The sequence below is a fragment of the Suillus fuscotomentosus genome (genome assembly GCF_016647785.1).
Source record: "Suillus fuscotomentosus strain FC203 chromosome Unknown F5891scaffold_31, whole genome shotgun sequence".
In the NCBI taxonomy this organism is placed as follows: Eukaryota; Fungi; Basidiomycota; class Agaricomycetes; order Boletales; family Suillaceae; genus Suillus; species Suillus fuscotomentosus.
In genome coordinates this window covers 330022-588103 of record NW_024539543.1, presented here as the reverse complement: position 1 = coordinate 588103, position 258082 = coordinate 330022, and the positions used below count along the sequence as shown (strand labels likewise).

General features: G+C 47.1%; 69 protein-coding genes across 69 annotated transcripts; 35 read left to right on the top strand and 34 right to left on the bottom strand.

Moving 5' to 3' along the window:
- Positions 1-826: 826 nt before the first annotated feature.
- F5891DRAFT_1128900 (uncharacterized protein) lies at positions 827-3280 on the top strand (the record flags this gene model as incomplete). Its single annotated transcript, XM_041364331.1, has 4 exons — positions 827-1427; positions 1479-1920; positions 2624-2660; positions 3152-3280. 4 exons carry the CDS (start codon positions 827-829, stop codon positions 3278-3280), a joined length of 1209 nt encoding a protein of 402 aa, XP_041225325.1.
- Positions 3281-4160: 880 nt separating this feature from the next.
- On the bottom strand, positions 4161-4790 carry F5891DRAFT_980974 (uncharacterized protein; the record flags this gene model as incomplete). The annotated part of the gene is made up of 4 exons (XM_041377064.1): positions 4161-4423; positions 4484-4500; positions 4554-4732; positions 4782-4790. The coding sequence occupies 4 exons, from the start codon at positions 4788-4790 to the stop codon at positions 4161-4163; spliced, it is 468 nt and encodes a 155-aa protein (XP_041225324.1).
- A 3077-nt stretch (positions 4791-7867) lies between these two features.
- F5891DRAFT_953413 (uncharacterized protein) lies at positions 7868-9812 on the top strand (the record flags this gene model as incomplete). The annotated part of the gene is made up of 3 exons (XM_041375181.1): positions 7868-8096; positions 8381-8490; positions 8535-9812. 3 exons carry the CDS (start codon positions 7868-7870, stop codon positions 9810-9812), a joined length of 1617 nt encoding a protein of 538 aa, XP_041225323.1.
- On the top strand, positions 9813-10224 carry F5891DRAFT_953352 (uncharacterized protein; the record flags this gene model as incomplete). The annotated part of the gene is made up of 2 exons (XM_041375176.1): positions 9813-10024; positions 10077-10224. Coding segments are annotated over 2 exons (360 nt in total), but the record flags the coding sequence as incomplete, so codon positions are not given.
- Positions 10225-12597: 2373 nt separating this feature from the next.
- On the bottom strand, positions 12598-14578 carry F5891DRAFT_980971 (uncharacterized protein; the record flags this gene model as incomplete). Its single annotated transcript, XM_041377063.1, has 6 exons — positions 12598-13016; positions 13065-13347; positions 13399-13466; positions 13621-13877; positions 13935-14119; positions 14204-14578. 6 exons carry the CDS (start codon positions 14576-14578, stop codon positions 12598-12600), a joined length of 1587 nt encoding a protein of 528 aa, XP_041225321.1.
- A 2859-nt stretch (positions 14579-17437) lies between these two features.
- F5891DRAFT_1189554 (uncharacterized protein) lies at positions 17438-19215 on the bottom strand (the record flags this gene model as incomplete). Its single annotated transcript, XM_041367186.1, has 4 exons — positions 17438-18084; positions 18131-18954; positions 19013-19112; positions 19167-19215. 4 exons carry the CDS (start codon positions 19213-19215, stop codon positions 17438-17440), a joined length of 1620 nt encoding a protein of 539 aa, XP_041225320.1.
- A 5954-nt stretch (positions 19216-25169) lies between these two features.
- F5891DRAFT_1189553 (uncharacterized protein) lies at positions 25170-29992 on the top strand (the record flags this gene model as incomplete). The annotated part of the gene is made up of 19 exons (XM_041367185.1): positions 25170-25281; positions 25337-25363; positions 26127-26552; positions 26603-26793; positions 26844-27025; positions 27085-27239; positions 27291-27482; positions 27540-27659; positions 27715-27744; positions 27809-27901; positions 27966-28136; positions 28186-28448; positions 28500-28998; positions 29049-29215; positions 29268-29315; positions 29366-29496; positions 29530-29726; positions 29777-29814; positions 29870-29992. 19 exons carry the CDS (start codon positions 25170-25172, stop codon positions 29990-29992), a joined length of 3165 nt encoding a protein of 1054 aa, XP_041225319.1.
- A 2970-nt stretch (positions 29993-32962) lies between these two features.
- F5891DRAFT_1189551 (uncharacterized protein) lies at positions 32963-33557 on the bottom strand (the record flags this gene model as incomplete). The annotated part of the gene is made up of 2 exons (XM_041367184.1): positions 32963-33008; positions 33064-33557. The coding sequence occupies 2 exons, from the start codon at positions 33555-33557 to the stop codon at positions 32963-32965; spliced, it is 540 nt and encodes a 179-aa protein (XP_041225318.1).
- A 719-nt stretch (positions 33558-34276) lies between these two features.
- F5891DRAFT_934560 (uncharacterized protein) lies at positions 34277-34615 on the top strand (the record flags this gene model as incomplete). The annotated part of the gene is made up of 1 exon (XM_041374021.1): positions 34277-34615. A coding segment is annotated over one exon (339 nt), but the record flags the coding sequence as incomplete, so codon positions are not given.
- Positions 34616-36224: 1609 nt separating this feature from the next.
- F5891DRAFT_1038307 (calcium-dependent phosphotriesterase) lies at positions 36225-37895 on the bottom strand. The gene is made up of 8 exons (XM_041361887.1): positions 37861-37895; positions 37794-37828; positions 37626-37744; positions 37219-37566; positions 36912-37147; positions 36709-36861; positions 36598-36657; positions 36225-36543 (listed from the first exon to the last, which is right to left on the bottom strand). The coding sequence occupies exons 3-8, from the start codon at positions 37707-37709 to the stop codon at positions 36249-36251; spliced, it is 1176 nt and encodes a 391-aa protein (XP_041225316.1). The 5' UTR covers positions 37710-37744; positions 37794-37828; positions 37861-37895; the 3' UTR covers positions 36225-36248.
- A 331-nt stretch (positions 37896-38226) lies between these two features.
- Positions 38227-45586, top strand: F5891DRAFT_1038298 (uncharacterized protein). The gene is made up of 10 exons (XM_041361886.1): positions 38227-38527; positions 38586-38711; positions 38761-39465; positions 39513-39829; positions 39982-40162; positions 40218-40403; positions 40452-42935; positions 42985-44097; positions 44132-45379; positions 45434-45586. Exons 1-10 carry the CDS (start codon positions 38231-38233, stop codon positions 45464-45466), a joined length of 6690 nt encoding a protein of 2229 aa, XP_041225315.1. The 5' UTR covers positions 38227-38230; the 3' UTR covers positions 45467-45586.
- A 2963-nt stretch (positions 45587-48549) lies between these two features.
- On the top strand, positions 48550-48765 carry F5891DRAFT_915170 (uncharacterized protein; the record flags this gene model as incomplete). Its single annotated transcript, XM_041373693.1, has 1 exon — positions 48550-48765. A coding segment is annotated over one exon (216 nt), but the record flags the coding sequence as incomplete, so codon positions are not given.
- A 1434-nt stretch (positions 48766-50199) lies between these two features.
- On the bottom strand, positions 50200-51275 carry F5891DRAFT_394799 (uncharacterized protein). Its single transcript, XM_041371683.1, has 2 exons — positions 50349-51275; positions 50200-50297 (listed from the first exon to the last, which is right to left on the bottom strand). The coding sequence occupies exon 1, from the start codon at positions 51143-51145 to the stop codon at positions 50441-50443; it is 705 nt and encodes a 234-aa protein (XP_041225313.1). The 5' UTR covers positions 51146-51275; the 3' UTR covers positions 50200-50297; positions 50349-50440.
- Positions 51276-51659: 384 nt separating this feature from the next.
- Positions 51660-53245, bottom strand: F5891DRAFT_1189544 (uncharacterized protein; the record flags this gene model as incomplete). The annotated part of the gene is made up of 15 exons (XM_041367183.1): positions 51660-51804; positions 51853-51878; positions 51939-51979; positions 52030-52140; positions 52195-52275; positions 52326-52398; positions 52450-52526; positions 52591-52623; positions 52676-52703; positions 52753-52784; positions 52834-52930; positions 52977-53009; positions 53065-53084; positions 53136-53145; positions 53210-53245. 15 exons carry the CDS (start codon positions 53243-53245, stop codon positions 51660-51662), a joined length of 843 nt encoding a protein of 280 aa, XP_041225312.1.
- Positions 53246-54746: 1501 nt separating this feature from the next.
- On the bottom strand, positions 54747-56361 carry F5891DRAFT_1189543 (uncharacterized protein; the record flags this gene model as incomplete). Its single annotated transcript, XM_041367182.1, has 14 exons — positions 54747-54924; positions 54973-54998; positions 55058-55098; positions 55149-55259; positions 55311-55394; positions 55445-55511; positions 55565-55641; positions 55706-55738; positions 55794-55821; positions 55870-55901; positions 55951-56047; positions 56094-56126; positions 56180-56260; positions 56326-56361. The coding sequence occupies 14 exons, from the start codon at positions 56359-56361 to the stop codon at positions 54747-54749; spliced, it is 924 nt and encodes a 307-aa protein (XP_041225311.1).
- An 836-nt stretch (positions 56362-57197) lies between these two features.
- On the top strand, positions 57198-59507 carry F5891DRAFT_1038263 (ATP2, beta subunit of the F1 sector of mitochondrial F1F0 ATP synthase). Its single transcript, XM_041361885.1, has 6 exons — positions 57198-57485; positions 57585-58148; positions 58205-58523; positions 58574-58907; positions 58956-59123; positions 59175-59507. Exons 1-6 carry the CDS (start codon positions 57314-57316, stop codon positions 59238-59240), a joined length of 1623 nt encoding a protein of 540 aa, XP_041225310.1. The 5' UTR covers positions 57198-57313; the 3' UTR covers positions 59241-59507.
- Positions 59508-59576: 69 nt separating this feature from the next.
- Positions 59577-62436, top strand: F5891DRAFT_1110324 (microtubule associated protein-domain-containing protein). Its single transcript, XM_041363707.1, has 5 exons — positions 59577-60003; positions 60054-60266; positions 60319-61093; positions 61150-61397; positions 61453-62436. Exons 1-5 carry the CDS (start codon positions 59584-59586, stop codon positions 62212-62214), a joined length of 2418 nt encoding a protein of 805 aa, XP_041225309.1. The 5' UTR covers positions 59577-59583; the 3' UTR covers positions 62215-62436.
- Positions 62437-63088: 652 nt separating this feature from the next.
- F5891DRAFT_916203 (uncharacterized protein) lies at positions 63089-64242 on the top strand (the record flags this gene model as incomplete). The annotated part of the gene is made up of 3 exons (XM_041373709.1): positions 63089-63164; positions 63228-63634; positions 63691-64242. Coding segments are annotated over 3 exons (1035 nt in total), but the record flags the coding sequence as incomplete, so codon positions are not given.
- A 601-nt stretch (positions 64243-64843) lies between these two features.
- F5891DRAFT_930087 (uncharacterized protein) lies at positions 64844-65059 on the top strand (the record flags this gene model as incomplete). Its single annotated transcript, XM_041373937.1, has 1 exon — positions 64844-65059. A coding segment is annotated over one exon (216 nt), but the record flags the coding sequence as incomplete, so codon positions are not given.
- Positions 65060-66761: 1702 nt separating this feature from the next.
- F5891DRAFT_394331 (uncharacterized protein) lies at positions 66762-68829 on the bottom strand. Its single transcript, XM_041371681.1, has 16 exons — positions 68680-68829; positions 68317-68625; positions 68246-68255; positions 68177-68196; positions 68097-68129; positions 67953-68049; positions 67875-67903; positions 67793-67820; positions 67710-67742; positions 67583-67659; positions 67470-67533; positions 67340-67420; positions 67176-67289; positions 67088-67128; positions 67010-67035; positions 66762-66957 (listed from the first exon to the last, which is right to left on the bottom strand). Exons 2-16 carry the CDS (start codon positions 68353-68355, stop codon positions 66774-66776), a joined length of 876 nt encoding a protein of 291 aa, XP_041225306.1. The 5' UTR covers positions 68356-68625; positions 68680-68829; the 3' UTR covers positions 66762-66773.
- Positions 68830-69751: 922 nt separating this feature from the next.
- F5891DRAFT_1232803 (uncharacterized protein) lies at positions 69752-70857 on the bottom strand (the record flags this gene model as incomplete). The annotated part of the gene is made up of 10 exons (XM_041369595.1): positions 70613-70857; positions 70548-70557; positions 70479-70498; positions 70399-70431; positions 70255-70351; positions 70177-70205; positions 70095-70122; positions 70015-70047; positions 69888-69964; positions 69752-69838 (listed from the first exon to the last, which is right to left on the bottom strand). Exons 1-10 carry the CDS (start codon positions 70649-70651, stop codon positions 69752-69754), a joined length of 453 nt encoding a protein of 150 aa, XP_041225305.1. The 5' UTR covers positions 70652-70857.
- Positions 70858-71680: 823 nt separating this feature from the next.
- Positions 71681-74945, top strand: F5891DRAFT_1189537 (uncharacterized protein; the record flags this gene model as incomplete). The annotated part of the gene is made up of 6 exons (XM_041367181.1): positions 71681-71770; positions 71821-71985; positions 72040-72182; positions 72232-72370; positions 72422-72567; positions 72617-74945. 6 exons carry the CDS (start codon positions 71681-71683, stop codon positions 74943-74945), a joined length of 3012 nt encoding a protein of 1003 aa, XP_041225304.1.
- Positions 74946-75981: 1036 nt separating this feature from the next.
- Positions 75982-77916, bottom strand: F5891DRAFT_394305 (uncharacterized protein). The gene is made up of 15 exons (XM_041371679.1): positions 77542-77916; positions 77478-77487; positions 77409-77428; positions 77328-77360; positions 77184-77280; positions 77105-77133; positions 77023-77050; positions 76943-76975; positions 76816-76892; positions 76706-76766; positions 76613-76658; positions 76417-76499; positions 76329-76369; positions 76231-76276; positions 75982-76183 (listed from the first exon to the last, which is right to left on the bottom strand). The coding sequence occupies exons 1-15, from the start codon at positions 77578-77580 to the stop codon at positions 76029-76031; spliced, it is 798 nt and encodes a 265-aa protein (XP_041225303.1). The 5' UTR covers positions 77581-77916; the 3' UTR covers positions 75982-76028.
- A 1183-nt stretch (positions 77917-79099) lies between these two features.
- On the top strand, positions 79100-82839 carry F5891DRAFT_394263 (uncharacterized protein). Its single transcript, XM_041371678.1, has 6 exons — positions 79100-79420; positions 79471-79644; positions 79701-79843; positions 79893-80031; positions 80083-80168; positions 80218-82839. Exons 1-6 carry the CDS (start codon positions 79331-79333, stop codon positions 82544-82546), a joined length of 2961 nt encoding a protein of 986 aa, XP_041225302.1. The 5' UTR covers positions 79100-79330; the 3' UTR covers positions 82547-82839.
- A 1332-nt stretch (positions 82840-84171) lies between these two features.
- F5891DRAFT_394238 (uncharacterized protein) lies at positions 84172-87161 on the top strand. The gene is made up of 4 exons (XM_041371677.1): positions 84172-84173; positions 84223-84361; positions 84413-84495; positions 84544-87161. The coding sequence occupies exons 3-4, from the start codon at positions 84419-84421 to the stop codon at positions 86873-86875; spliced, it is 2409 nt and encodes an 802-aa protein (XP_041225301.1). The 5' UTR covers positions 84172-84173; positions 84223-84361; positions 84413-84418; the 3' UTR covers positions 86876-87161.
- A 1712-nt stretch (positions 87162-88873) lies between these two features.
- On the bottom strand, positions 88874-90306 carry F5891DRAFT_953484 (uncharacterized protein; the record flags this gene model as incomplete). Its single annotated transcript, XM_041375190.1, has 8 exons — positions 88874-88997; positions 89053-89198; positions 89252-89380; positions 89437-89569; positions 89626-89819; positions 89867-89975; positions 90030-90173; positions 90227-90306. 8 exons carry the CDS (start codon positions 90304-90306, stop codon positions 88874-88876), a joined length of 1059 nt encoding a protein of 352 aa, XP_041225300.1.
- A 141-nt stretch (positions 90307-90447) lies between these two features.
- On the top strand, positions 90448-91417 carry F5891DRAFT_980951 (uncharacterized protein; the record flags this gene model as incomplete). Its single annotated transcript, XM_041377062.1, has 3 exons — positions 90448-90533; positions 90788-91149; positions 91326-91417. The coding sequence occupies 3 exons, from the start codon at positions 90448-90450 to the stop codon at positions 91415-91417; spliced, it is 540 nt and encodes a 179-aa protein (XP_041225299.1).
- Positions 91418-92342: 925 nt separating this feature from the next.
- F5891DRAFT_980950 (uncharacterized protein) lies at positions 92343-97606 on the bottom strand (the record flags this gene model as incomplete). Its single annotated transcript, XM_041377061.1, has 22 exons — positions 92343-92470; positions 92520-92784; positions 92833-92894; positions 93128-93389; positions 93446-93465; positions 93715-93729; positions 93787-93818; positions 94028-94087; positions 94269-94373; positions 94602-94662; positions 94783-95003; positions 95071-95240; positions 95324-95494; positions 95549-95613; positions 95647-95698; positions 95744-95802; positions 95934-96451; positions 96529-96626; positions 96663-96782; positions 96832-96912; positions 97024-97123; positions 97446-97606. The coding sequence occupies 22 exons, from the start codon at positions 97604-97606 to the stop codon at positions 92343-92345; spliced, it is 2826 nt and encodes a 941-aa protein (XP_041225298.1).
- Positions 97607-102098: 4492 nt separating this feature from the next.
- Positions 102099-102633, top strand: F5891DRAFT_980949 (uncharacterized protein; the record flags this gene model as incomplete). Its single annotated transcript, XM_041377060.1, has 3 exons — positions 102099-102389; positions 102508-102531; positions 102553-102633. 3 exons carry the CDS (start codon positions 102099-102101, stop codon positions 102631-102633), a joined length of 396 nt encoding a protein of 131 aa, XP_041225297.1.
- A 2169-nt stretch (positions 102634-104802) lies between these two features.
- F5891DRAFT_953396 (uncharacterized protein) lies at positions 104803-105021 on the top strand (the record flags this gene model as incomplete). Its single annotated transcript, XM_041375180.1, has 1 exon — positions 104803-105021. A coding segment is annotated over one exon (219 nt), but the record flags the coding sequence as incomplete, so codon positions are not given.
- A 678-nt stretch (positions 105022-105699) lies between these two features.
- Positions 105700-106135, bottom strand: F5891DRAFT_1232795 (uncharacterized protein). The gene is made up of 2 exons (XM_041369594.1): positions 105960-106135; positions 105700-105920 (listed from the first exon to the last, which is right to left on the bottom strand). The coding sequence occupies exons 1-2, from the start codon at positions 106076-106078 to the stop codon at positions 105752-105754; spliced, it is 288 nt and encodes a 95-aa protein (XP_041225295.1). The 5' UTR covers positions 106079-106135; the 3' UTR covers positions 105700-105751.
- Positions 106136-108360: 2225 nt separating this feature from the next.
- On the top strand, positions 108361-108799 carry F5891DRAFT_1189528 (uncharacterized protein; the record flags this gene model as incomplete). Its single annotated transcript, XM_041367180.1, has 2 exons — positions 108361-108412; positions 108576-108799. The coding sequence occupies 2 exons, from the start codon at positions 108361-108363 to the stop codon at positions 108797-108799; spliced, it is 276 nt and encodes a 91-aa protein (XP_041225294.1).
- A 1388-nt stretch (positions 108800-110187) lies between these two features.
- On the top strand, positions 110188-110978 carry F5891DRAFT_1232789 (uncharacterized protein; the record flags this gene model as incomplete). The annotated part of the gene is made up of 2 exons (XM_041369593.1): positions 110188-110277; positions 110334-110978. Coding segments are annotated over 2 exons (735 nt in total), but the record flags the coding sequence as incomplete, so codon positions are not given.
- Positions 110979-112144: 1166 nt separating this feature from the next.
- F5891DRAFT_394190 (uncharacterized protein) lies at positions 112145-114111 on the top strand. Its single transcript, XM_041371676.1, has 14 exons — positions 112145-112441; positions 112492-112524; positions 112584-112680; positions 112737-112765; positions 112818-112848; positions 112912-112944; positions 112998-113074; positions 113129-113183; positions 113246-113338; positions 113396-113506; positions 113562-113602; positions 113660-113685; positions 113752-113955; positions 114012-114111. Exons 1-13 carry the CDS (start codon positions 112427-112429, stop codon positions 113888-113890), a joined length of 780 nt encoding a protein of 259 aa, XP_041225292.1. The 5' UTR covers positions 112145-112426; the 3' UTR covers positions 113891-113955; positions 114012-114111.
- A 7656-nt stretch (positions 114112-121767) lies between these two features.
- On the top strand, positions 121768-123390 carry F5891DRAFT_980945 (uncharacterized protein; the record flags this gene model as incomplete). Its single annotated transcript, XM_041377059.1, has 13 exons — positions 121768-121802; positions 121861-121870; positions 121912-121938; positions 121989-122021; positions 122081-122177; positions 122233-122259; positions 122320-122350; positions 122400-122458; positions 122485-122561; positions 122733-122831; positions 122924-122999; positions 123063-123103; positions 123259-123390. 13 exons carry the CDS (start codon positions 121768-121770, stop codon positions 123388-123390), a joined length of 744 nt encoding a protein of 247 aa, XP_041225291.1.
- Positions 123391-125664: 2274 nt separating this feature from the next.
- Positions 125665-127708, bottom strand: F5891DRAFT_1128891 (uncharacterized protein; the record flags this gene model as incomplete). Its single annotated transcript, XM_041364330.1, has 6 exons — positions 125665-125962; positions 126009-126112; positions 126173-126422; positions 126474-126542; positions 126681-127364; positions 127551-127708. 6 exons carry the CDS (start codon positions 127706-127708, stop codon positions 125665-125667), a joined length of 1563 nt encoding a protein of 520 aa, XP_041225290.1.
- Positions 127709-129280: 1572 nt separating this feature from the next.
- Positions 129281-129970, top strand: F5891DRAFT_953466 (uncharacterized protein; the record flags this gene model as incomplete). The annotated part of the gene is made up of 1 exon (XM_041375187.1): positions 129281-129970. A coding segment is annotated over one exon (690 nt), but the record flags the coding sequence as incomplete, so codon positions are not given.
- Positions 129971-144912: 14942 nt separating this feature from the next.
- F5891DRAFT_1038139 (uncharacterized protein) lies at positions 144913-145451 on the bottom strand. Its single transcript, XM_041361884.1, has one exon. It carries the CDS (start codon positions 145408-145410, stop codon positions 145195-145197), a length of 216 nt encoding a protein of 71 aa, XP_041225288.1. The 5' UTR covers positions 145411-145451; the 3' UTR covers positions 144913-145194.
- Positions 145452-147340: 1889 nt separating this feature from the next.
- Positions 147341-149132, top strand: F5891DRAFT_1278761 (uncharacterized protein). The gene is made up of 15 exons (XM_041370335.1): positions 147341-147469; positions 147526-147535; positions 147585-147604; positions 147657-147689; positions 147749-147845; positions 147903-147931; positions 147990-148020; positions 148084-148116; positions 148169-148245; positions 148300-148354; positions 148411-148509; positions 148563-148673; positions 148737-148777; positions 148834-148859; positions 148926-149132. Exons 1-15 carry the CDS (start codon positions 147416-147418, stop codon positions 149065-149067), a joined length of 858 nt encoding a protein of 285 aa, XP_041225287.1. The 5' UTR covers positions 147341-147415; the 3' UTR covers positions 149068-149132.
- A 1430-nt stretch (positions 149133-150562) lies between these two features.
- On the bottom strand, positions 150563-151015 carry F5891DRAFT_1189517 (uncharacterized protein; the record flags this gene model as incomplete). Its single annotated transcript, XM_041367179.1, has 3 exons — positions 150563-150573; positions 150630-150891; positions 150944-151015. The coding sequence occupies 3 exons, from the start codon at positions 151013-151015 to the stop codon at positions 150563-150565; spliced, it is 345 nt and encodes a 114-aa protein (XP_041225286.1).
- A 1794-nt stretch (positions 151016-152809) lies between these two features.
- On the top strand, positions 152810-153762 carry F5891DRAFT_1038105 (uncharacterized protein; the record flags this gene model as incomplete). Its single annotated transcript, XM_041361883.1, is given in 9 exon segments — positions 152810-152836; positions 152895-152925; positions 152989-153021; positions 153074-153150; positions 153205-153259; positions 153316-153578; positions 153640-153681; positions 153696-153698; positions 153734-153762. Coding segments are annotated over 6 exon segments (384 nt in total), but the record flags the coding sequence as incomplete, so codon positions are not given.
- Positions 153651-153967, top strand: F5891DRAFT_1189516 (uncharacterized protein; the record flags this gene model as incomplete). The annotated part of the gene is made up of 3 exons (XM_041367178.1): positions 153651-153680; positions 153737-153762; positions 153829-153967. The coding sequence occupies 3 exons, from the start codon at positions 153651-153653 to the stop codon at positions 153965-153967; spliced, it is 195 nt and encodes a 64-aa protein (XP_041225284.1).
- A 2070-nt stretch (positions 153968-156037) lies between these two features.
- On the bottom strand, positions 156038-157444 carry F5891DRAFT_927347 (uncharacterized protein; the record flags this gene model as incomplete). Its single annotated transcript, XM_041373897.1, has 5 exons — positions 156038-156477; positions 156526-156600; positions 156654-156843; positions 156894-157093; positions 157150-157444. Coding segments are annotated over 5 exons (1200 nt in total), but the record flags the coding sequence as incomplete, so codon positions are not given.
- Positions 157445-158491: 1047 nt separating this feature from the next.
- On the bottom strand, positions 158492-158962 carry F5891DRAFT_934359 (uncharacterized protein; the record flags this gene model as incomplete). The annotated part of the gene is made up of 2 exons (XM_041374017.1): positions 158492-158647; positions 158702-158962. Coding segments are annotated over 2 exons (417 nt in total), but the record flags the coding sequence as incomplete, so codon positions are not given.
- An 8533-nt stretch (positions 158963-167495) lies between these two features.
- On the bottom strand, positions 167496-170117 carry F5891DRAFT_1128890 (uncharacterized protein; the record flags this gene model as incomplete). The annotated part of the gene is made up of 9 exons (XM_041364329.1): positions 167496-167617; positions 167666-168214; positions 168278-168540; positions 168659-168878; positions 168929-169302; positions 169353-169561; positions 169609-169676; positions 169746-169950; positions 170001-170117. The coding sequence occupies 9 exons, from the start codon at positions 170115-170117 to the stop codon at positions 167496-167498; spliced, it is 2127 nt and encodes a 708-aa protein (XP_041225281.1).
- Positions 170118-170138: 21 nt separating this feature from the next.
- On the bottom strand, positions 170139-170655 carry F5891DRAFT_934801 (uncharacterized protein; the record flags this gene model as incomplete). Its single annotated transcript, XM_041374029.1, has 3 exons — positions 170139-170206; positions 170256-170461; positions 170513-170655. Coding segments are annotated over 3 exons (417 nt in total), but the record flags the coding sequence as incomplete, so codon positions are not given.
- A 1323-nt stretch (positions 170656-171978) lies between these two features.
- Positions 171979-174005, top strand: F5891DRAFT_393690 (uncharacterized protein). The gene is made up of 16 exons (XM_041371674.1): positions 171979-172173; positions 172222-172312; positions 172369-172378; positions 172428-172447; positions 172496-172528; positions 172588-172684; positions 172743-172771; positions 172830-172860; positions 172925-172957; positions 173010-173086; positions 173141-173195; positions 173260-173358; positions 173412-173522; positions 173586-173626; positions 173683-173708; positions 173775-174005. Exons 2-16 carry the CDS (start codon positions 172259-172261, stop codon positions 173905-173907), a joined length of 849 nt encoding a protein of 282 aa, XP_041225279.1. The 5' UTR covers positions 171979-172173; positions 172222-172258; the 3' UTR covers positions 173908-174005.
- Positions 174006-177207: 3202 nt separating this feature from the next.
- Positions 177208-177797, bottom strand: F5891DRAFT_1038084 (uncharacterized protein; the record flags this gene model as incomplete). The annotated part of the gene is made up of 4 exons (XM_041361882.1): positions 177208-177244; positions 177308-177518; positions 177569-177727; positions 177787-177797. 3 exons carry the CDS (start codon positions 177795-177797, stop codon positions 177428-177430), a joined length of 261 nt encoding a protein of 86 aa, XP_041225278.1. The 3' UTR covers positions 177208-177244; positions 177308-177427.
- Positions 177798-178787: 990 nt separating this feature from the next.
- On the bottom strand, positions 178788-179404 carry F5891DRAFT_953330 (NADP-dependent oxidoreductase domain-containing protein; the record flags this gene model as incomplete). The annotated part of the gene is made up of 4 exons (XM_041375172.1): positions 178788-178994; positions 179049-179120; positions 179178-179255; positions 179321-179404. Coding segments are annotated over 4 exons (441 nt in total), but the record flags the coding sequence as incomplete, so codon positions are not given.
- Positions 179405-183993: 4589 nt separating this feature from the next.
- Positions 183994-184750, bottom strand: F5891DRAFT_1146739 (uncharacterized protein; the record flags this gene model as incomplete). The annotated part of the gene is made up of 3 exons (XM_041365033.1): positions 184689-184750; positions 184521-184641; positions 183994-184425 (listed from the first exon to the last, which is right to left on the bottom strand). Exons 2-3 carry the CDS (start codon positions 184530-184532, stop codon positions 183994-183996), a joined length of 444 nt encoding a protein of 147 aa, XP_041225276.1. The 5' UTR covers positions 184533-184641; positions 184689-184750.
- Positions 184751-186247: 1497 nt separating this feature from the next.
- F5891DRAFT_393619 (uncharacterized protein) lies at positions 186248-188200 on the top strand. Its single transcript, XM_041371673.1, has 16 exons — positions 186248-186304; positions 186364-186386; positions 186443-186452; positions 186502-186521; positions 186574-186606; positions 186663-186759; positions 186818-186846; positions 186905-186935; positions 186999-187031; positions 187084-187160; positions 187215-187269; positions 187321-187419; positions 187473-187583; positions 187647-187687; positions 187744-187769; positions 187836-188200. The coding sequence occupies exons 6-16, from the start codon at positions 186696-186698 to the stop codon at positions 187963-187965; spliced, it is 696 nt and encodes a 231-aa protein (XP_041225275.1). The 5' UTR covers positions 186248-186304; positions 186364-186386; positions 186443-186452; positions 186502-186521; positions 186574-186606; positions 186663-186695; the 3' UTR covers positions 187966-188200.
- A 5945-nt stretch (positions 188201-194145) lies between these two features.
- Positions 194146-194862, top strand: F5891DRAFT_1110307 (uncharacterized protein). The gene is made up of 2 exons (XM_041363706.1): positions 194146-194444; positions 194501-194862. Exons 1-2 carry the CDS (start codon positions 194196-194198, stop codon positions 194663-194665), a joined length of 414 nt encoding a protein of 137 aa, XP_041225274.1. The 5' UTR covers positions 194146-194195; the 3' UTR covers positions 194666-194862.
- A 3063-nt stretch (positions 194863-197925) lies between these two features.
- Positions 197926-199087, top strand: F5891DRAFT_1189505 (uncharacterized protein; the record flags this gene model as incomplete). Its single annotated transcript, XM_041367176.1, has 10 exons — positions 197926-197979; positions 198037-198046; positions 198093-198112; positions 198169-198201; positions 198261-198357; positions 198413-198444; positions 198496-198526; positions 198590-198622; positions 198673-199022; positions 199079-199087. The coding sequence occupies 10 exons, from the start codon at positions 197926-197928 to the stop codon at positions 199085-199087; spliced, it is 669 nt and encodes a 222-aa protein (XP_041225273.1).
- A 10820-nt stretch (positions 199088-209907) lies between these two features.
- F5891DRAFT_1232766 (uncharacterized protein) lies at positions 209908-211138 on the top strand (the record flags this gene model as incomplete). The annotated part of the gene is made up of 7 exons (XM_041369592.1): positions 209908-210012; positions 210067-210121; positions 210186-210284; positions 210342-210452; positions 210516-210556; positions 210615-210640; positions 210707-211138. 7 exons carry the CDS (start codon positions 209908-209910, stop codon positions 210843-210845), a joined length of 576 nt encoding a protein of 191 aa, XP_041225272.1. The 3' UTR covers positions 210846-211138.
- A 168-nt stretch (positions 211139-211306) lies between these two features.
- F5891DRAFT_1278755 (isoprenoid synthase domain-containing protein) lies at positions 211307-212535 on the bottom strand. The gene is made up of 5 exons (XM_041370334.1): positions 212485-212535; positions 211950-212429; positions 211746-211897; positions 211399-211694; positions 211307-211339 (listed from the first exon to the last, which is right to left on the bottom strand). The coding sequence occupies exons 1-4, from the start codon at positions 212524-212526 to the stop codon at positions 211421-211423; spliced, it is 948 nt and encodes a 315-aa protein (XP_041225271.1). The 5' UTR covers positions 212527-212535; the 3' UTR covers positions 211307-211339; positions 211399-211420.
- A 125-nt stretch (positions 212536-212660) lies between these two features.
- F5891DRAFT_1278754 (uncharacterized protein) lies at positions 212661-213368 on the top strand (the record flags this gene model as incomplete). Its single annotated transcript, XM_041370333.1, has 3 exons — positions 212661-212853; positions 213032-213230; positions 213285-213368. The coding sequence occupies exons 1-3, from the start codon at positions 212819-212821 to the stop codon at positions 213366-213368; spliced, it is 318 nt and encodes a 105-aa protein (XP_041225270.1). The 5' UTR covers positions 212661-212818.
- A 437-nt stretch (positions 213369-213805) lies between these two features.
- Positions 213806-216306, top strand: F5891DRAFT_980929 (uncharacterized protein; the record flags this gene model as incomplete). The annotated part of the gene is made up of 12 exons (XM_041377058.1): positions 213806-213889; positions 213938-213942; positions 214336-214407; positions 214583-214712; positions 214794-214847; positions 215117-215185; positions 215220-215257; positions 215313-215322; positions 215352-215429; positions 215566-215720; positions 215772-215936; positions 216147-216306. 12 exons carry the CDS (start codon positions 213806-213808, stop codon positions 216304-216306), a joined length of 1020 nt encoding a protein of 339 aa, XP_041225269.1.
- A 498-nt stretch (positions 216307-216804) lies between these two features.
- F5891DRAFT_1037967 (NADP-dependent oxidoreductase domain-containing protein) lies at positions 216805-218727 on the bottom strand. The gene is made up of 12 exons (XM_041361880.1): positions 218406-218727; positions 218307-218350; positions 218209-218259; positions 218088-218159; positions 217941-218041; positions 217767-217892; positions 217702-217716; positions 217560-217653; positions 217415-217501; positions 217291-217362; positions 217180-217234; positions 216805-217131 (listed from the first exon to the last, which is right to left on the bottom strand). The coding sequence occupies exons 1-12, from the start codon at positions 218683-218685 to the stop codon at positions 217007-217009; spliced, it is 1122 nt and encodes a 373-aa protein (XP_041225268.1). The 5' UTR covers positions 218686-218727; the 3' UTR covers positions 216805-217006.
- A 616-nt stretch (positions 218728-219343) lies between these two features.
- Positions 219344-221442, top strand: F5891DRAFT_980927 (thiamine pyrophosphate enzyme, N-terminal TPP binding domain-containing protein; the record flags this gene model as incomplete). Its single annotated transcript, XM_041377057.1, has 6 exons — positions 219344-219595; positions 219652-219781; positions 219835-219937; positions 219991-220133; positions 220186-221090; positions 221149-221442. 6 exons carry the CDS (start codon positions 219344-219346, stop codon positions 221440-221442), a joined length of 1827 nt encoding a protein of 608 aa, XP_041225267.1.
- A 439-nt stretch (positions 221443-221881) lies between these two features.
- F5891DRAFT_393306 (uncharacterized protein) lies at positions 221882-225298 on the bottom strand. Its single transcript, XM_041371672.1, has 12 exons — positions 225094-225298; positions 224580-224979; positions 224327-224523; positions 223717-224278; positions 223630-223664; positions 223475-223574; positions 223226-223416; positions 223036-223166; positions 222843-222982; positions 222701-222789; positions 222338-222648; positions 221882-222280 (listed from the first exon to the last, which is right to left on the bottom strand). The coding sequence occupies exons 2-12, from the start codon at positions 224863-224865 to the stop codon at positions 222034-222036; spliced, it is 2289 nt and encodes a 762-aa protein (XP_041225266.1). The 5' UTR covers positions 224866-224979; positions 225094-225298; the 3' UTR covers positions 221882-222033.
- Positions 225299-229292: 3994 nt separating this feature from the next.
- On the bottom strand, positions 229293-231425 carry F5891DRAFT_953457 (laccase; the record flags this gene model as incomplete). Its single annotated transcript, XM_041375186.1, has 12 exons — positions 229293-229366; positions 229419-229480; positions 229540-229563; positions 229626-229774; positions 229828-229848; positions 229901-230609; positions 230662-230689; positions 230739-230823; positions 230874-231023; positions 231079-231147; positions 231199-231250; positions 231301-231425. 12 exons carry the CDS (start codon positions 231423-231425, stop codon positions 229293-229295), a joined length of 1548 nt encoding a protein of 515 aa, XP_041225265.1.
- Positions 231426-234319: 2894 nt separating this feature from the next.
- On the top strand, positions 234320-235399 carry F5891DRAFT_953334 (chromatin associated protein KTI12; the record flags this gene model as incomplete). Its single annotated transcript, XM_041375173.1, has 4 exons — positions 234320-234473; positions 234523-234683; positions 234741-234820; positions 234871-235399. The coding sequence occupies 4 exons, from the start codon at positions 234320-234322 to the stop codon at positions 235397-235399; spliced, it is 924 nt and encodes a 307-aa protein (XP_041225264.1).
- A 270-nt stretch (positions 235400-235669) lies between these two features.
- Positions 235670-236525, bottom strand: F5891DRAFT_1173560 (uncharacterized protein; the record flags this gene model as incomplete). The annotated part of the gene is made up of 5 exons (XM_041365632.1): positions 236394-236525; positions 236241-236342; positions 236188-236203; positions 236103-236131; positions 235670-236028 (listed from the first exon to the last, which is right to left on the bottom strand). The coding sequence occupies exons 1-5, from the start codon at positions 236506-236508 to the stop codon at positions 235670-235672; spliced, it is 621 nt and encodes a 206-aa protein (XP_041225263.1). The 5' UTR covers positions 236509-236525.
- A 1063-nt stretch (positions 236526-237588) lies between these two features.
- Positions 237589-239629, top strand: F5891DRAFT_1278748 (uncharacterized protein; the record flags this gene model as incomplete). Its single annotated transcript, XM_041370332.1, has 13 exons — positions 237589-237947; positions 238039-238064; positions 238123-238132; positions 238179-238281; positions 238345-238441; positions 238495-238523; positions 238582-238708; positions 238760-238945; positions 239009-239107; positions 239165-239275; positions 239329-239369; positions 239427-239452; positions 239517-239629. Coding segments are annotated over 13 exons (1326 nt in total), but the record flags the coding sequence as incomplete, so codon positions are not given.
- Positions 239630-240109: 480 nt separating this feature from the next.
- F5891DRAFT_393047 (uncharacterized protein) lies at positions 240110-241630 on the bottom strand. Its single transcript, XM_041371671.1, has 12 exons — positions 241563-241630; positions 241478-241506; positions 241387-241417; positions 241291-241336; positions 241163-241239; positions 241054-241108; positions 240889-240987; positions 240722-240832; positions 240618-240658; positions 240535-240560; positions 240361-240468; positions 240110-240302 (listed from the first exon to the last, which is right to left on the bottom strand). The coding sequence occupies exons 2-12, from the start codon at positions 241489-241491 to the stop codon at positions 240218-240220; spliced, it is 693 nt and encodes a 230-aa protein (XP_041225261.1). The 5' UTR covers positions 241492-241506; positions 241563-241630; the 3' UTR covers positions 240110-240217.
- Positions 241631-244811: 3181 nt separating this feature from the next.
- Positions 244812-245784, bottom strand: F5891DRAFT_392944 (uncharacterized protein). The gene is made up of 4 exons (XM_041371670.1): positions 245538-245784; positions 245289-245438; positions 245113-245238; positions 244812-244951 (listed from the first exon to the last, which is right to left on the bottom strand). Exons 1-3 carry the CDS (start codon positions 245703-245705, stop codon positions 245116-245118), a joined length of 441 nt encoding a protein of 146 aa, XP_041225260.1. The 5' UTR covers positions 245706-245784; the 3' UTR covers positions 244812-244951; positions 245113-245115.
- An 874-nt stretch (positions 245785-246658) lies between these two features.
- Positions 246659-249404, bottom strand: F5891DRAFT_1189490 (uncharacterized protein; the record flags this gene model as incomplete). The annotated part of the gene is made up of 18 exons (XM_041367175.1): positions 246659-246800; positions 246857-246882; positions 246940-246980; positions 247044-247154; positions 247211-247415; positions 247483-247559; positions 247611-247643; positions 247708-247738; positions 247795-247823; positions 247884-247980; positions 248038-248070; positions 248121-248140; positions 248187-248196; positions 248254-248307; positions 248734-248854; positions 248921-248946; positions 249004-249218; positions 249272-249404. The coding sequence occupies 18 exons, from the start codon at positions 249402-249404 to the stop codon at positions 246659-246661; spliced, it is 1404 nt and encodes a 467-aa protein (XP_041225259.1).
- Positions 249405-252899: 3495 nt separating this feature from the next.
- F5891DRAFT_392687 (uncharacterized protein) lies at positions 252900-254211 on the bottom strand. The gene is made up of 10 exons (XM_041371669.1): positions 253995-254211; positions 253909-253931; positions 253842-253851; positions 253776-253795; positions 253693-253725; positions 253533-253629; positions 253449-253477; positions 253362-253392; positions 253265-253297; positions 252900-253213 (listed from the first exon to the last, which is right to left on the bottom strand). The coding sequence occupies exons 1-10, from the start codon at positions 254020-254022 to the stop codon at positions 252954-252956; spliced, it is 564 nt and encodes a 187-aa protein (XP_041225258.1). The 5' UTR covers positions 254023-254211; the 3' UTR covers positions 252900-252953.
- A 2975-nt stretch (positions 254212-257186) lies between these two features.
- On the bottom strand, positions 257187-257775 carry F5891DRAFT_953447 (uncharacterized protein; the record flags this gene model as incomplete). The annotated part of the gene is made up of 2 exons (XM_041375184.1): positions 257187-257309; positions 257359-257775. 2 exons carry the CDS (start codon positions 257773-257775, stop codon positions 257187-257189), a joined length of 540 nt encoding a protein of 179 aa, XP_041225257.1.
- Between the last annotated feature and the right edge of the window lie 307 nt (positions 257776-258082).

Genomic DNA, 258082 nt, shown 5'->3' with positions numbered 1-258082 from the left:
GGCACCAAGGTTCGCTGATTGGGCCTTGTCCACGAAAACTGAACAATCTGGCTCGTTGGTAGTGATTAGCAGGTTGTCAAGTCCGTCTGCTTGACTTCATATCGAGTCTCCTGGGATCTGCAAGACGATATGGAGAACGAAGGGAGTTATTGGACGCCACCTTCTTCTCCGTCGAATGATTCACCTAGCCATTCTCTTGTGGTGGATGATCCAGAATCGCGAGCATTATGGTTACTTGTGTTACTTGTTTGTCTTGAGCAGCCTTTTGGCGCATTTTTACTAGTGCCGCAGCGCGGCGGAGAATACAAAAGGGTCGCGCCAGATCGTGTTATCATTGCGCAAGTCAAAGATGTGACTTCTGTTCGGGACTTGATGGATGTCAGGACGAGAATACTGTAAATGTGTTGGATGAGAGGTCTGGGGTCGAACTCGCTAGTGGTCGTATCGTCATCCGTCCTGACAGCGTTTCAAGCTTGTAGGTCAAAGGTTCACTATGATCGTATCGTCATTCGTCCTGACATCAGCGTTTCAAGCTTGTAGTCAAAGGTTCTTTATGTTTAAATACATAGATGCATGAATGAGCTGTACAAACAAGTGGCACGCTAAAGGTTCTTTATGTTTAAATAGATAGTGAATGAGCTGTATCTCTTTCGAGTTAGCCGGCTTTGTCGACTTCCGATGTCGTTAGCATAGACCTTTGATGTCTTTGTTCAAACTCACAGGTCACTAAATATCATCCGTGCAATCAATGCCATCAATACATGCTATATATTAATACTAGTTACCCGGTCAGTCGAGTCTTTTTTTCTCAACTTCTGGAACCTCCATGTCCGAATCACTCGCCGGTCATCAACCTCAGTTTGCGGATGAATGCGTGATAGTCGAAGTGTTCTGTCGTGCTCCAGTTTACGACAACATCTTCTCTTACATCTCACCTCGCGAGCTTGTGCGCCTTGGGCACAGCTGTCATGCTGCATATGCTGCATCCAAAGACTACTCTAGGCGCGCTTTCAACATTAACCGACATCTTTCTGGCTTCATCAGCCAACCGCTCCTCTTTCGTAGTTTACAGGCACGTACTGGTACACTTATTGCAGGCTCAAATGCACTGCAGTTTCTGGATAGGACAGTCTATGATGAAGCTGACATGGACATGTATGTCCATCCAGGACATGCAAGAGAGGTTATGGACTATATTGTGGAAAAGGAAGGCTACGAGTTCAAACCGCATTCCAGGCAACCCCAAGATTACCGGAAGATTGTTTCTGATAAATGGGACAACACTCGAATACGCCAGGACTATCAAATCAAAGGAGTCAAATCAGTATTATCACTTGAGAAACATGGCTCAGATGGTGGCCACCAGAAGATTCAGGTGATAGAATGCACTATGAGCCCATTTGACACCATCATCAATTTTCATTCCAGTGAGTCCATGGCCAGTCTTCATTAGATTACTGTTTTCTGAGTGTCTGCAGCATGTGTCATGAACTTCATAGCATTTGATGCAGCTTATTCCTTGTATCCAATAGCTACCTTTGAAGACCGGAGCACTCTTCAGGTTTGGCGGGCAAGGCCACTACATGATGTTAGTGTTGCAATAAAGTATGGTCAACGGGGCTTCCAATGGCTTTCTGCCCTACCTCTTGGGGACACATCCTTGTCAGCCTCCTTCTATCCTCATGTGACCCGTACTGTTGGTGATCGATATACCTGGAAGATGTCATTGGACATTCAAGGAATTGATTTGCGACCTCAGATGAGCTCCTCTTCAACCCTTTTTCAATTTGACCCAGTCATATGTAACAGCTGGTCACTATTGGAACGTGACGAAGAGATGGCCACTGTCTATGAGCCAATCCAATCAGCAATTTTTCGATATAACTACACAACTACCAATGCCCTGCTGCACCTGGATTTGTATCAATTTATGCTGGAACAGTGTCTCTTGCGTCGCATGTCACTGCAAGACACTAATATAGCAGAGACAGCAAAGCAGACATGGTACGTTGACACTTTGAACTATTGTGACTTAATTCACTTAATTGATTCATGGAGGTTTGATGCTGAGTTGGCTCGCTTCTGGCTCGCTTACTATAAGCATGACTAGAAGTATGGTGATATGTACATTGTATTCCCAGAATTAGGACACTATTGTTGTATTATTGTTGTGTGTGATGGAGAAATATTTGCTACATGTCACTCCAGGCAGCTACAGTGCTTGTGTGATATTAACCTGTTAACAGTCTACTACAAACTACTTATGCTTATAACAGACACACCAAACATCTCACTGTCAATGAACTCATTAAAATAAAAATCACTCGCCACCTCATATTCTTCGGTATTAGGTGACATGGTCATACAATTTCATTGACATGGATGACAGTAGCATTGCGGTGGAGTTGGTGTGTCGAGCAAGAGACTTGTTGCAATCAAAAGGAAGGTGCTCTAATGTGCCACCATTTTGAAGCATTGCTGACTCATTAAACCGTGTGATAATTGACTTAATGGAGTTTTCGCAATATTGTTGTAGTGCATTGGTATATATTTCTATTATTGTAGGAATATACAAGTAGTCTTGTAGCCTAGTTGTAAAATGAGGCACTTATAATCACCCAAGGTGTTGGGTTCAATTCCTACCAATTGTACATTATAATGTGTGTGTGATATATGAAATATAATCATGTGATGTGAGCACTGTTGATATTTTTTTTGCCTCATAACTATGAGGTCCTACTAGTGTTAGTTATTGCAGCCTGTAGCTACCAGTGACTCTCATAGCGCTATATATTGAGCAATGTGGCTATATAGCTACATGTAGAAGGGACTTGACACATGGGACTACAGTGACTATATAGCCACCTGTAGTCAAATGTTATTTCCTGATGTCGTACTGAGGATGTTGAGCAGCCGCTCGCCTCCTGCATTATGAAACACTGTGTGAGCTCCTCAGGTGACAAACTTGTAAGCTCTGTCCACAGGACCTCAAAATGTCACAAAATGGCATTAACACTTTGACCTTCAGTTGTGCCTCTGACCACTTACATTCAATGTGCTGGGCAGCATCATGCAGGACAGAAACAGTCAAACAGTTCAGATTTCTTTTAGAGGACACAGGTGATGATAATGTTGTCCATCAAATATTCAGATACCGTACCTCACAGTCTCCCATGTTCACTGGTACACCAGCAAAGTGGATGAGACAAGAAAATACAAGCAAACTTGCGCAGTGCAGATGAGACACCCATATCGGAACATCTCATTTGTTATAGATTAGTGACATCATTTTAAATCCTTCTCCTGACCACACTTAAAATACTAATAAGCTTTAACTGATGTTACAACACAAAATTCTCTCCTGAAAGCATTCTAAATCCCAACAAACTTTTGATTCACTGTAAGATTAATATATCTAACTGTAACAAAGTTAATGCATTGCATTGTTTTTGATATAAAATAATAACGGCATAAGAAGTCTGCTTGAATCTTGAACAAAGGTAAACAAAAGTGAGAGACAAAATGTTGATCTAAGCTTGATTACTACATTGAATATTATCTGATGCATTATAAAAAATTCATCCAAGATATCTAGGTAACAAAAACATTAAAAAAAGGGTGATAAAAACATCAACTTTTATGGTCGAACAAATGTTGACAAAAGTTATTCAAAAGTTTATTCACTATCACACCACAAAGTCAAAGTTTTGTCTAGGTTTGTACCAGAGAAAAATTATTCAAATGGTTAAACTACGTGTTGAGACAATATTGTGGATGAACAGTGACTTAAGATTTAACTAAGATCAACCTTTTGCATCACGAAAAAGTAGATAGAAAGTTCAAATTTTGACCAGCATTTTGCAGGCAACAGAATCATGAAATTTATTTAAACCTTTTTTAGGATTTTTTCAAGATTTTTCATGCTGGAAAAGTCTTTCATGCTTCCAGTGTATTCTTGAGCTCTTGCAGCTTGGAGGCAAAGCTCATGGAAGTTGGAGGGTCTTGACTGTCATTGACAGCTTCATCACGACGAGCACGGGTGGCAGATGCTACCTGATGAGTTGGCTTCTAATAGTGAGTTAGTTGTTGGGCAATACTCAAACACTAGAATATTCTCTTACCAGGTCATGTATTTCAAGAACTACTCACCGACTTCAAGCTCATTTGATGAGGTCACAGCCCTGCTCAAATGCCTCCCAAAGCTGTTGTTCATTGGAGAGCTGATGAGGGGCATCTTGGACTTGATTGTTGTGAAACTTGTAGCCAAGTTCAGCACCTGCTGGGTCCAGGTCCATTTTGGCACAAATATGTGAAAAAAAGTCTTCAAACAGAATATCAACAGGAAGGCGGATCTGGACATGGCTGATACGTCCACCTACAACTCCAGTATTTAATGGTATGGAGATATCAATGTTGGCAACAGCTATCCACACATGATATTAGATATTGTCTAGTTGTGTCACAATACAGTGGATGTACTTACAAATCACTGTATTTGTGCTGTGGTGACATGGCTGTTGAGTTGACAGCGCAGTGGCTGGATCTGGACAGACCACACCATCAGGATTATGTAGTGTCCCTTGAAGTAAATACTGAGGAGGCATGCTGACAGAACCTTGGAATTGAGTCTGCAAAGGCTGACTTGGAGGTCCATGGATGAAAGGATGAGTTGGAAGCATGTTGAACCAGTAGCCAGCATGAGGATAATGATGTTCAAGGATTTCATGTTGGTCTGCATTAATAAGGCAAGAAGGACTCTGGCTTGGAGAACTGGGACTCACGTTAGACATGTTAGGGTTGAACGATGTGACTCACCCCTTCCAAAATGCTAACAGGATTATATACTATAGTGCAGTAGTGCACAGATGAATCATCATTGTTGTATGGTCCAAAACACCATTGTTTTTGACAAAGACAAAGAGTGCAGTGTAGAGACTCATGCCTCTCATGGTGTGATATGGCGCTTTACACTAGGAGTACATAGCACAAACTTGCAGCATCACTCTGTGTGCTATTCGCAGGTATTCCACTATGAGGTGCAGCTTTCCCGCGCAATGCGCGCCATGCGCGCACTCTTCCCATGCTTCACGATGTATACGCGCGCGCTGTCATGCATGGTATGTGATTCATACCATGTCAGATATATATAGAGAGTGATAAGGAAGATATGAGAGACTGTCTAGCCCTTTGTCACTAAGTTACCTCTCTATTTTTCCTTTATTTCATTGTCTTGTTTTTTATTTCTCACTTTACAGGCTTATTTTACCTTGTATTTGTATCAAGCATGTGACCTTCTGTTTATTTCTCATTGTTTATTTTTATTTGGCTTCTTTCAGCCACCAAGTTTTGTATCTCTATTTATTTCTGACTGTTTATTTTTATTTGGCTTCTTTCAGCCACCAGCTTTTATTTGTCATCACATCATGTGACTGGGAAATATTCTGGTTTGTAACATTATTTAAGCTGACTCAACATGTTTAGTCATGATTGGCCATGCTTTGTAACAACATTTAACATGACTCAACATGTTTAGTCATGGTTTGTCATGGTTTGTAATTTCTTTGTAAGATTACACTGTATTTGTAATGTACTTAGTAATAAGCTGATTCATCACCTGGTTTGTAAGCCACATTCTTACCAATCCATCTGATTAATCATGCTTAGTAAGGGGGTTCCCAAAAGGTATAAAAGGACCCCATTTTCACCCATGAAATACAATCCTCCCACTTGACTCTTATCTCAAACTGTGTGAGACCACTAAGACTTAAAGTGCAGGCCAATATAAGTGCCTTGAGGTAATCTAAGATATCATTATCTATTCTAAAGTTATATACTACCTTACAGGGGTCGACTATATAACTTTCATTATCGTTATTCTACTCTAGGTTATATACTACCTTACAGGGGTTGACTATATAACCATTGAACAGCTCTCATTCTAAGCTTTACGTGTATTCATAAGACTCTCCCTTTCAACGGAAAGTGAGACACATCTAAGGACGACAAAGTTGAAACAGACTTTCATAGGTTGAAACATGACCTACTAGGCTGAAACAAACCTAACGAATTTATCCAGAACACAGAACATTCCACAACAACTTCGTATAAGACTACACAAGAAGAGGACAACAAACTAAATCCTCCCAAGAACTCACCATGTTACCTCCCATGAAGTAGAAAAGTCGGAGACCGTGGACTTAAGGACTGGCAAGAAGTCTTCACCGTGTATAATTGTGTTGTCATTATACACAATTTTGATATAAGACCCTTAAGTAACAAGACAGCGCACGTTCCCGCGCTTGAGCGCCCTATAGTGCCAGCCATCCAGAAGCATCCATCCACTGTCCACCAAGCCCTCTAGTGCGTATATTTCTATTTCTCTCATTTGCATATTGTTCCATCTTTATTTTTATCATGGATTCTCACTCATATATATCTTTACATACCTACTCGGTAGTGCTTTGGCTCCGCATTACAGCGCTTAGGCGCGCTATATAAGCGCCAGCAGTACATAGTACTACACACTTTCCAACCAACTTTTTCACCACTGAACTTCACTTTGGCACTAACTCATAAGTAACTACCCACTTACTACTTAGTAGAACATAGTTGAAATCTAATTGTCTATACTTCACATCTCTTCTCTTGTCTTACATCATATCCTCACTTAAGCTTACTCTTTCTCATTTCCGCACGCGCGCGCACACTTTCCTGCGCTTCGCGCTAATACGCGCGCATGTTCCTGCGCCTTGCTTCAGCGCGTACCTCTAGATCTTCGCTGCACTCGCTTCCCCTTTAGGGTCAAACGCACTTGTCTTGTCAAGTAACGCAGACTAGGCAAAGTGCGACCTTACAACTTTTTAGATACAGTCAGGAGCATCATTTGTTCCTCACAGTATTGTTGTTTCTACAGCGGTCTCACTAAAATGCCAGGGTTGTAGAAACTAAGTGGAGCTTCATTTGATGATGAGCCGACTCACTAACCTTTGACAACATTGTATTGCCTTGCACGGTGAGGACTTTACTGCTTGATGATGAAGGTTACAGTTGGTGATAGCCATCACCATGTGAAGCTGGTTGCACGATGCAGATCAGTAACACAGTGCGCGTGTGGTGCCACTACCCCACAAGTCCAAGTCAGGTTAGATACTTACAAAAGCAGCTAGTATGGAGTGCCTCTGTTTGGTGTCACTCCAACAACAAACAAAAGTGGCTGAATGAATTTTCGAAATTCTGGTCTATCAATATGAAAACAGCTGTAATATCATCGCAAGCTTGAAGTTGTGGCTGTAGTGATGGCCAGGTCTGGTCCTGAACCTGAACTGTTTTGAACCTGACCGAAGTCCGGTCCAAAGTTCAGGAAATAGGGAGAACTGAACTGTCAGTCCAGTCCATGGTTTGAGGACTTGCAGAATTCTCGAACCTGGTTTGAATAGGTTCGAACCAATTGTCAAGTAATACAGTGCTTTGCATTAAAAAGCTCACTCCCAGACTCCAAACCATCAGCAGTGTGTAGAGTCTTGTGTTAGTACATTCTGAATACAATACATTTTTTAAACCCCGCACCTTAATTCAAACACCACAACTTTTGGACTCTACACACCTAGCTGACTGGGACAACTTGTTGTGGCATCAAGTTTGCCACTGTTTGCATTCCTTCCGAATGATGGATCAAGCTGTCAGGTACACCAGGAAGCTTATTAGTACAATGGCAGGTGTGACAAGGTAATATTTATATTATATAATTATATTTCTAAATAACCAGTAGAGCACGATGAATGCACAAGAATGGGAGTAGAATCATGCAAAACATGAGGTAAGGAGTACAAAATGAATACAGTACCACTCCACTGTCCACCACCCAAGAATGAGCCTCGAACTTCGACTGACAAATGTCCTGCGGTGCCTGCAGCAAAACAACCTGTCGGCAGCGGGATTCATCAGTGCAATATTGGACAGCAGACATACAACTCATGCTGCCAGCCAAGACTCGCTGACAATGAACACAGCTCACATTTGTGTGCAGTTATACAATAATGAGGACTCACATACATCGGTTTTTTCCTGGACAGCAGGAACACTACGCAGAGAGCTATGTAAGGAGGTTGCTGAGCTATCACTCAAGCACCATGGCCTCCACTTCAAGGCCACCTCCGCAACTGTGGAGCAGCTGGAAACGACTTTTATGAGTCAGCTTGCCATAACAATGCAAGGAGTTGCTCCAAATATTTGGAACCTTGTCTCAGCTTTACTCGACAGCAGAGAATACCGCCATCGAAAATGCTGCACCCTGCTGGCCACATTCCAGCACATGAAGATACACCTTCACAGAATGAGATGGACTTGGGCAAATTGGGTGGAGATGAGCCATATTTTGAAGACAATAATGATGGGGGTGAAGAGGATGATGGGGTGTTTGACAAACGACCAAGGAAATGGCAGTGTCATGCAGGTGAAAGGAATGTAGCACTACAACACATCATAAGCGAAGTTTCGATCTCCGGTACCTAAGTGCGGCCACTAACTGTAACCAGAAAACAGTAGTGATAATCAGCATATGCCTGCAAAACACGAACGAAAGATGCAACTGCTTACAGGGCTGGATGGGCTTTTTCATGAAGTCAACAGGTATCCCTGAGAAGGTCATTGAGGTCATGGCACACACAGGGCTGTCTGTCAGCCTGTCCACCATATATAACATGGTGACATCTATTTCGAAGGAGATCAGCCATGACATCAAAAGGGAAGTCTACACACTCCATGCAGCATTTGCATACAACAATTTTGATATTGCCTTCAATGTTGCCCAGCCAACACTCAAAAACCACTCCTCCTTTGTCAGTGCAACATCTGCCACTGTGATTCCACTGTATAGTGTTGATGAAAGTAACGAGGAGGCATTGTGGAGCTCGGCAAAGTTGTGGGCCTCTGATTCAAAGAATCCATCACCGTCATTATTCCCGCTGATGAATGAAAGCAGAAGCTTTTTAATGCTTCACAAAAAGAACACCTACAATCTGCAAACAAATCCAACACAGCTGAGTGGACGAGAGGAGGCTTTTGCATGGCATATTTGCGCCATCCTTGTCCAACACAATCAAAACTTCAAGCACTTTGCAGACAAACTTGACAAGCCTGAAACCATCCAGAGGATACCTATACACAAGACCAATCAGATACACTGCTGCTCAATGAATATCAAGCAGTCTACCACAGATGGAAACATTGAAGTCTTGGACAACTTGTTTCACCAGGGAGGTATTGGGGACAAAAGCAAGGTCAACTTTGATGCAGAACATGATGTTGACATGACAGAACATGTAATTCTGGTTCATGGAGACCTATTAACAAAGGAGTGGGTCGACAGTGTGTGGAACAGCCGAAAAATTGAGCACACACCGAAAAATCATCTCCAGTACATTGTGTTCCTCCTGGGACTCTTTCACTACAAGATGGCATGTGTGGATGCATTGTGGCGCACGTACATTCATCCAAAGGAAGGGTGCAAGGATGAGAATAGCCTCTATCAACACATTGGGATCCTTCAACCTGATGAAACAGGAAAAATGGTCAGTAAACCTGGATTTCGACGTGTCCACGATGTTGTTCACCATGACATCTGGGCATCAATACTCGACTGCCAGCATCTTGAAGCAGAGAGCCAAAATACTGAATGGTCAACGTTAGAAAGATTCGCCACATCAAAGCCAGTTTGGGAAGATATAATCAATATGTCCTGTGTCATCATGAAAAAGTTCATTGCGATGACCCAAGATCTGGATGCAGCGCAGGAAAAGCCACTGCTACAATGAGACAAGTGTTTCGAGAACCAAACACTGCATAATTGTGACGAACTCTTGTACATTGACCTTTGTCAAGCCATGAACACTGGAGATATCGGTCATGTCGAAGCATCATTTCTCCCTTGGATTCATATGTTCAAAGCTACCGGAAAGCATAAATATGCATCACAGATGTTAAGGTTCCTGATGAACCTTCAACTCAATTATCCAGTGGCTTTGAGGTGAGGAATTCTGTCTTGCTGAAAATAGATGTTATCAATATATTTGACACAGTAATATAGTGTGGATGAACTTACTATATAACCCAACCGGCAAGCCATTTGCTTTTTGTGCAGTTGACTGGGTTGTTGAGCACAACAATTTGTATACAAAGGTTAGTGAACGTAATGGTCAATGTCAAGAAACTAAAAGTAATGATTGACAGGTCATATTTCATGGTGGTGGTCCAAATGGCATACTGGATCACATCATCAAAGAATCACCTCTCATTGAAGTATACTAAAACTGCCACGTAACAATGAAAAACACATTCTTCAGCACTGCACAATCCGACATGCTGCACCTGACATGACGAAGACAATTCAGAAATTGGCAGCATGAATCAAACAAAAGAACCCACATACCAAGAAGGAAGGCCAAAGTGTACTACATTCAATCCCAGATCAAATTGCTATGGGTATGGCACTAATACAAGAGCAAAAGGTAGTCAGCGAAGAAGATGCAGGGACGTTTGAACTAGATGCAGATGATTTTATTGACTGACCTTACAGTACTAGGTCCTGCTGCTGGCTCATTCTCTGCGTTCGTGTTCTTTGTGCGAGATGATTTTGGTTTCAGGATGTACTTCAGACAGAGTCTATTTGAAGCTATTGGTGTGTCAATTAAGGTTGGCAAGTAGTGTCAAGAGCACATACCTATGTGAAGATTACTCCCACATGCTCTGCATTTCCACGCTGCTCGCTGCTTAGCACTGCTACCAGCTGCAGGGTGAGGCTGGTTTATCATTATTGAGGATCCAAGGACTGCCAATGGCACAGGAATTGGTGGATGCACTAACAGCGGTGGTGGTGGTGGAGGAGGAGGAGGAGGAGGAGGAGGAGGAGGAGGAGGAAAGAATGACTTGATAAGCTCGATGATGTGTGGGCCATAGTCTAGGAAATAGCACTAGCCAGTTTGCTCTAGCAATGATGCGTGGGAGGTTAGCTTTGCATAGTGAGCAAGGTCAATAATGCGGTTGAGAGTTTTGTTTGACATAATAAGCTGCGGGCCAAATAAAATGTCGCCATTGAGATCTTCTTTAACCATCTTAAAATCTCTCCATTGAAGTAGCGCAGCTCGTAGATCACTAAAGGTACAACAATTCAGATGGTGAGTCTGAACAATGTTGGGTCTTGCAGAACCTAGCTGCTATTTGATCCTAAAAGGTTTCTGGACAAGGCTCAAGGCTCAGAGAAAAGAAAATATGATAGAAACTTGCTGAGCTCTCAGACTCATACTGGTAACTGGTGACACTTTGGTCACCCCATTTCAGATACCTCTTAGGTTGATTGTGGCCTCTAGAGGTTTATACCTAAAAGGTATATTTCTGCTGGTCTCTCCAGTGTTCTCTGGTTTTTCCCTATTATTTTTGTGGACCAAAAGAGTACATACTATATGTAAATCAAATACCATTGGGAACATGTTATGGAAAGTACCATAAAGTTGCTTGGACCATATATCTAATGGATTTTCCCTATCATGTAAGAGTGTCTGGGGTCCATACTTTGAAGTAATTTTCTGTCTATCCTGACACCCACTTTAGTCAAAAGATGATTTTGTTGGTTGAAATTGTCTAGGCACCTGTACACTGGACCGTGGGAAATAATTATGCCAGCTCACAGTGTTTTCTCTCATCTTGTACATCTAATGGGAAGGAGGATCCTGACTCTAATAATGATAGTGAATATGTACAACATGAGAATATAAGGACATGCTCATAATATCACTGAAGGAAAAAGAAAAAGTACACACATTCTTAGTCATGTGATAGCATCATTTGTATATAGTTGTGGAGTTGTGGTTGGGGCATAAAGAATATACAGTCCTTATAGATATTTTATTATATTAATTGGTTGTTGCTAGCATGTTATTAGTAGAGTTTGTCCTTATCTAATCTAACCTATTTCAAGACCACAAATACATGATAGAATGAATAGGAAGGGCTGTGAGAGTTTGTGGGATGGACCATATATACTGATAAGGAGGACCACAGAAGTTTGTGGGCCAGACCAAATATACTGATAGGGAAGACCACATATAGATAATAGATTGAATAGGGAGGACTGTAGGAGTTTCTAGGCCGGACCATATATACTGATAGGGAAGACCATATATAGATGATAGATTGAATAGGGAGAACCGCAGGAGTTTCTGAGCTGGACCATATATACCGATAGAGAAGACCATATATAGATATTAGATGGAATAGAGAGGACCACAGGAGTTTGTGGGGTGGACCATATATACCGATAGGGAAGACCACATATAGATAATAAATTGAATAGGGAGGACCACAGGAGTTTGTGGGCCAGACCACATATAGATAATATATTGAATAGGGAGGATCACAAAAGTTAATGAAATCAGTGTTGCCATTGGTTCTTTACAATACTCCATACATTCATACATTTATATTAAACATGATTTAGAACAGATGTAAATAAGAGAATGAAAATAGTTGCAAGAGAACAACAGATTCAGTAGTATTAAATGCTGCAGGCATCAAGAATATATTATTGAAAAGATAAGACAATATCTACATGCGGCGCCGCTTGTGTAACAACATAATAGGGGAAGAAGGCATGAAATCATTGTCAATGTCATTGAAATTGTCCATGAACTCCATATCCTGACCATACCTACACTCATCTGCTAATGCGATCTCTTCAATAGCATCTATTAGTTTCTCATCTTCAATCTCACCGTACTCCAGCTCACTCTTGCAATCACCCTCTCCATCTCCTTCCATACTCTGATTGTTGTTGTTGTTGTCATGAAATGATGATTGCACTTGATTATAAGCAGCTTGATGTAAAGCTTTGTCAGAGGGTCCCCAACTCGCACTCAATGGCCATGTGCACAGATTAGACTGAACTTTTTTCTTCCAAACAACACAAATGTCAACAAGGTCATCTGCATGAGACTTAAGGTGGAAAGACATCACTGCATCGGCCACTACGAAGTCGTTAAATATTATTCATAACATATTACATGCCGACGCACCTGCTTCATCTAAGGCAGCTTGTATACTGTCCCACTCCGCCAACATCCATTCTTGAATTACAGCCCTCTCCCCCATCAGTCGAGCTTCCTCCTCATTGCACTGATTGACTTCCAGTTGCAGCCGGATACCATTCCTAACCATGTCATCCAATAGCCATGCTGGGGGGTTCAAAGTGTCGTCATCAAGCCCAATGTCTTGCCAGATGTCGTCATTGACGTCAAGCTGGAAGATGCCATCATGCTGGATGATATGAGGGGGAACAGCAGAAGGAGGTGCTCGCCGCTGTCATATAAGAGATTGTAGTTGAGAACACAGACCATTGTATGTAGAAACTAATTTGAGGATGCCAGGCTCTTGGTGTTTGATCAAGTGCTGGGTATTTGCATGAAGCTTATGTTCAGCTGTAAAATTGTGAGATATGTGTCAGTGCGGTCAAAATATCAACACACTATTGACTGTTGCTCTGTAAGACCTCTCAAGTCTCTCCAATTCAAACTTTCATTGACAAAGGTGATTGTGAATGCAAGTTTGTATTGTGCGAGCATTCAAGCGAACTGTAAGATATGTGTCCTTCTTCATCCTCTCCAGGTTGATCCTTGTCGTCCATTCCAAGTGCAGCTTGTTGACGGCGGAGAGTGTCAGCAGTTTTCCTATGCTGGGATCGAGCATCTACAAGCTGCAGATTGACTTCCCCAATGTTAGGGACGTGGTCACCATGGAGCTGCATCTCAAGTTCATGTATGGAGGTTTCCTGAACTTCTAGTGTTTTCTCCAGCGCTAGGATGGTAGTGATTACCTCCGCTGCCTTGTTTCTAGATTGTCCTACATGACATTTAGTTTAACAATAGGCATACTTAGTTATCATATACATACATGGTGTGGGTCGTGTCTGGTGATCAACCTGGGCCTTCCATTCTAGACAGAGCATATCCTCATCCAACTGCAAGTTGTGTAAAAGGTCCAGTGCATCATTTTTCTTTGTTTGACAGTGGATCCAATGCTGATGGAGCCAGTGTCCAAATCCTTGCAATGATTTTGAGTCTAAGTGATGAATCTGTGTATTGAGGACAAAAAGTCGTTGATTAGACTTCACCAGGAGAGTGAGATTCATAAAATGACTGGAATAGAGTACACGTACCCCTGAAACACACAAGGAAGGGATGAGAGGCTTGAGGAAACTCCATAATCCTTCACATCCTTCACCATCAGACAAGCCAAATCCTTCTTGCTTCCTGGGGTGGTAGATGACTTGACATGGCCACTGGTGACCATAAGCATGGAATACAGCAACAGCAAATGTGATGTGAGATAGGATAGAGTCATCCATGAATTTCCACTTGCGACAGCTCCATTCAAGCTGGCATGCGATGTCGTATAAAAGCCTGATGGTCATCCAAGCAGGGATGTGTTTGAACAACCGGTCCAAGAGAGCAAGTGCGTAATGTTGCTTTTCTCCCATGGACGTCAGGTTCACCATCCATAGGACATGGTCATGTCTACAAATCAGTGCCATGAGGCCAGTATCGGTAAAGAAACGAGTACTTGCCTTCTCCCACTTTTATCTGCAGCAATGAAGGAGTCACCACATCCATTCAGAACTGATACTGGTATGCGCATGCCATCCTCATAGCCATCTTTATCTGGCTCCGACCTCAAGGTCCTTGCTTGACATCTTTCTCTGTGACACCTTTCAACAAAATCTTCCATTGCTTTCACATCGCCCATTGGTAGAAAGAAGGATGGTGTTGGGTTGGGAGGATCACTACCAGTAGCCCCACTGAGGATTTGCAGAACATTTTTGTGTAAAGCATGTGTCAATACAAACAATAGTATCTGGCCTAAAAGTGATTAGCTGATGTAGTAGAATCATAGAAAATAAATAACGCACATAGGAAAAAAATCTCTCGGTCTGTTTTGCCAATTGTCCCCTCCAAAACAAAGTGGGCATCACAAGCAGAGATAATCACTAGGTTGGTCCATCTGAGCACTATCTTTCTGAGCACCAACAATGAGTTTAGAGATGTGGTCCTGAGCCAATACAGTCAAGACCCAGTACCAGTGAAATGCATTGCTGAAGCAATGGCACAAGTTGTTCTGAAGGAAGGTTAAGCATGGATATGTAACTACGAGAAGGGACATACTGACTTTCAACATCAATTTGTATTTCATCCCATCAAAAAAGGTCTCCAGTACATCACACCAAGCTGTTTGGTTGGGATATTGACAAAGAAAGAGAAGGCGAACAAACTCAAGAACTCATAAGTCTACTGCCAGGGTGGGTGCCACAGGTGCACATGGAAAAAGGCCACCACAAAGAAGCTGAAGTGGGGCGGGCGAACAAGGGCAGGTGATGATGGTGATTTCCTCGAAAGCTGTAACATACATCTAATCAATGTTGGAAGAGAAAAAGATGACAGCATACCATCAAAAAATATGCATGTAACTTTGACACTACAAGTTCTGCAGCCAGTTCTGCACTCCCCATCATTCCGATGTCATATCTCTGGTACGTTCACATGGCGTAGCAATAAAGTCTCCTGGATGTACGATAGATAGGGCACTATCATGTGCAGAATGAGATTGTCAGACCATCTGCACCACTGATTGGCTCTTTTCTGTGAGCTGGTGAGATGATGGGGACAAGGGTCGTTAGACAAATGTAAGGTGTCGCTGAAGGGAAAGACAGCTCCATCATCCCTGTGTTCTGGTTCCATTCCACATATGGATAATGAATGAGGTAGCTAGTGTTGTGCTAGACGTTGTTGTCCTGGAATAACCAAGATGGGAGGTGGGCCAGGAAGGTAGAGGCTGAGCTTTGTAGTCTCACGAGGATGTTTCCACATATCGACCATCCCTGGTTTGCAAATGCTGGTAGTAGGTTGATGCATCGATGGAGATGATGAATCATAGGTAGTTGCTTTATGACATCGAAGTTTCGGACAGTGGACTGCCATTGTGTAATACCTTAAGACTCGAAGTCAGCAAGGTAGGAAACAGTGACATGAAGTCAACTGGAGCAACTCAGCCCATGGACGCGCAGTCTGGGGGAGTTCAATTGTGGTGATCGGTGGTGGTGAACATTATGGAACGAAGTAGGATCACTAGGGAAAAATCAAAACAGTTACATTGGGCTGAAAATTCACGTAGCTTAGGCATTTGAATCAGTTCAGTTCATCCAAGACTATATCAAATACGGTGTAGGGATTCATTTCTGACTGGGCTTGTAGAGACTGTTTTTACCTTACCTTTTGTTGGCACTTTTGTAGCTGACAGAAGCAAGCAATCTTTTCACCAGTTACCAGTATGAGTCTGAGGGCTGACCAAGTTTCTATGATATTTCCTCTCCTCTGAGCCTTGAGCCTGGTCCAGAAACCCTTTAGGGTCGAATAGCAGCTAGGTTCTGCAAGACCCAACACATTGTTCAGACTCACCCTCTGAATTGTTGTACCTTCAACGGATCATTCAATAGTGTTCAACAATCAGGCCAACTTGTAGATCTCGAAAGCAGATTGAGTCTGATCTAAGTCTGGATATACTGCAGTAAAGTTTTTGGAGCTGGACTGCAAATGTGTTACTTTCGGATCCCCATATGCTTTGCCATTGAATGACACTGAGGAAGCAGAGCAGACATCCATTGTTCCAGAAGAAAGGGTGAGCCTATGTCATAGAATGGGTATATGAAGAAGTCAAAGATGCATGAGCATACCATTCCTTCACTGTGTCACCATCGCTACTTCTATGGCTCAATGTCCGAATTATGTGCACAGCAATACATATATTAATCTCATGAAGCCAGATCTCATAGAACTAAAGAGAAGAAAATAGATCGTGACGCTGGAGTAACATTAAAGTCAGCTGATGGTAACCATACAAAGCTGAATAATGGAGGGTCCTACACAAGAACAAGAAATAGACTGGAGGCTATGACACTCACCATGTCATGCGAATTCAACTAGCAAGAACACAGCAGTATCAATTTGATTCTAATGTAATGGGACTGGAAAGCAGATAATATGCAAGGACAACAGTAGTAAAATTGTGAAATTATGATTGCATGTGAAGTGAGTGGGGGATGATGGGAGGCCTGCAGAAATGATCAAAAAATATCTGGACATAAAATGTCATTGCCACACACCTGACTTCCCAGCACTTTGTATCTGTGAAGTTATCGAAAGTCAGTGATGTCATAAGAAGAGGCGGCACACCATCCCAATTGCAAAGCAGTCATCGAAAATTCTTGAGGTAAGGAAGACAGCCCATGAGAGTGTTGTCCCACAACCCATAATGTTCTGATGGAAATGGCTCTGACTACGTCACTAGACCAGCTTCACCTGGGAAGATGTCATGGAGAAGTTGCTCATGACCAATAGGATCATTTTTCCATTCTCCCTGTGCCAAGTAACTGATCAAGATCCCTCAACTCATATCGAAAGCCAAGTTCAAATAGCTCCCATGTGACCTTCTGGGCCAGAAGTGTGGGAGGATTAGCGAGGGTGGTGACTGGGATTTGTTCACCCCAATATTCAACAACTCCTTCTGGGGAAAATATATCGCCCTGAGTTTCTAATAAATTGTCACCAAACAAGTCCCACATTACTTGCTTCCGCTTCTCGGTAGCCATAAGACCTTTTCTGTCAGGATCTTTCTCCTTAAGAGATTGCGGCTGGGCGGAAGGCACACTACCAAGAAAGTCGCGCCAGAGTTGAGGAGTGGGATAAGTGCATGGAGAATCATGATCAACTTGGCCTATCCACGGCGCACAAGATGCAAGCCAATTGGCAAGATACACCTGCAGACATTCAGGTAGTTTGGGGCCGATAAGAAGAGCAGGCTTGGGGAATCTATACCCCCGATAAATAATGTAGGGTGTGTGAATGCGAGACTGTTCCCTAGTGACAATTTTCATGGCACCCTCCCAATGCAGGTTTGGTGGTGGAAGATAAGGCATGTCAGGGTCTTTCCACTTATCCCTGGATTCGCCTGGCTGGATAGGACATGCAGGGCGAGCTTCAACCGAGTCTGAAATTGTGAGCATTCAGCATACACAAAAAGAAAAGGTACTTACATGGCTGGTGCTTTTGCTTACCCTTCTGTTGAGAAGGCACCTTGCCAAGAGTAGATGATTTAGGACCATGATTCGAGCTGGATAATGGTTGAGGGGTGGCTACCTCAGGGTCCAGGTATGTTGTGCCTGCATATAGGCAGCGAATGTGCACATGACGATCACAACCATTGGGACCATGGTATATAACTTCGAATGGGGGAACTTTCCTGCCCTCTGCATACATGGAAATGATGATGTGATCCGGACGTGTAAGTAAAACAGGCTCAATGACCTTCATGTTTTGTGGAATGTATGAACTTGCATGAACATACCAAACAGGGACACCAGTGCAGAACAACTTCTCGCAGATGTTGCTACTCTGAATGAAACCACCCATCCATTCACCGTGAACATCATGACGAAGGCCCAAAGTAGTGAGAGGATGAGCTATGAGCATCCAGTCAATATAAGAGTATATGTCGAGAAAGAGGTGCTGAGCGTTGGTAATGAAAATGAGAAGATCATGAAAAGTGAGGGGGTGTGACTTCAAGCGTGCAACGGCATAGTCGGAGGGACAAGAGACGGCTGTATATAGTGTGGCCTCTGTCCGGCTGGGCCTTTCTGTAATTACAGAGTCATTGTTCCGCCAGTTTGAAGAGAGATTATAATCTGTCGACCTTATCCGAAGCCAGTATGCCCACAGGAAATGAATTCCCAGGGATGGGCTTGAGGTCATCCTGGGCAGGGGTAAACCAAGCTCAATGTAGTGGGTGAGGGAATGGAAATGCCTCCTTTCGAGGAATGCAAACAGCATGGCAAAAAGCATCGTCGTAGGCCTGAGGCCACTGAAAGCAGTTGATGACACTGAAGTGACCGTCTGCATGGGCTTGTAAGACTTCTGACTCAAAATGGTGAAGTTCTGGGACAAAATGCATGTTGGGTGTCGTGATGATCAAGTTACCCTGCACAGCAACAGCGTGAGCGTCGAAAGCTTGTAACCAACCTATCATAAAATTTAGTATCAGCACATGCAAGGCATAGATGGAGACATACATACTGTCTGCAAGGGTGCAATTTGCTTTGAACAATGTCAAAGTGTTGGGCATGATGTGGATCAGAAATCATAAGTGAGTAACAAAAGCAAAAGGTTGGACATACCTTGTGTCGGATTGCAAAGTATAATTGTGGGAGTTCAAGCTGCTGATCATGAAGAGAGCAATGAAACCACGATAGCAATGTGGGAGGAAATCAGTGAAAGTGAAAGAAAGACAAGTATGTACATTCACCAGTGAGACGCTGTCTTCTTAGATAGATGATCTATAGATAAACACCTATAAAACCAAATATCTCCATGGTCAGTGATTCAGACAAATACCAATGACTGATAACGTGGTCGTTCATGGGTGGCTTGTCTTTGCTCCTAAGGTACAGTCAGCAATGTATAGCTCTGCACAACAGTCAGCAGTCAACAATCAACAGTCAACAGTCAATCCAACAGTATGGATATGAAGCACAATGATAACAGAAACAGAACCCGATTGGTCAGCAATTCAACAACAACAACAACAACAACAACAACAACAACAACAACAACAACAACAACAACAACAACAACAACAACAACAACAACAACAACAGCAAAAATATCAAGAGACACAGTCACTCTAACAGTATAGAGATGATACAATACAAACAGACACTCCTCCTAACACTTCACACAGCAACAATGATTTGTACACAAACTTAGTGCAGCAAGTTGTGTGGAGTTACAATGATAATCCCCCTCAAGAACAAAACAGGTGAGACTACTGTTAGACCTAGTCAGAGCTACCGTAGCACTCTTAGCCTAATATTGAACCTGCTGCCAAGGAACTCACAATGAGTATTCAAACAGACTCAGGAACGGGCGGCCTTGGACTTCAATACCAAGTCCCCTTTTCAATAGCTAAAGCCTAACTCGCAAATGACTACTTTGGCCCAGTATAACACGCAGATGTCTGAGGTCAGTGATTCACTGCCAACACCTGAAGTCTCCCCACAAGACTATCCTAAGTCTTCAGTGGACAAAAGAGACAACACCAAACTTCTAGCAAGAATGAGACTGAAACTTTGATACTTGAGAGAAAGTTGATAGGAAGGAACAACAACACAATCAGACTGCTACAACAGAAACACCAACACAGTCACGTTCACAGAGACTGTTAGCAACAACGATCACGACACACAGAGACAGCGATCAAAAGAGATGGTCAGCACACACAGTCACCAACACACCACACTCAAACTTGAGAGACAGAGAGAGTGAAACAGAGAAACAGAGATGTTAGTTTCACAGTCACGAATCTCAGACATGTTTCCAGAGAGATAGAGAGAAAAAAAATCTCAGAAACAATCTCAGAGAGACACAGACACAGACACAGACACAGACACAGAGAGATAGACAGAAAACAAAAAGAAACAGAGACAAAGAATACAAAAACACAAAAACACAAAAAAAAGAAAACTAGTCTTGCTAGTCGTCAGACACAGTGAGCTCAAGGTATGTGCTAGATGTTCAACACAGTGAGCTCGGATATGTTGCGCTGGTTGTTGAGCACAGTGAGCTCCAACCTTGAACTGCACTTGCTGAATGCTGATTCACACTTCACTCACAATTTTATTCTGAGAGGGTAAAAGTGGCACTTTTTTTTGGGCATTTTTATTGGGCAAGAAACAGCTCCTTATATAGACAAATTGGTGGCTATACTACTAGTTTCTCATACTTAAAGTTGTAACTTTACTGTGATAGTACCAAGTCACACGATATTTTTGAGTCAAAAAGTAAATATTCATAACTCTCGTTGGTATAATGATGAGTCAGCAAGAGCTGTGTATAGCCCATGGGTCAGGTGTCCCTTGATGACTCAGCTAGACAAAGAGTGAGAAAGTGATTACATATTGTGTACATATGTTTATGCAATCTGTGGCTGATGAATTGATTTGTAGCATAATGACATAAGATGTGTTGTAGAAACAACAATACTGAGAGGAACAAATGATGCTCCTGACTGTATCTGTAAATAGTTGTAAGGTCGCGCGTTGCCTAGTCTGCGTTACTTGAGGAGACAAGTGCGTTCGACCCTAAAGGGGAAGCAAGTGGAGCAAAGATCTAGAGGTACGCGCTGAAGCGAAGCGCAGGTGCGTGCAAGGCACGAAGGCGGTGCGCGCGTGTATGCGGAAATGAGAGACTAAGCTTAAGTGATGATATAAAGCAAGATAAGAGATGTGAGATGCAATGTGCTAATGAATAGATTTCTACTGCGACTTTCTAGGTATTAAGTATATAAGTAAAGTTGGGTGAAAAGGTAAGTTAGTAATAGTATGTACTGCTGGTGCTTATATAGGGCGCCTAAGCACTGTCATGCAGAGCCGAAGCGCTACCGAGTAGGTATGTAAAGATATATATGAGTGAGAATCCATGATAAAAATAAAGGTGGAATGATATGCTAATAAGAGAAATGGAAATATACGCACTAGAGGGCTTGGTGGACAGTGGATGGATGCTTCTGGATGGCTGGCACTATGGGGCGCTCAAGTGCGGGAACACGCGCGCATATACATCGTGAAGTGTGGGAAGAGTGCGCGCATGGCATGCGTTGCGCGGGAAAGCTGCGCCTCATATAGGAATAGCTGTGGATAGCACACAGAGTGGTGCTGCAAGTTTGTGCTATGTACTCCCTAGTGGAAACTGCCATATCATGCCATGAGAGGCATGAGTCTCTACAGTGTATTTAAGGATTTGTAAGCTTTCCCACAGGGTAACCTTATGCAAACATATTTTTCATAGTCACCTGATATGTGTGAGAATCTTTCTGAGTCATCCTCATGGCTGACTAAGCAAAACTCATCACAAAATTAAATGTACAAAAATATTCAGTCCACTTGCGTATAATCTCGTAAAATGAAAAAAAGCAAAAAAAAATATTCCCTTAGCCTCAGTCTGACTTCGGGTCACAGAAAAAAATGATTTCATAGGGCATAGGGCTCATAGGAGAGTATTAGTCATCCATGCACCGAACCAGTTTGGTGCAGGTCAACGCTCGATGTGAAGCTCAAGGAACAGCAATGCACCAGATAGGTATCAAATGTAATGCACTCCCGGGGAAGATCTTCAACCCTATTGGTGCAACAACAGGTGAGCAGCCAGGGCGATCCTCCAGACACATAGTCTAGGAGTGATTGACTAGTGACGTGAAGTCAACTAATCAGAATGTGAATGGCACGAAGCCAGTTCAGATAGAGATAGACTGGGAGTTGAGGGATCCTGGGGGAGGACAAAAGGAGAGATGGGCCAATAGGAGAGACGGGACAACAGAGAGATGGGGATGAGTGAAGAGAGAGGATTTGTCGCAGTAGTGAACAAGAACTGAAGAGCAATGTCACCGAGTGGGAAAATCCCAAATCAAGTTCTGACTGAATGTGAGCAGCGAGCTCAATTGTGGGAAAGTCCCAAATCATGCCCATTACTCAATCTCCCTCATCTATCACCTCAGTCATCCTCCATCATTATTCCACCACCCCTTATCCATTAATCCCACCGCCCTGAACAATGTTCCATCGCCCTGGATGTCCCAGCCCCATATTCTTTTGAATTGGCTTTGTGCCATTCACATCCTGATCAATTGACTTCGTGTCATTGATCAATCACTCCTAGACTGCATGTCTGGAGGATCACCCTGGTTGCTCACCCATTGCTGCACCAGTAGGGTTTAAATCTTCCTCAGGGGTGCCCCATAGTCAATCTCTATCTGGTGTGTTGTGCTTTGATTTTTACATTGAGACTCTTAGCTAAGTGCATGCATATTTCTTTCTATCTACTTCTACTGATTTTCCTTCATGTCTTTTGTGGGGGTCTCATCCATCTCATGTCTCACTTTTCTGGTGCATCAAGCTCCTTTCCTCTGACCTTCACTTTTTAGTTTCATCGTTCAGCGTAGATTTCTATCATGGACTTGATCCCTTTGATCTGTGAAGATAAACTTGTATTGTAGCTCCACCATGAGCTTCCAAGTCATACCGCCACCTCCACTTCCACTGTAAATGTACAAGCATCACACCCTCTCCTGGGAGAAGACTATTCCCCATCCTCGCTGGTGGTAAGGACAACCGCCTATTTAATTGTTTCATTCACAAATGCTCTACCAGGTCAAAGCTACCATGAGTGACAACCACTTGGGTGGTGAGGAATTCAACCATCATCTTCTCTTCAGGAACTTTTAACTTGAAGTGTCATTGTATGCTAAAGGTCGGTGTAGAGACTTGTGTGTCTCATGGTCTGATATGACAAGTTTTCACTAAGGAGTACATAGCACGAACTTGTAGTGTCACTCCGTGCGCTACCCGCAGCTATCCCTATATGAGGCGCAGCTTTCCTGTGCAACGCACGCCATGCACGCACCATTCGCGCGCTTCGCGATCTATATGCGCGTGCGCACATTCCCGCGCTTGAGCTCCCTATAGTGCCAGCCATCCAGAAGCATCCATCCACTGTCCACCAAGCTCCCTAGTGCATATATTTCCATTTCCTTTATTAGCATATTGTTCCATCTTTATTTTTATCATGGATTCTCACTCATATATATCTTTACATACCTACTCGGTAGCGCTTCGGATCCGCATTACAGCGCTTAGGTGCGCTATATAAGCGCCAGCAGTAGATAGTACAGGGGACTTTCCATTTTTACAATGGACTTTCCAACCAACTTTTTACCACTGAACTTCACCTTACTTTACTTTCCACCCACTATCTACCTAGAAGAACATAGTAGAAATCCAAATTGTCTATACTTCACATCTCTCTTCTCTTGTCTTACATCATATCCTCACTTAAGCTTACTCTTTCTCATTTCCACACGTGCGCTTTCCCATGCTTCGCGCTAATACATGCACGTGTTCCCGCGCCTCGCGCACACCTGCACTTTCTCGCGCCTCGCTTCAGCACGTACCTCTAGATCTTTGCTGCACTTGCTTCCCCTTAAGGGTCAAACGCGCTTGCCACCTCAAGCATAGCAGACTAGGCAATGCGCGACCTACAACATTTTTTAGATACAGTCAGGAGCATTCATTTGTTCCTCTCAGTATTGTTGTTTCTACATCGGTCTACTGCACATTCTAGAGTAGGCTCTAGTACTCAAAGCTATTCACATAGATCTTCCACCCTATTATCCGTATTATTCACCTACCATTTCATCCACAAATGCTCTACCAAGTCAAAGCTACCATGAGTGACAACCACTTGGGTGGCGAGGACTTCAACCATTGTCTTCTCTTCAGGAACTTTCAACTTGAGGCGTCACTGTATGCCAAAGGTCAGTCTACTGCACATTCTAGAGTAGGCTCTAGTACTCAAAGTTATCCATAGATCTTCTGCCCTATTATCCGCATTATTTTGGTTCAATCCCATCACTGTAACGCATCTCCTGAGCGATCCGCCAATATTGTTCAGCTAGCAGGCAAGTTCTATTGGAACTTCATTTCATTATTACATTATTCATCTCTATTATTTCTAAAAATGGGTGTATCATATAGCAACCAGTGTCTAGCCCTTTAATGAATGCTCATATTCTGTGTTTAAGCACCAAGCCGAAAAGAATGATATCTTATGATTTGTCAAACTAACCATCTTTAGGGTCTAGTTGATGTATATAATGCCATGTGATTAATAGTCACCCTCCCAATTTCAAGTTTATATTTACTCTTACAATCTGAATTCTTCCACATTCATTGTATCCTCACCTGACTTTGTGTTTCTTTCGACATTTTTTTCCTCATATCTTTGTGATTACAAGGAACAGTTTCAAATATGCCCTCTATTACCTGCTCTGGGCATCAGACAAAAGCACCACTTCCAGCTGACTATGATCAAAACCAATCCCGTTCCTGCTGTGGTCTAAAGTTGGCCCATCAGACCCAAGTCAATGTAAGCCTATAGTTATCATTTTATCATCCACTAACTCAATATCAGTCATGTTGTCCTTGGCCTAAGCCTCGTCCCCTTCCAAGGTCGGAACATTCCAATCCTATGACATCATCTGCTGAGGAAGACATGTTCTTCTCCAATTTTGCCAGGCATTTGTTGGTCAGGAAGAAGTCCGATGACATATGTGAGGATCCCAAGGCCCAGTTAACTGAAGGTAATTTCACTGATGCATACTGAGTTCTACCATCTGACCACTGATGATTCCGTAGATGGCACAGATGACGATAGACCATTAGGTAGGTTTTCTCTTACATGTTTAATTTTTATCAACTCTCGTCCCTCAGCTAGTCCCAGGGAAGATAGTGCTCGCAATGATAGTGACTCAAATACAGGTATTGTTTTACCCATTTGCAGGATAGTCTTAAACATTGACGGTATTATAGTAACATCCAATGGTGATTGTAGTGGCCCTGCAGTGACGAATGAAAGGGAGGAGGCTGCCGGTAAATTTTGTTATATATGTTATGAACACTCAGCCAATGTAGCCTATTGCAGTTCTGTCCCACAGTGGTCCTGCAGTGACAAACGAAAGAGAAAAGACTGCAGGTGATTTTTTTCATACATCTCATAGTACACGCCCAACATATTTTATCACAGTTCAGTCCGATGGTGATCACAGCAGTACTGTGGCAACGAACAACTGTGTGAATCATGCAGGTAAGTTTCACAATATGTATGTTTTGTAGTAAAACGACCAACATGTTGTATTGCAGTTCTGTCCTCAAATGAATGCAATGATGATGCAACAGCGAATGAAAGGGAGGGGAATGCATGCAAGCTTTTCTATTCATCTCGTAGTACATCAACTAATATGATTTATTAAAGTTCCATCTGACGGTGAATGTGACAGTGCGATAGCAACAAATGAAAGGGAGAAAACTGCAGGTAAGCTTCATTATACATTTTGTAGTATACCGCTGTCATGTTTTTTTAGCTGTGTCCATGACCCTTCGCCCACGTAGATCCAGTGTTCACAAGTTATACTTTTTTGGCGATGAGAGGAATCTGCAGAGAGCTCTGGCTCTGACAGCGACTGGGCTAAATCGGAAGAGCAGCGAAAGAAGGCAGAGCATAGTGCAGATCCTATGCACACACCCAGGCTGTCTGCAGAGGACAAGCAGAAGGGAAAAGCAGTAGCAGATGTCCATGTCGATGATTTAGAGGGCTCCAATGAAGAAAACAGGCCTGAAGACGGGGATGAGGACACATATAAAGCAGGCAGACTATCTAAAGAAGCCATTTCGGCAGTGCATGATTTTGGCAAGAGGGTCAAGGCAGAAGCAACCAAAATTGGCAAACAGTTTGGGAAACATTGGCAGGTAATTCTGACAGAAGCAGGACTAGCGAGGAAGGCAACACGCAAGGAGTTCATCTGGAATCAGCATCAAGCCTGGTTTAAAACTGTACTGCACCCATCTAAAGCAGGTATGTTATTGCATTCGAGATTATTCCAATATTTATTTATGACCTTTTAGTGAGCTTGCAGGCATGGAAAGCTAAGCAAGCTGAGCATTATTATGCCCATTTGCACAAGGACCCTAAGAACGCAGCTCTGTGGAAGCAAATTCGGGAGCATTTTGATCATGCAGTTGCCACTCCTGACAATCTATCCTCATGTGAGTCATGCAGCCTTATGATGGAAGTTTGTGAAATGTTTGCAAAATCGGTGAGTGCTCTTTGGTGACTAACATTCATTAATAACCCGACCTTTGGAAGGCTTTGTATTGGCACTGCACGCACAGAATTCATGTCGCTGGTATCGTTATCTATCCAGGGGATGAGGAATCTGGCCACCAGGCCTCAGGCTTTTTTGCGGGGCCTGGTATAGTAAAGGCCCTCATTGACGCTCAAAAAGTAGATGCCAAGCATGTGATAGATGAAATCACGATGATCCTTAAGTGTGTTTTATCTTCAGTCAGAGGGTACGTCATGCTAACATGCTTGGGATGTATTACAGGTACAAGGACTTGGAGGCTGCACAAGCAGAAGGCAAGAGTATTAGTTTTCTCCTACCCCCTGCCGCAGTTCCCAATGGTTCGCTTCTATGCAATGGTAAATCAGACAGGGATAGAAATCGTATGGTGGCACCTGTCATTATCAGTGAAGCATTTGGTTTGTGTCTTGCCTGTTCCTGCTGTCGGTGTGCTCACATTTTTTCAGTAGCTGATGTTGGTCAAGCATTGAAAACCTCAAATAGTAGATGGATGACAATGCTTGATGTCTTATACTTGACAAGGCTGTGTATCTATGACTGGCCCACAGGAGTTCCGCCTCCTGGCCCTGATTTTGATCTCAAATCACTATCTGCAAGTCAGTTGCACGCTTTGGTCGGTCCATATCTGAGGAAACATCTTGGTGATATGTATGAGGCTGAGTTGGGCTGAGACAAAGATGAGGATGATAGCAATGTAGAGAAAGCCAGGATGATTAAGTGGAAAGGCAAGTCCAAGAAGTCTAACGAGAATAGAAGAACCAAGGGTGCATTTGTGGAGGAGCCTGATGTTGTCTTAACCATTAGGGAATGGAGTCCTCGTGCGTTTTCCAGTATTCCAAACCACACAAACTAAAACATATCTTTACACTACAGTTCAGATGCAAGACCTTACTTCATACTTGGGTGAGGTGTACTTGATCCCCCTTGTCATTGATACAGATGGTGTCATCTTACGTTGCCTTAAAAGATTCAGAGAAATTTGTCAAGGACCTCCCTCCCCATGTTACTTGCAAGCAACTCGCCACAACAATTCATGAAGAGTATCCGAACCCGGATGCAAGTGCAGAGCACTCGAACCCAGAGGCTTTGCATTCTAACTCAGGAAACTCGCATTCTAACTGAAGAGCTTTGTACTCGCACCAGCAGGTTTCATGTTCACATGGAGCTACGGCTCCACGCTCCAACCCAGTGGCTCCATGCCCTAACCTTGCAGCTCTGTGCCCACACCATGGGGCTCCACGCTCAAAACAAGGAGCTTCACTGTAAAGATACAACAATGCTTGATACTATACAAAGTAAGTGTCAGCAATATAAAAATGCTGTAGTCTAAGAAGCCTCGAGCAGCAGAACCTGTCGAGACATCTGGCATGCCACTTGTGTCACTCCGTCTGGATGAAAAAAGCACTGATGAACCTGGTAGATGTTCTGGCCATGCCAATGCAGGAACAGGAGGTAGGAATGCTCAATTGGAGAAGATCAGCACATTGTTAGAAGCTCTGTCTTGGGTACACCGACCTAAGGGCTCTACATCCCTTGATTCTACTGTTCCTGTCAACCCTCGGGCTCCAGAACCACCTTGTGGCAAGGGCCGAGGCCGTCATCCAAAGGTCTGATGCATAGTTGTATTTTGTCTATTTATGTTGACCGTTCACATCTAGGTTGCACCCCCGCCATATACTTCATCGGCTACTACAAATGTTCCTAACACCTCATGCGCAGACGTCGGTACCGTGGAACCCTTACAGCCTCTTAATCTCTTGTTCCATCAAGCTGGAGGGAGATTTGTGTTCACTACACATGCCACTGCTGTCCCTCCTGATCCAGGTCTAAACACTGTTGGGAGGAAAGTCGTTGGGAAGCAATCTCGTAAAATTGTAACTGGCCCTAGTGTAGCTAATTCAGTCGCACCCCCAACTGGCTTCCTGGACCAGAACATATGTGATGTCCATGCGCAAGGAATTGTTGATTCTGACGATGAAGACGACAACAATGACAACAATGACGATGATGACAACAATGAAGAACAGGAGGAAGAGGAGGAGGAGGAGATGAGTCACTGGCAGTTTGGCTGGGGGGAGGTTGGTGGACATCACACTGAACATCCAGGTAATGTGTTTGCAACTCTCCTGCGTGTTCAGAGGCAAACTACCAGGATTAGTCGCCTTCTGCCCTTGTCTTTTGAACATTCTTACTAATACCAATCACAGGATTTTCTGGGCAAGAGCTTCCTTTGCAACCTCAAGTCACTTGTCCTCTTACACCAGACTTTGAGTTTCAATATTCCCGCGATGAAGATGACGCGGTTGCACAGACCAGTGTCTCACATGCAGTTAATCCTTCCATGTCATCCATCCAGTGGTCCAACAGTTCACAGGTATGATGGGTTGACTTGCCAGTATTGTGCTGACAGTTACTTGCTTTTCAAGATTCCTCTGGATACCTTGCACATGCAGCCACAGCCGCAGGAAGTTCAGGTGAGGTGATGGAACTCATCCTTTGTGAGGCTCACTCTTTTTCTTTATAGATCATGATGTTGCAGCCCGACGATGTATTAAAATGCCATCACAAGAAGAATGGCCGGCCACGCCTTCCTGATCCTGAAACCCTCAAGTTGTTGCATCAAGTCAAGTCCAACGAGGACCAACCAACCCAGCGGTCTAAAACTAAATGATTGAGGAAACTTGACAGGCCAAAGCCCACTCAACTAGCATGGTATGGTCCACAATGGAAATGTTTTCTTGAGGATGCTAAAGGAGAATGTTGTGTGCAACATGCCCTGGAGAATCCCTTCCCAGCTTTAGTTGCTGATTTACCATTGTCTGTAAGCGAGGTTCTTGTTTCAGTCTTAGTTACATGGGACCAGGATGGTAAACAATTTGAAGCCGGTAAGCATTTGTTCCCTCTTAAAACCAATTCATTTCATGTTGCAATTCAGAGATTTGGCCGCAACAGAAATCTAACATGGCTCGTCTGGTAGGTGTAAAACTCACATTCCTGCTGCTCTCATTGTTTCAGATCTATACTACAGTTGTATGATGATCTTGCAACCTGGCGATCCGACTTGAAGAAATCTGCTATGAGCCTTGCGCCCCAATCATACTCGCTCATTCCCCCACCTTCGGTCCCCATTCCAGAACGTGCAGAGTGGTAGAACGCACTGCTGCAGACTTACTGGAAGGGTCACTCTTCCTACACTTTGGATTAGATGAATATGTAAGTGATCTTGCGCTTATAGTGTCTATTCTCAGAGAATCTTTCTAGGGTAAAACAAGGAATTTTGCTCATCCCGCACTTCGTGACGCTGTCATCATCTTCTTTTATATGGGACCTTACCAAATTGCATGCAGGCAACCAGACATATTCCACAACCAATTGCCCGTGTCATGTCTGGCTTTGGTCAGTGCAGTAGTATTTTTGCCCCTACTCAACATTATAATATATTGATTCAAGTTTTCTCTCTATAGTACAACTGCGTTCTCAATGGTCTCACAAAGAACGGCCATGGCAAATATTACCCAAAGTTTACTGCAAGGGAATAAGGCCCTATCTACTCCAAAATGGTCCAAATGCTCAAGGCCATCCTTCAGGATCTGTACCATGGCCCTAGGTTATTGGCGCAACTGCAAGAGTGGGCTGAAGCTGGATGGCGAGAATGTTGCTTTTGTGTGTCTTATTTGATACTAATTTTATCCATACAGGACCGCAAGTTTGAGGGTCGACAGAGCTGCAGGGACTCGACATGACCACCTGCAGATCATTCTTGACTGATGCTTCATATTCACGTTGAAGGTACAACAATTCAGATGGTGAGTCTGAACAATGTGTTGGGTCTTGCAGAACCTAGCTGCTATTCGACCCTAAAGGGTTTCTGGACTAGGCTTAAGGCTCAGAGGAGAGGAAATATCATAGAAAACTGCTGAGCACTCAGACTCATACTGGTAACTGGTGAAAAGATTGCTTCATTATGTAAGCTACAAAAGTGCCAACATAAGGTAAGGTAAAAACAGTCTCTACAAGCCCAGCCAGAAATGAATCCCTACAACATGTCCGAGTATTTCTGTTTCCTACATTTGTTTACTGTATTCTGTTATCTTGCTTATCATTCTATTATCAATATGATCTATTTAGTGACGTTCCAGCCCAGCTTGAGCTCAAAGCCCTGGCTTAGGCTTGCCATATTTCAAGCCTAGGCCATGAGCCCAAGCCAGCCCAAAGCCATGGCTTGAGCCATACTAGGCCACGGCTTGGTGGTATGCAAAGTTGTAGATTCATAGTATAGTAGCACAAGAAGATACATGAAGTAACGCTACTCAGAAACCTCGTCATCATCTGAAATCAAAGCATCCCAAGCATCCTCCTCGTCTACAGCAACATCTCTGATCCTCTCCTCACTGTCAGCTTCCAATTCAGAGTCGTCAAATTCCTCCGACTCCAAGAGAGAGGATGGTCCAGGCTCGCAAAAGAGAAGGTCGTGTCGTATCGCACATTTGAGACATTGGAGAGCTTCAACAATGTCTCCTTTAAGCCGGTTCCATCGTTTACTGATGGTTATGCCACCTTGGGAAAATGCACGCTCGCTTGAGACTGATGATTACATGATGGATAGGTAATCTCGTGCAAGCGAGGCCCATACTGGATATCTTGGTGCATTCATCTTGAGCAAAATTGACATTAGTGCGAATTTTCCAAGTAGTGCAAGCCATAGAACGTACCCCCCACCAATGAATGGCAGATACACCTGCTGGTAGAGCTGCCTCAACAGTCTCCTCAGTCGCCACAAGCCATTCAATGGCAGCTTGTCTGAACAACTTGTCAGAATATGGTATGACTCGTTCGGCCTTAAGTTCAGTGAGATGAGCATTGATCCTCTGCTGCGCAGCGTTCTCCTTGCAAGCCTTCACGTTGTAGAGACTCATGCCTCTCATGGCATGATATGGCAGTTCCCACCAAGGAGTACATAGCATGAACTTGTAGTGTCACTCCGTGCGCTACCCGCAGCTATCCCTATATGAGGTGCAACTTTCCTGCACAACGCGCGCCATGCGCGCACCATTCCCGCGCTTCGCGATGTATATGCGCGTGCGTGTTCCCACGCTTGAGCGCCCTATAGCGCCAGCCATCCAGAAGCATCCATCCACTGTCCACCAAACCCTCTAGTGCATATATTTCCATTTCTTTTATTAGCATATCATTCCACCTCTATTTTTATAATGGACCCTTACTTATATATATCTTTACATACCTACTTGGTAGCGCTTCGGCTCCACATGACCGCGCTTAGGCATGCTATATAAGTGCCAGCAGTACATACTATTACTTACTTTTTTCAACTAACTTTCCATTTTTTACAACTTACCTTACCTTACTTTACTTTCCACCCACTATCTGCCTAGAAGAACATAGTAGAAATCCATTTTGTCTATACTTCACATCTCTTTTCTCTTATCTTGCATCATATTATCACTTAAGTCTAACCTCTATTGTTTCCGCACGCACGTGCGTTCCTGCGCCTTTGTGCCTTGCGTGCACCTGCGCTTTCTCGCGCTTTGCTTCAGCGCATACCTCTAGATCTTCGCTGCACTCGCTTCCCCTTTAGGGTCGAACGCACTTGTCTCCTCAGGTAACGCAGACTAGGCGACGCGCGACCTTACAACATTTTTAGATACAGTTAGCAGCTTCATTTGTTCCTCTCTGTATTGTTGTTTCTACAACGTCGCCAGGTAACATTGATTCAAATGAATGTTGGTTTGCCCATTTGCAATACTTGCTGGAAAAATGGGCCTCAGCATGGCGATGAAGGGTGGTGATTTCATTGACGAGGACACATTTTTTCCTACAAACGAGTGAGTGAGTAGTATGAGAGTACAAAGGTAGACTTATGGGCAAACACTGCACTTTCAGTGTTTCTTCACTTTGCCATTGGCCCCGGTTTGCTCAAATGTCGCTCCAAAGAATGCATTGATATTGGCAGTTTTGCCTTCCCAAGACAATGTAAGGATTCATTTCTGGCTGGGCTTGTAGAGACTGTTTTTACCTTACCTTATGTTGGCACTTTTGTAGCTTACATAAGCAAGCAATCTTTTCACCAGTATCAGTATGAGTCTGAGTGCTCAGCAGTTTTCTATGATATTTCCTCTCCTCTGAGCCTTAAGCCTAGTCCAGAAACCCTTTAGGGTCGAATAGCAGCTAGGTCTTGCAAGACCCAACATTGTTCAGACTCACCATCTGAATTGTTGTACCTTCAACGATCCTGGGTCTGCAATAGAGACATCAATGTCGATGAGAACCCCTTCTCCATCAACCAACTCGGGGAACTTCTCTGGGGCCTTCTGTTTCTTTCTACAAGGCTTAGGGTTGGTACGAGCATTCTCACAGACCGAGTCATGGTCTTCATCAACAGATTCATCTTCAATGTCGACGAAGGCATCATCAGGATGCAAGTGTTTGTTGGACGAGGGAATAGGTGAGGGTGGGGGAGGCACATTGGATGAGGGAATAGCTGTGGGTGGGGGAGGCATGGGCTTGGGTTGGGCAGAAACCTCCAAAGCACGCTTGGCTGCCTCCACGGCACGGAATTCATTGATGGCTTTGGTTTGGGATGGAAGGGCGGCCTTCTCCGAGTGTTGGAGGAGAGCAGCAGTGGGTTTGATCCTGCGTATGGGATGAGAATGCACGATAGGTTCATCTTCACTATCTGTGTGGACTGTGCTGGTCATTGCAGGCTGCTAGGTAGATACAACACATATACATATACCACATATAAAAAATCAAATGTGATTCAAAACAGATTAAGTTTGCGAAGGCAGCGAAGTTGAAGCGCCAGGCAAGACTGTAGAGGCGCATGGATTGCTGAATGTTTGCTTTTCAAGACCAGGGTAAATATCAGTGAGCTTTAATAACATGACAACAGCAACTCACTGTGATCTCATTCTGACATACCTCATGGTATGATCGACTGAGAAGCTGATACCAATCGCCAGATGGCAACATAAACAGAAACAGAAACTCACATACCAAAATAGATAGTGCACTGCTAAGCCATGGCTTGGGCCGGCGGCTTAGGCTTCGCAAAATTGAAGCCTAGGCCAAAGCCCTGGTCAGCCCATGTCCTAGGCCTGGGCTGGGCCTGGCTCAATCAGGCCTGGCTTGGCCTGGCCCGGGGCTTGAAGCCAAGCCGGAACATCACTAGATCTATTATGCTACTACATATCTGGCTGAGTTTTGTGTACAAGTAGGTCTGTAAGCCTCTATGCAGAGTGACACCTAAATTTAAGCACATATTCTGTGCACGAGACAGTCACTGGAGTGCCTGTGAGATTCTGTTCAGTGTGGCACAGAATGGGTGCATCTGTGAGTTACTGTCACAAAGGGACCAAGCTGTCACCCTTGGGTGCTGTCCAGTTCTGTACAGTTCTGTACAGCGCATATTAGTTTACTGATGAGTGGTGCCGTTTCGAAGGTCGAATCATCCTGCCCTTATGCCCACACATTCTGGTACCCAAATGCTGACATTGGCTCGAACAACAGGCCCTGTCGCAATGTCCCTCTCAAATGCAAGTTGTGTCACCCGTCTTTGGCGCCCGTCACCGGCAAGAAAAGTTGCACTGTTGCTCCCTTCATTGATGCTGTTTGGCGTTACAACATGATCCAGCATCTTGAAGAACTCCATCCTCAGTATGCGCACCCAGAGAAGCTCATTGGACATCCTCTCCCTGTGCAGATCCTCACCTCCTTCACACTGACTGCTCTCGAACAGGAAGACGCGAATATTCCGATGGCGCAATGGCTTATGCCTCTTTTTGAGGGTGAGAAGGAAAATGTTCAAGTTGGGTCTAGTTCTCGCAAGCAGAAGACTAATAGCGCTGGCATCGCAAATGCAAAGAAAGCTTGTACTTCTGTCTAGTTTTTTTTTGTTCCTTCGCATGCTTTCACAATTGCAAGCTCACTCTCACTTGCTATGATTTTGCATTCTTACACTCGCTACTTGATGTTTTCATTGCTTCCAATTGCATAGTACTACTTAGGAATCAATACATGCATGTTTCTACCTTCTTATATTGCATATGACGCGTCAACGACACGTGAATATCAAGACACGTCTCTCCTGCATTAGTGAAAATTTTCACTGCAACAGAATTACTCAATTTGGCATTGTGACATCACATGGAGTCACTGTAACGGTGGTGGTGGTGATTGCCGAACTAAAAGTGTTAGTGTCTGGAACTAACCAATCACATGCCTCTTTGTCTGGTGTACCTGACGGCTTGATCCATTGTTCAAAAGGAAGTTGGCTAGGTGTGTAAGAGTCCAAAGTTGCGGTGTTTGAAATAATTTTTGTATGTACATATTTGGCACTAAGTACTGAGATGAAGACTCGCTACACCACCAGCAGCCGCTTTAGGCTGTAGCGATATAGTGAGAAAACTATTTACAACACCCGGCAACCAGGCAGATACAAGGTTGAATATAGACATGGTACATAAATAAATAAATAATGCTGTAAAGCTAATAGATCAGATATTTACCAAAGGTTTTTTCCCGACCTGCGCAACAGATTGATTACAGCTCAAATTTGGTCCAATTCAGGGCTAGTGCATAGGTCTAAGCATCAGATCTATGGTATACCTATAAAAAAGCTCGCATGAACATCCTAGCTAGAATTTCATTAATGGAGTCAAGGTAGCTTGCTAGTATTCACTATGTGTATCCTACACAAAATACACCAAGTTCTATTTCCCTGAGCATACTGAAGGCAAATGGCATCATATAGAACTTAAATTTCTGAAAAACTGCTTTGTGTATGGTAGATGTTACACTGATCAAGATGCTTGCGCTGCGAGACTTAGCGAAATTTGTGAAGAGATGACCTAGAGGTGATGATATACTATTAGCAACATCAGATATACAAGAACTGATAGCTTAACGGTATAGCTTCATTGTGAACTTAGAATGCTCCAAGCGGAATGCTTGAGTTTGAACCTTCCCTGTTTCATTTTAAAATTTTGTTTACTTTTTCAGAACGCTGCTATATATGATATATCTTGTATAGGCTGCTTCCCAGCTCTCGAATAGCTCTAAACCAAATCTCTCACACAGATAGTGAGAAAAATATATTATAAATATATCTCAGGGCTCATTGACACATTGTCCATTTTTGGGCTCTACAATAGGTTTTCGGCAACTGACAGTGTACACACCGCTGATTGGTTTGGAGTCTGGCTCACTCCTTGATTTGGACGCAACACGTTTACATATATTTGTACCCACCAAAAACCTCTGAATATTCTCAAAATATGTGCTTGCCATGTGACCTGTCACACTCTAGTATGTCTCCACACCTCACAGAACAGCTACGTAGTATCACAGTATGCATCAAATTCGTGACAAGCATGGCAGTACACAGAAAGCTACCACGTGGCTAGAGTCATTCCACGAGCTTGGATGTTTGTCACATACATCGCCGTCTCCTCCAAAATAACGAGACCAGACTTCGTGAACATCAGCTCGGCTGTGGTGCTGTTTAGATAGAACTTCCCAATGAGCATGCCTTCCCCATTCCAGACATTAATACCATCGCCGCAGCCGGCATAAACGTTGCCCTTGGTATCAAGTTGAATGCCATCGGGTGCACCAGAGTCGCTGTAGGCGAACACTCTACGATTCATGAACGACTGCGTCGTTGGGTCGACGTCGAACTGATAGCTTTAGAATTCGCTTGAGTATCTGATTACCATCGTTGTAGGTGCGAAAACTAACATTGTGGCTGGAAAGGTCTGATTTGTCCCGAGGAAGCCTCCAAAAATACCCGTGTCGGTGCTGATGCATTATTCTAATCCACAAACACGAGAGAGAAAAAACCAAACTTACACAAATGCAGTTTTGCCATTTGGCGCGAACGCAATACCATTCGGGTGCACAAACTGGTCAGCGACAACTCTGACCTGCCCAGTCGATGGATCGAAGCGGTATACTTGTGATGGTAACATTGGTTCAGGACGGAAACCGTTTAGCCACCCATAGCTGGAGAAGTCATTAACATTGGAGATATAATGATCTCATCGATTGCTCACGCAGGATCGGTGAAGAACATGATGTCCGTGCCAGGGAGAATTTTGATATCATTGAGCGAATTGAACTGTCTGCCTAAGAAGTTGTCCAGAATAACAGTGGTATTGTAGGGAGGGCTAGGATTGACGCGAACAACAGAAGGCGGAAGCAAAGCGCGGCCTGAGGTAACGAACAGAAGGTCTCCCTTGTATGGGCCTGTTCCCCCGTTGACCATTTGGACGTTGTCGGAGAGGTTGAGCTGAGAGTCGGGATGGCTAAGCATCAATGATCAAGCGGGAGTGACCCACTGTTTGAAGCCTGGATATTGACATTTCCAGGCGTAGAAGTCAGCGCCATGTCGACTTCTGTCATGTTGATCATGCTAACAACGCTGTTGTTATACCAGCCACTGTACCCAAGTGCGCCACCGCCATTGCTTGCAAAGAAGACCAAGTTGAGATCTGGAACGTAGATGGGCGCTTCATGGGCAAAAGCAAAGCCAGGATTCGAAGCAATTTCGCGAATGGTGGCAGATGGTCCGGTAACATCGAGGAATGAAGGGTCAAAGACCTGAATGAATGGGGGTGCACTGTTGGTGGGGTTAAAACCAATAAGGGACGAGTTGCGCCATTTTGTGTAGTTTGCTCCCACAACATTGTATTGTAAAGGGTCGATGTACTGGGAGGGCAGACGTTTAGATGCATTTTAGCACTACACAATTGCCATTGTCGACGCACGACTGCTCCAGGCGGCGACGCTCTTATGGACGACGCGGCAGCAAGGGCGATAGCCAGAATCGCACCAACTGCTGATTTCGTCATTGTTGATGAACTATTTCCTGGCAAGTCTAGATTTCTATGACGGTCAGACATCTCGCTTTGAACATAATCTTGATAGTAAAAGGATATCAATGGGCTGGCCGGTCAAAGTCAGATGATGAGTAAGTACAAAGTTATATTGATAAACCGACCATTAAATAATTGATGATCTTTTTGATTCTAGCCGCATTGTGCCAGCATAACATTACGTACCCCATGACACCGCACAAGATCAAGTGAAGGGTTGTTCGTTGTTTGGCGTCTTCTTGGAACAACTCTTTGCTCGTGTAATCATAGGAGATAATATAGGCAACATTGTACCGATGTTGTTTATGATATATGCGACAAGCTATGGAGAAAAGTTCTTCAGTGAATCATTGCATCATTGTTCAAGAAGACTTGGGATTCGGAAGAACCAAGTCATGCTGTGACCTTGTCGCGTCATGTGATAAATGTCACATACGCGTTGTCACAAGTATCCGTCTTCGCCATTGATAATTTGATATTGTTTATCCACAAACTCGATGGCACGCGGAGGTCGAGGTACTTTTGGGCTCACATCCAGTGGTAGAGGTCGCGGGTACAGAGGCGGTACTCGCGGAAACACACACTTTCGTGGTCGTGGACGAGGTCGTGGACGTGGTCGCGGCGGATCGAATGCAGCAGGTGATGGTCCAGCCCCGCAACGGGAAGATGATGGCACGCAACTAGAAGAACGCTTTGAACGGGTTAGAGAGAGCGATGAGATTGACGAGAAGCTGGGATTCATGAGAGTGCAAGAAGGTGCCAGGAAGGAGGGCTGGTTGATTAACATGCATCCCGTGAGTGTCGCGTTTGGTGTCTAAGAACCCAAGTCATTCATCTGTGAACATCCTTTAGACTCTAATAAAGGATGCGGACTACCCGGGTGGAAAGGCGGCAGTCGATTTTTACTTCATTCAAGATGACGGAGGAATGTTCAAGTGCACAATGCAGTACGAGCCTTACTTCTACATCGCATGCAAGGTGAGTCTCTACAGCTTCCGGTGTCTATGATATCAACTATATTCTGCAGACTGGGTCAGAGTCTTCTGTTGAAGAGTGGTTACACAAGCGGTTTGAAGGCTTGATTGTACGGATCGTGCGGGAGAAGAAAGAGGACTTGAAGTTGCCCAACCACCTCATGGGCCATCGTCGTCTGTACATGCAGCTGTGCTTTCGAAATGTGAGCGACCTTCTGGCCGTGCGACGGGACATAGCCCCTCTCGCACTTGCGAACGGCGCAAAGCGAGACGCGATCGACGCGTATGCCGAAGTTGTAGCGGCAGCGAGCACGAGTGTAGAGCTTGAAGGGGAGTGGGCGGAGATCAACAGAAGCAATACAACAAATTACAGGGACCGAGATGCACCGTCATGCATTGTGGATATCCGCGAGTTTGACGTGCCTTACTACTTGCGAGTAGCCATTGACAACGAGATGCGAGTGGGATTATGGTATGGAATCACGTTTACAGCTGGACAACCTGCGTTTGTGCAGTTGACAGAGAAGGTGAAACGCGCGGATCCCGTGGTGATGGCCTTCGATATCGAGACCACGAAAGCGCCGCTGAAGTTCCCAGATGCGGCGGTGGACCAGGTGATGATGATCTCATACATGGTGGATGGTCAGGGGTTCTTAGTAACGAACCGGGAGATCGTAAGCGAGGATATTGATGACTTTGAGTATACGCCGAAGGAGGGGTACGAGGGTCCGTTCATAATCTTCAATGAGAAGGACGAGGTGATCCTGTCGTCTCTGTGTTTACCTCGGACTCACATTTCTCGCAGGCAGCTACTATAATGCGTTTTTTTAACCACATCAGGGATGTGAAACCTACGGTGATGGCAACGTTCAACGGCGACTTCTTCGATTTTCCGTTCCTTTTTGAACGCTCAAAGGCAAACGGGTTGGACATGTTCTTGCTGACGGGGTTCGCTAAGGATAACGAGGATGAGTTCAAGTCCCGCGGATGCGTGCACATGGATTGCTTCAGGTGGGTAAAGCGGGACTCCTATTTACCACAGGGAAGCCAGGGCTTGAAAGCAGTCACAACAGCCAAGCTTGGGTACAATCCAATTGAACTCGATCCGGAGTTGATGACACCGTGAGTCTATTTTTCTCTCTCTTTATGATGTTATGTTTGAGCTGTGTACGTGCTATATCGCTTCTGAATAGTTTTCTCGATTTGGCACTACTTTTCTGTTGTTTCACTTTCATCGCATTTCAATCCTGACATTGTTGACGTATTCCTTGTAGCTATGCGATGGAGCAACCACAGGTCCTTGCGCAGTACTCGGTCTCCGATGCGGTAGCGACATACTACTTGTACATGAAATACGTGCACCCCTTCATTTTCTCACTATGCAACATCATTCCGCTCTGTCCGGACGAGGTCTTGCGAAAAGGAAGTGGCACGCTTTGCGAGACGCTCCTAATGGTATGTCCGAGGCCTTCGTGGCTTTCAATTATAGCTGACTTCACACATGAACTAGGTTGAGGCATACCGTGGGCATATCATCATGCCAAACCGCCACGAGGATGCGCATCTGAACATGTTCGAAGGCCACTTACTTGCATCAGAGACGTATGTCGGAGGTCACGTGGAGGCACTCGAAGCCGGCGTATTCCGCAGCGATATCCTTACAGACTTCAAGATCGTGCCCGCAGCTGTACAACAAGTAAGCTTCCTGTCACAGTGCGATCCACCTCAGACTTACGTTTAACAGCTCATCGACGACCTTGATGCCGCACTCACCTTCTGCATCACCGAGGAGTCCAAATCCTCTTTGGAAGATGTGACCAACTATGATGAGGTTAAGTCGCAGATACAGTCGGCGCTCGAAGTATTACGCGATACCCCAAAGCGCACGGACAAGCCGTTAATTTACCACTTGGATGTTGCAGCGATGTACCCAAACATCATGCTTTCAAACCGTTTGCAGCCAGATTCGGTGGTCGATGAGTCTGTATGCGCGGTGTGCGACTTCAACCGTCCCGGAAAGTCATGCGATCGACGGCTCGAGTGGGCATGGAGGGGAGAGTTCTTTCCTGCGAGGAGGGACGAGTATAACATGATTAGGCACGCACTAAATCAGGAGACCTTTCCCCCGAAGAGGCCTGGGGGCCCTCAGAGGCGATTCCCAGACTTGACAGACGCGGAGCAGACTGCATTGTTGCATAAACGCCTGGGTGACTACTCTCGGAAGGTGTACAAGAAGATCAAGGATACGAGGGTGGAGACAAGAGAATCGATCGTATGTCAGCGGGAGAACCCCTTCTATGTCGACACAGTGCGACGTTTCCGTGACCGTCGGTATGAGTACAAGGGGCTGCACAAAACATGGAAGAAGAATTTGGACGCCGTGATCAGCGAGGGACGCTCAATCGCAGAGGTCGATGAGGCAAAGAAGATGATTGTGCTCTACGACTCCCTGCAGCTTGCACACAAATGTATCCTTAACTCGTTCTACGGATACGTGATGCGCAAGGGTGCGCGGTGGCACTCCATGGAGATGGCAGGAATCACCTGTCTTACAGGCGCAACGATCATCCAGATGGCGCGCGCGCTCGTCGAGCAGATCGGTCGCCCGCTGGAGCTCGATACAGATGGAATTTGGTGCATGCTTCCTGGTGTCTTCCCGGAAAACTTCAAATTCAAACTGAAGAACGGGAAAGCCATCGGGTTCTCCTACCCGTGTACGATGCTCAACCACCTTGTGTACGCCCGCTTTACCAACCACCAGTACCATGACCTGGACGCCTCAACCGGGGAGTACATCGTGCACAGCGAGAACTCCATTTTCTTCGAACTAGATGGGCCGTATAAAGCTATGATTCTCCCATCGTCGAAGGAGGAGGACAAATTGTTAAAGAAGCGGTATGCAGTCTTTAATGACGATGGGTCGCTTGCGGAGCTGAAGGGGTTCGAGGTGAAGCGCCGGGGAGAGCTTCAGTTGATCAAAATCTTCCAGTCACAGATCTTCGAGAAATTTCTTCTGGGAACGACGACGGAGGAATGCTATGGCGCGGTTGCGCAGGTTGCGAATCAGTGGCTCGATATCCTCTATAGCAAGGCTGACACACTGACCGATGAGGAGCTCGTTGAACTCATTGCCGAGAACCGTAGCATGTCCAAGACGTTGGCAGAGTACGGAGGACAGAAATCGACCTCTATCAGCACCGCTAAGCGACTTGCCGAGTTCCTTGGTGACCAGATGGTCAAAGACAAAGGTCTCGCCTGTAAGTTTATCATTTCCGCGAAGCCCAGCGGAGCGCCAGTTACGGAGCGGGCGGTTCCTGTTGCTATATTCTCAGCAGAGGAGAGTGTCAAGCGCACTTACCTGCGAAAATGGCTCAAAGACAACAGCCTCTGCACCTTCGACCTCAGATCTATCCTCGACTGGGAGTACTACGTGGAGCGCTTGGGTTCAGTTATCCAGAAGCTTATCACCATCCCTGCCGCGATGCAGAAAGTCTCAAACCCTGTTCCTCGTATCCGTCACCCTGACTGGCTGCATCGTCGCGTTGCAGGTGCTGTAGACAAGTTCAAGCAGAACAAAGTTACCGACTTTTTCACGCGTGCTACTGCGGACTCGCAGTCCCAGGCTCTAATAATTGACACAGAACTGGACATGGAGGATTTTGGACAAGATAAGACCTTGGAACGCCCGCGCATTGCCATTGTAAATCGGAAATCCCGTAAACGGACGCCTGAGCCCGACGAAGAAATATCAGACGACGAAGCTCCACTTCCTGACCCTACGATCAGCTATTCCGCATGGATCAGGGCCATGAGACCACGATGGAAGAAACAGCGGAATGCTCGCTGGGGAAACACTGGTGACACTATCATGCCCTCCATATTCAAAGGTGCCCGGGTTCGCACAACACAGCGATGGGACATTGTGCAAATCCGTCCCAGCAAGATTCCCGGGCGATTCACCCTATGGGTATCCGTCGATGATCAACTGGTGTCTGTACCTCTGCGCATTCCTCGCGAATTTTTCTTGCACCTGAAGACACCACCTCGCGACACCTTATTTCAACCAGAGTACTATGCCTTCGAGAAGGTTGTCCGCCACCTTCCTCGTGATATTCTCTGTTCCAATCTCTATCGGATTTCTGTGAAGGAGGACGTTTATCAGGAAATTCAAGAGCATTTCATAGACCTTATGAATGATCCGAATGTCGATGGTGTCTTTGAGCGGCAGGTACATCTCATCCGCACTTTGAGCGGATAGTATGCTTACATCTGTTTAGGTTCCACTAGAGATGCGTGCCCTCCTCAAACTAGGCAAGACATGTACTGTGGACGAACCCGGCATGACTCTGAACCGTGCTCAAAGCAGCGGCGTCGATTTGTCTCAACTCGACAGAGCCAGCATCTCCCTTACTCGCAGAGTATACCTGGATGGCGGTCGCTCAGCGAAGTATATCTTCCTGTATCATGCATGTTCTAGTACATCGCATGTCCATGTGTTTGCGATGTTCATGCCTAACGGTGCTGTGAAACTTCACCTTGTTGATCCCGCTCCCCGCCGACAACAAATCCCCCGTCTTCAAGAGTTATACAAAGACCTTTCGGCGAAGCGACAATCCAAGTATGGAAACTGTTCGCTCGACTATCCCGCCTCATGCGATTTCAATACCACATACCACAACAAGGATACGACAGCTCTCAAATCCATCTCCAGAGAACTCGGACTCCTGGAAAATATGTCCTACACTGTCGTAATTTCATCCATCAAGGATCAAATTTACTTTGACACCTGGGTTCCAAAACTTTCAAAATTCCCTGTTCTTTCAATGTCGAAAGCGAAAGCAGTCCATACCCTCAACGTCTTCCCCTGGCAGCCGGACGTTGCCCAAAAGATGGTTCAGCGGTACCTATCACTAGGAATCTGGCTGGATCGCTCAATCGCTCTAGCGGATTATTATGATGTCCCTATAGGTCACATCGACGGCGATCAGCCACTGTTATTGTCGGACATCAGCTTCGCCCGGCGACTGATTCAGCAGGACATTGTCCTTTGGTGGTCACCGTCGGAGCGTCCAGATCTTGGTGGAATCGAGGATGATAATAGACCAGCGGAAGACATACAGCACACAGAGTTTACATCACCTGGATGCTACTCCAACGTGTGTCTAGAAGTTACTGTTCGCAATTTAGCAGTGAACTCCATTCTCCACTCTGTCGCTGTCAATGAGCTTGAAGGGAGTGGCGGAGCAACGGCATTCGATTCCGTGTCCCGGACACTGAATGAGTTCTCCGGAGGCGAGGCTCAGCGCGACCTTACCCTTGGAGAATCAAACATCTCGAGTCTCACCTTTGGTATTCTCAAGTCGATGGTCAAGACATGGTTGCTTGACAAAGTCCAGGGAAATTTCGAAAGCCCGGCCACGCTAGCAATTGACCACTTTCTGGCGCTGGATCAGCACAAGCGCTTCCCATCTTCATGACCCAAATATTTATCGCTTCGTTCATGGGCTCATGAGGAAAACGTTCATCCAAATGTTGGCTGAATTCAAGCGACTCGGATCTCACGTCATCCATGCGGACTTCGGCCGGATTTTGCTAGCAACCTCAAAGCCTCCAGGCACCGCTCACGCATATGCCACCTACATAACCACAGCAGTGACATCACACGAACTCTTCGAACACATGTACCTCAAAACAGAGCGGTTTTACGATTTCCTTCTCTTCATGGACTCTGCAAATATGGGAGGAATTGTATGTGAAGACCCGCTGGCTGTTGACCCCCCAGAAGAGCTCACCATCGAGACTCGGTGGAATATCCAGACTTTCCTACCACCCGCAATTCAAGACGATTTCGGTGCCGTCATCCAGTTCTTCATCGTCGAGCTTTTCAAGATTCGGCAGAAGCATAATGAAGGTTCGAGAGCACCCTTCCGCGTGCTTCAGAATCTGGCTCCGGAGCCCACCCAACCTGACCCGAGCAAAGTTAACGAGGTTGATGCGACACGGGAGTTTATCGCCAGGAAACTCACACGCAAGTTGCTTCGGTTGGTTGGCACCATCCAAGCAAAGCAAAGAGATGCTTCCGTGGACGAAGAACTGACCACTCAGTTCCAGTTCCCTGTCCTGCCTGGTTCGCATCTGAACATGACAAATGCGCTTCTCGAATTTGTCAAATTTACCTGTACCGTGCTTGGCCTCGCCTCTGATTATCAGGTTGAGATTGGTTTGCTCAAGCGTAACCTCCTCGACCTTGCTGGTGTGCGCGAGTTTGCCAATGAAGCCCTTTTTCGCAACCCATGCGAGCCGCTCAAATTGCCTAATGTCCCTTGCCGGCATTGCGATACACTTCGTGACTTTGACTTCTGCCGCGATCCAGAACTTATGCCATACGGTCTTGATGGTGCTAGGCCACGCTGGATCTGCGGAGGTTGCGGAGGAGAGTACGACCGCATTGCGATTGAGATGGAGTTGGTTAGACTAGTTGGATCGCTCGAAAGAGCGTTCACGCAACAAGACATGCGCTGCGGCAAGTGCAAGCAAGTTCGCTCGGACAACGTGTCGCGATATTGTCATTGCTCTGGATCATACCAGCTAGTCCTCAGCAAACCTGAATTCAAGAGAAGGTTACGCACAATTGTGAATGTGGCAATTGTTCACAATCTCTCCAGACTTAGGGTGAGTCTCTTGCGCTATCATGTTCAGAAATGATCTTGATTTGTGCTGTCTCAGGAATGTGCTCGAAGGACGCTTGAAAGTTGGTGATCTGCATGTATTCACTAGTTGCTTCTTGTAGCTTTAGTCGGAATGTGTAATACTATGTGCTATCGTGTGATTGTCGTTGTATCTGGGTCCTGCAACGGGCGTGTGATGAATGTGTAGCAGGGGCAAACACTCTCAACCATGGCAGACTTAGGCTGGCCGCTTTCACGCATATTGAATAAGATATAGGAAGCTAGCAGCCCGTGTATAATGAGTTGCGGTTTGAAAGAAGCGGCCAGTCAACAGAAGGGAGGGATAAAAGATATTACTGACCCCGGACCTGAAAGGAAATGTGAGATTTTGCTGAAGAGTATGATATTACATTACACGCCTTACTTATATATGTGGCAAGCCACTCGCGGCGCCAATGTCTGAGCGAACTCGCTAAGTTTTGCAAAATGTAAAGCTTCTAAATAAGGAAAGTCCTCAAAGCCTTTGCACAACAGACCAAAGCAACGCTTACCCTCGTCTTCTGAACTCTGCCCTCATGCCACAGCGGCGAATTTTAATATGAATGCAACCCACGCATGATGCATGCACCTCTGAAAAGCTATCGTAAGCGTGTATCGTTGATATGGCTATCTCAAATCGATATGTCATGTATTACGATTTTCCTCACAGTATGACTGATGACGCGGACGGACCATCTAGCACAGAAAATGCTTCCCTCGTCTTGCATCATAATAAGGCTATTACTGGCCGCGCCTCTCTGTCCCATCACCAGTCAGCTCGTAGAATCTCCATGTAAGCGCTAGGTCGAAACCATCTCAAAAGCATTGCAGTATGATGCTTTGGATGGTTCCATTATATCACCCCTTCAAATTACCGTACCAAAGTAAGGACTACGCTGGTTCGTGACGCAGTGGACACACAAGGTAAGCGTCTTTGCATGTTTACAATAAAAATGCGACTGACCTTACGCATCAAAACTTTCAGATCTTTGTGATTCTACCGTGACGCACCTTCGTGCCTGCCGTTTCTCTACTGCGCAACTACCTCCCACTTATGCTCAAGCTCGCTTGTCACTGTCTTAAGCAGATACCGCTGTCAAAGTTTGTGGTTGTGGTCAAGTGTGCCGCGACAATGCTCCGAGTCCGCGAGAATCCCATAATCAGAACCTTATCGGAATTGTACTTCTCCACATGTGATGTCACCCTCTAGTGGAGAAGGACCGGCACTCACTTTATCGTCACATTCTAAGTTTATCAAGGGTCAGTCATGTTTGTGTTCTTGTGGACTGATGCACGCGTGGCGCTACAAAGCGGTGAATTCCACAGGTGCATATCCTATAGGAAAGCGTCCACAGACGCTTACCTTTTCCCGATGTGTTGTCGGGGGATAATGTCAGACCGATGGCTTCAATGCACGACCACAGTCGTCCTTTGTCTATCGTTTGCCCGCCCATCGAGAGATATAAAACCCGGTATCGTTCTCTGCTCCATTTCTCTCATCTTCGTCTTTACTTTCCAATTGTGTCTCGTCATCTTAGCCACTTCGCTTGTTCAATTCATCAATACGTCTATGTAAGTCTACTCGCATGTCAGGCGGATATCTTTATATGCTAACACTACCTTACGCATCCAGTTCCCCGTGTTACAGTCTTTATACGCCATTCGATAGGTTGGTGTTCGATCTTGAGTTCGAGGACGCGCCTAATCACATCATTTTTAGCGAGTCCATGCCTATGTCAGGTGACTACGTGCCGCTCCCCGGCGATACTGATTTCGTTCCGTTGTCCGAAGAAGACATGGCTAAGTTGTTTGCAGCTCACCAAAGCGGTGAGACGTCCCCCGAAGTGCGCGCCCAGCTGGATGCGTATGTGATTTTACCTAAATCATCTATTCAAACTCACGGTCGTACAGATTGTTTGAAGAGAGCGACGAATTAATGCGTAGTATAATTAACGAAGACATGCTGGCAGGCCCAGCCTGATGCTCACGTTGACAAGTAAGCCTATCTAATTAGCCTATTTGGGCCAAGCAACTCACGTTCAACGACAGGACAAACTATGATGAATTGCCAGCGACGCAACAAGGGTACGTGCACTCGCAACTGAGCCCTCGTCATTGCTCATCTGTTTCTCCAGGACTTGGGCCGATTCACAAAATGTTCAAAATCCTCAGATGTTCAAGTCGTTTCCGACATTGGAGAATTTCACCGCCCCGGTGGCTGGTCTCCCCCAGTTGCCCCACATCGATCAGGGGCTCTACTACCCTCCGCAGCCCTCTGCTGTCCCTCAAGCGCCCCAGCAAGACCATCCTTGGCCCCAGCATGAATACAACCCTGGATACTTCACGAACGAGCTTCCTGGCATATATACTCAGCCCTCTGTCGCACCGCAAGACCCCGTATGGTCTCAGCATGGATATAATCTTGGATATGATGCCAATGGACCCCCTGGTGCGTATTATTTGCAGCCCTCTGCGATCGTTCCAGCACCGCCGCACCACCACGCTTGGTCCCAGAATGAATACAATCCTGGATATCATGCCAATGGACCCCCAAGTGCGTACTATTTGCAGCCCTCCGCGATCGTTCCAGCACCGCTGCAAGGCCACGCATTTGCCCAGCATGGATATCATCTCGCCCCCTCTCACCCTTACCAGCAACTTCCCACCATTGCAGGTCCGTCCAACGCGCATTACCCTTCTGCGCCACTCCCCCAAGGTCAATATGCTCCCTTGCAGACGGAATCTAGTGGGGGCTCAAGCGTGGAGCCAACTTCCTTTGTTCTCGACTGGACGGCATCTACCAGGCCTCGTAAGCGTAAAACCCGCCAGACCTCTAATCTTGAAGATGGTTTGAGTTCGTCCGTTCCACCAACAACGCGCAAGCGCAGACGCCCGAACGTCGCCGACGACTGCAGACCAGGCAAATATGGTCCATACACGCTAGCGGATGCCAGTCCCACGATCATGACCATGCCTGTTCACGACCCAAAGCCCGTTGACATCAGTAGCCGCAGGACCCATGATCCCAACGGAAATCCCCTCCGAACGAGGAGATTTGGGGCGATGGAACTGGACGATACCTACCCCGATGCGTCTGGAAACGTCCATGACCACCACTGGCCACAGTTGACCTGCGTACGCTCGTGCGATTGGACCGACCAGCCGTGCGGTCTGTTCATAGAGGTGGACAAGATCCGTATTGAAGACCACCTGTGGTTTTGGCATGGGGTTGAAGCGAAGAAACCCACTCCCTGCAAATTCGAAGGTTGCCCGGACACAGGGCCGATGATGTATTTGAGCCGTCACATCGAAGGGGTCCACTTCGCTACATCCTACCGATGCCCCTATTGCAAGAAGCTGTCGTCGAGGACCGATTCTTTGGCTCGGCATCAGAAGGGGTGCAAACAATTGCTTGCTAACAGGGCCCACGCTGAGCATTGGAAGTACGAATTCTGTCTCCAAGCGATGATCAAGTCGGTTTCTGGATATATCGTTCCTGCCAAGAACGCGACGTAGGATAGCGTCTGAATATGTACGTCCACCTTACCCCGCATCTGTCACTGCTGCTAACGTTACTCCTTATTTCCGTTCTCTAGTGTTGACTGCAATTTTTGAGACAACTCCTCTCTACGAAGGATGACACTCATTCCATTCTATTACCGACATTCCTTTAGAATATTCTCTCTACTGCTTGGCAACGACACTCATTTCATTCTATTACCAACATTCCTTCTGAAATTTGTTCTCTCCACGGTTAACCACACTCGCTTCATTCTATCACCGACATTCCCTTTGAATATTCGCTCTTTTCGTCCACATCTCCCATATGGTTATTGGGTTATTCTTATTGCACGCTGGACGTGGTTATCGTATCTTACCACGGCGCTCGGTCTATCTTACATATAGTTGTTGGATTTTATGGGATGGAGGTTGGGGGTAGCTATATCGTACAGTTTAATGGAACTTAGCTTTGTATCGTAATTGTTATGAATGAAATATATGGATGGTGGAGCTCAGGTGGAGCACGCATATGTGGTAGACATGAATCGATTCTGCGGGATCAAACGTTCCGTCCTTGCATATGTTAAATGATGCTACCTGAAACGAAAGTATTCCAGGACCCTAGAATAATAGCGTCCTTTGAGAAGGTAACACTAAACATAAAATCATCTTGGTTCGATTTTGGAAATGTCAACTTCATAATGCATGCTGAAGAAAGTAGAATAAAAACAACTTAGGAAGCTTGAATGGATGTAATTGTGGGGGTTGGGGATCCTCGCCGAACATGCAAAACTACCCTTCAACGATCGCTAATGTGTATTGACGAATGCGAGACTATGGCCTGCGATGCATGTCAGCAATAGGATGAATTCCGTCAATGATCGCAGAATCAGACTGGTAGCTCTCATGTCGCAGGTTGAATAAGATACGGGAGGCTAGCATTCTGTAGATCACGAGTTGCGGTCTGAGAGAAGTCAGTAGAAGAACCTGTGAGATCAAAGAATGTACTGAAGCATCCAGGATGCCAGCATATGTGGCATACAGGTCGAACATTTTAGCAAGTCTTGTAGACCAAAATGTCTGAAACCTCACAGGAACAACCAGGACGACAGGTGTATTCCAGATACCGTAGCACGTAAGTAGAAACGGTTAGATGAAATCTGGTGTATTGGTATGAAAGTAGTGGTAATAGTACGATAGATTGTCGCAAATTGCTGCGCTGTGACCTGGGGAGTCAAATTTTGCATTTCAAAATGTGGGAACCTTATACATACATATAAAAATCACCCCAAACTACTTCGTAATTGGGCATTTTCCACTAGCAAGCGGTCAATTTCTGCCTCGCGCTGAGCCAGATCATGAGCGAAACCATCCATCCAGGTCTGTAAGGATCACAATGTTAACATCAAATCTCTAGTCCATATAAGGCTGACCTGTTGTGTTCTGGCATGTTCTGCTTGCCTCTTCAGCTCTGGTTCATTTTCGAGGCGCCTCCACTCGTTGGCGTACTCCTCGCACACGACCTTCACACTGTCTGCCTTATCCACCTTAAAATCATAGCAGGGAGAGCGGATCCCTTGCAGGTTGACTCGAGATAGCCAGGGAAGAGCTGTTTTATGGCCTCCCAGATAGTACTGGCGAACCAGTAGCATTGAAATTGATACAGGTGGTAGTTGGGTGCATGGGTGCTTATAACAGATAAAAGAACCGATATCTGAGTTGCCGAGGGGCGTGCGGATGTTGCAGAGAATGTGAGGGTGCAAAGACGTTTGTATTGGCCGTATCTTGATTTTAGGTACTTGTGAGGGCTAGTACCTGTGTCTGGGCTAGTGGAAACGGAATCAAGGGCGGGAGTTTGTAAAGCTGAAGGGGAAGCGATGCCTGACGAACTTTGTGTAGTAGGTGTGGAGGAGCCACTGTCATTCGAGTATGACTTTGGAGTACGGTCTACGACCACATGGGCGGTCGCAGACACTGAGGCGTCCCAATGACGAAAATACAGTACAATAAATTCATGCTGTTCTCTTTTGGAAGCTTTGCGAAACATGACTTGTTCAAGGACACACTGCGAGGGAAAATTACTATGCAAGAGCACACTTCTCCATGCCGCAACGTCAAGTCGAATCTCGCCCAATGTAAATAACCCCGGGACATCAGTGGGAAATTTCATGGAACGAGAGAAAATCGCAGTAAGGAGTCTATGAAAACTGGAATCGTACTTTGAGAGCATCGCAAGTTGAAAAGGGTTGAGCAGGGTTTGAACATGTGCACGAGGCTCAGAAGACAGTGATTTTGCAGAACGTGTTAAGAGAAGATTAATTAGTGCTGGGGCCGAATTATTCACAGGCAATTGTGCTAAGATGCACGCTCATGCGATTGGACCGACTCCCAGCCGTTCACGTGATTGATAGTGAACGCTTGAGCGACTCGGAGGCTCGGAGCACATGAGGAGGCTCTAGTGTTGCCGCCGACTTAGTGGAGATCAGGTGCAGCATGTACATGAGGTAGACGGAATTACTTCCATGGGATAAAACGCCCCGTCCTTACACACGTTAAATGACATCACCTGAAGCAAAGGTTGAACACTAAACACAAAACCGTCTTAGCACAATTTTGAAAATATTAACTTCACGCATGTACGCTGAAGAAATTAGAGCGTGGATGGATGTAATTGTGGGGGCTAGGGATCCTCGCCGAACATGCAATTCCACGATCCCTGGGTTTGTATTCACACGAATGCAACACTATGGCCTCCAGCCTCCAGGGGTGCAACACATATCAACCATAGGAAATATTCCGTCAATGATCGCAGAATCAGACTGACGGTTCTCATGTCGCAGATTGAATAAGATACGGGAGGCTAGCACTCCATGGATCACGAGTTGTGGTCTGAGAGATGTCAGCAGAAAAACCTGAGAGATAAAGGAATGCACTGACGCATCCAGGATGTCGGTGTACGTGCCCTACATATTGAGCACTTTTGTAAGTCCTATGGGCTCAAATGCCTACTAGTAAAACCTCACAGGAGCAACCAGGGTGATAAGAATATTTGCGAAGGATGCCACTGAAGGACACTTGTTAGACCTGCATGAGTGCATAAACAAGAAGACGTACTTATGATGCAGGTCATGTATATCATCCCATCGCGATAAAGGATGGTGGCGAGGCGACCTCGAGCATCTTTGTAGAAGTTGAATCTCTTGTATATCGTAAGGATCATGAGCACTGTGACACCTCAGGTAAACAGCCCCGGTATTTAGTAGTATCAACTCGAGTTACCTAGCTCATAAATGATCAAAAAACCATATTGTATGGCGTCACCCTTTCCATTTTCAAACACGCAGCCTGTCTGGTCGACCGCTATGATAAGTCAGCAAAAGTGTTCACTCAATGTCATAAAACGCAGATACGTGGAGTCTGAGGACCAGCGATATGGAGGATGCCTGCGACTCTTGTCACTCCAACAGCCCCTACAATGGAAAACTGTCCAAATACAAATATGAGTGACCGGTGGATCATCAAGTTGGCACTCACCGCAGCAAGAACGAGAAGCCACACCAACATTTTCTTGTTCTGATGCCAAAAGGCCCATGTGCGAAAAATAAGCAGGCCTTCAGAGTAGATGATAAGCATACTAGTACTAGTTCCAAACGACAAAAGCGCCAGCAGACCGACCTTCTGCAGCGATGATGCTTATCAGATGTGAACCTTGATGAGTGTTCAATGTCCATGCTAGAGTGTCTGTCCCAGCGCTGCTTACCATATGAAACATTGTCGAAAGTCGCACACTGAAGAAACAGTCAGTGAGAGTCTAATTCAAATCACAAGTTCACAAACACTTGTGTACTTAGACCGGTCAGTCACCGCAGCTTAAATCTCATCAAGTCATGATACATGATGCAAGGACTCGCGACTTACCATACGTGGTCATAGCAGTACCCATCAAGGTAGCATAACGAGTGAGAGTAAACAAAACTCTAACGATGCCCCACTTCTTTCCCCAGATCAACTGGACCTGCAGACCAACTTAGCGTGCATCGGGCTCAAATGGGGTCACAAACCTCTTGTGGAAGCGTCAAGCAGTAGTCGAAGACCTGGTTCAAAGATGTGGAAAATTACTACAGGGATGACCACAGTGAGGATACTCACCACTGCTGCCATTGCTGCAACTATCTCTATCGTCAGACGGGCAGTGTGAGTACTAATAGCGAAGTGCGTACCTGTGAAATACTATCGATGTGCAAAGGCATTGAAACCTAAGTGCTTGTACTATGGACTGGAAATGAGGATTCACCTGCGCAGTCTGATAACCTACAGTCGTAGCTGACATGGAGAAGACGATGAAAAGTGTTCTTAATATACTAAGTTTCACCTGTATGCTATTTAATAAAATCTGTCACAGCCCCGAATCCAGCACCGCACATACGATTTCCTTTGGAGTTTGGTCATGAGTTGGACAGGCGGCATCACAAACTCTTCCAAGGATCTCCAATACGTAACGTGCATTTCAATGGCTGTCGAATGCTTGGGCGCATCAGACAACTGGTGAGAAGAAGATAGTGTAATATACCGTAAGATATAGGAAAGGATTTCGTTACACTGGAATATATGACCATGTAAATGCATCGCAATCGGCATAATCACCGGCAAGAACTCACCAGTCTACTGATGCTCATGCAGCGCTCTTGACTTCCACACATATCCCTCTGCCCATCAGCGATTGTATAATGCATCACTATTGAGAGCGCACGACAGAAGACATTTGCACTCCGAAATTCAGGCAAAGGAAAGACTGTAAACTAAAGTTAGGCATCTTTTTCTGAAAACCGGGCAATTCCATGTATTATGAGTACTGCCACTGGTACACATGAATAAAGTTCCGAATGGGATGGATACTTACAAAGTATCACGGTAACATTCTGGAGTGGTATACAAGAATATAGATGACCAGATTATCGGGGACTTGCTGTGGGTTCGATCATGTTTGAATGATTGTTGCCTCGTGCACCATCAGATGCATCAAGAATAGCTGTGATGAAACAAATGTTTGGCATGAGATGGTACAGGGATGTACATGTATGTAAATCATAATCAGCATCGTTGCGAACCAAATACGTACAATCATGATGAACCAGATAGATGGTTTCGTCAAAACAGATGATCGATCTCCCAACAGCGGAAGTTAACGTTGAACGTTAAATTTACGTTTGGGTCGGGTAAGTATTGCAGCCGTGACACTGGGCTGTTCACGCGATTGTTATATACGGATAGTGAACGCTTGAGTGATTCGGAGCACATGAGGCTCTAGTGTTACCGCCGACTCACTCGAGCTCAGGTGCAGCATCCACATGAGGTAGATGGAAATATAACACGCTCCGTCCTTACACATGTCAAATAACATCAATGAAACTCCGTCATGGCATGTATCGGCAGGTGACATTTCTGCGTGACTTCGGCACTTTCGACTATCTCACTCAATTCTGCTTTAATCGTGGTCGTTCAACCTCGTAATGAGTTGTATTAGAGAGAGAATGATACAGATGTTAAGAATTTTGTGTTTAAGTAGCTAGAAATACGAGTTTTGTGAAAGTGCCGACTTCTGTGGGTGCCGATTGCAGTGGATGGGATAGTAACATCGCCTGAAGCGAAGGTGTTCCAGGACCCAAAATAAGTAATGGTGTTTTTTTGGGAACTTGAAGGTAACACCAATCACAAAATCATTTTATGTAGTACAATTTTGAAAATATTAACTTCACGCATGTACGCTGAAGAAATTAGAATATAGATGGATGTAATTGTGGGTGCTGGAGATCCTCGCCGAACATGCAAAACTACACTTCCACCATCCCTGGGTTTGTATTCACGAATGCAACACTATGGGCTCCAGGGATGCGCGTGTCAACGATAGGAGAAATTCCGTTAATGATCGCAGAATCAGACTGATGGCTCTCATGTCGCAGATTGAATAAGATACGGGAGGCTAGCACTCCGTGGATCACGAGTTGCGGTCTGAGAGAAGTCAGTAGAAGAACCTGTGAGATCAAGGAATGTACTGACGCGTCCAGGATATCAGTATATGTCTCCTACATGTCGAGCATTTTAGTAAATCCTATGGACCCAATGCCTACTGGTAAAACCTTACAGGAACAAACAGGGCGATAAGAACATTTGCGAAGGATGCCACTGAAGGACTCTTGTTAGACCTGCATGGGTGCATAAACAAGAAGACGTACTTATGATGCAGGTCATGTATATCATCCCATCGCGATAAAGGATGGTGGCGAGGCGACCCCGCGTACCTTTGTAAAAGCTGAATCTCTTGTATATCGTAAGGATCATGAGCACTGTGACACAGGTTAACAGCCCTGGTATTTAATAGTATCAAGTTGAGTCACCTAGCTCATGAATGATCAAAAAACCATATTGTATGGCGCCACCTTTTCCACCGTTTTCAAACACGCAACTTGTGCTGTTGACCCCTACAATAGCTTAGCAAAGATGTTCACTCGGTATTATAAAGCGCAGGTACCTGGAGGGTTAGTCACGGTGACACTGGAGACGACGTTTGACACCCCGACTGCCGCTGCAATGCAAAACTGTCCAAATGCAAATTTGGGTTTGATCAGTGGATCATCAAGCCAGCACTCACTGCAGCAAAAACGAGAAGCCACACCCGCAATTTTTTGCTCTGATGCCAAAAGGCGAGTGTACGAAAAATAAGCAGGCCTGCAGAGTAGATGATAAGCATACTAGTACTAGTTCAAAAGGACGAAAGCGCCAGCAGGCCGACCTTCTGCAGTGATGATGCTTATCAGATGTGAACCTTAATGAGTGTTCAATGTCCATGCTAGACTTGAGTCTGTCCCAGCGCTGCTTACCATATGAGACAGAGTCGAAAGTTGCGCACTGAAGGACAATCAGCGAGAGTTTAATTCGAATCACGAGTTCACGAACGCTTGTGTAGTTAAGCCGGTCAGTCACCGCAGCTTAAATCTCATCAAGTCGTGATACATCATGCAAGAACTCGCGACTTACAATACGTGGTCATAGCAGTACCCATCAAGGTAGCATAACGAGTGAGAGTAAACAAAACTCTAACGATGTTCCATTTCTTTCCCCAGATCAACTGGACCTGCGAGCCAACTTAGCGTGCATAGGACTCAAACGGGGTCACAAACCTCTTGTGGAAGCGTCAAACAATAGTCAAAGACCTAGGTTCAAAGATGTGCAGAGAGTTATGGATGACCGCAGTTCAGACACTCACCACTGCTGCCATTGCTGCAACTATCTCTATCGTCAGACGGGCAATGGGAGTGCTAGTAGCGAAGCGCGTACCTGTGAAATACTATTGATGTGCAAAGACATTGAAACATGAGCATTTGTACTATGGGCCAGAAAATGAGGACTCACCTGCGCGGTCTGAAAACCTACAGTCGTAGCTGACATGGTGAAGATGATGAAAGTATTCTTGATGTGCTAAGTTTCACCTGCATATCATTTAATACGGTCTGTCACAGCCCCGAATCTAGCACCGCGCACGGGTATTTCCTTTGAAATTGAAATCTGGCCATAGGAGTTGTCATAGGACTTGAACAGGCGTCACCGTCATGGAGAAATCCGAAAAGCCCCGGGCAATTTCCATCGGTTGCTATCTTTAGATAATCAGGTACACGTTGTAGTGCTTTCTTGCTGTGACAGTAAATTGTTCCAAGGCTACCACACAGCCGAAGACACTAGTGCTGTGGACTTCGAGATTCAGGGGAAGAAAAGACTGTGCAGACTAAACTTACCTTTTGATTTTCGTGTATCATATAATGATGGATACATGTACAGCTACTGCCGCAGCAAGTCGAAATTCTGAATGATTACAAAATATCGTGGCAAGTGAAGTGGTACTCTCTATATGTTCAGTCAGGTTCGAACGGTTGGTGCCTCACAATTGGTGCACCATAGGAAACAGGATGACTGTAGCATCGCGCAACAAATGGTCGGCATGAAGATGGAGTACATGACGGGGATGCACAAGTATATAGATCACAATCGGCCACGGCAAGCTCGTGCAATCATGATCAACCAGGTAGGCGCCAAAAAGACATGCCCAATAGCCGCCCTCAGATTCCCTTGAAGATGCCCGGCCGCAACTTGAAGCTCGCCTTGTATGTGCAAACACGTAGATGTTATCGACCCAGAACCGTACGATCGTGAGCTCGGTAAATAGTACTCGACGAGTCGACTTGAAGTCTAAGACTCTAAGTACTATGAGTAACGTTTGCTGGTGCGGATGGCGGAGCTTTGAACGGAAGTTGAATTTTGCACGTTTAGGAATAAGTGTGTCGGGTAACGATTCCTTGCAACCTTACATCCGTCGTCGTCGTCGTCGTCGTCGCTCACCAGAAGAATGCTTACTGCTCGCGGCGTTACCCGCCTCTCACGGAGAGCAGCCAACACTGCAAGAAACACAAGCCGGTTCATCAACACCGCTGCTTATTCTTTGTCGCGTGTTGCCGTTCCTTCCTCCTCCCAAAAACGAAACGCAGCCGTTCGTCCTTCGCGTGCATCAGCGCAACACGGTTAGTTCTAAGTCTGGGATTGTCATCTCTGACACTTACTGAGTTTTTTTGGCCTTTTCGCGTCATTCCATTTGAACCGGGTGAACTCGGGTTATATAGCACGGACATATGCAACGGAAGCGAAGGGAGCTTCTGGGACTGTGAAAACTGTCATTGGTGCCGTCGTCGACGTTCAGTTCGAGACCGATGCTCTTCCACCCATTCTCAACGCGCTGGAGGTTTTGGACTTCCACGGTGGCCGTCTTGTCCTTGAGGTCGCATCACATCTTGGTGAAAACTCTGTCCGTACCATTGCTATGGACGGTACCGAGGGTCTCGTCCGTGGACAAAGGGTAGTTGACACCGGTGCTCCTATTCAAATTCCTGTCGGTGCCGCAACTCTCGGCCGCATCATGAACGTCATCGGTGAACCAATTGACGAGCGTGGTCCTATAAAAGGTGTCAAACTCTCGCCAATTCACGCCGACCCTCCTCCATTCGTTGATCAGTCGACCACTGCTGAGGTTTTGGAGACCGGTATTAAGGTCGTCGACCTTCTTGCTCCTTACGCCCGTGGTGGTAAAATTGGTCTTTTCGGTGGTGCTGGTGTCGGTAAGACTGTGTTGATTCAGGAGCTTATCAACAATGTTGCCAAAGCCCATGGTGGTTTCTCCATTTTCTGCGGTTGGTTAAACTTGATTTTTTTGGTCACATCAGGCCTTATTTCCTTTATTCAACAGGTGTCGGCGAACGTACTCGTGAGGGTAACGATTTGTACCACGAAATGATTGAAACTGGTGTTATCAACCTCGAGGGTGACTCGAAGGTTGCTCTCGTCTTTGGCCAAATGAACGAGCCTCCTGGTGCACGTGCTCGTGTGGCGCTTACTGGCCTCACTATCGCCGAGTACTTCCGTGATGAGGAAGGCCAGGATGTGCTGCTCTTCATCGACAACATCTTCCGTTTCACTCAGGCAGGTTCCGAGGTGTCTGCTCTCCTTGGTCGTATCCCCTCCGCCGTCGGTTACCAACCTACACTCTCAACTGATATGGGTGGCATGTATGTGCACTACTGTGTTCGCTCTAGTATTCATTTGACGTGCGATGTAGGCAAGAGCGCATTACAACCACTAAGAAGGGTTCAATCACTTCTGTGCAAGCAGTCTACGTGCCCGCTGATGATTTGACTGATCCTGCTCCTGCCACCACTTTCGCTCACTTGGACGCTACCACTGTACTGTCGCGTGGTATTGCCGAGCTCGGTATCTACCCCGCTGTGGACCCCCTTGACTCTAAGTCACGTATGCTTGACCCCCGTATCGTTGGTCAAGAGCACTACGATGTTGCCACCGCCGTTCAGAAGATTCTTCAGGACTACAAGTCTCTGCAGGATATCATTGCTATTCTGGGTATGGATGAGTTATCAGAAGAAGACAAGTTGACGGTCAGTGATACAAAGACAGAAGCAATGCTGAATGCTGACAAAGACTAGGTCGAGCGTGCTCGTAAGATCCAGCGTTTCATGTCGCAACCATTCCAAGTTGCACAGGTTTTCACGGGTTACGAAGGCAAGCTCGTGCCTTTGAAGGACACCATCCGCTCTTTCAAGGAGATCCTTGCTGGTACACACGATAACTTGCCTGAGTCTGCATTTTACATGGTACGGATAGGTGTATAAATTTGATTTGGTATTTGTTGACGTATTGAACAGGCCGGCACGATCGAGGATGTCAAGTCCAAGGCTGAGCAGCTCGCCAAGGAGATAAGTGGAAACTAGATAAGACATATCGTACCCGCTCTACTTACTCGTCCATTACTGCTATCCACGTCGAATAGAGCTGGTTCATGGATTAAAAATATCGTTGTATCCATATTGTGCCTCTGGCAAGATGTGTGCAGTGCTGTCCTTTGTTTCGATAGTTTAGGGTCCGTACTGAGTTTGTGGATGCAAATGTGCTAGGGTCGGACAGCATACTCAGCTCGGTGGTGAATGAGCACCACGTAGGACTTTTGTCATGAAGGCTCACGCATTTCGTTGGATTCATAACCATATGCCTGTGGCCCGTCGCGGTTGTGTGGACGCGTGAAGTCACTGACACGTGACCTGGACATGGTTCGAAATGGTCGCCAACGCGAATGTTGTGGATGCCACATCTCTCATCGCGCCAAACATGTCCTCATCATCGTCTCTAACGTTAAGCACGCTATTATCAACACTACACACACACCTAAATGCCCAAACCCAACTTTTACCGACACTCCACGTTCAACTTGGCCTACCACAAACCGCCCTGGAAGATGAACTACAGACATTACAGCATACCCTGACCAAGGCCGTCGAGTCTCAGATAGAGGTGCGGAGGAAACAAGTAGATGATTGGATAGGAAAATGTGAAGGAGTGGAGTCTGGTTGTGCTCGGTATTCGAGAGCGTTGGGCACCCATGCTAAAGTTGCTGGATCGCTCAGTGATCTGAAAGCCGAGAAAGTCTTGCCAAGGAGATATGAAAGCGCCACTGTGTACCAGGAGAAACTAAGACAGGTCAGTCGGATCTTTTGGGCGCGTGATCTACTGAGATGATAGTCTCTTAGATCTATCACACGAAACTCGAGCAGCTCACAACGTTGACCAATCGCCTGAACGCCCTCGCACGGACGCTGGGCTCCCATTTCTTTCAACAAGATATCTTAACTCCCGCGGTTGCTGCTACTGAGGAACTAGACAACCCTACAGCACTACGAGATGTTATGCCTGAACGTTTTTCCAAACTTGAAAAGGAGCTTGTACGAGGAAAGGGTGAAGTGGTCAGTCAGTCTTTCCTTGTTTATCTATATATCACTGATCACAGGTTTGCAGTTGAGGCGACTAACTCAACTGGGTGAAGTCTTCACCCAGATCGACTGGCTTTACTCAGAATTAGGTATCGACCCTCCACCACCCACTGTCACGACACCGGTTGCCACCTCATCTTCAACACTTGCCGTACCAAGATATTCTCTGCCACGATCTTCATCCGCAGGTAGTACGCGTCTCAACTCCAGTGCAGATCCATTTGCGTCCTCAACTGCCGGACCTTCGACGCCTACTCCTTCATCGATCGGGACATCTGATAACCACATGCTTTGCTCATCATCCTCTCCCCCACAGCCTTCTATAGCCCTCCCAGAAGTTTCCGAGTTCCCCAACGAAAATGAATACCTCAGGTCACTTGGACGCTTTATCGAGCTACTCGACTCATCACCACAAGACTCGCCACCTGGAACAATCTTAAACTCGTGTGGTATCGAACCGACGCAGGGGATCTTGGCTTGGGGTGATAGACTGCATGCCGAACTGAATGAACTCAAGAGGCGCCGCGAAGTACACATCCAAGCCATGTATGATCAGCTGGAGGCGCTTTGGCGACGCATGGGTGTGGGTGAGGAGGGTATGGATGGTTTTGTCGAGGCGAATCGCGGGACGACGCCTTCTGTGGTCCAAGCGTATGAAGAAGAACTGGAGCGCATGATTGACTTGAAGCGCGAGAGAATGGGCGAGTTTATCGCTAATGCTCGCACAGAAATCGAGAGCCTGTGGGAGGAGCTCATGGTAGGAGAAGATGAGCGGAATGATTTTGCTGCATTCGCCGATGGTGAGTTTGTTTCTGTCACCCCCTTCGTGGAGTTTAACTGAGGGGATATGTCGTAGATGAACATACAGAAGATTTACTGAGCCAGCATGAGCATGAGATCGCCCGCCTGAAAGCGGAAGTGCGGCTCAAGATGCCACTGCTGACGTCGATCAAGAAGTACATGGATATTTGTGAGGAAGAGAAGGAGCTAGAGCGTGTAGCTAGCGATCAGACGCGCCTTCTAGGAAGGGGTGGGGGACGAGATCCTGGCAGACTGCTCCGGGAAGAGAAGATGCGAAAGAGGGTTGGGAAAGAGAAGCCCAAGGTTTGTTAATTCCTATTCATGCTCTCTACCTTCCGTCTAATTGTTTTCCGAACAGCTTGAACAACAACTACTGTCATCGCTGCCTACATGGGAACAAACGCATGGACGAGCTTTCCTCGTGCATGGTGAAAGCATGCTCCAATTGTTGATGGAGAATGCATCGGCGAACGAACAGGAGAATCGCAAAAGAACGCCTACTTCTCAATATTCTGCGCAGGCACTCAATAGGGGGGCTTCGCAAAGCCTGAAGCCCGCCGCAGCCGCCAGCAACGGGGCAAATGTCGCTTCCAAAGGAGGATATGTCCCTGGTAAATCCAACGCATCTCATCACGGCGTGGTAACACCCGCCGTTCGGCCAGGATCATCGACGTCTTCGAATACCCACGGAACTAATAAACGACAGAAACTCATCGATGGCACGCATCGTACCGTAGCACGTCCAGGATCGCCCACAAGGGGCCGGACACCCAGCGGCAATTCAGCTCTCCCCCGACCAACCACGCAAAACGCGCCGCATATGCCTTCCCATTCAAAGAACTCGCAGGGGTACGCTGCACTTGGATGGGGCCGCAATCCTTCGACGATGCCACGATCAACATCACATACGAGCGTAACACATCTCAACTCAAGCGTGAGCTCGCACTATCCTGCGAGCACACGATCGTACAACTCTGCCTCGATGGCGTCCAGTCATTCTAGGGAGTCAGCAGCTAAAAAGACGACGGGTCGTATTCGCAAGGAGAGCTTCAAACCACGGCCGAGTATCGACGGCGGTAATGGAGGTGCTGTAGGATGGAAGAGCGGGTTTCGGGGATGAGCGTTGCAGAGGAAGACGGATGCTGAGTACGACCTCGTGCATTCCTTTTTGTCTTTTTTTTATTTTCTTTCAATGACCACTTTCGTTTATCGTTCAATGCAAGCGCGGTTAGCTTGACGGTCTAAATTTACGTTATTTGTGAAGTTATAAACTATGTATACCTTGTTGTACTCTACCTTCCTCGACGGAGCCTTTGTTGGGAAATTTCGCTTCGTTCCCGTTATGAATCGTGCATGATGGACTGGCAAATTCTCGGGCAAGCGGTGAATAGAATGTGTGCGTGATACTTATCGGTTTACTCAATTTTATGTAAACTTTCAGGTACCCAATGCCCATGAGCTCCGCCGGGATGGCGCTTGGTCACTCAGCGCCAATAGGGTTACTAAAGGTTGGATTCTCTTCAAGGCATCGACGACGTCGCATCGTAACACTCACAATAGGTCTACGTGTATTTTTGACGTTCCATGGGTTAGACCAGTCATACGTGAATAGGTTCAAACTTTCTCCAGCGGCGGCTAGGGAATATCAGATTCGCAATCACGCCAAGCAAGCTTGTTTCATACTAGTACACTGATCACAAGCCCAAGATCGATCATGTGCGGCGTACAGTGGGCGCAAACAGTGATCGTCGCACCCCTCTATTGGGTGCTCTTTTGAGTCTTATCTATCAAGCGCTCTCTTGCTTTTTCACCTCTCATCACTCCTGCAATCCACAATGTCTACCTTGCGAAATGCGCCAACTGGTACACGTCAGGCATACCCTTTTCGCCCTCCCAGAGCAACAGAGTCCTCACAACCTGACAACTCCTTCATCCTCAAAGACCTTGGGGACAAGGTAGCCAAGTTTAAACGGAGCACGGGTACTCTTAGTCCTGTGGAAGTTACAAACGTCAAGCCCATCGCTTCATACTCGTGGATCGAGGCTGCAACCCCAACAATTGCTGTCCCTGGTAAGCATATAGTCAATGTTTGAGTAAGATCAAGTTGATCAGTGACCTGCTGGTGTCGCATAGGGTCTCCCAGAGTCTGGTTCACAGGCCCCCAGCGCGTCCCGGCTGACTCTGGAACACGCTTTGTGGATCAAAATGCATTTTACATGCGAAAAATGTCCCCCCTCATTCCCCTATTCGCAGCCATCGATGACATGAATCCCAGTTTCAACTTCAAGCAGTTCGATTTCGTCACAGACCGCAATAACCTTCGCAAGCTTCTCCGTTGGGCTAGTGGCTCATCAGATGAGAAAGACTTTCGTATCGATATCGATGTAGCGGGCACGACGTGCTTGTTCACACGCCTTGAGGCACAGAACACGGACACCGTACAAGGCTTTATGGGGTATAGTCATGAGTACGAGAAAGCGGCCACGAGAGTCACTCGCGGCTGCGAGAGAGCTACTGGTCATCACCGGATGATTTCCATCGTAAGACACTTGCATTTTCGGTGGTGTCACTTATCGCAACATATCATATTTGACAGGACATTGGTGAACTGAAGGTTCTCCTTCGTTTCACGATCGAGGCATGCACCTCTTCCACCAATGACACAAACGACGAGGACGACCTCTTAGCAGCCTTCTCAGGCCTGGGTATTGGCGGAGCGTCCGTCTCCAGCAGCCGGGACACTAAGAAGCCTCAAGTCACGGTGCCAACCGTTCGTGGCGTTACGATCAGACAAACGACTCCACGCAAAGTTGTCCCACAATCCTCTCTCATCGAGCTCAAAACACGCGCTGCCCGCCGAGAGATCGACTGGGCAGAGGTATATCCACAGTCCTATCTTTCTCAGACAGCATTCCTGTATATCGCGAAGCACGAACGCGGCAGCTTCAACACCCTGGAAAAAGTAGAGCTTGGCTCGGAGAGCATGCAGATTCATGCCCGCCATGCTCAACAGGGTGTCGCGAAGTTGAAACTCGTGCTTCAGGATATTTTGGATGCTGTGAAAAAGGAAGATGTGGGGGTAGGCTTGAGTTTGGTGGCAAAGGATGGCAAGTTGGCACTGTACAAGCGCCATGAGGGGACTGGAAAAGGTCCGGGAAAAGATATCACAGACAGATTCAATTGATGTGGGATTACTATCCTGGTAAGTATCAAGTGGTACCAAAGCGACCCTTCGACAACTCGCGGTGTAGGATATGGCTGAAGTGATACTTTGGTATTGTGATCGAATTTGAAAGACGTACTTTTTTTTTGCTGCACACAGCCTGATTGATGCAATGTCAGGGATTCAATATTCAATATTCAGTACCAGTGGCTTGTCCATGTAAGCATTCAGTGCAAGACCTCAAGCAAGATTCCTGAGTTGAATGTTGATCGCTGGAAACTCACGTAGCCGACGCTGAGGAACACTGAGAGTCATGGCAAGTTCGAACCGGGTGGGACTTCTGAAGATGATCCACTCGCCCTTATTGCTATTTATCTGTACTACTAGGACTGATAATCTTTCCGCTGGTTCTTGCATGCAGTTCGCTGACTCACGCGAGAAAGAGTTAATCGTGATGGCTGATGCATATGTTTGAGCGTTGCCTACAAGGTGAGTCTCATTTATCATCTGCGCTCCAACTTGTTTATCCTCCGAGCAGCGCATGATTGGCCATATTTATTCGTATCTACTACTTTAGCCGTACTCAAAAACACTTTTGGAATCCCACACGGACATTGCCTTCGACTTTTTCGAGACATGGTCCCTTCACAACATATTCGCCATTCCTGCCGATCTTTCTGTCGTCGTCCCTCACCAAGAGAACCTCGATCTCGATTGCCCTCCAGAACGTGAAACAGAACTCATGACAGAGATAAACGAGTTGCGAAGAAAACTAGGTGCTGTACGAGCAACGGGGCTGCTATCTGCTCTGATAGCACCGCAGTTACCAAAAATGCACGACGCGATATCGTTGACACAATCCCGACGATCTTGGACTTATGTGACGCCTGTCATCATTTGCATAACACCATCAAGAATGTTACGCAATTACCAGAGTTTGAACAGGTGTGTAGGATGACAAAAATGGAGGAGCAAAAACTCAGTTCTTACTCCTCCATTTTTATCATCCTACACAACAAGATGCAGAGGCGATATTGACCAACACCAATGCCACCAACAACAACAACCGTAACGATGGCTCATCTTCATCAAGACCCATGCATTCATCACGCATCCCCCGCGCGATTCCATTTTCACCACCTTCAACAGCGTTACCAACATCCCGGCATATCTATACCACACATATGGCAAATTCAACCACTTCACTGAGCTTCATTTCACATCCACCCGCCCTTCAGCACGCCAACTATCCGTGCTTTTATCCATCCTAAACCGGCACTCACCAGAATACAACCTATACCAGTACCAGTGCCGCTAGTACATCCACACTGTCTGGGATGCCCTCAAAAGGCTCTCCCCTGACTGCTTCGAGACCAAAGAGAGCGCAGTGCGCTCAAGTTACCTTGGTTTCCCGATAGATAAAGCAGACAGTGTGGACGAGATATGCAAATAGTATAATGATGAGTGGGCACTTATTGTGAATGCGGCAGAAAAGATGAGGATGGCAAAGGAGAAAGAAGCGTAGCAGGTGAGTTTCCAGTAAGGAGGGAAGAGGAAGTAGTAAGGAGGGAGGAGCGGGTGAGGTTCTTTCCAGTATTCGTTGCGCTATTTACTCATCTATTCTTGCAGGTTGGGGCTGAGTTGCAAGCAGAAATAGATCGAATGCGAGCTCAGTATGAGCGCCATGCAGTGTAATACCGGTTTAGCCATTGTTCTCCTTTCCTCCTCAACGTCCTCATTATGATTAGACTCAGTTGCAGCATACGTACAACATATCAGAATTGGCCTTCTTGTCTCAGAATCTGTTCGATCAACAGGGCTGTCCTCATCGATAACACGAAAAAGTCTTCCGCTTTCAATGTTAGGGTGCATTGCAGTCACAACGTATGACTTGGAGGCCTGAACAAACTGTGATCAGTCAGCCAAATGGTCATGGCAAGGGGTCCCCTTGCCATGATCAATTTTCCCACTGAGAAACGACAGACGAATGGCACAGAACCGCGTTCTTGTTTCGGACGAGGACACGACGGATACCGGCTAACTTGAACTCTGGCGCATCTCATGATTGATAGTCTATATTTGTTCTACAGCAAGGAGATGTCCGCCCTCAGATCTCATCTTCTAGGCTATTCACAGCCATGGGCGATGCTACATAGCTTCGCAACAATTCGACTTCATCGCAGATCGCAATAGTCCTCACAAGCTTGTCCGCTACTCGTCGAATGAGAAACACTTCTGCAATACGTGTTCACTCCGAGTCATACAAGAGACATACATATGTACAACCGAGTTCAATACGGGGGACGGGCTTTATGTATAGGATGTCAAACCCTACTAAATAACAGTAAATCAGGATTGATTTTTTTCTAGAAAGACTTCCTCATCAATGTGTTTGTTAGCACAGAGAGCATATACCTGGGTAGCAGAGTAGCTCATCACTAAAATACAAAAGACGCGAAAAATATAAGCTCAAATAACAAGCGCTACCTGCATGACTCACAGAACGATCAGCAAGACTAAGCTTCATCTGGCTCGACAGCTGTCACACTGCCTCCAGGCCGCGCTTCGAACTCATGTGAACGGGATAGTAATTCCACTGAATTCGTCGATTGGTCATTGAGAAAGTGCGGTTTCTCCCTGCTCATTTGAAGATTGAATAATATCCGAGAAGCAAAAACACTGTGCGCAACAATCTGAGGTCTAAAATGAGGAATGTGAGCTTGCGACAACATATATCCTTGACCTGACTGACGTGTTTAGAATCTCGGTGTCCGAGAGCTAGGGGGTCACCTCAGTTCTTCGAGGTCAACGAAACAAAGAAAGAACTCACAGGCAACACAACGGTAACGATCATATTGACTGTAGATATCACTACAAAGTTGTCAGCATGAAATCAACAATAATAATGGCGGTAGTACTCGTGATGCAGATCATGTAGAGCAGTCCATCACGATAGATACTCTTCACCAGCGCACTACTATGAGACCCCAGATAGTGTGAATATCTCAAAAATACAGTGATGGACATGAGAACTAGAAGTGAATTATCAAGTGGGGAATTTTAAATCAAATAGTCGTCTCACCTATCTCGAAGAACATCAAGAGTCCATAAGGGAGGGCACTACTAATTCTAAGAGACCCCACAAAAGCGCAAGGCGGGGTGACTGAGAGGATATGAATACAAAGACTAAAGAGTGAACCTTAAGACCTCACCTGGGCCCGGGATATCCAAATTGATGGGGGCAGCACTTAGAACCACAGACCCCAGCAAGATGACCTGCGCATGCGGGTCAGTGGTGCACAGTGAAATAGATGTATCGTTGTACCAAACCAAAGGAGAGAAGAAAGATAAGATAAGCCTTTTTATTGCCAGAGAAGGCGTAGACCCTGAAAATCAATAAACCTATTGCGCGAGTGTAAATGCATGCTGTAACATAGTATGCGAAATCCAACCTTCTGCGGCAATGATCCCCAAGAAATGTATGCCTGCGAAATGATGTTGCCAAAATATATCATGAGCTAGTATGTGGACCAACCATTTACAGCGTCGTTAAAAGGTATGCACTATATGTTGTTGTGAGTTGCAATTGGCACTGCACAGATCAATGATGTACTCACATCTTGCGTGCCCCATGTCTTGATAGCGGCTGGTTAGGAATCAGCTTTTGTATAGTAGCGCACACAGGTATATCTTACAGTATGAGGTCATAAGCGCACCAGCAAAAGGTGCATATCGTGAAATCATGAAGGCGGTCCGAACTATTCCCCACTTCCGCCCCCAGGTCCATTGGACCTACAAGAAATATTAGCACCAAGGTACGAGTGGTTGATTTGTCTGACTTCAGAGTGTAAGGTGACGAAGTAGTCATAAATCTGGACATACATCAGAGCTGTGATAAGACTGAAGCGACCCGACTTACCAGGATTGCTGATGCAGCGACTTTGAAGAGTTGTGAATACCGATAAGATTGATGCCAGCCCGACCTTACCGTTAGTATACTTGAATAGTAATAGTTGGAGAGATTAGAGAAAGACTGGGCAAAAAGTATGATTGGATTACCTTGGCCAACTGCAAACCGAAGGTGTCCGGGACTGACATTTTCAAGTGGGATAGTGGATGAATGGAAGTCTACAGCAAGCAGTTGTCAATAAATACTGCAGCCTTGTATACTTGCAGATCACGGCTGTGACCATCAACGTATCGAGGACTGTGAGTGTGCAGTGACCTAGAGCGCCCGGCATTCAGATCTCGGATTGGTGGCTTGATGATCACGATGTCATGATGCATGGATTAAAATAGTCGCACTGTGTGATCGGAGCACACGGGTTCGACTTGACATGTGACATGATAAGCCTCCCAGTCGTTTTACTTAGCAAAATTTTAAAACTCAAATTTAGCACCCGTAGCACTAGGTATACGTACCACCATCTGAGTGTGGCGACGCACAAAAAGCAGGTTTTGGAGCCTTGGATTTGGTATAGTTCAAGTCGTGCTCACGTACGGGGCGGGACTGCACCTAGATCGTACTTTTTGTCGATGGAGGCGCCGTAGAGCCGAGCCTGGGCTATGTTATCGCAACAACATCTGGAGTCCCAGGGTAGGCTTTACATATAGGGATGTTGACATGGGTCTCAAACCTAAATAACAACAAATCAAAAAAGACTTCCTCATGTTTGTTAGCACAGAGAACACATACACCTAAGTAGTAGAGTAGCTCGCTACTAAAATACGAAAGACGCGGAAAATACAAGCTGAAATGGGTGAGGATAGTCAGGAAGCTCAAATAACAAGCGCCATCTGTATGACTCGCAGAACTATCAGTAGGTCTGAGCTTAATCTGGCTGGCTAGCTGTCTCGCTGTCTCCAGGTCGCACTTTGAATGTATGTGGCTGGGATAGTAATTCTATTGAAGTCGATCGGTCGGTGAGCAAGAGCGGTCGCTCCGCGCTCACTTGAAGGTTGAACAGTATTCGAGAAGCAAGAACACTGTGCGCAACAATCTGAGGTCTAGAATGAGGAATGTGAGCTTTCGACAACATATATCTATCTATATAGTTGAGCGGACTAACGTGTTTAGCATTTCGCTGTAAGAGAGCTAGGAAGTCTACTCAGTTCTTGAGGTCAACAAAAACAAAGAAAGAACTTACAGGCAACACAGCGATAATCATCACATTGACCATAGATATCACTACAGAGATGTCAGCGCGAAATTAATAGTAACAATGGTGTTAATACTCATGATGCAGAACATGTAGAGTAGTCCATCACGATAGATACTCCTCACCAGCGCGCTATGAGAACCCAGATAGTGTCGATATCTCAGAAATACAGTGGTGGACATGAGAACTAGAAGTGAATTATCAAATAGGGAATTTTGAATAGAATAGTCGCCTCACCTATCTCGAAAAACATCAAGACTCCATAAGTGAGGGCACTGCTACGAGCCCCTTCAAACACACAAGGGGGGCCGACTGAAAGGAGATGAATACTAAGACTAAGAAGTAAGCTTTGAGACCTTGCCTCCTGGGATGTTAAAATTGATGGGGGCAGCACTTAGAATCGCACACGTCACCAAGATGGCCTGCGCATACAGGTCAGCGGTGCACAGTGGAATGGAGATATTGTTGTACCAAACCAAATGAGAGAAGAATGATAAGATAAGTCTTCTTATTGCCAGAGAAGGCGTAGACCCTGAAAATCAATAGACCTGTTGTGCGAGTATAAATGCGTGCTTTGACGTGAAATGCGAAAACCAACCTTCCGAGGCAATTATGCCCAAGAAGTGTATGCCTGCGAAATGTCATCGCCAAGTCATGTCATGAGCTATGCGAACCGACCATTTACGGCATCGTTAAAGGGTGCGCACTATATGTTGATGTGAGTTGCAAATGGCGCTGCATAATTCAAAGGTGTACTCACATCTTGCATACCCCATGTCTTGATAGCGGCTGGTCAGGAATCAGCTTTTGTATAGTAGCGCGCACCGGCGTATCTTACAGTACGAGGTCATAAGCGCACCAGCAAAAGGTGCATATCGTGAAATCGTGAATGCAGTCCGGATGATTCCCCACTTCCGTCCCCAGGTCCATTGAACCTACAAGAAATATCAGCACCAAGGCACGAGTGGCTGATTATTCTGACTTCGGAATGTAAGGTGACAAAGTAGTCATAAATCTGGTCATATATCAGAGCAATAATGAGACTGACGAGACGCAACTTACTAGGATTGCTGATGCAGCGACTTCGGAGAATCGTGAATAATGATAAGATTGTTACCAGCCCAACCTTACCGTTAGTGTACTTGAATAGTTGGAGAGATTAGAGAAAGGTTGCTCAAAAAGTACGATTGGATTACCTTGGCTAACTGTAAACCGAAAGTGTCTGGGGCTGACATTCTCGAGCGTCACAATGGGTAAATGGAGGTCTGCAGCAAGCAGTTGCCAATAAGTACTGTAGCGAGTCGCACTGCAACACGGAGTTGCCTAGAGCGCGAGGGTGTTTTTGATGATCATGATACTATGATACCATGGATATTGAATTGAGGTGGGCGCACTGCGCATGATCGGATTCTTAAGTATTTTAAGCCTGCGTACCTTGTGCACACCAGTCGTTTTGTTGAGAGTGGATGCTATTAATAAAATACTGTGGCTCGATTATGTAAGTAGAATCGGGTCGCCCGGAGGACCAATCAATTGCAGGACTGTATGTGAGCATCAGAATCATCGAGGGACTGCCTTTTGGCATGGTAACTTTTCTTTGGCCGCAGAGTGCATCACAGAAACAAGGTCTTTGTGCGCTGAGATGGCAATGCCTCTCCAACATTTGTACGGTTGCTCGCTATTTATGTAATACTTTACCAGACAATTCTGATTCAAAGGATGGTGATTATTCCTGGAGGGTCTGTCGCCATTTGCAAACGATGATACGTAGATCATGCACGTCAGCCTGCGGTTGTACTTTACGAGCAGTGCATCATATCCATGGCAAGATGGAAGAAACATACAGCTATCAGCTCTCCCGAACGATGAAGTGGGGATGACGGCCTGTTAGTCGAGGATGCGAATGGATTTAGCTTCGAGAAGAACAGAAGATGCTAAGCTTAAGGTGGTGCATTGTGTTCTTTTGTACACGTAGAATTATATAAAATCTCTTCGGATGATCGGAGTATGATCGATCATCGACTCGCCGGAAGCAAAGAATGTGTTCTAGTTTCAAAATAGGACGCGACGCCGCAGTACCACGGTCATGAAATTTCGAAAACTTGGTGCGAGCGTGGCCACTAATCAACTAATAGAGAGCTACTCCTTAGGCTTGAAGCAGAGGATGGTATCAGGCGCCGGGATGTTATACATTTATGCTGTGCTGTTTCTCACCGTCGACACAAGCAAGCAGAGACGCTCACTCAATAATCGACTGAAACCCAATGGAATACGGTCCAGGATCTACCACACAACTTCAGCCTGAGGTGATGCCATCCAAAAGCCCAAAGTCAAAAAAATCCAATGAATCGAAGGTCTGGAGGAACATCTTTGGGCGTCACTGTTTGATCTAACATCATGATAGAACAACCCACATACTAAACAAGCCTCTTCTGAGTCCCAGGCCGAAAATATGAGCCAACTGCTGGATGTCACTATAGCAGGCATCAGTGCCGTACAAACCGTCGTACCTAGTGACCTGGCGAAAGGTGTACTCGGAACAGTCGCCAGTATTCTGATGACTGTGCAGGTGCGTCGGCGTCACTCTCGAAAATGAGTTTAAAAGATCCTTACGTCCGTGCAGTCGGCGATCAAGAACAAGTCCGATTTCCGGGCGATAGTCAAGAAATGTGAAGCCATCGGGGAAATCCTCAAGAGAGCAACCATGGACACTACCGACGATAATCTTCCAGGATACTTGGCGCATGCTTTATCGGAGCTTAACTCGTAGGCAAACCAAATTTCACTGTCGCTAGAGACTGACAACACTAAGCAGGTTAGTTGACGATATCAATAATAAGGTAGTCTCAAGGAAGAAGCAAGGATGGTTCAAGAGTATCTTATCTGTCACGATTGATCGCGACCAGATTGCTAGTTGGGAAAAGGACATAGACAGTGCCCTCAAACTCTTCGATGTACGTCTCTGTGACTCGACCTGAACTTCTGCTGCTGAATGACATCTCAAGACTGAAGCGCTCGTTGGCATTGCCATGAGGGTGGAAGAGCTCCCTGGCATTACCACGAGGGTGGAAGAGCTCACTGGCATTACCATGAGGGTAGAAGAGGTCGTTTCGCGAATCGACGGCAATCTAACCAGTGTCAACGTTCTAAAGTGAGTTGTCATGTTCTGCGGGTTGTGGGTGTCCTCTAAATGCAGTCAGGCATCAGCCAATCGAGCCTCCATCACGACCTTCCATGTTTTATGGCCGCGATGATCTCGTGGCGGAGCTGACGACCCTCGTTGCTAACGGTGAACACATTGCATTGATCGGTCCCGGAGGCATGGGAAAGAGTTCTCTTGCCAAAGCCATCCTTCACGAGCCGCTTATCATCGAAAAATTTGCTGACCGGCGCTTCTTTGTGGCTTATGATGATCTAGATCCTTCGACCATCACATTCGAAACTTTTATGACTCATTTCGCGGGAGCCCTTGGCATAGAGATCACCGGCGCTGATCCTTTGCGCCCAATATCTACCTTTCTTCATTCCGCTAGCGCCCTTGTCGTCCTCGATAATGCCGAGACCTTCGAAGAGGCCAGTGCGTTGTCAGCGCTCGAAAAAATACCACCGGCAATCGCGAAGATCGCAGACATCCGTGGCGTCATCCTGATACTCACGTCACGCAGTCGAAGGAATGCAACAGATGTATTATGGAGAACGATGGACATTCCGCCATTGGACTTGAGTTCTGCAGAAAGAGTGTTCTTTCAAACTTATCCTCGTGCCCGTTGCGGCGATGCCGAGGAAGAAATAAAGAACCTGCTCAGGGAATTGGATTTTCACCCCCTCTCCATCAATTTACTCGCACACACTGCGCGGCAAAATGACTGGTCTCCAGCCATGCTACTAAAGAGATGGAACAATCGGCACACTGCCGTGCTCAACCCCGGCAAGGGAAAGCTGCAAAGCTTGTCAGACGCCATGCAGCTGTCACTCGACTCACCATCCATCCAAGCTCTTGGCGAGGATGGTCGTCGTACTTTAGCCATAATCGCCTTCTTGCCCCAGGGTCTCAACGACAACCTAGCTGGCGATTTGTTGCCATCGCTCCAAGAAGTCGACACTATATGCGATGTTCTACGCACGCAATCTCTTGTTTATCGTCAAGACGACTTCATCAAGGTACTCGCGCCCATTCGACATTATGTGCAAGATTCGTTGCCACCACCTGATTCCACACGTTTGCAAGAGATACGCACCTTCTACTATCGCACCGTCCAGCAGTGTTCAAAAGAACAAGACGGTCATGCTAATATCATTATCTCGGATCACTTCAACATCGAGCGTGTCGTTGCTTTCGACCTCGCCCATATCCCTGAAGAGACTTATCACGCTTGCTCCAAATTTTTGGACTGCCTGACGTGGCATCTTCCTCGCCCAACTACCCTTACCCCCGCTATTTTCAATGCCGTCGAGAACTCCTCCACGTATGAGCTCAAAGCATACTGCTTGTATAACCTTGCCTGGCTCTACGACACTCTCTCCCAGCTCACAGACGCAATGAAGATTTTCGAAGCTGCTGGGGCACTCTATCTCGCCACCGGCAACCACGAAATGGTGGCCGAATGTGTTATCAATTGTGCAGACAGATACAAATGTCAAGGCCGCTTCATTCAATCCCAACAGCTTTTAGAGGGCTTTCAACGCTCCGAGTCGTGGGAGTATCTCAGTGAACCAACGAAAGACAAAGTTTGGTATTTCTTGGACACGGCTCGGATGTGCACATTCACAGCATCTGTGGACGAATTATTTGTGAAGTCCTCGGACTCGGAAGATCACCACGTTGGCTTGTCGTCCAAGATTCGGCACTGGCAGGCCAAACTTTACTACGGGGGAGACATTGTCCAGGTGCATGAGCGCTTAGAAAACTTTCTCCTACAATGCACATGTACACAAGTCTGCCTCGCCCACCGCCGCGCACTTATGGGGCTTGCAGAGGTGGCATTTTGCGAAGGCAGGCTATCCGACGCCATGGATATCCTACAGAAAATCGTACAGATGTTCGAGGGAGAACGTTCAGACGATGTCTTGTGGTATACTGCGTTGAAGGCCGTTGTTGCAAGCACGCAGGGGGATCATGCCCTTGCAAGGGAGTTCATCTACAAAGTCCCAGAATCCCTCCAATTCTTTGAGCTGCGTAGTGCATTCGTATTTCTCCACAGATCTTATTGCTCTGCATTCATCGAGCTCACTGCGGGCGCATACGACAAGGCCGAGTCCCATTTCATCGCCACCATTGAAGGTTGTGATATCCAAGGACATCTTCATTTGAAGGCGTACAGCAAACGAGGACTGGGGGAGATTGCCTTTGTGTGTGGCGACTTCGCGTTAGCTGCACGATGCTTCACAGAAACACGGTCTTTGTGCACTGAGATGGGAGTACCTGAGCAACATTTGTACAGTTGTGATCCGTTCGGTGTTCTGCCAGACAGATTTATTGCATGGACAGTATTTTTAGAGGGTCAGTCTCCATTTGCGAACATTATGTAGATCATATACATGTACATGTAATAGCAGCCTGCCATTGTGTCTCGGACGATCGTACGAGTAGCTTCATCATGATATATCTATGAAAAAACAGTGATGAGACGGACGCGGGAGATGAGTGAAGCGGAATGCATGGAACTTCAAGTGCGTACTGAGATTGCTATGACACGGGAAGGCTGGTATACAGATTTGTTACATAGAGAACGTGTTTGTTCTTATCACCACATATCTCACTTCCACTTTTATATGGTAGTGCACGAGCTGGATCTGCGACATTTCCTTAGATCGAAGTATTGAAATGACAAAAACTCACGATAGGTAATTGCTAGTCTCCGATAGGCTAGACCAGTAGAGAAAAATAGTCGAAAGGCGATAACTACGCACAAGTCATTCATCTCATATTCTGCGACTGTGAGCTCATTCTCGCACGCGTCATGTAGGTGCTATCCCATGAATCACATTGGCTCATCTGCACCTTTAAATCGACGATGACCCTCCAGCCTAAACCGGTCGAGTGGGCACGCAGTTTTCATGAATTACCCAGATTCATATTTGCGGTGTTGGTTCACCAATGGGAATATTTGGGAGAGGTTCAGGACATTGGCCTCGCGTCGAACCTAGGAGTCCGGTCGATCGGCGTAGCATTCGAGTGGGATGGAATAATTCACGTTCGTCGGAACTCGGGACCTCTGCAACTCTGGCAGCGATATGAGGTGCACTGGCGGGAAAATAGGTAAAGCATATTACATGGCTATCAGATTGCCCATGAGAAAAATAAACTCACTGGTTGCTGGTACGAGAGTTGAGAATATGAATGAATTCTCAAAGTTCAAGTTGAGATGGTGCTACCCGGCGGCATGGATGAAGATCGTAGCAAGGAATATGTTGAATTTTCTGTCACCTGCTCTGTGAGGCAACTGTGTAAAACTGACTTCCTCATGTTTGTTAGCACATACACTAAGTAGTAGAGTAGCTCGCCACTAAAATACGAAAGACACGGAAAAAACAAGCTCAAATAACAAGCGCTGTCTGTATAACTCGCAGAACTATCAACAGGTCTAAGCTTCATCTGTCTGGCTAGCTGTCTCACTGGCTCCAGGTCGCGCTTTGAATGTATGTATACGAGATAGTGATAGTGATTCCATTGAGATCGCCGATCGGTCGTCGAGCCAGAGCGGTCGCTCCGCGCTCACTTGAAGATTGAACAGTATTCGAGAAGCAAGAACACTGTGCGCAACAATCTGAGGTCTACAATGAGGAATGTGAGCTTTCGACGACACATATCTACCTATAATTGAGCGGACTAACGCGTTTAGCGTCTCGCTGTAAGAGAGCTAGGAAGTCTACTCAGTTCTTTGAGGTCAACAAAACAAAGAAAGAACTCACAGGCAACACAGCGATAATCATCACATTAAACATAGATATCGCTACAGAGATGTTAGCACGAAATTAGTAGTAACAATGGTGTTCATACTCATGATGCAGAACATGTATAGTAGTCCATCACGATAGATACTCCTCACCAGTGCACTATGAGAACCCAGATAGTGTCGATATCTTAAAAATACAGTTGTGGACATGAGAACTGGGAGTGAATTAGAATTATCAAGTGGGGAATTTTGGATAGAATAGTCGCCTCACCTATCTCGAAAAACATCAAGAGTCCATACCCGAGGGTACTGCTACGAGCCCCCTCCAACACACAAGGGGGGCCGACTGAAAGGAGATGAATACTCAGACTAAGAAGCGAGCTTCGACCTTGCCTCCTGGGATGTTCAAATTGATGGGGGCAGCACTTAGAATCGCACACGTCACCAAGATGGCCTGTGCATACAGGTCAGTGGAGCACAGTGGAATGGAGATATTGTTGTACCAAACCAAAGGAGAGAAGAATAGTAAGATAAGCCTTTTTATTGCCAGAGAAGGCGTAGACCCTGAAAATCAATAGACCTGTTGTGCGACTATAAATGCGTACTTCAACGTGAAATGCGAAAACCAACCTTCCGAGGCAAGGATGCCCAAGAAGTGTATGCCTGCAAAATGTCATCGCGACGTCATGTCATGGGTTATGTGGACCAACCGTTTACAGCATCGTTGAAAGGTGCACACTATATGTTGATGTGAGTTGTGATCGGCACTGCACAGATCAAAGGTGTGCTCACATCTTGCGTGCCCCATGTCTTGATAGCGGCTGGTCAGGAATTCAGCTTTTGCATATTAGCGCGCACCGGCGTGACTTACAGTACGAGGTCATAAGCGCACCAGCAAAAGGTGCATATCGTGAAATCGTGAAGGTGGTCCGAATGAGTCCCCACTTCCGTCCCCGAGTCCATCGGACCTACGACAAATATCAGCACCAAGGTACGAGTGGCTGATTATTCTGACTTCGGAATGTAAGGTGACAAAGTAGTCATAAATCTGGTCACACAGAGTCAGCTATAATAAAATTGAAGAGACATAACTTACTAGGATTGCTGATGCAGCGACTTCGGAGAATCGTGAATAACGATAAGATTGTTACCAGCCCGACCTTACCGTTAGTGTACTTGAATAGATGGAGGGATTAGAGAAAGGTTGTTCAAAAGCACGGCTGGATTACCTTGGCTAACTGTAAACCGAAAGTGTCTGGGGCTGACATTCTCGAGGGTAAACGGAGGTCTGCACTGTGCAGCAAGCAGTTGCCAATAAGTACTGTAGCGTGCTGCACTGCAACACGGCAGCTGTGATTGTCAACAGCAAGTATCAAGGGTATTTGTGATGATCATGATACTATATACGATGCCATGGGTATTGAATTGAGGTAGGTGCACTGCGCATGATCGGATTCTTAAGTATTTTAAGCCTGCGCACCGGTCGTTTTGTTCATCAATACTAAATCAAATGCTGCGCTATATAGTATTAGTATTCGTGGCTCGATTATATAAGTAGAACCTCAAATCTCATGATTCGGGTCGCGGGCCAGGGAGGATGTCACTGTCGACCCAATCAATTGAAGGAGTACTAGTGGAGTGTATGTGAGCATTGAAATCCTCGGAGGATTGCCTTTTGGCATGGTAACCTTTCTTTGGCCGCAGAGCGCATCAGGGAAAAAAGGTCTTTGTGCGCTGAGATGGGCAGTGCTTCTCTAGTAACATTTGTACGGTTGCTCGCCATTTAATACTTTACCAGACAAATCTGATTCAAAGCATGGTGATTATTCCTGGAAGGTCTGTCGCCATTTGCAAATGATAATACGTAGATGATATATGTCAGCCTGCGGTGATATTTCATGAGCAGTGTATCGTATCCATGGCAAGGCAGTGAGACAAACATCAGATATACGCACAGCTTTGGAGATCTCGTGTTAGTCCTGTCAATTTCTGCGCGAGCACTAGCTTATCACACGTTCCAAGTCCTCTTCATGCCCTTGAATCACTGCAGCCAAGTTTCCCGCAATTCGCCAAGTTGGCTATTGGCTCGCCCACCCAGAGGTTACTGACTCCAATCCTCGAGTTGATCGGATGCGTACTTCGCACCGCCTTATGTTCTCGTTCAGTTCCTCGTGGATTGTACCGCTTAGGTTCAAATCTCCAGCGTTGGTTCGCCACAGCAAGGATTTAGGGCAAGGCTTGTGGCGAGGAGTCGTATGAATAGGTATATTGCCTGAGAGACGTATACCTGTTCGTTGGGGATTTAGTATGTCTGGGAGAGAGGAAGATGGAAGAAACATACGGCTATCAGCTCTCCCGAATAATGGAGTAAGGTTGATGGTCTTCTAGTCGAGGATGCAAATGGATTTGGCTTTGAGTCGGAAAGAACAGCAGAAGATTATAGAAGGGATGTGTTGGAATGGCATGTGCTGAAGACGAGGTCTAATGATAACAGCTGACGATGTGACATTGAATGAGAAGAGTCGATACGTGGTTCTAATCAGAGGGCTAGCTAAGCTGTTCGACTGTGAGTCCGCATTTAGTGTCATATATCTTGAGAAGGTCAGACTGCTCACTGCGGCAGGCTCCTCTTTGAGCTTTATTCAACAACAACTTGAAGCGTGCACTGCTAAGGTGGTGCATTGTCTTCTTTTGTACACGTAGAATTACATAAAATCTCTTCGGATGATCGGAGTATATTGATCGATCGATCATCGACTCGCCGGAAGCAATGAATGTGTCCTAGTATCAACGTTCAACATTGGACGCGACGCCGCAGTACCACGGTCATGAAATTTCGAAAACTTGGTGCGAGCGTGGTCACCAATCAACTAACAGAGAGTTACTGGTTAGGCTCTGGCGACAAGCAGAGAATGGTACTAGTATCAGGCGCCGGGATGTTATACATTTATAGTGTGCTGTTTCTCACCTTCGACACAAGCCTGCAGAGACGCTCACTCAATAATCGACTGAACCCCAATGGAATACAGTCCAGGATCTACCACACGACTTCAGCCTGAGGTGATGCCATCCAAAAGCCCAAAGTCAAGAAAATCCAATGAATCGAAGGTAAGAAGGAACATCTTTGGCCGTCACTGTTTGATCTAACATCATGATAGAACAACCCACATACTAAACAACCCTCTTCTGAAATTAAGGAGTCACAGGCCGAAAATATGAGCCAACTGCTGAATGTCACTATAGCAGGCATCAACGCCGTACAAACCGTCGTACCTAGTGACCTGGCGAAAGGTATACTCGGAACAGTCGCCAATATCCTGATGGTTGTGCAGGTGCGTCAGTGTCACTCTCTTGAAAATGAGGTTAACACATCCTGACGTCCGTATAGTCGGTGATCAAGAACAAATCCGATTTCCGGGCGATAGTCAATAAATGTAAGACCATCGGGGAAATTCTCGAGAGGGTGACCAAAGACACTACCAACGACAATCTGCCAAGATATTTGGTCCATGCTTTATCGACACTTAATTCGTAAGCAAACCCAATTCTACTGTTGTCAGAAACTAACCACGCTAAGCAGATCAGTTAACGATATCAATAATAAGGTGGTCTCAAGGAAGGAGCAAGGATTGTTGAAGAGGTTCTTCTCTGCCACGATTGATCGCGACCAGATTGCTAGTTGGGAAAAGGACATAGGCAGTGCCCTCGAACTCTTCAATGTACGTCTCTGTGACTCGACCTGAACTTCTACTGCTGAATGACATTTCAAGACTGAAGCGATCGCTGGCATTGCCATGAAGGTGGAAAGGCTTACTTTGGGACTCGACGGCAATAACACTAGTGCCAATATTCTAAAGTAAGTTGTTATTTTCTGCGGGTTGTGAATATCCTCTAAACGCAGTCAGGTATCACTCAATCGAGCCTCCATCACGACCTTCCATGTTTTATGGCCGCGATGATCTCGTGGCAGAGTTGACGGCCCTCATTGTCAACGGTGAACACATTGCATTGATCGGTCCGGGAGGCATGGGAAAGAGTTCTCTTGCCACAGCCATCCTTCACGAGCAGCTTATCATCGACAAATTTGCTGATCGGCGCTTCTTTATGGCTTATGATGATCTAGATCCTTCGACCATCACATTCGAAACTTTCATGACTCATTTCGCGGGAGCCCTTGGCATAGAGATCACCGGCGCTGATCCTTTGCGCCCAATATCTACCTTTCTTCATTCCGCTAGCGCCCTTGTCGTCCTCGATAATGCCGAGACCTTCGAAGAGGCCAGTGCGTTGTCAGCGCTCGAAAAAATACCACCAGCCATTGCCAACATTGCAAATATCCCTGGCGTTGTTCTGATCCTCACGTCACGCAGTCGAAGGAATGCACCGAACGTGCGATGGATAATGAAAGATATGCCGCCATTGGACTTGAGTTCTGCAGAAAGACTGTTCTTTCAAACTTATCCTCGCGCCCGTTGCAGCGAGTCCGAGGAAGAAATAAATGACCTGCTGAGGGAATTGGATTTTCACCCCCTTTCCATTAATTTACTCGCACACACTGCGCAGCAAAATGACTGGTCTCCAGCCGTACTGCTGAAGAGATGGAACGATCGGCACAGTGCCGTGCTCAACCCCGGCAAGGGAAAGCTGCAAAGCTTGTCAGACACCATGCAGCTGTCACTCGACTCACCATCCATCCAAGCTCTTGGCGAGGATGGTCGTCGTACTTTAGCCATAATCGCCTTCTTGCCCCAGGGTCTCAACGACAACCTAGCTGGCGATTTGTTGCCATCGCTCCAAGAAGTCGACACTATATGCGATGTTCTACGCATGCAATCTCTTGTTTATCGTCAAGACAACTTCATCAAGGTGCTCGCGCCCATTCGACATTATGTGCAAGATTCGTTGCCACCACCTGATTCCACACGTTTGCGAGAGATACGCACCTTCTACTATCGCACCGTCCAGCAGTGTTCGGAAGAACAAGACGGTCATGCTAATATCATTATCTCGGATCACTTCAACATCGAGCGTGTCGTTGCTTTCGACCTCGCCCATATCCCTGAAGAGACTTATCGCGCTTGCCCAAAATTTTTGAATTGCTTGAAGTGGCATCTTCCTCGCCCAACTACCCTTACCCCCGCTATTTTCAATATCATCGAGAACTCCTCCACGTATAAGCTCAAAGCATCCTGCTTGTATAGGCTTGGCTGGCTCTACGACACTCTCTCCCAGCACACAGAGGCAATGAAGATTTTCGAAGCTGCTGGGGCACTCTATCTCGCCACCGGCAACCACGAAATGGTGGCCCAATGCGTTACCACTTGTGCAGACAGATACAGATGTCAAGGCCGCTTCATTCAATCCCAACAGCTTTTAGAGGGCTTTCAACGCTCCGAGTCGTGGGAGTATCTCAGTGAACCAACGAAAAGCCGAGTTTGGTATTTCTTGGATAGGGCTCGGATGTACACATTCACAGCATCTGCGGACGAATTATTTGTGAAGTCCTCGGACTCGGAAGATCACCGCATTGGCTTGTCGTCCAAGATTTCGCACTGGCGGGCCAAACGCTACTACAGGCAAGACATTGTCCAGGTGAACGAGCGCTTAAAAGACCTTCTCCTACAATGCACATGTACTCGAGTCTACTTCGCCCGCCGCGACGCACTTAAGGGGCTTGCAGAGGTGGCATTTTGCGAAGGCAGGCTATCCGAAGTCATGGATACCCTACAGAAAATCGTACAGATGTTCAAGGGAGAACATTCACACAATACCTTGTGGTATATCGTGTTGAAGGCCGTTGTTGCAGGCAAGCAGGGGGATCATGCCCTTGCGAGGGAGCTCATCTACAAAGCTCCAGAATCCCTCCAATCCTTTGAGCTGCGCAGTGCATCCGTATTTCTCCACAGATCTTATTGCTCGGCATGCATCGAGCTCACTGCGGGCGCATACGACAAGGCCGAGTCCCATTTCATAGCTGCCATTGAAGGTTGTGATATCCAAGAACATCTTATTTACAAGGCGTATAGCAAACGGGGACTAGGGGAGATTGCCTTTGTGCGTAGTGACTTCGCGTTGGCTGCACGATACTTCACAGAAACACGGTCTTTGTGCACTGAGATGGGAGTGCCTGAGCGACATTTGTACAGTTGCGATGTGTTCGTTGTTCTGCCAGACAGATTTATTGCATGGACACTATTTATAGAGGGTCAGTCGCCATTTACGAACATTATGTAGATCATATACATGTACATGTAACAACAGCCTGTCATTGTATCTGGGACGATTGTACGAGTGGCTTCATCATGATATATCTATGACAAAACAGTGATGAGACGAACGCGGGAGATGAGTGAAGCGGAACGCATGGAACTTTAAGCTTCAAGTGTTACTGGGATTGCTATGACACGGGAAGGCTGTGATACAGATGTGTTATAGAGAACGCGTCTGTTCTTATCATCACATATCTCACTTCCACTTTCATATGGTAGTGCGCGAGCTGGATCTGCGACATCTCCTCAGATCGAAGGTTTATGAAAAAAGATGACAAAAACTCACGATAGGTAATTGCTATTCTCCCATGAGCTAGACCAATAGAGAAAAATAGTCGAAAGGCGATAACTACGCACAATTCATTCGTCCCATCTTCTCCGAGTGTGAGCTCATTCTCACGCGCGTCATGTAGGTGCTATCCCATGAATCGCATTGGCTCGTCTGCACCTTTAAATTGACGATGATCCTCCAGCTTAAACTGGTTGAATAGGTGTACGGTTTTCATAGCGTGTATTACCCAGGTTCATATCTGCAGTGTTGGTTCACCACTGCAAATATTTAGAAAAGGTTCAGGACACTGGCCTCGCGTCGAACCTAGGAGTCCGGTCGATCGGTGTGGTGTTCGAGTGGGATGGAATAACACATTCGTCGGAACTCGTGACCTCAGCTGCGACTCCGGCAGCGATATGGAGGTGGCGGGAAAATAGGCACAGCACATATGGCTATCATATTGCCCATGAGAACAATGAGCTCAGTAAATGGTACGAGATTTGAGAATATGAATGGATTCTCAAAGTTCAAGTTGAGCTCGAGGTGGTGCTACCCGGCCGGCGTCGATGAAGAATCAAGATGTGGTAGCGAAAAATATGCTGCTGTCACAACTCGATGTGACATGCGCGTCTAGTAGTATCACATGATGTGACACAATTCTTTTATTTTGGCCCTAAGCTTGACTCTCGTCTCGAACAACTCTCGAAAGGTTGAGATCTAGACCCCATGATAGACGCTGGTGCGTTATCATGCATGCTGTGCAGTTTCTCACCCTCCAGTGACTTGAAGCAGGTGGAGGCATTTCACTCCATGACTGAGATCTGAGACTCGGAATCCACCACACGCGTCCACTGGCAGGTGATGAAGCCGAAAACAAGAAGTTCTAAAAAGGCAAAGGCAAGAAGACACAAAGTTAGTGTCAGCGCCGTATGTTTGATCTGACATAGAACGGCCCAAACGTTAAGGAGCTCTCCTCTGAAACCAAGGAGTCGCTGCAGGACGATGATGCGATACAACTGTTGGATGTCGCTATAACGGCAATCAATATCACAAAAGACCTCGTACCCATCGATCTGGCGAAAGGTATCCTTGGAACGGTCGCAAATATCCTGATCATCGCGCAGGTGCGTTGACGTAGCCTTTGAAAATGTTCGTGAAGGATCCTGAGGTCTATGCAGTCAGTGATCAAGAATCAGTCCGATTTTCAGGCGATCGTCGACAAGTGCGAGACTATCAGGGAAATCCTTGAAAGAGCGACCAAGTATGCCACTGACGACGATCTGCGAGGATACTTAGGCCATGCCTTATCCCAGTTGAACAAGTGAGCCGAACCAAATTCACCTCTGCTACAAATTAATGGTGCCATGCAGATCAGTGAATCGTATCAATAGTGAAGTAGCCTCAAAAAAGGAGCAAGGATTTTGGCAGAGGCTCCTGTCTGTCACGAGTGATCGCGACCGCATTGCCGGATGGGAAAAGGACTTGGATCGTGTCATCCCACTATTCAGTGTATGTTTTTGGAACTCCTTTAGAGCTACGGTTACTGGATAATGTTTTAAGGCTGAGATGCTCGTTGGTCTCGCGATTGGAATGAACGCGCGGACCGTAGGACTCAAGGACAATGTTCATGGGAATGTCGAAAGGTAAGTTAACATCTCAGCGAACGTTGTGTATCCTCTAAAGGCGATCAGGTATCATCCACCAGTGCCCCCGTCACGCCCCTCTATGTTTTATGGACGTGAGGATCTCGTAGCGGAGATGACAAACCTTGTCGTCAACGATGAACATATCGCGTTAATCGGTTTTGGAGGCATGGGGAAGAGTTCCCTTGCCAAAGCTATCATTAACGAACCACCTGCCATGGAGAAATTTGCTGATAGGCGCTTTTTCGTGACCTATGATGGTCTTGATCCTTCGACCATCACCTTTGAGACTTTCACAACTCGTTTTGCGGGAGCCCTGGGCATAGAGCTTGCTGGTGCTGATCCTATGCGGCAAATATCTGCCCTTCTTCGTTCTGCCAGCGCCCTCGTTGTCCTTGATAACGCTGAGACCTTTGAAGAGGCCAGTGGATCATCGGCGCTCGGAGAGATACCACCAGCCATTGCTGACATTGCAAACATCCCTGGCGTTATCCTGATCCTCACGTCACGCAGTCGAAGGAATGCACCGAACGTGCGATGGATAACGAAAGATATTCCGCCACTGGACTTAAGCGCTGCTCAAGCAGTGTTCTTTCAAATCTATCAACACGCCAGTTGTAGCGAGGCTGGGGAAGACATACGGGACCTACTCAAGGAATTGGAATTCCACCCCCTTTCCATCAATTTGCTCGCGAACGCTGCGCAGCAAAATAGCTGGTCTCCAGCCACACTGCTGAAGAGGTGGAACAATCGGCACAGCAAGGTGCTGGACCCTGGCAAGGGGAAGCTCCAAAGCTTGTCGGACACTATGCAGCTGTCACTCAGCTCGCCATCGATACAGGACCTCGGCGATGATGCTCGTCGTCTTCTGACCATAATCGCTTTCTTGCCACAGGGCCTTAATGATACCCTGGCTAGCGATTTGTTACCGTCGCTCCCGCAAGTCGACATTATATGCGATGTCCTTTGCAGACAATCTCTTGTTTATCGTCAGGATAGCTTCATCAAGTTGCTCGCCCCCATTCGACATTATGTGCGCGATTCGTTGCAAGCACCTGACTCCGCTTGTTTGGGAGAGATACGTAACTTCTACTATCGCACCGTCGACTGCTGTTTGGAAGAACACGATCACTATGCTGATATAATTACCTCGGATCACCTGAACATTGAGCACGTAGTTGCTTTCGACCTTGCCTACGTCCCAGATGTCATCGAAGAGACCTATGACATCTGCTGGCAGTTTTTGTGGTGCTTGCAGAGGCATCTACCTCGCCCAACCATCCTTACTCCAATTGTTTTCAAAATAACAGAGAACTCCTCCACGCGGGGGCCAAAAGCATGCTGCCTGCAGTATCTCGGTGCGCTCTACACCACTCTTACCCAGCTCACCGAAGGGATGAAGGCTTTCAAAACTGCTAAAGCACTCTATCTTACCGTCGACGACCATGAAAACGCAGCACACTGCGTCGTCCAATGTGCAGATATCTACAGGTGTCAAGGCCGATTCATTCAGTCCCAACAGGTTCTGGAGGCGTTCCAACACGCCGACTCGTGGACATTTCTCAGCGAAGCATCAAAAGCTTACGTCTTGTATTTCTCGGATAAGGCCAGAATGTATACATTAACAGCATTCGTGGACGAATTATTTGTGAAGTCCGGAGAAGATCGCGACTGGGGCTTGCCATCCAATATTTGGTACTGGCGGGCCAATTTTTACCACGGGGGAGACTTTGTACAGGCAAACACGCACTTAGAAGACCTTCTCCCGCAATGCCCAAGTACTGGGGATCTTTTTGCTCGCAGGGACGTACTTGAGGGGCTTGCACAAATTGCATTTTGCGAAGGCAGGTTATCCGACGCAATGGATATTTTGCACCAACTTGTAGAGATGTTCGAGGGTCAATATTCGGACGGTGTCCTTTGGTACACCGTCCAGAAGGCTATTGTTGCGAGCAAGCAGGAGAATCATGACTTTGCGAGGGAGCTCATCCACAAATCCTCAGAGCCCTTCCAATTCTTTGCCCTGCGCAATGCACGTGCATTTCTCCACCGATCTTATGGCTCCGCACTCATCGAGCTCGCCGCAGGGGAGTACGACAAGGCTGCGTCTCAATTCACCGCCACGATTGAAGGTTGCAACATGCAAGGCAACCTGCATGCGAAAGCATTCAACATCCGTGGGCTGGGTGAGGTTGCCTTTGTGCAAGGTGACTTCGTTTTAGCAGCACAGCGCTTCGCAGAAACACGGTCTTTGTGCGTTGAGATGGGAGTGCCTCCCTACCATTTGTACAGTTGCTTGCCATTCCATGCTTTGTCGAGCAGATTCGAAGGGTGGGGGTTGTTTTTGGAAGGTCGTTCGTCATTTACAAATGTTATGTAGGTCATCATATGTGATGATTATGTGGTATACTGTATCCCCACATATTCAGATTGTGACACGAATCATAGGTACCAAGTCTCTTAACAAAAGAGATCTTGGTCAAACAAGTCCGAGGCTGAGGTTACGGCGAGTTGAACTCGCTTCACGACAAGGCTTTTGACTAGACTCAAAGTGTTTCGTCAATATCCTCGGTCTCCAATGCTTTCATCTGTCGATGTTGTAGTGATTCACTACAACTATCTGTAGGATCAAGGATGGCGTAGGTAGCATCGTGTTCGAAACGATCGAACAACTTGAGATTGACGTTTGCATTGGCCTGCCTCAGAAAGCAAGAGTAATTTGTTCGTAGATTTCGTGAATAACCGATAGCCATTAGAACACGACTCGGAGCGATATCATGATGGAATGGACGACCTCAGCACCAAATTTACGCGTGTGATTTGTAGAGACTTCAGTCTCTTGCGACGTCAGGCCGGGAGTTCATTGTTCTGTGGCAAATCAATTGAGCATGTATTGGACGTGGAGCATCAACGAGGAGGCACGTTAGGTGGGTTGCTATGACCTGAGATGATCCGAATCCAGCGTGATCCATTGCTTGTCTAGTAGTTTCTGTTCTCCTCATCTCCGAGTCGGCCACAGGCCTCTGCAAAACTAAAGAAAGATTGTGTCGACGCCCGCCTTTATCCTGCAGTGGTAAAGCTCCTGGATGCATTCATCCTAAGTCTTGCCCAGATGCGCAACTTCACTGTCGGATGGGAGCCAACTTGAAAGTACCAAGGGATACCGTGACAACGCGGTGTGACATGCGCTTCGACTGGTATCACATGACGTGACGACAGTCTCAAGTTGACCAAACTCAGTTTCTCATCTACCACCATCAGGTAACCGACTCGACTACGATAATTTCTTAGCAAGCTTTAACTGATCTAAAATTTGCACAATATTCATCATAATTGTACCCCATATGAGAAAGCTTTATATACCCGGACTTACTTGAATGGAACCCACCAAATCCACAGTCGTGACAGTCTAGTCACAATGGCCTGTCAGCTTGCCACCAAGATTGTACATATTGCAACACCTACCTGCCGTGACAATGAAAGGTTCAGTTGTTACGAGCGACCACTGTCACCTAGTTGATGACCAGCAGCAATACATCACATTTATGCCCTGCCCTGATCATGCCATGCAATCTTTGATTGTTTTTATTTCCTGTGAAATCTCTGAACAGATGTCAGTGACGGTTAAAATTTTATATGGCCGGACTATATTGGACCAACACTGCCTACAACCCAAGAGTGTCGAGTTTCTACAATGAATCACTAAGCCATGTCAGTCCGGTTGCCTTATGCAAGGGAGCTTGCCATTGCACTGTCGACAAGAATTTACTTGGTGCTCACGTTAGGTATGACATTGTGATGCTGGCCTGCGTTGCTCATATCTGCGAAGTACATAATTCAGGCTACAAGCGGCGGTGCGCTATCGAACCAGCCAATGTTGATAGCATATGATAGCCTGTACACAAATTCAGTTGTTTTTTTCGTGCTCTGCATTCTCTGTCTAGCTGCTGGAAGCTTCCAAGGCCAGACTGTTTTGGATGGGGGCTGCCTTCAGTCCCAAGGTGCGGAGGTATGACAATGCGGTGCCCTCCGTCAGCGATTACTTAGTTATGGCCATCATATGTAAAATGAACGAACCAAGACAAAATTTGCAAACACTCCCTGAACGACAGAATCTTCGAAAGCTTGGCTGCATCATGTCAAGGGTGCCATGGCGCTGGTACTGGCAATTCAGTCCCTTCTATCACCATGCAGGCAAACTATAGTGATCCCATGCAATCTTAGCTTGTTATTTCCATCCAGCCAAGTGCAAGCATAATGTTTGACCGCTGCAAAACACGACATTATTATAAACAGCTACTATTTCATAGCGTGTTAGAACAGGTTGTCATGAGGTCGCATGTATATTGATTATGAACAGACGATACTATAATTAAAACTACGAATGAATGTTATCCAAAACTGCAGCTCGTTTGAGGGCAATGCGCCTTTGTCGGATCTTGGATAAGGCGCTGTTGGCGCTGATAGGTCTTCTGGCGGCAGAGGAAGCAGGAAAAATTTGACTATGGAACATATCAGCCTTCATGACATGATGAAAGTGAAAGGTGACAAACATACCGATTCCACCAGGTCAGCAGCTCGTCAACTTCCTGGGATTCCTCAGGGTCTTCTAAGAGGTCTAGAAGGCTATGGTAAAACGTCTCGGAGTCTGTGGTTGTGTCGGTCCGCGAGAACACTGAGGATGAGCTGAGAGCGAATCGCACCTTCAGCGGTATGTTAAAGTGGTTCCGCTGCAGAAGCATGATGCTCGACGAACCTGAGTGGCAATATAGGCTATGGAGGCTATGGTGACAGAGTTCATTCCGTGGAGGCGAGCATTCCCGGATCGCGTGGCCTTCGGCTCCTTGTCAACCGAACTCGGAGACGTGAAGACATGCTTATAGGCCTGGTGCAATACCATGTAGTAAATAGATTATGTGAAAAAAACGGACGCGCACTCACACATGTCAGCAAGCGGCTCCTAAGAAGACTGGACCATGGATCTTCAGGATCATAGATGTGGTGGGCGTACAAAAAGATGGGCCACTGATCCCCACAAACAAGCATCTCACCACTTCGGAGGTTCTCTTTGGTCCTATAAGTACGAAAAGAATTTCAGGGCTGCACAAATGATGGAAGATCGCAACATACTGGGGGTCATTCCAATCCAACCCAGCGGGACAAAGCAGTGATCCCGTAAGTTCGTGATTAAAACCACGGTCAATCTTGGAATTTCTGTGTAAAGGGGGCTGTATCGCTTCTCCTTTCGGGGAAATCCAGTCGAGGATCGCAGATTTCAATGTCTTTGTATCGTCGCCTCTAGCGCCTGCGGCTCCCTTGCCGACCTGTAAATTATAAGAACTCTCTCTCGCTGCACTGAAAAAAAGTGTACCAGCTCTCCTACGTGAAGGATCTCTTCCTCAGATCCACCTTTCAAGCGCTCCAGAAGGCCGGGGTAGGAATCCAAGAGCTGCTCAAAGACACGATGTTCTCGTTGCTCTCTGCCAAGCACGTCAGTCATAAGGCGAATATCAAATGCACAAATACTCATTCACTCAGCAGGAAAGTCCTCTAATGGGGTATCCTCCATTTGCTCAAGTCTCAAGATACCGTTGGTGAGTAGGGAAGGGTAGTTGCATAACGCAAATACCGTTCGACCAAAGTGGCGTCCGTGGAAGACAAGTGGATCAGATGAGGAGCTGAGGGATGGAATGAGGCTATGTAGCTTGTGGTCAACATGGGGACTACTTACACCTTTTTTCGAGGAGCCATTGATAAGGCCGACGAGCTGCGTTTGCTCGGGATGCTGGAGGTGGCGTCCTGGATGGTCATGAAAGGAAGGAAGTGTATCCCAGGTTTCGCAAATAGACCGGAAGTAGCTTTTATCTCTAGGGCTTGCTATATGTAATACCCAGGGAAGCTGGCGGCCAGCGGTGGCTGAAATGAATGACGGCAAAGAATGGCCATAGGATAATGACGGCAGAAGCTGGCCACGGTAAATGGCAGCCAAACGGTGGCCAGGCGATCTCGGCCCAACTGTCGGCTGTGTACCACAATGTGTCAACCTTGAGCTAGGATAGAGAGTTTGTAAGTTGATGATTAGAAGAAAACGGGGCATGCCATCATGAAGTATATAGCTCCCTCTGCATTTGCTCGTTGCAGCTCGCCACCGGTAGAATACGCTCACCTAAGCTCGATATGCCACAATCCGGGCGTCAAACCTTAAAACTGCGAGGACGCAGTATCGACTTGAACCTACGGCAAGCCAGATAACATCCACCTTGTGTCGAAACATCCTGACAGCTTTACTTAGAATCGAGTTAGTGCATAGTGCTACTGAAAGCGGCGAAGAACTCGCCATAAACACGACCAGCCGTTCCCGAAGCTCGTCATGGAGTAGTGAGGCGAGTGTTGATGCCACGTCGTGGAACGGCGGGGCTCCTCAGCCTGCGAACGAGCACGAGAAAGACGAGGTAGACTCCATGGCCAAGCTGAAAGAGCGACTGCAGCTGGCGGAGAAGATCAACTCAAGGCTGGAACAGCTGTATCAAAAGTATAGACTTCGTTGGTTGGAGGAAAGCTATCGGGCAAGGGTATTGGAGGAATACGCACCGGAAGGAGTCAGCACTTACCCTCCACATCAGATCTCATGGAATGCTCCCTCTCCTGCTCAAAGTACGTCAAAAACACGTTTCCGTGAAGCAAACTGACCATACCGTTCAGGCGAATACTGTGACAATGCCGAGGTTCAGGACCAAGAGTAAATGCAGAGGGTGATCGTGCTATTGTTCAACGCGGTGAACTACGATCTGTAGCATCTCCCTAATTCATTAGTCAATGTCTCGAATCAGGTGATACAAACGTACCTCATCATAGAGGTGGAACCCGCAAGATAGGCGAAGCCCGCGAGCACGAATTTTGCATCAGTATGGGCGATTGGTAACATCTATGAATATCGCCGAATCAGTGACGCCCAAACAGAATGTTGAAGTCTCACGTATGATGCGAGGTAAGGAGTCTCAACTTGAATAGGCTGAGCTTGATCATATCTTGTACTCGATCTGCTCTCCAGCCCCACGATGGAGGCTAACATGCTGGAGTAAAATCAACGATCCTGTTCAGGCACTTGCACTGAAATACTGGATGAGTTTCTCTCCGTTCAATTCCCAGATCATTCGCAGCACCCCGTGAGCAGCAGGATGTTGAGGACTATGCAGCCCGAGTCACGAAGGTATGCACGCGTCGCGATGTATGAATAAAAACTCCGACCGAATTGATCTGAGCGGCTGACCTCGGCTGACACGCCCCCAGACTGTCCATCACGATTAGGTAGACTTTCTGGTCAATTCAGTCAAGCCAACGTCCAGAAGAATTGCTCACCGGTAGAACACCGCAACTTCACGTCAATTCTGGTCCCAGTCTCTTTCAAAATCTCTGCCCTGACCATGCCGTGGCAGTCTTCTAGTATGAGCTCATAGTACAGATTGTTGGGGAAGGGGAGGGGGAGATAGTGGTGAACAAGACGAAGGTAGTATGTGAAGGCACTTTATCAATATCTGAGTTACTCGAAGATAGTTAAATTAGCTTCAAGTTGAGATTCCTGCTAATAGAAGCGAAAGTTGACTCAGCCCATTGCATATTGAGTTTTGTTACTAACGGCCTCCAAACGGCCTCCACTGTTACACTGTTTACACACTACTGTTTCATATGGTTGATACAACGCAGAATACAAGGCGAAAATAATTCATGAAGGCCAGGGCGCCGGTGGGAGGGCCAAAAAAACAATTCCATGCGAAAAAAAAAGATAACGTTATAATCCCAGTCCAGAGTCCAGACTACTCAGTTGACATCATCGAATGTCGAAGTCTTCACAATTTCCAGTCTTCGTAGTCTTCATAGCCCTCTGAACCATCGTCAACTTCCTCGTCCTCGTCGTAACAGTGCGCTGCCTTGCATAGAGGTCTTCGAATGGTTGTGTCGAGGGGTGTTTTTGAACCTGCTAGGGCATCAATTAATGGAAGGGAATATGATCGGCTTGTACCTACTGCTGCCACAGAGATCGAACCCATGGGCATTTTCAATGGCCACGTTATAGAGTTCAATTTCAGCTTCGGCGCGGCGCGTCTTGGACTGCAGGATTAGTAAATCCAGCCCAAGGTTGCGCAGATAGGTGTTATTGTGCCTGGTAGCAAGGGACATCGTCATCAGTTCTGCCTGCATGTTCAGTTCTTCTTGGAATGCATTGTAAAAGGCCTCTTGGACATCGGTGGTGACCCATGTGCTCGAGAGGGGTAATGAGGGGCTAATGCACTGTAGAGATGCGGTGAGAATAGCTAAGCAGGTTGTCGCGTTACTGACGTTCAAACTGATGGGTGCTCGCCTTTCTTCCTGCGAGGCGAACCAAATTTCAGATTCTGCAACTGAAATGAGGTGGGTATCAGTCCCTCGTCAACCAAGCCTCCCACATTCCTCGTGTTGTTATCGAGCAGGCCAAAGGTGCACAGGGTAAAGGTGCACAGTGTGTTGGTACAACCGTTTGCCATGAGTTTGGTGGGGAAGGCCTGATGACATGCCTAGGTCGAATGCCAAGACGCGCTACGCATAGCAGGAGGGTTTAGACCGTACATTCGCATGCAATTTGAAAGAAGCTCACACATCCGATGTTGCTCCAATAGTTCGATAGCCTGACTGTATAAAGACACCTCCATCTGACACCGCTTCTTCCTCTCATCCATGAGCATTCGCTCTACGGTTGCATGCCTTTCTTCGTCCCCACTGGTACAGGTGCTCTGATGTCTTCGCAGAATTTCCTCCTGCGTCGCCTCTATACTGCGCTCCCCGACTAATTCCCAAAGATCGCCAGGATAGACGCGATCTTTCAGCAAGAATGACAGGACGTATAGTTCTGTCCGGAGCTGTATGTTATCTTTTTTTTAAAAAAAACACAAGGGCATGAAACTACCCAACCGACCTTCTGGCTTGCTATGAATCCTATGTAGGTATCTAAAAATTTATTGCCTAGTGCGTTTGAGAGCTCGAAAATGCTCGCGCGAGCACTTGAGTAATCGAATACCTCCGGTGAAAGGCAGGTTGACATGATGAGTGTACAGTGCGAAGCACGCAAGGCGTGGTGATACTATTTATTCATAAACGGGGATTGAACGCCTGAGAATTGCGGAGACGCGGATGCTTTACTGGTTAGAAGCTCTGGCCATCAAAAACTCTGGCCATCAAACTCACTGGCCATCAAACGCACTGGCCGTATCAACAAGAGTCAAATAGTGTCGTCATTATTTCATTATTCAGACTCACAAGTGACGCTGAGTGCACCAGATGCGCAGGACCTACATAGAAGATTGTATAGTCACATGTGCTGCGAATCAATACACGATCATATATACACCTAGAGACGTATCCTGAGACAAAGATGGAAGACCTAAGTTCACTGTAAGCATGTAAAAGGTCATACTAAAAGTGCAAGGGAATCGGTGGGCTAAGGAGACCAAGCCCGACCTGCCAAATGATAGACTCGTGGGCAAGATGAGTGACATACTTGCTGAAACAGGAGAGTGGGGAAGGGTCGTTGTAAATCGAGGGACTTCTTAGACGAGATCTAGAACCGACCTAAGAAGCTGAGTTATTAGTACATGCATTACGACTATGGCCAACTTTAATACAAAGAATGCATCTCGAACACACGAATGTGTATCGATTCAGTGTACGCAAAAGACGAATGGTGACCTTATCCAAAAATGCGGTAAAGGGTCAAATGCAGGCTGCCAAGCAAAACTCACTTGTTTGCATCACTAACGCGGGGTTCGGTTGAAATGTGGGTCTGTGGAGCGGAGTATCTTTGGGTTACATACAGCCGCTGAGGGGGTGCTGCTTCGAGGTTCTCACTTGCGCCCAATGTGAAGTATAGATCAGACAGATTTCAAAGCTATCTTGAAGGCTCGGAGAGCCAATGAGCAAACCTGGATGGAGAATGGGAACGTGCTTGATAAGGGCGGCAGGTAGCAGGCACAAAAGAGCCATCGGGGGATGAAAAAGTTATGAGGAACGTTGAGAAGAACTGTCTGTGCAGTGTGCACGCTGCACAACTATAGCTGACGTAACAAAACTCTGACCAAATTGAGCCGAGCGGCTGACACTGCACTACCGGAATCTGTGACAGACTTGTTCCCCAGACTGTGTTTATAATACAAATGTTCTGTTACATGTTACATGTCATAGCTGGCTGGTTGGTAGTAGTACAGTGTACAGTAAAAAATTGGTACAAGAACAGAAGGAACACTACAGCCTAAGCACCTGTGAAGTATGATTCGGGTACATCCCATACTGATCTGAGAGACTTTTCGTAGGTAAAACCACCATTATTCGGAACTTCGCCGAACACGTTCATGCTAGCATCATTAGTATTTGACTGAGTGTCGATATCGACAACGTCCAACATTCTCCTCCTTCTTGACCTGTTCGAGACGAATCCTGGGCGTTGCGACTTGGGCTCGATGGGCAGGACGTTACGCTCCCTGAATGTAGATTGTAATGAACACATGATGCCTAAACGGCAATGCAGCGTACAAAAAGAATACTCACATTAGGAAGGGAAGGGCCATTACCGCGCCTCTGAAGTCGGGATACAGGTGGGGCTGTGCATACATCTCGTCCAAGGCCGACATAATGATGACGTGCATTATGTCTGGTGTATGATAGTCGATGTTGCTCGGGTTTATTTCCTTCAAGACCATAGTCATGGTGCTGTAGATCTGAATTATCGACGCGGCATTTATCATTTCGATAAGCAAGGACAGAGGGAAGGGGAGCTTACGAAGGTTAAGAGGTTGCACACCGGCTGTTGTGCCAAGCACTTGAACTTTGAAAGTATCTCTTCTGGAAAGAGATCCGCTACCCTCCCATTGCGGCCTTCATCTCCCAACCCACTGATCGGACGGAGTAGGGACGCCCACAGGAGCTCTCTGAAAAGTTGCTCCACTATAAGTTCTGAAATGGCCCGTTGCACCTGAAGAACGAAAGGTAAGGTTAAATTGAGCCAGTGCAGTCTCCGGCCTCATACTTGATAGCGCTTGTCAGAGTTCAAAAGCGAAACGAAGTAGTTGATTCTTTCTTCCATATTGTGCACTTGGCAAAAATTGGTGTACACTGACATCGCACCTTTGATCACCTTCCTTAGCTCTGCCTTCACATTATCAAGGGTCTTAGCCAACTGCTTTTATTAGTTAGGAAGCGAACAAAGATAAGAGAGGCATACATTCACGCGGAATGCTTTCCAACCTACAGAGACGGTCTGTCCATCCTCGATGACAATCACTGGCCAAAATGTTAGCGACTCGTTGTGCCTAGGATGCAAGGCGCCCACCTTGCTGTGTGAGCATTTCCTCGTAGCTGGTGTTTATCATATCAAGCGCGATAAGGAAGCTGTTGGTGATCAAACGCCTTACGTCCTGCCGGAGAGACACTGAGTGAGTCTCTATCCTGCCCTATCCACAAAGCTCCCATGAAGAGCCACCTTGTCAGCAGCACGATACGTGGCCAAAGGGATTGCTTCATTTCACGGTTAAGGGTCGATCTTTGTGACTGGTTTAAGTTAGTCCACTCGCTAGCGTTCTTGTCTCTCCATTGCAGATCGGGATGAAAGTTGTTGAGGACTGGCTGCTCGTAAGATGCTTCTATCAGTTCATTTGACACTGGCCATGTTGACTCGCTGACGCTGCTGATAGATGTGGTAGTAGATAACCCCCAGTGTTGGTAGCCAAAATCCAAGTCCGCGTTGGACATGGGCTGGAGGTCAATGGTAGAGAATGCATCGGAGGACAGGGGTGTATCTAAGGGGTATGTCTCGACAATATTTGAGGAGGAGGCCTGGGCCTCGGACGTAGATTGTGCTGTTGGGGTGGCAGTGGGATATGCAGGGGGCGGATAACCGTACGGAAATGGTGCAGGGTGGAATTGAACTGATCTTGCCCGTAAGTTTTCGAGCTATCGATGTAACACTATAAATGCCATATAAGAGTGTTAAGAACGAACGACACTTACCGACCACGTTGGCAGTGGAACACCTTGGGAATTAGGTCTACAATAAGTGGAGCTGATCGCACTGATATAAGCACCACCGGCTGGCTAGGTTCTCTCTTCTAAAGGTGAACTGTCTAGCATAACAAAGCTCTCACCGTCATGTGGAATAAAGCATGAAGAACAAGCTGAGTGGTATCCGCCTCCTCGAGAATCAGCCACCCAATCTGGTAAAGTTGATGAAGCCAAGGTTGACCCTGCTTTAAAGCGGTGTCACACTGGAACGAATACGATGAGATGGGATCATTGGTTTTGAGGAAGACTCACATAGATTGGACTGATCTGGTAGTGATCAGCTAGATATCCGATGAGGTCGTATGATCCCTTAGTCAACATGACAAATGCGTGCTGAAATTAGCAAGTTAAAAAGAAACAACGGTCGATGGGCGTTGGCGAACCTCTTCATGCTAGAGGGAGGGCCATCAGCGGATGGTCTGTAGTACAGAGTCTAGCACTTACGTTCAATTGCACAAGTTGCTGAAGAACTTCTGGTCTTTGTGGAACGTATAGCCACACTGGGATCATTGATGAAACTGTATCCGGTTGGGGGAAGTGGCGGCTGATGAGGGACTATAAGTATGGCCAACGAAGTTAGTAACTATCTGCGAATTGACAACGCTGATCATCGATTAGCGAAGGCTACAATCAATTATTTTTTAGCCATTGATGGCCAGGTGATGGCCAGGAAAAACTATAGCTAGCGAGGGATCGGCCAGCATTTAGCATGCAAGCTGCGCCCTACCATATCGGTAAGAGCGACGGTCAGGTAAGAATGGCACCGAGCCGAAAATCAGCCAGTAAGTATATATTCTTCGATCAGAATAGGAGTCATCGCTGTAATGGAACATTAATTTTCGTAATCGAAGACATGCTCAACGAACATCTCATCAAGTGCGTCGATGAGTGACTCCCCGCTTGTGTTCTTTCCCAGCTCAAAGAAATCCGGCTCCTCGACACCAAAATGATCGCCCTCGTCCTCGTCATCACCAGGATGGCTGACGTCCATAGGGCTTTCCTCACCTTCTAAATGTCCATCTTCCATTGCGGCGGCTATCTGGGGGTGTGGTGCTGGCCTATGACCCTCATTTAAGGACCCTGGCCTATGCGAGTATACGTGGCCTACACCAAGACCAAAATGGAATCGCATGAGCATGTCCCGATCAACGAAACTATTAAATCGTAAGTTCCGCAGAGAATTCAATGAAAATCGCTTGCCTGTTGACGTAGTATTCCTTCCAATCGTGTTTGTCTCCCCCAAGAGGGGAAATCCCAACATCTGGGTTACACCGGCCTCGAGAGAAAGCCGGGATAATGTGACATGCCCTTAGAACATCTCCTGGGTTCACAAATCCAAAGGCGTTAGGGTTCTCCAAAGGTAGGAAGCGAACACGACCTAATGCATGCGTTTCCCATGCGTGGCTTTGGACCGATTCGTACCACCGAACGAACAGAAATTCCACCCGGCGAGCTTCGTACACGTTCTCCGCGCAAACGACATTCACATGATGGACGCCCAGGACTTTCGCGTATCGGTAGTTGCCATCATCGCCATCGCCATGCTGGAGTAGCATAACATTGCAATGAGGCGTCCTCGGGTTAATAACATCTTGAGCCCGTCGGACGTCGTACGTAGTATAATTTAATCGTACGAGGCTGTGATGATAAATTCGTCCACGCTTGAAAAGAATCGACAAACGTTCATGGTCAGAATGAGGGGGTGTCTCCAAGGAAGGTTCAGAGATCCTAATGCGATCCAGAATATGATCTTTCAAACACGGTAGGAAGTCCTAAGCAACAAGTCAGAATGGCGACCGAGTTACAAGAAATATAGATACCTTCATAGCCGGATCTCCTGCATGACTACGGAGGTAATGGCCAAACTCTTCAAAAATTTTCTCACTTTTCCCAATATGATGGTGCAACTGGGGGTCGCTCGCAGTTTCGTCTGACTTCACATCAGGGGTCCGTTTTCGCTGCCGTTGCTTGATACGGCGTAAGCGTGTTTGACGGCGCTCAATCTGAGCTAGCTGGTGAACGAAGTCCCTGCGATCGGTTCGGCGGTATCTGCATTTCGGCGTACGGTGTTCTAATTCTCCCTAATAGCATTTTAGTTGGAAAGCGGAAGGGTAGCACGTTGAGGACTTGCTGGTTCTGTGCTGTAAGAATCTGTGGTACCAAACCGACGGATGGAGGTTACATAATCCCCCAACGCATGAAATTTGTAGGTATGGAAGTTGAACGACTTCTTCTTCCTCGGTTGCCTTAGTTGAGGCACACCCTGCGGTTGCTCCAGGTTCGCCTTCTGTTTCCCTTTAGCATCGGCACCTGACCTAGGCCTTCGAGCTGCAGCTCCCTGCCCAATGCTATCCAACATGTATTTCTCCGCCCGTTTGGCGGTTTCTTTTGCCTGCCGACGTGATCGTGATTCAACTTCACGATCGAGCTCCTGGGTGTGATACGCATTGCACACCTTCGTCTTAAATTGACGAAATTGTTCACCGAGGTCGGTCGTTTGCTGGTCGAGAACCTGTAGGGTGAGGTCAGAATGCATACGTAATTTAGCAAGTCCATGCCAGTGGGCCATGATGAAAAGGAGATCGAGAAGGATTTTGTTGTGAGCGTCGGGGAGGAGGCCTTCAAAGACCGGGATAGAGCACTTGTACAAAATTAGTTCACAAATACCTATCGAGAATCATCCCAAAGACAAACCTGTAGAAGATCTTCGAAGTTCCGTGCAGCCATGTTGGACATTTCGGAGGTGTTGGAAGAGAACCGTCTAATAGTTGCTGACCCAAATGGGGGGACTTGCCTGTACCTGTCAGAGATAGGAATGAGACACTGGGCTTTCGTCGGACACAAATTTGACACCTCTTATCAAGTTCGTGGATGAGGTTCTTGTCCAATGCGCAAAGAATTCTTAGCAGATGGAGCAGGAGCATGCGCCATACCCCAAGCTCAAATTCGTGCAGAAGATCGACCACAAGCGCAGCAAACACATTGAATCCAAATGAACTAAGGCTGTCTGACAGCGCATTCTAGTCAATGATAAGCAAAGGCGACCAACAAGACCTATGATCATGCTCACTGAGTTCGGTACCCACGATTCAGGCTTGAGAAGCGACTCGATTGCCGTACTGTCAACGCCATAATTCCTCTCATAGATGAGACTACGTGCTGCAGCAACAGGCTGACTCCTTGAGGCATAGGACCGTGCCAGTGTTGAACGTTGTTGCCGATCGCGACTCATCCCCAGATGTTGGAGCCGAACGGTTGGTATCAGACACCGTGGGCAAGGACAACCTCCCAGCTGCCGAATAGTTGCAACAAGAACCCTGACTTTGTGAGCTCGGATTCCTTATGAATAAGTTTCACTCACTTCTCAGGATAGTCCGCCGAGTATGTGAATATTCGCGGGTAGAACCTGCGTTTGATCCCATCACAGCACAGGAGCACGATCCCATGCTCATACGCCGCTAAAAACTCATCGTCAAGCAGGACCCTCCATTGAGCTTGAAATAGTTCGCGTTGGCAATGGGTCGTGCATTCCCGACCAACTCCCTTGCCTTCAGTATAGGTGCCTGTAAAGTCTTTGAACGAGTCCGGAAGCTGCCAAGATGTGAGCTTCAACATTAAGGAGGGAATCAATTCAGAAGAGGCATCATACCTTTTGAAAATAGGCCACATGGTTACTCAAGTTGCAGGTCGGTTTACAACGGCGGTATTTGGACTCATTTCCAAAGTACATGTATACCGGCCAGAGCTTCGCATTACCGAATGTTGTCAGGTGCGTGGCGTCTGACCAAAACATGAGTGCAACAACCACTCGTGGTAAGTCACATCCTGCCTCTCCAGGGGACTCTTGAAGTTCTCGGTGCGCATCCATAAAGGCCGGCGAGGTGTACAGTTCACCTTGAATGTCGACTTCATGAGGAAGGTGAGGAGCGTTCCATCGCAGTTGGTAAGGTTCATAATGGAACAATTCGTCATCCTGAGCATTTGACAGCTTTTCCCTGATGATGGAGGTGAGAGAGCGATGGTACAAGTTTGCTGCGACGTAAGGTCGAGCGCCTGGCTGAGCTGTCGTTCGAGAAAAGGGTACTTCAATGGTTACTGGCGTTTTCTGCCAACCCGCTTCCTCATCCTCCCATTCGTCCCCCTCATCATCCTGAACGCTCGCACCTAACTTCGAGTTGATTCCGTCCCATGGCGTACTCCGGACGTCGTCAGGACGAAAATCTGGATCTCCGACGATGCCAATGAGCTCCTTGAAGCTTTGATGAGACTTTTGGGCACCACCATGCCAGTACCAATGGCCGAGCTCGAAAGAGGATTTGTTGGGGTAAGGGTGAAATGAAACGTCGTGATACTCGACGCGAGCATCTGGCTCTGCTGAAGTAGCAGCTTGGACAGAGCTGATATCTTGGAGTGTTACGGCTTCTTCTGGGTCGTGGGATGGGGGTGTGGGCGAGAAGAATTGGCGTACCAGTCCGAAGACGTTCCTAGCCGTACGGAATGGGGGTAGTCGCAAAGAAGTATGAGCGCTGGTAGATGCGTCTGTATGATTTACCGGTGGGTTAAGTCCGGGTGCTGGATTGGTATGGCCAGGCATAATGCTTGGGGGAGGCTGAGGAAGTACATCCTCGTACTGCCTATAGCGTAGCGGCATTGGGACGTCAACTCGTCGGCTCCTCCGCTGCGCCAGTGGCAAGTCCTGGTCTCCATCTATTTCTATAGGCACAGAGCCAAGACCGGTATCGAATGCTGAGGACAATGCATTTTCTTGCGGTAAGGAACCTGCATGCGGAACAGTCGTTTTGTGAGGGCATTCTTGACAGAGTCGGACACACGTAAGAAGGATCTGCACCGGATCTCCCATTAATTGAGTTAGCAGACGGATGCACACTTGAAGACGCTATGTTGAGGCCTGCATGCGGCCTACCATGGCTACGGTCCACTCGTGGCCGTTTTATAGAACCCAAAAGGTCCTTCGCCTTGGATAAGGCGGAGAACAATCGCTTCTTGCCCTTCAGTGCACGATCGTTGATGCCTAGTGTAGGCGCTCTCTTGTTGAAACTCACGCATACAGGTGCATCTGAAGGGGGTTGGAGTCGACGACGTATCTGCCCAATCCGGGGCCATAGGGAGGAAGGACTGACGAGGTAAGAATATGGTAGAGCCTAATGCTAAAAGGATCGGACGAACTTACAATTGGGCGTATGAATTGGGCAGCATTAACGTAATAAACTTGGGCGCTAGCACTGGCCACCACAGTTACTAAACTGCCGTCACAGCGCCAGGCTCCAGGCCAATAACTCTGGCAGGTCACTGGCCGGTGCACTTGGCGATGGTAATATAGGCCGTCATACTGCTATAGGTCCCAGCCTTATAAAAGCAGCGTAGAAGACGTGTCCTTGCTGCACCAAACCACTCGATGGAAGCCCCGTCTTCGCCTTCCTCTATCATCACTGCCCCACCTGAAAATCATGAAACTGCTCGGAGGTTAGGTAGACTGATTGCGGAGGCTAAGACCTGCCATGTCGCCCTCCTACACTATGATAGGACCTCGCAATCCATGGTTGATTGGTTTTGGTGAGACACCACCAGATCCTACGCGAATGTTGACGTATAACGCCACTCCACAAAAACACAGGCCTGCCAACAGTGACGGGAAGAAAATTCCGCCATCCAACCTAGAGGACCACTGTGATGCATACAATTTTAGGTACCCGTGCTGCCTGTGTGCCGATGGTGGTGGAAGAGGGGCGTATGTAGAGTCTGCCGTGTACTCTTGGTGGAATAAGGATACCAAGAAGGCTGATTGGACTGTAAGATGCGCATCTGATATATGCGGATACCAATGTCAGTGTCTTTTGTGCTCAAGAGAATCTCAGACTCAACGTCACACAGTGAAAATAGACAAGTTCTTCATGCAACCAACTTTAGCCACCTGCCAGTATCCTCGAAGAAGTACGTACTTGAAATCTGTAGCACCAAAGTTTCACTGACTGGATGAAAAAGAGCGGGAAATACTACCTGTTGAACTCCAGTGGACCCACAAAGAGCAAATAGAATTGCTTAACAGACTCAACTCCTCCGTTTGCAATGGGATTACAGTGAGGGAATTTCGTATTCTGTTTAGATGCTGCAAAAAATGCATGCGAGTTGGGGTAAAGCCGGCGATGAAACACCATATCTGTGAGGATGGTATGAAAAGGCGAAATTGAGTCAGAGGTTACGACTCAGTACTAGTACGGCCTGCATAATATTGACATACAATTTTAGTTGTTCGCGTTTGACTTGTCATGACTGCAGCTTCGTCGTCTTCTGCTCTGTCATTGTCTTCTCCTAGTTCGACCTTCTCAAAAAGGAAGTTTTCGGAAGACTGTCAGAAGAGAAATTTCAAATGAGTCAACAAACCTTGATAACAATCTGCTCCCATCATCATGCCAATTATGTTCTTGACCATCCTCAGCAGGGCTGTACAAGTCTTTGCACCCATACTATGGTGCTTATTCAAGTTCAATGTTCTAAAAGCTGCCGGGCAAGATATTAGCCTTCGACATAAAACAACATAGTGGGTTTTCGGTAGTCTTTAAAGCTCATCCAAGATGACTGATCACCACATTAGCTTGTCTTCTGAACAATTCTTTAACATGCCACCATATTCTTTGAAATCAGCACGTCTAATGTTCTCTTTTACTTCCAAAAGCTACTAGGTCGATCCCAACGACTCTAACCCTTCTATCTTGCAGCTTCGCCTACCAGCAAATACGACATGGCGGGTGGCATCTGTTCTAAAAGCTCTACCCAAAGTGTTGAAGGCAATGTGCTTGACTGGATTACCACAAAGTGGTAGAATCTTGTCCCTCCTCTTGCTCGCAACATGAAAATTTACCGCGGTTTTATGTCACTTTGTGCTACTGGTCTAGCACTCAGTGCGTGGTATCTTACTCGTGCATTTACTTGGCGTACAAGAATTGACCAATTACGCAAATTAGTATATGTAAGTTCGTTCTGTCTATCATATGTACACGTGGTTAAACTATTACAAGCGCACAATCTTCGAGTTTGGTGAACGTAACAGGGCCGCACCCATGCGCATCATTTTCTTCCGAGGTGGCCTTTCCGAAGGAGAATACGCGCTCATGGGACAAGAGGAGATTGACGACATCACAGGTCAGTCAGTTCAGTGACGGCCATTCCTTATTTTCACCATGTCTACTAGGGGCGATCAATGATATCTGGCGGGAAAAAGGCGTGAAGGGCGCAAAACCTGAACTAACATTCATCGTCGTAGGTAAATGGTAAGTTTGCGATCATACATATAAGCATTGATACAGTTAACTGATCAAATAAGAATACCTAAAAATCCAGAAATAGAGCACGCGACCAGAGCGTCTCTCCAATATCCCCAGGATGCTGCGCAACCCATTATCAAACTCCCCAAAAAAGCTCAGGGTGTCATCTGAGCACCTGTCACCAATGTTGATGCCGTCTCCTCTTAGACGACGACCATCGTTTCCAGCAGATGCCCAACATAAAGCAGATGGACTGGCTCAGGAGCAGGATCACGATGACAGCGATATCTTCTTACAATCTCCATTCAAATCACCCCATCTAGTGCACCGTCTATACCCCATCTCACATCCTAAACCAATCAAGTTAGATGACGATCAAGCGACACTTCTTCTGTCTTCCTCATCCGCTGTATCTTCCCTTTCTTTCATCACGCGTCCACCCAGCCACTACTCACGCCAGTCAAGGATTCCCATCGTGCTGTACTAGCTGCCAAGCACTCAATTCGCAGCCTGCACATCGTGTGGGCGTAGGTACCAAGCGCAAATCCCCGCAATCTGGCGGTGGCGACTTCTCTACGCCTTTGCGTCCCATCTCATCAGCCACGTGCACCCCTCTTAATATCTCGGCTTCAAAACCCAACCCTTCATCTGGTATCGCCTTCCACCGTCTTCCACCTCTGCCAGCACCTCGCTTCACCCCCCAACCAAAGAGTAAAGCTGACACCGATACATTTCTCAAGAAACAGGCAGAAACAATGAAGCGGCTGCGCATTCGAGATCTTGATGACTCAGATGAGGACTGGGGCATCATAGATCGGGATTCCGATGGAGAACCTGTACAAAGGCTACCTGCGCTTTGGAAATGCAAATCCCGGTCTATTAGCCAGAAAAAAATCTCCTGATCAACGCTGGGCTAGTGCCACAGAAAGGTAGCTTAAAGGATGAGGTCACTGAAGCTATCTCACCAGGAGGGCATATCATTAAGCGTCGGGCACGTTCGAGGCCCGTTTCCATTGAACTTCTCGAGAGTGTGAACCACTCACCGTCACCCAAGGTTAGAAGCTACATCGATATCGGTATTTATATATATTCCATTGTGCTGACAAAACTTCACTCTAGGCTTAATGTTCCAATACGAAGCCACCCACTGTGCCGATAACATTTCCTTCTGTATCTCGCAATCGCAATCGGCCCACTTCCTTTGTTGGTTCGCCCTTTCCTGTACCACGAAGACGACTCACAGGCTCCAGCGGTCCTAATCCTTTCCTTTCTCACACACCCTCCCGTCTCAATTTGCATTCTCAGCCCCGCCCCCACCCTTTCGCCTGAATGGCATCCAATAGTTCGGCTACTCACTTCTTCGGACCCTCAATCTCTCAATCCGTGCAGTGCCCACGCAAGCAAATTAATTCTTCCGTCGATGCTACTCTGGATCTGTGCATGCAGTCCTGTCTCAGTCCGTCGAATCGACATAGCTATGCTGGCCCAGACTCGGCTGGTGTCTCCATTACCCCAATGTCATGGACACTGCGGTCGGGTTTGGACACACCTCGCCAAACTCTTCGCCTCTGAATGACGGTCTAGGCACGGTCTTCTTGACAAGTGACTGAGGTGTCATGCTCCCCGGGCCTGTGCTGGCGAGGCGATGACAGGTTTTCTGATGGTCACACCATGATCAGTATGTGCCAAACAAATGAAATAGTATTTGATTTCATTGATGGACTGATGCACGTGTAGCAAAAACATCTCGAGGACGGCATGAAAAACAAGGCGACAAGATCACGAACCGTTCTTGATGTTGTACGATCTTTTGCGGAGTCTAAGTGTTTCGCTCGTTTTATCTTGGAAAACTACGCATTCCCTGGTGGACTCATGATCGGGACTGACTCTCACACACCGAATGCAGGAGGTTTGGGTATGGTTGCCTGTGGTGTTGGGGGTGCCGATGCTGTTGACGTCATGGCGGATATTCCTTGGGAATTGAAGTGCCCTAATGTCATCGGTGTGAACCTTACTGGCAAGATTGGAGGCTGGACTACGCCCAAGGGTGCGCGTGTCCTCGAATTGATTCTCTTGCATAGTTAACCGTTCGCAGACGTCATCCTGAAGGTCGCTGGCATTATCACTGTCAAGGGTGGAACTGGTGCCATCGTTGAATACCACGGTCCTGGTGTCGAATCATTGTCATGCACGGGTATGGCCACTATCTGTAACATGGGTGCTGAAATCGGCGCAACTACCTCACTCTTCCCCTTCAACCGTCGTATGGTCGACTATCTCAATGCTACCAAGCGTTCCGAGATTGCTCAATACGCACAGCGCTTTTCACACAACCTTAAGGCTGATGAGGGCTGCGAGTACGACCAGAACATCGAAATTGTTTGTGATGTTGTTAATGTCCTCGTCATCCGGACTGATATTTTGTGCCCAGAACCTCTCAGAACTCGAGCCTCACTTCAACGGTCCCTTCACTCCTGATCTTGCTACCCCTCTCTCAAAGGAAGTTGTTCACTGACTCGGAAGTTCATGTGGTCACACAGAGCTGACCCGCGGCATTTAAAGAGAACGTCAGAGCACTCTTGTCTCTCATCCTTCCACTACCACCATGGCCAGTGGTTATGAACTCCTGAAGGGCGGAGATGACAACGAAGTCAAGTCACCCAAGCCGTATCGCACCATACGTCGTGTTGCGATCGGTCTCGTAACATGTTTGGCGTTGGTAACGCTTTCTTTTCTGCATGTTCATCCTCTATCAGGGGATCTGGGAGTGCAAGATCAATATGACGGAAACTCCGTGAGGACTTGTGCTTCACCCACGCCCCCTACTGCCCGTCCCCCAGCCCCAATCAATCCATGGGCCTCTCTCACCATTGAACAGACCGTTCAGATCCAGAAGTGGTTGGAGGAGCCTGGTCGGGCTCTTAACCTGACGCACGGGGCTGTATCAAAGCCTTCAGACAATCACATATTCATGATAGAAGCGTACTACCCGCCTAAAGCCAGCGTCCTAAGTTACTTCTCGTCGCTATCCTCATCAGACATCCCGGAAAAGTATGCACGGGTCACAATTCACCACGGTTCTGCACCGGAACCTGTCGTAAAGGATTATCTTGTTGGACCGCTTCCTATTGGACCATCTACTCACATGGAGCATCTGACGGAGGTATATCATCTCGACGCTATTCCGCACAATGCACGTGGCTTTGATACCCGTGACTGGACTTCCCCAGAAATTTTTGAGAAGATGGCGGCCCCTTTAATGGAAGCATACAAGGTCATTTGTGCCATCTTATTTCTGTACATGCTACTTACAGGGAGGTTGGTTTTCAGGAACTTCTGGGTGGAACGCCCCAGGATACCCTTACGACGGCTGGAAGTGGGCCATTCAGCTCTGACGGTTCATTCAGACGTCTGTGGCTTAGTTGGCGACGCAACACGCCCGGCTTCTTCTTACACCCACTCAACTTATATCAGTATGTTGATCTCAGCGGTACCGATTCCTCTCAATGGCATCAGTTAAAGGTATGTTCTCAAATATAACCTCACCGAGACTTCATGTGCTCAAATTGGTCTTAGATTGTGTATACTTTTGCAGAGGAGGTCAAGAAGAACAACTGGCCCCAAGAACTTAAGGTCACTCTCATTGGTTCCTGCACTAACTCTTCATATGAGGACATGTCACGCTCTGCTTCCATTGCCCACGAAGCTACCGAGCATGGCCTCAGTGTCAAGAGCAAGTTCGCGATCACTCCTGGTTCTGAGCAAGTCCGTGCTACCATTGAACGTGACGGTCAAATTGGTGCTTTCGAAGAGGTCGGCGGTCTCATCCTGGCTAACGCATGCGGTCCTTGCATTGGTCAATGGGACAGGAAAGATGTTAAGAAGGGCGAGGTTAACTCAAGTGCGTTTTTCGTCTCATTATATTACATTTTGTAACTAATGGTTTTTAGTTATCACCTCCTACAACCGTAACTTCACTGGCCGTAACGATGCTAACCCTGCCACCCACGCTTTCATCGCCTCCCCGGATATTGTAACTGCCATGGCCTTCGCTGGTGACCTCACCTTCAACCCGGTTTCGGACACCCTCATTGGTTCTGATGGCAAGCCTTTCAAGTTCTCGGACCCTACTGGTAATGAGCTTCCTCCTCGCGGCTACGACCCCGGCCAAAACACCTTCTAGCCCCCTTCTGGAGACCGTGCTAGCGTTTTGGTTGTAGTTGACCCTAAGAGTGACCGTCTTCAACTCCTCCATCCATTCATGGCTTGGAATGGCGAAACACATGTTCTACGACCAATGGCTACTATGATCCCCTGGATTGATTTATCTTTCCTCACACAAAAATATCCCCTTCGACCAATCAAAGCAGGAACGGTCATCGTCTCCCGATCTCAAATTTTTGCTGATCTACGTACCGGATGGTGGTATAACTAGTATGAATACCATTGTCTTACGTCCACCAAGTTCGCCTCTCACCCACACCTATTCTCTACCAATATGGCCATAGTCTCAGATGATCCCACTTGGTGGTCGACCATCAATGCATATAGTTTGTGCAGCTATTTTATAGGTTCGTGGAGGGTAGTCGGATGTTAAAGTTAACTCAATCTAACCTTGGCTGTGGTTTCGTAGTCGCCGTCTTTGTTGCAGTTGTATGATTGGTGTGAGCATGATAACATTAAGAACTGCTGACGTCTTACAATTATTTTCAGCACTCGTTAGCATCACAGAGGGAACCCCTTCTCCACGATCACAGAAAGGCAAGGAAGGATTGCTACCCTCCAAGTATAAGCCACGCGACTCTGGCATCGTCCTCAGCGACGACGAGTCGATTCCCGCACGAAATTCGGTGTTAAGTTCGAGCTCTATTCACTCTGATGATGATAACGGCGATGATCTGGACCGAGTCCTGCTGCTAATTTCTGCCAATCCCTAACACACTTCTAACCTCGTTTAATTCCCGCCACTCGCTTTCCAGCCATTTGACCATGTCGTTCAGCTCTTGCTCTCTCTGCAGCGCCATCAAGGTCAGCCAACATCTCTCTCGTTCCGTTGCACTGATTTGTTGTCGTTGCACAGGATGGTGGCTTTGGCCTATATAGGACTGAGCGGCCGCTGTTGCGGCCTTCCAAATTGCCTGCATCATGTTCATTAGCTGCCACAGTTGAGTACGATATACAATAACTACATACAATTGCCGATTCCGTGACAATCAATGGTCCTGGGACATCATAAGAGTGAGGCAGTACTAACTAGTAACGGTAAAGTTTTAAATTAGGTGCAGAATATCAGTCAGTTCTACTCACCGCCTGACTGTTAGATTGATCATCTTGTCCCTGAGCATTTAGCTGATGTTGACTATTGAACTCGTTTGGATCCATGGAATCAGTATTGTAGTAGATGTGATCTTGATTATCGGTTAGAGTTCGGTGTAGTTCAAAATTCGGCTGAGTTCTAACTCTTGCCTTTTTGGGAAACTATGATATCGTTTGGACGCAATTATAATATCTGACAATTTCTTGTATATCAATAGCAAAATTGCAATGTTCTGATCATGATTGTTATGCATTGTAAAACTTCATTTTTTTTCCGTCATTGTGACAAGCATTTGTAGCTTTCTATTTATCAAGGACCATTCTTGCGAAACGTGATGTATTCTCCTCACAATTGCGGTTGTCCTATAATCTACTGTCTTTCGACCCAATCTGCTCATGCTCATGTATTATGTTGTCTAGTTTTGTTTTTACATATAATCCCGTGTATTTTTGCTCTGATCTTGCCGAATGAATCTAGGTAAAACATCGTCTCCCCAATTTCGTGATGTACTACAGTGCCGCGTCAACCATAGCACATACCGCGTCAGTTGCCGCGTCACATGCGCGTCAGTGCCGCGTCAAACAAGTTGTGCCGCGTCAGTTGCCGCGTCAAACCTCCTCCATGCCGCGTCAGTGCCGCGTCACAGGCACGTCACGCCGCGTCAAACCTTGTCACTGCCGCGTCAAACCTCGTCACCCGCGCGTCACGCCGCGTCACTGCCGCGTCAAACTTCATTCATGCCGCGTCAGACCTCACCACCTCCACATGCCGCGTCAAACCTCACCACCTCAACTGTCACACTGTCCGTATAACTTAGGTATATTTTACTTTACATCTGTCATAATAATTGATATTCTAGCAGTGTTCCTTTTCATCCTGACAGAATTAGACGTCGTACACTGTAATTGTCCATAGGCAGTAATAAATTTATTTTACTAAGCATTCTTTCGTTGTCTCCTCTGGGCTCGAGAAACAACCCTTATTATCGCGCTTTTGTGAATCGTATCATCAAGTTTGGGATCACCTCCTGGTGATGTTGAGCAAGGAGATCTCGTGGATGAACTTTGGCAGGACCAAGCTAAGAGGCGTGAGATTCGCGTGAGTGACAGTGACTGGTTATACTCGCAGTCCTCTTGACACGAAGTATTGTGTAGCTCGGAGAATGGATCCACTCTTGGGATACCCCTCGCGAAGAAGACTTGATTCAAAACTTTATGTCAGCGGAAGTATCAAAAGAACTGGACGACATTCTACTACCACATATTGCTTCGCTTCAGAAGCTCCTTGACAGTCCAGACTTGAACCAATATGGTGCGGAGGCATACCCCGTGATAGACTACATCTTGCGATCGAAGAAGAAGCCAGATGGTGTGGGTGCATACAGCATACCGTTTTGTGGTGACATCTCATCTCACGAGTATGCCAAAATTGCACGTTGGTTCTCGGAGAATGTTCCTGGTGCTTCCGGTCAAGTCGAAAAATGGCTTGGTGGCATGCCTTTGGTGCATGCTTTCACTCTCGTGGTTGCTCATCGAAAGGCCAGTGATTTTGAAAAACGCGTCGAAGCTCGAAACGAAGAATGGAACGATAGCATGCTGTTGAAGATGGCTTGGGCTGATCTCATGATAAGCTATCCTACCAATAGCTTCGTGGCTGATGTCGACCTCGAGTGTCTGACCGCACTAGAAGCAAGGATGTTCGAGGATTCCGAAGAAGCAGGACCTGTAGGCAACCAGCAGTGGGGTTTGGATGGTGGCCAACATCACAGGCGATGGAATGTGTATCTCGGAATTCCTGATGAATGGGTTTCTGCAAGAGATTATAGCGAGAGTGAACTTGAAGTGAGGAAGACATTACCTGCTCCGTTCGATAGATATCTAACTTATGTGATTGACAGCGCGGCCCCTTATTCAGTGATAACTCTGATGCTACATCTTTGGAGTCTGCAGACGAGCTATCCGAAGCTGTAGTTCCTTCTCTGCCGGCCGAAGAATGTCCGCCCGTTAAACGTCGATGTGCTCCACAGGCTCGAAGGGTCCAGAGAGGGAGGAAAAGAAAATAGTCATTGGCTTATGTATACCTAGTTGTACATGGCTCTGAGGCAACTAAAATAACAAAAGAATGGTCGCGAACTCATCCAACTTGATCTGGAAGTTGAATGTAGAATATAGGAATGGCGCGTCAGTGGCCGCGTCAAGGATCGTTAGTGCCGCGTCAAGGCTCGTCAGTGCCGCGTCAGTGCCGCGTCACATGCGCGTCACGCCGCGTCACGGCCGCGTCACGACCGCGGCAGGCGCGGCAGGACCGCGTCAAAATAGCTACGCCCGTCACGTGTGGGACACTTATCGCGACTCTGACTGTTTCTGTGAATACACCGATGCATTACTAAGTTGACCGATACTGTTCAAAGTGTGCATTCCCGTTGCAATCGCTCTGGATCAAGGTAAAGACACTTCTGTTGCCATGCGATGTATTCGTTCATCCAAAGAGGTTGAGCTTCTACGGCAGTAACAACAACGGGACCCCGAAAAAACAACGACGACTGCGGTACTAGTCACGGTACTAGTATTACTACTAGTACTTGAGGTAGTTGTACGTCCGCCCAAGGTCTTCACGTTTCAACTGACGATCATGTATCAAGCTTTGAGCTCAAGGAGCTTCATAATTCGGTGGCCACTGGCCAGTACAATGAGCGCACGCGGCGAGTTTCCGAATCAATTTTTGTGTTTCAGTTATCAAACCTATGTAAGTTATATATAGTTATTAGGTGCGTTCTGCGTCTGTTACGTAGTTTGACCAAAGACTGAACAAACAATGTATGTGCCTCGGAATAGAGCACGACTATTGAAACTACTGTCTTAGGGGAGGTACAACTGTACCAAGTTGCTCCCTGGCCGGCGGCCGGTACATCTTGCGAATGAGTCATGATAGTGAAACACTACAACAAGCTAGGTTCAAACTCGAATAATATGATCCCTAGTGTTTTCACTGCCATATTGATGGGCTCACAGCTCGTTCATAAAAGTTAAGAAGGCGCATGATGCGTGTGTGTGAAATCCATTTTCTGACCTCTAGATGGAGTATTTGACTGACGATATCGCAACAGCGAGGAGTCTGCAGGTCACTACGGTGTGTCTCCCTGTCGATATGGGGGCGAATCATAATTAACAAGTCGTGTACCATCAGTACATATACAGTGCGTACTGTCTGAACCTCATATTCTTTGTCCTAACACAGTTCAGCGTCGATGGCTACATTCTGGGTAGGCCTATTCTGATCTATTCACATCCGCTGTCAAACTCGCTTATACAGACCTATGATTATGCATGTTCACTTCATGAAGAGGTAACACACTTGTTCCATTTCACACCTCAGTTTTGATACCCACAATATGCTGTGCAAAGTGGGCATTTTTGCTTCGATCACACTGGACCAAGATGAAAGGCCTGTATATTGCCACACGATACCTCCCCTTTATCATGCTCGCCACGGATCTATATAGTATGTTGCGCTCCAGCACACATCGCCACGATAATGAATTAACACTTGGTTTTTAGGGAGTTTTACCCTGAATGAGAACACAAGTGTATGTGATGCGGCGAGAGTCAACGGAAAAAACAACTCACTGACTTTGCCAGGAATGTTTAGTGTCGGTTCATATTAGCTCAGGTATGTGCACAGTGCATTCATGTATGAACGTCCTTGCCGAAGCCTACTACTTTCCCCTCACAGGTCTTTGCACAGTATTATCCATTTTCTCCGGATGTATCTCTCGTTTCCCCATATTATATGCGTGGTTACTGAGTCGATTCATCCAGGTTTTTTCATCCTCAGAACATATGTGCTCTGGAACAAAAATAGAATCTTGTTCGCAGCCATGCTGTCCACTTTTTTCGTGAGTTCTTAATCCACTCATCACACCCAAGCTAGTGATAGATGCGTCAGCCAGACTTTTCTCGGAGCATCCTTCGGCATCGTCTTCGCCACTGCCGTCCCCGCAGCATGTACGCACTCATCTTCCCTTTGGCGTTCCACAACTACTGGAACATTCTGTTCATTCTCACAGATCCGACTAGCGCGATCCCGGGCATCACAGGGTGCTATGAGACCAGTTTCTGGTACTTTATGCCATTTCTTCTCTTTTCCGTGTTCCAATTGGGTGGGTAACCAGGAGCATATATATGTACAAACACGTGCTGACAGATATTCTCTCCAGGACTGATGATACTTACGCTCATACGCGCCATACAGAGCTGGCAGAGATCCCCAAGCCCTCTGTACGTTGTCCTGGTGAAGCATAACATATTCTATTATGCATGCGGTCTTCGTAAGTTAACACTCGTACGCACCGCACTCATCCACGATCATTCTCTTTCCTGAAGTGTTTTCGGTAACGAATATCTTCATGTCGCTGCTCCTCCAGGTGCGTGAATCTATTGGGTGCCTTTTTTGACCGAGCCGTTGATGTTCCGCGCCCCAGGCCTCTTACCGCACCATGTTGTATGAGTATGCATCTCCACATCCTGCTGCGTATTCCTACTAACAATACCCGAAACGTACACCCATGTATAGTTTCGAGTTCACGATCCTTGCAATCCTCACCACGCGCATGCACCTCCATCTCTGGCGGATAAACCAACATGCACACGGCTCTGGCGCCTCCGTAGGTATCCCAATGTCCGACATGTCAACTGTAATTTCCATCGCATGATGTTTTATGTTGTGGTTTATTCGGTGTTGTTTGTGGAGCGAGGGTTGGACCATACAAGATGACTGGTGGGGGGTTCGGTAGAGTTCATTACGTGCCTAACTTATAGATGAATCTATCGCAGGGTGGAGCATTTGAATGGCCTTGGTCTGTTTAACACATGTAGTTTCCACTGCAAGCGGTGGCGCACTCAGGATCCAGAACTCGAGTGTGCTGTCGTCACACGATCTATCTGTTCATCTAAGGGATAGGCTCAGGGCCTTCAAGGTAGTCCTAACGGGTTGTAGAAATTGGGACATCGAAAAAACGACGACCGAGTAAGTACTAGTACTCGAGGGCAGTTGATATCTCAAATTAGAGCTCTGAAAGTTCCTTTAGGTCCCTCCGAGGTCTTCGCATTTCAAGTGACTATAATGTATCAAACTTTGAGCTTCAGAAGCTTCATAAATCAGGGGCCAGTACAACGAGTGCGCGCGGCGAGTTTCCGAATCAATCTTTGTGCTTCACTTGATCAAACCTGTGTAAGTTATATATAATTATTAGGTGCGTTCCGCGTCTATAATGTAGTTTAACTAAAGACCGAACAATGTATGTGCCTCGGACTAGAGTATGACTCATCGAAACTACATACTACTTCAGGCATCGGAGGTGCAACTGTATCTTCTATCAATTCGCTCCCCAGCCGGTGTATCGAGTGAAATCATGATGGTGATACGACCACAGCAAGCTAAGTTGGAACTCAAATGATATGATCACAAGCATTTACCCTGCCACCTTGATGGGTTCACAGCTCATTTTTTTTTTTTTTTTTTTTAAATTCCAATTTTTGTCCTGTATCAGAGTGTACTCTATGAAGGACAATACATTCTAGTCTAACGGACCCCCTGTGTCCGTACGCAACTCCTAACTCATGAATGCCCTGGTGTGAAGCGTACTCCCACCAGTCCGCCGTTCCCGCCGGCCGTTTTAGACATGCAGTTAGTAATAAGGTGAGATGACTTTGGCTCTAACAATATGATTATTGGTATGGTGTATGCTAACGCGTACTCGGTCTGCCGTGGCAGACTGGTACCGGAGTCAGAACGGTGTGCGGGAAGAGTTTGGATGTTTGGTGGTTCCTGCGCTGCGGCGCTGGTTCTTGCCGTCTTGTGACCGTTGGATCTGTTGATTCCTGGTTGTCGAGTGGGATAGGATGTCAGTTCTTGCGTTTTTTACTGATGGGAATTTCACCGAATGTATCCTTGAGGCGTTTTGTTGAGTTCACGTATCTTACAAGGTGCGGGATAGCTTCTTCTTTCGATAACAGATACGGGAGGGAGGAGGCTTTGCGTCCTACTGCAGCGGATAGTGCGTGGCGCTCACGACGATAGTGAGGGCAGTCTATTATGTAGTGGTGGATGGTTTCTTCGCTTTGGGGGCAGTGAGGGCAGAATGGCGTTTCAGACTTGGATATGCGGTGTAAGTGTTTGTTGAGTGGGACGTGTTGGGTGCGTAGGTTGGTGAGGAGGCTTGTTAGTTTCTTTGGGAATGTAGCGGCTAGCTTGATGAATGACTTGTGGAGTAGTTTGGGGTCGATGCTGTTGATCCGGAGGTAGCGTGGTGATTTCCTCCAAAGTTGTATCCATCTTCAGTGTGAGCTGTCGCGTTGGGATTGAATTAAGGCTGATATGCTGAGGGGGAGCGATCCATGGCGTAGGAAGTGGGGGAGCTTTGGGCGTGGGCTGTTGTTGATGGCTCCTTCTGCCGCTTTTTTCGCCTGTTTGTCTGCTTCTTCGTTGCCATGCATTCCCTCATGTCCCGGAACCCAACGTACTGTTACATCGAAGTTGTTATGTTCTTTCGCCACTCGGCTCATGTGCTTTCTGAAAAGATCTGCTAAGTAGGAACCTGGACGGGGGTTGAAATTATCACCGCTTTGTATGGCTGCTTGGTTATCGATCAGGATAGAGAGAGGAAAGATGGGGTCTCTTTCGGTGGCTACTAATCTTGCTGCTAGGATAAGGCCTAGTTCTTCGGCTTCGTATACTGTGTGTTCTTTGTCAGTACCTAAGTGAAATCGTAACGTACGTGGTCTGTTTCCCACTCTAAATAGCACTGCTGCTCCAATGTTGCTGTCGTGTCCCGATCCATCGCAGTAGACTTGAATGTTATCGTTCAAGTGTTCGCATTCCTTGATAGCTTCTTCTTTGTTGGCAGCAATGTGGAACTTGACCGGATGGCGTGAGTGTGGTGGGCGTCTAGCTGGATTGAGAGTCTCAATTTTGTCTGGTCTGATTCTAAAACATCGTGTGAGTCTATGCAGTGATGAGCGGTGTGATGATACAAAATGCTTAGCTGCTCGTCTGATGACGTGGTAGAGCGGGTGGGATGGAGGGTGTGATGCAATTCGGATAGCGGCTCTGTGACACTGGTTCTGGAGGGAGAGTGTGATCGGTAGAATGTTTGCGTGGGTCTCTAAAATGTCAGCGGCTGTACTGCGCATTGTGTTACGACGGTAAGTCGCGTGCGAACTGGGATGATCTAACAGCGACGATCACGACAGTGATACCACGTGCTGAGAGTCCAAGGTCGGCTCCCACAGAAGAGCAGGAGTTGCGTATGTTTGCGGAGGCGAACGATGATAGCGGTTTACAGGCAGAAGGGGTCTCAAGTCCTTCTGAAGGTACGGATCTGATGTCAAGCAGGTAGCTTTAGCAAGACAAAGGTTTCGAGGTAAAACCCAGTAGGATTAAAGTAAGGAACATCTACTTTAATCCTCGACCTTATATAAGGCTACTCTATCGTATCTAAGCTCAGCTTGAAGCTGGGTTCTAATCTGCTTATCTATTGAGTCAGAGATACCATGCATGAGGCAGGCTTCTATCAGTACATGAGGCAACACGAGGCTTGCCTTCTATCTTGATAACATAAATAGGTCTTCTAGACCTATGTCATCATATCATGTAAGCGATCCAGATCGCTTACCTAATCCGGCATCTTCCGGACTTCTCTTCTATTCATCATCTATCATCAAGGCCTAAAGGCCCGGTTATCGTGTCGTTGCCGTGCAGGGTGGCAGAGGGCTGGTCGAGTAGCTGGGGGCTCTCGTAGTGACTGTAACACATTGCGCCTGTCATTGCTAGGGTGGCTAGACGTTGGACCGATGTGAGTTTTTTCGCTGTTCCTATGGATCCCCGCTGCGGCTGGTTGGATCCTTCTCTAAAGGCTGGGCTAAACCATAGATCGGCCGCGTATAACATTTTCGGTACTGCCACTGCTTGGTATAGTTGGCGGGCGAGTCGAATCGGGAGTCCCTTGGTGGCTAAAGATAGGCGTCTGAGTTGCATGACGTAAGCCGTCCCCTTGGCTGTGGCTTTGTCAATTTGTGCTTTCCACCGGAGTTCCTGGTTGAGGATAACTCCCAGGAACTTGTGCATTGGGGCGGGTTGTATGTTGACTCCTTGGGTGATTAGGGGGGGGCGTTCCTTGTTCCTGTTCATTGAGAAATCAATTAGCGCGAATTTAGTGGTCTCGAATCGTGAATTGTGGGATCTGGACCACTCGAAGCCTCCATTAGGCCGCTCTAGCATATCCTTGAGAATGTCGTGGGTTTCCGTAAAGTTCTTTCCGATGGCGATGAATGCGGTATCGTCTACAAATGCTAGGGTTAGTTCCTTCAGTGCCGCACGGCCTTGGCGTTTCTTCGCTATATCAACAAGGTCAGAGTTATATATTATGTACAGAATCATAGAAAGTGGGTCTCCTTGACCTATCCCATTGGTGACGTCAAACCACGTTGAGGTGTATCCGTCGAATCGGAGCTGAGTTTTCCATGCTGTTAGCAGACGTTCTGTGAATTCAACTAGGGCGCTTGGTATGTGTCTCATACGCATATTGTGAAGTAAGCGTTTGGTGACGGCGTTAGGGAACGCGCCTTCAATATCTAGGAATAGTACCGACACGACTTTATGCGCTCGTCATGCGTTTTTGATCGTCGTGTCCAATAGGTGAAGGGAGTCGGTTGTTGACCGTCCGGGTCTTCCTCTGAAATGGGTATTGGGGAGGAGGTTGTGTCGCTCTAGGGTGTGGGTTAGCTGGTCGGCCACGATGGCTGTTAAGAGTTTTCCTGTGGTGTTCAGTAGCGCGATAGGACGGAAGGCTTTGGGGGTGGTGTAATCCGGTTTCCCAGGTTTGCGGAGGATGACCGTGGTGAATTGTCGCCATGGGTCGAAGTATGTACGGTATGTGAAGACAGCATTAAAAAGGTGTAGGAGGTATGGTACGAGGCTAGTGCTGCATTTCTTGAAGACTATATTACAGATTTCATCCGGTCCGGGAGCCTTGTACCTGCTTAGCTTGGCGATTGCGCGTAGGATCTGGGATTTGGTGATGGGCGTGTGGATGGTGATTGGTTCTGGGTATCTCTGGTCCTGCAGGTTGTCGTCGGGGGCAGGAGGGCATGGGAATAGTGATTCCACTAGCATGGCACTCTTCTCGTCATTCGTGGTGGCCGTGTTGATGGAGCCATCTGGGTTCTTGGTCGAGAGAGTGGGGATTCGGGTTTTCCCGCCATCGTTAGGAGTTCCTGTAATGTATTTGTTAGCTGTCCATAGATCATTACCTTCGATGTCTTCAAGCCATTCTATCCAATGTTGTTTCTTCGTGGTGGTGATCTCCTCAGCGTATTCGTTCCTAGCCTTCTTGAGTTCTTCGTGGCATTGGTGGGTTGAGAGTCCTCGCATTCTATATGCCTCTCGGGTGAGGCGTCGAAGTTGCTTGCGCTTGATGGTAAGGCTCTTGGTCCACCAGCGTTTCGAATGTGGGCAGGGTTTGGTGCGAGGTACCAGTTCTTCCATAGTGGTCGTTATGGCTTTGGTGACGTGTTTCGCTAGGTTCTGGAACTCTTCGTTAGATGCTAAGGGTTGAGGTGGAATTGGCGATAAAAGAGTGCTTAGCCGTTTGTTAAACTTTTCCCAATCGGTTTCCCTCCAGTTGCGGCGTGGAGCTTCCTTCGTTTTCATTGAGTTAAGTTTGAGCGTAAGGTGAACGGGTACATGATCAGTTCTTGGCCCACGGAGATCGGGAGCAGTGATGCATGTTGAAACCGATTCTAGGACATTTTCGGTTCCGAAAACGTTATCGGGTCTTGTCCAATTTCCGGTCCTTGTTGCTTGAAGGGTGGGGATACCTAGTGGCAATAGTTGAATCATTCCGTAGTCAGCAATTAGGTCAATTAGTGGTTGGGCGGCTCGGTAGTCGAATAAATGACGGTTTCTCAATTCTTCCCAGAGTGGGTGGTGTCTGTTAAAGTCCCCCATCCACAGCATTATGTCGTCTGGACTGGGTCGGAGCATCTGAATATGTTGACGTAGGTGCTGGTCGATTAGTCATAGGGTGTCGTGGTGGGTTCCGTCATTGTATATATTGAATATCGTACACTTGCCGTATGTGCCGTTGAGTTGAAGCAGGACCACGTCGGAGGATGGGAAGGAGAGTTGTTGCCACGTGTTGGTGTCTAGAGTGGCTTTGATTAGTGTTACTGCTCGCGTTCGCTGTTGAGGGTTAGTATAATGGTTAGTAGGATATATTACGTGCCAACGATGGTTGGCACGCGTGTTACGAAGGAAGTTAATGTGAGGTTCTTGGAGGATGAGGATATCCCAGTCTAAGATGTCGGAACTGTTGAGCAGGGATTCTTGCGCTACGAGGGAAGTGTTAAGATTTTGTTGCCATATTTTGAGCTCGGCGGTGTTGTCATTTCGGGTGTTAGACATTAGAGATGTTCGGGGTGTGATGCTCGCCAGTCGTTGAGCTTTCTATTCCCCAGCCTGATGCAGGTGGTTCATTGTAAAGCGGATGTGAAAGTGGGAAGGTAAGTGGTGGGGATGTTGGGCGTGTGTTGAAGTCGATGGTGGTTTGTTTAAGTTTGGTTTTTTGGGACGGGCGTAGCTGTGGTGAGCGTGGTAGGTCAGGCGATTGGGATGAGTGGTTTCGAGGGAGTGTGGGTGTAGGCGAGGGTGTTCTGGATGGGGGTTTCGGAGGTTCGATGGTCTGGGTCCATTCTTGTCCCGTCGGGAAGAAGGGCATTCTATTTTCTGGAAATTTTGCGTCCATTAGTTCACATTGTCGTTTGAATTCCGGACATGCCCTGCTCCAGCTAGTGTGGTTGTTGGATTTACAGCTGACACAGTGTTCCGTTTGGTATGCATTGCATTCTGCTGTGCGGTGTGCGTTGCCACAAGTCCCGCAGATGTCGGTGTTGTTCCTGCAATTGCATGCTATATGCCCGAAGCGTTGGCACTTGACGCATTGCATTGGTTCCTTCTTGTCTTTTTGAACCGTAATGCGTTGGCTTTGAATGCATAGTCCTTCCTTTAGAATGGTGTTAGCTGTTTCCACTTCCATTACCTGGAGGAGAGCAAAGGCTCTTTGCTGTTCCTTGGAGCGTCTTTGTGGTGGTTTAATCCACCTGATTGAGTGTAGTGAGTGGGCAGGGAGGGCGTTTTCTTCTTCGCATTGGTGTAGGAACTCTTCGTGATCTATTTTGAGGGAAACTGGTAAGTATTGGAGTACTATACTGAACGTTCGTTCCCGCAGGGATGCTGCTGGCCCTAGGTGTTCTTCGAATGAGTGCCGACCGGCTGGGCTCCTGAGCCAGGTGGCTAGTTCTTCTGTGTCGAGTTCAATTATGATTGCTCCGCTGTGTAGGGTTTGTACTGATTTTACACCTCCTTCCGGTGTTTCATCGTTGCTGGCTTTGGTGAGTGCTTGTTTGATTATTTTGACGATATCTGCGTGTTGGTTAGTATCTGGGAATATGTTATTACCTGTCTTCGGGGTTATGAGGATTTGTCTTGCTCTGGTCGCTGCTCTAGCCATGGCCTGGTCTACGGATGGGGGTAAGTTAGCTGCGGTTACAGAGCTGTAGGTCGGTTTGGTCGGTCCTGGCGTCTGCGTATGGTTGGCGTTCAATTGTTTCGAGGCGTGTAGTTGAGTGGAGAGGTGTGTAACATGTTTTTGGGTGGTTTCTAGCGCTGGTTGGAGGGTTTTTAGGGTGTCCTTGCATTCATTTACTGAGTCGTGTAGAATGTTGGTGGCTTCCTCGATCCTTTCTGCTGCAGTTTGGCTGTCTCCTTCTTTCTCATCTCTTTCGCGTTGCATGTTCTTGCGGAGCATCTTGGTGTCATGTATTGTGGTTTTGAGAGTCTCTGTCAACGATTGGATTTGCGCTATTTGTGGGGAGATAGTCGTCGTGATTTGTTCAGTTAGGCTGGTAGAGATGGTGTTCGTGAAATGTTTGGCCGCTGCCTCTGCAATTTCGCATGCGGTGTGGCGTTTCAGGATGAATGCGACGGCTCTGATTGCTGTGGTTACTGGGAGGGGTATTCCGCTGGACATTTGTGTGATATGGAATAATACTGAGGAGAGGTGGGTCAGCGTGAGGGGTTGGTCTCGAATACTTAGCAGTTTCTCTTGGAGGTAGCACTCTGCACCTCTAGTATCCATTACTTTGTTCGGTATTGCTTCTATCTCCTCCGAGGTGGTTCTTCTTGGGTTGCGCCTTGTATTATGGCCGTCAGTTGTTAAGCTAGAGTTAGTTTCTGGGGGATCTGGTTCGTTGTTTAAGTTTTTTCCTGGAGGCATTTTCTATGTTTTGAGTATCTATGTTTTGTTTTTTGGGTGTTTTATTGGGTTTTTATATGATATAGAATGAGAGAGAGTTGCCGCTAGGCAGCGCTGGCTTTGTTGAGCACGATGTCCTCGAGGGGTGTTCGGGGTCTTGCTCGGGGTGCCACTTAGTTTGTGACTAAGAGGCGATCCACAGCTCATTTATAAGAGCTGAGAAGGCGTATGATGTGTGTGTGAAACACATTTCCTTTAGATGGAGTATTCGACTAACTATGTCACAGCAGCGAGGAGCTTGCAGTTCACTACGGTGTGTCTCCTTTGTCGATATGAGGACAAATCATAATTGACAAGTCATGTATCATCAGTACATATATAGTGCGTACTGTCTGAACCTCATATTTTCGTCCTATTAATAGAGCTCAGCGTTGATGGCTACATTCTGGGTGAGCTTATTCTAATCTATTCACGTCCGCTGTAAAACTCGCTTATCTAGACCTATGATTATGCATGTTCACTTCATGAAGAGGTAACATACGTGTTTCATGACACACCTCGGTTTTGATACTCACAATATGCTGTGCAAAGTGGACATTTTTGCTTCGATCGCACTGGACCAAGGTGAAAGGCCTGTATATTGTCACACGATACCTCCCCTTTATCATGCTCGCCATGAATCTATGTGGTGTGTTCTGCTCCAGCATACATCTCCCCGATGATGAATTAACACTTGTTCTTAGTGAGCTTTACCCCGAATGAGAACCCAGGTGTATGTGATGCGGCGGAGAGTTAATGAGAACGAATGACTTACTCCATAACTTTGCCAGAAATCCGGGGCGTTGGATCGTACAAGTTCAGGTACGTGGTATATCCATCTATGCACATCCCTGCTGAGGATACCCCACAGGGTTCAGCATGCTATTAGCCGTTTGCTCCGATTGTATCTCTCCTACCTCCTTGAGATATGTATGTTCCTGATCCGATTCATCCAGGTTTTTTCATCCTCAGAACATATGCGCTCTGGAACAAAAATAGAATTTTGCTCATAGCCGTGCTATCTACCTTTTTCGTGAGTTCCCAATCCACTCACTACCCAAGCTAGTGGTAGATGCATCAGCCAGACTTTTCTCGGAGCATCCCTCAGCATTGCCGTCGACGCTACGGTCTCCGTAACATGTACGCACTCTCACCTACTCTCTGGTGTTCCACGACCAATGAAACATTCTATTTACTTTCACAGATGCGACTAGCCCGATCCCGGGAATTATGGGGTGCTACTGGAGTTCGACCAGTTATTGGCTCTTCCTACCTTTTCTTTTCTTTTGCATTTTCGAACTGGGTGGGTAACTGGGAGCATACATACGTACAAAGATGTGCTGATATGTGTTCTCCCCAGAACTCATGATACTCACGCTCATACGCGCCATACAGAACTGGCGGACAAACCCAAGCCATCTGTACGTTGTCCTGGTGAACCATAACATATCCTATTATGCATGCGGTTTTTGTGAGTTAGCACTCGTACGCGCTGTTTTTCCGTACTCATTCATGATCATTCTCTTTCCTGAAGTGTTCTCGGTAACGAACGTCTTCACATCACTGCTCCTCAAGGTGCGCGAATCTATTGAATGTCTTTTATGATCGAGCCGTTGATGTTCCGCACCACAGTATTGCTACCACACCATGTTTTACAAGTATGAAATTCCAATCCTGCTGTGTACTCCTACTAATAATACCCGAAACGCACACCCATGTGCAGTTTCCAGTTCATCATCCTTGCTATCCTCGCCACGCGCATGCACCTTCATCTCTGGCAGACGGACCGACATCCACACGGCTCTAGCACCCTCGCGAGTATTCCAATGTCCGAGATGCTATCTGTAAATTCTACGGTGTGATGTCTTATCCTGTGGCGTATTGGGTATCGGTCGTGGAGCAACACTTTGTCCGTACAAGATGATCTGCGGGGTGGGCTTGGTAGAGTTAGTTACGTTCTTAACTTATAGGATGAGCCTGTCGAGGGGTGGGAGGAACATTTAGATGCATTCGTCTATTTAAAAAAACAATTCGGGCTTACTACTCCCGGCTTTCTGTCGCGCTGGCGCAAGCCGGGGAACCAACTCTTAAGCACAAGTTTGAAGGGCACGGAAGGAGAACTCGAATTTCGTCTTTTTGTACGACAACATCCACATTATGAGCAGTTCGTTGAGCGACATGATGTGCAAGGGGGGTGGAAACAATGGACTTGTTGTGTGGGAACTATCGGAAGGCAATGGCCATCAGTGAACCGATGAAGAAAGTAGAAAGCCATATATCACAATATATAGTACACAATCGCACACATCAGCATAATTCTGCCATCGGTCATTACATTATCATGTTTGACCTTGTAGAGGAAAGAAGCGTTTTTCATTTTCTTATATCTGCTTCCGATGTCAAAGCTACTCAGGAAAAACCTCCTTCTCAAATTGGATGAAATGCGATCCAACTTGCACAAATCTGCAAGAATTTGACGATTTGGCAATCTGTCCAATTATTTTAATCCCTTTCAAATTTTCGTAAATAGGATCTCAATTCACGACAATACTAGCACATTATTTTCAGGCAGCTTTTCCAATTCAATTAAATGATATCAAGCAAATTCCATTAAATTTTAAATCTGACATAAACAGCGAACATCTATCTATCTATTATAGATGAGGGCGAGTGAGAGATATGTTGTTGTGTCGTCGTTGTATTGTTGTTGTTGTGTCATTGTTGTATCCATCGTCATCATCGTTGTGTCGTTGTCGTTGTGTCGTTGTGTCATCGTCATCGTCGTCTCGCATCATGTCGTCGCGTCGTCGTCGTGTCATCGTCACTCGTCGCATCGCGTCGTCATCGTCGTCGTCGCATCGCATTGTCGTCGCATCGTGTCGTTGTCGTCGCATTGCGTCGCGTCGTCGTCGTCATATCGTCATTGTCGTCGCATCGTGTCGCGTCGTCGTCGTCATATCGTCATTGTCGTCGTCGTATTGTCGTCGTCGTCATTGTCATTGTCGTCGTCGTGTCGTCGTCGTCGTGTCGTCGTCATTGTCGTCGTCGTCGTCATATCATTGTCGTCGTGTTGATGTTGTTGGGTTGTTGCTGTCGGGTCATCGTCGTTGTCATCGCACCATCATCGTCGGCCAAAGTGGCAAGTGAGAGTAGCGATGAGTGAGAGCGAGTGAGAGCGGGAAGAAAAGTTCAAGTTGAACTTTTGTGAGCGCACCGTCACATGAACAAACATATACAAATGTTGGACTTAGGATATTTCCAGCGCTGTAGCACAATTGATCCCGCTGATGCCTTGTAGAGCGCCGCTGTACTTTCACATTTGCAATAAGCAGCAATCAGAAACATGTAAAGCATTGTTTTGAAAATACTTAATGTAGTCTTATTGAAAGTGGAGGCCGCTGGAAGCGGTACAGCCAGTTTCAAAAGTTGTCCGCTAAAGGTATCTTCTCACGAGAAGGGCTTGAATAGCATTGTAATGGGATAAATAAATAGGGCCAAACGACAATGCACGAAATAATTGGGATAAGTCTACTACCACCCCTCATTATCTGAAAAGGAGGAATGTCATAGCTTTGTGACTAAATCTAATGGTATTTTATATTTGTCAACAAATGCCCGAGGCTCTTTCCATCAAAAGGCCTTAAATAACATTGTAATTAAAAAACAAGATCAGGTAAGATGTCGAAGCTCAAAACAATTGGCTCAGGTATACTACCACTACTCATTGGCTGCAAAGGCGGAATGTCCCAGGATTGTTATAAATCATTCATGTTAAGCTGGATTTACAAGCATACATGAGTATATATGTGCAACTCAAATTGCTCGCAATATATAAGCTAATATTTGGCGGCAGCAGAATTACATCGTGCTATACTTCCCACGGCTACAATATCGAGGACTCATCAATTCACTGATGGCCCCCATGGTGGTTGCATATATACACGGCAGCAAAATTGCGTGTGGAAGAGATGGCGACGGAAGCGTTCAGCGGCGGAACAGCAACAGAGAGATGAAGAAAGGGGTTTCGACGGGTCATAGCAGGTCTGTGCAGCAGCTCTTGCGATCTCCGAGCGGGTGATTATAATATAACTAAGGAATAACCGGAAGTATAGTGCGGTATATTATCATCGGAGGCCTCATATAGGTACAAGATCGGTTAATAAACTGATATAAAAAATGAATCCTAAAGAGGTAGACCCAGCCAAAGCCAACGCTCCGAACCAAGCAGCTTTGGTTTGACCCAAGTCTACACCATTGAACAAGACAACGTCATATGCATCTTGGGCCCCTCTCCCCAACACGCTTGAGTTGCAGTAGCAATTATCATAGGTACTTGTAAACTCCAGCATCCCTGCCACAATTATCCAGATTGCATTGATGATTGCCAACAATTTCCCTCCCCATCTCAAAAGGTTTGATAGTACCTTCGCGAGACTGAGAGTGGTGGATGAGAAAGAACCATTGGGTCTGTCTGAGTTACGAGGATGCGTAGTGCGACAAGGTGCTCGACATAACGAGCATCGCCCATACTATCGTTGCAAGTGTGCCATAAATGAGGTAACCGAGAGATCTACAACCAAAGCCCTGTCGTGTGCCGCTAATCAACAACCAGATAATTATGACCGCATATAAGATGATACTTACCATAGTCGGAGTAAAATATACAACTAATACCGCAGATACAGTTGTTGCCCATTGCAAAGCTAGGGGCAGCAATGAGGCCACGAACATGCGAAAGAACATCCCTGTAGCCCAGGGGCTTCGTACCGCGTATCGCGGAAGTTTGCAGTAAGCATCGACTTCTGATGCATTGCCTCTCCTGTTGCCGGGTTCAATAAAGTTCCTCCTATTCGCGTTTGTCCATGTAGCACCAATCATGACCGGCCTGCGTATTCTGGCGTTGTTGGAGGCTATTCAAAAAGCATTGAGGACGTCTTCCGCTGACCGAGACCATGAAATGGCCCTGGCATAGTTATAGACGGGCGGAGTCAACATTTCGTCAGGAGACGAAGGACTTTCCGTATTGGTATCAATGGATACTGCTCATCTTTCTGAAAGATCTGATGCCTTTACAACAACTCCATGATTGGTGGTTACAAATGCCATTGCATCCGCGTTTTCTATGGCCTTTCTAACTCGTGCATAATCGCACTTCGGGGACAGTTGCAGCCAACCTATAACAATTGGGATAAGCCACAACCACACTGATCCCGTCGCTTGACCGCTGTTGGAATGGATCTCGGAGGGAATGTCAGATAGCGAGCTGGTGACCGTCAGTAGGTAGGTGATGACAACCCACGCAATGGATGTCACAGATGCGATGGACCAGGTATGAGTGTAGTTGAGAAAATCGGCAATGGTCGGCCACCAATCATCATTCTGTGGCAAAATAACGAGAGAGCTCAGCAGCGAGTCTTCATTTGTTATTCTCAACGGACTTTGTTGAAGGCTTATAAGGATACGGACAGCGTCTTTAGTGTTAGGGAAGAATAGATTCTCGAACTGACGACTGATCCAGTTGGCGTTGAGAATAATGAGAATCATCGAGTAACCAGCGAGAACCAGTGATCCGACTGTGAGGATGGCAGACATAAGATTATCAACTCTATGTCTTGCACCGAAAGGCAGCTGAGAAATGAGTGCAAGGTAAGGTAATAACCAGGTGCCGAACTGTTGCGACATGTTTGCCCAGATGGGACTCTGTGTTCCAGAGCTGCACTGCGAGAGACACGTATGATACGTGAATCCAACTGCGTTCATAATGTCCGACGATAGGACATTTCCGCCATTGCCATTCACCAATCCAGATGGATCGAGCCTCCCGTTCGCATGATTTCTGAAATTGATAAAGCAATCGGTAATATTGAAGTTGCTGGCATATGCCCCTTTGAGAAATGGGAGCAGCAGTAAGAAAAATCGAATTCCTGAGAAAATGGTGAGCATAAATCATTATGAGCCATCGAACTCACTATTTGTATCACGCATGAGCAAAGTCGACTTTGATCAATGGGGTGAAGTGCACTTAAGAAGGAACTTCCTATGTGAATTTATCAGTGCGTCTTTGATAGCCGCTCGAAACTTGGAAGTGCTGAAAAGATTGTGCTCTTGGGTATTTCCTCGCCAAGAAACGGTTCTAGACCGCCATATAGAATTCTTATCTTGGCTATCCATGCCATACATGTTGTTAGTTCATGAGAACTCCCACTTGAGAGCTGCGGGAAGCTGTAGCAGGTAATAAGCTGTAATACAAGACAGACATAATTGCTGTGCTGATGAGCAGGCATTACTTTTAGAACCCGCTTGCACAAAACGGGCGCGGGAGGGAGCACCTGCTCAATACACAATCGTTGTGCAAGCAGAAGTGCATGCGGGGGGTTGTGCATCCTGGAGGTTCAACAATTTATGCCTGCAAATGATCGGTAAAAAGTGTGTATAGACCTTGTGAGAGGACTCCTCAATGACTTACCTAGTAGCGCTAGAGCGTTCCAAGCCTTTCAGTGAGTTGTGATGGCCCATAGGCGGACCAATGAAAGGAAAGCACGCGTTATCAGGGGCCGAGTCTGGTGAGATAGTTGATAATACTGACACATTGAGTAGTTACACATTCTAAAAAGAATTCAGACTGTGTCACGTTGATGTGGGTGGTGCAGCAGTGTTATGCAGTAATGATGGAAGAAGCACACGGCAATGGGCTTCGTTACGGCGCCTTTGACGCGGCTGATGAATCGAATATCTAGATCAATCATAAATGTGATAGACAATACCTGGGCTATCTCATAGTTGCTCATCAAAAGATGTTAATGACCTTAACGACCTGAGCCATACTGTGATGAACGAACTCCTGTTCACGCTGATGAGGGGTCCGATCGGACACAGCCAGTGCAAGGTAGGACTCGAAGTCTTTACTGGTACGACCAAGAAGTGCCGGTAAATGCCAAGCCAATCCACGAAGGAGGTCCCGAGGATCAATGGTACTTTGTACGCTTAGCCTATTTGAAGACATAATTAGAATTGGACGCAGTTAAGTCGTATCTAGGTGGCTGTGAGGATTATGAACCATTTGTCATCTTGACTTGAAACCTCACCCGAACTCCATTCACAGTCTTCATATCCTTACCCCCGTCTTTCAGACCTCTCACTCATTCCTTGATCCTCATCATGTACACCGTGTCACCACCATGCCTGATAGCTCAAAAAGCCGGTATATCAGACTTGAAGGCGAGTCCCTCCGTATCACCTTCGCATCTGTTTCATGATCCTCGCACTTTATGTACAGTCGTCGATGGAATGAATCTTCAAGTCCCTCCCGACCGCGTTCCCGCTGGCATTTAAATATCTATCAATTTCGACTCCCGGAGACGCTGGAAATCAGCCATCAGTGTCTCATCATCTGACATACCTTAGCTGATATACGTGATCTTCGGGTGTTCTCGCGTTTCCTACTCCCACTTCGTACGAAGACCTGCAAGCGGCAGCACGTCAGGGTCCGGTCATCACCCTCATTGCCAGTAAGTACCCATCATTGTCCCAACGTCAAGAGAGCCCCATCATGTTCCTTTGCCATCCATTGTTCTCACAGATCTGAATATTCCCCAAGTATCGCTTCACCAGGGCAATACAACGCGCATCTTGGATGAACCCAGCGGAGCCGACGGCGGATTCAATGGTACTCTTGCGGATAACGTAGGACGAGATTATGCCCCCATCGTCAACGTACTCGAGCACGTCCTTGAACTCAAGCGCCACTCTTGAATCTGGCTATGTTCAACTGTAGCTTTCACGTTCATTCCTCTCCGTGCAGCTCACCCCTTTCAAACAAAGGCAGATCGTTCTGGCAAGGAGCCATGCCTTCAGGATCTCTACATCTACTCTTGCACGCCGACACTTTCAGCTCTGATCAGATCTAGACACTTGATAAAAAAGCACATGCCTCCATCCTTCATGGCGATCGGACAAGGTCAACCAGGCGCAGGGAAAAGCAAGGTGTTCTTGGCTGTTGACAGCGAGCCCAAGCTTGTCCATAAGCTCGTCCCTACGACGGCCAGCCGCACCACTATTTCTGGTGATGCAGCCACACGCGTAGGCGCACTCGAAGCTTTGCAGCAGAAAACTTGTCATGGTAAGCAGGACCACGTGCAACCTTACAATTCGCATCTTGTTATGAGAGACGAACATATGAAGCTGCTCGATATCATGGGGGAGAAAATCTTGTCGACGTGTCATACCGCCGTCGGCGACGAGAAGACGCCCAACGAAGCGACTCACCTTGCACATGGCCTCCAGTTTTCAGGGTTCAAGACTGTTGTTGGCACTCTGTGGGAAGTCGACGATACTATCGCAAAACACATTGTCAAAGCTTTCTACACGAATATGTTCAAATATTGTAGTCGTTTGGTAAATTCACAATTTATTAATTTGCAATTCTCTTCCATCCTGTTGTAAAAATGACCCTGATATATCATTGCGCTCCAGCTATCTCGTTCTTGCATACTCTATTGTGTTTTTGCCGACTACCAAAGTTTTGTGTACTTGACTCGTTTACAGCGTCGTCTTTTGTTCGGGTACTGGCTGGGCCTTGTCAAGCTGACTTACGCCTTCCTATCATATCCATCAAGTTTCAAGCATATTGTATGTTAATATGTACGATGATGGGTCGTCGGCCAAATTTCACCTCCCTGTACAACAACTCGAGAAACATTTTCCTACACAATACTACTAGTTGGTACATGTACAAGTTCCAGGAAAACAATCGAATTCATGCTAGTATCGGCATCGGAGTCTGCCACGAGTTTAGTGTGGTATTTCTGAATGCTAAGGATGAGGCGTGGTCCCAGCACAAACAACTGCATGCTCGAGAAAATGTCAAAAGCACCATTGAGTATCAAACCTGCCATATAATTCATATTCTACAGAAATGATGAGCAGTGTTTGCAAACACATGGCAATGATAGGTTGACGCACCAAGAGCCCTAGTGAGAGATAAGCAAGCTGGAGGCAAGAGACACAAACGATGCTAGCATGTGCGCAACTTGAGCAGAAAAAGATGGACATATTCACATTACATGCTCACCTTGCAAAATAAAGCATGTGAGATTTTATCAGTACTCTGAAACAGTCTCTGATGGTCGATCGTGTGGATGGGCCAAGTCGACGCAGGTCACGGAAGTGTTTTAGAGCAATCCGGACTGAAAGATACAGTGTGAGAACCTCCCAAACGGTGCTGAGCATCCAAATCATCCAGATCAGAAGCTGGGCATCCCCCTGATATTTATTATAGCACATGTACGTGCCAGACAGTATCATTTCCTCTAATGTTTGTCCAATGAGTTGTGTTCTTCAATTGAACAAGTAAAGCTTACCCGTTACGGTACTTTTAAGTATTATTGCTGTGATTATTGCGCAGGCAATGTTAACAGCCATGAAGATAGCAAAAAGGATGATAAAAATAATTCTGGATCGTTGATACATGGCATGCAATCGAGCAATCATGATGACTTGTATCATGTTTCAGTCGAGTCAACTCAAATATTGCAGCTCGATAACTCACCACCCAACATGGCAGGTACAATTACATTCATCACATTCAGTGCATAGCTCACAATGATGCCTAAAACACCCAATTAGTGATCATCCCCGTACTAATTTTAAACACTCCGACTCACACCTATTGAATCATTATGTCGAGTCATGTTCAATGTTAGAATCTCACTCACCCCTACATATGAGTGTATCCGTCGGATAGGAATGAGATGGTTGCAGAATACTACTTACTGCATCTGTCAGCGAGACCGATGGCATAATTGCTGTGTGCCGCCAGTCAGAAGGATCGAACACAGCGTATATGACACATACGCAGAACATAGACATTAATTGTCAGAGATGAGCTATTAGCACGATGCCAATATCTTGGCCTCGATACATACAAAGAATATAGTATTCCAATATAGCGTATCTAGAAAATTTCGGAGTCAACACAACTGCCAACCATACTATAGCATATCACGAGGTACGAACAATCACATACAGCATGGACATGAGAGACCAACGTTGCCTCTGTCGCGAATTCATTATATTCTCCTGCCATGGAACTGTATCACTCACCCAGATCAGTTCAATCTATAACATCATTCTTAGCGAGTTGGCTGCGCCGGAGATAACACTGACCTACCTCTTGTCTGAGTGTCAGCACTGAAAATATGATAAGAATATATCAGCGGTTTCAAACACTGTCCTGCTCACCCCAATCGTATACCACTACAACGCCGGCAGCAACTGCGAAACCGCAAGTTGATGTCAAATTGAGAGACATTGCTAACAGATACGATGAACCCGTACAACAGGAATAAACCAAATTCGAATTGATCGTCGGCCACAAACTAGGATCATTCAAGACTACAGTCATATTCGAGGGATGGGTGTGAGCGAGTTGGGAATGTTGGTGGTGCGGTATGGCGATAGCGTTTATGATAGATATACCACCATTCAGGGCTTCCATCGCAAAAATCTGCATGATGAATTTGATCCCGTTTCAAGACGATCAGGTGAAGTATTGCAGTGCGAAATCAAGCAAACAGGAAGCCCTTGATAATCAATCTTGAAACACATTTGAAATTGCAAACCAGTATAGCAAACGAAGTGGTGGGAGTTGGGTATGAAGCCGAATTGTGACTTCGAGTTCCTGAAGGTGCCATATGCATTAAACTGATTGATGAAATAAATAAAACAGCTGGTATGCACCTGTATGAAACTCGTTGACTACTAAATTGTAGGCAGCGCAAACTTCAAAGACTCCTTGTCTTTGAGCCATGCTACAATGGCAATATGTTAATTTGCTCTAACGGTGCTAAGCCCGGGTGTGCGCTGGTGTGCGGGGGCTATCATGATTCATGATGGATGGTTCAGATTTCGGGTCGGAACCGATCAAGACTCCGAGTTGGAACGGAGCTATATATAGTTATTACATACTAGGTGTGTTGAATTCTGTGTTTCTTATGTAGTTCAATGACCACAATGCATATGTGCCAGAGCATAACTTATTATTACTGCCTCAGGTGCAACTGTTTATTTTGTCAAGTCGCTCCCCAACTTGGTACATCCAGTGAATAATGATGGTCATGATGAAACACTCACCACAACCACGGTCCGCACTGCAAGCTAAGTTAAAACTGGAACTAATTCGAATGATCTGATGATTCCTACTAGTAATATTTACACTGCCACCTTTAAGAATGGGGCTCATTCGGCTCATTCACACTAAAAGCTAAGAAGATGCATGATGTGTGTGTGAAACACATTTTTTTGACCTCTAGATGGAGTATTCGACTGCCGATATCGCAGCAGCGAGGAGCTTGCAGTTAACTAAGGTGTGTCTCCTTGTCGATATGAGGGCGAATCACAATTGACAAGTCATTTCCATCAGTACATACACAGTGCGTACTGTCTAAACCTCTTACTATTTGGTTCTAATACAATTCAATGTCGATGGTTACATTCTGGGTAGGGTTATTCTGCTCTACTCTACTCACGTCCGCTATAAAACTCACTTATCCAGATCTATGACTACGCATGTCTACTTCACGAAGAGGTAAGACACTTCTTCCATGATACACCTCAGTTTTGATACCCACAATGTGCTGTGCAAAGTGGACATTTTTGCTTCGATCGCACTGGAACAAGATGAAAGGCCTGTATATCGTTACACGATACCTCCCCTTTATCATTCTCGCTACGGATATATATAGTGCGTTCCGCTCCAGCACACATCGCCCCAATGATGAATTAAACTTGTTTTTCAGGGGGATTTACTCCGAATGAAAACGCAGATGTATGTATAAGGCTGATGCTGAGTCCGAAGAGGGAATTGCGAAGCTCGCTGTGATAGGACTGTCTTAGGATCTGACGCGGACTCATGGTGGGGAAAGCAACCAATGTTCAAAGTAAGCGTACAAGGCCGTTTTTTTAAGTACACGAGAGTAAGGGTCCTTGTTTACGAAAGTGAAGTTTTCAGGGAGACAGAGAGTGGTGGCGTTGAGCCTGACAGGGTAAAAGTAACGGAAATGAGTGAATGTATGTTAGTTTTGAATAAAAGATAGTAATAGGCAGCTCGCCATGCACAGGAATGACGAGAAGCATTTGGTGTTTGACTGTTTTTGGGGCGAAGGAATGAAACTAAGCTGAAATGACGAGAGATGGTTTGGTGATAAGTCCAGGGTATAGTTATGAATAAGGGTGAAAGACCGAGCTCGTCGTTGAGCATAACGAGAGGGTGAAGGTAAGGAAAGAGAATGTGTCCGCGTGACTCGGACGCGAAGCGTGATGCTTGTTCGCGTCAATGAGTCACGCGGATGTCGGACATAAGTCCTGAATTTTATTATGAAGTGTTAGTCGGGGTGCAGAGGATATGGAATCCTTACATCCCCTCCTTACTTCGAATATCGACCGTCCCCGGTCGATCTTCCAACCATAAAAACTAAAATATGCGTAATAAGATAGAATGGTTCGAGGAAATGAGAGAAGAAACTGAAAATAGAAAGAACGCATCTAAGACTGCTCGTCATTGAGTCCGGCGAGGGCTTGAGGGTCGATAAATTGAGTGACTTCGACAGAGGTGGGAGAGCGCGGGTGGTAGGGGATAATGCGAAAGGCTGCGAACTTCAATTTAGAGATTGTGCCGTCAACTTCTGCGAGGCGGTAAGATCCTCCTTGAGAGCGGGAGATAACAACCATGGGGCCGAAGTAACGAGGTTTGCATTTTGCGTTGGATGCAGGTTCAATCTGCTTGTTCAGAACTAAGACGAGAGAGCCGGGGGCGAAGTTATAGTCATGGATGGTGTTGGCAAAGCGCTTCTCGAAGTCCTGAATAGAGGAAAAATGACTCTTAAGTACCCTGGTGTGAATTTCCGTCAAGTCGTCGTCGCGTTTGGCTAGCTGACGAGCTCGAATGGCTAATAACTCTGCAGAAGAGAGTTGGGATGCGATGTCGGGGAGGAGGAAAGTTGCTTCGGTGATATCAAAGGGTAAGAGGGGTTCAATGCCGTGTGCCATAAAAAAGGGAGTGTGACCTGTTGATTTGCGAGTGGTGACTCGGTCAGCCCAAAAGACGTGATGAGCTAAGTTAGGCCAGTCTGAAATGTTGCCGTTGCAAGCTTTTACGAGTGAGTCTCGAATGGTGCGGTGTGAACGTTCAACGACTCCGTTAGCCTTTGAGTTGTAGGCTGAAATGCGAATGTGACGGATGTGGTACTTTTGCGCGAGCCAATCAAGTGCTGCGACGAAGGGCGTGCCATTGTCGGTGACGATTTCCTCAATGCCTCCCCATCTGCAAAGGATTTCCTCGAAAAGAAATGCGCCCAAGGTGCGTCCAGTCTCTTTCCTCAACATTCTGAACTCCGGCCAATTGGATAATGAGCAGCGCGCCTGCACAATATAGGAAAAGCCGTGGGATGCGGGCATATGCATGGTATCTGTGAAAGCCTTGCGGAAGAGGGGAGCGGGAATAGAGACGGTAGGTGGGATAACGACTTTTTCAGTGGAACGGGTTTGACATTGATGACATGTCTTGATATACCACGCGACATCTTTCTCCAACAAAGGCCACCAGAATCTGTCGGCTATGGTGCGTCGAGTAGCGTAAATACCCTTATGCCCGAGTTGATCGTGAGTTTGCTGAAGGATGCGACTGCGATCTGAAGGAAGTACGACCAGCTGGTGTCGTTGTGAGGAGTTTTTGCGCCACAAACGCTTATGATGAAGGAAGAATTGGAAGGAGCGTTTGACGAATCGAGGGCGAAGGGAAGGTAGAATGCTAGAAGGAATGGATAGGGTCTGAAGGTAAGAATGGATCGCTAAAAGTTCTTGGTCGCGTCGAGCTGTGTGTGCATCTAGTGGAATCTGGGGGTTTGAGTTTCTGCGATGGTGAGAATAGATCTTGTTTCCATCGTTTCGCCATACACAAGTGCTGGGTCTTCTCCCACCCACGCGCTGCATCCCAAAACATCATCTAACCATTCTTCTACGTCCTCAGAGGTTTCGTCTTGTTCGTCCTTGTCTTCTGGGGCTATAGGTCGTCGTGAGAGACCATCAGGCGCAAGATGTTTGGCACCTGGTATGTGTCGGAGTTTGAAGTGAAACAATGCGATACCTGCTAACCAACGATTCATAGCGGTGTTTGGTTGGATATCTGGATTACGAAGCATGCCTTTGAGGTATTTGGCGTCTACCTCAACTGTGAACGTTTTGAGGCCGATTAACCATACTTTAGCTGCTCGCAATGCTCGGAACAACCCATATAACTCGATCTTAGCTTGGGAGTACCTCGACTCGCGCTCGTTCCAAGTAATTGACCCAAAACGCGATGGGTAGCGCTTGCCGTTGGAGTTTTGAAAGAGTATCCACCCACACGCAATGTGAGAGGAATCCACGGCCAGAATGACTTCGTCTCCTGAAGTATAATCGATAGGACGGATTGCTGAAGATGAGGTGATCGCGGCTTTGATGGCATCCATTGCTTGCTGCGCTTCAATGGACCAATTGAACGGAGTGTTTGTCCGGGTTAGGAGAGTGAGTGGTCGTGACAGGAGTGCATAGTCTTTAATCCAGTTTCGCACAGTCCCTGCAGTACCGAGAAATCCGCGCACTTCAGTATGAGTTGAGCAGGAGGGCCAGTGAGTTATCTTAGAGACTTTAGAATGATCTGGGACTCGACCCTCGTACGTGCATAGTTGCCCGACTACGAGTACTTCCGGAATGCAAAGGTATAACTTTTTAGCTGATACTGTAGCTCCCACATGTCGGAGACGATGGAGGACGCGATTTGCATCGAGGCAATGCATCCAGACGAACTTGCGAATTCCTGGATTCTCGGGGATTACTTTGTAAGTGCCATCAGGGCGCTCATAACGAGTCCGAGGTCCAAGAACATTGACATCATCCTGAAAATTTGGGGCTATCTCCGTCTCTGCTTGCAGGATGAACGCGACATCGTTCTGGAAGACTGCGGGGGAGTCTGTCCATCCCTGAGGAAGGACTGTCAAATGATAAGTGCCGAGAGGAGTTTGGAAAGTGGTAATGTCACGTGATTCTTCTGCAAGCGCTCGATGATCGAACCCTACGAATAAGTCCATCATAGAATATATAGCGCGTCCTGCGCATTGTTCTGCGAACAACTCTACATATGGCATTGATGCGGCGTCCTTGACTGTTACAGAATTTAGCTGTTGAAGGTCATGCACAATTCGTACAGCACCGCTCTTCTTTGCGACGCAAAACCAGCGGGACTGGTAGGAGGAGTTGGAGGGTTCGTAGACACCGGACGCAATCTTAGATTTGATGAGCTTGATGACTTCTTCTTTGATACCAGGAGGAATGGGTGGCTGCCGGTGTACCCAAGGTACGTGCTCGATGGTAGGGATGATCACTGGGGGAAAATAGTCGTCTCGAAAGCGTCCTTTTTCCGACTCGTCCCATGCAAGTGCAAACTCGTTGTTCATCAGAACATGAGCGGCGAGTTTTCGTTCTTCAGGAAGGAGGAATTCGTTTTTGAAAACTCCGAGCTTGTCCATTCGTTCTTGGGTAAGACGGGTGCCGGGTATGAATGCTGGGGGTGTGGGAGAAAGGGATGGTAGAGAGGCGAGAGGGTCTTCTGGAAAACGACGGATGATCCGCGCGTGTGCTGGCATCGTCGTTGCCACCGGTTTTACCTTGTTGGCGACCTTCTTATAAGCGAAGGTGCGACGGACTGGGTCAATGTTGAAGTGGGATTGGAGGAGGAACTCGGCGAAGGATGAGAAGACGAGACGGGATGTGGGAATAGGCGTAATTAGACGAGTTGTAGATAGGTAATATGAGGAGGTGGTTGAAGAGATAATGGGGGGGGTAGCATGATAGATATCGGTAGAACTTGTCGGCAGGATAGTCAGGACTTGTTGCGGGTTTGGCAGTGAATTGACGCCTTCAAGTTTGGCGTTGATCTTCATGCCGAGATTTGCGCAATACTGATCATTTGCTCTCTCGATCTTGTTCTCTCGGATACGCTGTGTTGGGGAACCAGCGATAATGTCACCAAACAATTTAATGGCGTGATGGATATCCATCGAACTTGTCGGTATAAAGGGTGGAAAGGGAATAATGGGGGAGAATACTGAGGCGGTCAGTGCAAGGGATGGGTGGGCCCAGGGACGAGGAGTTGTCTTGACGGTTCGCGTGTTGTTGTGATCCCGTGGGTCGTGAACTGAGACGTGCACACCATCGGTATCCTCGATTTTTGAAAGACGAACGAGATGCTGCCAGGGTCGTCCTAAAAGCAAACGGTAAGGAGCCTCTGGTACTACATAGGCGTGAGCCCAAGTCTTGATGCCCTCTACATCTATTTCTAACATCTCCAAGCATCCGGCCATCTCCTGCGAGCCTCCATTTGTGGTCTGCATGCGCATCCGCACATCTTGATTGATAGGTGCGTTAGTCTTTTGCCAGACGTCTTGTTGAATGACGACGATTTCGGATCCTTCGTCCAACAGCGCCAATTCTGAATGAGAGCCATTCAGCGTGACACGGATCTCTCTCAAGGGCGTTGCATGTTCGATTTGGAGTGGAGGGGAATTAGTTGTGCTGGTTGCGGAGGCATTGGTCGAGAGTGTCGTCGTGGGTGTAGGTACTCTGTGAGTGCGTGAATGTTCAACAGCTTCCTTCCTTAGATCCGGGCTGATGGATAAGAGATTGGATATCATTATGTGCTGGATGGGTGTGTTGAGGATGGCCTCGTAGAGTCGTTTGGCGGCATTAGGTGAGGTGGCTTTCGATTCGTACCTAAAGGCGGGCTCCTTCTTTGGCTCGATGATGGCGGGTTTGGTAGAGTCGGAAGGAGCGGGAATCGAAACAGACTGTGAAGGAGGAGGTGGTACTGGTGGAAGAGCTCGTTCCTGGTTGCCGATCGCCTTAGACTTAGACCTTGTGACAGCAAGTGTCTCTACTTCCCTCTGGTCTTCCTCGTCTTCGACTGTTACGATCACGGCGTGGTTCGACGTCACTGGTTCGCACTGCAGAAAGAAGGATTCGGTGATGAAGGCAGAACCAGGAATGTCAGAGGAGACGGGTTGCGAGGTGGGTTCTCGTCGAGGATTGTCGAGGACGATTGAGTTCGCTCCTGTAGCAGGCGTTGATGGCTGAGCTGAGGCATATCGTGCGTCAATGACCTGCTGAAAAGTCTCGTCCCCGTAACGCCGTATACGCGAGTGATCTGGATAGGCGAAGTATGGCCCGTCACGGACAATCCTTCCTGCACGTAAGTAGTCCCCTGCTGTAGAGCAGGTTCGCATAACATGGGGCCCGCCGCAGAAGAAGCACTTGGCGTTGGGTGTGTGATTGGATGAGGACGGAATTGGGGGAAGGGGAAGGTAGGGTAGTGCATTAAGGACTGGGGCAGGCGTATTAACGAGCTGTCTAGTTTTTGGGGGTGCCCATGCCTGCGCGGCTGCTGGAGCTAAGCAAACAAGTCGAGTATAGCATCCAGAATACGCGACATCACCGATATCAAGGCCATGCATCTTGCGGGCCAATGCTTCGACTTCGTCGATGGTGTTCTTGACAGGAGCTGATGGGGGTGGAGTGAACGCGACGTGCTTCATATAGACTTCCTTTCTAGCTTCTTTTCTCTCCTCTTCCTCATCTGAATCCCAGGTTTGTCGCGTTGGTCGAGCCTTCTGCGTGCGTCCATCTCTAATCAGTTTGATGCGGGAAGCGATAGGTTCGTTCAGATCAGCATCGAACGCATCGTCCGAAAGCACAAATCGTCCTGCTTCAACTACCTTCTCAAAGTTAGTGGCTTCGTTGCGAGTATAGTTCGTCTCCGTGTGCTGCAGTCGCTGTGCTATCGCAAGTCGAGCGGAATGGGGAAGGCCTTGCCAGAAGTAACGGTCTCGCTCACGTTCTGAGATTTTGGAGTTAGCTACCAGCCATACAGCTATAGGACGGAATTGTCGATAGTACTGTACTAGTTCCGTCTCCGTAGAGACATCAGATTCCGCTGTATTGAGGATGACGCGTTCGAGGTCACGAATGGTGTATCTCGCGCCTTTGGCTGCTCCCGGGTATTGTCTGATGATGTTCGTTTTGAAGATACCAAAATCCCTACTCTCGTATCCCGTGAGTGTAACCCAGAATCTTTTAGTCTTGAGATTGACATATCGAACTATCATTTTGCATTTGTCGACGTCAGTAAGTCCGCAAGACGTGGCTAAGTCTTCGAACAATTCTAAGAATTCTAACAGCTCGGACGTCTCGCCACTGAAAGACGGAGCTTTGCTAGAGCCTGGTCCAGGCATGGCAGATATGCCTTTAATGTTCGTCGACATGATGGATGCGGGTTTTGACGAAGACGGATTTTGGATAGGGTGAGAGGTATTGGAGGGTTGGGTGACCGTTGGTACTGGTGGAACAGATACTGTCGCTGCCTGAACTGCTGCGGGTGCTGGTGGTTGAGGGGGTAACGACTCGTTTTTGGGGACAAACTGAGGTTTTGGAATGGGCGGGACAGTTGTAGGATGCGAGTGTGTTGGGGTATTATGAGGTTGGGGAGGTAAAGGAGGGTGCTTTGGTGTCTCGGGGTCGAAAACTGCGGGTCTGAGGACGAATGAAGGTTGAGAAGGAAGGGGCGGAAATAAGGTGTTGAAATAAGGTAGTTGGCTTATAGTGTCGTCTTCGGATATAGAAGATTCGGATGGAATATCTGATGTGTCTACTTGCTGTTTGGAGCTAGCCGCGCGAGTTGGTGTTCGGAAAGCGTCAATCTGATTAGGAGGAGGAGCAGTTGTTTGTTGAAGATAGTAATGGGGAAAGGCAGTGGTGACAGTATTGGCGCGGGTTCTGGGTTTCTTAGGGGAGGGGGCGTTCTTCAGGAGTGCCAGCGCAGTTGGCTGATTCTGTTGAAGACGATACTGCGCGTTGGGATGACAGTATTTAGTAATCACGGAAAGAGTTTAACAAGAAGGAGAGTTCGATAAATCGAACTCGGGGGTGCAAGGGGAGCTCGAAAGCAATTCCCTCGCGGTGGGCTCCAAATATATAAGGCTGATGCTGAGTCCGAAGAGGGAATTGCGAAGCTCGCTGTGATAGGACTGTCTTAGGATCTGACACGGACTCATGGTGGGGAAAGCAACCAATGTTCAAAGTAAGCGTACAAGGCCGTTTTTTTAAGTACACGAGAGTAAGGGTCCTTGTTTACGAAAGTGAAGTTTTCAGGGAGACAGAGAGTGGTGGCGTTGAGCCTGACAGGGTAAAAGTAACGGAAATGAGTGAATGTATGTTAGTTTTGAATAAAAGATAGTAATAGGCAGCTCGCCGTGCACAGGAATGACGAGAAGCATTTGGTGTTTGACTGTTTTTGGGGCGAAGGAATGAAACTAAGCTGAAATGACGAGAGATGGTTTGGTGATAAGTCCAGGGTATAGTTATGAATAAGGGTGAAAGACCGAGCTCGTCGTTGAGCATAACGAGAGGGTGAAGGTAAGGAAAGAGAATGTGTCCGCGTGACTCGGACGCGAAGCGTGATGCTTGTTCGCGTCAATGAGTCACGCGGATGTCGGACATAAGTCCTGAATTTTATTATGAAGCGTTAGTCGGGGTGCAGAGGATATGGACTCCTTACATATGTGATGCGATGAAGAGTAACGAGAACGAATGACTTATTGCATGATTCGGTAGAAATGCTTGGTGTTGGACAATGCCGAACTAGGTACGTGCATGGTACATTCATGTATGCACGTCCTTACCGAAGACTACTACTTTCCTCCTACAGGCCTCAATTTAGTATTAGTCATTTTCTCCGAATGTATCTCTCGTTTCCCCATACTATGTGTGCGTCTCTCATCTTGTTCATCCAGGGTTTTTCATCCTCAGAACATATGTGCTCTGGAACAACAATAGAATCTTGCTCGCAGCCATGCTCTACGCCTTTTTCGTGAGTCCCCAATCCAATCACCACACCCATACTAGTGATAGATGCATCAACCAGACTTTTATTGGGGCCTCCACCGGCCTTACCTTTGCTACTACTGCTCCCGCAACATGTACACACTCTCACCTTCTCTCTGGTGTTCCACGACCACTGAAACATTCTGTTCACTTTCACAGATCCGACTAGCGCGATCCCAGGTATTACAGGGTGCTACCAGAGTTCCACCACTTTCCGGTTCTTCATACCATTTCTTCTCTTTTCCGTGTTCGATCTGGGTGGGTTACCAGGAGCATATATGCACAAACACATCCTGACAGGTGTTCTCCTCAGTTCTCGTAACCCTCACGCTCATATGCGCCATACACAGCTGGCGGGTAAACCCAAATCGTCTGTACGTTGTCCTGGTGAACCACAACATAGCATATTATGCATGCGGTCTTCGTGAGTGAACACTTGCACGCGCCGTGTTTCTGTGCTCACCCATGGCGATTCTCTTCCCCGAAGTGTTCTCGGTGGCGAACATATTCACATCATTGCTTCTCCATGTACGTGCATCCCAAATACCTTTTATGACCGAGCTGTTGATGTTCTGCCCCCAGTCCTCCATGTTGTATGAGTATGCACCTTCACGTCCTGCTGCGTATTCCTACTGACAATACTCGAAACGTACACCCACGTGCAGTTTCCAGTTCATGATCCTTGCGACCCTCGCCACGCGCATGCACCTCCATCTCTGGCAGACGAACCAACATTCACACAGCTCTAGCGCCCTAGTGCATATTCCAATGTCCGATATCTCATTTGCAAATCCCACCACAGCGTGATGTCTTATCCTGTGGCTTATTCTGTGTCGTTCGTGGGGCGAGGCTTGGACCGTACAAGATGACTGGTAGGGGTGGGTTTGGATGAGTTCGTTACATGTCTAACTTATGAGATGAATCTGTCGCGGGGTGGGAAGTAAATTTGAATGGCCTTCGTACTCATCATCTCCACTGTACGAGGCGACGGATTCAGGACGTGTGCTAGAGCCGGAGTCAGTGATCCCTTGAGTTCTCGACATCGTGACCGTGACAACTATAGGTCGATATAATTCTGTTCCTACACATGATCATGTATACTAATACGTTGTCCCGGTGAACCATAACATAAATGGTATGAAGTTCCTAATAATATACATAGTTCCTTACATGGGGCATCAAGTATACACGTTGTAATAAATTATAGTTGAGGCCGAATTCCCTTCCTCATTCCTAGTCCCCGCTCCGTCTGAATCACCAGGAAGGGTTCAGGTAGAGTCCCCGATATCATTGGTATGATAACAATGATTTTTCTACATCTACTTCTCTCCCAAACCCACTTCGGCATACCAATCCATCAATACAACGACGAGTCTCTCATACTCCCTGCAGAGTACCCGTCACATGCTGTTCGACCTCTATGTCACACATCACTGTTAGTCGACATGTTGTGTGTGCGTTCCTGGAAAGTAATGGTATGCCGATTCCTGCGTCAGAAGTGGCCGTAACGTTATTGTTGTATTCTCGGATGTTAAGAATGAGACATGGTCCCAGAACAAACATCTGCACGAACAGGACAATTTCAAGAATGCCATAATAAATATCAACTCCCAGGGAAGTGAAGCTCTGTAAAAACAATGAGTGATCAGATACAGATATAGCTGGTTCGGCGTACAGATATTTTTGGAGAAAGTAAACCGAGGTTCAAGCAACAAGCAGCAGTAAATCTAGCACATGCAGAACCTCAGGGGGATGATAATTAGAGTTCAAAGGAAGAGCGCACATTATAAAGTAAAACATGTGTGTTTTTATCAGCGCCGTGAGACGGTCATTCATGGACCATCGTTTCATTCTACGGGAATGCCTGAAAGCAATCCAGCCTGCAAGAGACAGTCCGAGGATAGCCCATGCAGTGTAAAATACCCAAGGTAGGGCTAATAGGAGGATTCCAGACGATCCTTCGCTAGTGCACTGGTAGGTGCCGGAGAAGATGACCTCCTCTGGTATGTATCTCATCAGCCTGACGTGCATTGAGTATTTCATCACTGGGCACAGCTTACCGTACGAAAAATTCATGCCGACTATCCCAGTGACCAATCCACAGGCAATTGTGACGGTCACGAAGACTATCACCAGAAGAATGAGGATCTTTCTTGACTGGTATATGACATGCAGACGAGCTATGACGATAACTTGCATGGTACTCAGCCAAGTCAATATCACTGAGGCAGCTGAGTAGCTCACCACCCAACATGATATACACAGCGAAAGATGTCCATTCTTGTGCGAGAGCGAGAATAGCACCTGAGAAATCCGGTTACAGATGAGCATCGGAAGACTTGAACAAACCTACAGCTTTTTCGACGGTTAGAATGAACAACCCAGTCGAAAAGCTCACTTACCCCTACCGTACGAGTATAGTTAGTTATATGGAAAACAACAAATATGGGTAGAGAATACTCACCGTATCCGTCAGCAAGATTGATGGGTTAGTCGCTGTACGCGGTAGTTCAGAAGATACAAATGCGGTACATGTGAGGATACATACACAGTATGTTAAGGCTGATCGTAAGAAGTTATGGTTAGCGCAATGCGAAGTGTCAACTTGTTAGACATACACGCAAAATAGTATTCCAGCTAAACGCAGCTAGAATATCCTGAGGTCAGCACAACTCGTTAACTAAACTTGAAACATGAGCCACCTACAGTGAGATATAGGACCGTCATCAGTGACCAACGTTGTTTCTGTTTCAAATTATTTTGTATCACGTGGTTCTTCTGATAAGAGTCTACTCACCCAGACCAATTCAAACTACGAAATCGTTATCAGTGATATGAGTACTGAGATAGATAAGCCTATACCTCTTGTCCGATTGCGAGTACTAGAGCATAACATGAAGGTGTGAGACGTCAAATAAATCGCTCGCTGAGCACGAAGTTGCTCACCCCAATCATACACCACTGCAGTAGAGGCTGCAACTGCGAAACCACAGTCGAAGATCGAGTAAGACATTGCAAAAAGAATCTGACTTGTTCTCCACGAACCTACAAAATAGCTGATGACTCGATAGGAATAGATCAATGGCCACAGACTGGGATCGTTTAAGACCGCGGTCATATTCAAAGAATTGATGTCAGGGAGTGGCGAGCTTGGTGGGTATACAATGTCAACGATGGCGTTCGTGCTAGATATACCAGCATACCAGTGCTTCTATCACGAGATCATTGCATAGGAATGAATATCCTGTGCTGATGGAGTTGATTGGTCAAAGTGTCATCGAGGTAAAAAGCAGAGGTTGTGCCAAGGGTGATGTATATATAAATCAAAGTCACTGATTTCAAGATGTTGATAGTGAAAAGCGGTGTCGCGCTCTGTCTCTAATCATGATGCCATTCGGTCGAAAAATATAACAGCTCATCCAAAGTTTATTAAGATTACAATGATACAATCAATTTATCTTGAACAAGGCATCAAACAACAGACCAGAATATAACACGTCCTGATCAGATCACTCACATGAATACTCAACCCCCTTGCCTTGATATGTCCTTGGTACGTCCGCGTCACCTGCGACTTCATGGCCACCACCTCCGAGTCTGACCAAGCTGACAGCACTATGATTTGAACAAAATTAGTGCACAAACACGCTAGACTGAATCCATTCGATGTAAGCAAGAGATAAGTCTTTGAACAGCGGTACTTAGACCACCCCAATGTTATACGGTAGTGCACCGTGACCCCCGTTGATGAACTCTACCGACAGTACAGAGAAGGCTGAATTGAAAGAGCGACCACGGTCCATGGCAAGCATCAGTCCATAGTAACAGTAGTGATGGACACTGGAACAAAGATGCGATGGCGGAGATAGCATCAGCTGGGTTCTTCCTAGTAGTACCAGAAACTCTAGAATCATCATGATTAATCTGGTAGACCAACGGCGCAATTACCGTATGGAAGTGATCATTGTTTATGTAATATGCACATGGTGCAGGCGTTCTATGTGTCGTCAGCCAATTAAAATCGTTTATCGTTCAAACGTTCAGTCACTGCCACTACAAAACAAAGTTCTCAACTTCGGGGTCCCTTCTTTGTTTCCTTCGCTCGCAATCTTTTCCAAGCCATATCATATCAGGCGATGACCACACTCCCGCGTTATTGTCTGATCTTGCTGCGTAACGCTTCATATCAGACGCCACTGGATCATTTGACTATTCAACACAATTCCATATTGTGTTCGTTGCTAATGATCATTGGATACTGCACGACAGTACCACGAGGGAACCTTTTGGGACCACGTCGAGACGGACAGCGATCAAACAGGTACAGTGGTGCCGTCTTGCGGGCTTCATAGCATTAGCCGGACACGTACGTGACTGTCCCAGTGTCTCTGCGATTAACAGCGTGTTTAGAGATAGGACACGATGTCAGGTGCAATGTTCTCATTGGTGAACTACTTGGCTGTCGCATGTTTAGGAGGCTGCGAAACAATAAGACTCTGGTCTGATGAAAGTTTGATCTTCCTTGTTGAAATGCCATAAGGCGGCGGCGATCAGCCTAGCGCTCAGCCCTTGAAATACTCTTTGCAGTGTATAAAGTAAGCTTCTCTATCATTTATCCTTTTTCGTCATCAACGATGGATAAAAGGGTCACAATGGTCTGTTAGTCCCGTCTTTCTACTGTCGCATCTTATCCACTCCTAGTAACGGTGCGCTGCTCTTGTATCCTCTGGCTCAGATTTGTCTAACAACCTCCCTGCACATTTTCCTTGGCCACAGGAGATGGCACCCAAACTCATCTCATTCCCAGCCCTTGCTATCTTTCTGATTGCTTGTGGTTCGTATTTAATTGACCTTTAAATCTCCACTTGATTCAAACTCCGTTCAGTATCGCTTCTTGCGCGCGCAAGCCCAATGCCTTTCTATCCTATTCATGCTGTCGAAGATAACGCTCTTGCTGAGAATGACGTCGAGGTACGCAGGATTGTTCTTATATCGTGCATTGTTAAATGACAAGTAATGCACGAACTAGTCTTAACAAATACGGATCATTATCGTTATGTCTCATACGATACGATCCGTCGTGTGTTTCGCCTACTATCACGTGGGCATTCTGAGTTTTCATTGTTATGCGGTCTGATAGTGAACTTTGCTGTGAAATTTTGAACAACAATCTTTTTAGCCGTAGTGGTCAGTGTTATCCTGTGCCTTTCTTTTACCACCATACGATATGTTAATTTTTGTCTACGCTTTAACTTCCGCTTTCATAATAGCATCTTGTCAGTTCATCCCTACAAGGAATATACCGTGACATGATCATTGCTTGACAAGATTCCATTGAAATTGGTACGTTGTACAATTGTGGGCTTCGTGGTGTTGAGAAAACGATGTGTCGCGTTTACTTGACCCGCATTACTCTAAGCTTCACGAACCTCTTATAGTGTCCAAGCTCTGCTGTCTTCCACTGCCTCTCATTTCCTACACAAAATAAAACCCATGGCACTGGAGACAACCGTGACAGTACAGAGGCACAACGAAACATTTCAGACCTGCACTTTTTTCTAGCAAGAATTGTTATTGGGTGCGTTCTGGATTTATTGTGTAGTTCTACCATAGACAAAACAATGCATGTGCGGAGTAGAGCATGATCTTTTATATAGGGATCTACTGCCCCAGGCGTCGATGGCCGTATCTTTTATCAAGTTGCTCTTCGGCCGGTGTTTGCGGCGGTGAACGATGAAACGCTTCATCACGGCTGCAGTAAACTAAATTTAAACTCGAGCTCATTCGATCATCGATGCATCAATGGTCCGGGATCACGGTATTTAGGACTATTTATGCTGCCATTCTGATGAGCTTACGCTCAATCGTTAAGAAGGCTCATGCCAGTGATGTGTCCGAAAGACATCTTTTGACCTCTTTGAAATGGAGTATTCAACTGACGATGTCGCAGCAGCAAGGAGTTTGCAGTTTGCCAAGGTATGTCTCCTTGTCGATACGAGGATGAATCATAACTCACAAGTCATGCACACCAGTACATGTATAGTGCGTAATACTGTCTGAACGTCACACTATTTGTCCTGATGCAGCTCAGCGTCGATGGTTACATTCTGGGTAGGCTTTAATTTCCATCTATTCATGTCCGCTGCCAAACTCGCTTATCCAGATCTATGATTATGCATGTTCACTTCATGAAGAGGTAATACATTTCTTCCGTGATACGCCTTAGTTTTGATACAGACAATATGATATACGAAGTGGACGTTTTTGCTTCGATCGAACTGGAGCAAGACGAAATGCTTGTATATTGTTACAAAATACCTTCCCTTTATCTTTATCATCACAGGTCTATATAGTGCGTTCCGCTCCAGCACATATCGCCCTGATCAATCGATTAACACTTGTTTTTCAGTGAGCTTTACCCCGAATGAGAACCCAGTTGTATGTGATGAGGTGGAGAGTTAATGAGAACGAACGACTTACTCTGTGACTTCGCCAGAAATGCGGGATGTTGGTCAATATTACCTCAGGTACGTCCATGGTACATTCATCTATGTACAACCTTGCTGAGGGCAGCCTACTTTCTCTCACAGTGCTCGGCATGATAGCAGCCACTTGCGCCGATTGTATCTCTTCTTCCTCCCTAAGATATGCATGTTGCTGATCCGATTTATCCAGGTTTTTTCATCATCAGGACATATGTGTTCTGGAACAAAAACAAAATCTTGCTCGCAGCCATCGTGGTCACCTATCTCGTGAGTTCCAAATCCACTCACCATGCACAAGCTAGTGGTAAATCAATCAGCCAGTTGTGTCTCGTAGGATCCGTCAGCATTATCGTCGACGCTACCGCCTCCGTAGCATGTACGCACTCTCACCTTCCCTCTGGTGTAGCTGAAACATTCTTTTCACTTCCACAGATGTGACCAGCCCGATCCCGAGCATCACAGGGTGCTACCAGAGCTCAACCAGTGACCGGATGTTTATCCCATTTGTTCTCTTTTCTGTGTTCGGACTGGGTAGCCAGGAGCATATATGTGTACCAACAGGCGCTGACAGGTGTTCTCCCCAGGACTCATGATCCTCACGCTCATACGTGCCATACAAAGCTGGTGGAGAAACACAAGCCGTCTGTACATTGTCCTGATGAACCATAACATATTATATTATGCTTGCGTTTTCCGTGAGTGAACACTCGTATGCGCTATTTTTCTGTGCTCATCCATGATCATTCTATTTCCCGAAGTATTCTCGATAATGAACATCTTCACATCGTTGCTCCTCCAGGTGCGTGAATATTCTACAGGTCTTCTATGATGCGCCGTTAATGTTATGCGCCCCAGGAAACATACCAGACCGTTTTGGATGGGTATGCACCTCTGCATTCTACTGGGTATTCCTACTAATCACACTCGAAATGTACACCCATGTACAGTATCCAGTTCATAGCCCTTGCGACTGTTGCCACACGCATGCACAACCATCTCTGGCAGACAAACCAACGTTCACGCGGCTCTACTAGCGACTTCGTTCATATTCCATTGTCCGACATATCATCTGCGGATGTCACAGTGTGATGTCTTATCATGTGGTTTATCCAGTGTCGTTCATGGAGCGAGGCTTGGACCGTACAAGATAACTGGTGGGGGTGGGTCTGGTAGAGTTCGCTACGTGTGTAATTTACAGGATCAGTCTGTCGCGAGGCGGGAGGAGTATTTGGATGGCCTTATCTGTTTGACGACTGTAATTTTAGCTGCTGTACATTATCATTTATGCTACAATAAATTTGACTTGATCACACACAGTTGTCCGTGGTAACTCATGAAGACGAAGTTATGACACGGTACCGCCATGACATCACAGCGAGCAAGGAACGGGAGCGCACTCATGTCAACATGGTTGAACGTTGAGCCTTCTTATTATATATTTCACATTGCAAGATCATACAAGAAGGATCGGGTTAGCACACTCAACATCTATATATATATGAAACGAGTGGTAGTCAACTTTTTATCACCATCATTGATTACCACCCTCAGCTGTAGAATCAGATTAATCTACCAGACTACCGTATCTTTCCTATCAACTTTTTGTCGCCATCATTGATCACCACCCTCAGTGGAGTCAGATTAAGGCAGGAAAAATACGGGGTGAAAGTGATGAGACAACCTGCTATTTGGGCTGTAATTGCAGGCGCCTCGCTGCCAGCGCATGTCAGTGTTACCAGATCAAGTATCTACCTTGGTCCAGTTAAAATTCTGAGGTAGTTCGATGTACAATGGTCTGTTATGTACGTCTTGTCAGCGAGTGGAATTATATGATGTTTGTTTGAGTTGGTGCATACACATCGAATCTGTATAGTACGTAGCAGCACTCCCAAGCAAAACACTACCGGTAGTGACAAGTGATTGCGTAGCTGACGGGAACATATATTGATACAGAAGTCCCTTGATGTTGACTGCGCAGTATTGCTGTAATGAACACCTCTGGGCGTTGATAGTGCCCAAACCACAGTTCTCTCGTCTCAGTAAGCAGAGAGTTAGATCAAAGCCGAAGCCATGTTCAGAACTTCGGATGAACTTCACCAGCTTTCCCTCATATTGCAGTCAACAACCATGGCCTTGATTCGCTGACCAGAGGAACCCTGATGTAGGCCACGCGGTATGCTCTCACCTGTCTGCGTGACCTGTTGCACGACTTCACCCACAGCCGAACCGTTACCGCATTTTCGTGCACTAGTAACAAACCCCAGCACGCTCGCTAGGCCCGCCTTCTACGTAACAACACGCCTCCCATTGCTCTCGCTCAAACGTGCGCGCTGACGAACGGTAAACGTGTGGAGATTGAGTAGTTTGCGAGAGCTTTCCAGCAAGAAGACAGGTACGAATCAATATTCAAAGATTATTATAAACGACAGGATGCCAAGAGGACGTACCATCGATCGCCCACTTCTCTACTTCACTCAAATCAATCTGCAAGATCGACGCGACCTCTGAATACGGCGGGTCATGCCCGATGTGTGCAAAACAGTGACACAAATGACAGAAGACGTATCCGCCGCTCAAGCTATGCTCAGTCGAGTTCTGCAGGCCCATTAATGGTTTAAATGTGTGGTATTAATCATAATGAACCGACTTACCATATTTTTCGAGAATAGCGGGATGGCTTTCGAGCGACGAATGTAATTCTGGTAGACCACTACTTAAAAACACCTGGAGAAGTGAGAAAGCCTCGTGATCTTTCGCAGAGACAACAGCGTCCAACTTGAACAATGGGTCAAAGTAGAACAAGGTGGGTGAGTACAATGCCAAGGCTATGACATCGATCGCTGCAGATTGACTTTCAGGGGAAGAGGATGGTGATGAAGAGACGTAAGAAGCGTGTGGTGATAAGCGGTTTCCCTGTATGAGTCAGATGTCAACCACAACCTTGATCAGTCAAATGGAAGAATACGTACGGCTGGCCACATTGTATGAATGCATCAGCAATGGACTTGAACAATTGACTGCGCTCTTCCCCAGACATATCCAATTCTTGTAACAACTCCTCGACATCTTGCTGGATGAACGTAAAGTCTCAAGCTCTCCATTGTTGGCGGCGTAACATGGTGTAAATAGGCAAGCGGAGGACTGAATTACGAGGAGCAGCATTGGAAAAAAATTGATATACTGTTTAAGAACTGAGCACATAAGCCTGGATAAAGGTGCTCAAAATTTAGTACTCACACGCGGCACTTCTCTGATGGATGCTCGGAAGGTGATGAAGTAAGAACACCCAGGAGCGAGGAGACACGATGTTTAATTTCCAGTGAGTTGGTCGGCCATGCCATAGTGTTAGAAGGCGAGACGAGTCGGAGAAAAGAAGGTTGAAGTCACCCTCGATTTCTGCACTTCAAAATCAGATCTAACTTGCTGCAGAAAATGCTAAGGATTTCCGGACGCACCTTGTTCTCATCCATTGTCTAAGCTTTTTATCTGATCCAGATATTCAGAGCGACTAAGCACTACCGCGGGTTGAATGTCGCGAGGGACCAAATTTGAAGCTTGGTTAGGGAGGCTTTTTGAACATCTTGCGTTTAAGACTTGTAGTTGTATCTGGACAGTTATGAGCGGTGAGTGCATGTTTTTGATAGGGTGGAGTGACTTGTATATATATGTTCAATCGCCCGAACACTGTGAGTCAGGCCTTCAGGTGGCTAATGCAATTGATAGCAGGAGGGGGCTACCTCAAGCGACGCAAGAATCTAATGTGACTCTGTAAAAGCGTTGTTTGATTCAAATTACAAGGTGAATAAAACACGCTATGTCTCAACTGTCTGTGCTGAGATGAAAGTTGAAAGTTGGTCGGTGGCGACGGTGGCAGAAGTTGTCCGGAGAGTGCCGGCCGCAGGAAGTCTGATATCCATTGCAAAGAGGTTGGTTACTTCAAAACGGCACCTTGAAAAAACGACCACCGAGGTAAGTACTGGTATTAATAGTTATTGCCAGGTGCGTTCTGGATTAATCAATATGTAGTTTGACTAAAGACCAAATTAGTAATAACAATTTTATGTGCCTCGGAAACGAGCATGATATTACTAGTTGACTATTGGGGATACTACTGCCTCAGGCGGCCAAAGTATCTTTTACCAAGTCACTTTCCGGCTGGTAGTACATCTAGTGAGTGGTAAAATCTATCATCACGACCGCAATCAACTAAATTCAAACTCAATGGTCCGCAGTATTTAGTATTTAAAATTACACTGCCATCTTGATGCGTTGACCGCTCGATAGTTAAGAAGGCTCATGCCAGTGATGTGTGTGAAAGACATCTTTTGACCTCTTTGAAATGGAGTATTCGACTGACGATGTCGCAGCAGCAACGAGTTTGCAGTTCGCCAAGGTATGTCTCCATGTCGCCGAGGATGAATCATAACTGACAAGTCATGTACACCAGTACATATATAGTGCGTAGTACCGTCTGAACGTCATATTATGTGTCCTGATACAGCTCAGCGTCGATGGCTACATTCTGGGTAGGGTTCAACTCTTATCTATTCATACCCACCGTCAAACTCGCTTATCCAGATCTATGATTATGCATGTTCACTTCATGAAGAGGTAATACACTTCTTCCATGATACGCTTTAGATCTCAGGCTGATGCACACAATATGACATACAAAGTGGTCATTTTTGCTGCAATCGCACTGGAGCAAGATGAAAGGCTTGTATATTGTTACAAGATACATTCCCTTTATCCTTCTCATCACAAATTTATATAGTGCGTTCCGCTCCAGCACACATCGCCCTGATTAATTTATCAACACTTTTTTCCAGTGAGCTTTACCCCGAATGAGAACCTAGTTGTATGTGATGAGGTGGAGAGTTAATGAGAACGAGCGACTTACTCCATGACTTCCCCAGAAATGCGGGATGTTGGTCAATATTACCTCAGGTACGTCCATGGTACATTCATTTATGTGCAACCTTGCTGAGGGCAGCCCACTTTCTCTCACAGGGCTCGGCATGATATTAGCTATTTGCTCCGACTGTATCTCTCCTTGCTCCCTAAGATATGCATATTGCTGATCCAATTTATCCAGGTTTTTTTATCATCAGGACGTATGTGTTCTGGAACAGAAATAAAATCTTGCTCGCGGCCATCCTGGTCACCTATTTCGTGAGTTTCCAATCCACTCACCATACACAAGCTAGTGGTAAATCAATCAGCCAGTTGTGTCTCGTAGGATCCGTCAGCATTATCGTCGACACTACCGTCTCCGCAGCCTGTACGCACTCTCACCTTCCCTCTGGTGTGACTGAAACATTCTTTTCACTTCCACAGATGTGACTATCCCGATCCTGGGCATCACAGGGTGCTACCAGAGTTCAACCAGTGACCAGATTTTTATCCCATTTGTTCTCTTTTCTGTGTTCGGACTGGGTAACCAGGAGCATATGTGTGTACCAACAGGCGCTGACAGGTGTTCTCCCCAGGACTCATGATCCTCACGCTCATACGTGCCATATATAGCTGGCGGAGAAACACAAGCCGTCTGTACATTGTCCTGATGAACCATAACATATTATATTATGCTTGCGTTTTCCGTGAGTTAACACTCGTATGCGCTATTTCTGTGCTCATTCATGGTCGTTCTGTTTCCTAAAGTATTCTCAGTAATGAACATCTTCACATCGTTGCTCCTCCAGGTGCGTGAATATTTTAAAGGTCTTCTATGATGTGCCGTTGATGTTCTGCGCCCCAGGACTCCTATCAGACCGTTTTGGATGGGTATGTACCTCTGCATCCCACTGCGTATTCCTGCTAATCACACTCGAAATGTACACCCATGTACAGTGTCCAGTTCCTAGCCCTTGCGACTGTTGCCACACGCATGCACATCCATCTCTGGCAGACAAACCAACATCTACGCGGCTCAAGCGGCCTGGTTCATATTCCATTGTCCGACATGTCATATGTGCATATCACAGCGTGATGTCTTATCATGTGGTTTATCCAGTTTCGTTCCTGGCCCGAGGTTTGGACTATACAAGATGACTGGTGGGGGTGGGTCTGGTAGAGTTCGTTACTACATGTTTAATTTACAGGATGAGTCTGTCATGGGGTGGGTGGAGCATTTGGATGGCCATATCTATTTGACGTCCGTAGTCTCAGCTGCTGTACATTATCATTTATGCTACGACAAATTCGACTTGATCCATGGTAACGAAGTTATGATACGGTACTGCCATGACATCACAGCCAGCAAGGAACGGGAGCGCACTCATGTCAAAAGGCCTGATACGCACCCTTGGACAGGCATAGTGTATCGACTTTCTTAATCTTCCATCGGACACCGTTGTTCAGAGGTTAAGCGGGGTTTGGCATGGACAAGAGGTATATTTGATCTTCTGCATATGTCGCAAAAGTAATTAAACGTTAGTTGCCGACTGGGGTCTATTCATACCTTGTGGCTTATCGATAAAAGTCCGTGTGTAGGTTGGTTTTGAGAGGTTTGGATAGCGCGGAATACCATGTTGGCTGCATTTTAAAGGGAGACATTTGAATGAAGTCTTCTGGGTATTTGAGTATGGAAGCCTCGGCCCCTTGTTGCATTTGCTGGAATTCTCTTTTCCGAGGCGTCTTGGCAAACAAACAAACTTCAGACTCCGATGTATCTCCGAATCACCAAATTGTTGATCGGTCACGGTGATGCTGTTCAAAGTGGGGTCGACCTAACACCTGGGTTGCCCTATTAATAAGCCTTATTATACTTGGTAGTTACGTGTCTCGCCAACTATAATTAGGCTTGGTTTCATCAAATCCCTACACCAGCGTTAAATAGTGCCCCAGCTCCTCAAAATACCTTCAAAAAAACTATGTACACCTCACTATGGTGGGCGCGCGCGCGCGCGCATAGGCTATATTCGGTAAGCATCCCGCCCCGCCTTAATTGCGTCATATTCCTATTTTAATTCGGCACGCTCGGCAACGCCTACTACGCTTCCTAATTCGAACCAAGGGGCCCTTCTCACGCTTCCTAGCTCTCCTCATCACTGTGCTCATTGTCCCTGCCGTTCCCTGCCTCCATCGTGCCCCCATTGTTCCGCCTTTGTCGTCGTCGTCAACCTCCTTCGTTCCTGCCGTTTCCCACCTCCCTCGTGCCTTCTCAACCTCCTTCGTACCTTCGTCGTCGTCGTCCTTCGTACCTGCCGTTTCCCAACTCCCTCGTGCTTTCGTCGTTGCCCTCCTTTGTGCCTTCATCGTTGTCGTCCTTCGTACCTGCCATTTCCCAACTCCCTCGTGCTTTCGTCGTCGCCCTCCTTTGTGCCTTCGTCGTTGCCCTCCTTCGTATCTGCTGTTTCCCGCCTCCCTCGTGCTTTCGTTGTCGCCCTCCTTTGTGCCTTTGTCGTTGCCCTCCTTCGTACCTGCCGTTTCCCGCCTCCCTCGTACTTTCGTCGTCGCCCTCCTTTGTAGCTTTGTTGTTCTCCTTTGTCCCTTTGTAGTTTGTCACACCTCATTGCACTGGGTTATGTCATATTCTACTTGCACTGTGATATTGTAGATCAAACTAAGATGTCATTGCACTTTTATAAAAACAAACTAAGTCTATCACGAGCGATTCCATCAAGAAATGAGTTATAGCGCAGGAATAATGAAACTAGGGACATTGCTCAAAGGGGACAGGATGGCTGAGTCTGGGATATTGTTATGGTACTGGGGTGCTGCTCGAAGGGGAAAGGATGATTGAGTCTGGGGGAATTGACATTACTGGGTGCTCGGCAGTACACCCACTCGTGTTAGAGTTCGAGTTGGCGTTTGGAGTGGTGTTGACATCCTCCGAACCATCTGGTGTCTGTCCAGCTGTACACCTAGTCGTATTAGAGTTCGAGTTGGCGTTCGGAGTGGTGCTGACATCCTTTGAACCATCTGGTGTCTGTCCAGCAGTACACCCAGTTGTATTAGAGTTCGAGTTGGCGTTCGGAGTGGTGCTGACATCCTCCGAACCGTCTGGTGTCCGTCCAGCAGTACACCCGGTCGTATTAGAGTTCGAGTTGGCGTTCGGAGTGGTGTTGACATCCTCCGAACCGTCTGGTGTCCATCCATGACTCTGGGTATCTTCGTCGTCACTGGACTCAATGGTCTCCGCACTCTTGTGCTTCTTGCTACATCTGGGGTCAGCTATCGCATGTCGTACTCGCTTCTTACCCTTGTCGGACCGTGTCCTGCGGCGGGACTCGATAATGTCACCACTGTCAATTTTTTCATTGCGCTCGCGACGGAGTTGCTCGAGTTCCTCGTCATTCAACACTTCCCACCTCGTATTGCCCGACTTCCAACAGTCTAAAAGAGTATGGAGGTCCGGAAGCGCGTTGGTCACACTGCTGAGGTTTGTGAATGGGATATGCTCCGGCCATCCTTTGATGGCGACCTGATAGCGGTTGACCACGTTACGAAAGTAGTCTGCCCACTGCATCCTGGCATTGCTTTCTCCGGTCACCTTCCCTATGAATAAAATGAATTCTGTGCTGTCAAAAGATGGGAAAGACTTACTCAATTTCTGGGTGATGATTGCTCGAATGTCTCTGCGAACCTTAGAGACCTCTTTTTGATGGTTGCTTGCGGCACCTAGTACAAATAGAAATTAACTTGAGAATGTAATAACAACAGAAAAACTGTACCTTGTATCCCTTGGATAGCGAAACCTTCCATCTTGCTGAGGAAGTCCTGAGTATCGATGCCGATGACAGAGTCCATAAAGTGATTGACACCCGGCGTTGTGAAGGTGATTGCACGGAGAGGTAGATCAGTAGTACCGCGCGTCATATACAACATGACCTCGGCGCCAGTGCGAGAATTTAAACTATTGAGCTAGTAACGAGACACTTAGTAACATTGTATTGCAATTCGAGGGTGCGTACCTCGTTTTCTACCGCCTTCAGGGTTTGAGTGATGTCGTTGATCTTCGACTTCGTTGAGACACGTAACCCAGAGACCTTGGTCTCCTTCTGGTCGGCGAATTCCTGGAGCAACTCTTGTTGTTCTTCCTGTGTGAGAGCGTGGTATTCATCCTTGTGGTCGCGGACCAGTGACTGGAGTGCTTCCTTTCTGTGGCCATTGCCTGTTAATTCAACATTGAGTCATGAAAATGCATATGATACAAATCAACAGACTTACAGTTCTCTTTCTTCGCTTCCTGAGATTTCTTCCAGCAAAATGCGTTCCAAACGCTGGGCTTTGAATGCTTCGAACGGAGTGATCCCCGACCCATGTATAAATTGTGCTGTACACGACGGAAGCTCTTGCGATGGGTAGCAGCAATGGTTGTTGTAACATCGTCAATTTGGCCCCATGCAAGATCAAGCGCATCCTTGAATTGACGCGACTTCTCAGTTCGCTGAAACTTGAGTGCCGCGCGAGCTTCTTTGCTGAGGGTGACCTTAGGACGACTACGAGGTGGTGCTTGAATGCGCTTCGCAGCATAGAAGGACTGGGAGACCATCACCCACAGAAGGATGGCAAAAATCAGCAAAGGGCCTTTGTAGTTGAATACGAATATTTTATACACACCAATGCATTTATTTTTTCTAACCCACGGCAAAAAAACAGGACACATGGCTTATAACTAAGACTCAAAAGGGGAAAGTGATCTACAGCCAAAATAATAAGATGCCGAAAAAGTATAGGCCGCATAAGAAAATCAATATACCAATAAGCTTCAAAATGGACATGAGGACAGATGACGGCTGCTATGGACATTCAATTGAGTTAGTATGACAGCAGCAGCCAAAATAATATCACTGACCTTTACAACATCAGGGCTACGTGGCATGCCCTGAAGGTCAGCCAGGAGCGCCCTAGACAGAATGGAAGCATGTTCGTACGAGAGATCCCATTTTGGAGACCTGAACACTGCCTCCCATCGGCTGCTACGCACAGTTTGAACTAGAACACGGAGCTTAGGTAAAACTTCATCCCCCAACTTAATCCAATCCAGAGCGGCGTCAGTATTCGGTCCAATACTAATGAGTGGCGGTCCACATGCAGTATCCTGCTCCAGTCTTGGTACCGAAAAAATCGGGCCATCATTAGTTACCTTGCCGGGTGTGAAAATTTCCGCGTGCCTGCGTCGGCGAACTCGTGTGTGTTGGGTGGTCAGCTGTGGCGAAATGTTCTCGCCAATACCTTCGCTCATTTCTGCACCCCCGCGGATAGCTGCAGAAGGAGCATCGTGCACCGCAGTTGCTTTCAATTCTTGCGTGAAGGTATGGGCCGGTTGAGCAGAACATTGTATATGCGCTCCAGTAGCAACCACTGGGCCAGGTAGATACTGTGGGCCCTTGACATTGATATGAGCCGCAGAAACTGTTGAATTTGAGTCAGTTGTGTGAACAGTGAAGCCGAAAATGATCTACTACTTACAGCATGGTGGCGGTTGGATGTTTTCGATGACACAACGTTGATTGAACCGCTCGAGGTGTGGCATTGCAAACTCCTGGGCAAATACCTGCACCCAGACGGCAAGGTCTCCGCCAATTCGCTCGGGAGTTTCTTGTAGTTCGCGGGGCGTAATGTAGAGGTCGACAGGGAGGTTTTCGGGTGAAGAGACTGCTTCAGACCCAGCGCATTGAATGAGGACAGAAATTCCGCCATCAAGGCGATCTTGCATACTCAGCTGGGAAACAAGTGAGACATAAATAAGATGCGGACACTGACTTGAATGACTCACGGCGTCAAAGACGTCTTGCAGTGATGCCTCCAGAAGCTCCTCGTGGGTAAGGGATTTTTCACTGGTTCGTTTAGCAGTGCTGCTAAAGGCAAAGTACGACGGGTGAAGGCCACCAGGCAGTCTAGCCTGATAGTGTGTCCCGTCAATGTGAACGTCGTGTCTCAGTAAAGCCCTGGTGGCCGCTTGACGTTCGTTATTGCTGAATCCTTGAGCGAACGTTGAGTTGTGTAGATTGGCAAGACTGGGGATGGCGAATTTTTTAGTGGCTGATTCCGTGGTTTGACTTGAGGGCTGAACGGAGGTGATAGACGCAGTGGCTCTGAGGCTAGAGATTGGAGTGACCATTATGGAACCGGTGATGTAGTCTGTAGTTGTGAAGCAAGGTTAAAAGCACAGATAAGCGCCAAAACGTAAAATGTAATACTCACTTTTGCAGGCCATGCAATTCTGGAATGAGTTCCAGAAGCACAGATCAAGCATGAAATAGCAGTGGTCGTAAACCATGAAGAAAATGAAAGGCTGGCGACTTCAAGTTGCTGCTATAGAATTCAGCTGAATACATGTGTTCAGCAGAATATTGCGTTGTCCGTGATTTGACACTCAATACAGCACGTGAGCTCACTTTGCAAGATCAGATATCACACAACTACATAGTACAAAATAGTATACAATGCATATTCATACAGGAATGACAAAGGACTATGCTATGAACGGCATGACACTTCAGATAGCCGCATAATCCTCCGAGTCAGGCTGTCATATCCCATATATTCACGCTTCTCTTCCGGACTTCGGACCCTGAGATCTGGTCCGGTCCGATGTATAGATCCGCTTCCGATCCGATTTACGATAAGCTTTCTAATTCATTTCCTGTTTCATATAACGTTAAACACAGCCTATTCGGTATTTCCTCTTCCCGGTGTTTCGGTTATGCTTATTACCGGTATGATTACTGATCCGTTAACCTATGTCTCATTTCCGACTCGCGTTTGATAACCTTTGCACATGCTTCGTACATAGCCTCGGACCCTTGCTTACTGATACTTCCGTTATCCTCATAGTATATAAACTCGTGTATATGTCCTGTAGTACCTCAGTTCGAATATCATCTTAGTTTGTCCTCTTTCTGTCCTCCGGACTTGAGTTCTCCTCACTCTTGTCACTCTCCGAGACTTCGGATAGATTCCGATAGTCTATATCCTCGGCTCTACCTTCGGGTAGTCTTTACTCTGTTAGTTTCTAGTTCGGATACGTCCGGATTAGCCTTATACGCGTTTCCGATATCCGGAAGACTTCCGGATATACTACGAGACCCATCCGGACCTTCGGACGCGTTATCGTTAGTACTTTGAAATAAGGGACAGTACTTGGGAAAGGGGCACAGCGTACGAGCTGAGGCCGAAGTCCTTCGGATCCGATCTTACGAGAGTACGACCTTAACAGTATATTCGAACTCACACCTTTCCAAGTACACTTACTCATATCATGGCTCCTACTAAAGTAAACCAAGCCGCTTTGCACGCTGTCGGACTTTCGTCCACCCGACGCGATCCGACATCCGTAGTTAACGCCTTCACCAGTTTCTCTCAGCGCCGTGTATCACGCGGTCCTGCTCAAAGTATTTCGCAACTCATGAATCGTCCGCATCCGGAAACCCCTACGCGCACTCCTGCCGGAGGTGATCCGGATGACGAAGGACCTCCGGACGATGAAGATACTCCTGGTGGAAACCCTCCGGATGACTTCGGAGGTGATCCGGATGATGAACCGGATGACAACGATGATGAATTTGACGGGTTAAACCCACAAGACCGTGTCATGCTTCGGCTTTCTCAAGCCATCGACAATCTCGCACGCAACAATCGTCGTCCGACCTCGTCCGAAGATTCTAAAGTCAAGATCCGTGAGCCCGATACTTTCGATGGCACTGAGCCTCGGAAGCTTCGTGCATTCTTCGTCCAATGCGAGCTCCACTTCCAAAGCAAACCCAAAGCCTTCCGTTCCGGACGGGCAAAAGTCAACTTCGCCCAATCCTACCTTAAGGGTATGGCACTCGAGTGGTTCGAACCGGATCTCCTAGCCGACGAGGACGATGATCGTCCGGATTGGATGGATGATTACTCCGCGTTCATGCTTGAACTCCAAACCAATTTCGGACCGCACGATCCGTCCGGAGATGCGGAAATGCAATTGGAGCAACTTCATATGCGTGACGGACAACGCATTAATAAATATGTTGTTGAATTTCAGCGTCTTGCTTCACAAGTCCGTGGCTGGGGTGACGGTGCCCTAAGACGCCAATTCTATAACGGACTTCCGGCTCGTATCAAAGACGAAATCAGTCGCATGGGTAAACCTTCCACCCTTTCCGAATACAAGATCCTTGCCCAGACTATCGACGCTCGATACTGGGAACGGAAGGGAGAAGTCGCCCGCGAAACTAAACCCACCACCTCCATTCCTCCTAAGCAAACCACGTCCGATCGGACGAATTCCAACTCGTCCGGACCTTCGAGGTACAAATCCGACAAACCCGCTACTTCCGCATCATCCTCCGTTTCTAAACCTCCGGACCTTACCTCCAAGTTAGGAAAGGACGGGAAGCTCACGTCCGAAGAACGTAAGAGACGGATGGATAACAAACTCTGTCTATTCTGCGGTGGACCCGGCCATTCGGCTCGGGAATGCACCAAGTCTACTTCGCGCGCTGCCAAAGGCCGCGCTGCAGTAGTAACTCCGGAAGACAAACCGGAGGCTTCGGATGAAGCAAAAAAATAGTCCGCAACCCTCCCGACTCCGCACGGGATGAGGGTTGCGTTGACTCTACCCGTGCAACGGAGCTACGTCTCAATGCTGTTTCTCTTTCCGATCCGAACTCTCTTTGTCCATACGTTTCTATTCCTACTTTTCCTGATATTTCTGATTTTCCTTCACTAATTGATTGTGGTTCCTCTCACTGTTTTATAGACTCTGATTTCGTCCGAAAAAATAAAATTCCTACATATCCGATATCTCCGCTTTCTCTCCGTTTGTTTGATGGTACTTGTAATAATATGATTTCCGAAGCTATAGATTTGCCTATCTGTTTTCCGTCCGGTGTAGTTACCTCCGATACGTTTTACGTTACTCCGTTGGATTCTTCTTGTTTTATCGTTCTTGGATATAGCTGGCTCACCCTACACAATCCGTTGATTGACTGGGTTTCGGGCAGCATCGATTTCCGAACGACTTCTCATGGAATGCCTTCGACACCTCCGACGTCGCTTCCGTCTCCGGATCCGCATCCTCCGATGGAAGATTTACCTCCTCCGACTACATCCGGAACCTCCGCTGATAAAACCATCCCCAACATTTCCTTGATCAATGCGGTTGCCTTTTGCCGGGCCTGCAAATTGGAAGGATCGGAACAGTTCAGCATCTACCTTCGTCCGACCGGTGTAGACCTCCGGTCCGCTTCCCTTTCATCCGATCCTCCGGACCTGTCCGGAATTCCTCCGGAATATCACGAATTCTCGGATGTGTTCGATAAGGGCAAAGCTAGCCAACTTCCTCCTCATCGTCCCTATGATCTCAAAATCGAGTTAGAGGAAGGAACTAGTCCGCCCCTCGGAACCATTTATTCTCTATCTGCAGTTGAGCTTGCAGCCCTCCGGAAGTTTCTTGATGAAAATATTTCCTCCGGACTCCTCCGTTCCTCATCCTCTTCTCACGGAGCTCCTGTCCTGTTTGTCAAGAAAAAGGATGGCTCCCTTCGCCTCTGTGTAGATTTCCGTGGACTTAACCAGATTACCAAGAAAGACCGATATCCGTTACCTCTCATTACCGACCTCCTAGACTCTCCGAGCCGCGCTAAAGTCTATACCAAAATCGACCTCCGATCCGCTTATCATCTCGTCCGGATAGCGGACGGAGACGAATGGAAGACCGCGTTCCGAACGCGTTATGGCTCATATGAATGGTTGGTAATGCCGGAAGGTCTCACTAACGCTCCGGCTGCATTCCAACGCTTTGTCAATAGCGTGTTTGCTGATATGCTGGATGTATGCGTTATCGTATATCTGGACGACATCCTCATCTATTCCCAAGACCTTGCATCCCATAAGGAACATGTCCGAGAAGTCCTTCTCCGTCTCCGAAAACATCGACTCTATGCTAAACCCGAAAAATGCGCGTTCCATACCACATCCGTTGAATACCTTGGTTACATCCTATCTCCGGACGGCTTGACCATGTCGTCCGAGAAGATCCAGTCCATCGTTGACTGGCCGGAACCTCGGAAAGTTAAGGATATTCAATCCTTCCTCGGATTCGCAAATTTCTATCGTCGATTCATTTTCAATTACTCGGACATCGTAGTTCCGCTCACCCGTCTTACCCGCAAGGGGGTTACTTGGGATTTTTCCGATGATTGTCGGAAGTCTTTTGAAACACTCAAGAAAGCTTTCACGTCCGCTCCGGTGCTTACGCACTGGATTCCGAATGTTCCGATAGTCGTAGAAACCGACGCCTCTGACTACGCTATAGCCGGAATACTTTCCATAGTATGTCCGGACTCAGAGCTTCGTCCGGTGGCATTTTATTCTCGGACGCTTACCGCTCCGGAACTCAACTACGACACTCACGATAAGGAACTTCTAGCCATCCATGAAGCTTTTCGGACGTGGCGACATTACCTTGAAGGCTCTGCCGAGCCGATAGACGTTGTCACGGACCATAAGAACCTTGAGTATTTCTCTACCACAAAACTCCTCTCTCGCCGTCAGGCCCGCTGGTCGGAATTCCTCCATCAGTTTAACCTAGTCATCCGTTTCCGTCCCGGAAAACTCGGAGCTAAACCGGATTCCCTTACTAGACGCTGGGACGTCTATCCCAAAGAGGGGGATAAGGACTACGCTCGAGTTAACCCTCACAATTTCCGTCCGGTATTCACTTCGGAACAGTTAGCTTCGTCCCTCCGAGCCTCAACTCTAGTAACTCCGGTTCTTAGGGCAGCCGTTCTGATTGATATCGACCAGCTCCGGAAAGACATCCTGACCGCACTTCCTAATGACCCTATCGCATCCGAACATCTTCCGGAACCTTCGGATCCGAGATGGACGGTGGACGATAGTGGTTTCCTCCGCTGCGACAACCGTATATATGTTCCGGAATCTAATAATCTCCGTCTTCGCGTCCTCCAGAATACTCATGATCATCCGTTGTCCGGACACTTCGGACAGAACCGGACGCTAGATATCATCCGACGCGAGTACACTTGGCCAGGAATCCGTACCTATGTCAAAGACTACGTCAAGTCTTGTACTTCCTGCGGCCGAGCTAAGGTTCCGAGACACAAACCTTACGGATTGCTCAAGCAGTTACCCATACCGGAAAAGCCTTGGAATTCTATATCCATGGATTTCATCGAGCACCTTCCGGACTCATCCGGCTTTACAGCCATCCTCGTCGTAATCGACCGTCTATCCAAACAAGCTATATTCATCCCTACCCACGACACCATTACCTCTCCGGATCTCGCTCGTCTATTCGTCCTCCACGTGTTTTCCAAGCACGGAGTTCCATCCCATGTCACTTCGGACCGAGGAACAGAATTCGTATCGCATTTCTTCCGGTCCTTAGGAAAAGCATTAGATATGGTCCTCCACTTCACGTCCGGATATCATCCGGAAGGAGACGGACAAACCGAACGAGCGAACCAAACCCTTGAACAATACCTCCGGATATACTGCAACTATCAGCAGGATAACTGGTCGGAACTACTTCCCTTGGCAGAATTCGCTTATAACAACGCTCCGAGTGCTACTACCGGAGTATCACCCTTCTTCGCCAATAAGGGATATCATCCGAACCTATCCGTTCATCCGGAACGTGACCTCTCATCCGCCCGCGCACGAGACTATGCAGTAGACCTTGACGAACTCCATCAGTTCCTCCGAGAAGAAATGGCCCACGCACAAGAAAGATATCAAGGACCTGCGGACGCCAAACGGAAACCTGCTCCGGATATGAAAATCGGAGATCCGGTCTTCGTCAAAGCAAAATACTTCCGATCCACCCGTCCGTCCAAGAAACTCTCGGAAAAGAACTTAGGTCCGTTCGAAATCATAGCTCGTCCGGGTACGCATTCTTTCACCATCCGACTTCCGGATTCCATGCGCTCCGTACACCCAGTTTTCCATGTCTCGCAATTAGAACCAGCCACACTCAATACCATTCCTAATCGTATCCAATCACCTCCGCCTCCGGTCGAAGTCGACGGAGAACCCGAATATGAGATATCCGAAGTTTTGGACTCAAAATTAGACCGTCGGAGAAGACAATGTCAACTCCTATACCTCGTCCGATGGTCCGGATATGAAGGAACGGACGAGGAGACTTCATGGTTACTTGCTACGGAGCTCGGTAACGCATCCGAACTAGTTTCGGACTTCCACGCTGCATATCCGAACAAACCCGGTCCTATTCAACTTTGAAGTACATAGTGTGCATACGAAATACAAGTACATTTAGAGAAGAAGCATAAACGGACCAGAAATTCCTACATCTCCATAGACCCATCCGCCTCTCCGGATCCGCCTGCATCACTTCCGGACGCCCTTTCCATCACCTCATCTTCCTCCTCCGGACCCGGAGACGTCCGAAATCCCTTCCGAATATGTCCGAACAACATGGCTTGAAATTCCCTCTGTTGCTGAAGGAACAGCTCAATTCCGGAGCTCATCCGGTCCGCTGCAGCCCTGCTGCCTTCCGCCGCCTGAATACTTCTCTCCAAAAGGGTGTTAGTCCTAGCCAGCTCCGCCACTATACTGTTGGCTGCGGCCACCCAAGCCTGATCATCGTATTCCGTCTCCATCTCCTCCGGATCTTCAGGAGTCGGACTCTTCTGACGTTTCTTACCTTTACCTTTCGGAGATGGAGATCCGGCAGCATGCTTCCTCTTCTTGCCCTTGGGCACCTTGACAGTTCCGGGTCGTCCGGGGCACGTAGCCTTGTCCTTCCGGCAGATATCGCAAGACTTGACCTATCCGGACGTCAAAACACTCGGATCCGAAAAAAAAAAAACACGGATTAACTCACCAGAGCATTGCTCTCCGCATCCGTCCAAAGGCAAGTCCGGCCTCTGTCGCTGCAACGCTTGCAGGATCCGTCCTTGTCAGCGGAAATGGCACGAGACTTTTCATCCGTCAGGCAAAGCCATCATAACCATCCGAAACTCACCATTTCCTCTACTATCTCCCTGCGCCGTTTGTTTTCTGCCTCCACCCGAATTTCGGACTCTCGAATCCTCTTAAGATCCTCCTGAATCTTCCGTTCCTCTTCACGCTTCCGCTCCGCCTCCTGACGCTTCCGAATCTCCTCCTCCTCCTTCCGAGCCGCAGCTTCAGCGTCCGCTAGTTGCTGTTGAAGCTCCAGCAGTTTCTGCTTAGCAGTCTTCTGAGATCCGGAGGTGTTGCCAGACATTTTCGATAGAGCGTTATAGAGAGTAAAAAGTGGGAAAGGAAGAATCATCCTGGGACGTCCGCCCTTGAGTATACCTGTCCGATTCCGAACTCAGACGCTTCTCCATCATCTCGCGATAATCTCGTCCGGTCCGGACCGATGGTTCTTGTGCCTCTAGGGATCGGCCCTAAGGGGGGGATACTGTCATATCCCATATATTCACGCTTCTCTTCCGGACTTCGGACCCTGAGATCTGGTCCGGTCCGATGTATAGATCCGCTTCCGATCCGATTTACGATAAGCTTTCTAATTCATTTCCTGTTTCATATAACGTTAAACACAGCCTATTCGGTATTTCCTCTTCCCGGTGTTTCGGTTATGCTTATTACCGGTATGATTACTGATCCGTTAACCTATGTCTCATTTCCGACTCGCGTTTGATAACCTTTGCACATGCTTCGTACATAGCCTCGGACCCTTGCTTACTGATACTTCCGTTATCCTCATAGTATATAAACTCGTGTATATGTCCTGTAGTACCTCAGTTCGAATATCATCTTAGTTTGTCCTCTTTCTGTCCTCCGGACTTGAGTTCTCCTCACTCTTGTCACTCTCCGAGACTTCGGATAGATTCCGATAGTCTATATCCTCGGCTCTACCTTCGGGTAGTCTTTACTCTGTTAGTTTCTAGTTCGGATACGTCCGGATTAGCCTTATACGCGTTTCCGATATCCGGAAGACTTCCGGATATACTACGAGACCCGTCCGGACCTTCGGACGCGTTATCGTTAGTACTTTGAAATAAGGGACAGTACTTGGGAAAGGGGCACAGCGTACGAGCTGAGGCCGAAGTCCTTCGGATCCGATCTTACGAGAGTACGACCTTAACACAGGCAAAGAGTCTCCCTAACATTCAAGAAAGCCTACCAGGGGTCGCCAAACTAGCCTATCTGAATATCATCGTGATGAGGTCACCACAGGAGAAAGCTTGAGATTGCCAACTAACCTATCCAAACATCATCGGCATTCAAGTTGGTCCACCTATCCGAACATCATCGGCATTCAAGTTGGATCAAGGTGAGATCGCCAACTCACCTATCCAAACATCATCGACATTCAAGTTGGATCAAGGAATCGCGACGAGGTCACCATGCAGAAAGCTCGGGGTCGCCAACTAACCTATCCGAACATCATAGGTATTCAAGTTGTTCAATTCTTTCTTATATCACCCACACAATCACTTATACAATCGTCTACCTACTCTTTCTTATATCACCGATCAAACCAGAAAACTTCTCATATATGTAGTCCTATGCGGTACATGAAAAAAAACAATTACAAAGCAGAGATGGTGTCAGTCGTTTATTGAGTACAAAAAATCAGCCATGTCTTCGGTGACCACTTCGTGCTCTTCACGGTCAAGGGCTTCAATATCATGGAATTCCGACGCAGAAGAATCAGGATTCTCTGCTTGTGCTGTGGCGAGAATTAATGCGATATAGGTAGTTAAAGATCCACACTCACCGGAACTAGCACCGTTGGTATTGACTGGTCTGCTGAACGCAGGATTCGCAAGGCGAGTTCCAATGCCACTAATACCAGAGAATCCAAATAGTCTCTCAATCTGATCTAACCGATATGTGTGCACAGCGTTGATAGCCGCCCGTGAGCGCCACTGGCGTTTCAACTCGGCAGCAAGCAAAGGGTTAGCTACAAGAAGTTCGTCGATAACGGCAGACGTGTCAATGGTTTCATCGTGGATAGCAGTTCGGAGCCGGCGAATTTCAATATTGAGTCGAATAATTTCTTCGCGAGCTCGGCAGAGCTTGAAGTACTTTGTAGTCGCCTCACGGTGAGCTGGCCTTGCCCAATCCTTGTCTTGGATGTCAGTACGAGAGTCACGCAGAAGGTCAAACTCGCCAAGGAAACTGTATTCGGCAATGTCTTTCCATGCGATCGTTTGTCTCGGTGGGATGAGGGAAGCAGCCTGGATATTGTAGCGATTGATCGCGTTGCGAATAGTGTCCGAGCGCCGCTGTAAAGCTTTACTAATCTGTTGACGTAGTTTGTATCCTAAACAATTTGTAAACGAATCAGTCATAGTACAAGCGCTTACTAGTAGTGGAAATCTCAAACCTGTGCCCGATAACGAGAGCTTTGAGAGTTCAAACAATCTCATGACGACCAAACGTTCGAGTTCATCCAATGCAGTACGATACTTGCCGAGTGTCGCTTCCTCCTTGAAACGTTTGTATTCGTCACCGCCAATCAACCATCTCTCATCGACAGATAAGAGTGTTTCGCAATGAGCAACAAGCCCCTCGGCATGCTGTAATTTGGCGTATGAAGAATTAACTCGGATGCGAGCTTGCTTCAGGGCGTCATGCATCTGTTCCAAGCTGCCAATATGTACTCCATTAAGAGCGTTATTGCCAGATTCACGGGCGAGATCCCATTCAGCTCTATTAAAATTCATATCAGGGGATGGGTGGTAGTTAGTAGTCGATGGCACGATACCTTCTTTCAGCGAGTTCATCTAGTACTTCAACGTAACGTATAGAGAGTCGATCTCGTGGAGCTGGCTGCTTCAGACCATCCAGATATATGCGTTCCTGATCAAAGAATCCAGGGAAGTCGTTGTCGCTAAGGCGTAGCTCGGCCTTGATAGTTTCTAGCTCGGCTGTCAGCAACCGAACAGATTTCAACGCTTCGCGATAATGAGTCCACAAATAATTACCTGACACTGCGGCATCAGTATTACAATTACAGCTTGATTTTTTGACTTACTAAGTGCAGCATACTTATCGGCATCCCAAAAAGCGAAATGTTCCTCGATGGCTTGGTGGCGATGAAAACGGTTAGCATGCCTTGTGCTACGCGCAAGCTCGTTAGATGCAGAGAAGATATGCTCACAACCCTCGCCCTCAGTATGGCCAGTTCCAGAGATATACATTGGGTGCCAGTCAAGCTGACACCTTCGATTGTGCGCATGGCCATGGAAGGCGCCAACCATCATCCGAAAGCCGAGATCGTGTGCACGAGGGCCCAACGTACTATTAGCTAACGTCTTCGAGAATGCGCAACTGATATTGTACGCGCAACCTCCATTTTTTCCATATACCGTAAGGAGTTTGTCGATGATCGCTATCAGATATTTCGCACTGCCAGAATACATTAGTAATATAAAAATTAGATCAAAATGCGGTCTTACAGTTCTCCGCTTCGGATCATATCACACGCGAGAAGCACAAAGCGATGGCGGCATGAAGCGATAAAAATACCTGACTCTTGGAATACGGCAAACATCTTCTTACGTGAGTCTGGGCCAGCGTTTCTCCATCGATTGACGCATGTGAATGCTCCCGGATGATCCGGGTCTGTAGGCTCATCCTCCCAGTCGTCATCATTCCTCAAGTCTGTCTAAAAGATAATGTTAGAACATAGTTGTATACATAGTAAACACTTACTTGTCGGGATTTGACTTCATTCTCAAACTTGTCAACAGCGTCAGCATGAATCCAATAATCCGAACGAGCTGTGCGAGAATCAGATCGGGCGGTGGTACCATAGATGGACGAGTCCCATCACTTCAGGCTATTGTTACCGTCAATTGATACCAGCCATTCAAAATCGAAGGCAGGTTCATCGTCGAGCTTGTAAAAGCATGCAGGGCATGTGTTTAACATACGCCAGTTGACGGTATCCCGTTTGAGCGCCTGACGCAGACGCTGGTTGATGCGATGGAGGATTTCTAGAAAAACGTCATAGGCTGCCGAGAATTGCATTTTTAAGTATGGCCGATATGGAATCTACAAACTCAACGTAAATAAACGAACCTCAATGTGAGGAATGTACGTACATCGTGAAGGTAACATAAAGTCTTGCATTGTGATTGGATACTGAACCGGGGACACATTCGGTGCGACTGACGGTAGGCAGCGAGTGTACGAAGCGAGATGGCAACAGAAGGATACATCGGGGCACACCCGATGTACCCATAGTAGATGAGGGTTTCATTCGGGTATTGATGAGACGGTAATGGTCGTAGATGCGAGCGCCTTCGTGCTGCAAAGAAAAAATAAGTACAAGATATCAAGGAACGTTTCAGACTTACTGAATGTATCAATGAGTTCAATCTCATTAATTGAGAATGAAGCATCGACACCTGACAGGACCTGATCTGAAATATCAGGCATACCGTCCCCGGAATCTCGACTGCGATAGTTTAAGTAGGCGTCAACGAGACGATCTATCTGAAGGCCCCAATGAGCGGTTTGAGTGTCGATGTGTTCTCCCCGAATTCGTGGATCAATGTGATGACTACAATGGGTGTTAATATTTGAAGAGTTGTACACAGTGGTGAATACGTACTATCCAGTTAGATCCGCCAGTTGATGAGCAAGGTCTTCAAATGCCTCATGCTCCCCACCTGCGTGACTGAGGTCAAAGGCCTCTTCACCTGGAGGCACTGTATGGGTGAACACCTCCACGTCCATTCCAAAATCTGCCATCATATTTTCGACGCGGCTTCGGTCCTCTGATGACATTTCTAATACAACAATAAGCGTTAATGATAAAAAAAGAAAATAGTACATACCTTGTATAGCAGCCTGGCGGCTGGAATCTGCCTCTGCCATACGCTGGCTTTGTTTGCCGGCTGCCAGGACTTTGGAATAGCGATGACCCCCTCTAAAACCATGGGAAATGATGGATTTCGAGAGCCCTTTGACCCTCCCGACACCTGAGGCACGAGGCATTACTGGGTTGGGGCGACGAAGGCACGAGGGAGGCGGGAAACGGCAGATACGAAGGAGGGCAACGACGAAAGCACGAGGGAGTTGGGAAACGGCAGGTACGGACGACGACGACGACGAAGGTACGAAGGAGGTTGAGAAGGCACGAGGGAGGTGGGAAACGGCAGGAACGAAGGAGGTTGACGACGACGACAAAGGCGGAACAATGGGGGCACGATGGAGGCAGGGAACGGCAGGGACAATGAGCACAGTGATGAGGAGAGCTAGGAAGCGTGAGAAGGGCCCCTTGGTTCGAATTAGGAAGCGTAGTAGGCGTTGCCGAGCGTGCCGAATTAAAATAGGAATATGACGCAATTAAGGCAGGGCGGGATGCTTACCGAATATAGCCTATGCGCGCGCGCGCGCGCCCACCATAGTGAGGTGTACATAGTTTTTTTGAAGGTATTTTGAGGAGCTGGGGCACTATTTAACGCTGGTGTAGGGATTTGATGAAACCAAGCCTAATTATAGTTGGCGAGACACGTAACTGCCAAGTATAATAAGGCTTATTAATAGGGCAACCCAGGTGCGACCTAAATGCACCCAGTGACATCATCTACACTGCTGAAGATGATGAGGCCATCGAAAAGTATCATCGTGACTGCTGTATGTGTTAGCTTTTTCATTTCTATCCTTTCAGCTACTTACTGGATCGAATCATAGTGCAAACGACTTGGCACTCACTGATTCTCTTCCGTCTGTTGTGTGCTCAAGATATAAACCAAACATACGCTTCAGTGAGCCCTTAAAATTTCTTCCGAGGTCATCTCATCCGCTCCTCTCCAGTCAGTGAATGCCGAGCTACTGTCATTTATTGCTGGAGTTGCCAGATATCAGCCGATCAATTCGCAGAGACTTATTTACAAGCAACACGATTGGGGATACCCTGTACTCCATGACGAAGATGTCGAGGATGTCGAAGTAATGTATCGCTAGTTTAGTTGTTCGTTCGACTTTTGTACCTAACTATGTTTGAACATTTTTGACATACTGTTTTTGGCTCCAGGTCTCGAACCCTTGCTGAACCGAAACCGGACCATTATTGGACCGAACTGATGGTCCGGTCCACGGTTCTTCTTGAACTGACCTGATGATGGTTCTCTGAATTTCCTAGAGAACAGCTGTACTTATCTTTTATCAAGTCGCTCTCTGGCCGGTACAAGTGGTGAATGATAAAACGCTTCATTACGGCCACAGTAAACTAAATTTAAACTCGAACTAACTCGATCATGGTCCCCGGTATTTACACTGCTATCCTGATGCGCTTAAGGCTCAATAGCTGAGAAGGCTCATGATGTGAAAGACATCTTTTGAACTCTTTGAAATGGAGTATTCGATTGACGATGTCGCAGCAGCAAGGAGTTTGCAGCTCTCCACGGTATGTCTCCTTGTCGATACGACGATGAATCATAACTCACAAGTTATGTATACCAGTACATATATAGTGCGTACTACTGTTTGAACGTCATATTATTTGTCCTGATACAGCTCAGCATCGATGGCTGCGTTCTGGGTAGGCTTATTCTCGTTTATTCATGTCCGCTGTAACTCCCTTATCTAGGCCTATGATTATGCATGTTCACTTCATGAAGAGGTAATACGCTTCTTCCATGATACACTTTAGATTTGATACACACAATGTGATATGCAAAGTGGATATTTTTGCTTCAATCGCACTGGAGCAAGATGAAAGGCGTGTATATTGTTACAAGATACCTTCCCTTTATCCTTCTCGTCATAGATCTATATAGTATGTTCCGCTCCAGCACACATCGCCTTGTTTGATTCATTAACATTTTTTTTTTCAGTGATCTTTACCCCGAATGAGAACCTAGTTGTATGTAATGAAGTGGAGAGTTAATGAGAACGAACAACTTACTCTACGACTTCGCCAGACATGCGGGATGTTGGCCAATATTAGCTTAGGTACGTGCACTGGTACATTCATCTATGTACAGTATTGCTGAGGGCAGCCTACTCTCTCTCACAGGGTTCGGCATTCTATTATCTGTTTGCGCCGAGTGTATATCTCCTTCCTCCCTAAGATATGCATGTTGCTGATCCGATTCATCCAGGGTTTTTCATCCTCAGGACATATGTACTCTGGGACAGAAATAAAATTTTGCTAACGGCCATCTTGGGCACCTATCTCGTGAGTTCCCAATCCACTCACCATACACAAGCCAGTGGTAGATCCATCAGTCAGTCGTTTCTCGCAGCAACCATCGTCATTGCCATCGACGCTAACATCTCCGCAGCATGTACGCGCTCTCACCTTCCCTCTGGTGTTCCATGATAACTGAAACATTCTGTTCACTTTCACAGATGCGACTAGCCCGATCCCGGGCATCACAGGGTGTTACCAGAGTTCAACCAGTGACCGGATTTTTATCCCATTTGTTCTCTTTTCTGTGTTCGAACTGGGTAACACGGTGCATAGATACGTACAAATACGCGCTAACAAACATTCTCCCCAGGGCTGATCATCATCACGCTCATACGTGCCATGCAGGGCTGGCGGAGAACCCCGTGTCATCTGTACGTTGTCCTGGTGAACCATAACATATTCTATTATACTAGTTCTTTCTGTGAGTTAACGCTTGCACGCGCCGTTTTTCTGTGCTCATCGATGATAATTTTGTTTCCTGAAGTTTTCGCGACAATGAACATGTTCACATCGCTGTTCCTCCAGGTGGGTGTATATTCTACAGGTCGTCTATGATGCGCCGTTGATTTTCTGCGCCCCAGGACTCCTACCGGACAGTTTTGAATGGGTATGTACCTCCGCATCCTACTGCGTATTCCTACTGATAACACTCGAAATGTACACCCACGTGCAGTTTCCAGTTCCTGACCCTTGCGATCTTTGCCGCGCGCATGCACATCCATCTCTGGCAGACAAACCAACATCCACGTGGCCCTAGTAGCATGATCCATTTGTCAGACATGTCATTTGTGGATATCACGGCGTGATGTCTTGTCCTGCGGTTTATTCAGTGTCGTTCATGGAGTGAGGCTTGGGCTGTACGAGATGATTGGTGGGGGTTTGGTAGAGTTCGTTACGTATTTGATTTACAGGACGAGTCTGTCGCGAGGCGGATGGTGCATTTGGAGAGTGAGCTATGTGTAAGATACATGATGCGTAAGAAACAATTGAGTAACAGGGTTGCTAGATGATTTTATGACTGACGCGAAGTGGGAGGACGACCAAAGTAAAATCGGCAGCAGCAACAGGTAACTTCGTAGGAAACTTTTTCCCTTCCACCAGTTGACTGGTGTGTTTCTGTTGGTCGTGCTTGAGACCCTTGCGCCCCTGCCAGCGCTTGAGATGGTTGTGCCCCTGCCAGTGCTTGAGATGGTTGTGCCCCTGCTGGTTGACCTGATTGCGTTGCATTGTCGGCCTGGTTGCTGTTCGTACGTTCCATAGCTGCAGCCGCTTCCGCATCAGTTTCAGGGACAATGCCATATCTCTGCAGTGTATTATAATGCAACGAAATTGGAGGGACGACGAGTTACTCACATTTTCATCTTGAGCAAGAGAGACACCGACGGCGTGCGTGGAATGTCCTCCAGAAAACGACTTGAGGTTGAAATTATAGTGTCAGCACCGTCGTTCGATTGGTTGGGATGCATTTGAAGGTTGTGTGCCGAAATGGAACTGAGTAAAACAACGCCAATGAATGAAGGATGATGGACTTACAGGAGGAGCTGCACGACGAGATGCATCATCTAATTCGTCGCCAAAGGAATCATTGCCCTGTGTCTCGGTGTTAGGCTGGGCTGTACGTTCCTAGTAAAAGGTGAGATGCAGTGTGAAAGAGAAGCAGAAAAGACCTGCCTTTAGCTTTGCATTCCCATCATCTGCACCCTAGAAAGTGAAAACCATTAGGAAGGGAAATTAGACAACAAAGTGCATACGCACGACAACGTTTTTGAGCATCGCTTCCAGATTCCACACGTAGATTTTTTTGTCTAGTCCAGCACTGGCAATGTATTTGCCATCGGGGGACAAGGCAAGAGCGAAGACTTGGTCATCATGCAAGAGTGGATCTCCGACAGCCTGGTTAGTCTTGAGATCCCAGATACGAATGGAATGGTCGTATGATCCGCTAACAATATAGCTTTCATTCGGAGTAAGACAGAGTGATCTGACGGCGCGGGTGTGACCCTGAAGAACAACGAGTTCCTGTCCATCAATAACCCGCCATTTTCGGATAGTTTTATCAAGTGAAGCAGAGAAGATGTGTGCACCGTCCTTGGACCAACACAATGACGCCACCCAGTGCTCATGTCCCTTGATTTCGATAAGCAGCTTGCCGTCCATTGACCATATGCAGATTGAACCGTCAACCCCACCGCTCATGAACTTGTCGCCTTTTGGAGAGTATTTGACAGCATAAACCCATCCATGACTGGTCTCTATGGGTGGTGCTATTTGTTGACCAGTATTCGGGTTCCAGCGTCGTATGGTGCCATCTTCAGATCCACTTGCTATCTCCAGGGAACTGGGAGGCCAATCAAGGCACATCACTGGAGCATTATGCCCCTCCCACGGGTCGCCGATCATGCTGCCCTCCTTTATATTCCACATCCGCAGTCTGCCGTCTTCACTCCCACAAATGACCGTTGTTTCATCCGGAGATACTGCCATCGAACCTAAACCTCCCCCGTCGTTATTCAGAGGTTTTCCCACTGCTTCTCCGTCTCTTTTCCACTGACGAATCGAACTATCGTCAGATGCGCTCATTACATTGCCACTGGTACCCAAGTAGGCAAGGCTCCATATGCAATCGGAGTGACCCTCGATGACACACTCCGGCATCAAGCTTCCTGCTGGACGTTCTGGCTTTGGTTTCTTCCATGACGTGGTCCGAGTATTGTGGTCGACAAAGTAGGACCGACCGAGTGGTGAGATGTGCCATTCCCATCCAGGAACAGCGAGATATCCAGGATCATCTATGGTCAACGGTGAGTTCGTCGCTCCTTGTCGCAATTTCATCCCTCACCTAGTCGCACTCCTGGTAAAGGTCGGCTCCACGAGGTCATCACGAGCGTGTCATCTTGATATCCTGTTTTACCATCCGGCGTCTTGAACTGTTGCCACATATGAGGAAGCGCTTCATTCCCGCCTGATTCTATTTGAGCAAGCTGGTAGGGATCACAAGGTAGCTGCTCACCTTCCCAAAGCGCACGCTGGCGGTGCTGTGCACCATATGGCGGTGGATATTTCGACCGATATATCGATGAGTGCAATGGCGCTTCTCCTCGTCTCGTTGACATGCTTGACTCAGCTTCTTCGTGTTGCACGACAAGGATGTCGTGTTGTACAGACAGACTGGACAGTGAAATACTGCGCAAAGTCAGTAATCGAGAGGAAGGAGAGATACGGGGCAAAAGTGTCGAAGACCTGCTATTTGGGTCAGTTTTGCATGCTGTGGTTGCAGGCGCTTTGCTGACACCGCATGTCAATGGCTATGTAACCACCAGATCAAGTACTTACCTTGGTCCGGTTCAGATTTTGAGGCAGTTCGACGTACATTGGTCTGTTATGTATGTCTCATCAGCGAATGTAATTATATGATGTTTGTTTGGGCGGGTACATACACATATCGAATTCGTACGCCGTGCATAGCGCGTAGCAGCACTCCCAAGCAAAGCACCACCGGTGGTGACTCGGACAAGTAATTGTATGACCGATGGGAACGTATATATACAGAAGTTGCTTGATGTTAGCTGCGCACCATTGCTGTAATCAACACCCCTGGGCGTTGATAGTGCCCAAATCAAAGTTTTCTCGTCTCAGTAAGCAGAGAGTTTACATCAAAGCCGAAGTCATGTTCAAAACTTCAGATGAACTTCACCAGCTTTCCCTCATATTGCAGTCAACAACCATGACCTTGATTCACTGACCAGAGGAACCCTGATGTAGGCTACGTGGCATCAACCTGGACGCTCTCACCCGTCTGCGTGACCTGCTGCACGACTTCAAACAAGACGCCTCCCATTGCTCTCGCTCAAACATGCGCGCTGAGAAACGGTAAACGTGTCGAGATTAAGTAGTCTGCGAGAGCTTTCCCACAAGAAGACCAGTACGAATCACTGTTTGAAGATTATTATAAGCGACAAGATATCAAAAGGACGTACCATAGATCGCCCACTTCTCTACTGGACTCAATTCGATCTGCAGGATCGACACGACAAGGTGTGCAAGTGGAATCCTAAGGTTATGGCATCGATCGCTGCGGATTGACTTTCCGAGGAGGATGGTAATGAAGAAACGTAAGAACGTGTGGAATGATCAGCAGTTTCTCTGCATACAGTATGAATCAAATGTCGACCACAACCTTCATCAGTTAAATGCAATAATACGTACGGCTGGCCAGATTGTATGAATGCATCAACAACGGACCCGACTGTGTTCTTTCCCAGAGATATCCTATTCTTGCAACCACTGCTCAACATCTTTTCTGGATAGACGCAAAGTATCGAGCTCTTAAATATTGGCGGCGACTTTTAGTAACGTGGTCTCAATAGGTAGGCGGAGGGCTGAACAACGAGGAGTAGCATTGAATAAATTTGATATACTGTTTAAAAACTGAGCGAGCACACAGCCTGCTCAAAATGTAGTACTCACATGCGGGACTTCACTGATGGATGCTCGGAAGGTAATAAAGTAAGAACACCCAGGAGCGAGGAGACGTGATGTTGAATTTCCGGTGAGTTAGTCGGCCATGCCATAGTGTTAGAAGGTGAGACCAGTCGGAGAAGAGAAGGTTGAAGTCGCCCTCGATTTCTGCACTTCAAAATCAGATCTAATTCACTGCAAAAAATGCTGAGGATCCCCGGGCGCACCTTGTTCTCATCCATTGCCAAACCTTTTCGTCTGATCCAGTGGAGCAGGAATCTTCAGAGCGACTAATGTTTTGAAGCACTCTACCGCGGGTTTGAAATGCCGCGAGGAACCAAATTCGAAGCTTGGTTAAAAAGGTTTTTTGAGCATCTTGCGGTCAAGACTTGTAGTGATGAAGAGTTGTATCTGGATATTTATGAGCGATGAGTGCATGTTTTTAATGGGGGTGGGGTGGCTAATATTAATGCGATTAATAGCAGAGGTGCCTTAGAAGTTAGTCCTCCATCAGCCATGCCAAGTTTAAACTCAGATCATATGATGTGTTTACACGGCCACCTTGATGGGTCCACAGCTCAGCGCTCAGCGCTCATTCATCATAAGAGCTAAGTAAGAAGGTGCATGGTGTGTATGTGAAACATATTTATGTAACACATAATGAACCATTCGGCGATGAAGCTCGCTCAACGTCCTAGACATCTCCATTGTTTGCCTCATGCAAAAGTCGGGGACAGGAAGCTTACATGAATCTCAGTCCGTACGTATCTTCTGGTCGGGCTTCAGGTAGCCAAGGTGTGCAGCACGCGAAGTCTCGAGGACCGTGCACAACACTATCCTGGTCATTTTTTCAGCGAAACTACTGTCTCTGGCACCGGAGGTGTAATCGTACCTTTGATTGAGTTGCTCCCTACCTGGTGCCTGTAGCTATGTCACCTTTCGGCCGGTGGCCATGCTCATCGAGCTAGCCTGTTAATTCTCAATTGCAGGATCTCTTTGCGGAAACCCGAGCCGGTAAGTGAATCGTCAGTTTTCCCTTGCAGAAGGGCCTGAAATATTGCACCTGTCAGGTGAACTTGCGCTATTTTTGCATTTTGGCAGTGCTAGATGAACAGCGTTTCTGGAAGATTGCTAATTGGTTTTTTGCTAGCAATGCTGTATTATAAGAGCCTAGATGTGTAGTACGAATTGTTGATCGAGCAACAGCCCACACATATTTCACTGCCCATCAAACACATCGAGAGGCAACTTCCAGCCCACGCTCGGGTTGACCACTCTCTGCGGAGGGTGCGAAGCTGCCGCTGTCTCCAACCTCTTGTGGGAGTTCAAATACTGGTTGACTCGAGTGATGCTGCCTCGCGAAAGTTTGGACTTTCTCACCTGCAAGGTTCTCTGTGATGCGAGAAGGTGTCATGCTCTTCGGCAGGATGATCGTCTATCGATTTGGAAAGGTGAGTTATGACGCAATGCTAAAGAGATATCGACATACGCCGCGCTGGACACTCCACGAGATAATAACCTGAGCCGGGGTGATCCCAAGTTTGCATGCGATGTCTTCAACCTGTAAGAGTGCTTAGACGACAAAGCCTCGTCCTCGCGACTGGAAATGGTACCTGACAAACAGAGACTTTCCGATTTGCTTGTAGTTACCTAGGGGAGAGTACACCTCGAGAAGAAACCCATTTTCCTTCGAGCACTACGGATTACTCATGAACGTTGAACCCGAGCGCAAGTGTCTACATGTATGAGCTAGAAACATACCTGCAACATTTCGGGTTGAGGGTTCCAAAAGTTGAGCTCGACTTGATTGACAGCTGGCTGGTACTTCAGATTGTTCGCCGTCAAATTCTGGATCCAGAATTTTAAATGAGAGACTTGACTAGACTATAAAGTAGCCGTCGTGCAAATTCTACGAACATCACGCGATGTGACAAGATTGTGAGGGAGACGTTTCGAGTAGTTACTACTAGTCAGTAGACTCATTGATGCATATCCAAGTTGTACAAACACATGTTTGAACAATCTGTGTACGATTTGAGCAGTACGTACTCGATGCTGCGCAAAATCTGACTTCAACGTTTCAACTAGTCGCCTTTCAAGCAAACATCAAGCTCCCCGCACAGAAGACCACCAAGAGTTACATTCCAGAAAACGAGGCCAACTTCCCCGGTGGTGTTGTCAACACGTGGCGTGGATCCATGGAAAGTAGGGAAAGGGAAAGGAGGTGCACAAGGAGAGATGGATCCGAGTGCGTGGGTGATAGTTATGGTGTCGAAGATTGATTATGAGAGTAGTTAGACACAGGTGCGGGGGAAAGATGGATCTGAGTGCGTGGGTGATAGTTATAGTGGCGAATATTAATTGTGAGAGGAATCAGACACAGGTGTGGGGCAAAGAGGGTTGAACTGAGTGTGCGTGTGTCACACGTCTTCCATGCTTCATGACTGATGCGAAGCAGGACGACGGAGACCAAAGAAAAATCCGCAGCAGCTCACTCCTTCGTACACAAAGTCTTCCGCTCCGCCAGTTGAGCCTTGTGCTTGTTCTTGGATTGGTCGTGCTTGAGACCCTTGTGCCCCTGCTGGTTGACCTGATTTAATTGCACTGTTGGCTTGGTTGCTGTTCGTACGTGCCATAGCTGCAGCCGCTTCCGCATCAGTTTCATGGACAATACCATATCTCTGGATTGTATTTTAATGAAAAGAAATTGGAGGGACGACGAATGACTCACATCTTCATCTTGAGCAAGAGGTACATCGACGGTGCGCGTGAAATGTCCTCCGGAAAACAACTTGAAGTTGAAATTCCAGTGTCGGGAATTTCGTTCGATTGGTTGAGATACATTTAGAGGTCGTGTGCCGAAATATATGGAAGTGGGCAAACGACGCCAACGAATGAGGGACGATGGGCTTGCGGGAGGAGTTGCACGACGAGACGCTTGGTGTGATTGGTTGCTAAAGAAATCATTGCCCTGTATCTTGGTGTCAGGCGAGAGAGGTGAAGAACAAGAAAGCGCGCTGACATATCTTGTTTCTTTAACCTGCTGATTAGACGAAAGACGGAGGTCAAAGGTCTGACGAAACATATGAGAAAAGGTGGGGTTGCTCACGATTGGTGGGCGCACAACTCTCGGTTGGGCTGGATGTTCCTAGTGAAAAGTGAGATGTAGTGTGAAAGAGAAGTAGAGATGACTTGCCTGGAGGTTTGCATTGCCATCATCTGCGTCCTAGATGGCCAAAACAGTTAGGAAGGGAAATTAGACAACAAAACGCACACGTACCACAACGTTTTTGAGCGCTGCCTCCAAGCTCCATACATAGATTTTTTTGTCTAGTCCAGCACTGGCAATGTATTTTCCATCGCGGGACATGGCAACAGCCCTGAGTTCGTCATCATGCAAGAGTGGATCTCCGACTGCCTGATTGGTCTCGAGATCCCAGATGCGAATGGAGCAGTCAGCTGATGCGCTAATAATATGCCTTTCATTGAGAGTAAGACAGAGGGATCTAACGGCGTGGGTATGACCCCGAAGAACAACGAGTTCCTGTCCATCAATCGCCCGCCATTTTCGGATGGTTCTATCATTTGATGCGGAGAAGATGTGTGCGCCGTCCTTGGACCAACACAATGACATTACCCCATCATCATGTCCCTGGATCTCGAGAAGCAGCTTGCCGGCCTTTGACCACACCCGGATTACATCATCTGTGCCGCCGCTCATGAATTTGGCGCCTTTCGGAGAGTATTTGACGGTCATAACCCATCCATGACTGGTGTCGATGGGTGGTGCTATTTGTCGACCAGTATTCGTGCTCCAGCGTCGTATGGTGCCATCTTGCGATCCACTTGCTATCTCCAAGGAAGTACCAGACCAATCGAGGCACCTCACTGGAGCATTATGCCCCTCCCACGGGTCGCCGATCATGCTGCCCTCCCTTATATTCCACAGCCGCAGTCTGCTGTCTGCACTTCCACAAATGATCATTGATTCATCCGGGGACACTGTCATCGAACCTATCCATCCCCCGTCGCTATTCAAAGGTTGTCCCACCGCCTCTCCGTCTCTTTTCCACTGACAAATCGAACTAGCGTCAGACACGCTCATTATATTGCCACTGTTACACAAGTAGGCAAGGCTCCATATGCATCGAGAATGACCTTCGATGACGCACTCCGGCATCAAGCTTCCTGCCGGTCGTTCTGGTTTTGGTTTCTTCCACGACGTGGTCCGAGTGTCGTGGTTGACAAAGTAGGACCGACCCAGTGGTGAGATGTGCCATTCCCATCCAGGAACAGCGAGGTATCCAGGATTATCTATTTTTAACGGTGAGTTCATCGCTCCTTATCGCAATTTCATCACTCACCTAGTCGCACTCCTGGTAAAGGTCGGTTCCACGAGGTCATCACGAGCGTGTCATCTTGATATCGTGTTTCACCATCTGATGGTGTCTTAAACTGTTGCCACATGGGAGGAAGTGCTTCATTTCCGCCTGTTTCTAATTGAGTGAGCTGGAAGGTATCACAAGGTAGCTGATCACCTTCCCAAAGTGCGTCCTGGCGGTGCTGTGCACCATATGGTGGTAAATATTTCGCGCTTGTCCGATATATCGATGAGTGCAATGGGACTTCTTCTCGTCTCGTTGACATGCTTGACTCGGCTTCTTCGTGTTGCATGACAGAGATGTCACGTTGAACAGACAGACTGGGCATTGAAATACTGTGCAAAGTCGGTAATCAAGGGGAAGGGAGATATGGGGCAAAAGTGTCGAAGAGACCTGCTATTTGGGTACGTTTTGCATGCTGTGGCCTTGATACCACATATTAATGGGCTCTGTTACCACCGGATCAAGTACTTACCTTGGTCCGGTTCAAATTTTGAGGCAGTTCGATGTACATTGGTATGTTATGTACGTCTCGTCAGTGAGTGGAGTAATATGATGTTTGTTTGAGCGGGTGCATACCATATCGAATATGTACCCTGTGCATAGCGCGTAGCAGAACTCCCAAGCAAAGTACCACCCGGCCAGTAGTGACAAGTGATTGCCTGATTGCATGACCGACGGGAACGTATCTCGGTGTTGGTTACGCAATATTGCTGTAATCAACATCCCCGGGCGTTGATATTGTCTTCTCGTCTACAGCAATTCGCAAAATGGTTGGCACTATCAGACGCGAGGCTTGCGCGAGGCAAAGATTAAGTTAGAAATTAAAATACTTCACACCAAATATGGCAATTACTACACGGCATCATGCAGTCATTAATCGTGACCATGATTCATTGACCGGAAGAACCCTCTGTGATGTAGGCTACGTACGCAGCGTCAACCTGAACGCTCTCACCTGTCTACGTGACCCGCTGCACGACTTTACTTACAGTGTACTAGTAACAACCTCCAGAACGCTCGCTAGGCCCGCCTTCCACGTAACAAGATGCCTCCTTTTACTCTGGCTCAAACGTGCGCGCTAAACGTGTAGACATTGAGTAGTGTACGAGAGCTTTCCCGAAAGAAGATTCAAGACGTTCCGAACAAAATGTCGATGAGTGGTGAGAAGGCAAACATGATGATATGGTGGAGGGACTTACGGATGGGATGTCCACGCGAGTAGTGGACAACACTAGTTGGAGGTGGCCGCCGTCTTCGTGAAGGCATTAAGCGTCGGCGCATACGCCACGCTGCTGTGTCTTGGGAGTTGTGACTTCTGCGACTTCGGGTTCCTAAAGAAAGGCTGAACTAATTTATACGATGCATAAAAGGCTTGATACGCACCCGTGTACCACGTTGGACAAGCATACTATAGTGTATCTATTTTCTTGGTCTTCCATCGGATACCGTTGTTCAGAGGTTGAGCGGGGGTTGGCATGGACAAGAGGTATACTGCATACGTCGTAGAAGTAATTAAACATTAGATGCCGACTGAGATCTTTGGTACTATTATCAATCATACCTTGTGACTTATCGATAAAAGTCCGTGCGTAGGGTTGGTTTTGAGAGGATTGGATATGTTGGCTGCAGACATTCGAATGAAGTCTGAGTATGTGAGCCTCTTGTTGCATTTGCTGGAATGCCATTCTCTTTGCCGAGGCGTCTGGGCGTAGCTATTTTGACGCGGTCCTGCCGCGCCTGCCGCGGTCGTGACGCGGCCGTGACGCGGCGTGACGCGCATGTGACGCGGCACTGACGAGCCTTGACGCGGCACTAACGATCCTTGACGCGACCACTGACGCGCCATTCCTATATTCTATATTCAACTTCCAGATCAAGTTGGATGAGTTCACGACCACTCTTTTGTTATTTTATTTGCCTCAGAGCCATGTACAACTAGGTATACATAAGCCAATGACTATTTTCTTTTCCTCCCTCTCTGGACCCTTCGAGCCTGTGGAGCACATCGACGTTTAACGGGCGGACATTCTTCGGCCGGCAGACAAGGAACTACAGCTTCGGATAGCTCGTCTGCAGACTCCAAAGATGTAGCATCAGAGTTATCACTGAATAAGGGGCCGCGCTGTCAATCACATAAGTTAGATATCTATCGAACGGAGCAGGTAATGTCTTCCTCACTTCAAGTTCACTCTCGCTATAATCTCTTGCAGAAACCCATTCATCAGGAATTCCGAGATACAATTTCCATCGCCTGTGATGTTGGCCAGCATCCAAACCCCACTGCTGGTTGCCTGCAGGTCCTGCTTCTTCGGAATCCTCGAACATCCTTCCTTCTAGTGCGGTCAGACACTCGAGGTCGACATCAGCCACGAAGCTATTGGTAGGATAGCTTATCATGAGATCAGCCCAAGCCATCTTCAACAGCATGCTATCGTTCCATTCTTCGTTTCGAGCTTCGATGCGTTTTTCAAAATCACTGGCCTTTCGGTGAGCAACCACGAGAGTGAAAGCATGCACCAAAGGCAGTTCTATTTGTCAAATCTGAGTTCACAAGGAGAATATGTCGGATGACGCACCTGAACGGTCATAGCAGGGTATGAGGTCCCCAAAACTCAGCAGCGGACCCGGCCGATCTGGATAATTTTGATTCTCTGTCTCGTTGGGATAGAAAAAGTTGAATATATGTTTGATTAATTGCTAAAAGATGGTTATAACAAGTTGACTCCGTATTTTAAAGAACTCACAAAGGCCATGATACGATTTACAAAAGCGCGATAATAACGGTTGTTTCTCGAGCCCAGAGGAGACAACGAAAGAATGCTTAGTAAAATAAATTTATTACTGCCTATGGACAATTACAGTGTACGACGTCTAATTCTGTCAGGATGAAAAGGAACACTGTTAGAATATCAATTATTATGACAGATGTAAAGTAAAATGTACCTAAGTTATACGGACAGTGTGACAGTTGAGGTGGTGAGGTTTGACGCGGCATGTGCTACTTGTGACGCGGCATGAATGAAGTTTGACGCGGCAGTGACGCAGCGTGACGCGCGGGTGACGCGGCAGTGACGAGGTTTGACGCGGCGTGACGCGCCTGTGACGCGGCACTGACGCGGCATGGAGGAGGTTTGACGCGGCAACTGACGCGGCACAACTTGTTTGACGCGGCACTGACGCGCATGTGACGCGGCACTGACGCGGTATGTGCTATGGTTGACGCGGCACTGTAGTAGGTCTCGACGCGGCATAGAGTGTGGATGTTGATATTAGTACAGAGACTGCGAAGATATTTGAGAGAACTTGTCGTGGTGTGAGTAGTGCTTGACGCAGCCTAAACGAGGCTTCTGACATGCCATGGTTGGGGCTCGACGTGTTGGTGTAGGGTATAGAGAGTGGATCAAACTTGGCAGGGTGAGGTCGAAGCTTGACACAGTGAGACAACATTTGACACTGCATCTGAAAACCAACATAGATGAACGAATTAGAGGTAATGCAACAATATAGGACTGACGGCAAGATGCATACTAGTAGTATGAATGCAGAGGACAAGCACTGTAAATTTGGTGAGAGGTGAATACAGCACTATAGAGCCTGTACGCAGGCAGACACTCATATGTTGATCATTAACGATGATTCAAAGTGTTTGGAATGCGATATGAAGTTGTGTAAACATGATTTGTACATAGGAATTTGTTACAGTGCCGCGTCACATATGCCGCGTCAGTGCCGCGTCACAGGCGCGTCACGACCGCGGCAGGCGCGGCAGGGCCGCGTCAATTTCACCTGGTCCGAGGCGTCTGTTGGCAAACAAACAAGTCACTATGCACTTCTGACTCCGACTATCTCTGAATCACCAATACGTTCAAAGTGGCTTCGATGGACCAGTCACCAAAGTAACTTGAAGGTGCTTTCTATAGCCATACACCTCAAAATGGCACCCCGAAAAAACGACCACCGAAGTAAGTACTGGTACTGGAAGGCAGTTAATTGTAAGTTGCTTTAGTCCCTCCGAGGTCTTCGCGTTTCAAGTGGCGATAAGTAATGCATCAAACTTTGAGCTTCAGGAGCTTCGTAAATCGGCAGCACACCATGAGTTTTCAAATCAATCTTTATTTTTCAGTCGATCAAACCTATGTAAGTTATATCATTAGGTGCGTGCTGGTACATTGACCAAATACCGAAGCTGTAACTGTATCTTTTGTCAAGTCGCTCTCCGGCCGGTACATGCGGTGAACGATAAAACGCTTCATCACGGCCGCAGTAAACTAAATTTAAACTTGAACTAACTCAGTGGTCCCCGGTATTTACACTGCTATCCTGATGCGCTCATAGCTCAATAGCTAAGAAGGCTCATGACGTGTGTGAAAGACATTTTTAACCTCTCAATGGAGTATTCGACTGACGATGTCGCAGCAGCAAGGAGTTTGCAGTTTGCCACGGTATGTCTCCTTGTCGATACGAGGATGAATCATAACTGACAAGTCATGTATACCAGTACATATATAGTGCGTACTACTGCCTCAACGTCATATTATTTGTCCTTATACAGCTCAGCGTCGACGGCTACATTCTGGGTAGGCTTCAATTTTCATCTATTCATGTCCGCTGTCGAACTCGCTTATCCAGACCTATGATTATGTATGTTCACTTCATGAAGAGGTAATACACTTCTTCCATGATACGCCTTATATTTGAACACAATATGATACACAAAGTGGACGTTTTTGCATCTATCGAACTGGAGCAAGATGAAAGGCTTGTATATTGTAACAAGATACCTTCCCTTTGTCGTTCTCATCACAGATCTGTATAGTGCGTTCCGCTCCAGCACACATCGCCTTGGCTAATGAATTAACACTTGTTTTTTTAGTGAGCTTTACCCCGAATGAGAACCAAAGTGTATGTAATGAGGTGGAGAGTTAATGAGAACGAGCGACTTACTCCATGACTTCGCCAGAAATGCAGGATGTTGGTCAATATTAGCTCAGGTACGTGCATTATACATTCATTTATGTACAGCCTTACTGAGGGCAGTCCACTTTCACTCACAGGGTTTGAGATGATATTAGCCATTTTCTCCGCGTGTATCTCTTCTTCATCCCTAATATATGCATGTTGCTGATCCGATTCATCCAGGTTTTTTCATCCTCAGAACATATGCACTCTGGAACAGAAATAGAATCTTGCTCGTAACCCTCCTGGGCATTTTTTTCGTGAGTTCGCAATCCACTCACCATACACAAGCCAGTGGTAGATCCATCGACCAGCCGTTTCTCGTAGCATCCGTCAGCATTATCGTCGACACTACCGTTTCTGCGACATGTACGCACTCTCATCTTCCCTCTGGTGTAACTGAAACATTCACTTTCACAGATGCGAGTAGCCCGATCCCGGGCATCACAGGGTGTTACCAGAGTTCAACCAGTGACCGGATTTTTATCCCATTCCTTCTCTTTTCTGTGTTCGGACTGGGTAACCAGGAGCATATATGTGTACCAACACGCGCTGACAGGTGTTCTCCCCAGGGCTCATGATCCTCACGCTCATACGTGCCATACATAGCTGGCGGAGAAATCCAAGCCATCTGTATGTTGTCCTGGTGAACCATAACATATTCTATTATGCTTGCGCTTTCTGTGAGTTAATGCCTGTACATGCCGTTTTTCTGTGCTCATCCATGGTCATTCTATTTCATGAAGTATTCTCGACAATGAACATCTTCACATCGCTGCTCCTCCAGGTGCGTGAATGTTCTAAATGCCTTTTATGATGCGCCGTTGATGTTCTGCGCCCCAGGATACGTACCGGACCGTTTTGAATAGGTATGCACCTCCGCATCCTACTGCGTATTCCTACTAATCACACTCGAAATGTACACGCACGTGCAGTTTCCAGTTTTTGACCCTCGCGATTGTTGCCGCGCGCATGCACATCCATCTCTGGCAGACAAGCCAACATCTACGCGGCTTGGTTCATATTCCATTGTCCGACATGTCATCTGTGAACGTCACGGAGTGATGTCTTGTCCTGCGGTTTATTCAGTGTCGCTCATAGAGCGAGGCTTGGACCACACGAGATGATTGGTGGGGATTTGGTAGAGTTCGTCACATGTTTGATGTACAGGATGAGTCTGTTGCGGGGCGCGTGGAGCATTTGGATGTCCTTGGTCCATTTAACAACTGTAGTTTCAGCTACTAGTACACACGATAATGTATACTACGACAAAGTGCACTTGGTCATCCATGCATACTTATGGTATATCGACATTCAGTACTTAACCTTTTTGCACATTCTGACCTTGTTTGTATTCGATCTCCTGTGCCGTTCGGATATTCTATGTGGGAGCGGCTGGGTCATCACACTGGCACAAGTTCATGCTTGCTTCGATCATGCGTTCCCTTATTGAGAGAAATAGATCAATTTCGTGCGCCTGTACATGTAACGGAGCGAGCTATGTGAAGATACATGATGCGTAAGAGATAATCGAGTAACATGGTTCCTAGATGATGTCATGACTGACGCAAAGTGGAAGGACGACCAAAGTACATTCTGCAGCAGCAACAGGTAACTGAAACTTCTCCCGTCCCATTAGTTGACTGGTGTGTTTGGATTGGTTGTGCTTGAGATGATTGTGCCCCAGCTGGTTGACCTGATTGCGTTGAACTGTCGGCCTGGTTGCTGTTCGTACGTTCCATAGCTGCGGCCGCTTCTGCATCAGTTTCATGGATAATGCCATATCTCTGCATGGTATTTCAATGCAACGAAATTGGAGGGACGACGAGTCACTCACATCTTCGTCTTGAGCAAGAGGTACGTCGACGGTGCGAGTGGAATGTCCTCCAGAAAACAACTTGAGGTTGATATTCCAGTGTCGGGGCCGTCGTTCGATTGATTGGGATGTATGTACAGGTCGTGTGCCGAAATGTATGGAATTGAGTAGACGACGCCAACGAACAAGGGACAATGGGCTTGCGGGAGGAGCTGCACGACGAGACGCGTGGTCTGATTCGTCGCCAAAGAAATCATTGCCCTGTATCTTGTTGTCAGGCGAGAAAGGTCAAGAACAAGAAAGTACACTGACATATCTTGCCAGTCCTGTTTTTTTGGCCTGCTGATTAGATGCAAGACGGGGGGGTCAAAGGTCTAGCGAGATATATAAGAAACGGCGGGGTTGCTCACGATTGGTGGGCGCACAACTCTCGGTTGGGTTGGTCGTCCCTAGTAAAAAATGACATGCAGTGTGAAAGAGAAGCAGAGATGAATCGATGACTTGCCTGGAGCTTTACATTGGCATCATCTGCGCCCTAGATGGCCAAAATTGTTAGGAAGGGAAATTAGATAACAAAGCGCATACGGACCAGAACGTTTTTGAGCGCCGCCTCCAGGCTCCATACATAGATTTTTTTGTCTATTCCAGCGCTGGCAATGTATTTTCCATCGGGGGACATGACAACAGCCCAGAGTTGGTCATCATGCAAGAGTGGATCTCCGACTGCCTGATTGGTCTTGAGATCCCAGATCCGAATGGAGAAGTCATACGATCCGCTAACAATATAGCTTTCATTGGAAGTAAGGCAGAGGGATGTGACGGCTTGGGTGTGACCGGTTGACCCCGAAGAACGACGAGTTCCTGTCCATCAATAACCCGCCATTTTCGGATAGTTTTATCAAGTGAAGCAGAGAAGATGTGTGCACCGTCCTTGGAACAACGCAATGACGTCACATCGCCCTCATGTCCTTTGATCTCGATAAGCAGCTTGCCATTCCTTGACCATATGCAGATCGGACCGTTCCCACCGCTCATGATTTTGTCGCCTTTTGGAGAGTATTTAACGGCCATAACCCATCCGTGACTGGTCTCTATGCGTGGTGCTATTTGTCGACCAATATTCGGGTTCCAGCGTCGTATGGTGCCATCTTCAGATCCACTTGCTATCTCCAGGGAACTGGGAGGCCAATCAAGGCACATCACTGGAGCATTATGCCCCTCCCATGGGTCGCCGATCATGCTGCCCTCCTTTATATTCCACATCCGCAGTCTGCCGTCTTCACTCCCACAAATGACCGTTGTTTCATCCGGAGATACTGCCATCGAACCTAAACCTCCCCCGTCGTTATTCAGAGGTTTTCCCACTGCCTCTCCGTCTCTTTTCCACTGACGAATCGAACTATCGTCAGACGCGCTCATTACATTGCCACTGGTACCCAAGTAGGCAAGGCTCCATATGCATCCAGAGTGACCCTCGATGATACACTCCGACATTAAGCTTCCTGCCGGACGTTCTGGCTTCGGTTTCTTCCACGACGTGGTCCGAGCGTTGTGGTTGACAAAGTAGGACCGACCAAGTGGTGAGATGTGCCATTCCCATCCAGGAACAGCGAGATATCCAAGACCATCTGTGTTCGACGGTAAGTTCGTCGCTCCTTGTCGCAATTTCATCCCTCATCTAGTCGCACTCCTGGTAAAGGTCGGTTCCACGAGGCTATTGAGAGCATGTCATCTTGATACATTGTTTCCCCATCCGACGAGGTCTTATACTGTTGCCACATAGGAGGAAGCGCTTCATTCCCGCCTGATTCTAATTCAGTAAGCTGGTAGGTATCACAAGATAGCTGCTCACCTTCCCAAAGTGCATCCTGGCGGTGCTGTGCACCATATGGTGGTAAATATTTCGCGCTCGTCCGATATATCGGTGAGTGCAATGGGACTTCGTCTCGTCTCGTTGACATGCTTGACTCGGCTTCTTCGTGTTGCATGACAAAGATGTCACGTTGTACAGACAGACTGGACAGTGAAATACTGCGCAACGTCAGTAATCGAGGGGAAGGAGAGATACGGGGCGAAAGTGTCGAAGAGACCTGCTATTTGGGTCAGTTTTGCATGCTGTAGTTGCAGGCGCCTTGCTGACGCCGCATGCCAATGGCTGTGTTACCACCGGATCAAGTACTTATCTTGGTCCGGTCCAAGTTTTGAGGCAGTACATTGGTCTGTTATGTACGTCTCGTCAGCGAGTGGAATAACATGATGTTTGTTTGATCAGGTGCATACACATGTCGAATCGGTAGTATGTACGCTGTGCATAGCAGCACTCCCAGCAAAGTACCACCAGTAATGACAAGTAATTGCCTGATTGCATGACCGACGGGGATGTATCTTGATATTGGTTGCGCAATATTACTGTATTCATCATCTCTGGGCGTTAATAGTGCCCAAACCAAAGTTTTCTCATCTTAGGAAGCAGAGAGTTCGAAATCAAAGCCGAAATCATGTTCAGAACTTCGGATGGACTTCACCAGTGTTCCCACAAATAGCAGTCCACAACCGTGGTCTTGATTCACTGACCAGAGGAACCCTGATGTAGGCTATGCGGCATCAGCCTGAACGCTCTCACCTGTCTGCGTGACCTGCTGCACGACTTCACCCACAGCCAAACCGTTACCGCGTTTTTGTGCACTAGTGACAACCTCCAGCACGCTCGCTAAGCCCCCTTCCACGTAACAAGACGCCTTCCATTGCTCTCGCTCAAATGTGCGCGCTGCCGAACGGTAAATGTGGAGAGCTTCCCGAACGAAGATTTAAGACATTCTGAAGAAAAAATCCTGTTAGCACACATCAACATTTGTCTCCATAATCGATCATCACCTTGAGTAGAATCAAAGTAACGCACCATAGAGCTTCCGCCCCGGCGCAAGCTGAGGAACCACCTCCAACGTGTGAACCTTCAAAGCTAGACAGCCAACTCCATAGCACAAGTTTGAAGAACACGAGAAGGGTATTTGAATCTCGTCTTCTTGCACGGCAACATCCACAATATGGGCAGTTTGTTAGACAACGCGATGTGCAAGTGGGACGGGGACAATGTACTTATTGTGCAGGAATCGTTGGAAGGCGATGCAGATTCATCTGCACAAATGATCAATGCGAATGACATTTAACTGAATAAATGAAGAGGTCGAACCTGCAGATTCATCATCGCCTAGCTGTGGAGGACCAGGCCATTGCTGAACTAATAACCAACACATCAGATCAATGTTACTCCGATAATGGGGTATACTCACACCCACCACTAATTCCCCGCTCCAATCTCTCGTCTGTTCACGCTCCCTCGTCCCCAAAGGCTGCATATTATCATTCTGCTATCGCCTGCGGGTTCGTTCCAACTTGAGGCATAGTGCTTTAGCGGACCTGCGGGTTTGGAAAGACTCGCCTCTGGTATAGTGGGTAGTGCTTGACGGGGTTGTTCAGGAGATGGGACGATCTCTGGGGTGCCGAAGATGTATACGTACATGTAGATGTAGAGGTGAATTTGGATATAGGTGTAGATGCGGTGAAGTCGCAGAGATATCGGATAATGTCTATGAGTGGTGAGAAGACAAACATGATGATATGATGTAGGGACTTGCGAATGGGATGTCCACGAGAGTAGCGGACAACACTAGTTGGAGGTGGCCGCCTTCGTGAAGGCATGAGCATCAGAGCATACATCATGCTGCTGTGTCTTGGCAGTTGGGTATGAAGTCGAATTTGACTTCTGCGACTTCGGGTTCCTAAAGAAAGGCTGAACTGATTTATACAGTACGTAAAAGGATAGTGTGTCTATTTTCTTGGTCTGCCATCGGATACCGTTGTTCAGAGGTTAAGCGGGGTGTGGCATGGACAAGAGGTATATTTGATACGTCGTATAGGTAATTAAACGTTAGTTGCCGACTGAGGTCTATTCATACCTTGTGGCTTATCGATAAAAGTCCGTGTGTAGGGTTGGTTTTGAGAAATTTGGATAGTGTTTTGCTGAAATGCCATTCTCTTTGCCGAGGTGTCTGTTGGCAAACAAACAAGTCACACTTCTGACTCGGGCCAGGTGAAATTGACGCGGCCCTGCCGCGCCTGCCGCGGTCGTGACGCGCCTGTGACGCGGCACTGACGCGGCATATGTGACGCGGCACTGTAACAAATTCCTATGTACAAATCATGTTTACACAACTTCATATCGCATTCCAAACACTTTGAATCATCGTTAATGATCAACATATGAGTGTCTGCCTGCGTACAGGCTCTATAGTGCTGTATTCACCTCTCACCAAATTTACAGTGCTTGTCCTCTGCGTTCATACTACTAGTATGCATCTTGCCATCAGTCCTATATTGTTGCATTACCTCTAATTCGTTCATCTATGTTGGTTTTCAGATGCAGTGTCAAATGTTGTCTCACTGTGTCAAGCTTCGACCTCACCCTGCCAAGTTTGATCCACTCTATACCCTGCACCACCACGTCAAGCCCCAACCATGACATGTCAGAAGCCTCGTTTAGGCTGCGTCAAGCACTACTCACACCACGGCAAGTTCTCCCAAATATCTTCGCAGTCTCTGTATTAATATCAACATCCACACTCTATGCCGCGTCGAGACCTACTACAGTGCCGCGTCAACCATAGCACATACCGCGTCAGTGCCGCGTCACATGCGCGTCAGTGCCGCGTCAAACAAGTTGTGCCGCGTCAGTTGCCGCGTCAAACCTCCTCCATGCCGCGTCAGTGCCGCGTCACAGGCGCGTCACGCCGCGTCAAACCTCGTCACTGCCGCGTCACCCGCGCGTCACGCCACGTCACTGCCGCGTCACCCGCGCGTCACGCCACGTCACTGCCGCGTCAAACTTCATTCATGCCGCGTCACAAGTAGCACATGCCGCGTCAAACCTCACCACCTCAACTGTCACACTGTCCGTATAACTTAGGTACATTTTACTTTACATCTGTCATAATAATTGATATTCTAACAGTGTTCCTTTTCATCCTGACAGAATTAGACGTCGTACACTGTAATTGTCCATAGGCAGTAATAAATTTATTTTACTAAGCATTCTTTCGTTGTCTCCTCTGGGCTCGAGAAACAACCGTTATTATCGCGCTTTTGTAAATCGTATCATGGCCTTTGTGAGTTCTTTAAAATACGGAGTCAACTTGTTATAACCATCTTTTAGCAATTAATCAAACATATATTCAACTTTTTCTATCCCAACGAGACAGAGAATCAAAATTATCCAGATCGGCCGGGTCCGCTGCTGAGTTTTGGGGACCTCATACCCTGCTATGACCGTTCAGGTGCGTCATCCGACATATTCTCCTTGTGAACTCAGATTTGACAAATAGAACTGCCTTTGGTGCATGCTTTCACTCTCGTGGTTGCTCACCGAAAGGCCAGTGATTTTGAAAAACGCATCGAAGCTCGAAACGAAGAATGGAACGATAGCATGCTGTTGAAGATGGCTTGGGCTGATCTCATGATAAGCTATCCTACCAATAGCTTCGTGGCTGATGTCGACCTCGAGTGTCTGACCGCACTAGAAGGAAGGATGTTCGAGGATTCCGAAGAAGCAGGACCTGCAGGCAACCAGCAGTGGGGTTTGGATGCTGGCCAACATCACAGGCGATGGAAATTGTATCTCGGAATTCCTGATGAATGGGTTTCTGCAAGAGATTATAGCGAGAGTGAACTTGAAGTGAGGAAGACATTACCTGCTCCGTTCGATAGATATCTAACTTATGTGATTGACAGCGCGGCCCCTTATTCAGTGATAACTCTGATGCTACATCTTTGGAGTCTGCAGACGAGCTATCCGAAGCTGTAGTTCCTTGTCTGCCGGCCGAAGAATGTCCGCCCGTTAAACGTCGATGTGCTCCACAGGCTCGAAGGGTCCAGAGAGGGAGGAAAAGAAAATAGTCATTGGCTTATGTATACCTAGTTGTACATGGCTCTGAGGCAAATAAAATAACAAAAGAGTGGTCGTGAACTCATCCAACTTGATCTGGAAGTTGAATATAGAATATAGGAATGGCGCGTCAGTGGTCGCGTCAAGGATCGTTAGTGCCGCGTCAAGGCTCGTCAGTGCCGCGTCAGTGCCGCGTCACATGCGCGTCACGCCGCGTCACGGCCGCGTCACGACCGCGGCAGGCGCGGCAGGACCGCGTCAAAATAGCTACGCCCTTCTGACTCCGATGTATCTCCGAATCACTAATGGTGATGCTGTTCAAACTTCAAAGTGGGTATTTCTGCACCAAAGTAAAGGTCCTTTCTAATATCTAGCTATAGCCACACGGTATATATAATATCCGTTCATCCAAAGAGGTTAACTACCTCAAAATGGTACTCCAAAAAAACGACCACCGAAGTAAGTACTGCTGGAGGCTCCCTCTGAGGGTTTCGCGTTTCAAGCAGCAATAATGCATCACACTTCGAGCTTAAGGAGCTTCATAAATTGGGGGCCAGCACATCGGCGAGTTTTCAAATCAATCTTTGTTTTTCAATTGATCAAACCTATGTAAGTTATATTATTAGGTGCGTGCTGGTAAATTGACTAAACGCCGAAGCTGTAACTGTATCTTTTGTTAAATCGCTCCCCGGCCGGTACATCGAGTGGAACACATTTTTTGACCTCTACATGGAGTATTCGACTGACGATATCGCAGCAGCAAGGAGCTCGCAGTTTACTACGGTGTGTCTCCTTGTCGCTATGAGGGCGAATCATAACTGACAAGTCATGTACAATCAGTACATATTCAGTACGTACTGTCTTAAATCCATGTTCTTTGTCCTGACACAGTTTAGTGTCAATGGCTACAATATGGGTAGGCTTCTTCTCATCTATTCATTGTCCGCTGTTAAACTCCCATATCCAGACCTATGATTATGCGTGTTCGTTTCATGAGGAGGTAATACACTCGTTCCATGATATACTTCGGTTTGATACTCACAATATGCTGTGCAAAGTGGACATTTTTACTTCAATCGCACTGGAGCAAGATGAAAGGCTTGTATATTGTCACACGATATACGCCCTTTATCATTCTCGCCATGGACCTATACAGTGCGTTCCACTCTAGCACGCATCGTCCCGATGATCAATTAACACTTGTTTTTCAGTGAGCTTTACCCCGAATGAGAACCCAGGTGTATGTGCTGCAGTGCATAGTCAACGAGAGCGAACTACTTATTGCGTGACTTCGCCAGAAATGCCGGGTGTTGCAAAATATCAATCCAGGTCTGTGCATGGTACATTCATCTATGCACATCATTGCTGAAGGCTACTGCTTTCCTCTGACAGGTCTTGGCTTTGTAATAGTAATGTTCTCCGAATGTATATCTCGTTCACCTGTATTATGTGTATCTCTGATGTGATTCATTCAGGTTTTTTTATCCTCAGAACATATGTGCTCTGGAACAAAAATAGAATCTTGCTTGTAGCCATGCTGTCGACCTTATTGGTGAGCTCTCTAATGTATTCACCACACCCGAGCTAGTGGCAGATGCATCAGCCAGTCCTTTCTCATAGCAACCTACAGCATCATCTTCGCAATCGGCATCCCCGCAGCATGTACTCACTTTTACCTTCTTTGTGGCGTTCCATGACCACTAAAACATTTTGTTTACTTTCACAGATGCGACTAGCCCGATCCCGGGAATCCCAGGATGCTACCAGAGTTCGACTAGTTTCTGGTATTTCATACCATTCCTTCTCCTTTCCGTGTTCGAATTGGGTGGGTAACCAGGAGCATCTATGTGTACACGCGCGCACTGACAGGTGTTCTCCCCAGGACTCATGATACTCACGCTCATACGCGCCATACAGGACTGGAGGACAAACACAAGCCGTCTGTACGTTGTCCTGGTGAACCACAACATATCCTATTATGCATGTGGTCTTCGTGAGTTCACACTCGTACACGCCGTTTCTCCGTACTCATTCATGATCATCCTCTTTCTTGAAGTGTTCTCGGTAGCGAACATATTCACGTCGCTGCTCCTCGAGGTGCGTGAATCTATCAAATACCCTTTTTGACCGGGCATTGATGTTCTGTCCCAGTACTCTTACCACAGCGTGTTATATGAGTACGCAAATCTACATCCTACTATGTGTTCCTACTAACAATACCCGACATATACACACATAGTTTTCAATTCATGATGCTTGCAATCCTCGCCACACGCATGCACCTCCATCTCTGGCGGACGAACCGGCATCCACACGGCTTTACTAGCAGCCTCGTGCATATTACAATGTCCGACATCTCATTTGCAAATCCCATGCTGTGATGTCTTATTCTGTGGCTTATTCGGTGCCGTTCATGGAGCGAGGCTTGGACTGTACCAGATGATTGGTGGGGGCGGGCTTGGTAGAGTTTGTCACGTGCTTCAGTTATAAGATGACTCTGTCGTGGGATGGTGAGAGCATTTGGCTATTTAACACCTATATTTTCCACTGTCAGCCGCGGCGGAGAGATCCATAGTTTGAGCGTGTTAGAGCCAAAACCAAGGATGATTTGATTTTTCTCCTGTCGCCAGTGCACATGATCATTTATACTACGAGACATTCGGCTTGATCACGCACAGCCATCGATGGTCGCTCATATGGAGAAGGAGGAGTTCATGACAAAGTTAAGGCAGGGTGCGCACTCACGTCAACGTGGTTGAACCTTCTCACTTACGTTTATTTATGCAGGGATATTCCAAAGAACAATCGTGTTAGTCAACATCTATATATACATGCCTCTGGCAATGCAGCAAGTACTATATGCGCTGCAGCTTGGGCTTTGCACCCCGACCGGGACCCGGAACTCTCAGCACCTCAGTAACGTGTCCAACAACGGGGACCAGGCAACTCATGCAAGGCTGCCGATTCTGTAAGTACAAGTTTATACGAGCTACAACACAATAATATACCTCAGCGAGAACAAACACTGAGTGAAAACATATACAAGTGAACCGCTGCTAATGCCATGTTTTTATTTTTATTTTTATTTAGGCTCATCAATCTTGCGGAGGCTATGCATCCGAATCCGAGACTGACCGTCAGCGTACGTATATACGTAACCAACAGTTGAAACGTTCCATCACGACCACGGCACCTTGATGGGTTCACAGCTCATTAATAAGAGCTAAAAAGACGCATGATGTGTGTACGAAACTCAGATTTTCACCTCTAGATGGAGTATTCGACTGACGATATCGCAGCAGCGAGGAGCTTGCAGTTCACTAAGGTGTGTCTCCTTATCAATATAAGAATGAATCATAATTGACAAGTCATGTACCATCAGTACATGCACAGTGCGTGCTGTCTCAACCCCATATTATTTGTCCTAACACATTTCAGCGTCAATGGCTACAATCTGGGTAGGCTCGTTTTAATGTATTCACTTCCACTGTCAAACCCGCTTATCCGCCTGCAGATCTATGGCTATGCGTGTTCACTTGATGAAGAGGTAATACACTTGTTCTATAATAAACCCTGGTTCTGATACACACAATGTGTTGTACAAAGTGGGCATTTTTGCTTCGATCGCATTGGACCAAGATGAAAGGCTTGTATATTGTTGCACGATTTCTCCCCTTAATCTTTTGCGCCACGAGTCTATATAGTGCGTTTCGTTCCAGTAAACATCACCCCGATGATGAATTAAGACTTTTTTTCAGTGGACCTTACCCCATCGAATGACAGTGTAGATGTATGTGGTGCGCTTAATGAGAACACACAACTTATTGCATGACTTCGTCAGGCATGCCGAATGTTGGTCAATGTTGAATCAGGTACGTGCATGGTACACCCATGTATGTACATCCTTACCGAATGTTGCAACTTTTCTGTCACAGGTCTTGGCCTAATATTAGGCGATTTATCCGAATGTATCTCGTCCCCCCGTGCTACATGTATATTTCTGATCTGATTCATCTAGGTTTGTTCATCCTCAGAACATATGTGCTCTGGAACAAGAATAGAACCTTGCTTGCAGCCATACTGTGCTCCTTTTTCGTGTGTTCCCAATCCACTCGCCATACTCAAGCTAGTATTAGACGCATCGACCAGACTCTTAGTGCAACAACCATCAGCATTACCCTCGCCGCTGTCGTCCCAAAAGGCATGCACTCGCTCCTACCTTCTCTATGGCGTTCCACGAACACTAAAATATTCTGTTCACTTTCACAGGTGCGACTAGCCCGATCCCAGGAATCACAGGGTGCTACCAGAGCTCGACCAGTTACCAGTTCTTCATACCATTTCTTCTCCTTTTTGCATTTCAACTGGGTGAGTAACCAGGTGCATGTATATGTACAAACACGCGCTGACACTGTTCTTTCCAGGACTCTTGATACTCACACTCATACATGCCATACAGGACTGGCGGACAAACACAAGCCATCTGTACGTTATCCTGGTGAACCATAACATATCCTATTATGTATGCGGTCTTTGTGAGTGAACACTTGTACGTGTCATTCTTCTGTAATCATTCTCTTTCCTGAAATGCTCTCGTCAATAAACATATTTACATCGCTGCTCCTCCGTGTGCGTGAATCTATTCAATGCCCTCTATGATCGAGCCATTGATGTTCTGCGCCCCAGTACTCTGACCACAATGTGTCCTATGAGTATGCACCACCCCATCTTGCTGCCTATTCCTACTGATAATTGTACATCCATGTATAGGTTCCAGGTCGAGATTCTTGCAATCTTAGCCACGCACATGCACCTCCATCTCTGGCAGGTGAATCAACATCTACACGACTCTAGTGGCACCCTCTTTTCAATGTCCGACATCTCATTTGAAAATCACACGGTGTGATGTCGTATCCCATAGCTTATTCAGTGTTGTTCGTGGGGCGAGGCTTGGACCATACAAGATGATCGGCGGGAGTGGGCTCGATAGAGTTCTGTTACGTGCTTAATTTATAGGATGAGTCTGTCGCATGGTGCACAGCGTTGGACGGGTATATGATGGTTCTTAGTCTTTCAATCAGGTGCAGAGACTGAAAGTTAAAGGTGTATTTGACCTGTCAATTAAATGTTGATTCAACTGGGAGATTTAAGTTTACTTGGCTGTTTAAACTTTCGCCTCGAGGCGTTATTTGGTCTCACAACTGTTGCCAAACAAACGGCATTGATCACTTCAACGTTCCTGTGACACCTGCGAGTCATCTATCAACAGAAACTCACGACTTCAATTGTTTCCGTGTTTGACAGTACAGCGCTCCAGCTGCAGAATTCGCGGATCATTGCAATTCATAGGTTCTAACCTTCGCATATGAATGAACTCGTGACCCAGTACGTACTGTCTGCACTGCATCTTGCTTATAACTTGACAGTTCAGCGTCAATGGTTGGTTACGGTCAAACGTTGAGCGTAACAATCACCTTCCACGAAAAAATTAATGAGGGCCGAGTACTTGGAAGAGTTTCATTGATCTCGAGCTTTGAAAGCCAGGTCCCTCCAACTCGAACGTGGTTATTTCAGAAGCAGGGACAAGTACAATAAGCACACGCGAGTTTCCGAATTGAATTGTGCATTACCTAACTGTAAAGTATATAAGTTCTTAGAGTTCAGTCTAGAAGGGGGCGGTAAACCCGTTCACAACCACCTCTTGAACGACCCGGCGGGATGAAGACGGACTATTCGGCTGACGATATCGCAGCAGCGACGAGTTTGCAGTTCTTGTTGAGAGCCGATGTGTCCGAGGGAAGTAAGGCCGAGAGAGAGAGAGCCGAGAAAGGAAAGGACGATACGGCCGAAGAATAGAGCACATCGAGTGCGAGCGTCTCCAAACGGAGAACGTCGACGACGTGTCAACGTCGGCAATCTTTTCGTTCTTTAAGTATATATTTTTCATCAAAGCTATTGCTGGCAGACTCACCGTATAAGAGGACGCTGTTTTCGTCGTTGCGTCTCAGATTCGAAACGAATACTGAGACGTAAGTACAAGTCCCACTGTAACATTCGAGCGCAAGCGCTGACGTACATCTAGTCGTACCTTTGTTCTAGGTACAAACAATTGTTAATAGAGATTCGAAACGAATACTGAGACTCGTACCTTTGTTCTAGCGTGTCGTAAAACCTCCCGCGTGTATCGTTCCTCCACAGGTTATGAGCCCTGACTCCTCCATGGACTCGTCGACTCCCAGCACCAATTCAAACCTTTTTAACATCCCGAAGCTCGCCGAAGACGGCTCGAACTGGATAACCTACAAGGAAAGGACGTTAACGGCTATAGGTGCACGAGGACTTACGAGATATACCGATGGACGAGCTAAAGAGCCTACGCCTTTCGTAAAGAGCTCTACGGGGGCCGTCACGAAGCCGGATGGTACAACACCTACGCAGAAAGAAATCGATGAGCTCGACGCAAAGACCGATGAGTATCAACAAAAGAACTCACTCGTAAAACAGCAAATATTTTGCACGATCACAGATCGGCTGCTGTTACACGTCCAAAAGTTAGCATCCGCGTCCGAAATCTGGAAGGAAATATGCCACATACATGAAGGCAAAACCGAACTCGTCCAGATAGATCTGAGACGGAGGCTCCAGGAGACGAGGTGCGAAGAAGGTGGTGACGTCAAGGCTCATTTTTCAGAGCTTTTGCGCCTGAGGGAGTCGTTAGCTGGAATGGGGGTAGCCGTCGTTGATACGGACTTTCATGCCATCATCCTAGGGTCCTTACCTGAATCCTACCGGCCGCTACTGTCGTCGATGAATGCAGCGGCCAAGATAACGAAAACTCCCCTCTCGCCCTACGAACTCATCACCATCATCACAGAGGAATACGAGCACCGGTTACTCACCGAACGACGTCCCAACAAACGCGTGACCAACAGTGCGCTCTCCGCGAGAACAAGCGCAGGGAGGAGCACGAGCTCACAGAGCTCGGCTCCAAAATCCAACCCCGACGCAGTCTGTACGAACTGCGATCGTAAGGGCCACTGGAAGAGTGACTGTTGGCGAAAAGGTGGAGGAAAAGAAGGTCAGGGGCCGAATCAATGGCAGAGACAAGGAGGACGCACCCAAAAACAAAGTGCCAATGTAGCCAAAGAGCCAGAGCCAAAGGACAACTACGCTTTCGCTACGTCAGACCTCGCAGTCATAGCAAAATCGATGGACGTACCTCCAGAGCGCCAAGGAGCAATAGTAGACTCCGGCGCGACCTCTCATTTCTGCCCGGATAGGGCAAAATTCGTATCCTTCGTCAAGATCGCCCCGCAGAAGATATACACTGCGAATGGAGCTACTGTCAATGCGACAGGACGAGGAGACGTGAGGATGGACTTACCGTTGGGCTCGAAACGAACGACCGTGATGCTAAAAGACGTCCTATATGCCCCCTCCATGGCATTTACCCTTATCTCCACCAATAAGATCGCCTCCGCCGGTTTGGCCGTGCTGTTCGAAGGAGGAATGTGCAGGATACTGTCTGCTCCCCCCGAACGAAGGACGATCGCAGAAATACCCCAAGTCCAGGGACTTTACGCTGTAACGTCTGACCGTAAGCATCGTGCCAACGTCGCCAGGACAAAGCTTACCATCAATGATGTCCATCGTGCCCTAGGGCACGTATCACATGCGGCCCTTCTTGACTGCGTCAAGAAGGGCCTAATCCTGGGCATAGACATAGATCCGGCGCCCGCCATCCAGTTCTGTGAAGTCTGCGTGAAAGCTAAGTCAGCTCAGCAGTCCTTCCCAAGAGAAACGAAGATGCGCGCACTTACATACGGAGAACTAGTCCATACGGACCTCTGGGGACCGGCGCAGACGACGAGTTTGGGAGGCTGTAAATATTATGTCAGTTTCACGGACGACTTTAGCTGGCAGACGCGACTCGAGTTCCTCAAACAAAAGAGTGACGCACTTACCGCGTTCAAGTCCTATGAGGCATGGGTGGCCCGTCAATCACCAGGTGTGCGCGTGCGCAAAATCCGTTCGGACAGAGGAGGAGAGTATCTGAGCGCCGAGTTCGATCAATACTTGCGTCAGCAAGGTATAGAGCGGCAGCTAACAGTGCACGACTCACCCCAACAGAATGGTGTCGCCGAACGACTCAACCGGACACTCGTCGAGCATGCGAGAGCAATGCTCCTAGGCAGAGATATGCCAAAGTACCTGTGGGCCGAGGCCGTTAGTTACGCCACTTGGCTCAAGAATCGCCTACCTTCAAGGGCGATCCCAGGTAGCACGCCCTACGAGTTGGTGCGCAAGTCCAAGCCGGACTTGTCGCAGGCCCATGAATTTGGGGCCAGGGTCTTCGTCCATATGCTGGAGGCTGGTAAGCTGGAGGCGAGGGCGGAGGAGGCAGTTTTTGTGGGGGTAGACGCTGAAAGTAAAGGATACCGGGTGTATTGGCCCGGCAGACGGCGTGTCTCGGTGGAGAGGAATGTGACCTTCACGCCGATCCTGGCAGCCGATGGTATGCCGGACGAGGGGGAGTCTGCTGTAGTCAACGAACATAACAGCGGCAACGGTAATAATAACTCACCTAGTAGCGTCCAGCCCATCACCATGCCACAGCAACCTCAACCTTCTACTCCTAAGCAACCCCAACCATCTACTCCTCAGCAACCTCAACCTTCTACTGCCCAGCAACCTCAACCATCTACTCCTGAAGCGAGGTCGACGAGGGTAAGACCACCCCCAGGGTACTATGCGGCGCTGAATGAGGGCCAAACGGCAGCCCTAACCATGGAAAGCCTGTTGGAAGCGTCAGAACTCGACCTCTTGGATGAAGAGGTGCATATTCACCTAGCATTGGCCGCCGTCCAACCAGAACCGACCCTCCAACAAGCCTTGAAGGGCCCAGACGCTGCAGAGTGGCAAGAAGCCATCAATTACGAAGTCAGTCAACTCGAGAAGCTAGGTATGTGGGAAATCGTAGACGCACCTCGAGGCGTAAACCTTATCCCATGCCATTACGTCCTGGCCACAAAGCGCGGGCCGGACGGCGAGAAGCTGAAGCTTCGCGCGCGCCTAGTTGCAAATGGGCAGCGCCAGAAGTACGGGGTCGATTTCTTCGAAACCTTCGCCCCCATGGCCAATATGAGCACGATACGTGCAGTCCTAACGATGGCTGCTCAGCGCGACTGGGAAATACACCAAGTCGATATTAAAAGTGCGTACCTATATGCGAGTCTGCAGGAGGACATATATATGCGAGCGCCCCCTGGATACTTGAAGGATGGTCAGGAAGGGAAGGTACTGAAGCTGAAAAGAAGCTTACCTGGACTCAAACAAGCAGGATATGAGTGGGCGCAGGAGCTAGCTGGAGCCTTCAATGAAATGGGCTTCAGCAGGTCAAAAGTAGATCAAGCCGTTTTCTACAAACGCACCTCGCGCGAACACGTCGTCATCACCGTCTCTGTCGACGACATGGCCGTCACCGCCAACCATATATCCCATATCCATCGGTTTAAGTCCGAGCTGCGCGCGCACTTCGAGATTAGCGACCTAGGGGAGTTGAGCTGGTTATTGGGGCTGAAGGTGACGAGGGACCGCGTAGCACGCACCTTGACGCTTTCACAGAAGGCATACGTCGAGACGATCCTCGAAAGGTTCCACCTGGAGGACGCGAAGGTCCTGCACACGCCCATGGAACCAGGTACTGTCCTTTCCATAGATCAGTCCCCTGCAACACACGCCGAACTCCAAGCTATGCGAGACGTACCATATCAACGCACGATCGGTTCGTTAATGTACGCAGCTACGAGTACCCGGCCAGATATTGCTTTTGCGGTGGCAACACTGTCGCAATTTATGAGGAATCCGGGGAGACCCCATTGGGAGGCCACCAAACGCGCCCTGCGGTACCTGAAAGGCACCGCAGACTATGAGCTGACGTTGGGATCCAGCGAGGGGGGAATCGAGGCGTTCGTCGATGCCGATTGGGCATCGCAGCCACATAGGCACTCCATGAGCGGGTACATCGTACTGCTCCATGGAGGCCCCATTTCATGGAGCGCGCGCAAACAGCCTATCATAGCCCTGTCAACGGCTGAAGCAGAGTACATAGCGTTGACCAGCGTGGCAAGGGAAGTACTTTACCTGCAACTCCTCATCCGCGAGCTCTACGACATCCAAGACCTCCCCACACCCGTCTTCTGCGACAACCAAGCTGCTATAGTGTTAGTCTCGATGGGAAAATTCCAATCGCGCACCAAGCACATAGACCTGCGATACCACTTCGTACGCGGCCACGTGAAGGACGGTACCTTCAAGATAATCTACTGCCCCAGTGACGACAACGTCGCGGACGCGTTCACGAAGCCATTGGCACGTCCCCGACTCCAGAGGTTGAGGACATTGATGTGTTTGGATAACGCTCGAGGGGGAGTGTTGAGAGCCGATGTGTCCGAGGGAAGTAAGGCCGAGAGAGAGAGAGCCGAGAAAGGAAAGGACGATACGGCCGAAGAATAGAGCACATCGAGTGCGAGCGTCTCCAAACGGAGAACGTCGACGACGTGTCAACGTCGGCAATCTTTTCGTTCTTTAAGTATATATTTTTCATCAAAGCTATTGCTGGCAGACTCACCGTATAAGAGGACGCTGTTTTCGTCGTTGCGTCTCAGATTCGAAACGAATACTGAGACGTAAGTACAAGTCCCACTGTAACATTCGAGCGCAAGCGCTGACGTACATCTAGTCGTACCTTTGTTCTAGGTACAAACAATTGTTAATAGAGATTCGAAACGAATACTGAGACTCGTACCTTTGTTCTAGCGTGTCGTAAAACCTCCCGCGTGTATCGTTCCTCCACAGTTCTTCCAGGTACATTTCTTTTTTGTCGATACGAGTAATATGGAGTAATCTATGTGTGCAATGTGCATCAGTACATATACAGTGCGTCTTGTCTGAACTCGATCTTTATCGTCTTAACGCAGCCCAGTTTCGATAACTACATTCTGGGTGAGTTTGTCCCGATGAGTTCTCTTCTACTGTTCAACTCGCATATCCAGACCTACAATTATGCTTGTTCACTTCATGATAGTGGTGCCGAAGTCCGGTTCGGTTCGGTTCTTAGGCCTCTAAATGCGAACGCCGAACTGGACCATCGGTCGCGTTCAGGCAAGGAGGGCGAACGCTGGACCGGACCCTTATGAACGCGTTCACAAGCGTTCGGTTCAAGTTCAGAACACGTTCGAACGCTCGAACGCTACATATAATTTGACAAAAATTGCAAGAAATACATGAACCGTAAATGAGTAGCTAAATTTCGTCCATGGCATAGTGTTCGTGAGCAGCAGCAAACTCAGCTTGAACCGTTGCAGAAATGTGGCCTTGACGGTACCCACTCTTCAATAACTGAAGGGCCTCGAATGTTGTTGGCAACAAACGATTACGGCGCGCAGTCCCAGTGATGCCGCCACTCGAAAAGGCTCGTTCAGATGCAACGGCAGAGCCTTGAATAGCGAGGTAATCCTTTGCAATGCGTGAGATGGTGGGATATTGAACGGAATGGTGCTAAAGGCATAATGAGTCAACTTGCAAGGAAATGCGATGCGAAAAAACTCACACCCCACCACGCCACTATATTCTCAACATCCTCTAATGGGGCAGCAAGGTAGTCGTCAAGCTCCTGGCGAGGTCTTCGATTTGCGGTGTCATTTGCGACACGAGTTTTGACAGCATCGCGCATCCAGCTATGGCCGTATGACCCATGGTGAGCAAGCGAGGCAGGAGCTGCAATAGACGGCTCTGCAGCAGCGGGCGAGGAGTTGTGATGATAATATTTGTCAAAAACCTTCCGCAAGCTTCTCATGCCCTCGTCGAAGTCGTGAGGCTCCCATTTACCCTTCGCATATGCCACCTTATAGTTAGGATCAAGCGCTACATTGTGCATTAGATAGGGCATCATAGTAAATAAAACACATACCGAGGCAAACAAAATAAACATCAGTTTCGTCAATCTTGTGGTACCATTTGCGAATATTGTCGAGGCCAGAGTTGATTGCGGATGAAAAGTCGTCAAACTTCGAAGAACTAGCCATGTTTTGCCAAGTTTGTTGGAGATACTCGAGGACTGGAATTGCGCGCCATACAGTAGGTTCACGAGTCGCCGAAAACGATTGTTGTGCATTGGCAGGTTCCTGGTTATACAGTAGGTTAATACAACATTTGAGACTCGACTGGACACTCGCACATACCTGAAGCACGTCGTGCATCAATTCCAACTTCTTCCATTCTTCGGCTGAAAGCTTGAATGCTCCATATGACTTGCCCTGCAAGTTTGGGACTTCGTCACTGTCATCCGCCAGTTGTATGAATCTATTCACCCCCTGCGGCAGATCAAATTGAGTTAGTATTGGGCATAGGGATAGAAACCAACTTACTTTGCGTAGCTTAAGGGTGCGCTCCAACATACCAAAGAGTGAGGCCCATCGCGTGCGAATCCATTTCAAAAGCTCAAGCTTCGGCTCATTGACCTCGACACAACACTGTTGAAAAAAAGTGCGTGCTTGGGGAGATTTCCGAATCTGCGTAACAAGTGCGAGGGCTTTTCCTGCGGTGTCGGCAACCTCGAAATCAGTCGTTTCATCATCGTCATCTTCATCGGCCATGTTCTTGAGGAGCACGCTTGCTGGTGTGGGTGCGACCTCCTCGACAAAGTGTTTCGCAGCTAAGTGCAAGGCGTGCTCCATACAGCTGAATAGTAGACATCAATATATATAAATCACGATATTAAATAGTTCACTTACCGCACACGGTGTTCCCCAGCAATCCATTTCTTGCCGGAAGGGTCGATAGCAAGCGCGACGGTCTGAATTGCTGTGTCGTTGTTGGTAGCATTGTCAGCTGTAAACCATCCAACCTTAGTGCGGATGCCATAGTTATTGATAGTTTCAATCAGGATTCGTCCAATGTTGCTCCCACTGTGATTGCCGTTGATGATGGTGAATGCAAGCTGCTCTGTCTTCAACTCCCACTCATGAGGTTTCCCAGCTGGGGAGTCAATATAATGCGCGGTGACGGAGAGAAAAGGTACCCCAGGTTCAGAGGTCCATGAGTCGAACGTGATCGAAATCTTGCTATCAACTTGCTTAAGTTTCTCCTTGACACGTTGAACGGCAAGCTGCGCCCGTTCAAGAATTTCATCTCGAGTTTTGGTGTGGTGAGGAATATCCCTGTCTGAAAGGGAAGGCCAGAGGTATTGAAGGAGCCGGCGAAAGGGTCCCTTGTCAACGAGTTGGAATGCCTATCTATGGCATGAACATCCTAAGTCACGATTACAAAAAAAAACACTCACCTCGTCCTCAGACACGATAAGCTCAACAATGTAATCCATTAGACCGGTCTTGGTGAATTCAGGAATTTTAGGCGTGAGGGAGGCATCTAACGTTTTCTGCAAGTCGTCGGTTGCTTTGCAGTTAGGAGGTATCGCCCGATCATGCATCTTGATACCTCGTTCTTTGCAGCGGTCGCGGTATATTGGAAAGTGACACTTCGCATTTCGAGCGATATGGGTGCGGCGAGTCGAAACACTGCCTTTGAAAAAGCACTGATTGGTGGGTACATCATTGGCTCTTGAATTGACAAAGTTAGTTATGTGTGTGACGTTCAAAGTAAAAGTAAAAACATACCTGCATATCTCGCACCACCAGCCATCTTCGGGTTCTTGGGTGTGCGGATTGATGCGTCCCTTCTCCTGAGTAAATACTACCTTCAAATCCCCACTGCGCTCCTCTTTCTTCTTATGCTTGCGATCCTCACGGTCCTTGTCTCCAAATACCTTGGTCCACTCGTAAGCTTCCTCCCCGTCATTGTCTTCGGCCTCTTCTTCATCATCTGAACAATCCTCTAGTGCAGGAGGTTCGTCGTCATCGTCATCATGGTGACGGACCAGACGGGACCCACGTTGCACTCGCTTGGGTGCAGGCTGTCCTTGGGGAGGCGCTGGAGCCACTCGTTTGGCTGGAGTCGTGTTGCCAGCATCGCGGATTTTTTCTGTCGGTTTAACAGCTCGGCCTGAGCGAGACACAAAGGCAGTTAGCTTGCCATTGGATGCAGGAGGTGGAGGTGGAGGAAGCATGGGCGTGTCATCGTCAGGATCATTGTACCAATTGATGGCACTAGCATCCTTGAGTTGGCCGTCAGATCCAAGTGCGCACGACATTTGTGCAGCAAGGAGGGTGAAGATTGAACCTGTAGTAAGTAGCTCATTTATTCCAAATTTTATGATAAGAGATCAAAAAAATGACGCACCTTGAACATCCTGTTGCCATGCAATTACTTGGTGTTGAAGCTTGAAGTACCAGAACGAGAAACCTGAGAATATGTTCTGAAAATAAAGACCATTGAAGTCTGAATAAAGATTAACATTTGTTTAACATTAGGCTTACCAGAACATCGAGTAGATTACCAGGGAAGTCAGATCTCGCCAATGGAAATGTGTTGGGTGTTTTGGCTGCGAAGTCCGATCCGCTATTGATTGTCCCGAGATCGATCGACATGCCGGTTGCCAGAAGATCAGAGCAGATATATTGGTGGATCATGCAAAGAATATGAGAACACGTTCAGACGGGTTCGAACGGGTTCGAACGGGTTCACAGTATTCAGGCAGCAGCCGAACGCTGAACTTAATAATCAGTTCGGTCCTTATACTATTTCGAACCCAGGACCGAACCCACGGTCCGGTCCGGGAGGGTTCAGGTCCGAACCGAAGTTCAGAACCGGACTGCGGCATCACTACAAGTTCATGAAGAGGTAACGTACTCGTTGCGTGATACGCCCCGTATCTGATGTTGATTGTATTCAAAGTGGAGATTCTTACTTGTGTCGCACTGGACCAAGGCAAAGGGCCTCTACATCGCTACACGATATGTCCCCTTTCTGCTTCTCGCCACAAATCTATATTGTACGTTCAGCTTTATCGTACATCGCCCGATAATAAATTAACATGTTGTCATGTAGTGAGTTTCATTCCGAATGAAACCCCAGGTGTACGTGAACATGCGGCGGAGACTTAATGAGGGAATGGATGTCGCTTACTGCATGACTTTGCCAGAAATGCCGGGTGTTGGACAATATTTGCTCAGGTACATGCACGGTAGATCTATCTATGCACAGCTTTGCTGAGTGCAATCGTCACTTCCTCTCACAGGGCTCGATATACTATTAGGCATTTGCTCCGAATGTATCTAACCTTCATCCCTAAGATATGCATGTCCCTGATCCAATCCATCCAGGCTTTTTCATCTTAAGAACATGCGCGCTTTGGAACAACAATAGAATATTGCTTGCAGCCATTCTTGTTACCGCTTTCGTAAGTCCAATATTCATTAGCCACATCCAAATTAGCTGCTGATGCATCAGCCAGACTTTTCTCGGAGCCTCCATCGGTATTACCTTCGCCACTACTGCTCCCGCAACATGTATACGTTCTCCTTTCTTTCCTGGCGTTCCACTGCCATTTAACAATTCTGTCTACTCCTGCAGATGCAATTAGTGCTATCCCCGGTATCACGGGGTGCTACCAGAGCTCGAGTAGTCTCCAGCTCTTCATACCATTTCTTCTCCTGTGCGCATTCGAACTGGGTGAGTGACCAGGAGCAAGTGTATGTGTACACAGACACGCTGACAGATACTCTCCAGGACTTATGACCCTCACACTCATACGTGCCATACAGAGTTGGCGACAAAACCCAAGCCGTCTGTACATTGTCCTGCTGAATCATAACATATTTTATTATACGTGTGGTCTTTGTGAGTTGACACTTCCACCCCCCATTTTTCCGTGCTCATCCATGGTCATTCTATTTCCTGAAGTGTTCTCGGTGGCAAATATATTCACATCACTGCTCCTCCATGTGCGTATATCTCCTGAATAACTTTTATGTTCAAATTGTTGATGTTTCGTACACCCAGTACTCCTACCACGCCATATTGCACGAGTATGCACCTCCACAACCTTCTGCGCAATTCTGTTAACAATGCCCGAAACACATTTTCGCTTACAGTTTTCAGTTCATCGTCCTTGCGATCCTCGCCACGCGTATGCACCGCCATCTTTGGCAGATGAAGCGACAATCACACGCGTCTGATGCACTCATGCAAATTCCTATGCCTGACATGTCACCTCCGGAGTGTACGACGTGACACCTTACCTGCTAGCTTACTCTTACTCGGTGTTGTTCGTTCAGTGAAGTGTGTATTGTACAGAATTTGGTAGAGTTTCGCTAGACGCTTAGCCTATCCTATAGGACTACCTACCTGGGGCGGGAGATACCTTTAGTTCTATTCAACATCCTTGGTGTCAATTTTTCAGGGTAAGCAGCGGTAGACGGATTGATGAAACAGGACCGAACATGTTAGAGCCAGAAGTACGGCCTGACAGCAATGAGTATCATCCTGCTGGGCTCACAAAAATGTTCTAAACACTATAATTTAACGTTCATTTACAATTACAGCAGAGATGACATGGTGAAAAGGTACGAAATGGGTCTGCAGTGGAACTTGAGGTGCAGGGCAACTCAGAGCAAGTGGTAAAAAGAGAACCATCCAACGTTGAGCCTGAAGAGCGTACGAAGCGAGCAAAGTATATGAAGATAAGTCAAGTAACACCCCCACTGACAGACAGCGCGAGGGCACAGCTGCACAAGTGGCCAAGTTAAGATATGGTGATCAATGTAGAAAGTCGGAAGTACCATACCAAGGAGGGGAATGAACATCCATCAAGAAGAGGATATCTCTGCCATGATATCTTTCAGCTTGTACCTTTTCAAGGCAACATGGAATTTGACATATCCTTCGAAAAAACTGACGTAGGCATCATAGGCCTCTGAACCAGGTCTGAGGCATTCGAGGATATTGTGATGCGCTTGTACAGTTTTCTCAATCAGTTCGAGCAGAGCATCCTGCTTGGTGGAGGTACGAGAGGCTGCCATGAGTGACAAGTAGTTTGCGTTGTCGCCTTGCATCTCTTCCTTGTAGTAAGATAGTATATCACTGAGTGACGGCAGGTTAGGAAGCCTGACAGAAAGTGATCAATGTACTTACTTTGTGTGGTTTACGACAATCCTTAGATCCGGCATGCATTGAATGTATTCTGTGGTTGGGAGCATGGAAGGGAAGATAAATAAGACATATCCATCCACCAAGCCTGATAGAAGCCTGGAATACTCTGGGTACAAGGGAGCCTTGGGCGAGATCTACGATACCGGTCAAAATATAATCAATCCGTGATTCAGATATAAACCATACCTGCATGTCTTCAGTCTCAAAATCAAGGCAGTTTGCAACCATAAAGTTGAGCGTGGACGCGGTTATAAGACTCGATACCAGCGGGGAATGAAGACTAGCGATCTCACGCAAGATCACATCGAGTGCGTTCAGAATTGGATCACCCTGTGGTTGGCAGCTCACAAACCGCTCATTGAAATGGTAGACATCAATCATGTCTTCTCCCCTGACCACCTTGTCATCAATGCGGGTGGCGATAGCAGTGAACAGGCACATCCACATCCTGGCTGCATCAGGAAGGTGGGTGTAAGCGTTGGACGCCATGGCCACACCGACGTCCATGTATTCGTGGATGGAATATTTCCCGTCCATCGGAAAGCCACAGTTGATTGCCTCCTGGCAGCATTCAGAATGGTATGCTTCATCGATTGTGACGTCCATGTATTTCAAACCGCAACGCCGAAGAAAATCAGCGATGGACTGGCGGATGCTTGCTAGGACCTATATTCAAGAGAACATTCAGGGCATGACAACGTGGTAGAGGGGATATACGGACACCACCATCGAAAGTAGATATGGAGTGTGTGTTAGTTGACATTGCGATAAGCTGGCAGACAGGAGATTTAGTGAGAGAATGATTGGAATGTGTTTCATGCACTTGATACTTATATCCCATTAGCCGAGCATGATCAAGATGGTCGTGTCGGTTATAATGTTTGACTATTCGTCCCGGTGACATTAGTGTTGCCGTCGAGGCAAGTTAGACTCGATGTGAACTCGATTCGATTCGGATATAACCAAATTCATTTCAGCTCGTTGGGTTCGAGATTTACAATAGATTTGTGCACTTTATCGTAATCCCCTGTAAATGGCCCCAGGTCATACTATGGATGACGCAATTTTTGGGTGCAGATGACTTCGTTTCGTATGTCCATTAAAGTCGGCAAGACGCAGACCTGACTGGAACTATCTGGCATAACCTCAGTATCACAGCATGTGCTTACCAACTCAACAGCGATAGCCTCTCGGTCCTTATCTGCTGGATTTGGCCGCATGAGCAGCCTCAATGTAACTATGCGGCACTCATCTTTTGTTACTAATAGCGCTATCCCTCCGACTCCAACCATCATTGTCTCTGAACCAGTGGTACGGTCCCCAACACTGGAATCCACAGAGGAACGCTTGCGCAAGGAACTCGAGGTGAACAAGAAAGATGCGAAGTATGAGTTTTCTCGTTATGAAGAGGTAGGTATACTACTTGAAGCAGCTGAACGCACAACTGATGTCATTCGTTTATGGGAGGTATGTGATATACATCTATCTGCGATTTCATAGAATTAACAAGTATCATATCAGCAAAAAGAACATACTATATTTCCACTTTTATTCCACGTCGCTATGGATGTCCTGCCTGCTCAAGCGCTCGAGCTTCATCAGTGACTTCCGAGCGCATGTTTATAGGCCTCATTCACAGCCTTGGAAGCAGAATACGAGCCAAGTCAGCGAAATGACTACGAAATTTTGTAACTCCACCGATATTTCTGACATGGACGATAAGATCTGTTCGAGCCTATACCGTTGAGATAAACTGATAAGAGTGGCTCGGTCCAGCTAGTCAAATATAGGTCATACCATACCTTATAGAGATGAACTTTGGAAGGCCTCAACGGCATAGTTCGCCTAAATCTTCTCTGATGCTGTACCCGAAGTCCATAAAGTGCCGGAGTCGGAAGAGCGCTGCAGGATGTAGTGGCTGAGAAAATATCAACTTGCGTATTGCCAGTCCGAAACTACATCGCGAAACATGAACTCACATATTGCAAGTCCGCGAATGTCAATAAACGGGAGATACGCGATGCTGCTGTTCACGCGTTCACATGTGTGCCCTTCGAAGTCCTTTTGATGTAGAACTTCCTTTTACAATATTTGGAAAACTAAGTCTGGCACTTGAAAAGACCCCGGTATGGCGTCGTATCATCTTTCTTTCGTCAGCATATATTTATTTTTAGAGAAGGTATGGTCGGCGCTCCAGGTCTCAACGTTACACCACCCACCTTATCGTCCAAAAAAGTAGGATTCAATGCGTCACCTCGCAGATGAAAAGCCTGTATAGAAATATTCTGTCACAAGAGGTTTCTGTGCACCTGCGTGTCGAACGGATCGCATTTTAGAATGAAGGCTCGCTCCGGTTATGGGACCTAGCAAACGGTACACACCGCACAGATAGCACACGGCTAACAAGATGAGGATGACAAGGCAGAAATATGGAGCATAAAATTGGCAAGACTGTTCCAAGCGGAAGGGGTAGTGAGGTCATGTGGCGAGACGGGGAAGGTCATCGGACAGGGCACAAGCACCGAGTATGTGTAGTCAATATTAATGTGAGTGGATCTGACCGGCGAAACAGTCCACCGGACAGGAGTCATTCGGTGGCAGTGATCTACTCGCTAGAATATCAAGATCTAGGATGGCAAGACGGGTAAGTTGCTCTGCGCATTATAATCTCATCGTAAGCATCAAACTTCTTACCAACAAATATGCCACGAGGCACACTGTTTCTAGCGGGAGCCCATTTTTTCCCTGTAGGACAGCGTGTCTCATGAAAAATGTGTCCGTGGGCACTGAGCACAATGCACATCTCTAGTTGTTTTCAGGATCGATGATGGCACGCATTTCTCGCTCGTCCAACCGCACGTCGCCGACCACGACGAGCTCGTGCTATCTGAGGTCAGCGCAAAGACTACGTACCCCGAAGCTTTAAAAATAAACCGTAAGCTCCCAGGTGTGAGCGTCCCTACTTGTGCTAACGTGGTTTGCATAATTTATGTAAACCCGTGACCTCGGTCTATAAACGTTAACCGTTAGCGACTTAGCGTCAAGAGCGATTTACCAGCGACTCCGGGAGCGCATAGCCGCGTAGTGAGAACAACAAATTGGGGTTGTAAATTGGCACTACAAGGTCGTAGTGATGATAGTGTTCAAACTTCGCTCATAATGCCACCAGACAGATGCGCAGCTGGTATGGTCACACGTGGTCTCAGAGGGTGCAAATTCTTCCTGGACCCACAGTTCACCTACACGTTCACGTCCAGAGTCTCAAAATGAGTTTGGAATCGTCCAGTATACTCCAGGGCCATAAACATGCAGGGAGTTTCTGTGTCGACTAAAGATGCTGACCTGGTGCTCAGCTCGTCGCTGGTTCAATCTCCACTCTTGGTCCCGACGAGGCTTTGAGAATAAGGCGCGTTGCTAAGACTGTATGCACATCAACATCGTACGATTTTGTTCCAGGAGGAAGATCGATGGACATATCATGCCTTTGATGTGTGGTGAGTCAACTATTGTTTGAATCAATGATGATCGCGTCTGATGATCGCGGTCCAGTTCTCTACTGGTATGTTGACTGTATTCACCACGAATCAGCGCCCACTCGTGTGCAGGGTCCAATTCATGGACAAGACAACCTCGGGTTCTGCGGCCATCCTTGAGGCTTGGAATTCAGTAAGGGTCGTGTATCAGGACTAGCCAACCCGGTACTGACTCTGTGTTATCAGGGATGCCACGCATCTGACCACGAATGAGTAAACTGTTCTTATCTTGGAGTTGACGCTTGAGCCTGATGCTGAACTATCTTCAGGTACAATTGGTGAGAAGATATACACCACTCAATCTTCCATGGGCCTCATATACCTTCCAGGCTTGGCACAGCACATTGTTCTATCTCAATTATCTTGTCTTCGAGTATCTCCAGAACCCTGCCCTTCAAAGATTCCCCGTCGGGAAATGGATGAGGTAGGCTTCAAACACATCATTAATATGAACTTCAATGACAGCATGCATCAGTCTCAATATCTTCGTCTGGGCAGTTGCACTTGCATGTCATGCAGCATGCAAAAAATTTGCTGGGCTTCTTGTTGTGCGCCTGTTGCTAGGCGTTTGTGAGGGGTCGATCACTGCCGGATTCTTGATTGTACTACACTCGGACGGAACAGATCCTACGTTATTGGTGTAAGTTCTCATACTGTATACTTATTGCTTCATAGCTGTGGTCCGTGTGCCTGGCTTCGTCCTGTCGCTGTCGTGGCTTAATAGTGACTGCTGGTCATACGAAGAAGGCGGGTGATATGTAACTTATTGAAGTTATTCCTCAAGTTGAAATCTACCTGCAGGTTGTTCCTAACGCCATCATGCTCTCAGAATACTGCATTGTCAACTCAGCTGGCCCCTTCACGTGGAAGCTGCGGTAGGTTATTCTTCGAGTGACTCTAGGAAGATTGGCGCATGTCACACCGTCTATCCGGTACTTCTTCTTATCATCCGTGCCGTTCTCGTCCGAGAGAACCAGATCCGTGATGCTGAGCCTGTTGGCGATGGATGAAGAACAATACATGATCGAGAGAATCACCGAGGATGGAAAGCGTGTAGAAGTCAAGGTCGACAAGGTGGGTTCTCCGAATGGATGATTGCCGTTTGTATACAAGGTTTATACCTTAACTTTACTAGGAATTTTTTGATTTGACGGATATGCAAAACAGGGACTTCAGATATGTTTTGTAACCTTAATCATGCGTCATCGCTCCGCACGTTCATCGTTAGAGTTCTTATTCGCGTCACCCATTCATCATACTCATTGATAACAGGAGCTGGGTGGTATCATGACATTGTACCTCTATGTACATGTCAATTACAAGAAACTGTACCCAATCGCCTGAGCTTGACCTCAGAGATCATAGTATATACCTCGCGCCTCAAAGCTCAATGATATTTCAAGATGCCGACGCAGAGCTTCTGTAGTTGCCCTACCTGGTGCCTATGGCTATGTCATCTTTCGGCCGGTGGGACGTTCCATCATGATCCTCAAATGTAGGACATATTTGAGGACACCCGAGCCGGTAAGTGGACCGTCAGCTTTCCCTTGCAGAGGGGTCTAACATATTGCACCTGTCAGGTGAGCTTGCGCTATTTTCGCATTTCAGCAGTGCTAGATGGACAGCTATTTCTGGAAGATTGCTAGCAGCGCTAGCCTAGATGTTGCATAATAGTAAGAATCGTCGATCAAGCAACAGCCCACACATGTTTCACTGCCCGTCAAACACATCGAAAGGCAACTTCCAACCCGCGCTCGGGTTGACCACCCTCTGCGGAGGGTGCGAAGTTGCCGCTGTCTCCAACCTCTCAAAGTCTTCTTGGGGGAGCTCAAATACTGGTTGGAGTGAGTGATACTGCCTCGCGAAATTCTGGGCGTTCTCACCTGCAAGGTTCTCTGCGATGCGAGAAGGTGTCACGCTCTTCGGCAGGACGATCGTCTGTCAAGGTTTGGAAAGGTGAGTTATGACACGATGCTACAGAAATATCGACATACACCGCGCTGGACACTCCACGAGATGATAACCTGAGCCGGGGTGATCCCAAGTTTGCATGCGATGTCTTTAACCTGTAAGAGTGTTTAGACGACGGAGACTCGTCCTCGTGACGTGAAATGGTACCTCAGGGACAGAAAGGGACTTTCCGACTTGCTTGTCGCTACCCAGGGGAGAGTACGCCTCGAGAAGAAGCCCGTTCTCCTTCGACCACTACGGATTACTCGTGAACTCGAGCACAAGCGTCTGCATGTCTGAGCTGGAAACATACCTGCAATAGCTCGGGTTGAGGGTTCCAAAAGTTGAGCTCGACTTGATTGACAGCTGGCTGGTATTTCAGATTGTTCGCGGTCAAATTCTGGATCCTGCGATGGATTTGAACAAGGTTGATTTAAACCATAAATCATTCGAACCTTCTTATATTGAAGCTATCGGCGAGATATCAGCACCCGTTCGACTCGACAAAGATGGAACTCACTTGCTGATACCGATGTTCCTTATTTTACCCTTGTCGACAAGCTCTTCGAGCTTCTGCCAAGTAGGATATGGATCGGCAGTAAGATCCTCGTCCAAAACAGTAGTTCCCTCCTTGAATGCGACAGGCCTTGTTGGGAATCAGCAAAATGCTCAAGTTGGTGAATAATCGCCTCACCAGTGAATCAAGTACAAGTCAAGATAATCTGTACCAAGCTTGGTAAGCGATTGGTCTAGCGCGGCCTCAATGTCCTCAGGTGCGTGGAAAGTGTTCCAAAGCTGTTGCCATTCAGTGAGTTAAAACTGAGTGAATCGAAGGTACTACCTTTGACGTGAGCCAGAGCTCTTCACGAGGTACAGAACTCGCTTTGAGAGCTTGACCAACTTCTTCCTCGTTCTGCAACTATCGTCAAAGAGGTTCGTCGCGATAGGGGACTCGGACGTACACGATAGATCCAGGCTCCATCGATGTGTCGATAACCGGTTGACAAAGCGGTCTAAAAGCACGTGAGCGTAAGTACTCGAGGAAGTATGGTGTACGTACCTTTACAGCATTTCCGACTTCCCCCTGGCTAGCCTGCCATACACCTGTAATCAATGATTAGTTTGACACCGACTTGATAAGCATTTACCGCTGCCGTACCCAACGCAACTGAGGGAATCTTGTCTCCCGATGGTAAGGTATAGTGAGAAGGCAGATTAGCCAGTGTAGAAGAGTTACGCTGCGGGCCATGGCAAGCAGACAACAAAGCCCTAGACCTGGCCATCCTTATACAAGGGATGGAAACACCCAACAACATAATGATAGCGATGACGAGGAAAGGAGACCTCCTTTTTCGCGGGACCTTACGTTGGAGAGATCCGTGCTCTCCAGCATGCTTATCGAATGTGGGGAGTTGGTGATATTTCTGTGAGAACGACATGGTTTGACGTGGCTCAGTGGGCCTCAGGAGGTTCACGCCAAGTTGATATATGTCATCTATATAAGCACGGAACGGATTCCGAGTCCGCGGAAGCAGTGCGCGTGACTGCTAAAGGCGGCCGTGCGTATAAGTCATCATCTTCCCGCGTCGCTTTCTGTCTTCATGCTGCTTGATGAGATTATCATTTGTATTGCGATAGTCATCTCGGTCAGTATGGGTCAGAGTGGAGGACTGCAGATATTGTTCTACACGTCGACAGTGGCTTGCAGGGCGTTCTTGAAGGAATAATGCGTGAGTTATGCATTGTCCCGCGAGTAAATGAGCTGTTTTCTGAACAATCCACCAGATCTTGTCGAGTTCGGACCAGGTCAAATCAAACCCAGACAAGGCTGTCAAAGTCAGCGTGAACACATTCTTTCTACTACGTTGTAAAAATCGTATATTCTTCATCTACTGATCAAATACTCTTATCCGTCAAGTCCTGTGTGTTCATCTCCCACCCATCTAACCTCTCCGCACAGCATTGCGCTTGTGCGGCTTGTCAATCCAGGAAAGTGCATCATATCCCATGCTACTGGGCACAGGTCCCAGGATAGTCAGCACTATATATACACACCTGTACTTCATCATCTAGTGCTGCCCTCCATCGTTGCCAAAAATGTACACCACATCTTCTCTCTTTTTCCACACTCTAGCCCAGGTCGGCATCACCCACGCATTCGTCAACTGGGGCTCTGATCACCCTGCACTCCTCGAAGACCTCCAGCGCCAACGCGCCGACCATGGCAATACCACTGTCGAAATAGTCACTTGCCCTAATGAAATGGCTGCGTTGAGCGCGGCACAGGCATTTACGCAGGTTACGAATACCCCCGCCGCAGTCATTGTACATGTTGATGTCGGAACTCAGGTTAGTGCCTATATGCTGGGCCTTCTAGGACATTGTCGTCAAACACTTGGTGATAGGCCCTCGCTGGTGCCGTCCATAATGCGAGTAGAGGAAAAGTTCCCATCCTGGTGTTTGCTGGTGCATCCCCGTCTACTATGGAAGGAGAGTTGAAGGGGTCAAGGAACGAGTGGATTCATTGGATGCAAGGTAAGATGCTCACTTGGTTGGTTGAAGACAGACCTCAGATGCTTTATGCGTAGATGTGCCCGACCAACCTGCCATTGTCAGGCAATACATGCGTTTCACTGCACAGATTAACGCACCCGAAAATATACCTCACCTCGTCAGACGTGCCCTCCAAATGTGAGCTCCTTTGGTTCATTCGAACTCGAGATTGGCTAAAATGTGCACCCCAGTGCTACAAGCGAACCAAAAGGGCCAGTATATCTTTGGGCACGCAGGGAGGTATTGGAGAAGGAGATCGATGAATCACTTTTCAACTCATCCGCATCTCTTTACAAATGGCCTTCCATCGAGCCAAGCGCACTCTCCCCCTCAGGTAAATTACCATAGTAAGTGAGACCACTGGATTGTACTTATCGTGCTTGCAGCCGTAAACGTAATTGGTGACGCCCTGGCTCAGGCAAACAACCCGCTTATCATCACGTCATACATTGGACGGAATCCTGCAGCCGTCGGCGCCTTAGAGATGCTTTCCCGGCTGATGGCTATTCCTGTATTTGTGACCTGCCCCAGCGCTACCAACGTATCTCTCTCGCATCCATTCTTCGTGGGCGTTTCTTTCCTCGCACCTGGCACACACACCCCGCTGCTCAGCACAGCAGACGTAATCCTCGTAATCGATGCAGAGGTACCATGGATCCCGATAAACAAGGACAATCGAGGCAACCCCGAGCGCCCCAGCGATGACGCCCGCATCTTCGTAATCGACTCTGGCGACCCTCTCAAAGAAAGCATCGGCATGGAACACGTCGCCGGCGTGGCAGAGCTTGTTTCCCGTGCCAACGCTGAAGTCGCGCTCTTCCAACTCCTGAACTCCGGGAGCACAGGCTCAGCGACGGGATACTACACGCGTTCTAGGAGCACACAGGCGATTCACGATGCGTTCATCGCAGACATGCGTAACGCGGAGGCAGTCATGTCCGAACCGAATGTGCCGTATCTGCCCTCGCGCATCTTCGGGGCTCTGCGTACAGCGGTGGAGAATAAGGTCCCGCATCCAGCGAGCACGCTTTACCTGAACGAGACTATCAGTAACTACCCGCTTTCATGGTCACATCTGCATCCTGACACGCCTTTGGGCATGTTGAGCTCCGGCGGCTCGTCGCTCGGCTGGGCATTAGGTGCGGCCGTTGGTGCGGTTCTAGGAGGGGTAAATGCAGGGAAGGGTGCAGGGAAGGTGGGGTACGAACTGGTAGTTTCCGTGGTGGGTGACGGTACGTTCTTGTTTGGGGCACCTAGCAGTGCGTTCTGGATGGCGAGGCGGTATGAAACGGTGAGTGCCACTTACTGATATTTTGGGTGATGAGTTCTGAGGAGGCATTGAACGACAGCCCTTCCTGACCATCGTTTTGAACAACGGAGGCTGGAAATCACCAAAACTCTCCATGTTGGGTATACACCCCGAGGGGCACGGCTCCAAGGTTACTGGAAACCAGCTTACAGTGGGCTTTGGGCCTGACATGCCAGACTACGTGGGTATCGCAGTGGCTGCGACTGGGGGATGGGCGTGGGGAAAACGCGTCGCTGCGGGTGATTCCCTGTGGGAGACGATGACGGAAGCTGTGCGAATTGTGGTCGAAGAGCGGCGGTGTGCGATCGTGGAGTGTGTATTGGAGAGTATTTGAGTAGCGGGGATAGAGAAGGTGCGCTACTTGCCATCGGGTCTATGCTGTAAAATTGGTTGGTTGCATTTGCGTTTATACCCCTAGAATTTAACGAACGTCATGAATACATTGGACGTCCCATCGTCGATAGATGATGTGCGACCTCCATAGATTGACTGTCAGTATATTTTTACTACATAGTTTAAAGCTGTTCGAAACTACAATAAATTATGGGCGTTCTTTGAATCAGTGGTCGTCTGAATTCACCTTAACACCCTGACTAGCCCTACAATCGACATCTGCGAATGCCTTCAATGCAGTTTCAGACAACTTAATGGTTCGACTTGAAGCTTCGCAAGAGCCGTAGCTAGCGGAGAACATCGTACCAGTCTTTGTAGACACTCAAGGAAAATGAGCCTGAAACATTCGTAAGAAACACATAAGAATCGTAGAATCAGACGCCGAGACTAGTATGACAGACTTGTACATGGATAAACCGTCATGAGAAAAAGCGTATGAGAAAATCAGGTCCAGGGGTGCCCGTAGGGCCATGGTCGTATCGAATAAGCGGATCTGAGGTAATACATATGATGGAGTCGTCACTCATTCTGCTCATTTTGAGCACTCCTTCAGCCTATCTTCAAGTTCGTCGACATCCTCTGTGACCTCGTCCAGTCGAACACTTGATTGTATTAGCGGCATTGACTCGTCAATACCTCCATCTCCTCTCTCAAGATCACAGACTTGGTCGTTACCACAATCTTCAATCCTGCCGTCATCGATATTCTCTGTGGCTTCGACTTGACGGTCATCATTGCCTTCTTCCCCTCTCTCAAGGTCACAAAGTTGATCGTCCCCACTACATCGTATTGGGTGAGCGGATCTGAGTCTAACTTCAAGCAGTGCGACTCCTTACCTAGGTTCATTAAGCATTCCAGACTTTTCAAGTTTGTCTCCGTCGATATCCTCTACGGCACCGTCTGCCAGTTGAACCCTAATGCACTTTCCAATGCGACGAAGGTCATGTAGATCCAGATATGTTTTGTGCGGAATCGAGCCAAAGACTTTGGCAGTTTTTGGTAGGCGGGTCGTGAGCCAGATCATATGCAGAACCCCGAAGCCTCCGACAAAACTTTCGTCACTGGGAAAAACTCCAGCCAACGCGAAGATCAAAACAAAAGCAATGCAGGAGGCTACGAGCGCCACCAGCAATGGTATTCGAGAAAACTGAAATAAGGACTATAAAGCCGCATAGGTTTAAGATGGAGGGTGAACTCACATGGACCCTTATCGTTTTTACATTTTGGTTGATTTCAGCCTGTCCGGCTGCCCTATCAAACCCTCCTTGACGCCCACCAAGCTGTGCAGCTAGAGAAATTCTGTGATCAGCTTTCCTGGATCGGAAAAGGTATATAGCTTACCTGTCCAGATCATCACCCCAAAGTACTGGGACAAAGCGTTTTCCAGCTCGAGTGGAGACAAAGTGAAGGTGGGCGTGCTACTGTTAAATGTTGTAGGGTTTATCTGCTTCTGGGTCATATTCAGAAACCCCATAAGCAGCCTAAGCAATGTTATAAATCCCAAGTCTCATTCTCGTTGCAATATTGAACTGACCTTTCTGGTGTATATCCACACATACTACCATTGCTACTGCCTACACATGGCCCAGGTAAAATGCTGTTGTTCCAGTATATCGCTTCCACCGGTGTTCCTTCATATGGCTTTGCGAAGAAAGGTGCTTTGATCTGTAATTGAAGTCGGGTCACTACAATTGCGGCAGGGTATGAAGACTGATTCCACATACCCAATCTAAGGCTTGGTCTGTACCGGGAGAATTCCCTGGGAAGATTGTCCATCCATTGTCAGAGAATACCGAATTATACGTAGTATCAAGAAGTAAATTGGATTGAACGTCGACGGTAGCCACATGCTTCTCGAGAGACATGTGACATGCAACCATGTATCCTACTACTTGCGTACTGGATACTTCATACCCTGGTGAAAATTTCAACAAGAGAGTCAATGACGGTGTATCCCAAGGAATCATGCTTACCATTGCTGTCATACGTTATCCATGGCATAGACACGGAAGCGTTCTCTAGCACCGCACCACTTTCAGCCATTGCCGTCGTAACAAGAAAAGTGAGATAGTTCTGCGAGGTCCGTTAACAATGACCTATGCAATGACGGAATTCACAGTTCATCTACCTCAGCAGATACAACGTGCAAAATCTGATCTGACCCTGCATGCCGGTGGTTAGTAGCTGTGACATTCAAAAAAATTAACGAACGTACAAGGAATCACGCTGATAGTGTCTTCGAGTTGAGGAGAGCCATCAGAATTGGACCAAAACGAACTTGGCAACAAGGAGCAGTCGGCATCTATGAGCGTTGCATTTACAACCGCATCACCAAATCCAGGATTTGGAGAGAATTCATCGTACAATAAGCCGCTTGCCAGTCCCGTGGTCATCACCCCCTTGATCTGACTTGAAGGCAAGGCAGCCGAAGTTATCATATTCCAATCCAGAGTGCTAATGTTTGTTGCCGGATCTGGCCACGCGAGTTGTGTAGATGATAATCCGGTGGCGATGACAGTGTAAGTTTCAGGCGAAACGATGTATGGTCGCAGGAGAGAGATGGTTGAGAGGGAAAAGAGGTAGCAAAACACGCAAAAGATCCTCGTGGGAGATGTAAAACCAGGATATGAAAACTGGCCCATGAAGCGCAGCCCAGCCACAAACCAGTTGTGCCAGGAATCCCTGATGTCATGTAATGAAGAGAGGGGCTGGAAGCGTACTAAATCATGGGCAAGGGTGACAGTTTGAGCCAAGTAAATTAGGGCGGCGATCGACAACTACAGAGTATTATCAGTCTACATTTTGGTCAACCTGTTGAATCTTACAGTGTAGTATGCCTGTATCAACTGACGAATGCCAAACTTCCACATCTGAATATGAGACGCGACTGAGAGCACCATGTCTTGTTTATTGTAGTGGTCGGTTGCAAAAAAGAGGAAAGCATTTAGGACAACAAAGAGGGCGTGGAAGATCATGCAAAGGCAATATTGTATGGAGTTATTGGGGTGGCGTGTTTTCGTCTCTGAAACAATGAACAAACAGGTTAGTAAACGAAGGTCACCAATTCTAGAGTGGCACCTTCGTGGCTCTCCAAGACTTTGTACTTGAAGGAGAAAACTATCAGCGACCTCACTCGGTGCCAGGAAGTGCTCGCACAACCGCAAATTCCATGCCATATTCGTTTAGATGCGCCTGGTTTAATGTCCAAACCTGCTATATCTGGGGGGTCATCGATTGCAAAAATCTGACTAGTATCTTGAACTCCAACTCGAAACATCCCGGCCCTGCGGAGCACCTGGTTATCAGGATGCGAAATTCTGGCGAATTGGGTCGTAAGATCCTGTGAATGTTTTGCCAACCACATGAAAGACAGGACAGACGTCTTTATACTTGGCGCTGTCCCTCTTGCAGTAATACGAATAACGAGCGCAAGAAGACAGCAGGAAGCGAGTAAGGCGATGAAGTTCTGGACGGTGTCCTTAGTTCTGAGATTGAAAGTGAAATATAGAATCACATACTGAAGTATAATCAAGCTGGTGTGAAGATTTTCATCAGCGTCTCCATGGTGGCAGTGCAGGAGAATGCGAGCAACATACTTCCAGACGCATCTCCGATACAAACTGCACCACCTCTGCTTCGGCTTGGGCCCGTTGAAACCCCCCGCCAGAATCACCCAACTCCCCAGCTGTTAAATAACATTGACACTATCCTTGTCTCGGGGTATGCAAAGGAAAATGCTGACCTATCCAAATAACTTGTGCATACAGTCTTGATAATGCCGTCTCCATTTGATGTTTCGAAATCGTGAATGATGGTGTTGTATTGAAATGCTGGTTTCCACCTGGGGACGTGTCTTGCGTGATATTGATGGGAATATCTGGGATGATACTACTGAAGGGCATGCCTATCAACTGCATGAGTAGCCTGTCGGGAATGAAGTAATTTAGATGCTTAAAAATGGGAGGATATACGCACAGTTCTCCTACTGACGTATTCCTGTTACATGGGTAATGGTCGATCTTGTCGAAGCAGGTTCTTATACCTGTGTAAAAAAATTGCGTCTCAAATGGCATCGTAATCTTTGGTGGATGTTGCTATCAGTAAATCTGACACGGATGTGCATGCAGGGAACATACCATGCCACCATCAGAAACTGGCTCTGGTGGAAAGGATGCGGCTGGGATAGTTGTCCATTGCGGAGGGGATGCAGACATTTCTGGGACGATCAGTAAATCATTCGATTGCGCATCCACGGTAGCGTTTCGGCGAAGTAGTGATACGTTGCAGAATGCAAAGTGCAAGTCGATAGAGTTCCAAGTACTATTTCCAACAGCTTTGGAACAAGGTCACTAGCTATCCGATAAGTGTACGTACGGTCACTGTCGTAATACCAGATTCCTTGCACTGTTGTTTCGTCGATCAAAGGATTTTCGGCAGTCCCAGTCGTCAACAGGAAATTGAGCCAGCCCTGAAATCTTCAGTAGGTACCTCGAAAGTGTGTTCGAACTTACTCACCTCAATCAGCGGACTGTCAAGGAGATACAATATTTGGTCTTTCCCTAATAAAGATGAGCTGGTTGCAACTCGGTCAATAATGGGCTTACATGGAATTGCATCTAAAGCAAGGGTGGTCGTTCCGTTGGTATAGATCAAGGGCTCATTTGCAACACTTTGCTCGTACGATAAATTCTGTGCAAGGAAGCATGTGACGCTCACTTCTGTCGCGGTCACAGTTGCGTTTCCTGTCATGCCAAGGGATATAACGTCATAGAGGAAACTGTCACCGAGCCCCGTGGCTGTCGGATATAACTGCCCTAATTTCGATGCCACAGATAGTATTGTTGGCCAGTCCCAATTCTGGATGTCCACGGTGGCATCTGGCCATGTCGATAGTGCAGGTACTACAAAGGTGTGGGCCCTGTCAATGGATGTAGGGACTAGCACCAGAAGAGCATGGGATTGCAAAAAGGTGAAGCCTATGATGTAGAAAAGAAAGACGGTCGCCTCTGAGCATGCTGTGGCAGTCATTCGTTGGTCCCAAAGAGCAGCTAGTGCGGCGCCGGATCCATACATAGCATTCAATATGTCGTACACCGCGGTCAATCTAAATTCGCCGCAGAACAACTGCCTGAGAATGAGCATTCGCGTGAAGTAACGGAGCAAAGTGAAAAATATCTAGCAAATCTTTGATTACTTGCAGTTATGGCAATGAACTAGTACACGTACCATATAACCCATGATCATAAAGAAGAAGCCCCAAGTAACCGTGACCCGGAGTCGCAAGTGGATTATTGGCATCGTGTAGATGTACGTAGAATTGGTTAGCGTGTAGTCAAAGTTGCGCATGTATAGCAGAATTAAACCGCAGTGGATTATTATGGGAACTACATGGCACACAATGCATGTGACCTTCAGAAACCTGGAGCCGTCTCGCGACGCCGGCTTTGTAAAGGAGGGGCGTATTGATGAAGATGGTGGCGAGTGGGGTTCTATGGTGTCCATCGACGGTCAATATCACAACGGAAGGGATGCCTACTAGGCCAGACCATATAAATGAGCTTCAGGAGGCTGTTCATGTAATGGTCGACATGAGGCATACTACACCACAAGCAAATCACAATGCCATGATTGTGAACGATAATTAGCATGGAATCAACATCGTTGGAACCGTGCACAAGAATCATGGTCAGGGCACAGTTTGCGCCCAACGGTGGATATATGAATTTTCTTCATGTAAGTGACTTCTTTATGTAAGCCATCAAAACGTTCCTGTCCACCCTACAGACTTCCATGTTCCAAGGGCTGCTCAATTCATTCAGTTCGCGTTCACCTGGGAGCCGAGTTCGGCCGGTCAAGCTTTAAGCGCTGCCAAACCTGTCCTAAACCTTACGGCGCGCAGCGCCAACACCTGGTGTAGTACAGGCCACACGTCTGCATTCATGTGAACTTGAAGCCTATCAGCAACACGAGTGTGCAGTGCCCTGTTAGCATTCCAAAGTCACAGATCGGCTACTAACAGGGTGGGAAACGCGAGTCCCTGAACGCATCAATTACATCAGTGGTGAAGACCTCAACCACCGCTCCAGAGAGGTATTGGAGAAGGAGATCGATGAATCACTTTTCAACTCATCCGCATCTCTTTACAAATGGCCTTCCATCGAGCCAAGCGCACTCTCCCCCTCAGGTAAATTACCATAGTAAGTGAGACCACTGGATTGTACTTATCGTGCTTGCAGCCGTGAACGTAATTGGTGATGCCCTGGCTCAGGCAAACAACCCGCTTATCATCACGTCATACATTGGACGGAATCCTGCAGCCGTCGGCGCCTTAGAGATGCTTTCCCGGCTGATGGCTATTCCTGTATTTGTGACCTGCCCCAGCGCTACCAACGTATCTCTCTCGCATCCATTCTTCGTGGGCGTTTCCTTCCTCGCACCTGGCACACACACCTCGCTGCTCAGCACAGCAGACGTCATCCTCATAACCGATGCAGAGATACCGTAGATCCCAATAAACAAGGACAATCAAGGCAACTCCGGGCGCCCCAGCGATGACGCCCGCATCTTCGTAATCGACTCTGGCGACCCTCTCAAAGAAACCATCGGGATGGAGCACGTCGCCGGCGTGGCAGAGCTTGTTTCCCGTGCCAACGCTGAAGTCGCGCTCTTCCAACTCCTAAACTCCGGGAGCACAGGCTCAGCGACGAGATACTACACGCGTTCTAGGAACATACAGGCGATTCACGATGCGTTCATCGCAGACATGCGTAACGCGGAGGCAGTCACGTCCTAACCGAATGTGCCGTATCTGCCCTCACGCATCTTTGGGGCTCTGCGTACGGCGGTGGAGAATAAGGTCCCGCATCCAGCGAGCACGCTTTACCTGAATGAGACCATCAGTAACTACCCGCTTTCATGGTCACACCTGCATCACGCCTTTGGGCATGTTAAGCTCCGGTGGCTCGCCACTCGGCTGGGCATTAGGTGCGGGAATCGGTGCGGTTCTAGGAGGGGTAAATGCAGGCAAGGGTGCAGGGAAGGTGGGGTACGAGCTGGTAGTGAGTGTGGTGGGTGACGGTACGTTCTTGTTTGGGGCACCTAGCAGTGCGTTCTGGATGGAGAGACGGTATGAAACGGTGAGCACCACTTACTGACATTCTGAGTAATGTTAATGAGTTCTGAGGACGCATAGCCCTTCCTAACCATCATTTTGAACAACGGAGGCTGTAAATCACCAAAACTCTCCATGTTGGGTATACATGCCGAGGGGCACGGCTCCAAGGTTACCGGAAATCAGCTTACAGTGGGCTTTGGGCCTGAGACCTGACATGCCAGACTATGTGGGTATCGCAGTAGCTGCGACTGGGGGGTGGGCGTGGGGGAAACGTGTCGCTGCGGGTGATTCCCTGTGGGAGACGATGACCGAAGCTGTGCGAATTGTGGTCGAAGAGCGGCGGTGTGCGATCGTGGAGTGTGTATTGGAGAGTATTTGAGTGGCGAGGATACAGAAGGTGCACTACTTGCTATCGGGTCCACGCTGTAAAATTGGTTGGGTTTGCGTTTATACCCCTAGAATTTAACGAATGTCATGAATATACTGGGTGTCTCATTATCGATAGATGATGTGCGAACTCCATAGATTGACTGTCGGTATATTTTTACTACATGAATTAAAACAAATGATGGGCGTTCTTAGAACAGCCAAAGTTTATCTCTCTATCTCTACGAGAATATTGAGGTGTCTCAAACCGAGTTTCTGGTGTTTCAGAGTTCGCAAGACAATCACATCCATCAGTTTGAAGGTGGAAGAGAGAAATTTTGTTGAGGAAGACTATAATATATCGGACAGAGCTGCTTCGAAGAATCTATCGCTGATCGTCAGGCCAGCTCTAAAAGTCTGTGGTGCCTTGTACTCACCACTGAGAGGCTGCGAAGCCGCCACGTCTTGAGAAGCCTCCGCAAATACCAAAGCCATCCCGCTGCGCTCATACAAATCAAAAAGTCCGTCCAGGCTCTGCAAAAGAAACAAGCAACTCACGAGTATAGATGCCAATCGATATGACTACACAAAAGTCCCAAAGTCATCAACATCATCGACGATGAGGTATCACGAACGATGCTTACCAGTGCAACAACCACGGCCCAGGATTATCAGTGATGAAGCGAATGGTCACGTAGTCACCAATAAAGCCGGTGTTTACTGTATCGCGCAATACGGGGTTGATGTAGTTGTATCTGCTACTGCCCGCACTTCTGATGACAGCGAATTTGTGCTAAGAATCATTTATTAGTATGGGATGTGCATAGATGACGTGTAAAGATATACCCCGTGCAAGTGAAATGGATGCTGTTGAAGTTTCAGTTGAGGGTATGTAGGTACATGATACCTTGGGACTTACAGGTCGAGCTGGGGCTAAATCAGGAATCCATGAAATCTCGATAACCCTGTTCCTTGGTAGAAAATATATGGAACCATTGGGTGCCATTTCAGAAGTCGACACATCACCATTCAACAACTGTAGTAGGACAGGGATAGTAGGAGAAGTGTACTGCACGCCGTTGACAAGAAAGTTGAAATTGGTCTCATTTTGTGCAAGAACGATATTCAGCTTGATGGTTGCGCCGTCTTCCTGAAGCAGCATAGGCAGAGGTAGATACAACGGGTGTAAGTCAGTTTCTTGTAGAGCGACCGGTTTTGGAGTTAGCCTGATCTCAGGGTCTGCATCCGGAGAGCCTGCATATCGTAAGATGGCCATGGAGCTTATACCTAAGTTGGGGACCGCATGCACCCAATAGTTGTCGACAGGCCGATTTGTTTCAAGAATGAAGGAGTACCTCTGTGCGGCGTAAATTTGGATAGAGTCGACGATGAGCGGCTCGACGTATTGACCATCAGCTTCGATTATGATAAGCTTATGGTCATCGATCGAGAAAACATAGTTGGGCTTGCACGCCATGTTCAGTAAGCGGAATCGATATCGTTTGTATGGCTGAACATTGATGATGGCGTAAGGCGTGTCTTGCACTCCTGGATAACTTCCGACACCATTGATAAGCACCGAGTCTGGAACCACCTGTCTCTGGACTTGAGGAGATGGTACGTGGTACCTGCAAATGGAACTGAGTTAACCATTCGAAAGAACCGTTGGCTTTGGCTTACCAGTCCATCAGCGTGATAACCGTAGACTCTTCGCTTAGGTATCAGAACTGATATTTCACTTTGTCTGGTTCACTGACCATCATCAATATCATACAGGAAGCGGTACGGATCTTGTGGGTCATAGATGATCAGTGCACCTCGTAAACCGTCACAGTATTGGACCTGAATTCCGTTCAGTGATCGGTTGGAAGTTTATTAATCGGAACACGAACTCCATAATGAGAGTGGTACCAGTAGGTCCCTACTTGTTCGCCAGCATTGAACTCGTACAGAAAAGAATGACCAGGAGAGATCGGGCATTGCGTCACAAATGCTGCGCCATCCATTTGGTTACTATGACGTTGGAATAATCCATGCCAGTGCTGTCCAGGGTAGAATATCATCAAACGCTCTATGCTTCAACCAACTAGTGCTTACGATGCTGGTACTTGTGAGCATTGTTTCGTCATTTAAATGATTGGTCACGTTGATTTTGAATGTGTCCCCCTTAAAAGCACATAAGATCACCGAGAGTTCGTATGCACAAAGTAATCTCACTTTCTGACCCGTAATGATAGGCCCTGGGAGAGTGCCGCCAGCAAGAACCGCCCTGCCATGACCTCAGTAATCAAGCAGGATAAAAATTATACACAAACTGACGACTTGATGAATCCGTCGGGAGATATTTGAGCATTTGCGATGACTAGGTCAGCAACTGGACCAATCGTAACGGCGTAACTCTGGAGACTTGTCAGAACGCACAGCAATATATAGTGTTGAATCATGACCCGGAGGATGAGCGAAATACAGCACATCTTTTTTTGCTTAAGTAGTGCACTTTGTAATCACCTTTTGGATCTGGACCTCGCCCTGCTTCTTTTTCGGGCCGTGGATCGAAGTTGTCGACTATAAAGCAGCCATCTCCAGTGGTGATATCGTCCCAGTGGCCTCCCACCTGTAAGTCAGCACTGATCGAGTTGGATACATGGTAGAACAACACGACGACACTACTTAGCTTCAAACTACATATGATACTCACCTCAGCGGCACGAGGTAATACAAGCTCTTAGATCTTGGGAATTTCTTGGTGCTGGCTAGCGTTTATAAGTGGCGTATGGATTCCCCGAAGCGTCGGAATAAGGTTCCAGCCTCTTCGGAATGTTCTTGCGACAAAGATGAAAACTTAGCATCGCGTGAAGAAGCAACATCACTAGGATGAACAATGCTTCGGGGTATTTCAAATATGGAGCAGTGGCAATAAGTTGTGCCACTGGTAGTTGCTTAATGACTGAGTGTGAGCAGCAGCGTCGACTTTTGTACGTTGGTTGCAACCGCCATGTGCGCCACGTCACTTATCATGATGTCGGCGCACATCCAATGCACCTTGCACACACCTGAAGGATGAAAGTGATAGATAGGCTAAGTTTTATTATATCTCGGTATTTCAGGGAGCCATACCATTGTTTACCAGTGGGATTTGATTCGCTGGATGACACTCCGGCGGCTTATTGTCATCAAGTGCTCGTGGTATGGAAGGTGTTCGACCTCCTTACAATCGAAGGCGTGAATCGTGATGACCATCGAGGACAGGTGAGATGTCTGCAACTTTTCGGAGGCGCTGTTATCATTCCGGGTAATCCGCGAAAGGAAGGTAGTCAAGATGCAGACTATAATAGGTCACGAGTATTCCTATTTCTGCAGAGCTAGGGACGGAACGAGATGTAAGGACGATCGATGCATACCTCTGAGGATCGATGAAGGAACTTGAAGGTTGCAAGGGACCACGAGTATCGGCGGCGCGGCCCACGGGTAGGTACCAGCACAACTGAGTATACTGATAGCAAATCGAGTACATGTCCGGTCATCGGGGATGGTACAAAGGAATGTAAAATTAGCCCAGGACCAATCTTCGAGATCAGCTGTGATGAAGCGAATAGTTACATAGTCACCAACTCCAGCAGTCACGGTATCGTGCATGACAGGGTTGATGTAATTATAACTAATGACAGCGAAGCTGTAAACCATCTGTTGTATGTACATACATAGATGATATCTAGAGACGCACCCCATAGAGGTAGAATGGATGCTGTTAAAGGGTCGGTCTGTTGTCAATCAAAGGCATATGCATAAGCGATTATGAGAAGGACTCACAGGGAAGTATTGGGGATCATCAGCGTTCCAAAAACTTTGTCCCGCAGAAGAGTGTATACAGAGTCACGAGGTGCCAGATTCGAACCCGTCACATCACCGCCCAGTAGCTGCAGTAAAACTGGGACACTATGTGAAGTGCACTGAACACCATTGATGTGGAAGCTAAAATTGGTCTCATTTTTCTCAAGAATCAGATGGAACTTGGCGTCTACGCCATCTTCCTTGATCAAAAGAGGAGGAGGCGGATATAAGGGGTGTAGGTCAGTCTCATTCAGAGTGACCGAGTCTGGAATTGTCCTGATCTCGGGATCCACATCGCAAGAACCTGCAGAGCCCAAGATGGCCGCGGACTTTGATCCTAAATTCTGAACTGTATGCATCCAATAGTGGCCAGCAGGCTGATTGATCTCGAGAATGAGGGAATACTGTTCTGTAGCGTAGATCTAGATGGAGTCGACCACGAGTATTGGCCATCAACTTCGATGATAGTGAGCTTTATGATTATAGTTACCAACCGAGAATATAAATGTCGTTAGGCTTGCAAGCCATGTTGACTCGAAGTACTCGGCGGAAACGATACCGCTCGTATGGCTGAACGTTGATATGACAGCGTAAGGCATATCAGGCCCCTCTTGATAGCTCCTGACACCGCTGATAAGTACTGATTCAGGATTTATTTGTCTTTGGACTTGTATCCAGAGGCGATGGAGCATCATGATAATACTTGCAAAGTCGGAGCCGGTTACATCATGGGTATTGATTCATCGGGTTTGCTTGCCGATCCGATGATGGTACTTGAACTCTTCGTTTAAATGTCAAAAACGCACTCCATTTCTCCGAGTTCACTGACCATGACCATTATCAATATCATGCGAGAAAAAGTATGAGTCTTGTGTGTCGTAGACGATCAGTGCACCTCGTAGACCATTACAGTATTGAATAAACTGGACACGTTACCCTTGAGGTTATGACACTGAGGCTTCCTTGGCTTGCATCGCCCGTCTGTAGTAACATCGTACTTGCGCTCTTGTTCATACCACAGAATAAGACAACTGCATTTCATAGACCAAATGAGATGTCAGTATCATGTTGAAGTCGCGACAGAGTCGTTGATGATGATTTTTTACCCCAACCACAGTGACAGCTTCCGGCAGGCCTGAGATCTCATGCAATACTGCGTTCAACTGGCAACTGCTGCTGACGCTCAGCAATAATATCGAAAACATTCTGGCCCGAGGACGATGGTAGAGTGGTCGGTGTTAGGGAATATGGTACGAGGTTTCGAATTTCAAGGTCCGGAATCTGGTCAACTTCGTTAGCGTAATATTCGCCGGAGTGCCAGAATAGTAAACATACTACGATCACTGATAGAAATGGGTACTTTTACTATGTTTTGCATTGTACTGATGCATATACGGGGATATGTTGAGTGTTGCATTAGCTGTCTTTAGATTGTTAGTAACAAGTCGAGGAAGACGTCGATCAAGATGATTTGTCAGAACCGAAAATGTGATCTTCGGCTCGTTCAATGGCCCTCATCACCATCTCAGGTTACCCCTCCTCTGGAAAATCAACCCGCGCAGCCCAAATCCACGACTTTCTCTCATCAAATTCAAGCCCTCAGCTCAAAATAAAAGTCATCTCGGATGATGACTTGGCCGTTGATCGCGAGTCATATGATGGTATTGTCCCATCTTCTTCCTTCCCTTCAGACTGACCTCCGAAAATTAGACTCCCTTCAAGAAAAGATCGCCCGCGCAACTCTTTTCACCGCTATCACAAGGCACATCGCCAAAGACACAATCCTCATCGTAGACGGGATGAACTACATCAAGGGGTTTAGGTACCAACTGTATTGCAAGGCCCGAGAGGCTGGAGTAAGGGTCGCTACGGTGTGTAATAGATCACGATATTCTCACTCGCGCAACTAACGCGGTTGAGAAAAGTAGGTCTATGTACTTGCTACGCCTGATCAATGTCAGAAATGGAACGATGAACGAAGGGATGGGAAGAGATATAAACCTCAAACGTCAGTCTTTCCCCTTTTTATCTCCCCACCTATTCCTAAGCTCGAGACAGCCTCGACGCCCTCATCCAACGCTTCGAAGAACCCTCATCCATGGTCCGCTGGGACGCTCCACTCTTCACCATCCCCTGGGACGACCTAACACCCCCACTCGAACGCATATCAGATGCAGTCACAACTGGTATCGTCAAACCTCCAAACGTCGGCACCCAGATCACACCCAAAGCACCTACAGACGCCCTCCGCACTCTGGAGCATACGACAAACGCACTGGTTTCTGCGCTTATGGCTGCTCAGGCTGCTGGCCCGCTCGGGGGACCTATCGTCCTCACCATCGATTCGCTTGAGCCTAGTTCGAATACCAGTGCCAATGATAGTTCTGTTCTCCGTGTTCGCTTAACACTCCCGCATCGTGCACTGACACTATCAGAGCTGCAACGGCTGAAGCGCCAATTCGTGGCTGCGCGCCGGAAAGCTGTGACACTGGGAAGCACGGAAAAAGGGAGCGTGGATTGGGGAGAGGAGGGTGTGGGACGTGCGTTTGCAGAGTTCTTGGAGGAGGGGTTGGGTGTCGCAAGGTGACTTGCACGTTAAGCATCCAAAACAAGAGGGTTTTAGAATCCCGGGAGTAATACAACACAGGGCTTGTAATGTGGTACGCGCATCCAAGATCAAATAATTAACTCAGGTGAACACGATCTCTCATGCAGTGTCACTTTCTCGTAGAGTCTTTATAGATGAATCGCAGCATTTACCTTCGTAAGAAAGTATTCTCCTTGGTGCTTCGGAGGATCAGGCTTCACCCAGTGGACAATATTTTGGTATGAGAATATGCAGAAGTCGCCTTTTTGTTCACTTTTCATTATAGAAGCCTTGATGCATGATGCATGATGCCGAACCACTACCAGGTTTTTTCCGTGGCTCTGCATCTTGTATGCTCCCATGACGAAGAAGCTGATGTTGCTGATGTCGTGCTCCTTTCAGAATGGTATGATTCTTACGTCCTGATGGTGGTGCGCCGCCGCGGAAACCAGGCCACCAGCTCTGCTTCACCCTCAACTTGGTCAGGTGCTTCAGTAAGCCTACTTGGTCAGTCGTCCTACTCTTGTGCTTGGCGCGCACTGTCGCACCAGCAGCCCATAGACGGTGAGACAGCGGTGGGCAGAGCCTGGCTAGATGGGCAAGCATACAATAATGGTATCCCACTCTTCCTGTCAGCAACGATGATCAAATCAAGTGAGCCCAGAATATCCATACATGCTACATTATCGACATTACACCGCACCACTCCTTTGCCCCCTGGCACACATCATGCTAAGCGAGCATGTCAACACTGGGACTCTGATGGCAGAGGAGAATGACAGACTCACTCGGGCTCGCTAACAACTGAAGACGCCATCGGTTATCACACAGCAATTTTTACACGGGCAGTCCTGATAGTCATCAATGATGCTATTGGGTCCACAAAGATAACCGAAATCGTTATCGTTGTTCCAACCTTTGATGGCTGAGCACCCCACCGTATCTGCGAATACCAGCCGTCAGCATGTAGTCTAAGGTATGCAAAAGTGCTTACTAGGGGAGCCGCAAGGTAGCCCCATGGGACTTATTATCAGGTTGTCAGAGGCGACAGCTACACTAGCCATCGCTGCGACAGATATGATCATGGTGGTGAGTGAGGTGAATATCATTGCTAAAAGCTAATGGTATTGTCTGAGTCAAAAGCTACGTTGGCTTTTATACACAAGTAGTGTGGGGGCTGGGAGATCTGCACGTGGCCTGTACTATAAGGGGACGCAGTTAGCGAGTTCGGTCCATGATCATAATGATTTATTCAGCAGATTTTCAGTCTCTAACTAGATTTCGAATTTAGTCCGTGACCCCGAAAGCTGCCTTGTTTGGCTGCAAAATGCGAAGGTGACGTGGCGGGCGCTGGAAAACCTCATGTGTCGGATGAGGGTGACACGAATAGATCATGTGCTACTTGTGACGCGGCACTGTAGTAGGCCTTGACGTGGCATAGAGTGTGGATGTTGATATTAGTACAGAGACTGCGAAGATATTTGGGAGAAGTTGTCTAGGGTTCGGGATGAAACTATTCGGAGCCTTATTAACTAGCGGCTCTTTAGTCGCTTTTTAGCCAGCTACGTTGGCCACTCGTCATCACCACTATCAACCAGGCAATATACTAGTGTGATGGTAACTAGTCAGTAGAAGCTAGCCGGTGGGTCGACTTGGAGAGTCATTAACAGTATTAGCCATGTGAAGTTATTAGCAGGTTAATAACACGCTAATTAGCAAGGAGTTAACTCCATCAATGCTCATGTGATTACTGCCACCACTGCAGACGAAGAAATCACTTTGAGACTTTATTGTGTCGATGCACCTGTTCTTATCCATTTATCTCCTCGGTGAGTGTTAGGACATTCGGAATAGAGTAATGCGCGTCGGGCTGCGACCGGTATGCCTGAAAAGTAATAGCCGTCGTTGCCAGTGTTACCGCTGACCTATCTTGAATTCGCTATCAAATCTCCGGGGTATTCGTAGGGCCGAATTCTATGCCATTCGGCCAATTGGTTGTCCCGCGGATAACGAGGACCCTATTGTACTCACATTGTCAAACGCGTCGCTACCACCCATTTTTCAACCTCAACGATTCCTTATATACGTCCCGGAGTTCTGTCTCTCCGTGATACGCTGATGACAAGCACCGACGAGTTGCACGTGCAAGAGTCATCCGTGATGACGTCATTGTTGAAATTGCAACATTTATGCCGGACAGAGTTTCGTACTTGTGCCATGATTCTGCACGATTCAGTCAGCTGGACACAAATGGTGGTACTCAAACAGCTGCAGGAGTAATACAGATATCTCACGCAGAACTCGCCCTGCAGCTCCACTCAATCATCTTACGGATAACGAGCAAGATGCTGACGAAGAGCTTCTCTGGCTCTCGCGACTTTTCACTGGCCATGGATATTGGTGAAACTGTGGCGGCCGGCATCATCACTGCCTCAAGCATAGAAAATGCAACTGCATCTGTTATCAAGCACTCCCCGGTGGTACATCCAGTGACCGGTGAAACGCTTCATCCGAGACCATCCCACTGTTTACGCCGTCACATTGACGGGTTCGTGGCTCATTCATAAGAGGGCATATGATGTATGTGTGAAGCACATTTTTTAACTTCTACATGGAGTATTCGACTAACGATATCGCAGCAGCGAGGAGCTTGCAGTTCGTTACGGTGTGTCTCCTTTCTCGACCTGAGGGTGAATCACAACTGACAAGTCATCTACCATCAGTACATACACAGTGCGTACTATCTGAACCTCATATTCCCTGTTCTGATATAGCTCAGTGTCGATGGCTATACTCTGGGTAGGCTTATTCTGATCTATCCACGTCCGCTGTCAAACTTGCTTATTCAGACCTATGATTATGCATGTTCACTTCATGAGGAGGTAATACATTCGTTCTATTATACACATCGGTTTTGATATTGATAATATCATCGTTGTGCACAGTGGACATTTTTACTTCGATCACGCTGGTGCAAGATGAAAGGCCTTTATATTGTTACACGATACCTCTCCTTGATCTTTCTCGCCACAGATCTATATCGTGCGTTCCGCTCCACCACACATCGCCCCAATAATGGATTAACATTTTTTTAGTGTACTTTTCCCCGAATGAGAACCCAGGTGTATGTGATGTGGTGGAGGGTTAATGAGAACGAATCACTTACTACATGACTTCGCCAGAAATGCCGGGTGTTGGAAAATATTCAATCAGGTACGTGCACGGTACATTCATGTATGCACGTCCTTCCCGAAGGCTACTACTTTTCTCTCACAGGTCTTGGTACAGTATTAGTAATTTCTTCCGAATGTATCGATCGTTCCCCTTGTATCATGTGTGTTTCTGACCCGATTCATCCAGATTTTTTTGTCTCCAGAACATATGTGCTCTGGAACAAAAATAGGATCTTGCTCGCAGCTATCGTGTGCACGTCTTTCGTGAGTTCCAAATCCACTCACAATATCCAAGCTAGTGGTAGATGCATCAGCCAGATTGTCATCGTAGCTACCTTCGGCATCGTCTTCGTCACTGACGTCCCTGCAGCATGTATTTGCTCTAACCTTCCTTCTGAGTTCCATGCCCACTGAAACATCCTGTTCAATTTCGCAGATGCAACTAGCACAATCCCGGGAATCACAGGGTGCTACCAGAGTCCATCCAGTTACCAGCTTTTCATACCATTTCTTCTTCTTTCCTTGTTCGAAATGGGTGGGTAGCCAGGAGCATATATATATACAGGCACGCGCTGACCTGTGTTCTCCCAAGGACTCCTGATCCTCACGCTCATCCATGCCATACAGAGCTGGTGGGCAAACCAAAGCCGTCTGTACGTTCTCCTGGTGAACCATAACATATCCTATTATGCATGCGGTTTTCGTGAGTTAACATTCGCACATGCCATTTTCCCGTAGTCATCCTGATTTCTGAAGTGTTCTCGGTAACGAACGTCATCACACCGCTACTCCTCCAGGTGCACTGATCTCCTAAATGCCTTTTATGATCTCACCATTGATGTTCTGCGCCCCAGGACTCCTACCAGACTATTTTGAATAGGTGTGCACCTCCACGTCCTGCTGCATGTTTTTACTAATAATACTCAAAACGAACATTCACGTAGTGTCCAGTTTATCATGCTTGCAATCCTTGCCACGCGCATGCACCTCCATCTCTGGGAGGTGAACCGACACCCACGCGGCTCTACTAGTGCCCTTGTGCATATTCCAATGTCCGACATTTCGTTTGCAAATCCCACGGAGTGATGTCTTATTCTGCGGCTTATTCGGTGTCGTTCATGGAGTGAGGCTTGGACTGTACAAGATGATTGGTGGAGGTGGGTTTGGTAGAGTTTGTTACGTCCTTAACTTATTGGATGTGTCTGTTGCGGAGTGGGAGGAGCATTTGGATGTCCTTGGTCTACCTAACACCCTAGTTTTTAATGTAAGCGGTGGCAGATTCAGGATCCAGAATTTGAGTATGCTAGAGCCAGGCGGAAATAAGCATTATGGTACAAGTCTACTGAGTACACCAAGCTCCACGAATTAACGAAACGTCCCTGTTATGATAGGTTGGCATCTAGGTTTTTTGGTGTTAACGGAGAAACGGTCCTTGCCTACGGAATTTGGGTGCAGGTGGGTTGATCGCTGCAACGCCGGTTCATACATGCAGGTACTATGTGTGGGCGAGAGTCCTTCAAACCTTGGTTTACTAAGCTTGAGTGCTATCGCATTGAGGACAGACGCCGCCGCTTACAGTGGAAAATACATGTGTTAAATAGACCAATGATATCCAAATGCCCCTACCACCCGCGACAGACTCATCCTATAAATTCAGCACGTAACAAAACTCTATCAGGCCCACCCCATCAGTCATCTTGTACGGTCCAAGCCTCGATCCACGAATGACACTGAATAAGCCACAGAATAAGAAATCACTCCGTGGGATTTGCAAATGAAATGTCGGACATTGGAATATGCACGAGGGCACTAGTAGAGCCGTGTGGATGTCGGTTCACCTCCCAGAGATGGAGGTGCATGCGCGTGGCGAGGGTTACAAGGATAGCATAATGGAAACTGTCCATGGATGTACGTTTCATGTGGTATCAGTAAGAATACACAGCAGGATGTAGAGGTGCATACCCATTCAAAATGGTCTGGTAAGTATCCTGGGGCGCGGAACATCAACGGCTCGATCATAAAATGCATGTAGGACATTCACGCACCTGAAGGAGCAGCAACGTGAAGACGGTAGTCACCGAAAACACTTGAGGAAAGAGAATGATTATGGATAATTAAGGAAAAACGGCGCGAATGAATGCTAACTCACGAAGAGCGCATGCATAATAGGATATGTTGTGATTCACCAGGACAACGTACAGACGGCTTGGGTTTGTCCGCCAGCTCTGTATGGCACGTATGAGCGTGAGGATCATGAGTCCTGTGGAGAACACCAGTCAATGGGCATTTCATATATATGTGCTCCTGGTTACCCACCCAGTTCGAACACGGAAGAGAGCAGAAATGGTATGAAGAGTTGGTAACTGGTCGAACTCCGGTGGCACCCTGTGACTCCCGGGATCGCGCTAGTCGTATCTGTGAAAGAGAGCAAAATATTTCAGTTGTCGTGAAACTCAGGGGACTGAGGGTGAGAGCATGTACATGCTGCGGGGATGGTAGTGTCGAAGGTAACGCTCAAGGATGCTACGATAAACATCTGGCTGATGGCATTTACCACTAGCTTGTGTTATATGAGCGATTGGAAACTCACGAACGAAGTGCACAGCATGGCTGCGAGCAAGATTCTATTTTTGTTCCAGAGCACATATGTTCTGAGGATAAAAAAACCTGGATAGATCAGATTAGAAACACGCATAATACGAAGGGAACCAGAGATACATTCGGATAAAATGACTAATACAACGACGAGACCTGTGGGGAGAAACTAGTAGCCTTCGACAAGGACGTGCATGTATGGATGTACCCTGTACATACCTGATTCAATATTTGCCAACACCCGGCATTTCTGGCGCGAAGTCATGCAATAAGTCGTTCGTTCTTATCAACTTGCCACCGCATCACATACAGTTGGGTTCTCATTCGGGGTAAAGTTCACTGAAAAACATGTGTTAATTCATCATCGGAGCGATGTGGGCTGGAGTGGAACGCACTATATAGATTCGTGGCAAGAAAGATAAAGGGGAGGTATCGTGTGACGATATACAGGCCTTTCATCTTGCTCCAGTGCGATCGAAGTAAAAATGTCCACTCTGGACAGCATGCTGTGGATATCAGAAGCAAGGTGTATCATGGAACAAGTGTATTACCTCTTCATGAAGCGAACATGCATAATCATAGGTCTAAATAAGTGAGCTTAACAACGGACGTAAAGAGATCAGAAAAAGCTTACCCAGATTGTAGCCGTCGAGGCTGAACTGTGTTAGGACAAATAATGTGGGGTTCAGACAGTACGCACCAAATATGTACTGATGGTACATGACTTGTCAATTGTGATTCACCCTTATATCGACAAGGAGACACACTTTGAAGGACTGCAAGCTCATCGCTGTTGCGATATCGTCAGTTGAATACACCATCTGGAGGTCAAAAAACGTGCACACTACTATCATGCGCCTTCGTAGCTCTTATGAATGAGCTGTGAACCCATCGATGTGGCGGCGTAAACCCTAAGTTAAAATTAGTTCGAGATCAAACTTAGCTAGCTTACTGCGGTCGTGATGGAGCGTTTCAGCGTTCATTGGATCTACACGCCGGGGAGCAACTTGATAAGAGATGCATTGGATGACTAGTAGATGACTTCCCACAGCATTTAGATGGGACTCGTTGAAAAAGTTATAGTGACTTGTTGACGAGCAGATATTGGCTGTGTGTGCCTGTTCGTTGCTGAGTTAGAACGGCCGACCGCCCTATACGCTGATGAGTCAACTTGCATTTGCTTCCGGTGTTATGCTACTAACTAGTACTTATTCTTGTATATTTTGATCATCTCTGAAATGCTGTCCAGGTCCCTGCCAGTCTGTTTCATGTATACCTCCGTTCCTGAATCACCACCGCCACGGGTTGTAGTTGATGACCGGTGGTGCAGTTGTTTGATCGTGTGATAGACTGAAGGCAAGTATTTCTTAGCAGAGGATGATCGATGAACGTCCATGGGGAGTACTACATTGAATTGAATAGTAGGTTTTATAACTTGCCTTTCATTCAGCGACAGTCACCATAGTTAATTGTTAGCGGATCGTATGACTTCTCCATTCGCATCTGGGATCTCGAGACCAATCAGGCAGTCGGAGATCCACTCTTGCATGATGACCAAGTCTTGGCTCTTGCCCCGTCCCGCGATGGAAAATACATTGCCAGCGCTGGAATAGACAAAAAAATCTATGTATGGAACCTGGAGGCTGCGCTCATAAACGGTGTGGTATGTATGCGTTTTGTTGTCTAATTTCCCTTCCAATATCATGGTTCTACACGCTAATTTCTCACTCGCAGGTGGCAGCTGCAAACCCACCAACGAACGTATGTGACGTATTTATTAATGTTGTCAACCATTTCAAGCTCGTCACTCTAGAGCAATACTACCCGGCTCCCACCTATTCATGCCCGTCGAATACCTCCAACGTTTTTTGATGATTTTGACATTCATGTGGGTTCTCGCCGTCTTTTGAATCAGTTCTTATTCTCATCTCCGAGTCTTGCAATTAGTCCTCCACATCGCCTGGTGTTCATCACCCTTCTTCCCGTCGCGTCCTCGCACCATCTATTGAGAGTGCACGTGCACTCTTTGCCCGCATTCCATCGCTTTTTCATCACTCTCGCTCCAGCGCCGGCGACGAACTCCAACAAACCCAAAGGCAAGGGATCTTCTCTCGTCGTAGTCCTTGTGCTGTCCAAGTTGCTGCAGTATGGGACAAACAGGTATTCATTCCTCGCATTCGTTTTCATACACTGGCCTAATAATTCCGCTGTAGACTTTGTTTGTTGCTCCCCGGCCAAAACAGAAGCAGCAGCAGAGCAGCCAATTGCATGGTCAGGGATCATCATCGCAATCTCAACCTACCGGCACTCCGACGCCTGTTCCAAATAGTAGCACTCAGGCTCCCACAGCAGCTGCAGTGACCATGAAGTCACGAGTCCTTACGTTGTTGGCCCGTCTGGTGCTTTTGATTTGTTGTGCACCTCTTCCAAGCACCAATGGCCGTTGATGCTGTAGCACACGAAAAACTATTCCATCTTCTCTGTATGTATACTTCTTTCGCTATGCCATGGATCATATCTTTATTTTCCCGTCGTGATACTCGTGCAGTCCGTCGGACTTGAACCACTTGCTAACAAGAGGAACGTTCCATGACTCCAAGATGATAAGCATCATGTTTCATCCGCTCAACATTCATTATAATGGACTGTCAGGTAAATCATTGAATCAATCTCAGATGAGAACAAAATCTTCGAACGTCCAGCTGATCAAGTCCCAAACACGTCCTATATGTAGGTTCCCGAAGATCAGCACATTTATGTCAGTATTTTCGCAAAGTCAGGCGGTCGAGGATCAAACGCTTGTGGCATTAGGTATGTCCACTGTACGCGAAGCACATTCCAGTTCTGTAATACTCCGTTAAAGATCGAACCAAGGCATGCCATGCCAGTGTTTACTATTCCCTTTAGCGACTGAGCAGTTGTAAGCTACCGCACGATCTTAGCTGATTTCTGCGATGAGTGAAAAAAGCTTGCGTTGGATGAGAGATTCCAGCAGTATGAGAAGATCGCAGACTCAAAGGTGATATAGACCAGCTGAGTCAGTCGGACGCCGTCCCTGAGCTTGACAAGTTAATGATATGCAGGCTTGTTCGTCCTGCTCGCGTGTCAGCTAATCAGGTTGCCATAGCGTGGCGATGATACTTGATGCTCCACTGTAGTGAACGGAATGTTTCACCAAGCTGCAAGTTAATGTCGTCGAAGTGAGGGCGCGCCCACTGCACCCTGTCAGAGGTGTCGAGCTTATGATCGAATAGCACGCTCGTACACGATTCTTGTATGCGCTGATCATGATGTGTTAACTTGAGATCATATGAATATGGAGTGATGACATTGATCAATTTTTCACTTGCCTGATGTGCATTACTTCGACATTGCACGGCGAGTCGCGCTGACGCCGAACAAAGATGTTGGCAGAATGGGTCAATTCCATCGTTCACAATTTAGTCCATATAAGAAGTCGACAATAAAAACAGCGAGTCATAGTTCTATTAAGATATGGTAGCAGTCGCGGATTGAAGGTGGGACATGTGCCTAAATCATCCTGATGTGCTCCACTGAAATCGCATGTAGCACGAGACACTAGGACGAGATAGAAGCGCTCTCCCCAGGGAATGAGGCATCGTCAAAGGTGGAACAAGTCTTTGAAGAGCCAATTTGACTGGGAGGAAAAAATATCGTTCAAACACATCGGGGGAAATGAAATGAGCATTATATAAGACGACTTTTAAGTGACAAAAGGGTATGCTCATTACTAGTAGGAATGTGCCGTTTATATCACGATAACCTGTGAGACAGATAGTAAGCTTCGAGTTTATGGAAAAAAGAAGCAAGGATAGGATCAGTGGTGCAAATATTTGGCTTATGCTCTACCGTTCGTCAACGCCCATAGCTACGACTGGGGCGGCAAGCGAAATCATCATGGAAAAAAATTGGAACGTCACCCACCTTTTACATTGATGTCGGTCTGCGTCCTAATAGACGAAGGCCACCCAATCGAATCGGCTCTACAACTGTCCGAGAGAACATTGGAGAAAGATATAACGAAAGTCCAATGCGGACGGGTAAAAGTGCCTGAATGAATATCAGTCACTATCCCACCCGTGGTAAAGGAAAAAAAATACCTTGACTGCACCGTAAGCCAGAACGGCATTAGCAACGTCCCCCGCTAGCTTACCAGACAACTCGCTCGTCTGGGTCTGGTCCACAACCTTGCCTTTCTCAAAGCCGAAGATGCCATATCGACGTCCAACGCGACCAGCCCATTGCTCGCCCTCATCAACCCACGATCTCAGCCGAGTGTTCACCCAATACTGGTCGTCGATAGAGCCATCCCGTTTGGGAGCAACAGCATCGACAACGCGTTCACCTACGTTTAGACTGCGTGCCGTGTAAAAAATGCCCACGATGGGAACGATGGCAGTCAACTCATGCAGGATGGCAAAGGAGATTATGAGAGAAGGTAGCGGTGTTCCTGTCCTCCCAGAAACCGCGGTGAGGGCATTTCTGTAAGGTGCAAATCTTCCCCCAGAGTTCGACATGCAAAAATTTATAGGCAGGACGCAGCTTAGGTAATAAGACCGGTTATGTGTCGAGTGGCTGTGCAGGTAAGCGCGAGTCGTTCAGTCAACGATATAAACTGTCCTGTAGCTGCCATGCAGCAACGCGACGCATGGGTACGTGTTTTCTCTCCGCAACAGTGCATCAAATACGATGGCCCCTCCCAAGTATCTCGAAGTCGCAGAAGTCAAATTTGGTTTGACACCCATCTCAAGACACACCCGCATGCGCTGGCGCTACTGTCTCCACAATGGCGGGCCCATCTTCAACTACTAGTATTACAGGCTCGTTCACTACTTTCGCATATCTCAAATCTGTGAATTCCTACACTGCCGTCTATCATCTCACTAGCCCATCGCGCATTCTCCAATGTCTTTGACCACACCACATTTCCGAACAATTTCATCGGACACTCCCTTGGCAATATGCCATAAATGTTGATCTTTTGGTAAGTTCATGAGCGATATGACGGGTCAAACAGTGTTTCCGGTCCGCATCAAGGCAGATGTCCTGACTTCCCCGCCCTAAAGTAATGTTTGTCACTGACAAACCATGAAGTGCAAATAACTTACCCGGTCGAGTGAGACAAATTTGAATTGTTGACAGCGTAGGTCATTGCAGATGTGGTCCTATCATAACAGAAACGTTTCGTTAATCCGGAGAGCTTGGTGTGCTTTACTAGATCTGTACCATAATGCTCCACGCCGTCAGGCTGTACATGTGCGTTTGGCACTAGCACACTCAAATCCGCCGTCGCTTACAGTGAAAACTACGGGTGTTAAATGGACCCAAATGCTACTACCACCCCGGGGACAGACTCATTCTATCGGGTTGAGCACGTAACCAACTCTACCCAACCGTCTCCCACTAGTCATCTTGTACGGTTCAAACCTCGCTCCACGAACGACACCGAATGAGCCACAGGATAAGACAATCACGCCGTGGGATTTGCAAATGAAATGTCGGACATTGGAACATGCACGAGGTTGCTAGTAGAGCCGTGCGGATGTCGATTCACCTGCCAGAGATGGAGGTGCATGCGCGTGGCAAGAATTGCAAGTATGATAAACTGGAAACTATAGGTGGGTGTGCATTTTGGGTATTGTTAGCAGGAGAATGTGGCGGTACATACTTATAAAAAAAGGTTTGGTAGGAGTCCTGGAGCGCAGAACATCAACAGCTCGATCATAAAAGAGATTTATGATATTCACGTACCTGGAGGAGCAGCGATGCGAAGACGTTCGTTACCGAGAGCACTTCAGGAAAGACAATGATCATGGATGAGTATGGGAAAACGGCGCGAACATGTGTAAACTCACGAAAACCGCATACATAATAGGATATGTTATGGTTCACCAGGACAACGTACAGACGGCTTCGGTTTATCCGCCAGTTCTGCATGGCGCATATGAGCGTGAGCACCATGAGTCCTGGGGAGAACACCGGTTAGCATGTGTTTGTACAGATATATGCCCATGGTTCCCACCCAGTTCGAACACGGAAAGGAAAAGGAATGCTATGACGTACTGGAAACTGGTAGAATTCCGGTAGCACCCTGTGATTCCCGGGATCGCGCTAGTCGTATCTGCAAAAGGGAACAGAATGTTTAAGTGGTCGTGGAACGCCAGAGGGAAGGTGAGAGCGACTACATGCTGCGGGGATGCCAGCGGCGAAGACAATGCAGAAGGATGCTACGAGAAAGGTCTGGCTGATGAATTTACCACTAGCCTGGGTATTGTGAGTCAATTGGGAACTCACGAAAGAGGTGAACAAGATGGCTACGAGCAAGATTCTACTTCTGTTCCAGAGTACATATGTTCTAAGGATAAAAAAACCTGGATGAATCAGGTCAGAATCATACATAATACGGGGGGAACGATAGATACTTTCGGAGACAATGACTAATACTATTCCAAGACCTGTGGTAGGGAAAGTAGTAGCCTTCAGAAAGGACGTGCATACATGAATGCACTACGCACGTACCTGATTGAGTATTTTCCAGCACCCGGCATTTCTGGCGAAGTCATGCAGTAAGTCGTTCATTCGTTAACCGTCCACCACATCACATACGCCTGAGTTCTCGTTCGGGGTAAAGTACACTAAAAAAACAAGTGTCAATTTATCATCAGGGCGATGTGTGCTGGAACGCCGGGACGCACTGAATAGATCCGTGGCCAGAAAGATAAAGGGGAGGTATCGTGTAATGATATAGAGTCCTTTCATCTTGTTCCAGCGTGACCGAAGCAAAAATGTCCACTGTGCATAGCAATGATATTGTCGATATCAAAACTGAAGTGCGGAGCAAGTGTATACCTCTTCATGAAGTGAACATGCATAGTCATAGGTCTGAATAAGCGAGTTTGTCAGCGGATGTGGATAGATCAGAATAAGCCTACCCAGAATGTAGCCATCGATGCTGAACTGTGTTAGGACAAAGAATTTTGGATTCAGGCGGCACCCACCCAATATGTACTGATGGTACATGAGTTGTCAATTGTGATTCACCCTCATATCGACAAGGAGACATACCTTAAAGGACTGCAAGCTCATCGCTTCTGTGACATCGTCAGTTGAATACACCATCTAGAGGTCAAAAATGTGTTTCACAAACACGTACACACATCATGCGCCCTCTTAGCTCTTATGAATGGGCTGTGAGCCCATCAAGGTCACCGTGGCGTAGACGCTAGGATATCATTGAAGTTACTGTGAGTTCAAACTTAGCTAGCTCGCTGCGGTCGTGATGGAGCGTTTTACCGTTCACTGGATGTACCGGCCGGGGAATCACTTGATATTGGATGACACATCGGCGGTTTCGGAATTTTCACACAAGCAAAGATTTGAATCAAAATGGGATTGATATACTACTCCCACCTCCGCGACAGACTCATCCTACAAGTGAAGTACGTAGCAAACTCTACCAAACTCACTCAGCAGTCATCTTGTATGATCCAAGCACCGCTCCACGAACGACATCGAATAAGCCACAGGTCACGCCATTGAATTTACAGATGGCGCGTCGGACATTGGAATATGCATGAGGGTGCCAGAGCCGTGTCCACGTCGGTCCGTTTTCCAGAGATGGAGGTGCATGCGTGTGGCAAGGATTGCAAGGGTCATGAACTCGAAACTATACGTAGGTGTACGTTTCGGGTATTATTAGTAGGAATACGCAGCGGGATGTGGATGTGCATACTCATACAAAATGTTCTGATAGGAGTACTGGGATGCAGAACGTGAACGGCTCGATTATAAAAGAGATTTAAGATATTCACGTACCTGGAGGAGCAACGATGCGAAGACGTTCGTTACCGAGAGCACTTCAGGAAAGACAATGATCATGGATGAGTACAGGAAAACAGCGCGAACAAGTGTAAGCTCACGGAAACCGCATGCATAATAGAATATGTTATGGTTCACCAAGGCAACGTACAGACGGCTTGGGTTTATCCGCCAGTTCTGTATGGCGCGTATGAGCGTGAGCACCATAAGTCCTGGGGAGAACACCTGTCAGTGTGTGTTTGTACAGATATATGCACATGGTTACCCACCCAGTTCGAACACAGAAAGGAGAAGAAATGGTATGAAGTACTGGAAACTGGTCGAACTCTGGTAGCACCCTGTGATGCCCGGAACCCCGCTAGTCGCATCTGTAATAGTGAACAGAATGTTTTAGTCATCGTGGAACGCCAGAGGGCAGATGAGAGCGAGTACATGCTGCGGGGACTCCAGTGGTGAAGGCAATGCTGAAGGCTGTTGCGAGAATAATCTGGCTAATGCATCTACCACTAGTTTGTGTATGGTGATTGGATTGGGAACTCACAAAAAAGGTGGACAGCATGGCCACAAGTAAGATTATATTCTTGTGCCAGAGCACATATGTTCTGAGGATAAAGAAAACTGGATGGATCAGATCAGAAAGACACATGAGATGGGGGGAACGATAGATACTTTCAGATACAATGACTAATACTATTCCCAGACCTAGTAGTAGCCTTCAGAAAGAATGTGCATACATGAAAACCACGCACGCACCTGATTCAGTATTTTCCAACACCCGGCATTTCTGGCGAATTCATGCAGTAAGTCATTCGTTTTCATTAGCTTCTCACCCTATCACATACACTTGGGTTCTCATTCGGGGTACAATACACTAAAAACAAGTGTTAACCCATCATCGGGCGATGTGTGCTGGAGCGGACCGTACGATATAGATCCGTGGCGAGAAAGATGAAGGGGAGGTATCGTGTGACGATATAGAGGGTTTTCATCTTGCCCCAGCGTGATCGAAGTAAAAATGTCCACTTTGCACAGCAATAATATCGTCGATGTTAAAACCGAGGTACATCATAGAACGAGGGTATTACCTCTTCATGAAGTGCACATGCATAATCATAAGTCTGGATGAGCGAGTTTGACAGCAGACGTAGATAGATCAGAATAAGCCTACCCAGAATGTAGCCATCGACACTGAACTTTATTAGGACAAGTAATATGAGGTTCAGACAACACGCACTATGGATGTACTGATACGTAGATGACTTGTCAATTGTGATTCGCCCTCATATCGAGAAAGGAGACACACCGTAGCGAGCTGCAAGCTCCTCGCTGCTGCGAGATCATCGGTCGAATACTCCATCTAGAGGTCAAAAAATGTGTTTCACACATACGTCGTGGGCCTTATGAATGAGTTGTGAACCCATCAGGGTGGCGGCGCAAACACTGGGATACCATCATTGGAGTTAGTTCGAGTTTAAACACAGCCTCTTGCTGCGGTCGCGATAGAGCGTTCCTCCGTTCACTGTATGTACCTGCCGGGGAGCGACTTGATAAAAGATACAGCTGCACCTCCGATGCCCGAGGCAGTAATTTTACTGATAGTCCGAGTCGGCCCTAGCGTACTTCAAACTACATGGTACGAATAGCCAAAATTGGCAATCGATGTTGATAATTATTTGGCGTAATGACGTTGCGATACTTTTTTCGTCCCTTGAGGTGTTGACAGTTACGCTAAGAGGCAAAGCTCGCGCGCACACCTTCAAGCTTCAAGCTCCAAGCTCCAAGCTTCAAACTTGATGCATGATGATCGGACAATATTCATACCGATTATGGGAACTCAGGTAAGCAACGAGCTTAATACAGCAGCAGGCAATGGGTATTGACGGAGCGACGGTGTGTCCTGAGACGAAAAATTCTATCTTCTTCCATTTTGCGTTCTGTCTTGTTATGAACACAGTGCGGTGTGTTATTGCTGCCCGCACCGCTGCACATCGTACTGTGCCGCAGACCAATTAGTCTTGCATCCGTGGTATTCGAATGAGTTGATTCCTGCTGACGTAGTGCCGACTTTCGTCCTTGCCTCGGAATTTCGGTGTTCGTATATGTGCTCAGATTGATTATATTTATTTCTCTGACAACCTTGCAGACACCCTGCTGTCTGTGATGGAGATACTGCTACCCAAATGGGAGATTCTATGGTTCTTCAAGTTTTGTGCAACGTTGTGAGACTGCGCAATATCTTACAGATTTATTTATGGAATCAAATATGAGCTTTATCTTCGAAGAAGAGCACGTCCACGCCGTTTTCAGGCTGGTGGATTGTTGCAACACCGGTTTATACATGCAGATATGTGTGAGTGAGAGTCCTTCAAGCTTCAATCCTCGGTTTACTGAAGTGCTATTGCATTGAGGATGGTGAAGTGGACTCTGATTACCAGCTGAGTCAACTGTTAATTTCTTCTCCGGCGCTGCGTCCTCCTCTCAGACCACTGATTTTTGTGTCAATGCAGAGAAGACTATCAACTTTAGTGTTACAGCCGCACCAGAAGACCTTGCCGACTAAGGGAGACCAGGCATTGAGCGCTGAGCCCTTGAGCTTGAACGTCTGCACACTTTGTTATTTGACACGATTCTCCCAGGTACTCAGTAGACTCTGCTGAAGTCCTGAAAGCAAGCTGAGCTCAATGTTCGGCGAACCAGTACGTACTCTCCTACACTGTAATGCAATAGCACCTAATGCTGACGACATGGGTAGCAAGTAACTTGTATTCTCAAGGACCCATCACCTTCTATAAGACGTCGTCATCCTTCACGCCACTGGAAGAACAGCCGCTTATTCCAGACCATCTCCACGACTATGCAATGCGCTGAACAATTGGAGCCCGACCCAACCCTTCGTTTGCACAGACCGAGACTGCAGTCAAAGGCATGTACAGGAACTCGAGTTGAGGGGCATACAACTTTGTCGTGAACCCTCTATATGAGTAATCATCCATGGCTGTGTGATCAAGTCAAATTTCTTGTAATATACATGATCATGTGTAGCAGGACTCCGGAGCAGAATTAGATCATCCTTGATTTTGAGTCTAGCACACTCAAGATTTGGATCCCTGCGCCGCCACCGCTTACACTAAAAAATACAGGTCTTAAATAGATCAAGGACATCCAGATGCTCCTACCACCCTGCGACAGATTCATCCTATAAGTTAAGCACGTAACCAACTCTACCAAACCCACTCCCACCAGTCATCTTGTACGGTCCAAACCTCGCTCCACGAACGACACCGAATAAGCCACAGGATAAGACAATCACGCCGTGAGATTTGCAAATGAGATGTCGGACATTGGAACATGCACGAGATTGCTAGTAGAGCCGTGTGGATGTTGATTCACCTGCCAGAGATGGAGGTGCATGCGCGTAGCAAGAATTGGAAGTATGATGATCTGGAGACTATATGTGGGTGTACAGTTTGGGTGTTGTTAGCAGGAGGATGTGGCGGTACATACTTAAAAAAAAGGTTTGGTAGGAGTCCTGGAGCGCAGAACATCAACGGCTCGATCATAGAAGGGATTTAAGATATTCATGTACCTGGAGAAGCAGCGATGCGAAAATGTTCGTTACCGAGAGCACTTCAGGAAAGAGAATGATCATGGATGAGTATGAGAAAACAGCGCGAACAAGTGTAAGCTCACGGAAACCGCATGCATAATAGGATATGTTATGGTTCACCAGGACAACGTACAGACGGCTTTGGTTTATGCGCCAGTTCTGTATGGCGCGTATGAGCGTGAGCACCATGAGTCCTGGGGAGAATACCTGTTAGCGTGTGTTTGTACAGATATATGCCCATGGTTACCCACCCAGTTCGAACACGGAAAGGAGAAGAAATGCTATGACGTACTGGAAACCTGTCGAATTCCGGTAGCACCCTGTGATTCCCGGGATCGCGCTAGTCGTATCTGTGAAAGGGAACAGAATGTTTAAGTGGTCGTGGAACACCAAAGGGAAGGTGAGAACGAATACATGCTGTGGGGACGCCAGCAGCGAAGAAAATGCTGAAGGATGCTGCGGGAAAAGTCTGGCCGATGCATTTACCACTAGCTTCGGTATTGTGAGTGAATTGGGAGCTCACGAAAGAGGTGAACAAGATGGCTACGAGCAAGATTCTATTTCTATTCCAGAGCACATATGTTCTAAGGCTAAAAAAAACTGGATGAATCAGATCAGAAACACACATAGTACGGGGAGAATGAGAGATACTTTCGGAGACAATGACTAATACTATTCCAAGACCTGTGGTAGGGAAAGTAGTAGCCTTCAGAAAGGACGTGCATACATGAATGCACTACGCACGTACCTGATTGAGTATTTTCCAGCACCCGGCATTTCTGGCGAAGTCATGCAGTAAGTCGTTCGTTCTTGAACCTTCCACCACATCACATACACCTGATGTCTCATTCGGGATAACATACACTAAAAAAACAAGTGTCAATTCATCATCAGAGCGATGTGCTGGAGCGGGACGCACAATATAGATTTGTGGCAAGAAAGATAAAGGGGAGGTATCGTGTAACGATATAGAGTCCTTTCATCTTGCTCCAGCGTGATCGAAGCAAAAATGTCCACTGTGCACAGCAATGATATTGTTGATATCAAACCCAAGGTATGTCATAGAATGAGGGTATCACCTCTTCATGAAGTGAACATGTATAATCGCAAGTCTGGATAAGCGAGTTCGACAGCGGACGTAGATAGATCAGAATAATCCTACCCATAATGCAGTCAATGACGCTGAACTGTGTTAGGACAAAGAATTTTGAATTCAGGCGGTACGCACCCAGTATGTACTGACGGTACATGAGTTGTCAATTGTGATCCACCCTCATATCGACAAGGGGACACACCTTAAAGGACTGCAAGCTCCTCGCTTCTGCGATATCGTCAGTTGAATACACCATCTGGAGGTCAAAAATGTGTTTCACACACGCACACACATCATGCGCCCTCTTAACTCTCATGAATGGGCTGTGAACCCATCAAGGTGATGGCGTAGACGCTGGGATATCATTGAAGTCAGTGTAAGTTCAAACTTAACTAGCTTGCTGTGGTCGTGATAGAAGTGTTTCACCGTTCACTGGATGTACCGGCCGGGGAGTAACTTGACATTGGATGACCACGGCTGTGTATGCCTGTTTGTTACCGAGTTAGACTATCACCCTATAGTACGCTGATGAGTCGATATTTTTACTTGTGGCATTTGCTCGCGGTATGTAAGTATATTTAGGTGAGGCCTTGCTTAAGTACTGAGACACGATATCATCAGGATCAGCCCTAGAGCCTGTACAATCAGAAATAGGGCTTCTAGCGTGTCACAGGCTTATTGTCTCCCGTGTGCAATTTCGAGGATGGTGTCGTATAGGTATTCAGCATATGTCAATCACGAATCATCAATCATAATGTATTTGGCAGTGCAAGTGCATGATGCATTGAACATCATAGTGCGTTCTGGATCAGATTCGTTCCATCCTTGTCATATCTTTGTTCATCGTTTTGATATAATCATGATAATCCATAGTTCAAGCCTACGAGGCGACAGATAAGGTGAGTTTGCTCCGCTTCGACCTACTCTGTGTCACTGTTTCTTGTCTGACTTCCGAGTCTCTGGTGCTATACCGCAGAATGGCGTAACATTCATCGGCAGTTACGCCTCGGGCTCGGCCTTGCTAGCTGAAAAGGGTGGCTTGTTTCGATCGCATCATGCCCAAACCTGTACATTAGATCGATGGCTACATAACGAGCTGCTCGAATTTTGCAAGCTTGCAGCAGGGACTCCCAAACATGGCGTTAGAAAGAAGTTGCCGACATCACCACGACTGGAACTTTCCTGGTGTCCGAGTAGTGGCGTGGTTCACAAATCAAATTCTACGAGAGGCTTCCTCTTTTATTCAATTTTGCACCGCAATACTCACTTCGCCTGTGATATAGGTTTCTCAAAGTTGTCTCCTATGTGCAACTTCCTCTTCGACCTAGGCCTTGGGATGTATAAGTATTTTAACAAATATCAATAAGTAGTCACGTGTGTAACACTGGTTCGATCCGATCAAGGGATTCCATGTGGTTTTTGCTTCTTGGACTCAGGCTGTTCCACCCACTGATCAAGGGTCTTGAGACGCGATCAAATATCCGTCACCATCATGCTGATTTTGGTGATACAAGGGCTAAAGGGTGGTACGTCTAGCACGAACGCTATCGTCATACACCACTAACATTCCCCACTCATGGTGTCTTAGATTGAACTCATCTGGGTGAGTGAGAAGAATCCCGTCTTAGAAGAAAACAAGAGCATGCAGTGAATTCGCGACAGAGACAAGGCTGGTCTTTCATGACTGCTGTATTTAATTGTTCGTACCTCATGTTGTACTTTAGCGTGGTGGGCAACTTGTGCTGACTCCAAATTTTTTTAGATACGCTATATTGGAATACCATATTCTGTGTATGTGTCGAGACCAACAGCTTTGCACTGTGGTAATGGCTCACCTCTGACAACTAATGTCAATATTCTGCGTATGTCTCATTGCACTGTGTTCCATTTTTCTGACCGGCGGGACATAGGAAATATGCCATCAGTATCGCTGACAGATGCAGTAAGTATTCTGCAACCATCTCAGTCCCATTCAATCAATACACTCATGTAGGAGTTAGTGAGATTCCAACCATCGAACTTGGCTCAACATAATGACTCAATAGGTGTAGGTCGGAGTCTTTGATACTAGTGCGAGGATGTTCACTAATCGGGAGTTTTAGGCGCTATCGTGTACCACACAGTAAATGGGACAAATGTGGCCTGCTGTCATGCTTGGCGGTAAGTTACCCAGGGCACAATACCTCTGTGATATTGGCCTGACTGACAGTCATCATGATTGCTCGGCTGTATACCATGTATCAAGGATCTAGAACGATGCTCGTCTTCCTTGTTATTATATTTCTGGCAGTTAACATTGCCTGCGGAGTGATCTCGGCAATAGACCTCAAGTATACTGTATCAGGTAAGCTTCCCCTGTTGACTTGAAGAACACGGCTCATTGGAAAAATACCAGAGGAGGTGATACTCAATGATTTGGATGCTCAACGCTGTTTGGGAGGTCCTCGTATTGTGTCTTTCAGTCTGGGTGGCTGTGAAACACTTCTGTGACCTGCGAAGACTCGGCCCATCGACAGGATCGACCATTGGGGACTGTTTCAGAGTGCTAATACAATCTCATGTTCTTTATTTTGCAAGGTGAGCTTGTAATGTGAACGCGGTTATAATTTTCTGCTCAAGTGTCGCACATGTTAGCTTTGTCGGTGTCTCTTGCCTCCAGCTTGCTGTTATCTCTGCGGAAATATCGGTGCGCTGACCTATCGCCAATATCTGCGTGTCAACATTGCTCATCATTCTTGTAGAATATTGTCGGTCTGATACTCGGTGGTGCTGTGCAAATTTTATTAGTCGTGCAGATGTTTGTGCTGGGACCACGCCTCATCCTGAGCATTCGAGAATACCATGCCAAACTCGTGGCATACTCCGATGCAGAAATTAGCATGAATTCAATTGTTTTCCAGGAGCGTGTACATGCATCAACTAGCAGTACTATATAGGGACACGCTTGGGTCTAGCCCAGTACGAAAGTTCACATTTTAATCCATATCAGAAGTCGACAACACAAACAGCGATGCCCTAGTTCTAATAAGATATAATAGCAGGATACAGCCTGAAGGTGGGACATGTGCCTAAGTCATCCAGATGTGCTCCACTGAAATCGCATGTAGCACGAGACACTAGGACGAGATAGAAGCGCTCTCCCCAGGGAATGAGGCATCGCCAAAGGTGGAACAAGTCTTTGAGGAGCCAATTTGACTGGGAGGAAAAAGATATGGCGCAAACACATCGGAGAAAATGAGCTTTATAAGATGACTTTGAAGTGACAAAAAGTATGCTCATTACTAGTAGGAATGTAACGCTTATATGACGATAACCTGCGAGACAGATAGTAAGCTTCAAATTTATGGAAAGAAAGAGGCAAGGATAGAATCAGTGGCGCAAATATTTGGCTTATGCTCTACCGTTCGTCAACGCTTATAGCTACGACTGGGGCGGCAAACGAAATCATCATGAAAAAAAAATAGGAATGTCACCCACCTTTTACATTGATGTCGGTCTGCGTCCTAATAGACGAAGGCCACCCAATCGAATCGGCTCTACAACTGTCCGAGAGAACATTGGAGAAAGATATAACGAAAGACCGATGCGGACGGGTAAAAGTGCCTGAACGAACATCAATCACTATCCCACCTGTGGTAAAGAAAAAACATACCTTGACTAAACCATAAGCCAGAACGGCATTAGCAACGTCTCCCGCTAGCTTACCAGACAACTCGCTCGACTGGGTCTGGTCAACAACCTTGCCTTTCTCGAAGCCGAAGATGCCATATCGACGTCCAATGCGACCAGCCCATTGCTCGCCCTCATCAACCCACGATTTCAGCTGGGTGTTCACCCAATACTGGTCATCGATAGAGCCATCTCGTTGAAGAGCAACAGCGTTGACAACGCGCTCACCTACGCCTAGACTGCGTGCCATGTAAAAAATGCCCACGATGGGAACAATGGCAGTTAATTCATGAAGGATGGCAAAAGAGATTATGAGAGAAGGTAGTGGTGTTCCCGCCCTCTTAGAAATCGCGGTGAGAGCATTTTTGTAAGGTGCAAATCGTCCTCCGGAGTTCGACATGCAAAAATAATGTGGGCTTAGATAATAACGTCTCGAGTGGCTGTGCAGCTAGTCATCGTTCAGCTCAACGACATCCATGTATGAGGGTTTCGGTGCGCCACCGAGGTGACGGGTGTTCCATATATGCCCAGCCCCCGCAGCAACGTGGCGTACGGGTACGGGTACTTCCTCCGTCACAATGTATTAACTACGATAGCCTCTCCCCAGTATCTCGAAGTCGCTGAAGGCAGATTTGGCTTTTAACCTAATTCCCGAGACACAACCGTATAGCGGCGAGCGCATACGCCGGTACTGCTGTCTCGACTCT

Excerpts from the sequence above, each read along its gene's own strand:
- F5891DRAFT_393690 (XM_041371674.1), top strand. The coding sequence starts at position 172,259 with ATGGAGTATTCGATTGACGATGTCGCAGCAGCAAGGAGTTTGCAGCTC. Across the intron at positions 172,529-172,587 it reads CATGTTCACTTCATGAAGAG|TGGATATTTTTGCTTCAATC; the intron begins GTAATACGCTTC and ends TGATATGCAAAG. Across the intron at positions 172,772-172,829 it reads CCCCGAATGAGAACCTAGTT|ACATGCGGGATGTTGGCCAA; the intron begins GTATGTAATGAA and ends CGACTTCGCCAG.
- F5891DRAFT_1038263 (XM_041361885.1), top strand. The coding sequence starts at position 57,314 with ATGCTTACTGCTCGCGGCGTTACCCGCCTCTCACGGAGAGCAGCCAAC. Across the intron at positions 57,486-57,584 it reads GCGTGCATCAGCGCAACACG|CACGGACATATGCAACGGAA; the intron begins GTTAGTTCTAAG and ends CGGGTTATATAG. Across the intron at positions 58,149-58,204 it reads TGGTTTCTCCATTTTCTGCG|GTGTCGGCGAACGTACTCGT; the intron begins GTTGGTTAAACT and ends TTTATTCAACAG.
- F5891DRAFT_393619 (XM_041371673.1), top strand. The coding sequence starts at position 186,696 with ATGAAAGGCTTGTATATTGTAACAAGATACCTTCCCTTTGTCGTTCTC. Across the intron at positions 186,760-186,817 it reads TCTCATCACAGATCTGTATA|TGAGCTTTACCCCGAATGAG; the intron begins GTGCGTTCCGCT and ends TTGTTTTTTTAG. Across the intron at positions 186,847-186,904 it reads CCCCGAATGAGAACCAAAGT|AAATGCAGGATGTTGGTCAA; the intron begins GTATGTAATGAG and ends TGACTTCGCCAG.
- F5891DRAFT_394190 (XM_041371676.1), top strand. Across the intron at positions 112,766-112,817 it reads CCCTGAATGAGAACACAAGT|GAATGTTTAGTGTCGGTTCA; the intron begins GTATGTGATGCG and ends TGACTTTGCCAG. Across the intron at positions 113,603-113,659 it reads TCATGTCGCTGCTCCTCCAG|GCCTCTTACCGCACCATGTT; the intron begins GTGCGTGAATCT and ends TCCGCGCCCCAG.
- F5891DRAFT_1038307 (XM_041361887.1), bottom strand. The coding sequence starts at position 37,709 with ATGACGAAATCAGCAGTTGGTGCGATTCTGGCTATCGCCCTTGCTGCC. Across the intron at positions 36,658-36,708 it reads AATGGCAAAACTGCATTTGT|CACCGACACGGGTATTTTTG; the intron begins GTAAGTTTGGTT and ends ATAATGCATCAG. Across the intron at positions 36,544-36,597 it reads CAGACCTTTCCAGCCACAAT|CTATCAGTTCGACGTCGACC; the intron begins GTTAGTTTTCGC and ends CGAATTCTAAAG.
- F5891DRAFT_1038298 (XM_041361886.1), top strand. The coding sequence starts at position 38,231 with ATGGCACGCGGAGGTCGAGGTACTTTTGGGCTCACATCCAGTGGTAGA. Across the intron at positions 38,712-38,760 it reads ACTTCTACATCGCATGCAAG|ACTGGGTCAGAGTCTTCTGT; the intron begins GTGAGTCTCTAC and ends TATATTCTGCAG. Across the intron at positions 39,466-39,512 it reads TCTTCAATGAGAAGGACGAG|GCAGCTACTATAATGCGTTT; the intron begins GTGATCCTGTCG and ends CATTTCTCGCAG.
- F5891DRAFT_1232795 (XM_041369594.1), bottom strand. The coding sequence starts at position 106,078 with ATGTTACAGATAGTGGCCATACCCGTGCATGACAATGATTCGACACCA. Across the intron at positions 105,921-105,959 it reads CCAGCGACCTTCAGGATGAC|GACACGCGCACCCTTGGGCG; the intron begins GTCTGCGAACGG and ends AATCAATTCGAG.
- F5891DRAFT_1037967 (XM_041361880.1), bottom strand. The coding sequence starts at position 218,685 with ATGTCGTTCTCACAGAAATATCACCAACTCCCCACATTCGATAAGCAT. Across the intron at positions 218,351-218,405 it reads GATTCCCTCAGTTGCGTTGG|GTGTATGGCAGGCTAGCCAG; the intron begins GTACGGCAGCGG and ends CATTGATTACAG. Across the intron at positions 217,363-217,414 it reads AGTCCCTTTCTGTCCCTGAG|GTTAAAGACATCGCATGCAA; the intron begins GTACCATTTCAC and ends ACACTCTTACAG.
- F5891DRAFT_1278755 (XM_041370334.1), bottom strand. The coding sequence starts at position 212,526 with ATGTCAACTAACACACACTCCATATCTACTTTCGATGGTGGT. Across the intron at positions 212,430-212,484 it reads TATCTACTTTCGATGGTGGT|GTCCTAGCAAGCATCCGCCA; the intron begins GTCCGTATATCC and ends TCTTGAATATAG. Across the intron at positions 211,695-211,745 it reads ATTGTCGTAAACCACACAAA|TGATATACTATCTTACTACA; the intron begins GTAAGTACATTG and ends GCCGTCACTCAG.
- F5891DRAFT_394263 (XM_041371678.1), top strand. The coding sequence starts at position 79,331 with ATGGAATACAGTCCAGGATCTACCACACGACTTCAGCCTGAGGTGATG. Across the intron at positions 79,421-79,470 it reads GAAAATCCAATGAATCGAAG|AACAACCCACATACTAAACA; the intron begins GTAAGAAGGAAC and ends ACATCATGATAG. Across the intron at positions 80,169-80,217 it reads ACTAGTGCCAATATTCTAAA|GTATCACTCAATCGAGCCTC; the intron begins GTAAGTTGTTAT and ends AAACGCAGTCAG.
- F5891DRAFT_393306 (XM_041371672.1), bottom strand. The coding sequence starts at position 224,865 with ATGTGGTTGGCAAAACATTCACAGGATCTTACGACCCAATTCGCCAGA. Across the intron at positions 223,575-223,629 it reads TGCACGTTGTATCTGCTGAG|AACTATCTCACTTTTCTTGT; the intron begins GTAGATGAACTG and ends CGGACCTCGCAG. Across the intron at positions 223,417-223,474 it reads GATAACGTATGACAGCAATG|GGTATGAAGTATCCAGTACG; the intron begins GTAAGCATGATT and ends AATTTTCACCAG.
- F5891DRAFT_394305 (XM_041371679.1), bottom strand. The coding sequence starts at position 77,580 with ATGTCAGCCCCAGACACTTTCGGTTTACAGTTAGCCAAG. Across the intron at positions 77,361-77,408 it reads TCGCTGCATCAGCAATCCTA|ATTTATGACTACTTTGTCAC; the intron begins GTAAGTTATGTC and ends CTGTGTGACCAG. Across the intron at positions 77,281-77,327 it reads TTGTCACCTTACATTCCGAA|GTCCGATGGACTCGGGGACG; the intron begins GTCAGAATAATC and ends TATTTGTCGTAG.
- F5891DRAFT_394799 (XM_041371683.1), bottom strand. The coding sequence starts at position 51,145 with ATGCTCTCAAAGTACGATTCCAGTTTTCATAGACTCCTTACTGCGATT.
- F5891DRAFT_393047 (XM_041371671.1), bottom strand. Across the intron at positions 241,240-241,290 it reads ATTAGTCATTTTATCCGAAT|GTTTTTTTATCCTCAGAACA; the intron begins GTATCTCTGGTT and ends TGATCTATCCAG. Across the intron at positions 240,303-240,360 it reads GCCCTCGTGCATATTCCAAT|TGTCATTCGTGGATCGAGGC; the intron begins GTCCGACATTTC and ends TGGCTTATTCAG.
- F5891DRAFT_392944 (XM_041371670.1), bottom strand. The coding sequence starts at position 245,705 with ATGTCGAACTCTGGGGGAAGATTTGCACCTTACAGAAATGCCCTCACC. Across the intron at positions 245,439-245,537 it reads ACACGGCACGCAGTCTAAAC|GGCGAGCAATGGGCTGGTCG; the intron begins GTAGGTGAACGC and ends TGGGTTGATGAG. Across the intron at positions 245,239-245,288 it reads TGGCTTACGGTGCAGTCAAG|GCACTTTTACCCGTCCGCAT; the intron begins GTATTTTTTTTC and ends ATATTCATTCAG.
- F5891DRAFT_1110324 (XM_041363707.1), top strand. The coding sequence starts at position 59,584 with ATGGTCGCCAACGCGAATGTTGTGGATGCCACATCTCTCATCGCGCCA. Across the intron at positions 60,267-60,318 it reads TACGAGGAAAGGGTGAAGTG|TTGAGGCGACTAACTCAACT; the intron begins GTCAGTCAGTCT and ends ACAGGTTTGCAG. Across the intron at positions 61,094-61,149 it reads TTTTGCTGCATTCGCCGATG|ATGAACATACAGAAGATTTA; the intron begins GTGAGTTTGTTT and ends GATATGTCGTAG.
- F5891DRAFT_394331 (XM_041371681.1), bottom strand. The coding sequence starts at position 68,355 with ATGTCAGTCCCGGACACCTTCGGTTTGCAGTTGGCCAAG. Across the intron at positions 67,821-67,874 it reads AGACATGGGGCACGCAAGAT|TGCATACCTTTTAACGACGC; the intron begins GTGAGTACATCA and ends AACAACATATAG. Across the intron at positions 67,421-67,469 it reads TTTGGATATCCCGGGCCCAG|TCACCCCGCCTTGCGCTTTT; the intron begins GTGAGGTCTTAA and ends ATATCCTCTCAG.
- F5891DRAFT_1038139 (XM_041361884.1), bottom strand. The coding sequence starts at position 145,410 with ATGATGATTCTAGAGTTTCTGGTACTACTAGGAAGAACCCAGCTGATG.
- F5891DRAFT_1110307 (XM_041363706.1), top strand. The coding sequence starts at position 194,196 with ATGCTGTTGAAGATGGCTTGGGCTGATCTCATGATAAGCTATCCTACC. Across the intron at positions 194,445-194,500 it reads ATAGCGAGAGTGAACTTGAA|CGCGGCCCCTTATTCAGTGA; the intron begins GTGAGGAAGACA and ends TGTGATTGACAG.
- F5891DRAFT_1278761 (XM_041370335.1), top strand. The coding sequence starts at position 147,416 with ATGGAGTATTCAACTGACGATGTCGCAGCAGCAAGGAGTTTGCAGTTT. Across the intron at positions 147,605-147,656 it reads CGTCGATGGTTACATTCTGG|ATCTATGATTATGCATGTTC; the intron begins GTAGGCTTTAAT and ends TCGCTTATCCAG. Across the intron at positions 148,355-148,410 it reads CGCTACCGCCTCCGTAGCAT|ATGTGACCAGCCCGATCCCG; the intron begins GTACGCACTCTC and ends TCACTTCCACAG.
- F5891DRAFT_394238 (XM_041371677.1), top strand. The coding sequence starts at position 84,419 with ATGCTCGTTGGTCTCGCGATTGGAATGAACGCGCGGACCGTAGGACTC. Across the intron at positions 84,496-84,543 it reads GTTCATGGGAATGTCGAAAG|GTATCATCCACCAGTGCCCC; the intron begins GTAAGTTAACAT and ends AAAGGCGATCAG.
- F5891DRAFT_392687 (XM_041371669.1), bottom strand. The coding sequence starts at position 254,022 with ATGAGAGTTAAGAGGGCGCATGATGTGT. Across the intron at positions 253,932-253,994 it reads TAAGAGGGCGCATGATGTGT|CGAGGAGCTTGCAGTCCTTT; the intron begins GTGCGTGTGTGA and ends ATATCGCAGAAG. Across the intron at positions 253,393-253,448 it reads TCCCGAATGAGACATCAGGT|AAATGCCGGGTGCTGGAAAA; the intron begins GTATGTGATGTG and ends TGACTTCGCCAG.